This window comes from Hyperolius riggenbachi, chromosome 1 (genome assembly GCF_040937935.1).
Source record: "Hyperolius riggenbachi isolate aHypRig1 chromosome 1, aHypRig1.pri, whole genome shotgun sequence".
In the NCBI taxonomy this organism is placed as follows: domain Eukaryota; kingdom Metazoa; phylum Chordata; class Amphibia; order Anura; family Hyperoliidae; genus Hyperolius; species Hyperolius riggenbachi.
In genome coordinates this window covers 354633309-354919004 of record NC_090646.1, presented here as the reverse complement: position 1 = coordinate 354919004, position 285696 = coordinate 354633309, and the positions used below count along the sequence as shown (strand labels likewise).

At 43.9% G+C, this 285696-nt stretch overlaps 1 protein-coding gene across 7 annotated transcripts; it reads left to right on the top strand.

Annotated features, from left to right (window-relative positions):
* Window positions 1-59997: 59997 nt before the first annotated feature.
* ANO8 (anoctamin 8) lies at window positions 59998-252744 on the top strand. Of its 7 annotated transcripts, none has more exons than XM_068234173.1 (20): window positions 59998-60227; window positions 187941-188051; window positions 188177-188309; window positions 190139-190277; window positions 195560-195656; window positions 198897-199013; window positions 201680-201807; window positions 204354-204515; window positions 204667-204819; window positions 208024-208150; window positions 209470-209525; window positions 209795-209869; window positions 212069-212212; window positions 221271-222002; window positions 229546-229737; window positions 229937-230068; window positions 234484-234594; window positions 237561-237732; window positions 239358-239402; window positions 251797-251886. In XM_068234173.1, exons 1-19 carry the CDS (start codon window positions 60131-60133, stop codon window positions 239360-239362), a joined length of 2883 nt encoding a protein of 960 aa, XP_068090274.1. In that variant the 5' UTR covers window positions 59998-60130; the 3' UTR covers window positions 239363-239402; window positions 251797-251886. The 7 variants fall into 7 exon arrangements, with proteins under 7 accessions (XP_068090274.1, XP_068090273.1, XP_068090268.1 ...); XM_068234170.1 differs by lacking the exon at window positions 239358-239402 and adding an exon at window positions 164777-165185 and having other exon boundaries at window positions 60146-60227; window positions 237561-238283; window positions 251797-251874; XM_068234172.1 differs by lacking the exon at window positions 239358-239402 and having other exon boundaries at window positions 251797-252744.
* Window positions 252745-285696: the final 32952 nt, after the last annotated feature.

The following is a 285696-nucleotide window of genomic DNA, read 5'->3' as shown; positions in this document are numbered from 1 at the left end:
ACTTGCAATAAATCTGATCTCTATATTTCCCAGGCATTTGGGGCATCTAGTGTGTGTTTTGCTACCATTTCCTTCAATCAAACTGTATGAAGAAGCAATAATAGAAAAATGGGGAGGTACCAGAGGTCACAATTTGCCTTTCAGAAGTGAAACAAAAAAATAGAAAGGGCACCAGGAGCCCTATATAGCGTAGTACGTCAGAACAATGGGACAATTTGAGGTTCAGAACAACACTCACAAGTCCAGGTTGCAGCAACAGAAACCATGGCAATGTGCTTGGGGAGAAAACTGGTCCCTCTCCAGTATGCAGGTGATCTTAGGATACAGGTGGATGTTCTCCAGAAATTGATAAAGTACATAGTGGAAGATTTTACACCTGGAAAAGGATTGGATATGCTACAAAATGACTACAGCAGTGGTGACACTGTTTAGGCTGTTTATCTAATTTCACCTTTAGCAAGGTTAGTACTTGAAGAGGAACTCCAGTGAAAATAATGTAATAAAAAAGTGCTTAATTTTTACAATAATTATGTATAAATGATTTAGTCAGTGTTTGCCCATTGTAAAAGATTTCCTCTCCCTGCTTTACATTCTGACATTAATCATATGGTGGCATTTTTACTGCTGGCAGGGGATGTCAGTCGGAGGAGATGCTGCTTGATTTTTTTGGCGGTTGAAAACAGCTGTAAACAGCAATTTCCCACAATACAATGAGGTTCACAGGCAGGAAACTGTCAGGACCATGGTCCTGACATCAAACTGTGTTAGGGGTTTCACCACAATATCAGCCATACAGAACCAACCCCCCCCCCCCCCCCCCCAGATGATCCGTTTGAGAAAAGGAAAAGATTTATCGTGGGAAAGGGGGTATCAGAAACTGATTGGGATGAAGTTCAATTCTTGGTTACGGTTTCTCTTTAATGCACTCATGGAATTTGAGTACCTGCTCTTCCATTTTAAGTTTATGTCAACACATTCATTGTATGTCTTCGCAATTTGAAATCCGAATATCATGAAAATTTTGTGGTATCATAAACTTTTAAAGGAGTTGTAGGGCAATATGACCAAAATAAGCGCTACTTACCTGGGGCTTTCTCCAGCCCCAAGCCACAGGGGCTTCCTCCAGCCGTTCGCCGCAGCTCCGTCCCATTCCCCGGTGATGATGTCAGGCTGACCTCCAGCTGTACTGCGCCTGCGCGAGCGGTGCTGTCAATCACCGCCACGTGGACCAGAGCAGACTGCGCAGGCGCAGTAGATCTGCGCCTGTGCAGTCCGCTCTGGTCCACGTGGCGGTGATTGACAGTGCCGCCCGCACAGGCGCAGTACAGGCCGACCTGGAGGTTGCCTGACGTCATCGCCAGGGACCGGGACAGAGCTGCGGCGAATGGCTGACGGCAGAGCTGCGGCGAGGGACATGCTGGGAGCTTGGGGCTGGAGGAAGCCCTGGGTAAGTAGCGCTTATTTTGGTCATATTGCCTGATAACTCCTTTAAAGAATTTACGCTTTTTGGCCTTGATGGAAAGTGCTGAGTTACCAAAAAAAAAAAAAAGATTATTGACTGCATCTAACAGCTGCAGCTTGCAGTCTATGAACATTGGCAACCTTTTAGGAAGGAGAACATTTTTTTATGCTTCCAACTTCTTGGAGTTTGATGGGACTCCAAAAATGGAAGCTTTGGACTGGCTTCTAAGATGGCAAAGAACAACGGTATGTATGCATGAATCATGTAGTTTCTATGTGTGGAGTAGCACTCACTGGTAAGCCACCCAATAAGGAATGGTAGGTGTGCTGGAGAAAGAACCCGGACACCACAGGATCCAATAGTATCAAATCGTAATAATCCGCACCACCTTCAAGCATGTATCTTCATTTATTGGTAGAAAAAGACAAACATATTAAAAAGAACTGCAAGGCAAGACAGTCCGCTGTTTCGGGCTACCTGCCCATCTTCAAGTTGCCCAGTTCTGATTAAAACATACATCAACTGCACACATATATACAGATAACATCCAATCACAGAAGGTACACAAATTAGAGGACCTGATGGGGAACTGATCATTTACATATCCTAACCACACCTACAAGGTATGCAAATTAGAGGACCTGATGGGGAACTGATCATTTGCATATGCTGACCACACCTACAAGGCCACAAGATAAGCTGATTGGCAGGAAGAAAATTTCAAATTCCCAGCACTACAAAAGTACAATAATAATTGTTATCAGTATCACCCATCACAATCACAAATGATCAATATGGATTCACATATCCATTAGCGTATGGATACACGATCCCACAAGCACGAGCGGGTGTCAAGAATAAGAATAGATATAGATAATCCCACTACCAGGGGATGATAGGAAAGGTCTGCCACCCAATAGGAAAATCCAGGGGCGTGCATCAAACACAATATGTAAAAGCGCAATATGTAAAAAAGCGCAATAAGTAAAAAAGCGCCAGCCTATTAGCGTGCTAACGGCAAGGAGATGTCATGAAAACGTCACAAAAACGTCAAAAAAACGCCAAACATCTAAAGAGCTTCTGTATGAGACGGAATCGCGTATCCAGAAGGAATTCCGTAATCAGGAGGAATTCCGTAAAAACAATAGGAATTCCGTAAAAACAATGCCGCCAATTCCGTAACCAGGAGGAATTCCGTAACTGCATACGGAATATATTGCTATGCAGTTACGGAATTCCTCCTGGTTACGGAATTGGCGGCATTGTTTTTACGGAATTCCTATTGTTTTTACGGAATTCCTCCTGATTACGGAATTCCTTCTGGATACGCGATTCCGTCTCATACAGAAGCTCTTTAGATGTTTGGCGTTTTTTTGACGTTTTTGTGACGTTTTCATGACATCTCCTTGCCGTTAGCACGCTAATAGGCTGGCGCTTTTTTACTTATTGCGCTTTTTTACATATTGCGCTTTTACATATTGTGTTTGATGCACGCCCCTGGATTTTCCTATTGGGTGGCAGACCTTTCCTATCATCCCCTGGTAGTGGGATTATCTATATCTATTCTTATTCTTGACACCCGCTCGTGCTTGTGGGATCGTGTATCCATACGCTAATGGATATGTGAATCCATATTGATCATTTGTGATTGTGATGGGTGATACTGATAACAATTATTATTGTACTTTTGTAGTGCTGGGAATTTGAAATTTTCTTCCTGCCAATCAGCTTATCTTGTGGCCTTGTAGGTGTGGTCAGCATATGCAAATGATCAGTTCCCCATCAGGTCCTCTATTTTGCATACCTTGTAGGTGTGGTTAGGATATGTAAATGATCAGTTCCCCATCAGGTCCTCTAATTTGTGTACCTTCTGTGATTGGATGTTATCTGTATATATGTGTGCAGTTGATGTATGTTTTAATCAGAACTGGGCAACTTGAAGATGGGCAGGTAGCCCGAAACAGCGGACTGTCTTGCCTTGCAGTTCTTTTTAATATGTTTGTCTTTTTCTACCAATAAATGAAGATACATGCTTGAAGGTGGTGCGGATTATTACGATTTGATGCATGAATCATGTAATCGTGGAAGAAATCAGTCGTTGGCGGAAGTTGATCAGGCATCAAGATCAGGAAATTTCCTGGGTCTCGTGAGTCGACTCAATTTTTTTTTCATAACACCTAACTAATCTCATAAAAAGAAAAAAAATACTGAGATTTATGTTTATGTTAAAATATTGATAAATATATTAAACTGTTTGGTCATGCATCAAAACTTCCACTTTCAGGGCTGGTGCACACCGAGCGGGTTCTTTGGCGTTTTTGCAGCCGCCTGCGGCTGCAGATACGCTTGGTCAATGTATCTCAATGGGGTGGTTCACACCAGAGCGGGAGGCGTTTTGCTGAAACGCATACTCCCGGGGTGAGGCATTTTTTGGATTGTGGAGGCGTTTCTGCCTCCAATGTAAAGTATAGAAAAAACGCAAACCGCTCTGAAAAACGGCAGTTCAGAGCGGTTTTGCAGGCGTTTTTGTTACAGATCAGCAACAGCTTTACTGTAACAATATATGAAATCTACTACACCAAAAACGCTTCCCAAAACCGCAAAATGCTAGGTAAAACGCTACAGAAAAATAAGAAAAAGCGTTTCAAAATCTGCTAGCATTTTGCAGATTTGCTAGCGGGTTTTGGTGTGCACCAGGCCTCAGTAGCTATCCATATGCTGATTGTATGACTTTGCAAACTGATATCTGAATATCTTGCGATTTTTTTTGCATTATCAAACTTTTGAAGACTTAATGCTTTTTATCCTTGATGGAGCGTGGCGGAAGAATACCACTCATGAGCCCATATACAATTAACTTTTTCTCCTCAGTTGTCTCATATAAAATGCTTTTAAAATCACCAGCAAGCAAGAAAATGCACAAAATAACTTTTATAGTATGTTTTCAACTAATTGTTGGTACTTTTTCAATTGCAACATGCTGAAAAGTTATTTTAAATAGAAGATGAAAACATTCTCCTAGGAGAAAACTTAGGAGAAAAAATGAATTGCATATGGGCCCTGCTTTAGATAGAAGAACCAATTTTTTTTAATGCTGCCCTCTTCTTGGAGTTTGATGGGACTCCAAGAATGGAAGCTTTGGACTGGCTTCTGCGATGGTAAAGACAACAGCAGCGTGTCTACATGGATCATAAAATGTTGATAAACGTTATTGACTCTTACCTCTAGCGATGTTAATGCTTAATGCACTCATGGTGTTTGAGTTGTAAACTTGCTCTTCCACTTTTAGCAACTATCAATATGTTGATTGTATATCTTTGTAAATTGAAATCGGAATATCGTGCAATTTTTTTACATTATCATAAACTTTTGAAGATGTTATTCTTTTTGGCCTTTATAGAGCACGGATGAAGAATACCACTCATGATGCGTTACCTAAAAGAAGAAAGGTTCTTGACTGGATCTAAAAGCTGCAGGTGCACTTTATAAACGAACCTTGGCAACATTTTACATAGAATAACCATTTTTTATGCCTTTTCTTGGAGGTTTTTTTCTTTTCTCTTCTTTGAGTTTGATGAGACTCCAAGAATGGAAGATTTGGACTGGTTTCTAAAATGAAGAAAACATCTGTATGTCTGCATGGATCTTGTACAAAAGGTGAAAGTGACCAATCATTGGCTGAAGTTGATCAGGCATCAAGATCAAGAAAGTTGGGTCATGTGTGTCAACTCTCCATCAATATTTTTTTTTAAGTAGCATAATACCCAACTGATTTCATTTTTTTTATGTATGTTTATGTTAGAATGTTGATAAACATGGTAAACCTTTTGGTCATACATCAAAACTGAAATGATGAATGTGGCAAAAATTACTACTGATCTGGATGAATGGTATGGCATCGGGGTGAAGGCGGCCATACATAGTGAAAGAGTAAGTTTACCCTGGAAGAGCATAGCAGTGTGCTACAAATTGATTGTGTCAGGATCTCTCCTGTAGCATGTTTTGTCGCTTGCAGTGGAGCTGCAACTGGGCAGTTCTGACTTATCTGCTTGCATACGGTAGTGCATTCGCAATGAGTCTCATTGTCATTTGTGAGGGCTCTGCGGTTCAGGGCAGCTTAGGATGCTGTCATCATTCCACCTATTGCTTGTTGCAGCTGAGCTGCGGCCAGATACCCTTGGATTTCCTACATGCATGTTGTTACATAATACTGCATGTATTTCTTATGAAAGTCCTTTGCATTCATAGTCAGCTAGCAGACCAGACCAGCTCAGGATTGAGTGATTACCATTCAGCTGTGTGGGAATTTGCATGCCTGCACGCATTGGCTGAGGTCCACTGTTTTAACTGTTATTAACTCTCACCTCCAGCAATGTTAATGCTTAATGCACTCATGGCCTCTGAGTTGTAAACTTGCTCTTCCACTTGTAGTAACTATCAATATGTTGATTGTACGTCTTTGCAAATTGAAATCCGAATATCGTGCAATTTTTTTGCATTATCATAAACTTTTGAAGATGTTACGCTTTTTGGTTTTGATGGAGTGTAGAGAAATAATACTACTCATGCTGCATTAACTACAAGAAGAAAGGTTCTTGACTGAATCTAACAGCTGCAGCTTGCAGTCTAGATCTTTCCTGTGAGAGTCGACACTCCTTTAATTTTCTCTTTAAGTATCATAATACCCAAATGATTTAATTGTTTAATTACTTAAGGACCGAGGTGATTGAAATCTACGCCCTGTTTTGGTGTTTACCTGACTGGCAAGGCGTAGATTTCAATCTGGATATGACGCAAAGCAGCGTTTTAAGGGCAGAAATCACATTGAATGCTAAATTGCAGGCCTAACGTGCTTTCAAACATCTTGCATGTGTATACATCAATCAGGGAGTGTAATTAGAGTACTGCTTCACACTGACACACCAAACTCACTGTGTAACGCACCACAAATAGCTGTTTGTTGTGTGTTGTGACGGCCGTGCTGGACTACTGCGCAACATGGCAAGATTGCTTTTCCTCACTCAGTGATGTCAGGTAATGTATGACTTCCTTCTCAACTTTCCATGGCACTGTTAAAAAGCTTACGTTTTTTTTTTAATTACATTTTCTACTTGCTGTGTACTTGTTCAGTACCGCTACAATGAGTATCCTGTGGAGGCGGGCAAGTCTGCCATTGTGACCCCGGGTAATGGCCGGGGAATGAGGGGTTTGAATCCGGTGTGGAGCCTGAGCAACGGCTACCACTACACATCCAAGGAGGGCAGCGGCCAGGCATGCACGCCTGCCCACCCCGAGGTAGTGACCAAAAATAACAATACAGGAGGAGGACTTCCGAGGCCCTGCTGTGTATTTGAAATGAATGTACTTTAAATCCTTTAATGAGAACCAGTTATGGCGGGCAAATATGACACCACATTCCTTTCACGAGAATCATATGGAGGCGGGCAAGTCTGCCATTTGTGACCCCGGGTAATGGCCGGGGAAAGAGGGATGGAATCCGGTGTGGAGCCTGAGAAACGGCTACCACTACACATCCAAGGAGGGCAGCAGGCAGGCATGCATGCCCGCCCCGAGGTAGTGACCAAAAATAACAATACAGGAGGCGGACTTTCGAGGCCCTGCTGTGTATTTGAAATGAATTAACTTTAAATCCTTTAACGGGAATCCGTTATGGAGGGCAAGTCTGCCATTGTCACCGCGGGGAATGAAGGTTGGATTCCGGCCCGAAGTGGGAGCCTGCTGAGACCCATGCTGTAGCTGCCCTGACCGTGCTTTGCAGACCAGGCATCTGTGGTCAGATGGACCCTTGAGCCAGCGGAAGACAAACCAAGTCGAAAGCATTTGCCAAGAATGTTTTACGGAGGGCACGTTTTTTTGCCCTTTTTTTTCAATTTTTTGAAAATGATAGATGGTTGTATTTTTAAATTGTTTGAAAGTTTAGATGGTTGTATTTTTAAATTGTTTGAAAGTTTAGATGGTTGTATTTTTAAATTGTTTGAAAGTTTAGATGGTTGTATTTTTAAATTGTTTAAAAGTGTATCCATTCTTCCTCCCCCCAGCCACGAGCAATACCATGGGAACGTGGAGCAGCAGAAGCCCCCTTGTGACGGCTGCCGCGGTTGTTCTCCGCGGCTTGTCTTTTGAGGGGGTGCTGCTTTTCGTCAGGTGTTCTTGCCATAGCTGTTTGTGCCTTTTCTCCAGGTGCCTTCGTAAAGCACTTGTCTCTACATGACAGTTGGCCTTTCCACGGCTCAATTTTTGCTGGCAGAGACAACAGATGGCTTTGCTCCGATCTGAGACACACACGTTAAAAAATTTCCAAACCGCTGAGCCCCCCTGGGCTGATGGCGCTACGGTGGCATCAGCAGCTGACGTTGAAGGGCATGTGTGCTGGCTGGCCATAGCTGGCGATACATGGCGCCGGACACTGCCCCCAGCTGTTTCTGAGGACGAGCTCCCTCTGCTTCTATCATGGAGTCGTCTCCTCCTACTCCTCTCTGACTCCTCCTCTGAACTGTCCCCCTGGTCATCTCCTCTACCGGGAACATATGTGGTATCCGTATAATCGTCATCATAATCCTCCTGGCCAGCTGCACCAACTTCAGGTACCTCCTCAACTGCACCAACTTCAGGTGGTCCATCATCCACATCCACACACGTTACGTCCATACTATCGCCACCTAACTCAGATGTAGGAGGTGGTGTATCTGCGCCTTCTTCTTGTTGCAGTAGTGGCTGTGAATCGGTGATTTCACCACCACCACCACCACCAAATAACTCCTGCGAAGTGTCAAATGCAGCGGATGTGGTGCTTGTTGTAGCGCTGGTGGCTGCGGGAGATGAGGTGTTCTGTGTTAAATACTCAATCACCTCCTCACGATTTTGGGAAGTGATGGCACGTGCCTTCTTCTGAGCACTGTATTTTGGGGCAGGTCCACACGAAATCACAGCAACACCACCTCGCACAGACCTGCCGGTGTCTGGTGGCCTTCCTCTGGGTCTGCCTCTACCTCTTCCTCTACCTGGTTTGTCCATTTTGTCCATCTCGAGGGGATGCTAGGTATATGCAGTGAGCTGGGTGGGTTTACTCAACACAACAGGTAGTTATGTGCACTGATGAGGTGGGTTAAGTAAACACAACAGGTAGTAGGTATATGCAGTGAGCTGGGTTCACTCAACACAACAGGTAGTAGGTGTATGCAGTGAGCTGGGTTCACTCAACACAACAGGTAGTTATGTGCAGTGATGAGGTGGGTTAAGTAAACACAACAGGTAGTAGGTATATGCAGTGAGCTGGGTTCACTCAACACAACAGGTAGTAGGTGTATGCAGTGAGCTGGGTTCACTCAACACAACAGGTAGTTATGTGCAGTGATGAGGTGGGTTAAGTAAACACAACAGGTAGTAGGTATATGCAGTGAGCTGGGTTCACTCAACACCACAGGTAGTAGGTGTATGCAGTGAGCTGGGTTCACTCAACACAACAGGTAGTTATGTGCAGTGATGAGGTGGGTTAAGTAAACACAACAGGTAGTAGGTATATGCAGTGAGCTGGGTTCACTCAACACAACAGGTAGTAGGTATATGCAGTGAGCTGGGTTCACTCAACACTACAGGTAGTAGGTATATGCAGTGAGCTGGGTTCACTCAACACAACAGGTAGTAGGTATATGCAGTGAGCTGGGTTCACTCAACACTACAGGTAGTTATGTGCAGTGATGAGGTGGGTTAAGTAAACACAACAGGTAGAATAGGATGCTGTGAGCTGGGTTCACTCAACACAAAGCTAGGTATATGCAGTGATGAGGTGGGTTAAGTAAACACAACAGGTAGTAGGTATATGCAGTGAGCTGGGTTCACTCAGCACAACAGGTAGTTATGTGCAGTGATGAGGTGGGTTAAGTAAACACAACAGGTAGTAGGTATATGCAGTGAGCTGGGTTCACTCAACACAACAGGTAGCAGGTATATGAAGTGAGCTGGGTTCACTCAACACAACAGGTAGTTATGTGCAGTGATGAGGTGGGTTAAGTAAACACAACAGGTAGTAGGTATATGCAGTGAGCTGGGTTCACTCAAAACAACAGGTAGTAGGTATATGCAGTGAGCTGGGTTCACTCAACACAACAGGTAGTTATGTGCAGTGATGAGGTGGGTTAAGTAAACACAACAGGTAGTAGGTATATGCAGTGAGCTGGGTTCACTCAGCACAACAGGTAGTTATGTGCAGTGATGAGGTGGGTTAAGTAAACACAACAGGTAGTAGGTATATGCAGTGAGCTGGGTTCACTCAACACAACAGGTAGTAGGTATATGCAGTGAGCTGGGTTCACTCAACACTACAGGTAGAAGGTATATGCAGTGAGCTGGGTTCACTCAACACAACAGGTAGTAGGTATATGCAGTGAGCTGGGTTCACTCAACACTACAGGTAGTTATGTGCAGTGATGAGGTGGGTTAAGTAAACACAACAGGTAGAATAGGATGCTGTGAGCTGGGTTCACTCAACACAAAGCTAGGTATATGCAGTGATGAGGTGGGTTAAGTAAACACAACAGGTAGTAGGTATATGCAGTGAGCTGGGTTCACTCAGCACAACAGGTAGTTATGTGCAGTGATGAGGTGGGTTAAGTAAACACAACAGGTAGTAGGTATATGCAGTGAGCTGGGTTCACTCAACACAACAGGTAGCAGGTATATGAAGTGAGCTGGGTTCACTCAACACAACAGGTAGTTATGTGCAGTGATGAGGTGGGTTAAGTAAACACAACAGGTAGTAGGTATATGCAGTGAGCTGGGTTCACTCAAAACAACAGGTAGTAGGTATATGCAGTGAGCTGGGTTCACTCAACACAACAGGTAGTTATGTGCAGTGATGAGGTGGGTTAAGTAAACACAACAGGTAGTAGGTATATGCAGTGAGCTGGGTTCACTCAAAACAACAGGTAGTAGGTATATGCAGTGAGCTGGGTTCACTCAACACAACAGGTAGTTATGTGCAGTGATGAGGTGGGTTAAGTAAACACAACAGGTAGTAGGTATATGCAGTGAGCTGGGTTCACTCAACACAACAGGTAGCAGGTATATGCAGTGAGCTGGGTTCACTCAACACAACAGGTAGTTATGTGCAGTGATGAGGTGGGTTAAGTAAACACAACAGGTAGTAGGTATATGCAGTGAGCTGGGTTCACTCAACACAACAGGTAGTAGGTATATGCAGTGAGCTGGGTTCACTCAACACTACAGATAGTTATGTGCAGTGATGAGGTGGGTTAAGTAAACACAACAGGTAGTAGTAGGATGCAGTGAGCTGGGTTCACTCAACACAAAGCTAGGTATATGCAGTGATGAGGTGGGTTAAGTAAACACAACAGGTACTGGGTATATGCAGTACTGGGTAGTACAATGTGCAGCTCCCTGTCACACACACACAGGCAGTCAGTCACTGAATGTGCTGGGCTGCTGGCAGTGGCACACACACACACTATCAATTAGCAAGGCTGTGCATGCAACAAAAGTGTCCGTTTGACACACAGTAAAAAAAAAAAAGTACAGGATGAGCTCTGACAAGAGCTAGGGTGCTATAAAAGCAATAACAATCAGCCAGGAGCAAACTAAGCAGCCAAGAACCTAACTAATCTGTCCCTAGAAGAACAAGTCTGCAGCAGCTGTCCCTTTCCTCTCACTAGCAGGCACACAAGTGAGTGTAATGGCCGCCGGACCCTGCCTTATATAAGGGGGGTGGGGCTCAGGGACTTACTGTAGCCTGAATGGCTACAATGTGCCTGCTGACTGTGATGCAGAGGGTCAAAGCTGACCTTCATAGTGCATTATAGGGCCAATCGAACTACCGGAAAAGTTCGCTTGGCGCAGGCGAACGCGAACCCCCAATGTTCGCCTGGAACCGTTCGCCGGCGAACCGTTCGCTACATCTCTAGTAGCAGGTGATAGAAGGGAACATTGTAGCTTGCCTGCCTCTTCCTGTCTGAAAATTGATTTTGCGCAAAACTCAGATTATTCAGGGAGTGATTATGGGAGCCAGAGAAACGAAGGATGAACAACACAAAGAGGTATGGGCATCCAGCATAACCATACCTTTGTACTTACTTTAGGTAGCTTTGCATTGAAGTAAGTGTGCTTTCATGCTTTTGATTTAAAAGAAAAACACAAATCTAACTTTTTTAATTTTACCAGAGGCTTTGTGACCAAATATAAAATGGGCAAACTGCAGCTATCTCTAGTTAGTACTTATGAACTGAATGCCGGTCCGAAGACTCTTGACTTAATTAATCCATGCAGACAGCTAAGGTGAAAGTGTTTCCTGAATCAGTATATACTGTATCACAGTAGAATTTTTTTTTTTATCCGTTTTACATATCCCCCATAGGCACTGCACTTTTCACTTTGCAAATAATTAAAAAGACAGACCATGACCAACAGCTGCATGTGTACATAGAATGCTTTTTTACCACTTTCACAGAAATAGGTGCCTCTTATATGAAATTTGGAAATTATTTGCTTTAGCTTCCACTGGATTTTGCTTTAATTCAAGCAAAATAGCTCTCAGCAAAATTATTACTTTTTCTACCATACTGTGACATATGTATCAAAAGTAATCTGTAAATACAGAAATATTAGCTGAGATAAGGACAATGAGGTTGATTCACTAAGCTGCACTGCTCCAGTTTAATGACAGCAGAGAGTGTTATATTTCCCTGCGCACGCTATGCAGCCATAGCGTGCGCAGATAAATTACGCTCAGGTAGTTTAAAGAGCTCTTTGTTATAATTAAAAAACACTCCACTGAACCGCTCGGGGCCCCAGCGGGTCCAGTAGCTTCAAAGTACGCTATTCCTGCACTTTGATTGGCCCAATAGCCTGACTTTCAAGCGACAAAGCACTCTTTAACCACTTCACCACTGAGGGGTTTTACCCCTTGAACACCAGAGCAATTTTCACCTTTCAGTGCTCCATCCATTTATTCGTCTATAACTTTATTATTACTTATCGCAATTAAATGAACTAGATCTTGTTTTTTTCGCCACCAATTAGGCTTTCTTTAGGTGAGACTTTATGCCAAGAATTATTTTATTCTAAATGTGTTTTAATGGGAAAATAGGACAAAATGTGGGAAAAAATATTTTTCAGTTTTCGGCCATTATAGTTTTTACATAATGCATGCTACTGTAATTAAAACCCATGAAATGTATTTGCCCATTTGCCCGGTCATAAAACCGTTTAAATTATGTCCCTATCACAATGTTTGGCGCCAATATTTTATTTGGAAATAAAGGTGCATTTTTTTCAGTTTTGCCTCCATCCCTAATTACAAGCCCATAGTTTATAAAGTAACAGTGTTATACCCTCTTGACATAAATATATAAAAAGTTCAGTCACTAAGGTAACTATTTATGTTTTTTTTATTGTATTTTTGTTTTGTTTTTTTTAAATTAAAAAAAATAATAATAAATTGGGAGGGAGTGTGGGAGGTAATGAGTTAATTTATTGTGTAATCCAATGTAATTGTATGTGTAAAATGCTTTAGGGTGTAGTTTACTATTTGGCCACAAGATGGCCACAGTGAGTCTGTTTACATGCGACCTGTAAGTGTCCGGAAGGACGCTTACAGGAAGCAGTAGGAGGCTGGGAGAATCACAATGATCGCGCTGTTTCTAATAGAAGCAGCGGATCATTGTGGGGGCTTAGATCAACGAATGGGAAGGGATTTTCCCGTTCATTGATCTCCGGGCGAGCGGGCGGCGGCGTGCACAAGCGGCGGGTGCGCACGCACGAGCGGCGGGAGCGCGGACAGCGGCAGTAGTGCGGGAGGTACGGATTTCTACGTCCCTGGGGGTGAAAGGATGGAAAAAGGGATGGAGAAATTCGTACTGCCGGGGGTAAAGTGGTTAAACTACCTGAGTGTAATTTATCTGCGCACGCTATAGCTGCATAGTTTGTGCAGGGGATTATAGCACTTTCTGCTGTCATTAAAGTGATCCTTAAGTCAAATGGAAAAATTGAGATTTACTCACCTGGGGCTTCCCTCAGCCCCCAGCAGCCGATCGGTGCCCTCGCAGCTCCGCTCCGATGTCCCAGGACCCGCCAGCGAGCACTTCCGGTTTGGCCGTCACCGGCCGACAGGCATGGGAACGCGAGTGATTGTTCGCGTTCCCAGCCTGTATATCGCCCCCTATGCTGCTATTGCGGCCAGGAGCTCGCAATAGCAGCATAGGGGGCGATATACAGGCTGGGAACGCGAACAATCACTCGCGTTCCCATGCCTGTCGGCCGGTGACAGCCAAACCGGAAGTGCTCGCTGGCGGGTCCTGGGACATCGGAGCGGAGCTGCGAGGGCACCGATCGGCTGCTGGGGGCTGAGGGAAGCCCCAGGTGAGTAAATCTCATTTTTTCCATTTGACTTAAGGTTCACTTTAAGCTGTGCTGCTGTAGCAGCGCTGCTTAGTGAATCAATCTCAATGTGTTAATGAGAAAGACAAATTACACAAAAAATAAATAACTTCATATTTTTTTAAGGGCACTGTTAAAGATATGCACAGTTAATTATATACACTTCTGCGCTTCTCAACCATACATCATCATCTACAGTGCTCTGTTTATCAGCAAATGAGTGTGCCTGACTAACGGATCTGTAAAAGCCCAAGTGTGACAAACCTCTTCAAACAGCTTCATGGTCATTAACTAATCCTGTACCCTTCCAGTGTTGTGCGAAGGGTTTCCACATTTGCTGGCACTTGCCTTCTTAAAGGTGCACATTTCTGGGTCAGGGTCATAGAGGTCCCTGGCCTAATAGAACTGCTGCACATGTCTTAAAAGGGCAGCAATTGGAGAAGGATGGTGGTCAGCCACCCTTGCACATGGTCAGCGCCCCCTTGCAAGACAGAGATTACTGTAAACAGAAAATGGTGGCAGCTATACAGGAGCATTTTGGTTTACACGCATGTACTTACTTGAATGTACTACTTATAATGTGACTTGGTGGTTAGCTGATCTACAAACCACCATCACCCCTCAAGCTTCAGCATTGTGAGATGGTTATTCGACATTAATCACCATTAGTGACCATATTCAATTTTATTTACACGTCTTTTCTGGTGTAATTATATAAACATGGAAAAGGGGCCGCATACTGAAGAGAAGGTCTTTTGCAAGGAGTAGGGAGACTGGTGCACATGGAAGAGGGAGACTGATGTACTTAGAAGGAAGGCTTCATTTGGAAAGCCAGGTTTGGAAATCTTGAGTGAGAACTTTTGGAATAGGGGGTAAAAAAAATCTCAGCCTTGGAAGTCTGGAGCTAAATACTACTGTATGTGTTTCACTACATTCTCTATGCAACTGTAAACCAGTGCCTGGCCTGCTTGAGCCTCTGAGCATGCAAGCTTCTCAGTGCTGTTCCTGTTTTTTTTAAGGCAGTGATAGAACAGTCACACACAACCTTAGTGCATTAATCCTGTTACAGCGTTATACTATGTTAGGCCTGGTGCACACCAGAGGAGTTTTTCTGAGCGTTTTGAGTTTTTGAAACCTCCTGCTAATGTTATCCTATGTGTCTATGCACACTGGAGCGATGAGGTTTTGTAAAAAACTCTCATAGCATTACATTGGGAAGAGCTTTTGAAACCTCTATCATTTGGGGAGCTTTTCTGGTGTGTCTCAGCCCTTACCGCCAATTACAGGGCTATGTTTAGTACTGATATTATTAGGTATAATTACGAAATGTTAAAAGCAATTTTACAATCATGCTACATACTGTAGCTAAACATACCATACTCACAGGAACTCCAAAAAATGTAACTGAAACTTGAACTTAGCGGTAACAAATTTTATTTATGAAACCCTTTTATTGAAAAATGTAAAATAGATAGAGACCCATATTGATGATACATAACCCATATTGAGTGAAATTTAATCGGGTTTCCTCTGTGGACATAGACTTTATATTGATTTCAGTACTTTGTGGGTCATTAAAACATCTACATTGTTATCTCTTTAGAGTTCCTTTCATTTCAAATTGTCAATAGGGAGTTCATCCCCTCTTTGGTGCAATAACAGTGTCCAGTGTTTTTACAATGGCTTCTCATTACTATAAAATGGAGAATCAGTGAACTTAAGTGGAAATTACAGATGAGACTTTTCTCCATAGCACAGGACGAGGGCAAGGACTATGATTTACTCTGCCTCCCTTTGATGTTCTTTTGGATTTAGTTCCTCTCCCCCTCCTCCCCCCCTCCTCTCAATTGGCCTTGCCTACTTCTGATTGGCTATGTGAGGTTGCACTTGGTGGCCTTTGAGTTCTTCCTTATGCCTGCATGATATGGAAAGCAAAGGGTGATCCTGTGATGGAGAGTCAAAAGGGGCTGAGCTGGGTCAGTAAGCCACTGTCGAAGGTTTGAAACATGTAGGTGAGCGGCACTTTGGCCAGCTGTTGAGCTCAGCTGCATCCCGACCATGTGTACTGGTGTGCATCTCGCGGCTGTTACCAGGCAGTCCAGGGGACACCACCACATCATAGTCTTCAGATTAGGCAACCTGCGGACCATTGGAAGGTGAGGGGTGCTGGACCTAGACAGGCAATTCATTGTTTGCAAAATGAAGCTGGGTGAAACCACTCTAATTTATACCAAGAGGCTGTTTTGTGATTCCCTAACATGAACTGTTTGGTGATCAGCAGCAGTGCATTATGTTATACAGTCCTGTGGATCAAACAACATACTGCTGGATCAGCATGCAAAGGGGGAACCCCCACTATAAATTGCACAGCACACTGTACTTTAGTGGGTGAATTTGTGGGCGAATGTGTTGGGTATGTGCAATTTCTTTGGCCAGAGAAAGATTACCTGTATTTGCATTCAATAAAACCGCTGAGCAATGTAAATGTATAAAGATGACGAAGCTTATAAAACAATCTGTCAATTAGATGTTTTCAATATATTTTTTGGGGGTGAGCCATCACTATTTATTGGGTATTTTTCATAATGAGAACAGATCTATCACCTTTACGATTAAAATAAAGATGTGTATTTCTTGATCACATATGAGCCCAGGAGCTTGGTTTTTTTAACTACTTGAGGACTGCGGTGTTAAACCCCCCTAAAGACCAGGCCATTTTTCATTAATTGGGCCACTGCAGCTTTAAGGGCTCGCTGCAGGGCCGCACAATTCAGCACACAAGTGATTCCCCCGCCCCTTTTTCTCCCCACCGACAGAGCTCTCTGTTGGTGGGATCTGATTACTCCCCCAATTTTTATTTATTTTTTTACAAATATTTTTCTTATTTTTTTTAATAAAAATGCCTATTTTTTCCCCCACCCTCCTTCCCCCCTGTCAGCCTATCACAGCGGTCGGCTGTAATAAGCTTCAGCCTATCACCGTCGATCCCTTCTGTGTCCCCCAGGGGGACAGCCGTGTCACACGGCTGTCCCCAGTACAGCGCTGCCTTAGATTGCAGCGCTTTACAGGTATATTAGACGGCCGCTCGGAGGCTGAAGTCGGAGCAGAGCTCTGTCTTCCAAGTGGAGATGCGCACGCATCGGCGAGCCCACTCTCCTGCTAGCCCCACAGAAGGCCATTCACGCCAATCGGCGTGGAGTGGTCCTGAGGCTGCCGCCGCGTTCACGCCAATTGGCGTGGAGCGGTCGGCAGGAAGTTAAAGTGACTCCGAGCTCAGACTAAAAATAAAATTTGAACTTACCCGGGGCTTTCTCCATCCCAGCCCTGGTCGGGACGTCCCACTCCGGCCTCCTGGCTCTTCTCCCGGCGGCTGTCCGCATAACGCGTACAGGCCTGTCCCCCGGGCGACACTGGCTAGTGTCGGGCCTTCTCCTTCCTTATACGTCACGAATGACGTCACACGTCGGCCGCCGCGCGTCATGACGGCGGCCGGCGTGACAGCACGGCGCATGCGCGGTTTAATCGCACATGCGTGGGACGTCCCGACCAGGGCTGGGATGGAGAAAGCCCCGGGTAAGTTCAAATTTTATTTTTAGTCTGAGCTCGGAGTCCCTTTAATGTACTGGACAAAGACATCCTGCAAATGAGTGAAGGTTCTAATCCAGTTCTCAATGATGTTTGAAAAAGAAGCTTAGGTTTCAAAAGCTTGCAAGAAACATAGTTAGTCATTAAAGATATTAACTAAAGCAACGTTTGCTATTTTGACATAATGGGCCATATGCAATTCACTTTTTCACCTGAGTTTTCTCCTGGGAGATAATTTTTCATCTTCGATTTAAAAAAGTTTCCCAGCACTTTTTAACCAAAAAAGTACCAAAAAGTAGGTGAAAAATGAATATAAAAATATTTTGAGTATTTTCTTGCTTTCTGGTGGCTTAAAGAGAATCTGTACTCTAATATTCTTGCAATAAAAAGCATACCATTCTATTCATTATTTTCTCCTGTGCCCCTCTGTGCTGTTTCTGCCACTCTCTGCTGCAATCCTGGCTTGTAATTAACAGTTTTAGGCAGTGTTTACAAACAAACTAACCAGCTTCTAATAGGCTCAGCTAAGCATAGTGTATGAGTCATTCAGAGTATGCAGGGGGCCTGCAGAGGGTGTGTATCGCTTCTACCAATCACAAGCAGCCCTGCACATTCCACACAATCAAGCTTTAGCCCGACAAACAGGACAGAGGAAAGATACATTGATTTATTATAGAGACAGTGCAGTTAGGAAAGACTGCAGTAAGCCAGAGCAGATTAGAACAGGCATAGGAACTTATAGGATAGAACAGGCATGGGCAAACTTGGCCCTCCAGCTGTTAAGGAACTACAAGTCCCACAATGCATTGCAGGAGTCTGACAGACACAGTCATGACTCTTAAAGGCAAGTGCATTGTGGGACTTGTAGTTCCGTAACAGCTGGAGGGCCGAGTTTGCCCATGCCTGGGATAGAAGAACTAAGGCTGAAAAAATTGTTACAGAGTCTCTTTAAAAAGCATTTTATTGACAAGTTTAAGAATATCACCTAGGAGAAAACTCAGGTGAAAAAGTGAATTGCATATGGGCCAATGGCCCATACGCAATTCACTTTTTCACCTGAGTTTTCTCCTAGGTGATATTTTCAGAACTTGTCATAAAATGCACTTTAAGCCATCAGCAAGCAAGAAAATACTAAGAATAAGGCCCATATGCAATTCACCTTTTCACCTGAATTTTCTCCTAGGAGATATTTTCAGAACTTGTCATAAAATGCACTTTAAGCCTTTAGCAAGCAAGAAAATACTAAGAATAAGGCCCATATGCAATTCACCTTTTCACCTGAATTTTCTCCTAGGAGATAATTTTTGATCTGCTATTTAAAATAACTTTTCAGCACTTTCCAACAAAAAAAAAACTACCAAAAGTAAATGAATAAGTACTATCAACATTATTTTGAGTATTTTCTCGCTTTCTGGTGACTTAACCACTTGCCGACCGCGCACTCATAACGCGCGTCGGCAAAGTGGCAGCTGCAGGACCAGCGACGCAGTTCTGCGTCGCCGGCTGCAGGCTAATTAATCAGGAAGCAGCCGCTCGCGCGAGCGGCTGCTTCCTGTCAATTCACGGCGGGTGGCTCCGTGAATAGCCTGCGGGACGCCGATCGCGGCTCGCAGGCTAAATGTAAACACAAGCGGAAATAATCCGCTTTGTTTACATTTGTACAACGCTGCTAACAGTAGCAGCGTCGTACTAGATCAGCGATCCCCGGCCAATCAGCGGCCAGGGATCGCTGTCACATGACAGGCAGGAGCCTGTTAGAGGCTGCACAGGACAGATCCGTTCCTGTGCAGCCTCGGATCTCCGGGGAAGGGAGGGAGGAGAGGGAGGGGGGAATTTCGCCACGGAGGAGGGGAATTTCGCCACGGAGGGGGGCTTCGAGGGGGGCTTCGAGGTGCCCCCCCCCCCCCGCAACACCCAGGCAGGCAGGAGCGATCAGACCCCCCCCAGCACATCATCCCCTAGTGGGGAAAAAAGGGGGGGGGGCATCTGGTCGCTCTGCCTGGTGTTTGATCTGTGCTGGGGGCTGCACAGCCCACCCAGCACAGATCAGCTAAAACAGCGCTGGTCCTTAAGGGGGGGGGGGGTAAAGGCTGGGTCATCAAGTGGTTAAAAGGCATTTTATTGACAAATTTAAAAATATCACCTAGGAGAAAAGTCAGGTGAAAAAGTGAATTGCATATGGGCCTAAATTTGATAGCAGTTTTTCACCAACATTTGGGTACTTTTTCAATATTAAAATGCTAAAAAGTTAGTTTAACCACTTCACCACTGAGGGGTTTTACCCCCTGAGCACCAGAGCAATTTTCACCTTTCAGCGCTCCTTCCATTCATTCGTCTATAACTTTATTATTACTTATCGCAATGAAATGAACTATATCTTGTTTTTTTCGCCACCAATTAGGCTTTCTTTAGGTGGGACATTATGCCAAGAATTATTTTTTTCTAAATGTGTTTTAATGGGAAAATAGGAAAAATGTGGGGAAAAAAATAATTATTTTTCAGTTTTCGGCCATTATAGTTTTTAAATAATGCATGCTACTGTAATTAAAACCCATGAAACGTATTTGCCCTTTTGTCCCGGTTATAAAACCATTTAAATTATGTCCCTATCACAATGTTTGGCGCCAATATTTTATTTGGAAATAAAGGTGCATTTTTTTCAGTTTTGCGTCCATCCCTAATTACAAGCCCATAGTTTATAAAGTAACAGTGTTATACCCTCTTGACATAAATATTTAAAAAGTTCAGTCCCTAAGGTAACTATTTATGTATTTTTTTTAATTGTAAATTTTTTAATTTTTTTTTAATTACAAAAAAAAAAAAATGGGGAGTGTGGGAGGTAATGAGTTAATTTTGTGTAAAAGTCATTTATTTGTATGTGAAAAATGTGTAGGGTGTAGTTTACTATTTGGCCACAAGATGTAACTTTTTGTTTTAATGCGACCTCCAAGCTTCCTTCCGGAAGCTTGGAGGAAGAATAAGGAGGCTGGACACGTGAGTTTTTTCTCACAATGATCGCGCTGCCCATAGGAGAGCAGCTGATCATTGCGGGGCTTAGATCAACGAACGGGAATGGATTTTCCCGTTCATTGATCTCTGGGCGAGCGGGCGGCGGCGTGTTTACTAGCGGCGGGCGGCGTGTTTACGAGCGGGAGCGCGGGCAGCGTCGGGAACGCGGAAAGTACGTGTTTCTCCGTCCCTGGTTTTTAAAGGATGGAAAAAGGGGCGGAGAAATACGTACGCGCGGGGGTAAAGTGGTTAAAGAGTAGATGAAAATTATCTCCTAGGAGATAACTCAGGTGAAAAAGTTAATTGCATATGGGCCCATGTATGTTTTGGGATCTTCTTAATTGCTAACACGAGAACACACCTTGGGCCATATGCAATTCACTTTTTCACCTGAGTTTTCTCCTAGGAGATACATTTTCAACGTCATTTTCAAATATATTTTCAGCATTTTGTAATCAAAAAAATACCACAAAGTAGATGAAAAGGTACTATCAGAAGTATTTTGAGAATTTTCTTTGCTTTGCTGGTGGCTTGAAAGACATTTTATTAAGTTTAAAAATATCACCTAAGAGAAAACTCAGGTGAAAAAGTGAATTGCATATGGGCCCTTGAATGATAAGAGGAGAAAACATTTATCGTGGGAAAACTCAGGAGAAAAGTTTATTGAATGAGAAGGTAGAAGATAGAGATTGGAAATTTTTATTGCTAGAAATATTAACTGAACATTAAGGTAATATTTTCCCTACTTACTCAAGAAAAACTTTGCTTTTATAGACAGTGACTAACAGTATGAAAATTAGAATTCTGTCAATGTAACATCAAATTCAATTGTCCCAATACATTAGATTTCTTAACATATGGTATAAAAAAAACCTTGTACACTGATGCAGCATTTTCTCTAGCATCAACATGAAAACAACACCTACAGAGCTAAATATCAATATCAAGCTGATTATGTGCTGACCATGGGCCCTGAATATACGTTAATGTGACTTTTGCAGACACCGGCACTAAAATTCGCGTCTCGTAGAACAAACATTTTTTTTATCTTCATCCTTTTTTTAGTGCTCTCTAGCCTGGCTGCTGTTTTTTTTCTGTCCACTAAACATAAAATTTAACCGAGCATGTGTGTAAATGGTTAGTACTGTAAAATAGCTTTTAGTCTGGCATAGATATTAATGCAATTATTGATTAAAAAAAAAAACTGCCTCTGGGGAAAAACATTTTGCCGTGATAGAAACACTATTATGAAGTATTTGTTAAGGGAAAGAAATGGTTAGACCTATTTCTGTGGTTCTTTACTGTTTGTTTTATTTTCTTTAAACATTGCTATCAAGATTTAAAATATGTGTAATCCCTTATGAAATTAGCAATATTATATTGTAAACATAATGGTACGATAAAATAATGATAGCCATTTATTGATTTTTTTGGTATTAAAAATTAAAGAGAAACTCTGCTTACTGCTTATGCTGAGATAATGAACCCCCTCCCGACCGCCTAACGTTGATCGACGGCAGGAGGGTGGCAGCCCCAAGACCACCTTAAGCCAATTGGCGGCTGGTCCTGGATGCGGGGTTTAGCAGGAAATGCGTGTGCCCATGATCAGAGACGCAGAGCTCCGTGATCAGTTTGCCAACCTGTGATCGGGGCTGACCGGCTATTAGAGATTTACGAACGCGCGTTTTTTTGTTCACGAACCGCAAACGCGAACTTGCGAAAAAGTTCACGAACCGGCGAACATTGCGAACCGCAATAGACTTCAATGGGCAGGCGAACTTGAAAAACTACAAACACTAATTCTGGCCACAAAAGTGATGGAAAAGATTTTTCAAGGGCTCTTACACCTGGAGGGGGGCATGGCGGAGTGGGATACACTCCAAAAGTCCCTGGGAAAATTCCGGATTTGATGCAGAGCAGGGTTATAATCCCCAAAGGGCAGAAATCACATTGTATTCATAAATTGGAGGCCTAAAGTGCTTAAAAAACAACATCTTGTGTGTTTATACATGGATAAGGGAGTGTAAATAGTGTACTACTTCACACTGACAGACCAAACTCACTGTGTAACACACCGCGAACAGATGGTCGTGTTGGTGCGCACGTTGGCGAGAGTGCAGGTGATGGTGGCTTTCCAGCCCATATGGTTGGGCTGAGCTAGCTCAATGACAGAACAACAGTGACTGAGTGTCCAGCTGATCGAATCCAGCTCAATTAAGCAATGACCTTATTATCTTGGTTCAGGTGTGCCCCCCAACACACTCATATAGCCGGTCATTGCTTCATTGTGATACGCAAGCCTCTTCACCGCAGCAAGGTAATGATCATGAAGGGGAATTGACACATGTTGTACATGCCTTTTGTTTTGTTGTTGCAGCCGCAGTGCAGCCAGAAAAATTAGGCAGGCATGTACACGCACCAGCAAAATTATTATAGCGGCCGCTGCTAGCAGTGGCCTTAAAAATTCAGGAATCCACCTGGAGTGGAGTCCTGGACCCTGTTGGTGGTGGCGGAGAAGGCAGTCAAGCGGCCTGCAGGCAGAGATGCTGTGTAGGGACCGACTTAGTCTTGGGGCAGGCAGTCACACGGCATGCAGGCAGAGATGCTGTGTGTGGGGACTAACTTAGTCTTCGGGCAGGCCTGACCGTGCTTTGCAGACCAGGCATCCGTGGTCAGACTACAACAATTAAAAATGTGGGTGGTAAGTTGTATGAATGAGCAATAGCTGCAGTGTGCTGAATTGTGAAAAATCGCCTAGTCACTAGGAGGGTGTAAACCTGTGGTCCTCAACTGGTTAGTTAATCTCTTCATTTTTGCCTAAGAACAGGTAAAAATGGTTGACTCAACTATTAATGTTTTAGGGCTCCCAAAATCTTGGGTTATATAAAATCATATACTGTAGTTATTCATACAGGAAGAGGAAATTAACTTGGTGGTCCACCCTACAAAAAAAAAAGTGTACAGATTCTAGGCTTCCAAAGGAAAGCAATATGCACTAAAAGCAGACCTAAACTCAGAACTTCCTCTCTACTCTAAAGTTAAGCAACAGCATAATAACCTTTAAAGAAAAACATTTATTTTGTTACATCTTATATAACTCCAACAGATATCCTGCAGTGTTTACTCCCTGTTTTCCTGGGAGCACAGAAAGGGTTAACCTCCTGTGTTTACATATTAGCACAGAACCTCTGCACACCTTGGCACAGTTCAGAGAGAGCTGACAGCCCTAATTTACACTTGCTGAGTAATGCAGATAAGTGAGAATTAGACAGGCTGTTCTCTGTAAAACACACACATGGTGGATTTCTCTGTTTCCCTTCTCTCCTGTGCAAGAGCTTAGATCCGCTTTAAGGCCAGTATATAAAATTCATAGCTGGCTGCATACAACAATGGAGAGGTGTTTTTTTTTAATAAATATTAGACCACCAAAAGACACAAAGCCTTCCTTTACTCACCCCGATCAGCCAATCACAATGGTCACAGGGGATCATTTAGTGCGGAACTGGGCTGTTACCCAGAACCCCACAGCCAGCCCCCCCCCCCCCCCCCCCCCCCCCCTAAACCTGAGATATCAGAGAAAAAAGTCAAATACTCACCTTTAGAAGGGGAAAGCCTTGGGATCACAAAGGATTGACCCGGATCAACCACTAACTGTGCCCCTTTTTTCATTTGCGGCTATGCTTCCCTTCATATATAACTGCAGCCATACTGTGCTTCTGTACATACATGCCATCGGTCTCTGAGAAGAGGTGCCCCAAGTGAATGAAGATGGAAACACACAAAATGATGGAGGAGTACGCCGGTCAGACAGGTGAGTTTGCTACGCTGCGAATACTCTGCAGGGGCTCTGGGCTACCATTGTGGCTAGAACCAGCTCTGCTTCCGGCCAAAGTGCCTTCTAATGAGCAGAGAAAAACTTGACAAGTCTGGAGAACCACTTAACACTAGTTATGCCCTCTATGCCTTGCAGCAGTGTTGGAAGGGTGCCTTTTGGCAACAAATTATGTCCTTCTTAGAGCCAGACACTTTTTTAGTTTTTTGCCTTTCACTCTATTTCTATCTTTCTGATAATAAATACTAGTGGGAACTGTCTTTATGTTAATCACTGTGGTGGGTGAAAATGAAGAATGTCAAGCAAATTCATATTCACATTTGTAAATAACTTACTAAGGATGCTAACCACACTTAAATGCTTGAATAAAATGAACAACCAGTAGAAGAATAAGAATATATTTAATGACATGCTACTAAGACTAGTTGTGTACTAAAATTTATATAAAAAACAGTATATAAGTCTGACTTTTAACCTTTGAAAATATATAATTGATTGTTAAGGCATCTGACACTTTGTTGCACTTTGAGGCTATTATAATTCTGTATTTATATAGTGCTGACACATTTTTTGCAGCACATAAATGAGCATAGCAAACGGTTTTCATAACTGTATAAAAATGACAGGAGAATCACAGGCAAATGGAGGGGGGATTACAGCTGCCCAGAATCCCCACTCAGACCAGGGCCGTTGCAGTGTCTGGGGACAGGCACAAGTTGATACACGAGAATATCTTCTGGCATCCTGTTGACTGTACAACAGTTGACTTTGGATGCAGCAGCAGCGTGTGTACAGAGCATGGAGCAGCAGTGTGTGTACACAGCATGGAGCAGCAGCGTGTGTACAGAGCATGGAGCAGCAGCGTGTGCACAGAGCATGGAGCAGCAGCGTGTGTACAAAGCATGGAGCAGCAGGTGTGTACAGAGCTTGGAGCAGCAGGTGTGTACAGAGCATGGGGCAGCAGCGTGCGTACAGAGCATGGAGCAGCTCTGGGGAACGTAACAGAGTCAGGTATGAGCACAGCCCTGTGCCCCTGCTGTGTGAATTCTTCACTTTCCCCTTCATCACCAGTGTCGGCGGTCCTCATTATCTGAATCCAAACTGCTCCTGATCGATACCGTTGTCAATCGGGAGCAGATTGGACATTTAGGAAATAATTGGCGGATCCTGTCAGACGAGAAATTGTCTTGTGTGTACCCAGCATGATGTCCTACCATATTATTATACTGTATTGTGCGTAGCTGAGGGAGACCTTTCGGGAATCCCCACTTGAAAATCCTGGGTTTGCCCCTGAGAATACAAATTTCATAACTACCTGTCCCTTAAAGAGGAACTTCAGTGAAAATAATTGAATAAAAAAAGTGCTTCATTTTTACAATAATTGTGTATAAACGATTTAGTCAGTGTTTGCCCATTTTAAAATCTTTCCTCTCCCTGATTTACAGTCTGACATTTATCATATTTACTGCCCGATGAAGAGGGTGTAGACCTACGAAACGCGTTGTACTAAACCCTTGAAGTGTACCATTAAATTTTCCTTTGTTGAATTCCACAGCTTTCTTGTGTCTGCTTGAGGGAGGTAAGTCCACCACTGCCTCCTAAGCAATTTTAAATATTTTAAATATTGTTTTTATCCTTTTGGCGCCTCTGTTCAGTTTATAATACATTTATCACATGGTGACATTTTTTACTGTTGGCAGGTGATGTCAGTGGAAGGAGATGCATCTCGCTTTTTTGGCAGTTGGAAACAGCTGTTATTTCCCAAAATGCTACAAGGCTCCCACAGTGTTATGTCAGGACCTCAGAGCTGTGAGGCGCTGACATCACACTGTGGAAGGGGTTTCACCACAATATTAGCCATACAGAGCCCGCTGATGATCCGTTTCGAGAAAAAGAATAGATTTCTCATGGGAAAGGGGGTATCAGCTACTGATTGGGATGAAGTTCAATTCTTGGTTACGGTCTCTCTTTAAGTGGGCTTACAATCTACTGCACACTATAGGGCCAATTTTGGTGGAAGCCAATGAAACTACAAGCATGTATATAGTTATCGGAGAAACTAGAGTACCTGGTGATGGTGAGAACAAATGCAAACATTTTCCATGCTGAAATATCCTGGCTAAAGGTACATACAGTACTCATTAGAGGTGGATCAGGGAAACCCACGGTGACGTAACCCGGCAAACAAGCGTTCCCCGATCCATCTTTATATTGCAGGAACACACGATGGCACACAACGGGTGCGAACGAGAGAGCACTTTGCACGGGAGTCGGCAGGGATCTTAAGGATCAGATCCACTGTGACAGTCATTATCGCTGTGCATCACAAAACATTGTTCATTTAATCAGGCACATGTACCCACATTGCGAAATTGCAGACATTTTTTCTCAAAAAAAAAATTGCAGTCACGGGAAAAATCATGTGAACATTTGAGTCTTGGGTACGTGCCTTAAAGAGACTCCGTAACAAAAATTGCATCCTGTTTTTTATCATCCTACAAGTTCCAAAAGCTATTCTAATGTGTTCTAGCTTACTGCAGCACTTTCTACTATCACAGTCTCTGTAATAAATCAATGTATCTTTCCCCTGTCAGACTTGTCGGCCTGTGTCTGGAAGGCTGCCAAGTTCTTCAGTGTTGTGGTTCTGCTATGAACTCCCCCTCCCAAGCCCCTCTATGCACACTGCCTGTGTATTATTTAGATTAGAGCAGCTTCTCTCTTCTCTCTTATCTTTTACAAGCTGGATAAATCGTCCTCTGAGCTGGCTGGGCTTTCACATACTGAAGAATTACAGACAAGGGCAAAGCTGTTTGCAGGAAGAAACGAGCAGCCTGAAACTTCAGTGCATGAGAACAGGGGGAAAGAAACACACAAATGATCTCTTGAGACTCAAAAGGAAGGCTGTATACAGCCTGCTTGTGTATGGATGTATTTTCTATGTGTGGACATACTGTACATCAACCTACTTCCTGTTTTGGTGGCCATTTTGTTTGTTTATAAACAAACTTTTGAAAACTGTTTTTAACCACTTTTATTGCGGCGAGGAGCGGCGAAATTGTGTCAGAGGGTAATAGGAGATGTCCCCTAACGCACTGGTATGTTTACTTTTGTGCGATTTTAACAATACAGATTCTCTTTAAGACATGAGGTGGCCACACACACAATACAATAAAATCATCTTTGCCTGTTTCTGACTATACTGTCCACAGCCAGCCCAGATGTCAGACTGCATGTCATACCCCTCATACTTCTGCTTCCTGGTTTCTTCTGTCCTCTTGCTCTTTTGCAGGGAATCCTGCACCCTTTTGGTCACTAGCAATAAATTAGCCTGTTGCCTACTATAGAAGGTGGCCCATTGCTGCTTGTGGGAAGCTGTCATGTAGACCAGTGACCACTCCATGCCCAGGAAGATCCCTTGCCAATCACCAGTGCTAAACTCATCAATGAACCTCCATTGTAACACTATCCTATTCCTAACTCTAATGTTCCTGTTAAACAACCAACCTAATGCTCACCTTTTTTTTTTTTTAATTTCAGCTTCCAAATCACTGGCCCCCTGCTGCAGACGGAATAACTCAGTGTCAATACCCATTCACCTCCACCTTATGAGTAAACCACAGATTTCAGATAAGGTGGAAACTTTAAAGAATTATTACATACAAAGAATGTTGCAGTTTACTGAGGAAAGCACTCAGTAAGCCAAATCTATTCTTAGGGGAGGTTTCAGATATAACTGCAGTGCAGATCTAGCAATATTCTACGATGGCATGAAAAGTTGTAAAGAGGGCAATCTTTGTGGATTTGGGTGTGTTTTCATTGGAAGTATTCCAACATTTTATAAGTTTTCTATTAAGTGGATGTCATTCCTGTCAGTATCCAATACCCCCTCATACGAGAATTTTTTTACTGTTTTTTAAATAGATCATCATGGTGGTGGGGTCTGTGTGGCTGATATTGTGATGAAACCCCTCCCACGGTGTTATGTCAGGCCTTTGGCTCTGACAGATTCCTGTCTATTAACCTTATTAGTGGGTTTGTTTATAATGGCTATTGTGCAGTCTGTTTTTTTCATGTCTGCCAGTAGTAAAGATGATTACCTCAAGCAACTTAAATCAATTGCATAGGGAATATCAATCATTTCTTGATCCTTCTTCTATTTAACTACTTTTCAAATGTATTGATATATTTTTTTCCCCTACTACTATCTTTTGGTAAAGTTTTTCTTTAAACCACTGTATTCTATGGAGATCAAAACAACATAAAGTAAGAAATAATTTCCTTAATGGGTACACAAACAGTTGTAAAATGCAAGGAGATAATCCCTTTCCCCTATTCTTTTTTCCCCTACTACTATCTTTTGGTAAAGTTTTTCTTTAAACCACTGTATTCTATGGAGATCAAAACAACATAAAGTAAGAAATAATTTCCTTAATGGGTACACAAACAGTTGTAAAATGCAAGGAGATAATCCCTTTCCCCTATTCTTCAAAACTAAAATAACTTTTTTCCTCCCAGCACTTGGGCTGCAAAACAGGATAAATAATCCTGTTGTTTTTTTTAATTCACTCTTTTTTAGTTGAATAAAAGTGCAGTAAACATTATTTCATGTACTGTACATATTGACTTTATGTGTGCACCACCTCTCTCCCCTAGTGTTTCCTAGAACTGCTATATATACCTTGCTGTGCATTTGTTGCACTTCCCTTGCTGAACATGTAAACAGGAGGTATTTATTGTATGTATTACTAATATTGTGCAGTGCAACAGGAAATCATACAATCCAATACAAGCCAATGTAAATACAAATAATAATAACCTATACTGAATTGTTATGTGCATCACCTCAACTTTTCTTTGTGTTTATTTTTATTATTTTGTCCACAGTTATACATGATGTAGAACTTGTGGCTGAACTGCTAATAGCTGTGAACGATGGTTCATCCAAACATACCATTTCTTACACTGATACCTATCTGTAACGCTGGCTGTGATGCAGGCTATTAAGTGTACACTGAATATACAATAATCGAGGTCAGATCGTCAACTGAGGTCATGCACGAATTCAGAGATATGCGGTACACAGGGACTGAGGCAGAGCAAGGTCAATAATAGACTAGGATCATACACTGGTAATCAGATGGCTAAAGTACAGTAGGCTAAGACAGGTGCGAAAACGTTATACAGGCCGATCTCATACATATAGGTCAGATGTCGGTCGTATTGGAAGGATCAAACAGGAGCGAAGTCAGGGACAGGCCGAGTCATACACAGATATCAGACGGCAGTAAAACAGAGGGGCTAGGCAGATTCGAGGTCAAGAGGCAGGCAAAGGTCGATACACAGAACAATATACAATATTACAATAATACAATACTGACTGACTAGAGTTCATATATATCGCGCTGATGCGCAATATATGAAATGTAGCTCTCCGTAACTTTAACTAGACTAAGTAGTAAAGCAAGGTCCAGCGCTCAGAGAACTGAAAGCTATAACGGACAGAATGCCCAGGGTTTATATAGCAGGAATAGAGCACAGACCAAGCCCCCAGGAAAATCAGACCAATCACCAACATCCCTGCAGCAAGTGTCAGCTGACCGCAGGAATTAGTTGACACATTTCAGACACGCTTCCTTAACCTATAAAGGCAGTTCTGAGCTGTGCGCGTCCTCCTATAAAGACTGCCAGAAACAACACATTGACCCACATCTACAGGGGAGCCAGGGATGCGAACATGCTGACTCACGTCTACAGGGGAGCCGGGGAAGCGACCGACCAAAGATAAGAGGAAGCTTCCTGCAGCTGCTCAGGCTCCAGAGACAACACCAGGTAAGTTTGTTACACTATCATTATGCTAAAAGGGCCCATAAACGTGACCTTGAGGTAAGCCTGAGCAATTTCCATGTTATTTTGATTGGCCAATGATTGGCTTATTTTACCACCACCATGTAAAGGGGGCCATTAACGATACAATCCCATGGCCAATTGATTGTTTCCAATCCCGTGGTAATGATTCAGAAATGATCGGTCGTGCCTATTACCGGACAAATTCCTGCTAACTAATCTGAGCAGATCAATGGGATCAGTCTGACAAACAATTACATTAATCTGAATTAATTCTGATTGGGAGGGATGTGTGGCCGGAAGCCGAGGAAGATGGCTGTAGTTTGATTTCTCCCTCAGCCCTCTGGCTGTGTCTGGCGCTCTATAGCTTGCTCTGACTCACCCCTCACCCTTGCACAGGTCTTGCCTGGCTTCCTGGATAAAGTGGATCCTTGATGGGGGGGTCACCGCTCCGGTAAGCATCTCAAAATGAGCATTCCCAAGCTCTCTCTTGCTCCCACATCTGATGGAGGGAGCGCCTCATCCTTTTGTCCCACTGCCCATAGTAAGCAGAAGTCAGTCTCTGTCTCTCAGCCTACTAGAGGCCAGGCTCTCCTAGACAAGTTCGAGCAGATCAGGCTGGATGAAGCTAAAGTCCGCATCACTCCGCAGCTCAAATGAGAGATCAGGGGACTAGCCTCCTCAACCAACGATCAGGCCTAATGTATGGATAACATGACAGTGGCAGCGGATGTGCAGAAAAAGGATATTGAGACCATGTAAACAGATGTGTAGTATGCCCAGCCGAAACTGGAGGACTATGAGAACAGGACATGCCGCAGAAACCTCAGAATTTGAGGTATCCCGTAGTCTATTGCAGACCTCACTTCCACTATCACAGCCCTGTTCCAATAACTGGATCTTGCCATCCACATTGACAGATTGGAATTTGATAGTATTTATCATGCACTCACACCCCCGGGACATAATAATTAAGCTGATATTTTATGATACTAAAGAGGCCCTCTTGCGTGCAATTAGGGACAAAAGCGAACTTAACATTTAAGGCCATGCTTATCATCTCTTTACTGATGTGGCGCCTGTTACAGTACAGTGCAAGCGTGCCATGAAACCATTTGCCCAGATCTTGATAGCCAATAACGTGAAGCATAAGTGGGGGTTCCCCTTTAAATTGCCCTTTACATACCAGAACTGACATATATCTGTAGCCACGCCGGAAGAAGCTCAGCAGAAGTTTGAACAGCTCAAGCTTTGCCTGTCTGCTGCTTCACCTGCACTAAGATATGTACCCTATCACATGTATGTAAGTGTGTGCATATGTGTACAGTACATGCAAAGTTGTTTTCGTCGAAAGGCAACTGTGTTAAACGTTGTCGCCTTGTAGGGTGCCAGATACCTTTCCCTTGTCTCTCCTGTTCCCTTTCCAGGTTTCAAATGCTTTATGTACTGACAATCCCTTCACAAAAGGGATAATGTCTGATAATGTCTGATCTCTACTCATACTAAATGATCCAACCCAATAATTTCAGCATAACTATATAACCAGATTGGAGTCTGACCTGTACGGAAATAAACCCAAAGAGGAGTGGGAGGAGACCTCGAAGATAGTTCCTAAGATATCATTGAACCTGGCAGTGGTTGAATTGACCTATAGTACTCCTCCGTTGGTGCTGGATCCCTGCCTCATTATTTCATTTGCCTGGAGCAAAGTCCGGACTTTGCTTTAGGGGTTGTTTTGGCAAAGTTGATATGTTACACACTTTCTGGACCTCAACTGTGATTGTTCTTCATTGTAGACGAGAGGCTTTAGGTGAGTATAATGAGGTATTGGACCTGCCTGTGTGATCTGTACAATTTATTGTCTCATTTCTCACAATGCGCAGAATACTGCAAACTGTTTTTACAGTTTACAGCATGCTAAAAATTACAATAAGCTTTTCAAAATAGAATCCTGATTGAGCACTGCGGTGATCGGAAACGATTGATCGGCCACAGGATTGTATCGATAATGGTCACCTTTATATGAGGGTCAACAGATTTTGAATACTATGAAGAGAATACTTTGAATACATGGAGGTGGCAAATTTGGCCAGTGATTGGCCAATCAAAATTGAAGGCGTATACAAGGTTTTATTCACAAATATCCTTACACTCATTGGCCCTTATTCAATTAATGTTTCTTCTGTGTTCTCACACAGGAGATGTTTACAAAACCCTATCAATAAAATATATAAGTTCAATATTATGGTACCCTTTTACCAACTTTTTGGTACTTTTTTTAGTTGTGAGGTGATGAAAATATATTTTATAATAGATAACATGAAAAATGATCTACTGAAAGGAAAATCAGGAGAAAAGTGTAACGATAGGTGTCAGCAACACAGATTTTTCTGATTATTGGTGATCTGCAGTATCACCAATAATACAGATGCTATACCTGATTATGTGGTGATCTGCAGAATCACCAATAATACTAGTATAGCTAGACACAGGACACCCAATGTGATAGTGTTTTGTGCAACAGTAATTGGAGAGATTATCTCCCGAGAAGCGGGAGATACAAACACTTCTGCAGCCTGGGATTCCCTAAGGGGCAGGGAATCAGACTGTACTGCAGCCAGTGGATACCTAAGGAGCAGGGATCACTGTCTGGAGTAATATCGATGATGATTGGTCTGCAGCTAGGGATTCCCTGAGGAGCAGGGAATCAGACTGTACTGCAGCCAAGGAGTCTCTGAGAGGCAGGGAATCAGACTGTACTGCAGCCAGTGGACCTTGGATAGGTAGAGACCCACTGACTGTGCTGCACGATGGTCTCCAGTGGAGCTGGTGACCATAGTCCTGATATAGCAGTTAATAACTAGCTGAAGAGCAGGCGTCACAGGTATACAGTAAGGCTGATGCCCCAGGGGCTAGGTGACAGCCAGAAAGGTCAGACAAGCCAGGACGGCAACAGACGGACAGACAAAGTACAAAAGCGGAAGACTGATTCGGTATCCAGGTACAGGCAATGTTGGCAACAGGTAATCAGATGGGCGGAAGTACCGAATCAGAGGGCAGGAGAGTAGTCAGGAAAGCCAAAGGTCATAACAGGTAACAGAAATCTCTCTCAATCCTAGTCTTAGGTGTGAGGTCCTGGTCTCAACACCTGGGATCTAGTCTAACAGATGATAGTAACAATATAGCAATCTCCTAGTCTTAGGTGTGAGGTCCTTGGTCTCAACACCTGGAAACTAGTCTAACACATAAACAGTAGCAAGCAATAGTACTTTAAAGCTATCAATGGAATCTGACTCAGTGTGAATTCCCAGCTCCGGCTGGTTCTAACACACTGTGGGATCTGACTCAGGTCTGAGCGCTCACACGTAAATGTTCGCAACAGCAGACAACTTACAAGTGACCAGCAAGTCCTATATATACTAAAAGCGCTACACAGCGCCGCCCCAGTCACTCAGCCAATCCGGAGCACAGCCGGAGTCAGCTGATCGGCTGGATCAGCTGACTCCCCTTCTAGCAGCATAAAGGACCTGTCGCCTGGCACGCGCGCGCGTAGTTCTCCATCTGTGTGCACTAGAAGGACCAGGCAAGGCAGCATCACGCTGCTGCGCGGCAACAGCCACCGGCTGGAACGCGGAGATAGCCGCCATGCCGCTCTCCCACGCGGCGGCATCTCCGCTATTCATTACAAAAAGTCAATCAAATAGAGACAATTGCCTGCTAATAGTAAACAGGGAGGCAAATCTACAGTAAAAATGGTCAATTAGATGCTAGTAAACTGGCCTGAATGCAAGCTGGAATGGTTTGCATCTCATAGACCATCTAGTCTACGGTGTAGTTAATATATTCCAGTGATGGCTAACCTTGGCACTCCAGCTGTGGTGGAACTACAAATCCCATGAGGCATTGCAATACTCTGACAGCTCTAAGCATAACTTGGGGAAGCAGAGACATGATAGGATTTGTAGTTTTGTCACAGCTGGGGTGCCAAGGTTAGCCATCAATGATATATTCTATACTCTGTGTAATGCCTATGCAGTGTAGGTGCATTATTTTGGTGAAGGAAATGGTAGGCTTGTGGTAAGCTACAACACAGCAAGGAACAAGACACAGCATACAACTAATGCTGGAAAAGATTTATGTCTACTTATTCTACACTGCTAAATATATACCTTGGTCTACAGCTCTCCGGTCCAGTTTACTTTATACTATTATTGTAAAGTAAGCTAGAAGTATAGAAGGTCCTGCATGGTTATAAAACATCACCTAATTCAATTTGAGTGATGTCAAATTGTAGCAGCCAAGGGATGGCCAAAGGAGAATTTTGACCTGGCTGTAGGCAAATATAAAAATTCAGATTAGAACTTGCTTTTACTCTGGGAAGTTATATTATATGTGAGTGACCCACATTTGTGCTATAAATAATTCATGAGAAAAAAAAATGTCATCTGAGCCACCTTGCTTTCAAGTGTCACAATTTTACATTTTGACTTTTCATCTACATTGGTTTAATGCACTTCCACTATGAAATTCTGTCTTCAATATAAAGGTCAAGGCCTCATCGCTGCCTCCTCCAAAATGAATTAAAATTATTACTTATCTGAAATATGATTATAAACTTCTTGCTGCAGAACAGATGTATCACTATTGCTATTTTTTCTGGTGACCTGTGCTGACAGGACAAGTGTTTGGGGTTGCAAGGGCCAGAAAAACCTCCGTTTCACACTTGATATCCTCAGAGCTCAAATCCAGCAAAACAAATTACGGAAGGGTGTATGTTTTATCAGACTTTTTGATGCAACTTATGGTGCCCATACACGATACAATAAAAATGTTCGATTTTCCTGTTTATTCAATCTAAATGATCGAATCGAATGAAAAATTTAAAGTTTTTTTTTTTTCGATCAAGAAATTCGAACGATTATCCTGTTTTTTGGAGAAAAATCTGATCGGACACGCTGTAAAAATCTTTATATTCGATCTAACGGAATAATCGAACTAAATTATCTAATCGAAAAAAAATTGTACCATGTATGGCCACCTTTAGGCTCATGTTTGATTAAACTTTAGTCACTTACTGCTGTTTACATGGTAGGTGCCACAAAGGACAGGAAATGAGAAAAATGTCAACAGGAACCCAGACCGTGATACATTTTTTTCCACTGTGAGATTAGGAGTAAAGCCATTATTATTGTGGTTTGTGTTCCTTGTGGGGAAATTGCACTCATGTCCTTTCTATCTTCAGTATTAAAGGCTAGGAAGCAGTACAGAGAGTATACAATTAGCCCGTGGTGACCTTACCTATAACCACTAAAATATTGTAAGGGGCTTAAAGTAAACCTAAACTGAGAGGGATATGGAGGTTTCCTTTTAAACAATACCAGCTGCCTGGCAGTCCTGCTGATCTCTTTGGCTGCAGTAGTGGCTGAATCACACACCTGGAACAAGCATGCAGCTAATCCAGTCTGACTTCAGTCAGAGCACCTGATCTGCATGCTTGTTTAGGTGCTGTGGCTGAAAGTATTAGAGACACATGATCAGCAGGAGAGTCAGGCAGCTGGTATTATTTTAAAAGGACAAAAACCATATCCTTCTCAGTTTAGGTTCCCTTTAATGCAAACCTGAAGTATTAATACTTTTCTTAGAAGGCTCTGAATAGTATAGAGCCTTCTTGTTCCTCCATCCAGCCTGTCGTAAAAATCCATATCCTTCTCAGCTTAGGTTCCCTTTAATGCAAACCTGAAGTATTAATACTTTCCTTAGAAGGCTCTGAACAGTATAGAGCAGGGCTGCCCAATGCGTTGATCGCGATCTACCAGTAGATCGCAAAGGACTGCTGGGTAGATTGCATCAGCATTTTAAAATAGTATGCCAGACGCTGACTATGCAGCGCCGGCATACCGTCTGATTGTGCTGCTCTGCTGCCCTATGCAGAGCAGCACACAGCCAATAGGGAGAGGCAAAGGGAGAGCCGCATCCTGCCCACCTCCTTCCTCCCGAGCCCTCCCTCTCCCTCTTTGATTGCCGCTCTCCTCAATAAGTTATCCGGATCCCCGTTACTGACCCTGCATGCCTTGCAGCACCGAGACACCTGATTAGCGGCAATCCGCAGTGGAGAGGAGAGCGATGGGTAAGGACGTGTATACAGGATGTGCTTTGCCTGTATACACGCCGTTACCCTCTGCTCTCCCCTCCACCGCTGGTCGCCGCTATCAGATGTCTCAGTGCTGCATGCTCCTCCGGGCATGCAGGGTCAGTGAAGGGGGGGGCAGGAGAGCGACGGCTGGTGGAGGGTGGATATGCCTATCTTTATGGGAGGCACGTATGCCTAGCTATCTATATATGGGGGGCACCTATACCTAGCTATCTATATGTGGGGGGCACCTGTACCTAGCTATCTATATGTGGGGGGGGAACCTATGCCTAGCTATCTATGTGGAGGACACCTATACCTAGCTATCTATATGTAGGGGGGGCACCCATGCCTAGCTATATGGGGGCACCTATGCCTAGCTATCTATATGGGGAGCACCTATAATAATAATCCGAACATTTATATAGCGCTTTTCTCCTGTCTGACTCAAAGCGCTCAAGAGCTGCAGCCACAAGGACGCGCTCAGGAGGCCACCCTGCAGCGTTAGGGAGTCTTGCCTTGAAATCTTTACTGAATAGGTACTGACCCTATCCAGGATTCGAACCCTGGTCTCCCATGTCAAAGGCAGCGCCCTTAACCAGTACGCTATTCACCAGTACTCTATTCTATGCCTAGCTACCTATATTAAGGGCACCTATACCTGGCTATTTTAAATGTTGGTAGATCTCTTGAGCTCAGGAATTTTAACAGTAGCTCGCGAGTCAAAAAAGTGTGAGCACCCCTGGTATAGAGCCTTCTTGTTCCTCCATCCAGCCCGTTGTTTCTCCACTGTCAGTCAACAGCTCGAGAACTACTTGTGCCCCGAGAAGTTCCAAGGCTGGGTGCTCACCTGCGAGTCCAGATTTTCACATACACAGCAGTGATTCACTTGTCCTCAGAACTACATAAAAGACGACTATCAAAGTTAACTAAAATTCTAAATGCCACATATATTTCCAGTAATTACTAACAATAGCAAATAGCAATACAAGGGCTTTTTTTCTTTTTTTCATGTTTTATATGAAGAAAATGACATTTACAGAGAACAGTTCTCACTGTGGGCATTACTATGGAGGACTATGTGCCCAGCACTTCCAGCATACAGAAACAATCTTCACTGGCTCTAATACTTTGGCTAGAATCTGTTCAGAATGATAGAAGGCAGAAATATAGCTTCAAATGTGTGCAAATAATCATCAGCTGAAGCTCTGTGTTCCTGTCTGTGTGTCTCTCTCTACCACGCAGCGTAAAGTAAACAGTTCAACCCCCCCTCTCCCTGATGTCAACACAAAATTGTTACAAAACATCTGGTAAATATGTCTTTTTTCACACATGCTGTGCTGAGAGACCTCTGAAAAGCATTTTAGTGTTGCTGGCTAAAAGCTCTATAGGTATGTGGGGTTTACAGAAAAACAGTTTATTTGATAGTTGTTATTTAAAGAGGAACTGTCGCGAAAATCTTAAAATTTAAAACACATACAAATAAGAAGTACATATCTTCCACAGTAAAATGAACCATAAATGACTTTTCTCCTATGTTGCTGTCACTTACAGTAGGTAGTAGAAATCTGCCATTACCGACAGGTTTTGGTTAAGTCCATCTCTTCATGGGGGATTCTCAGCACGGCCTTTTTTTTTTTTTTTATAAAGACATTTCCTGAAAAAGATTTATACAATAATGCTGGACAGCCTCCCTTCTCACTGTACACTTTTTTTTGGCAGTTGAACGGAGCAAATGCCATTGACTAAGTGCATTTAAAAATAAAAACCCTAAGAACCCCCTATGAGAAGATGGGCTAGTCCAAAATCTGTTGGAAATGTCCGATTTCTACTACTTACTGTAAGTGACAGCAACATAGGAGTAAAGTCATTTATGGCTCATTTAACTTCGGAAGAAACGTACTTCCTATTTGAATATGTTTACATGTATTTTAAATTTTAAGATTTTCGCGACAGAGGTCCTTTAAGGACACTAGTGGTTTCAAAGAACTGTTTGACCCTCCATGTCAAACAGCTTTACCAGTGGACAGCGGAGGAACGGTGGGCCGCATGGAGGAATAGGAAGACTGTATGCTATCCTGAGCCTACCCTCTTTTTAGGCAAGTATCTAACCTGAAGTGAGTTTCCTCATTTCAGTATCATTTTAAAGAGACCAAAACCCTCTTACTAAATTTGCCTTTTTAAAACAGTAGGTACCATGGGAGATCTTTCTTGCTTACTTAAAGTGGACCTGAGTTTTCCTTCTGCACAGAACAGAAAAAAAAAATAGAGAAATGCACCCTGTATGTATTTAGAGAGTTTAGCCTGTCTAATCTCCCCCCCCCCCCACCACCATCTGTGACTAATCAGAAGTGTAATTTGATCTCTCGGCTGCGTCAGCACAGACATTCAGCAGTCTCGGCAGAGCAGCTAATTTGTAAACAAAGGATTTTAACTCTATGTCTGCTTCTATGAAAGCAGGAAGTAGACACACTACAGATTTACTGCAGGATTTGTAACAGCTGTAACAAAGAAAGGTTTTTCTGTAAAGGTTATTATGCTGTTGCTTATCTTTTAGAGCAGAGAGGAAGTTCTGAGTTCAGGTCCACTTTAAAGCTTAATTAACTTAAACCTTTTGTTTTAAAAGACAACTGTAAAGGGAGGGACGCGGCTGGGATCGACTAATCGTTCGCCGGATTGACCCGTGTATTGTCACCATAATACTGTTAGCTATAGACCCTGAACAAGCATGCAGCATATCAGGTGTTTCTGATATTATTATCAGATCTGCAAGATTAGCCACATGCTTGTTTCGCATGTTTTTCAGACACTACTGCAGCCAACAAGACCAGCGAGGCTGCCAGGCAACTGGTATTGTTTAAAAGGAAATATGGCAATATATACATCTCGTTACCGTTGTCTTTTAAGAAGGCAAATTTATAATTAGCAAGGGCTAGGAAATGAGGTGAATTTTCACAGAGGCTGTAACTAACAATAAACTTGCTTTATGTCACCAGGGAGAGTGTTGCACCTCAAAAGTGCTGCCAGATTTCAGTCATTCTGTAACTGAGTATGGAAACTCTATAAAAATATTACAAATGTGTCAGTTATGTGTGGCCATGATAAATGGCAGCCCCTAGTGATATTTAGCCATAAGTCCCAGCAGTAGATTCTTATGTGACATGTCCTTAGATTAAGTGTTACTATGGTGTGATAATATCAGATCATGTGACCATGAACATACCATCAAAAGCAATATATCAAAGTTTTCACTGTCAATTTATTGTTTACACTAGGGCCCCACTGACAATTTCTGTGTTGCTCAAAAGAACAAAGCTTTATTTAAAACATTGATTTGATCAACCCGATCCCAAAGGATATCAGGTTGAATTCGGAATAAACCAATGATAACAATATAACTCTTGCAACAAAATGCAAATATCAAACATGTCAAACGATAGCAACCATTGACTGAAAATGATCTCTGAAAAAATGCATTGTCAATTTAATATATCGTTTTATTGTTGATATTTATGTTTCCTATTGAGGATACGTGTCCCCTGTATAACATGCTTTCATTGTGAATTATTCATCCTGCTCGCTGTTCTAATTGTGCTTTTGTTTAATATGTTTTATTCTGTAATCTGTATGCTTCTTTTTTTTTTGCTTTACTAAAAAAGATGATGGATTAAAAAAAAAATGCATTGTGACAGCAGAACGATCCATTACCAGGGCTCTAGGGGAGTTTCTTTTCATGGCATTACATGGACATAGGTGGTTTGCTTCTCTGATTGTTGAGAGTAGAGATTTACCATTAATTATTTAGTATTTGCAGATATTCCTTTTAAGCTACTCCCCAAGGACAACATCCAAGGAGCCAGTTTTAAACAGAACAGTTTATAGTTGCTGCACCACTAGGAAATTGCCCATATACTGCTTTTTAGGACTGTGTAGACGCCATTTACACTGATCATATTTATTCTTGCCAATATGTTGGCAGACAGCTAGCATTTCAGTTTCAATTGTAAAACTGAGCTTGAAATGTTGAACAAAGACAGTTTATTCTTTTTTTTTCTGCATGCATGGTGATGTTTGTGTCTTGTATCTCGCATGCCTAACATCTGTGAATTGCATGTGGTAATGTGTTTATCAGGTCATAGGCTTCTGCAGACTTTTAGAGGCTGGGGAAATTATCATTTGGAACTATTTCCAAAGGTGACCTACAACTACACAGCAAATGATGTTGCTACATATCTGTGAACTTTCCAATATTAATGATCGAGGTGATCTTACACGTGTTCTAGAATGTTTCATTTGGGCTAATATTTTTGCTTGTTTTTTGGGGGCTTTTTTTTTTTTAGTTGAGTTTCAGACAAACAGAATTACAATGTAATCAATAAAATATTCATTAGCATTTAATTAAATGCATTGTTGTAAAAAATAACGTTCTACATAGGATGGAATAAATGGATTGATGCTAACTGTGTCTGTTTCTGCTGCTGAACCACAATTAAAGGGCTATTTCACATAATAACCTCCATTAATTAACCACTTCAGCCTTCAGTGTTGTTTAACCTTATGCATCCGAGCAACGTTCACCTCACATTCATTCGCCAATAACTTTATCACTACTTATCACAATGAATTGATCTATATCTTGTTTATTCTGCCACCAATTTGGCTTTCTTTGGGTGGTACAGTTTGCTACGAATTATTTTTTTCGAAATGCATTTTAATGGGAATATTAAGAAAAAAAAGGAAAAAATTCATCATTTCTCAGTTTTCAGCCATAACAGCTTTAAAATCATGCATGCTACCATAATTAAAACCCACATATTGTATTTGCCCATTTGTCCCGGTTATTACACCATTTAAATGATGTCCCTATAACAATGTATGGTATCAATATTTTATTTGTAAATAAAGGTGCATTTTGTTTTCAATTTGCGTCCATCACTATTTACAAGCTTGTAATTTAAAAAAAATTATAGCAATATACTCTCTTGACATGCATATTAAAAAAGTTCTGACTTTTAGGTAACTAGTTATGTTTTTGTTTTTTTTAATTGTAATTTTTTTATAATTTTTTTTTAGTTGGGTTTTGTAACAATTGTGGAATTATCTCCGTGATCAGCGCACAAGGCGTGCGCTGACACGGCGGAAATCCTCCACAAGCGTATGAAAGGAGAGAACCCAGCTTTGGTGCAAAGCACCAGTAGAGGGAAATTCCCACCGGCAGGTGGAGCTGTGGAGTGCAGAGGAGCAAGCCTCTGTACTGCTACAGATGCCAGATGGGAATTGTCTGAATTGCAACCGAGCAGAGCAAGATAGCCCTTCAAGAGAGAGAGCACAGCGACAGGGTGAATGTGTGTTCACCAATCTAGTCGCCAACCCGCGACGATGAACACACAACCGTGAAGATCAGGTGGGAAAGCAATCGCAAGAGATAGCGATTGCTAATAGCAACACAAGACTGAATAAGCACAGAAAAGGGATGTATGTATGTCCACCAATTTTGTCGCCAACCTGCGACGGTAAACACACATCAAAGGAAACCAAGTGAGAATGCAATCGCAAGAGATGCGATTGTGAATGAGAATGAGCACAGGGACAGAATGTATGTATGTATATGACCAATTGTGTCAGGGCGGGGGGCACTTACTGAAAAAATTAGTGTGTATGTGGATAGGCATCTCCAGCCCCACGTGCACCGTTAATCATCGTACGTGCGCGATACCATGCATCTCCTGGAGATTCTGGAGGGGCTGCAGGTGCCTGGTAATACACTTCTTGTGACCTTGGATGTTAAGGCCCTCTACTCCAGTATCCCCCAAAACAGGGGAGTTGAGGCGGTGGGGAGGTTTCTCTCGGAGTTAGACGCAGGAGAACAGGAACATAATGAGTTTATTTTGAAGTTATTGGAGTTTATATTGCAGAACAATGTTTTTCTCTTTGACGGAACCCATTACCTCCAGGTGCAGGGCGCGGCGATGGGTACCATGTGTGCTCCGTCGTTCGCGAACCTGTACCTGGGGGACTGGGAACGTACCATTTTTGGCAGCGATTCTCTCGTCATGTACCTGTGCCACATCCTGTCGTGGCACAGGTACATAGACGATATATTCATCCTCTGGACAGGGGGTGAGGATATGCTGTGTGAATTTGTGGCCATTTTGAATCAGAACGACCACAATCTGAGATTCACGATGGAATAAAACAAATCGACTATTCCATTTCTTGATATTCGTATTAACGTAGATGGAGATGGTCTTATCACCACGGAATTGTATAGAAAAAATACGGCAACGAAGGCATTTTTGCGGGCGGAAAGCTCACACCCTCAACATACCATACGGGGGATCCCTTATGGTCAATATTTACGTATACATCGGAATTGTACAGAGGATAGGGTGTTTGAGAGGGAGGCTAAACTCCTGCGTCAGCGCTTCACAGAAAGGGGTTACAAAGATAGATGGCTCAAGAAAGCATATAAACGGGCGAAGATCGCGGTGTTCTGTTGACTAAGAAAACATCTAGAAGGAGAGCAGTTGAGGATGGTTCGGGGGGTCCGGTCCGCCTCGTCACCAGGTTTAGCGACCAGGGTGGGGTGGTTGACCGGATCCTACGACGCCATTGGCATGTTCTGGTTAACGATTCCCTAGCTAGGGAATTTATTTCTGCCAGGCCAGAGATAACGTATAGACAAGCTATGACGATTAAGGAGAAGGTGACTTCCAGTCACTTTTCCAGGAGGTCTGAATCTAGACACTGCCCAACTAGGGGTACCTATAGTTGTGGCGGGTGTGTGTATTGTAGATATTTACGTACAGGTTCAGAAATTACCTTGCCAAATGGTAGGGATTGGTCTCTAAGACACTTTGTAAATTGCAACACTACGTGTGTAGTTTATCTTCTGCTCTGCCAATGTGGTTGCTTCTATGTAGGCAAAACTCGCAGGGCTTTAAAGGAGAGGATAAAGGACCATGTAGGTGACATCAACTGTTGCAATTTCAAATCACCTATTTCGAGACATGTTAATTTAGTACATCGGGGTAATCCCCAATTTATTCAGTTTGTGGGCCTGGACAGGGTGCATGGACACCCCAGGGGCGGGAACGTGGACAAGAAATTGTTACAGATTGAATCCCGTTGGATTTTCGATCTGGACGCTATGAGGAATAAAGGGTTGAATGATAGCATTAATTATAGGGTGTTTCTACCAGAATGATCCACAATATCCCCGCCCCTGTGGTTGCCAGCACCCTTGTTTGTGGCCACAGCTGGATATTAAAACTAAAAATACTAATAATACAACAATAATTTCCATAAAATAAACCCAAAAGTTGGTTGTGCCCATAACAGTATGTTCTGGCGGGTCTTGTAATGATTGACTGTTAGTGCCCCTTGCCCCCTGTTTTCCTCGCCCCCAGACCCCGCATCGGTGACGGGTCTCCGCTGCATCATTGCCCCTCTCGTTGTAGAGATATATTTTTGGCACTTTTTAAATTTAGCTGCCTTTGTGTATGTATTGGCTCCACCCACCTGGTACTGACTTGTATCGCATTAAATGTATTACAGTATATGTGTTCCACATTATGTGGCATGTTGTGCTTTTCTGTGGCTGTCTGGCAGCTCGGTCATCCTGCGGGGGGATGTCTGCGATGAAGGTGTGGGCCCCGTCGCACTCGTCCCCGTTCGTGGGTGGCCTGTCTGTCGGAATCAGTCACAACTACATTTCCAGGAAGCTGTGAGGAAGAAAAAAAGTTTTTTATATTGCTAAAATATAATTTTGTTTTTCATATATGTATTGGTATATCGTGTTGACCTATGGGGGGGGAGGGGTGTTGGGTTGCTGGCCCCGCCCCCCGTGCCCGCATTGGCTTGGCTCGCCGATCCTTCTCCTCGCCGCCGCCCCCGTTTGGCCGGGATGACGCGCTTCCGGTTTGTGGAGCGCGGACTTCCGGCCTTGGGTGCGTCTGCGTGGAGCGCATGGTGCGCTGCTACACGGCGGCCAATGGCTGCGTGGGGGGCATGACCTTGGGGCAGGCTTCCGGGCTGGTGCAGGCATGGGTGGCAGGGCGGGCGACCTCCACGCTCATATATCTTGTGAGTGTGTGCGTTCGTGCGCACTCATGATTTAATGCTGGATGCCTGTTCCTGATGAGGCCGATATTAATCGGCGAAACATGCTGAGCTAATAGGCATCATCCCTAACCTCATCTAACACCCTGGGGGGTTAGTCCTGCCTTCACCATTGGACTTTGCTGGCACCAAGAGAATTTGCACAGCTGCGACCTTGTCATGGATGGGTAACTGATCATACATGCACGCTCTGCTATGCTTTGCTCTGCTTTGTGGCTTTTGCTTCTACCTGCCACTGTCCATATCTGCAATTGCATTAGGACTGTCATATTATATGCTACTACAATGTATGATGGGAATGATATTGGTCATTGATATGACATGATTCATCTGGCTAACCACATTAGTTCCTGCGATTGAGGAGCACAGTGGACATTTTTGTGAGAACCTACATTCTGTTTATCCAATATTCACCATTTATCCTGTGGGGATCTGCGACTGGGATCCATCTGAAGTTTACATTGGACGTTTGGTGTGTGCATTAGGAGCATTGCAATACAATATACCCCCCATTTTGTGACTTGGAAACTATTTGCAAACCCCTAGCCAGGACTTTCTATTCCCCTTAGTTAGCAGGTCCGGGGACTGCAGCCCCAAAAACCTCTAACGTGTTGTCAGGAGGCTATTTTAGATATTTATGTTGTGTGTGAGATGTAGAGTTTAATGTGTGTTCATTTTTCATTGAAATAATATTTCTAAGACAATAAAGCATTTTTTGTAGTTTTTCACATGCGCCCAAGAGTCAAGCCTTTACTTTGTTGTTTTCTAAGCACAGAAAAGGGATGTATGTATGTCCACCAATCTTGTCGCCAACCTGCGATGGTGAACACACATCAGAGGAAACCAAGTGAGAACGCAATCGCAAGAGATGCGATTGCGAATGAGAATGAGCACAGGGACAGAATGTATGTGTGTGCACCAATCTAGTCGCCAACCCGCGACGGTGCACACACAACAGCAAAAAACAGAGTAGGAACGCAATAGCGAGAGAGGCGATTGCCAGAGGTGACACAAGACTAAGGAGAGGTAAACCCAGGAGCAGAGCAAAGGCACAGTAAATCATACAATGAGAATGATAAGGAAAACAACAAACGCTAACTAAACGCGAACACCGCACTCATTCGCAACAACGAACGCGTTAACAGCGCGGTCTCCGCACGTTAAGTGCAACAGAGACAAGCACGCCACCCTAACTAACCACCGACCCACAAACACGAAACAGAGAACGCGAGTGCTTGCTTAACGGTTACCTCACCGAGCCTAACGCAAGCGTTCGTATCAGACAAGACAGACAGACGGACGGACAACAGGAATATGAGAGATACGATCCACCGCTCTTCCGCCAGAGCGAGTGCGATCCGGGTTCAGGGATAGGACAGCAAAGATCCACTGCTCTTTCCGCCAGAGCGAGTGCGAACCAAGTAGGGAAACAGAGTTAGCAGGATCCACTGCTCTTTCCGCCAGAGCGAGTGCAATCCAAGTAAAGCAACAGAGCTCAGCAGGATCTACTGCTCTTTCCGCCAGAGCGAGTGTGATCCAAGTATAGAAACAGAGTTAGCAGGATCCACTGCTCTTTCCGCCAGAGCGAGTGCGATCCAAGTACAGCAACAGAGCTTAGCAGGATCCACTGCTCTTTCCGCCAGAGCGAGTGTGATCCAAGTATAGAAACAGAGTTAGCAGGATCCACTGCTCTTTCCGTCAGAGCGAGTGCGATCCAGGTACAGCAAGATGAGGTAGCTAGTAGCAACCGCTGCTCCAGCTTACCCTCCAAGAATACAGATCAGAAGGATCCACAGCCGCTACCGCTAGAGGCTAGTGCGATCTAAACAGACAAACAGAAGGAGCTACCAGTAGCAACCGCTGCTCTGGTTAGCACCCCCAGACAGACAGAACAGGCAATACAAATAATACAACCTGACTGAACTAGAGGGGTGTCTAATACAGCCCCCAGAATACTCTAAGATAACTTTAACAATCCAACAGGAAAGGCTGACACTCCAGGAGTGTGTTAACAAACCATTATGACCAGCCAAGGATTGTGGGATAAGAAGGCTTTTATACTGCCAGCCCTCAAAGGAGACAGCTGGGCAATTTGCATGTATGCAAATCCCTCAGCAAAGCAACTCTGAAAGTTGCAAGATGAAGCCAGGTCTCTTTTCCAGAGACCTGCATCCCTCAGACATAAGGAATGGTCAAACAGCTGTCTGCCTGTGCAGCCAGCTGAGCTGATTATTACAGGGTTTTTTTGGAGTGGGGAGGTAAACAGATACTTTTAAATGTATTTGATTGTGTATATTTAAAAAAAAAAATTATATATATATATATATATAGATAGATAGAGAGAAAGAGAGAGAGAGAAAGAGAAAGAGAGAGAGAGAGAGAGAGAGAGGTTTTACTATTTGGCCACAAGATGGCCACAGTGATTTTTTGGTTATTCATCCTGTAAGCGAGAGCTTTCAGGAACTGCAGGGATGATGTGACACATAGAAAAATCACGGCTTTTCAGAGAAAGCCATCGTTTTTTCTTACGGAGACACAGATCAATGATTGGGAACTGTGTTTCTATTCATTGATCTTCGGGGCAGCGGAAGGCGGTGGGAGAGCGCAGAGCCAGCGGCAGTCAGTGCAGCCGAATATATCCGTCCAGATAGGCTAAAGTGGTTAAGTAGTTATATCTTTTTTACTGGGTTTGCAATCCCTTTGTTGTAGTAGCATAACACTTCTCACCTATGGGTTGGAGGGACATGAGATGGGTGGTGTCATGTTAATGCTGGTGAACAAACCGGCAAATTCTGGGTAACTTAAACACCAAACCGAATACTGTTGCCATGGTTTCCATCAAATTTCATAAAAAGCTATAATAGATGCAGATGGACTGGAATTGAAAGATAATACTGAATGACCTTCAGCTACAAAATAGTTTATATAGTGGTGATGAAATATATACAGTATACAGGAGAGTCATCCAGAAAGTAACAGCCATTTGCTTTTATCTGCCACACAAGGTTTTCTATGAGTGTAATTTAACTTGCATTTGTCAGGTTACCCGCCTCCACTCTCCCTGTACTGCTTGTCATACTTTTTAGAGCCAGTTCAGACGGCTTCCCCGTTGTTTTTGCCAACGTCGTTTTTCTTTTACAGAACAGCTTTCCTTCAAAATGACTGGAAGCAGTTCTGTTACTGATGGTGCGTATGTTTTGTTATAGTTTACCGTCATTTGTGCGAGCGCCATGTTTGCTAAAACTGCCACCCTTTTTAGATGCTGCATGCAATGTCTGGGACCCAATCGCAGGTTTTTGAAAAAAAAAAGCCGTGACATGAACAAAACATTGCACAACAATAGTAAACGACACACCCATTTACACATCATTTCTGAACTTCTGGCAGCCGGCGCCCGGAACAATGTAGACTACCCCCCACCGGAGGTCGAGGACTCCCATGTGAACCCGGCCTTAAATAACTGAGTGCTGACAAGTTATTTTTCAGTTAAGTGAAAAAAAAATGTTCCTCTTATATTACAAGGACGAGGTAATGTAGTTAGTGGTAGTGATCACTAGGACCCGTGTGACTACCCAGTAGTCTGTCAATGAACACACTGCACAAAGAATTTAAATTTCTTCTTAACTTACCTTGTACAGTTTGTCATTAAAATTTGTATAAAGTTGCAAAAATACAACAGTGCTGTTTTTCATATGGCAATGCTGAAAACCATTACCCTATCATTTGAAATTGTTTTCCATATATTTTGAAATTTTACTGCACAAGAGTACCCTCTCTCTTCCTTCCTGACTGATCCTGATCCAGAGTTAAAACAATGTAATTTTTCAACTGTTGTCGCTTTTTTGTGCCTGATAAATAATCTGAGTTTGATTACATATTATTTAAAAGGAAATAAGGCTTTGCAAAATGTTGTTAAAAACTGAACTAGTTAAAGGATTCTCTGGACCCCCTCAGTATAACACAATAGTCTATAATGGGAACTGTCTATCCTAGGATCCCAAGTCTCACTTCTCATCTGCCCTGTCAGGGTGCCATATTTATCTATACTCTGTAACTTATCTTACAATTACATTTTCAGCAGAGCATTCACTAAAGATTCACTAAACTGGACAAAGTGAATACTCTAAAGTTGGCCATACATCAGGCGATTTGGCAGCCAAGCAACCATCCAATTCGATTATTTTAATCTAATCATCTGAAAATCGGTGCCGCCAAGTGCATGCTTGACTGACGATGCGATGTCAAAATTGGATGCATGAATCGGTCAAGCATGCTGCAAGATGTCGGGCCGTCATGGACTGTCAGGTGCGAGCTGGGAGCGGCGAGCGATATCGGGACAAGCGACAAACGCGATGAAACCCCTGTTTCCCCTAATGCTCAATGTGCCCCCCCCCCCCTCAGTTCCCATAGCCCTATACATTACCTGTCCACATCTGCAGCTTGTCCTCTGCTGCCTCCAGGATGGGTACTCTGTCCAAACACTCACTCCGCGTGGTTGCTGGATTGTGTGACGTCACATACACGTCCATGTGTAGAATGGCAACCATGTAGGGTGTTTGTATGGGCAGAGGACAGTGCTCAGAGGCAACGGTGGATAAGAGGCAGACAGACACGGAGAAGTAATGTATAATCCACTGGGCACAGAGGGGCACATTGAATATTAGGGGTGGACAATGTCGGTTTGGCGAGGCCGCGGATGCATGGTCACAAGGCCGATTCGAGATCGATTACAGCATAAAATTTATCAGGAATCGGCCTGTGGTGTATGGGCAAGCAGCAGATCTCTCTCCGATTAGATTTGATCAAAGAGAGACCTGTCTCTTGGTTGATCTGCCCATACATCGTCTGATGTATGGGCATCTTAATAGTGCGTGCACAATCTACTACACAGCATATGTAGATTAACTGTGAAAAACAGTGAAATGGTTAGAGAACTGTATGTGCATTTTGAAGTATATCTCTCTGGTCACAGAAATAGAGCATTATTGTTTTTCATGTGGCCATGGTGAAATCCAATATTATTAGAAATTGTTTTCATTATATCTTGGACTTTTGATGTACATGTGCAATTTTGGACTGAGAATCAATAATGGCTATCTAATCCTATCTAAGGCCTCTTGCACACTACATACGATTCCAATTTTTTATACGATCTATACGATCAGATTTTTGATTCCGATTAAAAAAACATGGCAGCATGCAGTATGGATCGTATAATAAAGAAATCGGAATCGTATGTAGTGTGCAAGAGGCCTAAGTTTGGGTTTTGTCCATGGATCACAGAGCAAGACAGGATAATACCTGAAAAGCCGATGCCTAGCCGATGCCAGGTTATGGGTCAAGCACAACAACTGAAAGGAGACAACCAGGGTCTGAATCTTGGCTCTTCCTGTTCAGTAAGCCAGCCAACACCTATTCAGTGAAGAGTCCTTGGGCTAAACTCCCTAACACTGCTACTGCCTACTGAGTGTGCCCTAGTGACTGCAGCTCTGGTGCTTTGAGTTTGCCAAGAGAGAAGTGCTATATAAATGTTATTTTTCTTGTTTTGACTGTAGTTATATAAAAAAAAGTCCTGTTGGCACTGCACAGTTCCTACAGTTAGGCAAAGGCACACAGACCAGGTAAAAAGAAAAAAAAGGGGGGGCTTACATATATTTTGGTGTCACTAACTATTTTTTGGACAATTTTTGTGAAAGGACACCTGAAGTGGGAGGGATATAGAGACTATATAGAGACTATGTTATTTATTTCCTTTTAAACAATACCAGTTGCCTAACAGTCCTGCTGATCTTTCATGTATCAGTAGTGTCTGAATCACCCACCTGAATCAAGCATGTGGCAAGTCAGTCAAACATCTGATCTGCATGCTTACTCTGGGTCTATGGCTACAATTAGAAGCAGAGGATCAGCAGGACAGTCAGGCAATGTGTATTGTTTAAAAGAAAATAAATATGGCAGCCTCCGTATCCCTCTTGCTTCATGTGTAATTTAAAGTGGTCTGAAACTCAGCATTTCTTCTTTGCTCTAAAAGATTACTTACAGCATTAAACATCCCTAAATTGTAGCAGAACAGCATTCAAACAGTTAGGCCTGGCTCGCATTAGTGTTAAAAAATGGTCCATTCCCAGATCGGAATGAAACGGATTGTAACGGATGGGAACAGATCCATAGAGGGCTGCTATGCTGCTATAGCAGCATAGAGGGAGCTATTGTGTCTGGGAACTCAAATAATCACTCGCGTTCCCAGCCTGTCGGGTCCTGACGGCGAAACCGGAAGTGGCTGCCGGCGGGGACAGGAGGATCGGAGGGACACGGCGAGGGCACCGGACAGCTGCAGGGGGCTATTGGAAGCCCCAGGTGAGTAAAACTCATTTTTTGGGGGCTTAAGGGTCCCTTTAAAAGACATCAGCGGTGGATATTGTAGTTCAGGAATCGATGAGAACCCATCACTCAAAATGCGCCAGTGCTTCTGTATTGCACTGGCAATCCCACTGCTGCAGGCATTGTAGGTGGACACAAAAGGTAACCTAGGGCACCCCTTTCTGTTGTCCCTGTCCCTCCTTTTTGCTTGTAACGTGTGTTCTGGACTGGATACCCCCGGGCCCTGAACTTCACCTTCATTTCCTCCTGTCTCGCCGCCATGGTAGAGAGGCGTCAGTGACTATGTCTGAGACTCTTTCAGTTGTCCCAAGAGGATACTGTCCCTGGTGCTGTCTGGATGGAAGCTCTTGTAGTGCAACACTGAATTCCTGTCGGTCTCCTTCACGAATAAATCTGTGAAAAAGAGACCATCCTTCAGAGTTACACAGGTGTCCAAAAAAAAGACACTACTATGGTCACAATGTGTTGTGGACCTAATGTGGGGGCAGGCTTTGTGCAGCTGGGGCACAAACTCACATAGGCTCGAATGCGGGCCCCTCCACACGCAGAAGACATCATCTATGAATCTCCACCAACACAAAGCGTGCTGGCGGAATAGAGAGTTACTGTACACAAAGGCCTCCTCATGGAGGATTTATATCCGCTGTAACAAGAAATGTTTTTGTTTAATGGTTATTCTACTGTTGCGTATCTTTTAGAGCAGTTTTAGAGTACTGTAGGTCTGCTTTAAATACTTAAAGGGAACCTAAACTGAGAAGTATATGGATTTTTCCTTTTAAAATAATACCAGTTGCCTGACTCCGCTGGTGATCCTGTATCGCTAAAGCAGCGTACACACGCCGGACTTTAGGCAACGACGAGTCCGTCGTTGCCTCCCGCTGGGTGGGCGTGCCAGCGACAGTCCGGTGTGTGTACGCTCTGTCGTCAGACTGATACGGCTGTTTCTGAGCGATCCGCCCGGCGGATCGCTCAGAAACAGCCGTATCAGTCTGACGACAGAGCGTACACACGCCGGACTGTCGCTGGCACGCCCACCCAGCGGGAGGCAACGACGGACCCGTCGCTGCCTAAAGTCCGGCGTGTGTACGGACCTTATTACTTTTAGCCACAGCACCTCAACAAGCATGCAGATTAGGTGCTCTGACTGAAGTCAGACTGGATTAGCTGCATGCTTGTTTCAGGTGTGTGATTCAGGCACTACTGCAGCCAAAGAGATCAGCAGGAGTGCCAAGCAACTAGTACTGTTTAAGAGGAAACATCCATATCCCTCTCAGTTAAGGTTCCTTTTAAGAATTAGGCAATCGCCCTATGCAAGCCTTTATTTGCTAATGGATCATGGGAAGATAAGATTTTCAAAGGATGACTTATCTTGTGTATCTGACAGATTTACCAGGCCAAAGACTGATTGGGGCTTTCAATAGGCCATCATTTTTATTTCTACCATTTAATGTCAACAGTTAAGAGAATCAACTAAAATTGATTCTGATTAGCTAGAGATCATGGATACGCTGTATAGTTGATGCATTTGAAACTGCTAGTGTTAATGCAGGCAGCTGTTTTTATTTTTTATTCTCTTGCATGTGTACAGAATGGTTCACATATTGAGCATGTCCATATATAGCTATGTACAGCTATTACATTTTTATCACTAGAGACAGCTGTTTGTCACTATTTTAGACAAAAATCTAGCATTAGAAAAAGTAGTCTGTAATTTGCTCTGCCACATCCAGGGCCAGATTTCTGGCAAGGCCGCATAGGCCATGGCCTAGGGCACCAGAAATTTAGGGGCGGCTCAGTGAGGGGCAGTAAAGCTGTTCTGTGCAGCCATCCCCATCTACAAGGACAGTTTTAACCCTTAGTACTCTGTGTCCTGTACTTGTGTCGTCCCTGCAAGACCTGTAAGCTCTATCCCTGCAGGTACATATCAGCCTAATTCTCATGGTGACACAGTGGGTCCATCATTAACAAAATGGCAAACATAACATAAAGTTCTTAACGAAAACACAACTTATAATCTATACGCATATTACTAAAATACTTATTGTCTGTGACATCCAATGATGGAAAGTAAGTAAAATGCTCATTGGGGCACACAGAGATAACAACCATACAGACAGTATAGTTGGCCTTGGGCGGTAAAAAGTACAAATCCGGCCCTGGCCACATCAACTATGTTACATCAGTACACAACTAACACAAATGAATGTTGCTGTTCGGTATCTTCCACTCATTGTGTGTGTGTGTGGGGGGGGGGGGGGGGGGGGTGCGTGCGTGCGTGCGTGCGTCACATCTGGCTACCTAATTTTGGGGGAAACCTCTGGCTTCCTTAATACTGGGAGCACATCTGGCTACCAAATACTGGGGGACAGCTCTGACTACCTAATACTGGGGGACACCTCTGGCTACCTAAAGGTGCCCATACACTAAGGGCCTGTACACACTGCTGCGCTTGCGTTGCGTTTTTAAAAACGCATGCGTTTTTAAAAACGCAAGGTCTTTTGAAAAAGAATGAAAATCGTGATGACTTGTACACACTGGTGCGATGCGTTTTTAAAAAAACGCAAACGCAGTGCCTGCTGCGCTTTTTTAAGCGCAGCGCATGAAAAACGCATTAAAAACGCATGCGCTTGCGTTTTTGCCTGCGTTTTTCAGAAGTCAGTATCCCAGAAGACTCTGCAATGTCCTGATTCCTGTTGAAATGTAAACTAGAAAAAAAACAAAGGATTCTTTAGCCAATCAGCAATTACAAGAAAAACGCAAACGCACAAAAAACGCAGGCAAAAGCGCATGCGTTTTTAAAACTACAGGCACTTTAAAAACGCATGCGCTTGCGTTTTTGCCTGCGTTTTTCAGTGTGTACAGGCCCTAACTCGATTTCCCGCCGATAACCAGCAGCTTTGATTACTGTGATCGGATCTGCTGTGAAATCGATTACGCAAACGCAGACCAATCAAAATCGATCGATTCTGTCGATCTGCCCAGGCGGAAAACTTTGCTGGATCGCCGGCGGGCCTGGAGCGTTTCGTTAGCGGCATTCGATTCGGCGGCGACAGACTCCGCAATAATCTCACTTGTTCCACTGGTGCGAGTCCCCGGGTCCTGCACCATTTTCTGAGCTTTTGCAATTTAATAGAAATATAGGAAAACTGCTAAGCGCTTGAAAAAGTGCTTTGAAAAGCGATTTTCCGAGCGCTTTCAATTAATAAATACATTGTATTTATTAATTTCTGGGGCAAACAGTTCACTTCCTGACTGACGTCACAAAGTGAAAAAAAAAATCACTACACAAAAGTACTTTTCTAAGTGCAAATTGCTCTGAAAGCGCTTAGAAAAGCACTTTCAAAATCACTCAATAAATCGCTCAGCGCTTGTGATATAATGTGAACAAGGCCACAAAGATTCTTTTGCCAGGGTTACTTGTATAGCTGCAGTAGCAGAGAGAGGCAGGGAACACACTAAGCAGAAAAAAAAAAAAGTCTTGTAAAAGTAATACCTTTTAATGGCGAACTGATAAAGTTAAAGGGAAGGTCCAAGCAAAAAAAAAAAAATGAGATTCACTTACCTGGGGCTTCTACCAGCCCCATGCAGCCATCCTGTGCCCTCGTAGTCACTCACTGCTGCTCCACTCCCCCGCTGGCAGCTTTCTGACCTCGGAGGTCAGGGCCAGATTGCGTACATTTTTACGCATTCCAGCTAGTGCAGGAACAAAAATGTACGCGTTTCACCACTAACGCGTAAAAATGTATGTGTTAATGTTCCTGCACTAGCGGGAATGTGTAAAAATGTATGCAATGTGGCCCTGACCTCCGAGGTCAGAAAGCTGCCAGCGGGGGACTGGAGCAGCAGTGAGTGACTACGAGGGCACAGGATGGCTGCATGGGGCTGGTAGAAGCCCCAGGTAAGTGAAACTCATTTTTTATTTTTGCTTGGACCTTCCCTTTAAATAATGCAAGCTTTTTGGGATCTAGTCCACTTCTTCAGGCATATTTCCAGATGTACAGTAAGCTTAAGTAAAACACTGATGCAGGTAAATAGTAAACACAAAGAGGGCAGTTGTGCTGGTTACTGTTTAGCAGTTAGATGTCAGGTGATCAGCAGGTGAAATGCAGCGTTAACGCGTATAATGTTAAGTCAAAGGGACTAATGAAAATACGCATGTGTATGCGTTTTTTAATACGTGGTTTAAAACGCTGGTTTTGTTGCATATTTTCACAAACGCATAAAAAAACGCACATAATGAAAGTCAATGATGATGCAACGTATTGCGTTTTGCATGCATTTTTTAAAAACAACTGTTTTCTGATGTATTTTCACTTCCTGTTGACTTCCTAGTGATTTGCATAAAACACATATGAAAAACGGATACAAAACGCACAGAAAACAAATGTGCGGGAAGAAAACACAAACGCACAGAAAACGCAATAAAAATGCACAAATGCACTTGACAGAAAACACGTGCTTTCACGCACTGCAAAGTGTGCACCCAGCCAGAAAGGAGCTTTGCAAATGATTTAAATATTTCTGCCACCTTCTTGCAGTAGACTGGTATTGTTCAGTAGTAGAGATGCTTGCGAACACTTCGCCAGCGAATCTCTATGGGCCAGTACTACTTCCGGGTCGCTATGATTTCTAGTAGTACGGCTGCGCTGGCCCGGCGGTGCACGTCACTCATCACGTACATGCGCAGAAGGTTCCCGGCAACCGGTACGCTCAATAACGTGCAGCGCAGCCGTACTACTACGGGTCATAGTGACCCGGAAGTAGAACAGTGTGAGGTGTTCGCCGACATCTCAATTCAGGAGGTAAAGACCCACACTAGCTGGGTGAGCCGTTCTGGCAATATCAGCCTGCTTGAGGTACAATAGGTTAATAAGGGGGGAGGGGCTTTGTAAATTAAAACAAAAATCATAAAAGCGGTCAAATAAAAAAAACTAAATAGATTTAAAAAAAAAAAAAAAATACTGCAAAATCATCCTTCTGAGATTAACAATATATCTTATTACCTGGAGAAAACAGATAATTTTAGCACTCATCTGCCCTCATTTTTACGTTAAACAATACCTCCTGCATCTTAATCCACAAATTAATTCAGATGAAAATAACTCCAGATTAAAAAAAAAATAATACAAATGAGTTCTTTCTTGCTCTGCTAGGTAATAATCTCCTGGCAGTACAGTGCAAGTGAATCATACTAATTATAATTTTCATCAGTTTAAAACACACCTGAAGTGACATGTGACATGATGAGATAAACATAGGTATACATAGTATTCGCCCTTGTTCAATTGGAGAGGCATTTGGTGGGGATTGTGCACATTTATAGAAACATCATTGGGCTGTGGTAGGTATGAGTCAGGTCATTTGTTTATGATTAAAAAGATATTAAGTTTATTCACAAAAACAATACACTAACATCATAAAATTGTCGAAGCAACACACTTTGCTGTCAGCAATAGTCTGGTCTATAGACTTGAACAATTGTTTTGCAATGAGTACGGCAGGCGGAGCATTCTCTGCCTGCTGGCAATAACTAAAGCCTTAACCATCCTGGGCAGCGGAGCTTCAAGGCAGACTGGGAGGATGGCCCTTTTTTTTAGTTTTAGGTACACTTTAGGCTGGTTTCACACATGGGGCTTGATTCACTAAACCGTGATGACTCATATTCGCAATTGCAAATTTTCGTGCGCAATCACAAATTTTCTAAAATGTGCGATTGCGCGTGAAAACACGTGCAAAAACGCTAGCATGGCCGTGATATGAGTTATCACAGTTTAGTGAGTCAAGCCCCTGGTGTGATTGTCCTCGGCAGGGAAGCTCGCCGGAGGACAATCATACCACACCATTTTGTGTTTAAATTACCGCCACACTCACACAGTGATGGTGCCATCGATTCCAAATTAGAAATTTCACACCTAACTGGGATCAGCCTGTAAAGGGAAAACTTTTGTTCTTGTTAATTAAAGAAAACATTATGAATCCCAGAAACAGAGAAACAGTAGAGCACTGTAATTACAGTGCAGGAGATTTGGGCGCAGCTAGCGCCACCATAGGCCGTAATAGGAATTACAACACAGTGAGTAATTTAGGCGCCGTCAGAAGATGGAGCAGAAGTTACATTTAAAACACTGTAATTCAGCCTCCAGCAATAGCTGGAAGCCGAATTACATAATTTCCTACTATCCATGTCGACCTAGAGAGGGAGTAGTATTTAACACCGCCGGGAACTTGTGCAGCAGCAGGATAAGCCATACTGGCTGTATCCTGCGCCCAAGTCTCCTGGCGGCCAATTCATATGTATGCAGAAACAGTTGCAACCAGCTGAATGGAATCTGCTAGAGTGGCCAGGTTTCAAAGACACACATGTCCTCAAAGCACAAGCAACCCCAAGGGCTTGATTCACAAAGCGGTGCTAAACCTACTTAGCACGTCTAAAGTCTTTAGACGCGCTAACCAGGGTGCTAAGTAGGTTAGCACCGGATTTCTCAATCAGATCGCGCGCTAACTTTGCGCACGCAAAGTTTTACGCGCGCAAAGTTTTACGCACGCTAAGTCCCATAGGCTTTAATGGGCACTTTGCGCGGAGCGCCCTGCGCGTTTTGCGCACGTAAAGTTTTATGCGCGAAAAGCTTGTTTAGACGTGCTAAGGGGGTTTTCACAGGCGTGCTAACAGTTAGCACCGCTTTGTGAATCAAGCCCCAAGTGATCTGCATTCTGCTATAACTACACATACAATTGGAATTGCACCATAATCACAATCTGTGCAGAAAACTGATTGCGATTGCGTTTTTTTTCATGGCTCGTCCGTGACAGCTTGAAAAAGCTTTTTTAATTGTGATTTCCCAAGCTTTTAAGAATAACTACATTGTATTTATTAATTTCCAGGTCAAAAAGATGACTTCCTGACTGATGTCAGGAAGTGAAAATCTTAATCGCTCAGCAAAAGCGCTTAGAAAAGTGCTTACAAAACCACGTTACTAAGCGCAAAGAACTTGAAAAGCGCTCAGCGCTTGCGTTTTTTAAATGTGAACAAAGCCTAAGAGTCCATTCACACTGCGTCCATTGTGTGTCATCGAAATGGACAAATACAATCATGTTGCAATGAGATTATATTTCTATGGTATGCTTACATAAGAGCATCAGCGGTGCGCTGTGGCAGTATCCGGCAGAATAACATACACCAACGCTGTGCGGTTACCAGGCAATGTGCGTGTTTACAGTGGCAGTAAAGCATACATTCAATGTACTTTATGCATTGTATTGCACTCCTAATGTGTGATGCGACTTCTCACTATCCTTGGCCACACACCATACGATTAAAAGATTAAATTTTACACCAATTCGATAAATACAATCGATTGAAAGCTGAATTGAATTCCGATCACATTTTCTATTTTTATTTTTGAGATTGGACATTTTGGAAAATTCAGACCAATTTTATCAAGAATTGTATGGAGTGTGATGGATTGTGAACTTGTATTCAACCATAAAAAAAATGTATTGTAACTATTCAGTACATTTTTCTCTCGATTCTTCTAACCAACCATTTTTTAGGGAGTGTATGATCTTTTATCCCAAAACTGCGGCAATCTCGAAAATAAGTGTGTGGTATGTAGAAGATTCTGATCGAAACTTCCGATCAATGGGAAAATTGGATAACAATTCTCAAATCGAGTCAAAATAAAAAATTTGTAATGGTGTGGCTACCTTAAAGAGAACCCGAGCCGAAGCTTGGGTTCAAAAATAGTATTTATCCCCTTAGAGAGGGAAGCCTCGGGATCCTTTTGAGGCTTTCCTCGGTGGTCCACAGTGCCCCTTATCCTGTGCGTGGGCCCCCTCCTCACTAACTGTCCCTCAGAGGGGCTCACAATCTAGTCCCTTCCGTAGTCATATGTCTATGTATGTATTATGCAGTGCATATATCATAGTCTAGGGCTGATTTAGGGGAAGCCAATTAACTTATCTGTATGTTTTTGGGATGTGGGAGAAAACCAGAATGCCCGGAGGAAACCTACGCAGAGATGGGGAGAACATACAAACTCCTTGCAGATGTTGACCTGGCTGGGATTCGAACCGGGACCCAGCACTGCAAGGCGAGAGCGCTATCCACTACTCCACCGTGCTCTTTAGGTAAGTATCTGGTGTTGTGTACCTGAGCTTCGGCTTGGGTACACTTGAAGGGTCGGGACCCACTAGGCCGTTTTTGGCCGGGTTTTTGGATTGCTGACAACTTCAAAAACCACTTTGCCAATGTATTTATATGGTGGGGAACTCACTAGTGTGATTTCGATTAGGGTTAATCGTAAGCGCAGGATATGCAGGATTTTTTGCGCGTTTGCTATGCTTTAAAAAGCGATTTTGCAGCGATTTGGGGGCTGAGCAATTTGAATTAAAGTTATTTGTACTTACAGGGTGCCCAAATTCCGTCTGTAGTCCAGCCCCCTAGCAGATGAGGTCACAGGTGCTTCTCTGATTGGTCCTGGAGAAGTACCTATGACCTCTTCCATTAGGGGACAGTCTACGAATGGAATCCGGAAATCAGGACACCTGGTAAGTATAAGGCCCGGTTGACACTGGCGTTAAAAAACGGGGTGTTTGCGGATCGGATTCTAACAGATGCGAACGGATCCAATCGACCGGTGATCAGATCCGTTTTTCACCGATCGTTTACCACTCCAACGCATGTGGGAACCAGGCCCGGGTTCCCATGTGCATTGTGTAAAATAAAAAACCCTGAAACACTAATCGGAAGCACTGTACAATACTGTACAGCGCTTCAAATCTTAGCAAAACGCGATCGCAATTGCTCTAGGAATTGCTGGACTCAGCGAGTGGGTTCCAGCCTTTATTGCAATGTGTATAGTGTAAAAGTAATCTTAGAACGTTGATATACCTTTCCATGCTATCCAAGTATTTTTTTTTCCTGAGGTGGGCTTCCTCAAGCTGTGGGTTCCACTGAAAAATGTTAGCAGCTACTTAATTAGCCAGTGCTTATATGGCACATTACATTTCCCATATATTGGTGTTTCAAATAGCAAATTATGTACCCTTTGCACGTCTGAAAGAAAACGTAATATATTCGGCTAGGAACATCACTCTTGATTTGCCCATATACTGTGTAAGCAAACACAGTGAAGCTGTCTGCGGGTACTAGAGCCCAGGAGTGAGTCTGCTGATAAGCACGCATCATCGCCTCAGCTGAAGGAGGAAGTGAGGAGACGGGCGGGCCCTCGAAGCTAAATATCAAGCGTGTAAGGCTCCTTGCTGCCTGAGTGTCCCTTTGTCCCTCCTCTCTCCGTCCGCACAGCCCCAATGACAACAGGGACCTCCGGACCCATGCCATCCTGATCTCGGCCCCAGCATGCCGGAGCCAGAGCCGGACAGGAGCAGGAAAGCCCAGCCAGAGGGTGAAAAGGCAGATGCGGCTGGAAGCCAGCATGGCACGGCTGGGGTCCTGGGTAAGGCTGGTGCCAGCTTAGAATAAAGCCTAGAAATAAAGCAGGGGGATGCGTTTAGCCAGCAGGCATGCCGCGGCAGGTGCACGGGGGTCTCCTGCAGGCAGTGCTGGAGGTCAGTGACGGCCGGTGTGGCAGCATGTGTATATAAGCAGTGATGTCAGTGTGTGTTGGCCTCTCTGCAGTAGCACCTTGGTCATGCTGTGTGTGTGAGGGAAGGACATGGGCTGAGGATGCAGGGCTTTGTCATATTGCTGTGTGTGTACTATAAGCAGCTCATGCTTCCTGCTGTATTCCACTAGTCATGTCTTGTGTACTTTATACGCTGCTGCTGGATGATCGCACATCCTGCATTCATACACGAGGAGGAGAGATAGATGACCTGCTGTCTCTTTTCCCGTCCAGTAGTCATGATTTGCCAGCACATGCAGCAATGGTGTGCCCTGCTCTGTGCCGTCTGCTGCCCTTCTGTGCATCGCCTACTGCAGCCTCCTATGCGTGCATTTCATAGGGATGTGCACAGAATTGTTTGGAATGCACCTTTTAGCACTGCAGTGACTGTTTCGTCTACATATACCCATTTTATGGGTGCCCAGTGTCAACTGCACTGCACACACTGCTCTCACTGCTCTGTGCACCAATGTCTCCACATAGGGGTGTAGCTTGTGTCTGAAAGTAGTTTGTCCATCCATGTCTTACCTAAAATAGAATGTCAGCTGGAGAGCTATGCAGGTGTCAGAAAATGCAACTAACTGTCATTTCCTGTTGTATAATATACACATATTTGTTGATTTATAGTGTTTATGGATGTATTTATTTAGTCTTATTACTTTTATTAGACTATTATTTATTAGACTATTTTATGTACTCAAATGTTTTAGGTTATACTAGTTCAAGATGGTCAATGAGACGCTAAAACTGGCGTGCATGCAGAATTCTTGAAAATTGTATGCAATTTGGAATTGGACCAGTCAGATGCACGTCCGATTAGTTTTGAATAGCTCAATTCCATGCTTGTTTTTACAGTGATGAAAGTCTAGAGGGCTGCATATAAGTGTGTTTTACAATGTGCGGTTTTTCAAACCGCACAACTTGCTGCATATTTTTTTAAAAAGCAGAGCGAGGACTACTTTACATGCGTTTTCGATGTTTTTTTTTTTTAATATACTGTATTTTACTATATTCATAAAGGTGAAAAAAATGAAAGCGCAAAAACACAGAAATGCATACACGAAATGCAAATACATACAAAAACCCACTGAAACATTAAACACACAATGCTGAAAAAGCATGATTTTCCGCACTGCCTAGTGTGCTCCTAGCCTCAAAATGCGGCACCTCGGTATTTCCCTGCAGAAGATAATAAATACCATACATATGGGGGACCAATGGCGCAGTCCTCCTGTAAATATCTAATGCTAATCACCCCACCAATTGCCAACTGTATTATGGACCTCCCTTATATATTTTCATATATACCGTAGGTGCTGAGTTGTTTAAGTAATGTTGGATTTTTAAAGTTGCATAATTTATTCTGTACTTCAGTGGTTGGCCACACAGAAATTTTTCTTTTTATTTTTGTGGCCAGTTTGATCACTTTTACTGAATCACCCTCTAGTGCTCTCAACATACCAAATCAATCATATTTTGTCAATTTGGGGCAGTCCATTGGCATGTTGAAAGATCCCAATTGAGCAGGTTGGGAGAGAAGCAGTGTGGGACCAAGGGTCACATGGCATTGCACTACAATAATTAGGGATGGCCAATGGGGTGCAAATAATCTTGAGCTGATGCAGGATTTTGCAAAAATATGCAGCCTGAAAATGCACCAATTGGATCATGCTGAGGTGGGTTTCTATTGGTCTGTTTTCAAGCTGAATAAATTTGCATATAGAATTTTAAAAAATCTTGTGTCAATTTGGGATTATTTGCATCTCACTGACCATCCCTACCAACCAATTGCTTGTCATATACCGGGCCATTGTCATTGTGTATGGCTAGAACTTTTGAATGTGTTATTTTCATTCACAGCAGTGTTTCTTAACACTATTAAAACATGCATCCATTTATGAAAGATGTTTGCTGGGTACCCCTTATTGTGGATAATATCTGACGTTCCTTTTGCCACATGTATATTTGGTGGTAGTAGTAGTAGTAGTAGTACTCAGGGAGGATGCTCATTAGTTCACTTAGTAGTGGACCAATGATATTCTTCACTTCTCAGGGAGGATTCCCATTGGTCTTTTGCAAATCAGTGGGAGCCTGATACTTGTGGCCAGGCTCTGAGATCTGTATACCAGCATTCCCAGCATGCAGGGACCTGAATGGACAAAGGTGCTGACCGGAACTCTGTGGGTTGCGTGGCGGAAAGGAAACGGAAAACCGGATGAATAACTGATGCCCAATGTAACAAACTGATCCTTTTTTATTTATCCGGTATAGTGTAAACCCAGCTGTCTACATACTGGTACATGTGGGAGATTAAGATCCAGTTCTATGTTATGTCCCCCAATGCACCCTAAATTATAGATCCATTTCATTTCTTTTTTAGAGATTTCTCTCACTTTGTGGCAACCCTTCCAACTACTGTATATTGCACCCTTTCCAAACCACAAACTAAGATGTTTGGGATTACTTTGATGGTACAGTCTGAAATGTTCTGATACACTGTACCCACTTTTTATGTTTCTGACATGTTCTCCAACCCTTTTTTTTACAGTTCTTGTTGTTATTCCCACATAAGCACCATAGAAGATATACCACACCTCTGCTGTTACATGTTATATTTTGTTGTATCTTAAAATTACATTGATTTGTGTGGGATACCACTTCACTTATTCTGCTACCATTGGCCTCCTCGCATGCTTTGCAATTACAGCATGGGAAGAAACTCTTTTGGGCCCAGAAAGGTACCCAGAAGTTGTTACAGAAGCTAGTCAGTAACAGCTTTACTGTAACAAAATAAGACATCTGCTACACAAAAACAGTCCGAAAACATGCCTACAATCGCTCTGAAATCTGCTTAAAAACCACTAGCGTTTTGCGGACCTGCTAGAGGTTTTCGGTGTGCACTGGGCCTTAGTGTGACATTTGCCGAAATCCTGCCTTGAGTCAATCACTAACCGACTGTGGTTTAAAAGGAACCCAAGTTGACATATGGAGGCTGCCATAGTTACTTCCTTTTAAACAATACTAGTTGCCTGGCAGTCCTGCCGATCTTTCTGATCAGCAGTTTCTGAAACCAGCATGCAGTGAATCCAGTCAGATTTTATAGTAAGGGTGCGATTCCACTTGAGCGGCGCGAGTCTGCGAGACGCCCGCCGGCTCTTCCGGGTCTGCGGGGAAAGCAGACGAATCCCATCAGCCGTGCCATGCACAGCTATGAGATCCGCAGCCTCCCACGGCGATTCGGATGGAAAAGCCGGCCGAATCGCTAGTGGTAGCGATTCGGCCGGCGTTACCATTGCACCCTATGGAAGAGTTTCCACGCACTATTTGCCTGCGGGGAAACTCTGCGGATTCGCTGCGGTTTCCGCTCAAGTGGAGACGCGCCCTCAAAGTATTGGAGGCAGAGGATCAGCAGGACAGCCAGGCAGATTGCATTGTTTAACCACTTCCCGTCCTAACTACAGTATATTCACATCGTTGTAAGTGGCTCCAGAAAGCCACAGGACGTAAATATACGTTCACTTTAGTGAGCACAGCGTGCATGCTAGCACGTGTCTGGGCTCATTAACACCCCTCCCTCTAACTACACTAATTAAGGATTACCTCCCGGGGGTCCGATCCTCTCACCCCCTGCCCGATCCTCAGTAATTTAGCACCCCCCCCCCCCTTCTTCCCCATGCTGCGATCGGGCAGCATGGAGGATTCACATGTAAACAACATACCTCACCTCGTTCCAGCGCGATCAGCCTCCCCTCCGTGCAGTTACCTCTGCCTGCCTCTCTATGCCGAATGGATCGGGTCCCTGCTTGATGACGTCATCAAGCCGGGACCCGATCCATTCGGCATAGAGAGGCAGGTAGTGGTAATGCATGGAGAGGAGGCTGATCGCACGCTGGAACGAGGCGAGGTGAGCTGTTTACATGCTGACCCTGCTCGATCAGAGCATGGGGAAGATGGGGGGGTGTTTAGCAGTTGGGCACACATGGGTATCTTGGGGGGCACAAAGGGTGACACCTGGCTATCTATAGGGGGCGGGAGGGGCAAAGAGGCACACTTGGCTATCTATGGGGGGGGGGCAAAGGGTCTGGCTATCTATGGGGAGGGGGAAATAAAGCAGCACATCTGACTACCTATGGGGGAAGGGGGGCTTAAGCAGCACATCTGGCTATCTTGTGTGTGTGTGTGTGTGTGTGGGGGGGGGGTCAAAGAGACACATGTAGCTTTTTATATGGGGCGGGGCTAATAGAGGCACATCTGGCTATACTGGGGAGTTAAAGGGGCAAATCTGGCTAATAAAGGGGCACATCTGGCCTTTTTATATAGGGGAGGGGCTAATAAGGGGGACATCTGGCTATCTATGCTGGAGGAGATTAAGGGGCACACTTGGCTATCTATGGGGGGTGGAGGCGAATAAAGGGGCACATCTGGCTAACTATGGGGGTGGGAGCTAATAAATGGGCCTAGGTTTTTTTTTGTTTGTTTTTTTTGTTTTTTTTTTTAAATATGTATGCCTTGAGAGTATGTTACAGTTATTTTGGCAAATACGGCTTGTGATTACTGATAAAGTGCAATGCAAAAAAATTGGAAAAAAAAACGCCTTTATTTACAAATAATACATAGTTGCCATACATTGTACTAGGGACATAAATTAATTGTTGAAATAAACAGGACACATGGGCAAATAAATGTGTGGGCTTTATCTACAGTAAAACTTTTTAATTTTTAACCAGCTGAGCGGTCTGGACGAGCTCAGCTCGTCCAACACCGCCAGCGGCTGCCGCTCAGGCCCTGCTGGGCCGATTTTAACGAAATAAAAAGCAGCACACGCAGCCGGCACTTTGCCAGCCGCGTGTGCTGCCTGATCGCCGCGAGCAGCGGCGAAAGAGGGCCCCCCTAGCCGCCTGAGCCCAGCGTAGCCGGAACAAAAAGTTCCGGCCAGCGCTAAGGGCTGGATCGGAGGCGGCTGACGTCAGGACGTCGGCTGACGTCGATGACGTCACTCCGCTCGTCGCTATGGCGACGATATAAGCGAAACAAGGAAGGCCGCTCATTGCGGCCTTCCTTGTTTATTCTGGGCGCCGGAGGCGATCGGAAGATCGCCTCCGGAGCGCCCTCTAGTGGGCTTTCATGCAGCCAACTTTCAGTTGGCTGCATGAAATAGTTTTTTTTTTATTTAAAAAAAACCCTCCCGCAGCCACCCTGGCGATTTAATCAGAACGCCAGGGTGGTTAAACTGTAAGTGCTGAAAACAGAAAAATGACTTTTCATTTTTTTTTCTCCTTATTCCCTTTAAAATGCATGCAAAATAAAATAATTCTTAGCAAAATATACCACCAAAAGAAAGCCTCATTGGTGGGAAAAAAAACAAGGTATAGATAATTTATGTGTGATAAGTACTGACAAAGTTATTGGCTAATGAATGGGAGGCGTGTGAAATGTGGAAAATTGGTTGGGATTTTTAGGGGGAAAACCCTAGGGTAGTGTAATGATCGGTGGTAGCACACAGAGAGAATCTGATTATTGGTGATCTGCAGTATCACCAAGAATACAGATATATACCTGATTATTGATGAGCTGCAGAATCACCAATAATACAGATATAGTACTAACCTCTGGACACCTGTGTATATCGTGAGTGTTTGGTGCAACAGTATACTTTGAGTAATCCACCTGATGAGCAGGTGGTCATTGGCAGTGTGGGCAACACTGCTATTTGAAAAGCACGAGAACCCTCCAGCAGCCTGAGATCTTCCAAGGTAGGGCTGCACGATTTCTCGGTTTTAAACCGAAACCGCGGTTCCTGTGAAGACGATCTGGGGATTGTCTGTATCCGGCGGTTTTCGGTTTTAAATGAGCGGGGGCGGGAGAGGCGCGTCCAGTGCAGAGCGGCACACAGTTCTAGGTAGGTACGCCGTACAGGACTCGAGGGGCGGATCCAGTGGAAGAAGCAGTGCATATTTATGATGCTAATGAGCCGGGCAACGGAGGGAGGGAGTCCAGAGCGGCGCTTCACACACAGCTTCACCAATCGCTGGATAGCAATGGAATGACGGAGGCGGTAGGCGGAGCTGTACGCTCTAGTACAGCTCCGCCTACCGCTGCCGTCATACCATCGCTATTCAGTGATTGGTGAAGCTGTGTGTGAAGCGCCGCTCCGGACTGGACTCTCCTCCCTCCGCTGCCCGGCTCATTAACATCATATATATGCACTGCTTCTGCCACTGGATCCGCCCCCCCGAGTCCCGTACGGCGTACCTACCGACCTATACTGGGCACTTTACTAGCTATACTGGGGCACTACCTATTCATACTGGGCAGTGGCACTATAGTGGCTATACTGGGCACTATACTGGGGCACTATACTAACTATACTGGGGCACTATACTAGCTATACTGGGGCACTATACTAGCTATACTGGGGCACTATACTAGCTATACTGGGGCACTATACTAGCTATACTGGGGCACTATACTAGCTTTACTGGGGCACTATACTAGCTTTACTGGGGCACTATACTAGCTATACTGGGGCACTATACTAGCTATACTGGGGCACTATACTAGCTATAGTGGGGCACTACCTATTCATACTGGGCAGTGGCACTATAGTGGCTATACTGGGCACTATACTGGGGCACTATACTAGCTATACTGGGGCACTATACTAGCTATACTGGGGCACTATACTAGCTATACTGGGGCACTATACTGGGGCACTATACTAGCTATACTGGGGCACTATACTAGCTATAGTGGGGCACTATACTGGGACACTATACTAGCTATACTGGGGCACTATACTGGGGCACTATACTAGCTATACTGGGGCACTATACTGGGACACTACGCTAGCTATACTGGGGCAACTATGCTAGCCATGCCGCCACACCCAAGCCCCCCCCCCCCAAAACCCGCTGTGCACAGCACTGTACACTACACTAGGATGACACCCCTCCCCCCCCCCCCCCCAGTCCCCAGAGAAAAAATTTGGTCAGAAAGTGGTCCCTGGGCCGGAAAAGGTTGGGGACCCCTGCCGGACGCCACAGTCCACACACTATTGTTCAAGCTCAGGGGTACATTGTGAATTTAGTGCTAAAGCTTGTTTTGGAAAAAAATTGTGAAAAAAATCGAAGTCACAATTTTTGACAGAAAAATTGCAATTTTAATTTTTACCCAAAATCGTGCAGCCCTATTCCAAGGGGTGGAGTCTCAGGCTGAAGTAGGAAGGGTCAGAGAGTGAGTGACACCTGAAGGTAGATGTCACTAACTGATCTGGAGACTATCTCCTAAAGAGGTAAGATAGCTCTCGAGGTCGGGAAAGCCGGGTCGGCAACACACGGACAAATAAAGTACAAAGACAGAAGGCTGGTTCAGTATCCAAGACAGGCAGGGTTGGCAACAGGTAATCAGATATGCGTGGTACCGAATCAGCGAGCGGAGGGATAGTCAGGTAAGCAATAGGTCATAACAGATATCAAACAATTCCTAGTCTTTGGTGTGCGGTCCATGGTCTCTACACCCTGGAACTAGTCTGATGTATAACAGAATGATAACACAAGTTCCCTAGTCTTGGGTGTGAGGTCCATGGTCTCTACACCCTGGAACTAGTCTGACGTATAACAGAATAATAATACAGTAGTTATCTGGCTCAGTGTGAATTCCCAGGTCCTCCTGGTTCAAACACACTGTTGGATCTGACTAAGGTCTGAGTGCTTCCACGTAGTGTTCGCAACGGCAGACAACTTGTGACTGTCCAGCCGTAACTATATATAGAGTAGCGCTCTCTGGCGCCACCCCTAAGTGATAGACCAATAGCCACTAGTTCTTCTGAGGTCAGCTGACCAGCCTGGTCAGCTGATTTCCCCCCCCCCCCTTGGCCATCTTAAAAGTTCTGCCTCTCAGCGCGCGCTTGTATTCCTGAAGCTGTGTGAACTACCAGACCCAGCCACACGCAGCTGCGTGCAAACCGCCGCACTGGACGCGGAACCAGCCGCCCCGCTATCAGTACATGCGGTGGCCCTTCCGCGTTCACTCCCAGTACCAGACGCATGCCTCTGTGTGTAACCCGCCGCGCTGGACGCGGAATTAGCCGCTTTGCTGTCAGCACACGCGGCGGCTTTTCCGCATTCTCTCACAGGTAGGAGAAAAAAATTAAGAAAAGTGTGTGTGTGTGTATATGTATATATGTATATATGTATATATATATATATATATATATATATATATATATATATATATATATATATATATATCTCTATCTATCTATCTCTCTCTATATATGCCTCCATGGCCCATGTGCAAATGTAATTCACTGTTTCTCCTAAGTTTTCTTGTAAATATAATGCCTATTCAACCAAGCTGAAAATGTATTTTAAAGAGAGGATAAAAAATGATCTCCAAGGAGAAAACTCAGGAGAAAAAGTGAATTGCATATGGGCCCATATGTCTGTTACCTCAGGTAACCTTTAAGGATACCCGAGGTGACATGTGACATGATGAGATAAACAAGCGTCTGTACAGTGCCAAGCACAAAAATAGCTGTGCTGTGTTCCTTTTTTTTTCTCTCTGCCTGAAAAAGGTAAACATCAGGTATGTAAGTGGCAGTTCCTGTCTGGGTCAGGACTGAGTCAGACTACAGTGTGACCCTCACTTATAAGAAATAACAACTATAACACACTTTCCTAGCAGAAAATGGCTCAAGAGCAGGAAAGAGATACGAAGTTCATAGATTTTTGCTCTAGCATACGTCAATGAATGTTTCATTGAGTAAAAAGAATTAAAACAGTTAAAAACTTGAAAAGTAGATTTAAATATAAAATAAAACTGGAATATCTTAAGTCATTTTTAGTAGCAGGAAGATAGATACAATTGTTTATTTCATTAGTTTATTTTCACCTTGGGTGTCCTTTATAGTGTACCAGAGCTGATGAAAGGTAAAGTTTTTATACATACCTGGGGCTTGCTCCAGCTCCATAAACTTGGATCCCTCCCACGCCGCCGTCCTCTGCTGCTCGCAGCTCTGGCACCAGGTCCGCCACTTCAGCCAGTCGCTGCCAGTCTGCGCAAGAGAACTTGATAGCATTCAGTTATAAAACAATAGAGCAAAGAAGCAGTGTATTTGTGGTTTATAGCAGTATAACATGTTGTACAGTGGCCATACACTTATAGATTTGCTGCAGATTCGACCATCAAATAGACTTCAGTCAGATGTCTGTCAGGTCGAATCTGACAGGAATCTGATGTGTGCCACACACTAGGAACAGATTTCCAATAGATTTCAGAATGAAATCTATTGGAAATCGATCTAAATGCATTATTGGACCATTAGATCCAATGCAACTCTATGGGTCATCGATCTACTGCCAGCAGCCGATCGACCTAGATTTTCCATCCTGTCCGATAGATCAAATTGAAATCGGCCACAAATCCATCGATAGAATCAATTTGTGATCGATCAATGGTTGAAATCGACCAGTGTATGGGCCCCTTTAGACAGCGTCTGCATAATATCCCAGCATACGTACAGGCTGGTGGTATTTTAATGGTGCAGTTTACACTTAGGTTTGTGCTCCTGCCCATTAGATCTTCAGCCCTGGGATCTCTATGCCCTTGTCATGCTGCAAAAGCCCAGAAGGTATTGGCCCAATAGATGCCTGTGGATGTTTTCCTGAACACTAGGTCTGTGTCAAGAGGCATATGAAGGTCATACATGTTTGAGGGCCCGTTTCCACTATCGCGAATCTGCATGCGTTTCCTGCATGCAGATTCGCATAGCCAATACAAGTGAATGGGCCTGTTTCCACTTGTCAGTTTTCCTGAGCGTTTTTCTGTGCAGGATTTTTCTGCACGGCAGAGCCCTCAGAATTCGCTTGCGTGTGGAATGCAGGCGAATCGCTACTAATGTATTTAATAGGGAATTCGCATGCTGTTTTGGTATGCGAATTTTCATGCAAATTCGCATGAAATCAATGGAAAAGCACACCGGCATTGACATGGTTAAATTCGCATACATCGTCATCCATGCGAATTTGCATGCGAATTTGCCGCAGCGATTTCGCAACGCAATAGTGGAAACGGGCCCTCAGCTTTTTAAGCTAAGGTTAATTTGTATTGGTGCATTTACTTACCCTACAGTAAAGCTGACCATACACTTGATGATTTCCAAAGTATCAATTCAGAAGAAATCTATTCCTACCATACATTGCCCATCAATTTCCAATAGATTTCAGCATGGAAATTAAAAATCAATCGAACTGCAGAGTTGAACTGTTCAATGCAATGCAGAACTAAAGGCCATCAATCTGCCAATGCTCTTGCAATGCCCACAATTGTTTGTTTTACATTTTTCATCCTGATTGATCAATTTTGACTAGAAATTGATCGAAATTATCTATCTGACATTTTGTGGAATTTTTTAGGCAGATGAATCGAATCTACAAGGAATGAAATAAGAAAATCTATGAGTGTATGAGCAGCTTAAAGCGGACCCAAACCAAACATTTTTTTTTAATTCAAAATATTTAGTTGCACCACTCTGACACTTAGGCCTAGTGCACACCAGAGCGGTTCTGCTGCGGTTTGCGATCCGCTTGCGGGTGCGGATCCGCCAAGGTAATGTATTTCAATGGGCTGGTGCACACCAGAGCGGGAGGCGTTTTGCAGAAGCGCATACTCCCGGGCTGCTGCAGATTTTGGATTGCGGATGCGTTTCTGCCTCAATGTTAAGTATAGGAAAACCGCAAACCGCTCTGAAAAACGGCACTTCAGAGCGGTTTGCCAGGCGTTTTTTGTTACAGCAGCTGTTCAGTAACAGCTTTACTGTAACAATACATGAAATCTACTACACCAAAAACGCTTCACAAAACCGCAAAATGCTAGCTGAAACGCTACAGAAAAAGAAGAAAAAGTTTCAAAATCTGCTAGCATTTTGCGGATCTGCTAGCGGTTTTTGGAGTGCACCAGCCATACAAAGATAAATAAACACTCCTTCAAGCCTATGAGCATTTCAGTGACTGCTTTACACCCTTCTCTTTTCATAACTAGGGTTATACAGGTGGCAGCCATTAGCAATTCCTCCTTTGCCGGACACCTACTCCACCAGTTTGCCGGATCCTGTCCCGGCAATTTGAAAGGAAGGGAGGGGTTTCTCCAATAAATGTAAAATATTTTATATGTGTCATCATGCAGCTGAAAAAAGGCTGCTATTTATTATAATTTAGAAAATAGATTTTATTTCTGAAATCTTGTACTTTTAGGCTGCTTACACACTAAGACGCTCCCCCAACGCACAGCAATGTAACAAAAGTGGGCTGTTCACACAGCCCACGTTGCGTTACATGTAACGCTGCACGCTCTGCCGAAAGTGCAGCATGCTACGGCGTTAGAGCGGCTATAGCCGCTTTAGACTGTTTGCACATGCTCAGTGGGGGGCGGAGAGGAGGCGGGGAGATGCAGCTACAGTAGCCGCGCACATGGCTACTTAATATTCACTGCACTGGCGGCCGCTGATTGGCCGGCGGGACCACGTGATGCGGAGTGTCTCGCTTCGCATCACGTGGTCCCGCCGGCCAATCAGCGCCACTCTGGGAGACCTTATACGGATAGAGCCGCCTCACTCTACCGTCCTCTCCCGCACCACCATACGTTGCGTTAGGTGCACGTTATGCGACCTTAACGTAGCACCTAACACATCGTCTTGGTGTGCAAGTAGCCTTAATTTGGGTCCACTTTAACCTCCTTGACGGTTATCCCGAGCAGGAGGATTTCTCAGGCCCCGCTGGCCCGATTTGCATAATTCTTTTTTCCTACATGCAGCTAGCACTTTGTTAGCTGCGTGTGGTACGCGATCGCCGCCGCTACCCGCCGCGCCGAGCCGCCCCCCGCCTCCAGACCCCTGCCAGGCAGCGCTTAGGGGTAAATTGGGATTCCCTCTGACGTCCCGACGTCCATGACGTCATCTCAGCTTACTCTGATCGCCGGAAGCGATCGGAGTGGGTGGGGGGATGCCGCCGCTCAGCGGCTATCATGTAGCGAGCCCTGGGCTCGCTACATGATTTGAAGAAAATAAAACATTAAAAAAAAGTGCTGCGCTGCCTCCTTGCCGGCGTGAATTGGACCGGCAAGGAGGTTAAGTGATTTTTTTTTTTCCTGAGAATGTTCTATTCAGTTAAATTTATCCTTCACATAAATGACTGGGTAGTATAACAATCTTGGCAAAATTAGTCTTTTTTTTAACTTTTAAGAGCTGAACATTTATTAGTACTTTTTCTGAGCAGTGTTTCTCACTCTCGCGCTTCCTTCTCTCTTCCCAAGTCCTGATTAGAGATGATTAATGCTCCTTGGAGTATTTCAACTGCAGTAAAATGCATGGAAAAGTATGCAATCAATTTGATAAGGTGATTGATTTGTATTTCTCTAATTGACTAGTGGCAGTCACGACTGTGTCTTTCTTCCCTTCCATTATGAGGTAAAACAGAAGTAAGGCATGATCATATTATTGTAACCCAAAAGTCAGGGTTAAAGGACAACTATCGTGAGAAAATGAAATTTTAAAATGCATTCATAATAATGTACATTTCTCCCAGAGTAAAATGCACTACTTATTACTTTTTTTTTTCCTAGGTCGCTATCGCTTACAGTAGGTAATGAAAATCTGTTTTTATACTAGACTAGACTATCGCCTCATGGGGGACTTGGTCAAACTGCCAAAACAGTATACAAATGCATAGGGAGGCTGGCTAGCATCTTTGTATAAATCCTTGGACTAGTCCATCCTAGATGGACTAGTCCAAAATCTGATCTGACAGTGATTTAATATAAATGACAACAACATAGAAAAAAAATGTACATTTTATATGTATGTATGTTAACCTGCCTGGCGTTCTATTAAGATCGCCAGGCAGGCTGCGGGAGGGTTTTTTTTTAATAAAAAAAAAACTATTTCATGCAGCCAACTGAAAGTTGGCTGCATGAAAGCCCACTAGAGGGCGCTCCGGAGGCGATCTTCCGATCGCCTCCGGCGCCCAGAATAAACAAGGAAGGCCGCAATGAGCGGCCTTCCTTGTTTTGCTTATATCGTCGCCATAGCGACGAGCGGAGTGACGTCATCGACGTCAGCCGACGTCGTGACGTCAGCCGCCTCCGATCCAGCCCTTAGCGCTGGCCGGAACTTTTTGTTCCGGCTGCGCAGGGCTCAGGCGGCTAGGGGGGCCCTCTTTCGCCGCTGCTCGCGGCGAATCGCCGCAGAGCGGCGGCGATCAGGCAGCACACGCGGCTGGCAAAGTGCCGGCTGCGTGTGCTGCTTTTTATTTCAGCCAAATCGGCCCAGCAGGGCCTGAGCGGCAGCCTCCGGCGGTACTGGACGAGCTGTGCTCGTCCAGACCGCCCAGCAGGTTAAATGTTACAATTTTTTCATGAGAATTGTCCATTTAAAATGACACTGAAGCGGTAAAACACAAACCTAGGATATAATTAATTGAATGTGTAGTACAGGTAATTCATAGAACATTAGAAAAAGAAAAGTGTCCTTTTTATTTTCAGTTATATAGTTACAATTATGTATATTTGCATCATTCTCTAATATTTGCAGTTTACAAACTATACTCTGTATTTTAATCTAAGAAAAAAAACAGGGCAGGAAAGTTCAGAGGGTCATTAGATCTGCAGTAAAAAAAATAGCATTGCTCTCTGACTAAATTAGTCGGAGAGCTCAGAGAAGCTGTTTTGCATAGATAACTGAAGTTTCTTAACCCTTCCTGTACTAGAACTACTGCTACTAATGTTGTTTTTCTTAGCTGTACTACACATACAATTCATTATATCATAAGTTCAATTTCACTTCAGATTCCCTTTTAAAAAGTAAAACTAAAAATCAATGCGTGTCAAGAATTCTCATAGGAGACTTTAATATATCCAGTCTAGGTGTATGTATGTATGTATGTATGTGTATATATATATATATATATATATATATATATATATATATATATATATATATATATATATATATATATATATATATATATATATATATATATATATATATATATATATATATATATATATATATATATATATATATATATACACACATACACACACACACACACACACACGTATGTTATGAAATTGGAAGTTATTTTTCACTGCGTTGTGTCTCTTGGTGCGCCGTTTTTGTCGCATACTGATGGAACGAAAACGGCGCATGCGTTACATTTAAAACAAAAAAAAAAAACATTACTGAGCATGTGCAACACACATAACACAGCAAATGTATTGCTAAACGCACAGCATGCAGCACTTCCTAAATATTGCTACAACGCAACGTGTGCACTGTGAATGTCGCACAGGCTTTGTATTGCTGTGCGTTAGTCTGCGTTATAAATTTTTTGAATGTGTGACTTTAATGTCCCACTGTGAAAGAGGCCTAAGGGTTGGAACTGAGATCTAGAGGTCTAATTTACCATATGACTAAAGCTGAGTACACACGTACGATAACGATCGTTCAAAAACGAACGATAACGACAATCGGAACGATAATCGTGCGTTCAAAAAGTGTGAACGATCGTTTTTGTGAACGATAACGATCGTTATCGTTCAATCGGACCGATCCAACCCGGCGGATTTTTTCGAAAGATAATCGTTCAATCGTTGCAGTGTGTACAAAGATCGTCCGATAACGCATGTTCTTATTGCCTGTCATAACGTCACTTCCGTTTGCGCACGCATTTTTTTATCGTTCGTCGTTCAGTACTTTATACTTATATCGTTCACGTGTGTACACAATCGTTCATTACGAACGATCTTTTCAGTCTAATTTGAATATCGTGTAAACGTCACGAATCGTTCGTAACGAACGATCTTTATCGGACGTGTATACGAACCTTAACTTTAATAGTCCTGTTTCCTGGACTTCTATGTAATTATAGTCTTCTTTCCTATTCTTCAATTAACTCAACTAGCACCTGGGTAGCTGTAATAATTGTGTGTTCACAGCTCAGTAAGTTGTATAGATTCGAACATTGTGCTATTGTGAATCGTGCTTGAACACCATAAAATTGAAAAATGAGAACAAAACTGGCAAAAACTGATTTATACCAATTACTCTTTATTAATACTTTTGCACTTTTACATAATGTACTTTGTGTAAAAATGGGTTCTTCGATAATCGCCCTTCGATTACCGCCGGCGTTTTGCAGGAGTGATTTTTCCGCGATTAACGTGGAAAACTCACTGGACACTGCAGCAATTTTTCCGCAATTGCGATTAGCGCTTCTATAGCACTAAATGCGATTGCCAGGAAATCGCCTGAAAATGGTGCAGGCTACACGTTTGCGTTTGCTGATTTGCATTAATCGCCGGTTAACGCAAATCGCCCAAGTGAGAATAGGCCCATGGGGTATTATCGCTTGAGCGTTTTGCCGAAATCACCGGCAAAACGCTCTAGTCTGAATGGGCCCTGAGGATGGTTTTACATCTATTTTTTTGCTTTGCGGTGGGGATATGATGCCCCTGCCACCGCAATGCAAAAAATGAAAAACGTATGAAGCTGGGGCAGAGTGCACGGACAGGGTCATATGTGGAGCGCCGCTTCCCCCTGCTCAGAGACATACTCCCCCCGGGCATGGATCGCATCACTGGGATTCTTGTCGGTACATGCATGTGCGCTGTGACACACTGCGGTCCGTAATTTACACTACGAACGTCACCCATAGACTACCATTACCCCTCGCACTGTGTGGTAAGTGTGGTGCTTGCGGTAACGCACTGTTGCCCTTGCGTCGGACTGGACACTTCCAGCGCACTGCAAGAGACCGCAGTAAGTGTGAAAGTCTCCATAGGCTTTCATTGCTTTTGTGCACCTTGCGGCAAAGTAGGATAACACAATGCAAGTTTAGCCTGCAAGTTTATAAGAGGCCTCAAGCTTACCAATGGGTGATTCAGCCCCAAATAGTTATTTTGTCTGATTTGAGAGAAATTTAGGCCTCCTTTCCACGAACTGTTAAGAGGCAGTGAAATGCCTCTCTAACTCTCTCAACTGCTCACTGGTGCCTGGTAACTGCTTGCTGAGCACATAGCTCAACAGTTCATGGAAAGGAGGCCTTAAAGAAAACCTGAACTGAAAATTAAAAGTCAAAATAAGCAAACACAAATCATACTTAACTTCCATGTAGTCTACTCCTCAGTGTCTTTCTCCTGTCCCGCATCCTATTTGTTCACTGTGATCAAGGGAATTTTCCGTCCTCCATTTTGAAAATGGCCATTACCCATAACCGCTTTCTGGTCAGCACACAGTTAAACTGTAACATCGCCCACTTGAGCCATATGGAAACATAGACATTACCTGGTACATCAGTTTTCCTCTCAGCTATAACTGGCAGCAACTGTGCAAGTTATGCAATGTTCATTTGAAGTTACCTCATGTGTTTCTTTTAAATATTTTTACTCAGTACAGGTTCTCTTTAAAGAAAACCTGTACTGAAAATTAAAAGTCAAAATAACCATACACAAGTCATACTTACCTGCTGTGTAGTCTACTCCTCAATCTCTTTCTCCTCTCCTGTGTCCTGTTTGTCCACTGTGATCAATGGAATTCTCTGTCCTCCATTTTGAAAATGGCCATTACCCCATAACAGCTTCCTGGTCAGCACACAGTTAAACAGTAACATCGCCCACTTGAGCCATAGGGAAACATGGACACATCAGGTCTCCTCTCAGCTGTAACAGACAGTAACTGATATATTTCAGTTCTGACAAAATGTTGTCAGAACTGGAAGGGATCACTGTAAGAAGAAAATGGTGAGCTTCTGAGAGGGACTGCTGGCAAAGTAACTATGTAATGTTCATTTGAAGTTACCTCATGTGTTTATTTTAAATAATTTTACTCAGTACAGGTTCCCTTTAAGGCTGCTTTCACAGTGGTAACGCTCCCCAACGCACAGCAATGTAACTGCAATGGGCTGTTCACAGTGCCCACGTTGCGTTACATTGTAACGCTGCACGTCAATCTAAAGTGCAGCATGCTACGGCGTTAGAGCGACTTTGCTGCGTTAGCCTGCTTGCACAGGCGCAGTGATTAGCCACATGGCTAATTAATATTCACTGCACTGTGCTGACGTCACTGGCGGGACCACGTGATGCGGAGTGTTCCGCTCACGTGGCCTCCACTAGCGCATGCGTACTATAGTACGCATCACGGACACATCAAAGAGCCGCTTAACGCGGCTCTTTGCTAACGTCCTCTGCCACCACCACCATGCGTTGCGTTAGGTGCACGTTATGCGGCCTTAACGTAGCACCTTAGTGTGAAAGAAGCCTAAAGGGAACCTGAACGAGTAAAATTATTTAAAATAAACACATGACGTAGCTGCAAATGAATATTACATACTAACCTCACCGTCAGTTCCATTTTCTTCTTACAGTGATCCCTTCCAGTTCTGACAAGATTTTGTCAGAACTGAAATATACCAGTTGCTGTCAGTTATATATCTGCATCTGTCAGTTACAACTGAATGTGCAAGGTAATGTCCATGTTTCCCTTTGACAGTGTGCTGACCAGGAAGTTGTTATGGGGTAATGGCCATTTTTAAAATGGACAGAAAATTCCATTGATCACAGTGGAGAAATGGGACGCAGGAGAGGAGAAAGTGGTTGAGGAGTAGACTACACGGGAGGTAAGTATGACCTGTGTATGGTTATTTTGACTTTTTATTTTCAGTACAGGTTCTCTTTAATGTTGTTAAAAATAATCTCTCCGTTTCAATCTGCAGCCAGCTTCTAAAACTGACCATAAGCCCATACTACTCTTTTTTGCTGCCCTCTTTTATTATACGTGTATGTATTTATTGCTAGTCTATTAGATGGGCAGGCAGCCAGGAGTTTAACATTTTTCTTTGGACGGCCTTTTACATTTAAGGCCTCTTTTCCACGGACTGTTGAACTGTGTTCTCAGCAAGCAGTTACCAGGCAGCAGCAAGCAGTTACCAGGCAGCAGCAAGCAGTTACCAGGCAGCAGCAAGCAGTTACCAGGCAGCAGCAAGCAGTTACCAGGCAGCAGCAAGCAGTTACCAGGCAGCAGCAAGCAGTTACCAGGCAGCAGCAAGCAGTTACCAGGCAGCAGCAAGCAGTTACCAGGCAGCAGCAAGCAGTTACCAGGCAGCAGCAAGCAGTTACCAGGCAGCAGCAAGCAGTTGTGAGAGTTTGAGAGGGATTTCACTGCCTATCAACTGTCCATGGAAAAAAGAGGCCTAAATAACTTTTCTAGTTTACCACTAAATTGTTTTTCCTCTTGTGCAAATTAATAATAAAAAGATAAAAAGTACAAGTCCTCAGAGATTCTCACATTGTAACCGCCGGTCCCTGTATTTCATGCAAATGGTGAAAGATGGCTTCAGTCGAGTCTTGCCACTGCTGATACTACTGAGGGCTCGTTTCCACTATTGCGGTGCAGAATCGCCTGGATTCCACCGCTGTTGAAATTCCATGAATTAGCATGCGGATGCGAATTTTTGCGCGTTTTTGCCGCGAATTCGCATGCGAATTCGCATAGGTGAGGGTATATGCGAAATTAACCATGTCACTGCCTGTTTGAATTACATTGGTACCTATGCGAATTCGCATGCAAATTCGCATGAAAATTCGCATACCATAGCCGCATGCGAATTTCCTATTAAATACATTAGCGGCGATTCGCATGCATTCCACTCGCAGGCGAATTCGTTGGCTCTTTTGTGCGTTTTTTTACCGCTGAAAAAAACGCACCTCAACAACGCTACAGTGGAAACAGGCCCATCCACTTGCATTACATGTGCGAATCTGCATGCGTTGGACGCATGCAGATTCGCGATAGTGGAAATGAGCCCTGAGGAGTTTGTAGCATTAACACCTGTCATAATGTGATCCTTTACACACCAGCAACACGTCAAAACATTCTTATCCAGGCCTAGCCACTAATTAGGAGCTAGAGATGCCAAGCAAAAAATCTCTAGTTACGACCAAGCACCATCTTAAAATGTCACTGCAGTAGCAGCTGCAGCAGTGTTTAAAGTGGCAGCTTGAATTGGGTACACTTTACCTGCAGGGATGCCAGATCCTCTCATACCCCACTAGACTGATTCACAGCTAGAAGAGCTATTCAGAACTACGGTACTCATGTATGCTCACCCTGATTTAGGCCTGGAACCCACTAGGAGCGCTTTTCTGAGTGCTTTGTGATTTGAAAAGCTTTTGCTAATGAAATGCTATGGGTGTGATCTCACTTGAGGGATGTTATTTTATAAAAATCCCCCATAGCATTACATTAGCAAGAGATTTTTCAAATTTACTAGCGCTTAGAAAAAGCTGCTAGTGGGTTTGAGCCCTTAGTTCTAGTGAGCCTTTGACAACTTGGCTGCGTTGAGCACATCCCTACTGGAGCAGATTTGCATATGCCTAGTAGGGATATGCTTGGAACTACTTGAGGGCAGGAGCAGTTCCAAAGAGCCAGCAAATCAAATGGCTAGACTACACTGGATTGATGGGCCACACAGAAAGGGGAAGGACCTAGAGCCTTCATTCTACTTCAAAAGGTTTAAAACCTGAAGTAAATTTTACTGCCTTGTGGTTCCCTTTCCGCGTGCATCAGCCTCCCTACCATTCCACATGCAGCTGGCGCCCCCCTCCCTCCCGTGCAGTAGACACCCTCCCGTGCAGTATGCGCCCTCCCATGCAGTAGGCGCCCTCCTGTCCCTCCCGTGCAGCAGCCGCCCTGCCATTCCATGTGTTGCCTCCTCTTTCAGGTGGCAGCCAGCTCCTTTCTTGTATGTACAGTTCCATTGAGCAGCAGCCCCCCTCTCCCATGTGTTTTGACCAATTAGCTAAGTACACAATTAAATATGTACAGTATGTTAGCTTGGTAGTAGATTTGCTAAGTAATGATGGCCACTTATGATCCAATCTTTTTCATCTAATCTTACCATTTCTATGTCATATAAGGGAACTGTCTAAATTATCCATTCAATATATTAACTCAATTTACCCTTATACTATGTATGTTTGGTAAAATTGGATGAAAAAGATTTGATCAATAGTGGCCACTAATGCACTATGGCAGCATAGCATGATGGGCTTCATGCACTAAACTCTGGGAAACCGGAAAATTAATACTTACCTATTGGAAATTTTCCTTTCCTGGTGCATTTCCATGGCAGCATACTATGGGTTGGGGCTCCGCCCCTGAACCCTATTGGACACTATAACTATAAATTTGTTGAGAGTATCACCCACCAGTATTCTAGTAACTATAGTCCTCCCCGTTTTGAGGGTGGGTTCGTATGCTGCCATGGAAATGCACCAGGAAAGGAAAATTTCCGATAGGTAAGTATTAATTTTCCGGTTTCCCTGGTGCTTCCATGGCAGCATACTATGGGATTTAACTAGCAAGAACAAACAGGGAGGGTAAAGTAACACTATTTTTTAACATTAGTAGGATCAGAAATTAATTGATTTTCCCCACATTTGAAGAGCTAAGGACTGAAGGGTCAACTCTAATATTCAACAAAAGTATATGTCGTGGACCATGCAGCTTTAAAGATTGTGGCTGTAGACACACCGGCAAGAAATGCCCACGATGAAGTTATACTTCTGGTTGAGTGAGCTAATGTCTGGCCAGGTAAACCTTAGCCGTACACACACAGCAGATGAAGTCCCGAATCCAAGCCGCTAACATCCTGTAAGGTGTTTCTTAACCTTTTCTGTAACCAGAAGAAACTAACAGGAGATGGGTTGACTGTCTGAAAGATTCTGTGATCTGCAGATATCTTTTAAAAGAGCATGACCCATCCAGAGGATGTATTAAGCTGGCCATACACTGGCCCGATTTGCCGCCGTTTCGACAGCAGATTCGATCACTGGGATCGAATCTGCTGCCAATCGTTCGCGCTACACGCCAAATTTCGATCCATTCCGTCCGATCGCGCCGTGCGGAAAATAACCGTCGCTCGCCCGCGGGTAAAGAGCGCATCGCTAGCGGCGTTCAAGTGCCCGACGCAATAGAGCTGCAATACATTACCTGCTCCGCCGGCACGACTCCCGGGTCTCCGCTCTTCTTCTCCGCTCTGGTCTGGTCTCCGGCATGCTTCCCTTCTTCCTGTCCCGGCAGGAAGTTTAAACAGTAGAGGGCGCTCTACTGTTTAAACCTACCCCAGACAGGAAGAAGGGAAGCATGCCGGAGACCAGACCAGAGCGGAGACCCGGGAGTCGCGCCGGCGGAGCAGGTAATCTATGCGGGATGGGGGGAAGCGGCGGCAGCACCACCACAGATTGTGAACGGTTTCAGGCTGAAATCGGTTCACAATCTGTTTGCAGTAAAGGTAGCCATACGATCCCTCTCTGATCAGATTCGATCAGATAGGGATCTGTCTGTTGGTCGAATCTGATGGCAAATTGACCAGTGTATGGCTACCTTTAGAGGCAGATTGGATTTTACCCTTTTTTCTTTGATAAAGACAATCATTATCTACAGTGGAGGAAATAATTATTTGACCCCTCACTGATTTTGTAAGTTTGTCCAATGACAAAGAAATGAAAAGTCTCAGAACAGTATCATTTCAATGGTAGGTTTATTTTAACAGTGACAGATAGCACATGAAAAGGAAAATCGAAAAAATAACTGTAAGGAAACGCGGAAGAGCCGCCGCCATGAGCCAGCGGCAGGCGGCTCTTTCCGCGCGCGGGGTTGCTGCACACGGGGAGGCAGCCGCCTCTCAGCACGAGGCGGCTGTCTCCGTGCAGGCACACATGGAGAGCGGGGAAACCGCCGCGTCAGACGCGGCGGTTGGTCCGCATACCCCCGCTGCGGAGACACCGCAGAGCGGGGCTGCTGTGGCTGAGACTCGTAGTCCCTCTGAGGGTAGAGTGACGCGCGCACTCAGGCAAAAGTTTTATGGTAATCAGGAGGGAGTCAGCTGACCAGGCTGGTCAGCTGACTCTAGCTCCAGTCCTCATTGGTCCAGCACTTAGGGTGGTGCTGGGGGGACATCTGGCTATATATACTGCTGGCTGTTCACTTGCTCCTTGTCTGGCGTTGCGATCACATATGTGGAAGCACCCAGATCCGTAGTCAGATCCGCAAATGTGCCGGGACCAGCTGGAGCTGTAATCCTACACTTAGCTAGATTCTGTTGATAGCTAAAGTACTAGTTTGATTGTGATTATCTGTTATGACTTTTGCCTGCCTTGACTGTCCTCCTGAACTCTGATCTTGTACCTCGATATTTCTGATACTCTGTTGCCGAACCCCGGCTCGTTCCTTGACTCTGCTTCTGCCTCCTGATTTTGTACCCCGATATATCTGATAACCCGTTACTGAACCCTGCCTGTACTTTGACTCCGCCTTTGCCTCCTGATCTTGTACTTTATCTGTCCGTGTGTGCACGACCTGGCTTGTCCGACCTCGAGAACCGACCTTATTGTTAGAGGCGGTTCCTCGCTCTGTTAGTGATCCTTCCTCCTGAAGGTTACTTTCAGTCTGTCCTTCCTACTGTCAGTCTGACTCCTCCCGTCTTGGAGAGCTCAGGTCTGCGGAAGGAATCTGTGCAGTACTCCTTGCTGCACTGAGGCCTAGTCCTCTAAGTGTTATTGTTGCACCTAACACTACACTCTACTCAGGTGAACAGAGGTTAGCTAGTATATCGGATTATCAGTGATACTGCAGATCACGTATAATCTGGTATACATCTGTATTCCCAGTGATTCTGCAGATCACTGGTAATCAGATCCTCTCTGTGCTTCACCGATCGTTACAATAACCTTAAATAAAAGATAGCAACTGATTTGCATTTCATTGAGTGAAATAAGTTTTTGAACCCCTACCAACTATTAAGAGTTCTGGCTCCCACAGAGTGGTTAGACACTTCTACTCAATTAGTCACCCTCATTAAGGACACCTGTCTTAACTAGTCACCTGTATAAAAGACACCTGTCCACAGAATCAATCAATCAAGCAGACTCCAAACTCTCCAACATGGGAAAGACCAAAGAGCTGTCCAAGGATGTCAGAGACAAAATTGTAGACCTGCACAAGGCTGGAATGGGCTACAAAACCATTAGCAAGAAGCTGGGAGAGAAGATGACAATTGTTGGTGCGATTGTTCGAAAATGGAAATAGCACAAAATGACCATCAATCGACCTCGCTCTGGGGCTCCATGCAAGATCTCACCTCGTGGGGTGTCAATGGTTCTGAGAAAGGTGAAAAAGCATCCTAGAACTACACGGGAGGAGTTAGTGAATGACCTCAAATTAGCAGGGACCACAGTTACCAAGAAAACCATTGGAAACACATTACACCGCAATGGATTAAAATCCTGCAGGGCTCGCAAGGTCCCCCTGCTCAAGAAGGCACATGTGCAGGCCCGTCTGAAGTTTGCCAATGAACACCTGAATGATTCTGTGAGTGACTGGGAGAAGGTGCTGTGGTCTGATGAGACCAAAATAGAGCTCTTTGGCATTAACTCAACTCGCTGTGTTTGGAGGAAGAAAAATGCTGCCTATGACCCCCAAAACACCGTCCCCACCGTCAAGCATGGGGGTGGAAACATTTTGCTTTGGGGGTGTTTTTCTGCTAAGGGCACAGGACAACTTAATCGCATTAACGGGAAAATGGACGGAGCCATGTATCGTGAAATCCTGAACGACAACCTCCTTCCCTCTGCCAGGAAACTGAAAATGGGTCGTGGATGGGTGTTCCAGCACGACAATGACCCAAAACATACAGCAAAGGCAACAAAGGAGTGGCTCAAGAAGAAGCACATTAAGGTCATGGAGTGGCCTAGTCAGTCTCCGGACCTTAATCCAATAGAAAACCTATGGAGGGAGCTCAAGCTCAGAGTTGCACACAGACAGCCTCGAAACCTTAGGGATTTAGAGATGATCTGCAAAGAGGAGTGGACCAACATTCCTCCTAAAATGTGTGCAAACTTGGTCATCAATTACAAGAAACGTTTGACCTCTGTGCTTGCAAACAAGGGTTTTTCCACTAAGTATTAAGTCTTTTATTGTTAGAGGGTTCAAAAACTCAATGAAATGCAAATCAGTTGCTATCTTTTATTTAAGGTTATTTTTTCGATTTTCCTTTTGATGTGCTATCTGCCACTGTTCAAATAAACCTACCATTGAAATGATACTGTTCTGAGACTTTTCATTTCTTTGTCATTGGACAAACTTACAAAATCAGTGAGGGGTCAAATAATTATTTCCTCCACTGTAGGTAGAGCACTGATACCACTTTGGGTAAAAAGTTCATCACTGGTGTTAGGGTAGCTTGATCATGATAAAAGCTTAGATCTTCACAATCTAGAGCATGCAATTCTGACATTCTTCTAGCAGATATTATTGACATGAGACAGCCTTCCATAGGATAAAACGGAGGAAAACTAAGTTAATCCAACAGCAACATTAAATCCCATTTGGGATATACATTTTCTTCTAGGAGGTTTCATTTTAAGAGCTGCCTTTAAGAATTGCTGCAATGGATTTAAGGCCCACTTGTCTCCAGAAAATGAGAACAGTGCCGTCACCTGGACCTTCAAGGTATTGTAGCTAAAACCAAGGTCAAATCCCACCTGAAGAAAGTCTAAAGTATTATTTACTGATGGGGAGAATGGATCAAAATTGTCTCCAGAAACAAAGTCTTGAAACCGGTTCCAGACTTTCTGGCATACCACATTTGTTCATACTTTACTTGCTGTCTTGGAACATCCCAACTTAGTTAACCTCTCCCCTTAAATATACAGGCTACCAGACAAAATTTGTGAGGTGCTGATTGAGATAACCATGGCTCAGACAACAGTATCGTACAGACCAAGAGAAACATTGGCTCCGTCTGAGATAATTGGAGAAGAAGTGGAAACCACAGTCTGTACGGCCAGTATAGAATTATTAAAAGAACTTTTGATTTCTCCTTCTTAAATTTCTTCAGAAACCGAAAGACTATTGGTACTGGAGAAAAAGCGTACCGAAGCAGGAGGCGGCCAAGACTGGGATAGAGCATCTATTCCCACTGCTGCTTGAAAATAAATCCGGGAGAAAATTGTGGTATAATTGACTGTCCTGTTGCACTCGGTTTTCCCTACTAGAAGATGTGCAAAAGCTTGAAAGGCTAAACAGGCGGATCTTAATTCCAAAGGGTTTGAATTGTTTGTTAAGGGGTGACATGGCCATCTGGACTGAACCACCTGGTCTTGGCACCATGCACCCCATCCCAATAGACCAGCATCCCTGAAACACAAGTCAATTGAGACAGAATCAGAATCTATTGAGTAAATAATCCTGATTGCAACACCAGATAAGAGAATTCTTCATTGATGTGTAAAATGACCATTTTCTCTTGTAGAGACACTCTGCCCCACTAATATAAGAAAGGGAGTTGAAAAATGCATCATGTGCCAGTGTGGCCACTTCATCATTATTGTAGCTGCTAACATTCCCAAGACTTGAAGACATTTCCTTGCTGAAAGATGAATGTCTTTAATTGCAAACCAAACAAACTGTTGGTACTAAGGATGTATGGGAATACATAAATATCTTTTAAGTTTATTGGAACTAGAAAATAGTTTTATTGGACTGTCAGGATAATGGATTGAAGAGATTCAATCCTGTATTTTGGAAGCAGTGTGTACTTTTAAAATATTCCAGATCAATGACAGGTTGCCAAACTCCTGTTTTCTTGCCAAACAACAGAGGAGAGTACATCTCTTTGCCTCTCTGCGAGCAAGGTACCTCCAGTACTGCATCTTGCACTATTAATTGGCATATTGAAGACGACAGACTTATCTCTCCGGGTAGGCATAAACATATCTTGCAGAGTGATTTAAATCTCCACCGATAACCCTCAGAGATTGCTTGAAACTCCGCCCCCAGAAGTGTGGACGGATGGGGACCCAAAAGGACTTTCCTTGGGTTTGTCGATTAGCTGGAGCAATCTTGATTGCCTTAGAGAGGGCTGACTGAGAAATTTGCACATTTTTTTTTTTCTTTTAATTCTCATCTGGTTTATAGGAACAAAAATTCCTGAATCTTTGCTGGAACGGATTTCTCTGTACAAATCTTTGTAACTTGAGTCTTCTATCTTGAGGAATATCTCCAGATTTTCCTCCTGTTTATTATCGACTTTGCCCGTTTCTTCAAGAATCACTCTTATGATTTCTTTCATTATAGGAAAGGCAAGTCCAACTTTGGTAAGATGTGGATAATATTTACCTACTTCTATGGAAGGATCTTCTGGTTCTTTCCACTGTAAAAGGTTCTTTAGTGGAAAATACCATTACCTTCTGCTTCAGAAACAACCTCTTGATTAGATTTGACTTGGAAAGATCTGTCATTCTGTGAAGTTGACAAAACTGCAACTGGCGCTTGGGAACGCATTTCCCCTCTTAACCCTCTGGGCGATACAATTACATCGCCCAAGAGGGAGTGCAGCACTTTTTTTTTTTTATTTTTTTTTTTTTTAAATCACGTAGCAAGCCCTGGGCTCGCTACATGATAGCCACTGCGCAGCGGCATCCCCCCACCCACTCCAATCGCCTTCGGCGATCAGAGTAAGCAGGAAATCCCGTTCAGAACGGGATTTCCTGCTGGGCTTCCCCGGTCGCCATGGCGACTGGGCGGGATGACGTCACCGACGTCATGGACGTCGTGACGTCAGAAGGAGTCCCGATCCACCCCTCAGCGCTGCCTGGCACTGTTTGGCCAGGCTGCGCAAGGGGTCTGGGGGGGGGGGCTGCGCGGCACGGCGGCGGCGATCGGAAGTTACACGCAGCTAGCAAAGTGCTAGCTGCGTGTAACGAAAAAAAAATTATGCAAATCCTGAGAAATCCTCCTGCGTGACATACCCCAAGCTCAGCTCGGGATTATCGACCAGGAGGTTAATGCTTGCTTCATAAAGATGTAACATTCTAAAAGGAATCTTCAGATTTGTTTTCAGAATTTTCAGTATAACAATTCACACAAGTCTTATCCGGCATCGTCATTTTTCCACACTTCCAGTAAGCTGATTTTGCTGTCGAGTGGTTGGAGATCAGTGGAGGCGGAGTGTGCCGAGTCGACCTGGATCTAGAATGAAAATTCAATCTTGAGGAAGGAGATCTCCTAGAATGCCCTTTATTCAGACAATGGGCCTGATTCACAAAAGAGCGCCAACCGCCAGCACGGCCGCCCCCGCGCGAATCCGTGAACCCCCGTGCAAAACGACAACGAGCGCAAACGCAAAGCCCCACGCGAAACCGATATCCAACTCGCGAGAAAATGCCATCGCCCCACGGTGCAACGCGAAAACGGCCGCGCCAACAGATCATTAGTATGCATGTAGCACATGAAGGTAATGCAGCCAGCGTTCATGTCTAGGCATCTAGCACATGAAAGTAATACAGCCATTGCTCACCTGTATGCATTTAGCACAGGATACTGATGCAGGCATTGCTCATTCGTATGCATTTAGCACACATGTATAACTCCGGGACCAGAAGACCGGGCTCTCTGTGTAAGATACATTTAGTACCTATGCAGAGACTTCCCAGGGAAAGGGATAAACCCTGGGGTAGACTGAAAAAAAAAGAAATGAAGAGAAGGAAAGAATATAGAAATAGTGTCTAAAGGAGAGGAAGGAAAAAGAATACTGGTGGGTGATACTCTCAACAAATTTATAGTTATGGTGTCCAATAGGGTTCAGGGGCGGGGCCACAACCCATAGTATGCTGCCATGGAAGCACCAGGGAAAGTTGCAGTGCATAGAGAAACACCATGGACTAGGAGCACGTGTATTAGGTGCTCCTAGTCCATAATGTTTATGTGAAAAGACACTGTTCTATTGACCTGAAGGAGCTGGTCAGGCTAGTGAAATGTGTCGTCCTTTGTGTCCAATAAATTTATTTTTACATTTTCATTCCTCACCAGAGGTAAGACTACTTATTGTTTTATATAGCTTACAGGAGCTACACCCTTGGGGCACCTCCTCCCACCAACGACATGTGCTGGTTGGTTGAGACTGCCAGCTGAGATAACTGGGACTCTACTCTAGTATTCTTGTTGCTCCTTATTACAATATCTATAAATACTACACTATATTGGTGCATTTGGTTTTCTGTTTTTGTGTTTTCTGTGTTCTGTTTTTATGTATAGTGCCACATATTTAGGCTGTTTTTTTTTTTGTTTGTTTGTTTTCTCTGCCTGAAAGAGTTAAACATCAGGTATGCAAGTGACAGTTTCTGTCTGTGTCGGGGCTCGGTTGTACTGAATTACAGCCATAAGGGCTCGTTTCCACTATCGCGAATCGATATGCACATGTAATGCAAGTGGATGGGCCTGTTTCCACTGTAGCGTTGTTGAGGTGCGGTTTTTTTCAGCGGTGAAAAAAACGCACAAAAGAGCCGCAGAGTTCGCCTGCGAGTGGACTGCATGCGAATCGCATGCAATGTATTTACTTTCAAAAATGTTTTATTATTATTTTCAGTGAAAAACAAGGAGAGACGTGGTACAGGGGATTTTTCAATACATGTCAGTACATATATTCATGCTATTTAAAACATAATAAGCCAAATCTCCTGGGGGTAACATAAGGGAGGGTACAGCCTGGAAGTTATAGCTGTCGCCGAAGCGACTGAGTCACACATAGACATCAATTGGATGCTGGCAGCAACGAGGCAACAGGTACCAGCATCCTACCTTGTCAAAACATTTTGCCAAGAAACACATTTCTACAGAGAACCGTCTGCAGAGGTGACGGATCAACAGCTAAAGGACAACAGTTTGCATGAGCAAAAACAAACAAGGGTGAAGGGGGAGGGAGAGTTTAAAGCTGGTAGTAAAGCGAATGAGAGTGAGAAGTGGAGTTGAATTAAGGAGTAGTGAATAGGAAGAAGAAAAGAGGGTAAAGAGAGATAGGGGAGAAAGACAAGAGAGATCAGATAGAAGACACGGCCGGCCTACTATCTATATCACAGGGAGGAGGCCAATAGGGGTCTCTGGAGGCAAGGTAAACAAGAGGTTTCCCCAAAAACTAAACTTCTGTGATATATTGCGGAATCCAGTGAGAATAATTGAGAAAGTAGGGTTGCCATACAGTTTCAAATTTAGAGAGAGCATCGTCCAGGATGGCCTTCATTCTATCAAAACACAACGCGGAGCTTAGGTATGATTTAAAGGTGTCGAAAGCCAATGAGGGGGTTTTCCACGAGCGGGCTATTACCCTTTTTGCCGCCAGTAGTATATGCTGGAGTAGCTTGTATTTAGAGGTAGACAAGTCTGGGGGTTTCACACCGAGCAAGGCTACCTGTGGCAGCTTGGGAACTTGCTGCTTAAAAATGGTATAAATTACCTGGTATATCCTGATCCAGAATTTGTGTACCCTTGGACAGTGCCACCAAATATGTAAATAAATGCCTGATTGGCGACAACCCCTGAAGCAGAGGCCTGTGGCTCCCGGTTGGAACTTTGCCAATCGATCCGGTGTTAAATACCACCGAAGAAGAACTTTATATTGTGTTTCAACCAAGGATGCACTAATGGAGCTTCTGGGAGAAAACTTCCAGATGTCGCCCAGGTCCTCCACCTCAATAGTCGTAGCCAAGTTCTGTTCCCGCTTCAAGATATATTGTGGTTTGTGCAAGGGGGTTGGGGAAAGTACACATCTATAGATCATTGAAATAAGGCCCGGGGAAGTGGGGTCTGTGAGGCATATGTGTTCAAAGTAGGTCCTAGTGAGTAATGATGACCGGTGATTTAACACACTGTGTATAAAGTGGGCAATTTGTAAGTATCTGAAACGCTCAAACAGGGATCAGCTTATGTTCTTTTAGTGAAGCAAATGTTTTAACCGTGCTATCCGTGACTAAATTGTAGATTATTCAGTGTTCTCCCCAGGAATTTTTTCCAGCCGGGTGGCATGAAAAAGTAGCCGGGTGGGGTGTGACGGGAATGCTGGACCAGTGCAACTCTGCTTACAGCATAGGTGGAGGAGGAGACAAGCCGATGTACCTGCTAGGTACACACAATGCAATTTTCTGACAGATTTACTGTCAGATCAATTATTTGCAACATGTTAAATCTGATTTTCAATCGATTTTCTGTTCACTTCTATGAGAAACAGAGCAGAAATTTGATCAGAAATCAGATTGGACGTGTTGGAAATAGTCGATCTGATGGTAAATCTGTCAGAAAATTGCATCATGTGTACCAGGCATTAGGGAGAAATTGTTTCAGATGATGGTGCTCAGGTTCCCCCAGCAACATGATTGACGGTAAAGATTAGATTGTAAGATCTTCTGAGTACAGTTAGTAACATTACGGTAGGGTTTAGATTGCAAACTCCTCTGTGGATAGTTAGTGACATCACAGCAGGGATTAGATTGTAAGGTCCTCTATGGATAGTTAGTGACATCACAGCAGGGATTAGATTGTAAGCTTCTCTGTTTGTAGTTAGTGACATAATGGCTGGGATCAGATTGTAAACTCCTCTGTGGATAGTTATGCCTGGTACACACCATGCGATGTTCTGGCAGATTTACTGCCAGATCAATTATTTCCAACATGCCCAATTTTCCCTAGGATTGAATGAAAAATCGATTGGAAATCAGATAGAACATGCTGGAAATAATCGATCTGGCAGTAAATCTGCCAGAAAATCTCATTGTGTGTACCAACCATTAGGGACACAACGGCAGCGATTAGATTGTAAAATAGTTTGTGGATAGTTAGTGTCATCACAGCAGGGATTAGATGGTAAGATCCTCTGTGGATAGTTAGTGACAACATCAGGGACTAGATGGTAAGATCCTTCCTGGAGAGTAAGTGGCATAAAGGCATGAATTAGATTGTAAGCTCTTCTGTGGATAGTCAGTTACCTGATGGCAGGGGTAATTCAATTATCATAAATGATCATAGATATTGATCCAAAATAGGCAGCAAAAAGCTGGATTAATAAAAAAAACACACAGGTGACAGCCACCAGGTATGTTATCTCAGATGATCACCTGCACACTGCTATCAGGCTATGTAACAAAGCCTTGTGACAGGACAAGCAGAGTCCCCTCGGTATGCAGCTGGCCAGTGTCCTGTCTGGGAGACTCCGAGATCTGCAATCCACACTCACCGGCTCATCTTGGGGAGGGAGGGGGAAGAGGTGTGAATCCACACTGCCAGCGCAGCCACTCAGTAAGTGAACAGAAATTCCTAACATTCCAGCCAGGCAGACTTCACATTAAGCTAACCTGTATTTGTAGCTGCTTCTCTCTGCCTGTTCCGTGCGCGGTGCCCCGGCTCCCTCCTTGATCTATCATTTGCCGCCAGCTGCCTCCATGTGTGTCACAGCACTGCATAAGCCACTCCCCAAGCCATGCTAAGAGCGCAGCGATTGGCTGAGCTGTTACACAGGCCTGTTTTCAACGTAAGGAAGCCTGGCAGCTCTAAAAGTTTCACCGGAGCCTAGAGAAAGAATGCCAGACAGAATCCGTGATAAGCGAGCCCCTCCAGCCTGCCCGCGGCCAAACCCACTGCTGCCTATCTGCATAGTTATGCAGGCTACAGACGGAGGTAGAGATGAGGGCAGCCAGAGGACTGACTAGGAGGGCAGAAGGCGTGCGTGCAGACTGCAGCTGTCGGCATGATGTACTGTAGCGCGGTCGGACGCTTCTGCTTTGGCTGTTTTTTTTCCTAGCTAGGTGGGCCAATGACAACAGGCGGGCGGGGTTTAAAAACAGCCGGGCGGCCCGCCCCCCTGATTGGCCCTGGGGAGAACACTGATTATTGTAAGGTTATTTTGCTGCCACCACTCGTACGCAGAGTGATTGTGCAGACCCGGGGGAAAAGATGGGTGGCCCAGGAAAGAAAGGAGGGGCAGATGGGGTGACACTAAGTTACCCCTTTTCTTAATTTGGCTCCATACTTTTAAGGAGTGAGAGATAATTGGATCTTTTATTTTATTTCCTTGCTGCGTTTCCAACCACAGTAAATTGCGGAGAGCGATTGGGCAACACAATGCCTTCTCTATTGTGCACCACAGGGGAGGGTTATGTTCAATAAACCATGCTGTTAGTTGAGATACCTGAGAGGCTCTGTAGTACTCAGCTATGTTAGGGACCCCCAGGCCTCCATCTGATTGCAGTCTATAAAGTGTTGCACTAGCTATTCTAGGACCCGAGCCTTTCCATATAAAGGAAAGCACGGCAGCTTGTACCTTCCTAAGGAAGGAAGGGGGAATATGTACTGGGAGAACTCTGAAGGCATAAAGCAGCTTAGGTAAGATAATCATTTTGGTGGCGACTATTCGCCTTATCCAGGAGATAGCATAGCGCTTCCAACATTCTAACAGTTGTGTGATCTCCCGGAGAAGTTTAGGGTAATTTGCGTTAAACATATCTTTGTAACAGCTAGTTAGGTAAATACCCAGGTACTTCAGCTTCAGAGGCTCCCAGGTAAATTCGCAGGAAGCTTGAAGTTTAGTGACATCAGCTGGTGAAAGAGATACGTTGAGAGCCTTAGACTTAGTGCTGTTGATTTTTAATCCAGAGATATCTTCAAAATCAAGCAATATGTCAGCTAGGTTGGCGATGGAGGCATGGGGGTCCGTGATAGAGGATAACGTTGTCTGCGTATAAACATAGTTTGTGGGACTGGCCAGCCAGCGGCACCCCTCTAAACCCCTCATGACGATTAATCATAATCACCAATGGTTCCATAGCTAGGGTGAATAGTAGGGGGTAGAGGGGACACCCCTGGCGGGTGCCCCTTTGAATAGGGAATACAGAAGATCTATAACCACTATATTGGACAAATGCTGTAGGAGAATGATAGAGAGCCTTAAGCCAAGCCAGTATGTTAGGTCCAAAGCCCCAGGTCTAAAGGAGAGCAAACAAGTAGTCCCATGACACCGTGTCGAATGCCTTTTGGATGTCCAAAGACAACAGCATCATGGGAGTACCACCGCTGGAAGCAAAGGAGATTAGATGTAAAATTCTCCTGATGCTGTCTACCGCCTGCCTGCGTGGCATGAAACCTACCTGGTCCAGACCCACCAAATCATTGATAACAACATTCAATCTAGTTGCCAGAATTTCGGCCAATATTTTAATATCTACATTTAGTAGAGAGATAGGCCTATAATTAGACCATATAGTGGGATCTGTGCCAGGTTTCGGGATCATGCTTCTACCCGCCATTAAACATTCAGTCCCAGGGAGATTACCCTCTAAGATGCTATTAAAAGCTTTAACTAAGGGAGCCGAGAGTATCTTGGCAAATTTCCTAAAATAGAGAGCAGAGAAGCCATCCGGGCCGGGTACTTTATTAATTTTGAGTGACTTTATGGAGAGGAGAACTTCCTCTTCTGTTATGGCGCGATCTAAGTTTTGGCGCACCCTGTCCACAACAGGGGGCAGCGGGAGGGAGCCAAGTATATTATTCCTGAGTATGCCCTTAGCTGTTGGAGGTTGTTGGTATACTTTTGTAAGGCCCTTTTGGAAAATTTCAGTGATTTTTACAGGATTGCAAGTGTGGGTGTTGTTACCTGTGTGCAATTTAAGAGCCTTAAAGTGGGGATCTAGCTGCCGCAATTTGCGGGCAAACATGGAAGAGGGCTTATTACAGTTGACATAGAATTTATATTTGCTCCATCTAAGGTGTTTTTCGGCTGCACTGGAGAGAAAAAGGTTAAGGGCTTCCTCTGCTCTAAAGAGAGTTTTTGTTTATTCTTAGGGTCGGGGTCTCTATTATATTGTTCCACTGCATCGGTATATGCCTGTTCCAGGGTCAATTGATCCTGCTTTCTCTTTTTCTTCTTGCTTGAGGCTATGCCAATAAAGTGACCGCGGAGGACTGCTTTGTGCGCCTCCCAAACAGTATAATCGGATACTTTCCCCAGAACCGGAGTTATGGGAGAAGTACTCCTTTAAGTAATTTTCCAGGTTAGTCACGACTGCAGGATCAGATAAAAGGGATTGATTGAGCTTCCATTTAAATGTCGGCTGTCTAGTGATGATTGAAGTAAGCTTGATAGAGACAGCATTGTGATCGGACCATGGAACAGGAATAATTCCAGCAGCTGACAGGTTGGGGAGTGAGGACATACCAATAAAGCAGTGGTCTATGCGGGATTGCATGTTGTGGGGATTAGAGTAAAAGGTGTATTCTCTCTTACTAGGGTGTGTTTCCCTCCAGCAATCTGCTAGAGAGGCAGTTTGTAACAGGCTTTCAAATTGTTTAGCATTACGGATGTCAGTCACAGAAGGTGTCATGTGAGCTGGGTTATCCTTGTCTAGATGTGGGGGAAGGCAAAGATTAGAATCTCCTGCAACAATTATCGTTCCGGTGGCATGCATAGATATAGGCTCCAACAAATTTCTAAGAAAGGGGAGTTGGGTAGTGTTAGGAGCGTAGTAAGACACTATTGTGACCTCATTATCTTGTATGGTGCCCAAGAGGATAAGGTATCTGCCACTTGCATCTTTAATCTCCTTTATTACAGATGAAGTTGACAGAGCGCCTAAATGCAATGAGAATTCCTCTTTGTTTTGTAGTGGCATTGGAATTGAGGGAAGGTATTGTGCAGGTATTTAGGGGTGTGTGTGATACCTGGAAGTGTGTCTCCTGGAGGCATATGATGTCTGCATGCTTAGCACGGAAGAAAGAAAAGGCTTTAGATCGCTTGTTAGGAGAGTTAAAGCCCTGGACGTTTAGGGAAATTAGGTTCACCGCCATATTGTACAGGTAGTACGGAGGCCATATTGTGGATGCAACCTGAGAGTTATGGAGCCCCCAGTGGAAGTCTGGTCAGGCGAGCCGGCCGTGTCGGGAATGAGAAGGGAAAGAAAGCAGAGAGAGGGGTAGAAGAAGAGAAGGAAAAGGAAGGATAAGAAAGAGAAGAGAGCCCACTGAAAAAGGGAAACCCTCTGTATGCAAGGTGGGATGCACAAAGGCATCGGTTTGCTCACACGTGGCATCAAATAAATGGTACCCATTGGGTGCAAAGGCGGAGCACATGGTGTAGCGGGAAGGCTATGTACAACGTGGGAATTTATTGAACACCGCTATAAATGTAGGGCGGCATCGAGGAGGAAGGGGGGCAATGGAGATCTAAGGGAATATAACAAAGCTACCAAAGAACTCCCAGGTAACTAATTAAAAATGATATCTCGTACTGGGGAGGGGGTGCCTGAATGCGGCTAGAGTTACATAAAGAGGGCTTCTCAGTAAAGCAAAACCTGATGGGCAGTAGGCCTCTGGTGTAACCAAGCAGTATGAGGAGTCAGTAAAAGCATATGGGAACGTAGTAAAATATTACATGGTATTTATCAGCTCAGTAAAGGTCTGGCATCAGGAAGCAGCACTCCATCAAATGTTCAAAGCGAGGGAATAGTGGAGGAAGCCCCGTGGGGAGCCTCCTGCTTAGTAGAGGTTTATGAGACTATATCAAAATCTACATAAGCACTATCTAATAAATAGCAGTACTAGTAGGAAAGCTTAATAAAATATATCTTTTAGAGAGGCTAGGAGGGCCGGTTCCATCCGTCAGACATTCATTCTTTTCTTCATAAATGACATTTAGTGACCAACATTATGCGCTACCATATAAGGTAGCAAGACAGCGAGTGAAAATAAGCAATTTAAGCAGTAACCCCAAGTATTATCAGGGAGGGATGGGTAGGGGGAAGGGGAGAGGGAAGGAGAAAGGGATACCTAGGAGGTTATGATAGTATGATGGCATATGCACAGCTTAATAGAAAGCCCTTAAAGGGACACTTAAGTAAAAAAAAGAAATGAGTTTTACTCACCTGGGGCTTCCAATAGCCCTCTGCAGCTGTTCGGTGCCCTCACCGTCTCCCTCCGATCCTCTTGGCCCCGCTGGCAGCCACTTCCTGTTTCGGTGACAGGAGCTGACAGGCTGGGGACGCGAGTGATTCTTCGCGTTCCTGGCCACAATAGCGCCATCTATGCTGCTATAGCATATATCATATACCATATAGCAGCATAGAGGGTGCTAATGTGTCTGGGAACGTGAAGAATAACGGTCATCTGCTGTGATCTATAGCTTCTTCTAAAGTCCAGAGTCAACATGTTGGCGTAGGCCTTTGGCTCAGTTCCAGGTTACACTGAAGAGACATAATCGCAGATAGTGCATAACTAAAACAGTCAGGAACGTTTAGGAATGAATGTTTAACAACCGTTCTGAAGTGCAAAAACATATGGGTGACTCCCGTGAACCCATTGCATGTGCCTGGCTAGGCCCGCCAGAAAAGCAACAAAAGGCCGCCAGGGCAAATGGTGTGGAGATAAGAAGAAAACATAGGTTTAAAGATGTAGGCTCAGGATACCTTCTGAAACACCTCTTGGGAGAGCTGCTTTAGGATTTGCGAGCGGTTTATGCGGACACGTTGCTCCTTAGGGGGAGTAGATTTATCGGGGCTCCGGTTAGGTGTTCTGTCTGGTGACTTAGTGCTTTTCTCCTTAGCTTCTGGCGGGGGGAGGGGGAATCCAAGGGAGCGAAAACCGTTCCGCATCTCATCGAGGTCGCGCACTACATGCTGCTTATCTTGCCATGTAAAAATAAGCTGGAAGGGGAAGCCCCAGTGGTAACGGATCTCCTTATTTCTCAGGATTTTCAGGTATGGGCGCATTTCCCTGCGTTTTATCAGCGTAGCAGGGGCAAGGTCAGCGTAAAGTTGGTAGGCATGACCCTGGAAGGATAAGTCGCTTTTGTTTCTTGCAGCTTGCATCAGCTTCTCTTTAGTGAGGTAGTGATGCAATTTCAATATAATGTCCCGCGGGGGCCGTTAGCAACGGGGCTGGAAAGTGCTCTATGGATGCGGTCCATTTCCAGCTGCTCTATAGGGATATTAGGAAGGAGCTCTTGGAAGAGTGCTGTAACGAACCCCTGGAGGTCTTGCACCGATTCTGGGATTCCCCGGATTCTGATGTTCTCTCTACGGGATCTATTCTCCCAGTCCTCCCACTTATTGTGCAGGTCACGTACCTCGGTTTGTATGGAACCGATGTCTTCCTCATGCCCCTCTAGTACTGTTGTTACCTTATCTAGGCGGCTTTCCGTAGCGGCGACTCTTTGGCCTAGCAGCCTGATCTCGCGTAATAGTTCGCATCCGAGCTGCTTTGTTGCGCCGGTCACCTCCTATTGAATGATGGATTGCAGCTCATCTAGAGTGATCTGTTCTGCAGGCGAGGATGGGTTGTCTATGAGCAGGGTTTGTGAGTTGCCTTCCAACTCGTCTGCAGGATTGGTGTCAGCCTCGTGCTCCGGAGAGGCAGCGGGCGCCATCTTAGGTTCCTCTGCACTAGTCTTATTTTGATGTCCTTTCTTCCCAGTTCTGTTCCTGGTGCTTTGGGCCATAGCTCGGGATGTGCAGCAGTTCTTCCCCCGAGTGTTGATGCCGACAGCGAGAGTGTCAACGCGGTAGGAGCAGTGATATCAGCAAAAGATCTTCCCGGTGTCACGCAGCGCTGAGATCAAGCAGCCATCTCAGTTCGCTGCGCGCATGCAATGTATTTAATAGGGAAATCGCATGCGGTTTCCCCATGCTTTTTTTTGCTGCGAATTCGCATAGGTACTAATGTAAATTCACACAGGCAGTGACCTGGTTAAAATCGCATATACCCTCACCTATGCGAATTCGCGGCAAAAAACGCATGGGGAATCACATCTGCATGCGATTTCATCAGCGGTGGAATCCAGGCGATTCCGCACCGCAATAGTGGAAACGAGCCCTAAAACACTTTCCTGTCAGTAAATGGCTTCTGAGAGCAGGAAAGAGATAAAAAGGGTCAGTAATTCATAGAGTTGAGCTCTGGTATCCTTCAGTGAAGGTGTCATTGAACAGAGACAATGAAACAGTAATAACTTAAAAACTATATTTAAATATAAAATAAAATTGGGGTGGGGGGATATCTAAAAAGTAATTTTTAGGAGGAGGATAGATACAATTGTATATCTCATCACCTCGGATGTCCTTTAATACATGCAATTGCCGCAGTAGATCTCCTACATCAAGATCATAAAAATTCACAGACCATGCCTCAGGCTTTTACATGCTCAATGGTTGAATCCAGTTGAAGCTTATGACAATGGTTTCAAAATAACTGTCTTACATGCACATTTTTCTTGTTTACATGCAACTGAAATTCGTCCCTATGAGGTCAGTCAACAGAGGGGACTTCCTTGTTCTCAGCAGTGCTAGAGTTTCATTTTAAAGGGAACCTGAATTTAGACAGATATGGAGGCTGCCAAATTTATTTCTAATTAAACAATACCAGTTACCTGGCTGTCCTGCTGATCCTCTGCTTCTAATAGATTTAGCCATAGACCCTGAATAAGCAGATGAGATGTTTCTGCCAAAAATCAGATTGGCCACATGTTTGTATCAGTATGTGTGATTTTGACGCTACTGCAGCTAAAGAGATCAGCAGGACAGTCAGGCAACTGGTATTGTTTAAAAGGAAATAAACATGGCCGCCTCCATATACCCCTCCCTTCAGGTTCCCTTTAAACAAGCACCTGAAAGTTGGATCATATGACTCTATGGAATGAATAGCTATGGAAACTTACAGCAGCAGTTTTGGGTAATAAAGTAAAGTAGTTATCTGATGTGGTATGGTTATTGCTTCTTGCTCATGTGGCAGTGATACTTTTAGACTTATTCTAGAGGCAAAACTGTGCTCTTCAGTGCTTTTTAGTAAGATTACCTTCACACGTACAGTACATGCATGAAAACCGTGCATGTATTTTTCTGCAAAGGGCTCTGCTGTGCACCCTGCCTAAAGGGCATTTGGCTTCATTTTGGCTTGGTAAATAAACTAATTTCTGGTTTTAACTGGGTATCTTGTATTCGTTTATAGAGGATGGAAGCTGTGAGGTCTTGAAAGTATGTGAAACATTAGACCCCCACTAAACAGGAGAAAATCCCCTGTAAATGTTACAAACTGGGAAGGATTACGTGTTTTATTCCTACATTGTTAAAAGTAAGCCCCATACTTGCATAATTATATCCAGGCACATCACATCTAGTTAGGACATTAAATAAGTTAAGGAAAGGGAAGTGCTGAAGGGGGTGTGGCTAGAAAACAGCAAAAATCTATTAACCCTTCGCACTCTCGCATGCAAATGTTCAAACAAATGCATTCACAGATTCACTTTACAGGCACAACTGTTATCCCTACAGCTAAGTTAAAAGCCGGGGTTTTAGTTCACAGAAGAATGCATTCTTATGCTTAGTCACCTATACTGCGCAGAAGTACCCAGGTAAACATAGGTGTCCTAACTCTGGCCCTGTAACATGCATAGTGCAGACATGCAAACACATTCATTGCATCAAACCTATCAATGGATTAGGAGCACACATCCTGACGTCCTCTCCTGGGACAGATAGTGCATCTTACCAATCGCACAAGGGAGCTAACGCAATGTATCCATGTGCACCATGCACATACACCAGCATAAGCTGTGTGCATGCTGACAAACACATAGGGGAGGAGGGAGTGCACTGGATTAGACCCTAGCCACAGGGGTCAGTAACAAGAACAAAATACATATATCCAGGCACATCACATCTAGTTAGGACATTAAATAATGGATAACAGTTGTGCCTGGATGAGTAAATCTGTGAATGCATTTGTTTGAACATTTGCATGCGAGAGTGCAAAGGGTTAATAGATTTTTGCTGTTTTCTAGCCACACCCCCTTCAGCACCTCCCTTTCCTTAACTTATTTAATGTCCTAACTAGATGTGATGTGCCTGGATATATGTATTTTGTTCTTGTTACTGACCCCTGTGGCTAGGGTCTAATCCAGTGCACTCCCTCCTCCCCTGTATGTGTTTGTCAGCATGCACACAGCTTATGCTGGTGTATGTGCATGGTGCACATGGATACATTACGTTAGCTCCCTTGTGCGATTAGTAAGATGCACTATCTGTCCCAGGAGAGGACGTCAGGATGTGTGCTCCTAATCCATTGATAGGTTTGATGCAATGAATGTGTTTGCATGTCTGCACTATGCATGTTACAGGGCCAGAGTTAGGACACCTATGTTTACCTGGGTACTTCTGCGCAGTATAGGTGACTAAGCATAAGAATGCATTCTTCTGTGAACTAAAACCCCGGCTTTTAACTTAGCTGTAGGGATAACAGTTGTGCCTGGATGAGTGAATCTGTGAATGCATTTGTTTGAACATTTGCATGCGAGAGTGCGAAGGGTTAATAGATTTATACTTGCATAATTGTTTAAAGAGGAACTGCAGTGAAAATAAGGTAATAAAAAAGTGCTTCTTTTTCACAATAATTATGTATAAATGATTTAGTCAGTGTTTGCCCATTGTAAAAATTTTTAAATCCCTGATTTACATTGTGACATTTATCACATGGTGACATTTTTACTGTTGGCAGGTGATGTAGCTGCTGCTTGTTGATTTGGCAGTTGGAAACAGCTGTAAACAGCTATTTCCCACAATGCAACAAGGTTCACAGACAGGAAACTGCCAGGAGTACCATGGTCCTCAGAGTTTCTTGTGGGAGGGGTTTCACCACAATATCAGTCATACTGTGCCCCCTGATGGTCGGTTTGTGAAAAGGAATAGACTTCTCCAGGGGCGGACTGACCATTCAGGCACGGACCGAGGGCCTGTGGTCAGGGGGGGCCCCGCCAGAGCTCCCTAAACAGGAGGGGAGGAGCGCAGTGAAAGGGAGCAGTATGTACAGCGGCGGATAAGGGGGGACGTTTCCCCCCCCTTCCCTCACCTTGGGGCCCCCCTTCCGGGCTCTCCCCTCCGGTAACTCAGTGGCTAACAGCGGTCTGCGGGGGGAGACTTACCGCCATTTCAGCCTCAAACCGCAAGGGACGCTTTGCTCTGTGCGCGGCTAGTCTGGTGTTAGGAACGGCGGGAAGTCTCCGCCCGCTGTTAGCCGCCGAGTTACCGGAGGGAAGAGCCAGGAAGAGGGGCCCCAAGGTAAAGGAAGAGGGGGGAGACTCCCACCCCCCCCTTCCCCACGCTGTGCACACCGCTCCCTTTCACTGCGCTCCTCCCCTCCTGGGGGACACCTATTGACCTAGCTACATACTGGGGACACCTAAGACCTATACTGGGAATACCTATACACCTGGCTACATATACTGGGGCCACCTATAGACCTGGCTTTACTGGGGACATCTATAGACCTGGCTACATATACTGGGAATACCTATACACCTGGCTACTTATACTGGGGACACCTATACACATTGCTACATATATTGGGAATACCTATACACCTGGCTACATATACTGAGGACACCTATAGACCTGGCTTTACTGGGGACATCTATAGACCTGGCTACATATACTGGGAATACCTATACACCTGGCTACTTATACTGGGGACACCTATAGACCTGGCTTTACTGGGGACATCTATAGACCTGGCTACATATATTGGGAATACCTATACACCTGGCTACATATACTGGGGACACCTATAGACCTGGCTTTACTGGGGACATCTATAGACCTGGCTACATATACTGGGAATACCTATAGACCTGGCTACATATACTCCGAATACCTATACACCTGGCTACTTATACTGGGGACACCTATACACCTGGCTATACTGGGGACACCTATACACCTGGCTATACTGGGGATACCCATACACCTGGCTATCTATACTGGAGACACCTATAGACCTGGCTATCTATACTGGAGACACCTATAGACCTGACTATACTGGAGACACCTATAGACCTTGCTATCTGTACTGGGGACACATATAGAACTGGCTACCTATTCTGTAGACCTGGCTATCTATACTGGGGACACCCATAGACCTGGCTACCTATTCTGGGGACACTTATAGTCCTGGCTACCTATTCTGGGGACACCTATAGACCTGGCTATCTAAACTGGGGACACCTATAGAGCTGGTTATCTATTCTGGGGACACCTATAGACCTGGATACCTGTACTGGGAACACCAATACACCTGGTTACTTCCACTGGGGATACCTTTAGACCTGTTACCTATACTAGGGGCACCTATTTTGGGGTACCTGCTGCCAGATTAACTATTTTTGGGGAACCGCTACTGCTAGATTAAGTGTATTTTGGGGAACAGCTGCCAGATTATGTGTATTATTGGGGAACCGATGCCAGATTGTGTATGTTGAGGGAACCGCTGCTTCCAGATTGTGTATTTTGGGGGAACCACTGCTGCAAGATTACATGTATTTTGGGTGATCCACTGCCAAATTATACATATTTTGGGCAACCGCTGCCAAATTAGGCGTATGTTTGGGAAACTGCTGCTGCCAGATTACGTCTATTTTGGGGGAATGACTGCCATATTATCTATATTTTGGAGGAACCTCTGCCAAATGGCGTAGATTTTTGGTGAAATTCGGTCGATTACATGTATTTTTGGGGGAAACACTCTTAGGCAGAGCTCAAACTTCCCCGACGGACCTTTTACACCACTGCCAAGGTCATATAAATTTTGCCCCACCCATGAACACGCCCACATTCTGTTGCGTGACCACACCCATTTTTCACCGTGCGTGCAGGGTTTTTTTTTTTCTTTTCTTTTTTATCAGTATAAAATATCTGTCGGCAGTAAATTATTAGATCTTACTCTGTAGAAAATAACATAAATTGTGGGCGACACTGGTACGGGGTCCCATAATTTCTTATTGCTCGGGGGCCCCATGAGTTGTCAGTCCGCTCCTGGACTTCTCACGTAAAAGTCGGTATCGGCTACTGATGGGGATAAAGTTCAATTCTTGGTCGGAGTTCCTCTTTAACCTTTTCGGGACCGGCCGCCTACCCCCCCTTAAGGACCAAGGCATTTTGCGCGGAAGGGGGGTGTGCGCGTTTGGGGGGGTCAGGCGGCCGGATCCCGTGTGTGGCTGGCTAGATTAATGTCCCCCCATGGTGGCCAGTGCCCCCCCTTCTGCCAGCAGCCTTCACTTACCTTCCAGGCTCCAGCGATGAGCTGCATGGGACCCTCTTCTCCGGCCGGTATCTCCGTTCTGTCTGACTATCAGTTCCGGGTCGCGGCTTGATGACGTCATCAAGCCGGGACCCGGCGCTGACGTCAGATGGAGCGGAGATGCCGGACAGAGCGGAGGGAGGTGCCGATCATCACGGGAACGGCAGGGAGGTAAGTGGATCCTCTTCTTTTCCCCCCTGCCGCCGCAGCTGTCAAACTGATCACTGCTGATCACTCGGGGGAGATGTCGGCTGTCATATGACAGCTTAATCTCCCCCTCCGGGTGCGCACGATCGCGTCGGGAGCGGAAATTGCAGGCCGGCGTACATTCTACGCCGCATCAGGCTAGAACAGCCACAAGTGCGGCGTAGAATCTAATGCACGCGGTCCCGAAAAGGTTAAGGACTACCTCATGATTTTTAGTAGTGGGATACTGGGATTATATATTTTTTTTATTTAAGCCAAGTTTTTTTTTTTTTTTTCGTGCAACACTCTGTGACAGTTTTGAAGCTTAGAAGTGTATTAATTTGAACACGGTTCTCAGAAAGGAGTGGAAAATTACAGAATGTGAGCAAACACCTACTTGGTTTGGTTACAACTGTAATGACAGCTGATGTACAGTGTGGTGGGAATTACAAGGAGGAGTCATTTGCTGCAAGACTTGTTTTTCTACTAAAACCAATTATTAGTGTGTTTTTATTTAGGTTGAGTAATATCAGCTAGTGGCTGGATTAGACACTATAAATGACATGAGCAGGTACAAGAAAAGTGTGCACGCTCTAGTAATCAGGAAAAAGTAATTTCCAGACATTTGTAATCCTGGATTTAAAAGCAGTTAATGTGTGAAAGTGGTCTTTGTAGCTTCAGGAGACTTGTACATTCTTCTTCCCTTTTGAAGTGTCTTTTTTTTTTTTCTTCCTTTCTTGTGTATATATTGAGCAGGTTCTCTTAAGATTTCTTGTTTGGACCTCTTGAGACTGGTGAGGATTTATTAGGACCCTTTATTCCCCCCCCCCCCCCTTCCTTCCTACTTCAAGGTGGCCACACACACACACACGTTAAAAGGTTTTTTATATTTTTTTCATCTTCATTCGATTTGAGCAATCCGAGCACATTTTTTGATCAGAAGTTTTGAACATATTGTTCAATGTATGTTCGATATTGCTGAATTTTAGGGAAAGAAGACATACATAGCAACCTTTCACTCAATAATCAGTGTTTGAACATTTTGCATTTTCTTTGAAAAACATTTTCTACTGTGACATTTATCACCATATTCCATGTTTGTACATCTATCAATATCTCATGTGTTCATCACTTGCTGTTTAGAATAACAATTACAGTATAATCTCGTTATAATAAACTTGGGTATAGTAAACATTCAGGTATAGTAAACTATGTCTCCAGGTCCCGGCCAATCTTTATTACAAGTCTATGGGAGCCATGCCTGGTATAGTAAATTCTAATATAACAAAACTTCTGTTATAGTAAACATTTTATTTGGCCCCTACGTGACGCGGACTCTGAATTATTGGTAAAGTTGTTAAAAACTGAAAAATAATTTGAGAAAAACAGGAAATTCAATCAGATTTCTCTTTCCAAGACAAACAAAAAAACACCTTTCAATTGTAATCAAATTATCATAAATTGAACAGAAAAATGTGGCCACCTTTAGGCAGATGTCAAACAGAAGCATGTGATTTGCCTACAGGCCCATACACACGTCTGATTTTTGCGAACGACGGGTCGTTTGAACGTCCCGTCGTTCAGTCGTTCGCACGCCAAATCGCACGCCGTGTACAGACTGTCGTTCGGATGATAAGACTGGTTTTGAGCGATCCGCCCGGCGGATCGCTCAGGAACAGTCTTATCACCCGAACGACAGTCTGTACACACGCCCGATTTGGCGTGCGAACGACTGAACGACGGGACTTTCAAACGACCCGTCGTTGGGAGCATGTCCCCATGGGAGCATGTCCCCATTGCAAGGGACATGCCCCCATGTCCCTGGCAATGGGGAGCGAGCTTTTACGCTGTGGTGCTGTTCTTCAGCACCACGGCTGCTGTTCTTCAGCACCACGGCACTGCTCCCTCGCTCTCAAACTGCATGTGCACCTGCTGAACATCTGCCGGCGAATGTGTAGCGGCAGCAGGTAAATGACTCTGGTAACCAGAGCAGCTGCGGGGGGCTTTGATGTGCAGATGGCGGGGTTAAATTTAATTGACTTAGGCGCCTAATTTAAAAACTTGCCAGCACTTATCTCTGGTGAGTTGGATGTGTGTGTGTGTGTAAATACTTTTCTAGCGTATCTTTATACTTTAACTACCAATATGTATCTAGGCTTATTAATGATTTATTTAATTCCTAAAGTCACTGTAATGGTCTATTACACCTCATAAAGCCAACTGAAGTGCCCACAGGGTGTGTAAATGCATATGTTGAGAACCTAGGAACTAAGCTACCCTTTTCCGTATCTCTGTGTGGAAGGGTGAGCAAAGCACCCTAGAAAGAAACCCCCAAGACAACAGGAGCCCAAATAGTGCAGTATGTCACAAAGTGTATCAAAATGAAAATTAGGCGAAATTAATACTCGCAAAGGGAGGTTGCATAGGGAGCAACCAACCACTGGAAGCAGGTGGAGGTGCACAAACCTGACAGTAAGGTCCTGACATGTGGCATCAGCCATGTGGTGACCAGACTTAGCCCTCACAAGGAGGGAAACGAGCACAAAGGGGGTAAGAGGTATATTTATTTTTAACTCTGTTTTATACAGTCCTGGGTACCTCTTAAGGTAGCCATACACTGGTCGATTTGCCATCATATTCAACCAACAGATAGATCCTTCTCTGATCGAATCTGATCAGAGAGGGATCATATGGCTGCCTTTACTGCAAACAGATTGTGAATCTATTTCAGCCTGAAACCGATCACAATCTGCTGAGCTGCCGCTGTCGCCCCCCCGGGCCCCCGCAGACATTACCTGAAGCCTGGTCCCGGGCATCTTCTCCGCATTGACCCCCGGCGGGCATCTTCTCTGCATCAGCTTCTGCATCCCGGCTTCCGGCATAACTTTCTGTCACTCCAGTGACAGCGGAAGTTCAAATAGAGCGCCCTCTTTTTGTACTTCCGCTGTCACTGCAGTGACACAGGAAGTTATGCTGATGCCGGGATGGTGAAGCTGATGCGGAGAAGATGCCAGCCGGGAGTCGGGAGGTGATGCGGAGAAGATGCCGGGAGCCAGCTTCAGGTAATGTATACCTGCGTCAGTCGTACGCCGCTAGCGATGCGCTCCTTACCCGCGGCGATCGACGGTAATTTTCTGCACGGCGCGATCGACGGGACCGATCTATTTTGGGCCGAAATAGATCGAAAATTAGCGTGTTGCGTGAACGATTTGACAGCAGATTCGATCCCAGTGATCGAATCTGCTGTCGATCGGCAGGAAATCGGGCCAGTGTATGGCCAGCTTTACCCTCTTTTATCTGTATCATGTCTCTATACTTTGTGCCACTGTTTAGCTAAAACAGGAAGCTGAAGTAAGACGTCATTGTTAGCCAATAAGGGACTTTCAGGCCACTCACTTGTTCAAATTGGTCATATTCCACTATCAATTCTCCTTGAAGAGAAGCATAAATCTCTGGTTATGAAACTGAGGCAGACCATAAAATGTGTAAATTTCCGGTCTGGTTGTTTATCAGTTTTGTATGTGTTTCTAAGGTTCTATTCCCACTTGTTACAGACCACGTGTGGCCAGCGGGAGCCGATGGTCGGCCATGGTCAGGCTGTAGCCCGGGGCAGATGTGCTCCCCCATATGCAATATATGGGGGAACGCATCCGTGTGCCAGGGATTATCACAGACTGCACAGAAGTGTGGTCCACTTACTGCAACAGATCCCGCGAATCCGATGCAGAATTACAAGTTTATAAAATAGGGGAGCCACTCACTGTGGGGTGGAGAACAGACAAAAAAAAGTCTCTTCCTCCGCTCAAGTGGGAACAGAGCCTCAGGCTGTGTTCACACATAAAAGGTGTACATTTCCGGCCCTGTCAGGTAAAACGAATGCAACGGACAGCACAGGCCAGCACTGCACCGGACCAGAAATGTGCAGATTTGTGTGTGAACCAGGCCTTAGGGCTCGTTCACACTAAGGGCGTTTTTGCCCTTTTTAAGCGCAGGCGATTTCCAAAATTGCCCATAAAACGCTTGTGCAATGAATCTCTGTGAGAATGTTCATATCAGCACGTTGCGCCCGCTTTGCGCCTATACCATTTTTGGGGCATTTTTGCTATAATGGAAGGTATAGGAAAAATGCAAGAAGAATAAATTCATACATTGTATTTATTCTTTTCCGGGTCAGGGAGTGAATTACAAAAGCGCTTAGAAAAGTGCTCTTACCAGAAACCCAGCGCGCAGTGGAGCGCCGGGTGGGGGTGGGGGGGTTGAAGCGCACAAAAACACAAACCGCTTGCGTATGCATTTTCGATTTTAGGTGTGAATGAGGCCTAAATGTGGCCACACACCATACAATTTTTTAAAATATCTGTTCAATTCAAGAATAGCAATACATTTTTCTGACTGTAACAATTCAAAAATCTGACCAAAGTACCACACACCTATGTAAATTATTTTCCCCCAATCATGAATAAAATAATTGAAAGCTCAGATTGGAACTGTAATCCATCACACACCATACAATTCTTGATAAAGTTGGTCTGACATTTCCAACATGTCCAATCTCCAAAAATTGGGGGAAAAAACGGGAAATACGAACGGATTTATCGATCAAAAACAAAAGCTCTCAATTTTTCAGGACAACCGATCGAAATTATCGAATTGGTGAAAAATTGGATCTTTTAATTGTATGGTGTGTGGCAACCTTAAGGCCTCTTTTACATTGTGTACTGAAAAACTGATGCATTTTAACTGATCAGTTGTTCTGCAGCAGTGTATTGTGAAAAAGCTTTCAATTATGGGCCTGTTTTCATTACACACACGGCTGTACTGTAACCAATGCACCGCAATGGAACAGCTATGCTGCAGATTCTTGCATGGCTGCATCTGCCCGCCGGCTTGTTCTATACACTTCCACATCTCCTGATGCAAACAAAAACAAACACAGAACATTTATATCGCGCTTTTCTCCTGGCGGACTCAAAGCGCCAGAGCTGCAGCCACTGGGACGCGCTCTATTGGCAGTTGTAGTGTTAGGGAGACTTGCCTAAGGTCTCCTACTGAATAGGCACTGAATAGGTACTGATGCAGAAGGGACGCGGACAGGAGCGGAAGTGATGCGATAGTCGCATTGCATCCCTTTCGCCAATGGAAAAGGGCCCTAAAACGTGTATCCTGTGAACTCAGCGATAGGAAAAAATGGGCATGACCTGGGCTGCAAATCACTTGTCCGTTCAGAACGCAGCTTTTATAGTGTGAAAGGATGCTTAGGACTTGTTCAGATTAGAAAGGTATCCTGGTGCTTTTCATTTTGGAAGAAGTTGTCTCAAGCTCAGAAGTGAATAGGAAGGCCCCAAAGTGCAACATGCAAGATTTGTTTCAATTCTGCCTGCCTTTCACACTAGCTAGCGAGTGCACAAACCCGATTTCGTGCACACGCACAGTATGAAAACTGGAATGTGCATTGACTCGTATCAACGGCTCTAGTTCTAAGTCACCCAATGGAAAATCATTTGCGACACGCAATTAAATATTCCTGGAGGCGTTACAACGCAATGCTCTGGAACACTTTAACTATTGTGCATGGTAACATGAAAGTCACTAGACCTTGCTTGTCGCGTCCTATGTGCGGTCTGTCAGAACGGACGGCACAGCACCTAGTGGGAAAGGATCCTTACAAAGTTCAAATGCAAGTGAATCAAAACAGGAGCTTAGATCTTGCTGTTACTGCATTTTGGCTGCATTGAACAATATACATTACAATGTGGAGATATTGAGATATGGTAGTGTTTTGGAGTAGCTATGATAAAACTGAAATAAAAGCAAACTCCTAAAAAGAAGTTGAAAATAAAATGCAAGCACCATTAAGCCCAATCTACACGATACGATTCTTTGTGCGATTCGATTACGATTCTATTTACGGTCCGATTAAATCCAACATGTCCGATCAGGATTCGATTCAATTCGATTTGCCATTGCAAAAAAATGGCAAATTGAATTGAATCGAATCCCGTTTGGATATGTTGGATTTATTCGGATCGTAAATAGAATCGTAATCTAATCGCACAAAGAATCGTATCATGTAGATGGGGCTTTACACAAGGGATCTGATCAGCTTGGAAATGGTAGATTAGATGCTTTTATCTGCTGCTTTATCTTCTGTGTATCCAAGGCACTCAGTGCTGACAGGCTGAGTACTTCTAAATCCATTCAGCTGCTGATCACATCATTTTTCCTTTAACATGATACGTCAAGTGACTTCACTTATGGACTGTAAATAGCTGGTGCCTCCTTGCATTCACGGCTGTGAAATCGAGATTTGTACAGCTAATTCCTTTGAAATAATATTTTATTCAGAACCTTGATAATAAATGTAAAAGCTTGATCTAGGAAATAGGTAATGGGCTCTCAATTGAATTGCTTTAGGCAATCGCCTTGGAATTATGTTGACTTGGCCTAACCTGCCGGCTCCATTCAGTGATGATGCTAGTCCACCTTTATTATGGCCTTATGAGAGGAGAATAAACATAGGCCACCACAAGAAAGTTTCTGCTGCTGAGTTGGAGATCTGTGAGAAGATGGGAAGTTAGTTTTTCAAGAGCAGATCCTTACCTAAGAAGAGGGAAGGCTCTGGATCCTGCAGAGGCTTCCCACCTCCTCCTCCAGACCATTGTTGCTATGATAGGACCCCCAAAAGAAATCCAAAAAGAGCTTGTCAGATTTCTGATCATCACTGCTCTCTTTTTGCACGAGTGTGGCCTTCTGTGCCTGCATGCAGTAAACTGGAGCCACTCGGGCACAAGTGGTTCAGTGTTACTACGCAGGCTCTGCCATACTCACGCAGTTGCCATGCTGCTGCACTTGTGCATGAAGAGGGGCGTGGTCACGATCTTCAGGAGGGTCCCAGGCAACTGCGTTAGGAGTCTGGAGGATAATGATGTCTCAGGGCTCGTTTCCACTAGTGCGGCGTGCGTCTCGTAGACGCACGCCGGCACTGTGCGGGTGGGCGGGATCGCAGGCGAATCCCATGAGCCGTGCCATGCACTGCTATGGGAATCGCAGCCTCCGTCGCGAATTCTGTAGGGGGTTCCGGCCGAATCGCTACTGCAAGCGATTCGGCTGGTGGCGCAGTTATCCCCTATGGCAGAGTTTCCCCGTGCGATTTGCCTGCCGTTTCGGCGACAGTGGAAACAGGCCCTCAGAAGGAAGCCTCTAGATCTTGCAGAGGTAAGCATCTGTTTTTTACCCTTCAAGTGGAACTTCCTCCCTGCTCTAAAAGAAAAGCAACAGCTTAATAACCTTTAAAGAAAAACATTTATTTCCCAGAACGTCCTCCTGACAGCACCCCTCCTATGAGACTTGTCTCCCTCCTAAACTTTGGACAGGAAGCTAGAAGATACAAATTTGCATAACAGGCAGGCAGGAGTAGTATATAAAGATGTTACTCACAAAAGGTATTCAGTTGTTTTTCCTGTCCCGGACGGGACGCTTTGAGAGGTCTCCAGGTTCTACTACGTCAGGCGGCGAGTGCAGCGTGCGGCGCGGGCATATTAAGGCTGAGCAGGGGACTCAGCTGGTCCAGCGCACAGCGTGGAGGAGGCTTCTCCTAGAGATGTGGAAGCTTTATGGCGGCAGGAGCGCGAAACCGGAAGTTTTTCCGTTTTTCCTATACTTAACATTGAGGCAGAAACGCATCCGAAATCCAAAAAATGCCTCACCCCGGCATTTTTCGTTTCTGCAAAACGCCTCCCGCTCTGGTGTGCACCACCCCATTGAGATACATTGACCAAGCGGATCCGCAGCCGCAAGCGGCTGCAGAAACGCTGAAAAAGCCGCTCGGCGTGCACCAGCCCTAAATCTGTAGTTGGTCAGTTTGAAGAGTGGAATTGGAAGCTGCCATGGAGGCTGTCTGTTTTCACCTGCACACAAAAGTCTTGTCAGAGCAGCAATTTCTGCACTGTAAAGAGCTACTTATAGCTTTACTCATCATAAGTGAAAGCACTGGGGAGGATGAGATCAGAAAAGCAAAAGTTGAAGCCCAACTTATTGCTGCTGCAGTATAGTGGCTGTTAGGCCTAGTGCACACCAGAGCGTTTCGGCTGCGGTTTGCGATCCGCTTGCGGGTGCGGATCCGCTTGGGTAATGTATTTCAATGGGCTGATGCACACCAGAGCGGGAGGCGTTTTGCAGAAACGCATACTCCCGGGCTGCTGCAGATTTTGGATTGCGGATGCGTTTCTGCCTCAATGTTAAGTATAGGAAAAACGCAAACCGCTCTGAAAAACGACACTTCAGAGTGGTTTGCCAGGCGTTTTTTGTTACAGTAGCTGTTCAGTAACAGCTTTACTGTAACAATACATGAAATCTATTACAGCAAAAACGCTTCACAAAACCGCAAAATGCTAGCTGAAACGCTACAGAAAAAGAAGAAAAAGCGTTTCAAAATCTGCTAGCATTTTGCGGATCTGCTAGCGTTTTTTGGTGTGCACTAGGCCTTACTGGTGAGAAGCAACTCTGGCATGAAGCACCTTTTTAAAAGTCTTGCCAGGACTACTTTGACCTCTGATCTGCCCAACGAAAATCCTTTTCAGGGAGAATTCTAACTGGTCAAGACAAATGGACCAATTGGGAGCCTTGGCAGGAGATTTGAAGATGCTGTTGCGGCAGTAGTGTGGTGGGGGAGAGGATCACCAGTCAGGATTCTATGAACTGTTTACTGTCTGTAAAAAGACACCTAAGCGCAACACAGTCCTTTCCTTGGGATAACAATCCTCCTTATACAAACTCCAGAGAACCAACTATCTGTTACAACTAATTGTAAATCACAGTACAGGAATTTTCAAAAAATTATTATAAAAAAAAAGCATTGGGGCATACTGGGCACAGATCGTGTACTAAGGGACCTCATACCTGACCATCCAAGGTTCATATATTGCAGGGCCCCTAACCTAAGGGACCTAATGGTACCCAGCTGTGTAGACCCCCAAAAAATCAAGGGATAGGCAGGGATGGCAGGAGGAAGGTTTCTTCCCATGCCGTAAATGCAAAGCATGTAGGGAATGCAATCCAATTAAAACCAAGTCGGTAGTGTCATTTGCCAATGGGAAAAAATCCAAATAAAACAGTTTATAACATGTAATGACAAATACAGTATGTGATTTATATCCTATGGTGTCCTTGTGGATACCAATATAAAGGGAGCGTCTGGGGGAGCATGCCAGGAATATACAAAAAGGGAAAAACAACCAGTGTCCCCACACACTATACACAAATACATGCAAGTGATCCCAAACTAATGTCATTTTGTGCACTGAAAAAGATAAGGTCAGCGTGGAGGGGTGCAGATATGGTTAGAAAGATATCACAGGAGGAGACAACATATATCTATGAGATGGGTACACTAAGACCAGGGGGATTGAATATAGACATTGATCTGGTATGTTTCCTGGGGGAATAAGGTGGGGGTATGAAGTAGGTGGCAGAGGTATAGCTGATACTGTGTTTAAAATAGTAATGTAGAATGGGTATACTGGTCTTAGTGTTTTTAATTTTGATGTAATGCTTCTACTTGATGTAAAGGGACTCTCACCAAAAATTGACACTGTGGGACTGACACTCTGAGATCGCCTGTGGCCGGATTGAAATTGTATGTGTAGCGGGATGATTGGAATGTATATGTTAGATGGACCCGGATCGTTGCATGGGGTGTGGGTATGCTGTGATCTGAGGGCAGTGATGTGGGTAGATACAAACTAGATTTAGGTATACTATGCATTGAGGCCACCGGCGATTAAAAGTACAGGAGAAAGCGCATAGTACGATTGCATACAGTGACTAAGCACGAGAATGCAGCATTCTGATTGGGCGGCAGACGCTCAAGAATGCGACGTTCCGATTGGGCGGCGGAAACCTGAAGGGGAGGGAGGTCATCTTGTCATAAGCACTCTTGGCCACTCCGGGTGCCAGCTCCTGATGAGTCAATAGACGAAACTAGTTGGGCGGTACCCGGTAGTGGCAACGGAGTGTGGGGATCAAAGCGAACATGAAGGAGGAGTGGGGCGGCTGTGCACACGGCAGCCGGCACCAGCCTCAAAGGACCTATGTGAAACAGCCCTCCAGTGGCCAACACAAACGGGGGAGAGCCCGTCTAACAAACTCATGCTTTTGAAAACGTCAGGAATCTGTAAGTGCAATATGTTTTAGCAATGACGTTTTTACATACAGTATTATACTATATTGAGCATCTTTTTGGAGGTATCTACCTAACCCTGATTAGAAGAGGATAATCCCAAAGGAGGATCCCAGTGATAAAACCTTGCAGCAGTTAAGATCGTGGTGGTCTGGGGTGGCCAGGGATTAACCCCAAGGCGTGTATCTGTTTGTCTCCCTAGAGCAGTGGTTCCCAACCTTTTTGGCGTCGTGACACCTCAAACCAAACGTTCAGATCTCCGTGACACGTAGACTAAATGCATGTAATGAGAGACAGCGTTTCCCCACTAAATGCACATAAGAGACAGCGTTTCACCAGTAAATGCAGGTAACGACAGACAGCCTTTCACCAGTAAATGCACGTAATGAGACAGCGTTTCCCCAGTAAATGCACATAAGAGACAGGTTTTTCACTAGTAAATGCACATAAGAGACAGCTTTTCACCAGTAAATGTACATAAGAAGTCTCTTCTTTTCACCAGTAAATGCACACAATAAGAGACCTCTTTTCACCAGTAAATGTACATAATAAGAGACAGCTTTTCACCAGTAAATGCACATAAGAGACAGCTTTTCACCAGTAAATGCACATAATGACAAACAGCTAGTTGTCACCAGTATATGTAGCCAGGGATATATGTGCCCAGTATATGTAGCCAGAGGTATATGTGCCCAGTATATGTAGCCAGGGGCATATGTGCCCAGTATATGTAGCCAGGGGTATATGTGCCCAGTATATGTAGCCAGGGGTATATGTGCCCAGTATATGTAGCCAGGGGTATATGTGCCCAGTATATGTAGCCAGGGGTATATGTGCCCAGTATATGTAGCCAGGGGTATATGTGCCCAGTATATGTAGCCAGGGGTATATGTGCCCAGTATATGTAGCCAGGTGTATATGTGCCCAGTATACGTAGCCAAGTGCATATGTGCCCAGTATATGTAGCCAGGTGCATATGTGCCCAGAATATGTAGCCAGGTGTATATGTGCCCAGTATATGTAGCCAGGTGTATATGTGCCCAGTATATGTAGCCAGGTGTATATGTGCCCAGTATATGTAGCCAGGTGTATATGTGCCCAGTATATGTAGCCAGGTGTATATGTGCCCAGTATATGTAGCCAGGTGTATATGTGCCCAGTATATGTAGTCAGGAGTATATGTGCCCAGTATATGTAGCCAGGGGTATATGTGCCCAGTATATGTAGCCAGGTGTACAGTTGCAAACTATTTGAGGGGTTACTAAGAGATACTATACATGACTTCATAGTAGAAAATAATCTTATTTCTCAGCATCAACATGGGTTTACTAAAGACGGATCCTGTTTGACTAACATGCTCAGCTTTTATGAGGTAGTGAATGCTAATATGGATATTGGGAATGCTGTAGATGTGATATACTTGGACTTTACAAAGGCCTTTGACACTGTTCCCCACAGAAGTCTGGTGCAAAAGTTGAGGATGCAAGGACTGGGGAAGAGTTTGTGTGCATGGATAGGGAACTGGCTAATGGACAGAAAACAAAGAGTTGTGGTCAATGGATCGTACTCAAAATGGGAGACTGTTAGCAGTGGGGTCCCACATGGGGTCTGTACTGGGTCCAGTGCTCTTCAATTTATTTATTAATGACCTAGTAGATGCAGTAGTGAGCAATGTTGCTATTTTTGCAGATGATACAAAATTGTGCAGAATCATCAACTCTCAGGAAGATAGTGTCATATTGCAACAGGATCTGGATAGGATGGCTATATGGGCACATACCTGGCAGATGAAGTTCAATGTTGACAAATGTAAAGTCATGCATTTTGGTCGTACCAATGGTCTAGCACCATACAAAATAAATGGGATACAGTAGGGGACATCAAACTTGGAGAAGGACTTGGGAGTACTCATCGACAACAAGTTAAATAATCGTACTCAATGCCAAGCTGCTGCAGCTAAAGCGAACAAAATTTTGGGATGCATTAAAAGGGAAATAAAAACTCGAGATGCTAGCATAATATTGCCCCTGTTTAACTCTCTAGTAAGGCCACATCTGGAATATGGAATTCAGTTCTGGGCACCACATTACAAAAAAGATATTGCAGTTTTAGAGCAGGTGCAGAGACGAGCTACAAAATTGATACGTGGGATGGAAGGTCTCACTTACCAAGAAAGGTTAGATAAACTGGGTTTATTTAGTCTAGAGAAAAGACGCCTTAGAGGGGATCTAATTAACATGTATAAATACATCAGAGGGCAATATAATAGCTTGGCGGATGAGCTTTTTGTCCCTAGGCCTTCTCAAAGGACTAGAGGACCTGATCTGCGCATGGAGGAAAAACGTTTTAGCCATTTATTTAGGAAAGGGTTTTTTACAGTAAGAGTGATTAAGATGTGGAATGCATTGCCACAGGAAGTCGTTATGGCAAACTCTATACCTGCATTTAAAGGGGGCTTTGTAAGGAAACGCGGAAAGGCCGCTGTCTCTCGAGGTGAGGTGGCAGTTTCCGCGTCCAGCATGGCGTCACAACGCGGAAAAAACGTCGCATGCCGCATTGGCAGTGCGGCGGAATCCGCATTGGTAACGGCGGAATCCGCATTGGTATCGGCGGAATCCGCATCAGAGGCGGCCCCCGCACTAGATACATTGCATGACAGTACTGGTGTGGCTGGGACTGATAGTCCACCAAGATTCAGGCTTACACGCGCGCGAGCACAGAGGCAGAGTTTAAATAGCAGTTAGAAGGGAGTCGGCTGACCAGCTGGGTCAGCTGACAAATTCCACTGCTCTCATTGGACCAGCAGTTAGGGAGGTCCTGGAAAGGTCCTAGAGTATATATACTGCTGGTTGTTCACTTGCTCTTTGTCTGGCGTGCGATCACATATGTGGGAGCACCCAGATCCGTAGTCAGCTCCGCAAGTGTGCCGGGACCAGCTGGAGCTGTAATCCTACACTTAGCTAGATTCTGTTGATAGCTAAAGTACTAGTTTGATTGTGATTATCTGTTATGACTTTTTGCCTGCCTGACTATCCTCCTGAACTCTGACCTTGTACCTCGATATTTCTGATACTCTGTTGCCGAACCCCGGCTCGTTCCTTGACTCTGCTTCTGCCTCCTGATTTTGTACCCCGATATATCTTGATACCCCGTTGCTGAACCCTGCCTGTACTTTGACTCCGCCTTTGCCTCCTGATCTTGTACTTTATCTGTCCGTGTGTGTACTACCTGGCTTGTCCGACCTCGAGAACCGACCTTACCGTTAGAGGCGGTTCCTCGTTCTGTTAGCGACCCTTCCTCCTGAGGGTCACTTTCAGACTATCCTTCCTACTGTCAGTCTGACTCCTCCCGTCTTGGAGAGCTCAGGTGTTATGATCGCTTCTGCAGCGTTTACTGCTGACTGCAGTGGTATTGCAAACCAAGCAGTTCTAATGTCATTACATGCATTTGCTTGCATAGTTTGGTTTGCACTTAAAGTAGTTGCTGATTCCATCTGCAGTCGCTCTGAAGTTAATAACAGTTTAATATGCTTTTGTGTAAACAAACATTGTCTGCTGCAATGGAGGGGCAATCCCTTTCCTGCAGGCTGCATATCATTGTCTGCCTTTTCCTGCTATCAGCCTGTGATTAATTACCATTCACTTGTGTGGGAATCTGCAGGTCTGCTCCCATTGGATGACCTCAGTATAAAGAACTGCTTCCTGCAATGCCTCATGGGCTACCATAGTCTCAGATCCTGTCTGTTACTCTGCCCATGCCCCACCTTGTTCCTAGTCCGTGTGGACTGCGCTGACTCCTGCGAAGGGGTCAGCGAGTCCTCCTAGTTCTGCTCTTGTTTCTAGAAGTTGTTACTTTGCTTGTCTTGTGTCATATATTGGTTCATCGCCAATATATACGCATACTTGCACGTTTATTATTTTCCTTGTATTCGTGTTACGTTGATACATCAGTGTCGCTGATATATACGTACACGAACTGTTTATATCCTGTGTTCCGTTAGTCAGCGTTCCAGCACGCTGAGCTAGTTATCCTGTTCCTGGTCCTGTTTGTGGATTGCGTTCATCTCTGCGAAGAGATAGCGAATCCTTCTGAGTCCTGTTCCCTGTATTACTCCAGTCTTAGTCAGAGTTCCTGCTTATGTCATATATCGGCTCATTGCCGATATATACATATGTTAGTCAGACGTTACAAATAGTTTCATTGATAGCTGTAATTGTAATACGCTAGGAAATCATACTTATTGTATATTTATCTGTGTTACGTTCATCTATCTTGATCCTGCTATTTCCTGACTATCCTGTCCTGTCTTTGTGAGGCACGCCATTGCTGCAAACGCATTGGCTACCTCATTCCAGTCTGTTTTATTGTGGACGCTTGCTGTCACTAAGTAGTGGCTAGTTAAGCAAGCGTTCATTCTGTCTACCTGTCCTGATCTCCTCAGTCCTGGTTTATGCGCTCAGCGCTACTTTGCGCTGAGACGTTATTACGAAAGTGTTGTTTGTGGCTGTTCGGATCTGCACCGGCTCTGTGCACCACAATCTCCTATTGGAGTCAGTCCTCTCCTCCACTAAACTGGGGATATCCTGATTCCTTGTGCTAGTGTGTGTACCTCCTTCACGTCAGCTTATGTGTTGCATGCTGACTGTGGAGAATACACCTCCAAGCTTAACATCAGGTCTGCGGAAGGAATCTGTGCAGTACTCCTTGCTGCACTGAGGCCTAGTCCTCAAAGTGTTACTGTTACACCAAACACTACACTCTACTCAGGTGAACAGAGGTTAGCTAGTATATCGGATTATCAGTGATACTGCAGATCACGTATAATCTGGTATACATCTGTATTCCCAGTGATTCTGCAGATCACTGGTAATCAGATCCTCTCTGTGCTTCACCGATCGTTACAGAACGCCAGACCAAAAAATGCAAATGGACGCACACACTGACCGTCTGGGCGCACTTGCCACTTCGGTGGAAAACATCAACCAAGTGCTGGGTAGCCACAAGACTATGATTGATGTCTTATCAGGCTCTGTGCGAACTCTCCAGACGTCCGTTGATTCAGTGCGATCCCCTCCAAGTGCTGACATACGTATGCCCGTACCAGATAAATTTTCCGGCCACAAGTCTGACTTCCGGAATTTTAAGAGTAGAGTGTTATCGTACTTCAAGTTGAGACCCCGATCCTCGGGGACTGAGACCCAACGGGTCACCTTTATTAAAACTTTGCTGACTGGTGACTCCCAGTCATGGGCATACAACCTGCCTCCTACCGATACTGCTCTGACCTCGGTAGAGGAATTCTTTAAGTCCATGGCCGTAATTTACGACGATCCTGACCTTGCGGCAACCTCTGAGCGGAAGCTCAAACTTTTGCGGCAAGACGGGGGTTCAGTCGAGGATTACGCGGCAGAATTTCGCAGATGGTCAGTCACGGCCAGATTTGATAATTTTGCCCTCATGGATTACTTCTTGTCTGGGTTATCGGAGGAGGTCTCCGATTTAATGCTAACCTTGCCCGAGCCCAGGACAGTCGATGAGGCCATCACATCGGCCATTCGAGTCGACCGTCGATTACGCCATCAGAGGCAGATTCGGGGCAGTCACCGTGCCAGGGTAACATCATATGTGGCACCCTCCGCTGCACCCTTAGTAACACCATCTCCATCTGTCTCATCTCCTCCGGCCTTGCCTCCACCCGAACCAATGCAGATTGGTTGTTCGAAATTGACCCAGGTGGAGCGAAGGCGGAGAATGACGGATCAACTGCCCGAACAAGTCGGGAAACAAATTTGCCTAGGAGTAGTGGGGGGTGACACCCTAGGCACGCCACTTGCACCCCTTAAAGAAATTGCTTCTCCCTTGTACAGTTACATGGGAGAAGAAATCTGTGGCTACTGAGGCTTTCATTGACTCAGGCTCAGCGGCCAATTTTATGAACTTTGAGTTTGCTCAGGAGTTGGGTATTCCGCTCACTCCTGTGACACCCCCCATTCAGGTCACGGCAGTAGACGATTCCCCTCTGCAACGGGATCGTCCCCTGTCACAGACTCCGCAGGTGAAGGTCATGATAGGGGTACTGCATGGGGAACAATTACAGTTTTTCGTTTTACATATGTCAACCTCCACTATTATCCTAGGCATGCCTTGGTTACAAGCCCACTCTCCACAAATCAACTGGGCTACGGGCCAGGTAACCAGATGGTCCGATCATTGTCATCAGCAGTGTCTGGGGAAGGTGACATTGGGTCAGACCAAGGTTTACGTGGAGGGTGTTCCCAAGGTATATTCCGATTTTTCTGATGTTTTTTGTCCCAAGTCTGCTGATCAATTACCTCCTCATCGCCCGTTCGATTGCCCCATTGATCTCCGTGCTGGTTGTATGCCCCCTAGGGGTCACCTGTATAACTTGTCCGGTCCCGAGAAGTTGGCTATGCAGGAATACATTCGTGACAACTTTGCCAAGGGGTTTATTCGGCCCTCTCGGTCACCTGCTGGGGCCAGCTTCTTTTTCGTTAAGAAGAAAGACGGGGGTCTTCGACCTTGTATCGATTACCAAGGTCTCAATAAAATCACGGTGAAGAATCGCTATCCGTTACCATTGATAGACGACTTATTCACGCAGGTCACCACTGCTAAGATCTTTTCTAAGTTAGATCTGAGGGGGGCATACAACCTAATCCGCATTAGAAGGGGCGATGAATGGAAGACGGCCTTTAACACACCCGATGGGCATTACGAGTACTTAGTGATGCCCTTCGGGTTGTGCAATGCGCCAGCCGTCTTCCAGGAACTAATCAATGAGGTATTCCGGGAGGTATTGGGTAAATTCGTACTGGTATACCTCGATGATATACTAATTTACTCCAATAACCTCTCCGAACACAGGGTCCACGTGAAATTTGTCCTAAACAAATTAAGACAGAATAGGCTCTACGCTAAGGTGGAAAAGTGTATATTTGAAGTGACCACGGTCACGTTTCTGGGATACGTAATTTCCACCTCGGGCCTCTCAATGGATCCTGCCAAGGTCACAGCCGTGTTGGAGTGGCCACAGCCAGTCTAGTTGAAGGCCCTGCAGAGATTTTTAGGGTTCGCAAACTATTACAGGAGGTTCATTAAGGGATACTCCACGTTAGTTGCCCCCCTTACCAGTCTCACGAAAAAAGGGGCGGATACCAACCACTGGTCTCCTGAAGCCGTGGCGGCATTTGCTCTATTGAAAAAATTATTTTGCTCAGCACCAATTTTGAGGCATGTTGACACGTCCTTTCCCTTCATTGTGGAGGTTGATGCCTCAGAAGTTGGGGTGGGGGCGGTGCTGTCTCAACGGTCTGGGTTGCAGGGCAGATTACACCCATGTGCTTATTTTTCCCGCAGGTTTTCACCTGCAGAAAAAAATTATGATATAGGCAACCGGGAACTTCTGGCTATTAAGTTGGCATTTGAGGAGTGGCGCCACTGGTTAGAGGGGGCAGAGCACACGATCACTGTTTACACTGACCACAAGAACTTGGAATACATCGAGGGGGCTAAGAGGCTGAGTCCCCGTCAGGCCCGGTGGTCCTTATTTTTTACGAGATTCAGGTTCATAATCACGTACACTCCAGGCAGCAAAAACGTCAAAGCAGATGCCCTCTCCAGGTGTTTTGAACCTGAGACAGCACAGCCCCCCGCTCCTGAATCCATCATCCCGCAGAAACTGGTGTTAGCCGCCACGGAGACTTGGGAGGATTGGACAGAGATTTTGGGTCCCTTTCAGCGGGATGTTCCTGAGGGGAAACCCAAAGGGGTCTTGTTTATCCCACTGCCATTCCGGTTACAAGTTCTGCAACTCTTTCACACCCACAAGAATGCTGGTCATCCTGGAGCGGCCAGAACGCAGGATCTGATTGCCAGGTGTGCTTGGTGGCCTTCCTTGGCAACAGATTGCAAGGAGTTTGTTAAGGAGTGTGCGGTATGTGCCAGGAGTAAACCCTCCCGGTTGGCACCTGTAGGAAGGTTGCAGCCTTTGCCTACCCCGAGTGAGCCATGGACCCACCTGTCCATGGATTTTGTGGGGGAATTGCCCAGGTCTGAAGGCATGTCTGTTATTTGGGTGGTAGTCGACCGGTTTAGCAAGATGGCCCATTTTGTGCCCCTGAAAGGACTCCCCTCGGCTCAAGAATTAGCCGAATTGTTTATCATTCACGTCTTCCGGCTGCATGGCATTCCGGAAGACATTGTGTCTGATAGGGGAGTCCAGTTTGTGTCTGGATTCTGGAGGGCATTTTGTCACCAAATGGGCATGAACTTATCGTTCTCGTCAGGCTACCACCCACAGACGAATGGGCAGACAGAGCGCATTAACCAATCTCTGGAGCAATTCCTGAGATGTTACGTTGCGGAGGCACAAAGTGACTGGGTGAAATTTTTGCCCTTCGCGGAATTCGCCCAAAATAATTTAAAGAATTCCTCGTCTGGGTTTTCCCCATTCCAGATTGTAACAGGGAGGTCACCCAAATTCTCCCCTTTTCCAGTTGTCTCGTCCCCATTTCCTGCACTGGAGGATTGGCAGAGGTCACTCAGGGACAATTGGGGAATTGTTAAGGGGAATTTGCAGAAGGCGTTCCAGAGTCAGAAGGGTCAAGCAGATAAGAGACGGTCCGTGGAATGGAAGTTTCAGCCAGGGGATCTAGTCTGGGTGTCCACACGTCACTTGACCCTGAAGCAGCCATCTGCCAAACTGGGTCCCAGGTTTGTGGGCCCATTTTCCCGTGACTAAAAAGATTAACAATGTTACGTATACCATTGACCTTCCCACCAGCATGCGGGGGGTGAAGTCCTTCCACGTGTCCCTTCTTAAACCTGCAGTCCAGGTGGGTCCTACTCCTCCTCCTCCCGTGTTGGTAGATACCCAACCCGAATATGAAGTGGAAAAAATATTAGATGCTCGCAAGGTACAAAACTCGGTACAGTACCTCGTACATTGGAAAGGGTATGGCATCGAGGAGAGGCAACGGGTACCTGGGAACCGTATGCATGCGGATGAGTTGGTGAGGGAGTTTCATGCCTTACACCCCGAGAAACCTGGTGGGAGTTGTCTGGAGTCCATTCCTCGGGTCGGGGGGGTACTGTAAGGAAACGCGGAAAGGCCGCTGTCTCTCGAGGTGAGGCGGCCGTTTCCGCGTCCAGCATGGCGTCACAACGCGGAAAAAACGCCGCATTGGCAGTGCGGCGGAATCCGCATTGGTAACGGCGGAATCCGCATTGGTAACGGCGGAATCCGCATCAGAGGCGGCCCCCGCACTAGATACATTGCATGACAGTACTGGTGTGGCTGGGACTGATAGTCCACCAAGATTCAGGCTTACACGCGTGCGAGCACAGAGGCAGAGTTTAAATAGCAGTTAGAAGGGAGTCGGCTGACCAGCTGGGTCAGCTGACAAATTCCACTGCTCTCATTGGACCAGCAGTTAGGGAGGTCCTGGAAAGGTCCTAGAGTATATATACTGCTGGTTGTTCACTTGCTCTTTGTCTGGCGTGCGATCACATATGTGGGAGCACCCAGATCCGTAGTCAGCTCCGCAAGTGTGCCGGGACCAGCTGGAGCTGTAATCCTACACTTAGCTAGATTCTGTTGATAGCTAAAGTACTAGTTTGATTGTGATTATCTGTTATGACTTTTGCCTGCCTTGACTATCCTCCTGAACTGTGATCTTGTACTTCGATATTTCTTATACTCTGTTGCCGAACCCCGGCTCGTTCCTTGACTCTGCTTCTGCCTCCTGATTTTGTACCCCGATATATCTGATACCCCGTTGCTGAACCCTGCCTGTACTTTGACTCCGGCTTTGCCTCCTGATCTTGTACTTTATCTGTCCGTGTGTGTACTACCTGGCTTGTCCGACCTCGAGAACCGACCTTACCGTTAGAGGCGGTTCCTCGTTCTGTTAGCGACCCTTCCTCCTGAGGGTCACTTTCAGACTATCCTTCCTACTGTCAGTCTGACTCCTCCCGTCTTGGAGAGCTCAGGTCTGCGGAAGGAATCTGTGCAGTACTCCTTGCTGCACTGAGGCCTAGTCCTCAAAGTGTTACTGTTACACCAAACACTACACTCTACTCAGGTGAACAGAGGTTAGCTAGTATATCGGATTATCAGTGATACTGCAGATCACGTATAATCTGGTATACATCTGTATTCCCAGTGATTCTGCAGATCACTGGTAATCAGATCCTCTCTGTGCTTCACCGATCGTTACAGGCTTAGATGCTTTCCTTGCGTTGAAAGACATCCATGGCTACAATTACTAGGTTATGCCTAATGATGTTGATCCAGGGATTTTATCTGATTGCCATCTGGAGTCGGGAAGGAATTTTTCCCTTTTCGGGCTAATTGGACCATGCCTTGTGGGGGTTTTTTCGCCTTCCTCTGGATCAACAGGGGTATGTGGGGGACGGGCTGGAGTTGTACTTTGTACTGGTTGAACTCGATGGACGTATGTCTTTTTTCAACCAAAATAACTATTTAACTATGTATATGTGCCCAGTATATGTAGCCAGGGGTATATGTCCCCAGTATATGTAGCCAGGGGTATACAGGGAGTGCAGAATTATTAGGCAAGTTGTATTTTTGGGGAATAATTTTATTATTGAACAACAATGTTCTCAATGAACCCAAAAAACTCATTAATATCAAAGCTGAATATTTTTGAAAGTAGTTTTTAGTTTGTTTTTAGTTTTAGCTATTTTAGGGGGGTATCTGTGTGTGCAGGTGACTATTACTGTGCATAATTATTAGGCAACTTAACAAAAAACAAATATATACCCATTTCAATTATTTATTTTTACCAGTGAAACCAATATAACATCTCAACATTCACAAATATACATTTCTGACATTCAAAAACAAAACAAAAACAAATCAGTGACCAATATAGCCACCTTTCTTTGCAAGGACACTCAAAAGCCTGCCATCCATGGATTCTGTCAGTGTTTTGATCTGTTCACCATCAACATTGCGTGCAGCAGCAACCACAGCCTCCCAGACACTGTTCAGAGAGGTGTACTGTTTTCCCTCCTTGTAAATCTCATGGACCACAGGTTCCCAATGGGGTTCAGATCAGGCGAACAAGAAGGCCATGTCATAAGTTTTTCTTCTTTTATACCCTTTCTTGCCAGCCACGCTGTGGAGTACTTGGATGCATGTGATGAAGCATTGTCCTGCATGAAAATCATGTTTTTCTTGAAGGATGCAGACTTCTTCCTGTACCACTGCTTGAAGAAGGTGTCTTCCAGAAACTGGCAGTAAGACTGGGAGTTGTGCTTGACTCCATCCTCAACCCGAAAAGACCCCACAAGCTCATCTTTGATGATACCAGCCCAAACCAGTACTCCATCTCCACCTTGCTGGTGTCTGAGTCGGACTGGAGCTCTCTGCCCTTTACCAATCCAGCCACGGGCCCATCCATCTGGCCCATCAAGACTCACTCTCATTTCATCAGTCCATAAAACCTAAGAAAAATCAGTCTTGAGATATTTCTTGGCCCAGTCTTGAGGTTTCAGCTTGTGTGTCTTGTTCAGTGGTGGTCATCTTTCAGCCTTTCTTACCTTGGCCATGTCTCTGAGTATTGCACACCTTGTGCTTTTGGGCACTCCAGTGATGTTGCAGCTCTGAAATATGGCCAAGCTAGTGGCAAGTGGCATCTTGGCAGCTGCACGCTTGACTTTTCTCAGTTCATGGGCAGTTATTTTGCGCCTTGGTTTTTCCACACGCTTCTTGCGACCCTGTTGACTATTTTGAATGAAACGCTTGATTGTTCGATAATCACGCTTCAGAAGCTTTGCAATTTTAAGAGTGCTGCATCCCTCTGCAAGATATCTCACTATTTTTGATTTTTCTGAGCCTGTCAATTCCTTCTTTTGACCAATTTTGCCAAAGGAAAGAAAGTTGCCTAATAATTATGCACACCTGATATAGGGTGTTGATGTCATTAGACCACACCCCTTCTCATTACAGAGATGCACATCATCTAATATGCTTAATTGGTAGTAGGCTTTCGAGCCTATACAGCTTGGAGTAAGACAACATGCATAAAGAGGATGATGTGGTCAAAATACTCATTTGCCTAATAATTCTGCACTCCCTGTATGTGCCCAGTATATGTAGTCAGGTGTATATATGCCCAGTATATGTAGCCAGGGGTATATGTGCCCAGTATATGTAGCCAGGGGTATATGTGCCTAGTATATGTAGCCAGGGGTATGTGTGCCCAATATATGTAGCCAGGGGTATGTGTGCCCAGTATATGTAGTCAGGTGTATATGTGCCCAGTATATGTAGTCAGGTGTATATGTGCCTAGTATATGTAGCCAGGGGTATATGTCCCCAGTATATGTAGCCAGGGGTATATGTGTCTAGTATATGTAGTCAGGTGTATATATGCCCAGTATATGTAGCCAGGGGTATATATGCCCAGTATATGTAGCCAGGGGTATATGTGCCCAGTATATGTAGCCAGGGGTATATGTGCCCAGTATATGTAGTCAGGTGTATATATGCCCAGTATATGTAGTCAGGTGTATATATGCCCAGTATACGTAGCCAGGGGTATATGTGCCCAGTATATGTAGCCAGGTGTATATGTGCCCAGTATATGTAGCCAGGTGTATATGTGCCCAGTATATGTAGCCAGGTGCCCCCCCCCTCCAGGAGGAGAGAGCGAGGGAAGGAGAGCATCACCTCAGGGTGCTCTCCCTCCCTCGCTCTCTCCTCCGGAACGAAGTGCGGTGGCTGGCAGAGGGGTGGAACTTGCCTTCCGTGTCACCGTCTGGTCTCGTCGCAGGCGTGGGATGATTTGCCACTACTCTGGTCTGATACAGACCAGAGCAGCGGCTGCGGCACCAGAACTTCCGGCGCTTGGAGCGACACGGAAGGTAAGTCCCGCCCGCTGCAAACGCCTGACCGCAGTTAGCTCCGGAGGAGAGAGCGAGGGAGGGAGAGCACTCTAAGGTGAGAGAAGGGGGGGAGATGACCCCCTTCTCCGCCGCTGCCCACAGCTCTCCCTCCACTGCGCTGCTTTCCTCCGAGAGCTGACACTACGACACATACCCGAAGCTGCCGCGACACATGTATGTGTCGCGGCACATGGGTTGGGAACCACTGCACTAGAGGGTGAGTCACATTTCTACCGGGTGTGGTGAAGGTTACAATCGTTATATACCTGGAGTTTGTATAAGGAGGATTGTTATCCCAAGAAAAGGACTGTGTTGCGCTTAGGTATCTTTTTACAGTAACAGATTGGACTTTTGTGTACACTAGCGCACTGCCTACAAAAAGCTGTGGACTCTAGACCTAACTTAATCACGATGTGCACGCTGTTATCCTGATTAAAGATTCTATGAACACCCCTTAGAATTATGATTGGAACATAATTTAATTAGACATGAATCATGGGGACCATAAGAAGAGTGAGTTTGATTAAAAAAAAGTCTTACAAAAAAGAGAAAAAATGTACTATAGTGTGTGCCTGTATGTTTCTTGACATTTCATTATTTGTGGGAATGGGTAAGAGGTGCCAATTTACTCCTACACTCATTTCAGACCATCAGAGGGTAGTGAATAACTGGAAGCCACTCAGAAAGCCAGATATTTCCTTTTTTGCTGGTTTTTAATCTAGTCCAGATTTGCAGAATTACTTGTGAAATTACGAATTGAGATGCTTGGGAATGCCTTGGAAATCAAGAGTTTGAAATGCCTTAAGAATTCAGGCCCGGTGGCTAATGAATTAATTTCCAGTGTAAATGGTAACCTAAAAAAAAAAATCTGACAGTCTTAAGTGTGGCACATATAGCAGTAGAGCAGCCTAGGATTAAGAACCCTTCCATTTTGTGGTGATCTATAGCCTTCACCTTTTGTACCCATCCTAGGCTAATCTAGATGTGACCAGCACAGAAAGCTCTGCTACACAAACAGGAAGTAGAGTACTGTACATTATTACTTTTTTTTTTTTTTTGAAAATTCTTTTTATTAGTTTTCAAGTTAAACAAAAAAGTACTGTTAACTCTGAAGAGAGATTTGTTATTTTTGTTAGCAATATAACATTTGGGGGTATGTTGCTCTAGCAACTTCAGTTCCTGTTATGGTGGCCATACATGGTACAATTTTTTTCATCCAATCTTACCATTTCTATGTAATATAAGGGGACTGCCTAAATTATCCTTTCAGTTTATTCACTTAATATACCCTTATACTACATAGAAATGGTAAGATTGGATGAAAACATTGTACCATGTATGGCGACCATTATTGTGATGTAGGTGTAGCAGTTGAACGATATTATTGGCAGCAACTGCAGCTGCAGACTTCCTGCTGCTGGTACAAATCTGTGTAAGGGCTCTTTTCCACTATGGAATGCGATCGCGATTGCGATCACGATTCCGATCGCGATCGCATTTCAATTTCCACCATGCGATTGCGATTGAGCTACTATACTCATTATAGTCCAGCTCAATCGCATACAAAATGCGGCAGGACGACGATCGCGCTTTGACCAAAATCGCATCGCAATCGGATCGCACTAATGGAAATTGCTTCTGCAGTTTCCATTAGTTTAATGTACCTTGCGATTTGCGATCAGAAGCAAATCGCAAATCGCAGGCTAGTGGAAAAAGGCCCTAAAACATAGCCTTTATTTAGAGGATTTGGAGGATTAGCACTCGACAATGGGATTAGGATCCAGAGGCTTCCCTCTTCTTGGGTAAGTGGCTCTCATGCACCTAAGACTGTAAAAACTTTAAATACAGAGCTTAAGGTAGGGAACACACTTGCAGGGGCATTTTTCCCAGCCATTCCGGGGTCTCTGTCGCAGTTTGTTCATGTTTGTGATCACATTTTACTCTCACATTTATTTATTTTTTTGCATTCATTAAGCGATTTTTCAGATGCAGTGGAATACACTGTGATTGTGATTACACACTTTGGGCCTGATTCACAAAGCGGTGCTAACAGTTAGCACGCTGGTGAAAAGCTCTTTATCATGCCTAAACTCAGTTTAGGCATGATAAATTTAGGTGTGATAAGTTTAGGTGTGATAAGTTTAGGCATGATAAGTTTAGGTGTGATAAGTTTAGGCATGATAAGTTTAAGCGCCAACTGCATTAGCACCGCAGTGCACAGCTGATCAAAAGTTTTACGCTAGCAAAGTCTGGTGCGCTTCGTATAAAGTTTAATGGCGCTGCTTTGCGTGCGGGACTTTGCAAGCGATCTAAACTTATCTAAACTTATCATGCCTAAACTTATCACACCTAAACTTATCACGCCTAAACTTATCACACCTAAACTGGCTTATCACCAGAGTGGTGCAATGGTTATCATGCCTAAAGTCTCTAACTGGGTTAGCACTGCTTTGTGAATCGAGCCCATTGGGCCTGATTCACAAAGCGGTGCTAACAGTTAGCACCGTGGTGAAAAGCTCTTTATCATGCCTAAACTCTGTTTAGGCATGATAAGTTTAGGTGTGATAAGTTTAGGTGTGATAAGTTTAGGCATGATAAGTTTAGGTGTGATAAGTTTTTAGGCGTGATAAGTTTAAGCACCAACTGGGTTAGCACCGCAGTGCACAGCTGATCAAAAGTTTTGCGCTAGCAAAGTCTGGTGCACTTTGCATAGAGTTTAATGGCGCTGCTTTGCGTGCGGGACTTTGCAAGCGTAATAACCTTATCTAAACTTAGCATGCCTAAACTTATCACACCTAAACTTATCATGCCTAAACTTAGCATGCCTAAACTTATCATGCCTAAACTGAGTTTAGGCATGATAAAAATGGTTATCACGCCTAAAGTCTTTAACTGGGTTATCACCGCTTTGTGAATCGAGCCCTTTGGGCTCGATTCACAAAGCGGTGCTAACCCAGTTAGAGACTTTAGGCGTGATAACCATTGCACCACGCTGGTGAAAAGCCAGTTTAGGCGTGATAAGTTTAGGTGTGATAAGTTTAGGCATGCTAAGTTTAGATAAGTGTAGATAGCACGCAAAGTCCCGCACGCAAAGCAGCGCCATTAAACTCTATGCGAAGTGCACCAGACTTTGCTAGCGCAAAACTTTTGATCAGCTGTGCACTGCGGTGCTAACGCAGTTGGTGCTTAAACTTATCATGCCTAAACTTATCACACCTAAACTTAGCATGCCTAAACTTATCACACCTAAACTTATCATGCCTAAACTGAGTTTAGGCATGATAAAGGGCTTTTCACCAGCGTGCTAACTGTTAGCACCGCTTTGTGAATCAGGCCCTTTGTGCGTAAAGGTCCGTACACACGCCGGACTGGAGGCAACGACGGGTCCGTCATCACCTCCCGCTGGGTGGGCGTTCCAACGACAGTCCGGCGTGTGTACGCACTGTCGGCGGACTGATACGGCTGTTTCTGAGCGATCCGCCGGATGTCATTTTCCCCCCCTTTCTATTGTATTTACTATACATTTTATTAGAATGTGAAAATAAACTTTATATTACATCAGCGGGAGAAAAGGGACATCGTGCCCAGGACTTACTCTTCCACGTTCGGGCAGCATGGTGGTGTAGTGGTTGGCACACTCAACTTGCAGCGTTGGGTCCCCGGTTTGAATCCCAGCCAGGTCACTATCTGCATGGAGTTTTGTGTGTTATGTGTGGGTTTCCTCTGTGCACTCTGATTTCCTCCCGCATCCTAAAAACATACAGAAAATGTGATTGGCTTCTCTCTAAATTGTCCCTAGACTACGGTACATGAACTAATTGATACATACATAGATATGATACTTACACAGACATGACATATGGTAGGGATTAGATTGTGAGCCCCTCTGAGAGACCGTTAAGTGACAAGACAGTATACTCTGTACAGCACTGTGGAAGATGCCAGCGCTATATAAATACTAAATAATAATAATTCTCATGCTCCAATAAATGATGTAAAAATGCAAAACCAGCATAAAGAAAGTACCCCCAAACACTCGTGCAGACAGCCTCACACCTTGAACCCAAGCGATCTCATACACTCCTTGTGCGCCTCTGAGATGCTGGCAATCCTCCTTCCCATTCTCGATGATGCAGATGTCGCAGGCCTTCTTGGTCTCTGGACAGGTGCAGCACAGTTTCAGCTGCATTTTCTCCTCAGTGTCAGTTCAGTCCTCTCTGCTCCTCTATCACAAACTGCCTTTTTATAAGTATAATTTTACTTTCAAAGTGGCTGAAAAGACTTTACATAAATAAGGTGGCAAAGAAAGACTTAAAAATGAATGATAAAAAATATCGTAGAATTCAACCCTTTTGTTTAAATAGTACTGCTTGTACTTTCTTGTAACACTGGTTATGCAATGCAAACAAGACATTGCTAATTTTTTTAATTTTTTTTGTGTAATTCAGCAGATTTCTTTTCGTAATCTTTTTATGTATGGTATATTATATTTGCACTAAAGGAAGGTCGGAGTTAAAATGAATCCTGCTTGTGCCAGTGACTACAGACTAACATAGTGTGTGTGCCAAATAATTGGTAGCGTTTAGGGAATATAAATGAAAACTGCCTGCTTTCTGATTTGGCAACTTTCCATGGTTTTTTTTTTTTTTTCATGCATAAAAAATGTAATCTAAAGAACTCTGAACTTATGGATTGTCAGATTTTTGTGGTCTTTCGGTGCTCGGTGGACACTTTTCACACTGTAGTCTGTTTTGGAGAATTCTTGGGTGAGGGGGCATAGCTTAAGTGTCTTGTTTGACTTGCATTGTCTTTACAAAGACTGAATTATACATACAGCACATTACTACCCACTTTAGAAATCAGACTTAGAAAATACTAATGGGATTTCCAAAATATGTGTGTATTTAAATTACATTCATAAAATGTTATACAGTTAGTCTTCTTTCACACTAAGACGTTGCCTTAGGTGCTACGTTAAGGTCGCATAACGTGCACCTAACGCAACGCATGGTGGTGGTGGCAGAGGACGTTAGCAAAGAGCCGCGTTAAGCGGCTCTTTGATGTGTCCGTGATGCGTACTACAGTACGCATGCACTGGTGGAGACCACGTGAGCGGAACACTCCGCATCACGTGGTTCCGCCAGTGACGTCAGCACAGTGCAGTGAATATTAATTAGCCATGTGGCTAATCACTGCGCCTGTGCAAGCAGGCTAACGCAGCAAAGTCGCTCTAACGCCGTAACATGCTGCACTTTAGATTGACGTGCAGCGTTACAATGTAACGCAACGTGGGCACTGTGAACAGCCCATTGCAGTTACATTGCTGTGCGTTGGGGAGCGTTACAGGCTGCACTAACGTGCGCCTGTAACGTCTCACTGTAAAAGCAGCCTTAATGTATAAATATATGTAATTGTTTTGTAACTCTGTTTACAGTGAAATAAAACCTAAAGCCCATCATCTCCAAACAAAAAGCTAAAAATGCCTTTTAATAGATTAGTATTCACAGAACAAACACAGAACATTTATATTGCACTTTTATCCTGGCAGACTGAAAGCGCCAGAGCTGCAGCCACTAGGGAGCGCTCTATAGGCAGTAGCAGTGTTAGGGAGTCGTGCCCAAGATTTCCTCACTGTATAGGTCCTGGCTTACTAAACAGGAAGAGCTGAGATTCAAACCCACGTCAACTGTGTCAGAGGCAGAGCCTTAGGGCTCATTCACACTCAGGGCTGTGGAGTCAGAGTCGGGGCAATTTTGGGTGCCTGGAGTCGGAGTCGGGAAAAATGCATCGACTCCGACTCCTAATGAATTTGTAACTGTAATTAAAATAGAAAATATGATAAAATGTTCTATTTCTCAGATAATAGTCATTAAAAATAATGTATATATACAGTATATATACAGTAATAGCTGTGCTCAGTCCACAAAAATGAAATAAACCAATCAAAATTAGTTACTTGTGCTGCTTCAATAAAGCAGTCCCCATATTTTTAAAGTCAGATATACATTTCTGATTGTGGCTGTACAGTATATATGATGTGTACACAGGAATCTCTTATATATGTTACGGCCAGAACCCGAAGTGTGGCCACTTCGCGTTCTGGCCGGCCAATGTGCGAAGTGGCCGCAGCGCAGCGGCCAATGTAAGAAATGAAGGCAGGGAGAGGAGAGAGGCGGGGGGGGGGGGGGGGGGGGGGAGGATAGGAGGCAGTGCGAAAGCCGGCGGCTTCATCTATTACATAGCCGCCGGCTATATTTCATTCCATTAACCAACTTCTAATACATTTGGCCGCAGCGAGACGGCCGTAAAATATATTGTAACTTAGTGTCATCATTTCATTTCTTACATTGGCCGCTGCGCTGCGGCCACTTCGCACATTGGCCGGCCAGAACCCAAAGTGGCTGGCCGGAACGCAAAGTGGGCACACTTCGGGTTCTGGCCGTAACATATATACTAAATAACATCTGTGCTGTAAGAATAAAGCCTGATGTGTAGCTGTGTCACTAATAGAGATGGTCAATGAGATGGAAATAATTCTGCATTGATGCTGATTTATGCAAATGTATGCACTCCCTTTGCTCATGAAATCAAATAATTTGATATGTTGTTAAAATTTGGTTTGGTGACTACAAATTAAAGGGTACCTGAGACGAATGAAAAGTAAAGTTTTTTTTTTTTATACATACCTGGGGCTTCCTCCAGCCCCCTTCAGGCCAATCAGTCCCTTGCTGTCCTCCTCCACCACCTGGATCTTCTGCTATGAGTCCCAGTAATTCAGCCAGTCAGCGCAGTCCAGCCACGTGCCACTCCCACAGCCAGGAACATTCTGCACCTGCGCAATAGTGCTGTGCAGGTGTAGCACGCTTCCGGCGGCAGAGTGTGTGCATGCGCACTATGCCAGACTGGCTCAAGTACCTGGACTCATAGCAGAAGATGCAGGTGGTGGAGGACAACGAGGGACTGATTAGCCTGAAGGAGGATGGAGTATGTATAAAACTTTAATTTCATCTGTCTCAGGTTTACTTTGTTACACAGTAGTACTATACTCTACATATGCACTCCCCACAGAGCTGCAGGGAATCCACTGAGAATGTTGTGCACATTGAACAGAGAGGTGTTGTCTGTCACCCATAAACCTGGTTCAGATTGTGCATGAAGAATGTGTAATAGAGGAAGAATCTCCTCATTCCCCTGCAGCGTACCTGCACATCACATTTAGATGTATCACAGTTACATTGCCTAGGGCCTGATCCATGTTCAGATTGTACATGGATAATGTGTAATAGAGGAAGAATCTCCTCGTTCCCCTGCAGAGCACCTGCACATCATTCTTACATGTACCCACAGTCACATTGCCTAGGGCCTGATAGATGTATGTACTCTTAGGGCTGGTGCACACCGAGCGGGTTTTTCAGCGTTTCTGCAGCCGCTTGCGGCTGCGGATACGCTTGGTCAATGTATCTCAGTGGGGTGGTTCACATCAGAGCGGGAGGCGTTTTGCAGAAACGAATCCTCCCGGGGTGAGGCATTTTTTGGATTGAGGATGCGTTTCTGCCTCAATGTTAAAGGGATACTGTTAGGGCGTCGGGGGAAAATGAGTTGAAGTTACCCGGGGCTTCTAATGGTCCCCCACAGACATCCTGTGCTCGCGCAGCCACTCACCGATGCTCTGGCCCCGCCTCTGGTTCACTTCTGGAATTTCAGACTTTAAAGTCTGAAAACCACTGCGCCTGCGTTGCCGTGTCCTCACTCTCGCTGATGTCACCAGGAGCGCACGGTGCAGGCACAGACCATACTGGGCCTGCGCAGTATGCTCCTGGTGACATCAGCGAGAGTGAGGACACGGCAACGCAGGCGCAGTGGTTTTCAGACTTTAAAGTCTGAAATTCCAGAAGTGAACCAGAGGCGGGGCCGGAGCATCGGTGAGTGGCTGCGCAGGCACAGGATGTCTGTGGGGGACCATTAGAAGCCCCGGGTAACTTCAACTCATTTTCCCCCGACCCCCCCCTACAGTATCCCTTTAAGTATAGGAAAAACGCAAACCACTCTGAAAAACGCCTGTTCAGAGCGGTTTTGCCGGCGTTTTTGTTACAGAAGTTGTTCAGTAACAGCTTTACCGTAACAATATATGAAATCTACTACACCAAAACCGCTACACAACAACGCTAGCTGAAACGCTACAGAAAAATAAGAAAAAGCGTTTCAAAATCTGCTAGCATTTTGCGGATCTGCTAGCGTGTTTTGGTGTGCACCAGGCCTTACTAAGGACTAGTTTTAATCTAAAGGGAATAAATATAGTAGTTTACATATCCTTCTCACTTCAGTTGACTTGTAAAATTCCTAAGCGTTGGCAGTTAAGAGACGAATTTCACGTTACATACTTTTAATCAACAAAATTGTAATATGCAAATTAGAGGAGTCGAAGTCGAGGAGTCGGAGGAATCCTAAACTGAGGAGTCGGAGTCGGTGGATTTTTGGACCGACTCCACAGCCCTGTTCACACTTCATGCGCTTCTGTCCGCTTAGGGCTCATTCACATTTCATGCGCTGCTGTCCGCTTAGGGCTCATTCACATTTCATGCTCTTCTGTCCGCTTAGGGCTCATTCACACTTCATGCACTTCTGCCCGCTTTTTTTTCAGCACATCATGTTACAGATACACATTGCTGAAAAAAACGGACAGAAGCGCACTGGTGTGAATGAGCCCTTAATCAGTAAGCTATCCAGCCAAACATAGTGTTTTAGATGCTGGGTTTCTTGTGTGTAAAACTAGGCTTCTGTAGCTAAAAACCTTGACTTACGCTTTGTTCACACTATATGCATTGCCATGTGTGTATGGTGTGCGATACGCAGGAACATAAGAAGTGCATAGGCTGCATTGTCAGATGCTCACACTGTGCAGCTGTGTGTTGCAATATTGTACTACAGGATGCATTGTTTGCAAAATACAGCGCTGCCATATTCATTATAGTGAATGAGATCAGCAGCACAACGCAGATGACATGTATTGTGTTACAAACATAAGTCCATCTGCATTTACTAATGTGAACGAGGTCTACAATTACCCATGAACCGTTTTTTGTTTTGTATTTATTTTCTCTGTTTTTTAGTTACACTTTTTTTCGTGGCACCATCTTCACTCTCCAGCCCTCCTGTGGTCCCCACACGGCTAAGCCATGGGCGGGAGGAAGTGGCAGTTCTCCTCCTCTACTCCCATCCCTAGGATCCCCCCCCCCCCCCTTAAATCCTTGCCTATGGTTCTTGATACTGTACACAGTGCGCAGGAGAGCACTTTGTTGCAGTAGCATTTAGCTTCCGTCCTTTCATTGCTGCCATTCCGACGGAGTGTCCTCTTGTAACTCCCAGCATTTTCATATCACAATGGTGCTGACCGTGTAAGCACTTCCAGGTCAGCACCGGCATTAAACGTGCATCCCTGTCTAACAGTACAAGCAAGGGACTGTAATGTGCCTCAGCGTCACAAGGGCGTGCACACATGCATTTAGTTTCCTAACACAAGTAGGTGTGATCAAGGGATTAAAGGGGCATACATACTGGGCACATGCAGAGGAGAAGAACTGACACTTTCTCCCTGTCCATATTGGACGTTTATCCCAGGGAAGATTTTGGTAGAGCAGAGATTCCTGGAGGCACTGAATGGTGAGGACGGTGCTCTGACACATAATATAATATTATTAGTAAGGAAACCATGCTGTGTCAGTTCAGGGGTACTTTAACTGGCAATTGGCCTTGGTGTGTCCACACTGTGCAAAATTACAACTATATTTCAGTAAAATAGATATCCCAACTCAGGAGCCCAGAAATAACATGGCTTATTCAGATGCTTTATTTATTTTTAAGCAAAGCAATCAGGAACTTGAACAATCATGAGTAGTTTTTCATAGGATCCCAGAGGAAGGTCTGTACTGGCTCCTGCTTTGGTTGCCTTGATCACAGCAACTGACAGAAAAGCTAAGGCGTTATATGAACATTTATGCACACGCAACCAGACGTATCTCTTCTTATCTGTTTAATATGTTTGCTCTTGGTTGAGCTGCTACACTCACACATTAGTAGTTGGGAATACTTTGCACAGATTGTATCCCACCAGGGGGACTGAAGCTCTGTAGACTAAAATGCAACCTTTATTAGGACATTTAAAATAATCAAGGACACATACATACATTGTAGGTAGTGGTCTAGCCTGATGCTAGTTCTTCTGTTTTACAGTTTGTGTTGCAAGGGCTAGAACTCGCTGTATGTACAGCTGTCTATTAAGATAGTTTTATGAAGAAACAATATTTACTCCTCCTGTGTGATTATGGTTGATGTTTCACTTCTTTACAACCTTGGTGAAAGTATATGTTACAATTTACAGTACATTCTCACATCACCATATGTCCTGCTTAGGCAATAAACTGCTGAGAGGAGGAAGAAAAATGTTATCATCCCAACTAGCATCCTTGGTTAGGGGTGTAACGATCGGTGTCAGCACACAGAGAGGATCTGATTATTGGTGATCTGCAGTATCACCAAGAATACAGATCTATACCCGATTATAGATGATCTGCAGAATCACCAATAATACAGATATAGTACTAACCTCTGGACACCTCTAGATATATATGGTGAGTGTTTGGTGTAACAGTATGACTTTGAGTAACACACCTGATGAGCAGGTGGCCCTAAGCAGTACAGAAGACACTGCTAAAGAGAGTACAGAAACCTTCCAGCAGCCTGAGACTCTCCAAGGGGTGGAGTCAGGCTGAAGGTAGGAAGGACCAGAGAGTGAGTGACACCTGAAGGTGGATGTCACTGACTGATCTGGAGACTATCTCTTTAGTGGAGAGAGATAGCTCTCGAGGTCGGGCAAGCCAGGTCGGCAACACACGGACAGACAAAGTACAAAGACAGAAGGCTGATTCGGTATCCAAGGCAGGCAGGGTTTGGCAACGGAATATCAGATATGCCTGGTACCGAATCAGACAGCAGAGGGATAGTCAGGAAAGCAACAGGTCATAACAAATATCAAACAATGCCTAGTCTTGGGTGTGAGGTCTGTGGTCTCTACACCCTGGAACTAGTCTGAGTATAACAGAATAATAACACAAGTAATCTGGCTCAGTGTGAATTCCCAGGTCCTCCTGGTTCAAACACACTGTTGGATCTGACTAAGGTCTGAGTGCTTCCACGTAGTGTTCGCAACGGCAGAACATTTGAGAGTGGCCAGCAGTAACCATATATAGAGCAGTGCTCTCTGGCGCCACCCTTAAGTGATCAACCAATGGTTACCAGCTCTGAGGTCAGCTGACCGGCCTGGTCAGCTGATCCCCCCCCCTTGGCCATCATAAAAGTTCTGCCTTTCAACGTGCGTGCGCGTATTCCTAAACCTGTGTGAACTAACAGACTCAGCCACACTTCCGCGTTCTGCTATGTTACTAAAGGCACGCTTCCGCGTTCTCTCACAAGGGGGAAAACAAATATCCAAAGTAGGGTTTTAACACGGACTAATCCATCATTAAGCTTCATAACACACAGCACGGTATTACAATAGTCAATAACGGAGCTTCATTATAATCCAAAGAACAAAGACCATGTGACAAGACAATTCAATGATGAATCTGAAGAGCACTATATAAACTATTTTTTCCAAAATCTGGGTCTGGTAAAGACCTTGCATGGAATTCTGAAGACTAGAGATGGCCAATGAGATGCAAATAATTCCAAGTTGATGCAGGATTATGCAAATTTTGTATGCAAATGTATATAGCTTGAAAATGTACCAGATCCTGCCAAGGTTGAATTTGATAGGTCCATTTTCAAGAAGCATGAATGTTCATACAGTATATACTGTGCAAAATCCTGCATCGATTCAGAATTGCACCCCACTGACCATACTAAAGGAAAAGGAACTGTGTGTGTGTTTTTGTTTGAATTAGTAATACATGCATCAATTAAACATTACTGATGAAACCAGGGCTGTGGAGTCGGAGTCGTGGAGTCGGAGTCGTGGAGTGGGGCAATTTTGGGTGCCTGGAGTCGGAGTCTGGAAAAAATGCACCGACTCCTAATGAATTTGTAACTGTAATTAAAATAGAAAATATGATAAAATGTTCTATTTCACAGGTAATAGTCATTAAAAATAATGTATGTATACAGTATCTATACAGTAATAGCTGTGCTTAGTCCACAAAAATGAAATAAACCAATCAAAATTAGTTACTTGTGCTGCTTCAATAAAGCAGTCCCCGTATTTTTAAGGTCAGATATACATATCTGATTGTGACTGTATATATGATGTGTACACAGGAATCTCTTATATATACTAAATAACATCTATGCTGTAAGAATAAAGCCTGATGTGTAGCTGTGTCACTAATATAGATGGTCAACGAGATGGAAATCATTCTGCATTGATGCTGATTTATGCAAATGTATGCACTCCCTTTGCTGATGAAATCAAATAATTTGATATGTTGTTAAAATTTAGTTTGGTGACTACAAATTAAAGGGTACCTGAGACGGATGAAAAGTAAAGTTTTATACATACCTGGGGCTTCCTCCAGCCCCCTTCAGGCTAATCAGTCCCTCGCTGTCCTCCACCACCCGGATCTTCTGCTATGAGTCCTGGTAATTCAGCCAGTTAGGGCTGGTGCACACCGAGCGGCTTTTTGGGCGTTTTCAGATCCGCTTGCGGCTGCGGATCTGCTTGGTCAATGTATCTCAATGGGGTGGTGCACACCAGAGCGGGGGGCGTTTTGCAGAAACGAAAAATGCCTGGGTGAGGCATTTTTTGGATTGCGGGTGCGTTTCTGCCTCAATGTTAAGTATAGGAAAAACGCAAACCGCTCTGAAAAACGGCACTTCAGAGCGGTTTTGCAGGCGTTTTTGTTACAGAAGCTGTTCACTAACAGCTTTACTGTAACAATATATGAAATCTACTATACTGAAAACCGCAGCAGCAATCCGCAAAACGCTAGCAAAACGCCTCATAAAAATAAAAAAAAGAGTTTAAAAATCTGCTAGCGTTTTGCGGATCTGCTAGCGGGTTTTGGTGTGCACCAGCCCTCAGCGCTGTTCGGCCGCATGCCGCTCCCACAGCCAGGAACGTTCGGCACCTGCGCAATAGTGCTGCACAGGTGTAGTATGCTCCTGGCGGCGGAGTGTGTGCATGCGCACTACGCCCGACTGGCTCAAGTACCTGGACTCATAGCAGAAGATCCAGGTGGTGGAGGAGGACAACGAAGGACTGATTATCCTGAAGGAGGCTGGAGGAAGCCCCAGGTATGTATAAAACTTTAATGTCATCTGTCTCAGGTTTACTTTGTTACACAGTAGTACTATACTCTACATATGCACTCCCCACAGAGCTGCAGGGAATCCACTGAGAATGCTGTGCACATTGAACACAGAGGTGTTGTCTGTTTACAATCTCCTCATTCCCCTGCAGAGTACCTGCACATCATTCTTACATGTACCCACACTTACATTGCCTAGGGCCTGATAGATGTTCTTTGTTCCGGTTTGTACCTTTTACAAGTACTCTTACCAAGGACTAGTTTTAGTCTAAAGGGAATAAATATAGTAGTCTACATATCCTTCTCACTTCAGTTGTCTTGTAAAATTCCTAAGCGTTGGCAGTCAAGAGACGAATTTCATGTTACATACTTTTAATCAACAAAATTGTAATATGCAAATTAGAGGAGTCGGAGTCGGTGGAATCCTAAACTGAGGAGTCGGAGTCGGTAGATTTTTGGACCGACTCCACAGCCCTGGATGAAACCCTGGCAACTTACTGTATATTAGTCTAAAAGGAATACTGAGGTGAAAATAAACTGATGAGATAAACGATTGCATCTATCCTCCATCTACTAAAATGCCTTTTTTTTTAGATATTCCACAGGGTTTTTTGTTTTTTTTATTTAATATTATATTTTCATAATCTGCTTTTTACATTTTTACTGTTTCATTGTCTCTGCTCAATGACACATTTATTGAAGTATGCCAGAGCTAAAATCAATGAACTATTGACCATTTTTATCGCTTCCCTGCTCTAAAGCCATTGTTTTATGGTTGTAATTCTTTATCAGTGAGGCATACACTATAGTCTGATCACGTCACCAGGTCCGACTGACAGAAACTGTCACTTGTGGCATTCCTGATGTTTAACTCTTTCAGGCAGAGAAAGAAAAAAAATGAACACAACATTGTGTTCTTGACACTGTACATGCATGTCTCATCATGTCGCGTCATTTCGCTATTCCTTTAATGGTTCTGTTATAGAATTAGGCTTTTTGCACACCAAGACGTTGCATTAGGTGCCACGTTAAGGTCGCATAACGTGCACCTAACACAATGTATGGTGCTGCAAGAGCCGACGGTAGAGTGAGCCGCGTTAGGCGGCTCGATTCCTATAATGTCTCCCAGAGTGGCGCTGATTGGCCAGCGGGACCACGTGATGCGGAGCGAGACACTGCGCATCACGTGGTCCCGCCGGCCAATCAGCGCCCGCCAGTGCAGTGAATATTAAGTAGCCATGTGCGCGGCTACTGTAGCTGGCTCTCCCCGCCTCCTCTCCGCCCCCCATTGCGCATGTGCAAACAGTCTAACGCGGCTATAGCCGCTCCAACGCCGTAGCATGCTGCACTTTGCGCAGAACATGCAGCGTTACATGAACTCACACTGTGCATCTTTATTAGATTGCCATATTTTTGGGGTTTTTTTTGGGGGGGGGGGGGGGTTACATCATTTGCATAGAGCTTCGGTTTTTGCCTCTGAAAGGGCATAAATACAACTTTCACATTCTAGAGGATTGGTTCTAAGGGACTTCCTTTCAGTATTTGAATCCTTGGTAGATAATTGCTAAGAAACAATTTGTATTTGCAAGTTTATTTTATGTGCATTCAAGGAAGGGAATAGTATTTTGTGCCATTTGGATTGTAGGAAATGCAGGTTAGAAAGCCAGAGGTGGCAACAGTCTATTCTTGCCATTGAATTGCCATGAATTTGAACAAATAGTTTATTTTCTCAAGTAGTTGAACACTCTATATTTGGTGGTTGTGAAAGGGGCACTGCTAAAGCTATTTGTGTCTTCTAGCAAGGCAAAGGTGAATTCAGGTTCATAGTGGAGAGAAAAAAAGCTAGAAATTGGTGGGTGCAGTAAAGCTTGCAAAAAGATGTTCAGGACTGCATATTTGATGCACATATAGTATGAGGGCTGGAACCCACTAGAGCGTAGAGCGATTTTTTTTTTTATTATTATTTATTTATTTTTATTTTTTTTAGCGTTTAGGGAGCGCTTTGAATTGCTAGCGCTTTCCCTAAATGCTCTGCCAATGTAAATAAATGCAACAAATTCCACAGTAGCGATTAGCAAAATCGCAATCGCAGGACATGCAGCATTTTGAAAGCGTTTGCGCTTCAATGTAATGTACTGAAGCGCTGGCAAATCGCTCATGAATCGCTACACATAAGGATTTGAGTGCAATTGCAAACTGTAAATAAAATTAAGATACATTGAAAGGACCAATCAGAATTAAAATCACTAATCACAATTCGTTACACAATCGCTGGCAAAAAGCTTACACTTTTTAAAATCGATCCTAAAAGCGCCAGAAAACGCTCATGAAATCGCTTACAAATCACTTATTAAAAACGCTACCGATTGTGCTAGCGATTTGCGATTTTTAGTGGGTTCCAGGCCTTACACAGGAATGATAATGTAGAAGGGGATCAGACTGGGTAAAAAGTCCTACTGGAAACAAGCTGGACAGAAGTGTTGTTCGAAAGCCACAGGGAGCCACAAAGAGCTCATGATTGAAGGACATTCACGTTTTCAAATTAAAAGTTTATAAGTAAATGCACACTGGTGCCCTTGCCATGAGGCAGGGTGAGGCGGCAACATTAGGCGACAAGTAGCCCAATACACATGGGGCAGCAATTTTCTTAATATTCTTTTGTATCAGTGTGAACAATTATTTAATTTCTCAACATCAATTATTAATTAATTAATGGTCATTAGTTTTGGTTATGGGTGAGATATTTAACTATTTAACATTGATAGCAGCTAGGGCTCATTCCCAGCAACCTATTGCAAGGGGGGACAATCATAATTTTTTTTGGGTGGCTCTATCATAGTAGGGGAAGCAATGTTGGTGGTTCTTCTCCTTGTGCTTTGGACTTGCTTTTCTTTTTGGTTATACAGGTCCTTCTCAAAAAATTAGCATATTGTGATAAAGTTCATTATTTTCTGTAATGTACTGATAAACATTAGACTTTCATATATTTTAGATTCATTACACACAACTGAAGTGGTTCAAGCCTTTTATTGTTTTAATATTGATGATTTTGGCATACAGCTCATGAAAACCCAAAATTACGATCTAAAAAAATTAGCATATCATGAAAAGGTTCTCTAAACTAGCTATTAACCTAATCATCTGAATCAACTAATTAACTCTAAACACCTGCAAAAGATTCCTGAGGCTTTTAAAAACTCCCAGCCTGGTCCATTACTCAAAACCGCAATCATGGGTAAGACTGCCGACCTGACTGCTGTCCAGAAGGCCATCATTGACACCCTCAAGCAAGAGGGTAAGACACAGAAAGACATTTCTAAACGAATAGGCTGTTCCCAGGGTGCTGTATCAAGGCACCTCAGTGGGAAGTCTGTGGGAAGGAAAAAGTGTGGCAGAAAACGCTGCACAACGAGAAGAGGTGACCGGACCCTGAGGAAGATTGTGGAGAAGGACCGATTCCAGACCTTGGGGGACCTGCGGAAGCAGTGGACTGAGTCTGGAATAGAAACATCCAGAGCCACCGTGTACAGGCATGTGCAGGAAATGGGCTACAGGTGCCGCATTCCCCAGGTCAAGCCACTTTTGAACCAGAAACAGCGGCAGAAGCGCCTGACCTGGGCTACAGAGAAGCAGCACTGGACTGTTGCTCAGTGGTCCAAAGTCCTTTTTTCGGATGAAACCAACTTTTGCATTTGGAAATCAAGGTGCCAGAGTCTGGAGGAAGACTGGGGAGAGGGTAATGCCAAAATGCCTGAAGTCTAGTGTCAAGTACCCACAGTCAGTGATGGTCTGGGGTGCCATGTCAGCTGCTGGTGTTGGTCCACTGTGTTTTATCAAGGGCAGTGTCAATGCAGCTAGCTATCAGGAGATTTTGGAGCACTTCATGCTTCCATCTGCTGAAAAGCTTTATGGAGATGAAGATTTCATTTTTCAGCACGACCTGGCACCTGCTCACAGTGCCAAAACCACTGGTAAATGGTTTACTGACCATGGTATTACTGTGCTCAATTGGCCTGCCAATTCTCCTGACCTAAACCCCATAGAGAATCTGTGGGATATTGTGAAGAGAAAGTTGAGAGACGCAAGAGCCAACACTCTGGATGAGCTTAAGGCCGCTATCGAAGCATCCTGGGCCTCCATAACACCAGATTGCCTCCATGCCGCGCCGCATTGGCGCAGTCATTTCTGCAAAAGGATTCCCGACCAAGTATTGAGTGCATAACTGAACATAATTATTGAAAGTTTTCTTTTTTGTTTTAAAAACCCTTTTCTTTTATTGGTCGGATGAAATATGCTAATTTTTGAGATAGGAATTTTGGGTTTTCATGAGCTGTATGCCAAAATCATCAATATTAAAACAATAAAAGGCTTGAACTACTTCAGGTGTGTATAATGAATCTAAAATATATGAAAGTCTGTTTATCAGTACATTACAGAAAAAAATGAACTTTATCACAATATGCTAATTTTTTGAGAAGGACCTGTATGTACAGTGCATGCAATTACCGTATATTGTCTGCATGTTTAGTGTATATTTTACAGAAGATCTTCTTCATCAACGCTTATGTGAGGCAACCTGATGAAAGCTGATAGGGTAGTTTTACTACTAAAACATTCAGCTTTTTCAGAAAATAAATCTGTAAGAGCCCAAGCCCGCCCACAATGTACTTTTATAGTTTATTTCAGTCTGTGTCACTACTGATAAGATTTACATCTCCTATATTTTAAGAAAAGGGAAAGATGGAAAGGAGTATGTGAACATTCTCCATCAGAAGTAAAATTCCCACTTCTCCATTATAGGAGAACTTTTCTCTATTGATTGTCTTTGTGCCTCTTTCTCCTCACTTGTTTTTTGTGCCAACCATTAGGACAACATGAGGTGCGGAAAATGCATTTGATGCAAAATCTGTCTGTCTGGCCTAGTGCACACCAGAGCGGTTCTGCTGCGGTTTGCGATCCGCTTGCGGGTGCGGATCCGCTTGGGTAATGTATTTCAATGGGCTGGTGCACACCAGAGCGGGAGGCGTTTTGCAGAAACGCATACTCCCGGGCTGCTGCAGATTTTGGATTGCGGATGCGTTTCTGCCTCAATGTTAAGTATAGGAAAAACGCAAACCGCTCTGAAAAACGGCACTTCAGAGCAGTTTGCCAGGCGTTTTTTGTTACAGTAGCTGTTCAGTAACAGCTTTACTGTAACAATACATGAAATCTACTACACCAAAAACGCTTCACAAAACCGCAAAATGCTAGCTGAAACGCTACAGAAAGAAGAAAAAGCGTCTCAAAATCTGCTAGCATTTTGCGGATCTGCTTGCGGTTTTTGGTGTGCACTAGGCCTATGTGTGTTCTTGTTATACAGTGTTGGATGTCACAGTCCCAGGCAATATCTAGGCTCCTAGCAGTGTGCATGTGACTGTATTGGGCACTGGGAAGTGTGAGTGACTGCTTCCCTGGTCCCAGTGGTGTGGCTGTCCCTACTGATTTGAGTATATGCATGTCCATCAACTCTCACAGATCTGATTTAGATGGCTGCCCTTTCTGGATGATTGTTACCTTCAGTTTTATTGACTTAGGGCATTCCATTTTTTTTCATGGTTTCCAGTGGAAAAAAAAAAAATTTTTTCACACTTTATCAATAACGTGGCTTTTCAGCTTTAGCAAGCAAAAAAATAGTTGTCCCAATTTTTTTTATGAGATATTAAAAAAAAGCTTTGAGTATATTGCACTCACAGCATTGTAAATAGAAAATGCATCACTACCACCTAGCTACTCCTCCACCGTTGTTTAACATTTTTGATAAGTGGGCTGCTGCATTAACCTCCCTGGCATTCAATTTTTCCAGGATTTCTGTGCAAAAAGTGATACAATTAATTTTCAGAACTTTTTTTTTTTTTTTTCCTGTAACTTGCCAAAATGTGTCAAGCAAGGGTCTAGTATACAGTGCAGGAGAGTATTGATGTGTATGCCTTGGCAGGGTGCCCTGGAGGGATAGGCTTCAGTCTACAAATGTAATGTTTATACTTGAAAAAAAAAAAAAAACTTCATATCAAAATATTATGATAATTATTGTGCAAGGTATGATCCATTTTTAGTTTGGGTCTGCTTTGAACTAAGGAATACCTGAAGACACATGATTCATGGCTACATATGGTACCAAGCCTAGTTATATGCTTGTGTTCACTTTCTCTGAATTGCAAAAAAGCAGAACCTCAGGTATGCAAATGAGGCAGCCAAACTGCAATAAAATGCAGCCAGCAGCTCTCCTGTAAAGGAAATGGCAACCAAATGCTTTCATCTGGTTATTATGTAAAGTATTCTGATAGTAAGTGTAGCATAAAAGCTATTTATTTCTTCCAGCTATTTACTTCTGGCTGCTGTGCTCAATTCAGAGTCAAACGGTAACCTCTTACAAAAATAATAAAAATATGACACCTGGATAGTTCTACATGTTATTGCTGCTACACATATGAATATCTCTGGAGTTTATTTTCATTTCAGGGTTGCTTTAAGTTTAATCTTTCCTTACCTAAGTCGTATGCTTGGTCTAAACTTGTGCCAGATCTCCAATGGCTAGCCAGAGCATTGCAGTGCCTACTCTGGTGGTCCATTTGGAGTCTAGACCACATGTGTTTGCACCATAGGCTTCTATGTGGAATGTATCCACTTGTCCAGAAAAATCATGCAGGTTGGGACTTTGTGTTCCATTGACGGCAATGGATCCAACTGCAACGGCTCAAGTGTGAACCAAGTCTTTGTACTTTTTTCACGTGCTGCTGGAAAGGCTTGTTATTTATTTTTTGGGAAGTTAATAATACTCAGGAGAATGGAGTCCAGGCCTTGAACCTATTACGAGGCCTCTGATCTAAGGCTGTGCTTTCTGCTGTCTTTGAACACCAGTCAGACAGGCTAGTTCCACTCACAATCCACCAAGTGAGCCTCCTATTGCGAGTGTCAGAACTGCCTTCCGACACTAGGCTTCTGGGCCAAGAGTTCACTACAGCGAATACTGAATTTTGTGTGTACAGTTATAACAGAATTATCATTAAATGATTTCTGCACATTGATGTGCAAATTGTGGTTTTGTATTCCCTTTGGCTCACCCCTTCAGTATTGGCAGCTCATGGCAGGAATTTATGTGGACTCTGGTTATGGACTTTCTGAGGATTTCGCCATTTGGTCCCATTGATTCAGACAGTTGAAACATTTGTATTGCTGCAGCCATCATTTCTTCAATGTCTCATTCATCAATAAAATCTTGGCATAGGCTCTACACTGTTAATTGCTCTGTATGAAGCTCAGATAAAAGTTTTGAGTAGAATTGGATTTTATTGCAAATTGTGTGATACAGAAGCATTAAACTTGCAGACTTGGAATGTAAACGATAGGGTCACTTTATTTTGGCAACTCTCTGGTAATTTGTGTGACATATGTGAGAGGTTGTGTTCTGCAGAATTACATAAATATATACAACAGTAGTGATTGAATACAATTATAGTGATTGGCTTCTGTAGGATTTTATCTGCATGGCAGGTTATTGCCACTGTTGCCAGATTTATGACACCTATTCTGGCTGATTAAATAGAATGTGTGTAAAGCATTAGCATCAGACATCTGACCTAATTTATGACCTGGTAGGATATGAGCTTAGATGTGTAATTTTTGTTGAAAAGGAGAGAGATTGATAATCCCTGTGTAGCAGATTTCAGTCAGAGCAGGGGCGGCACGATGCAGTGGGGGGAGAGAAGCAGCGTGTGTGACCTTAATCCGAGGAGCCAAGGTGAGTTAGGGGCTCTGAAGGAGGGGATATGGCGGAAATGGAGACTGCTTACCGATAAAACAAACACTATGATCAGAAGAAGAAAGGCTGGCTTTGTCGAAATAGTGGTAGAACAAGACATAGAAATACGTGGCTGGTGTATTTTAAATCCAGAACCATTTGCTGTCTGAGGGATTAGAGAATAAATATGTTAGCAGCCTGTCACCATTATTGATGGACAAGATAATATTTTTCTGTCAGAACATTACTGAATGCATGCATACAGTATTTTACTGTTATTGCATCACATACATCACAGATAAAGATTACCTAGAGAGAGCCATGAAAATGATGTTGCCTGTGGGTGCAGCATGTTGCAGAGAAATAAAATATTTTCCTTTTGGCATTGTGTTTCTTAAAAGGTTGTACAGTTGTTAGAGGGCAGGCTAATAAATCCTTTACTGAAACCATATTGCCAGAGCTGGTAGCTGATCTGTCATCAGGTCAGCATATGGAGGGCATTTGTGTGCCATGAACCTATTTATGCCTCCAGGACCTTCTGTGTGCCATTATTTTCCCTGGGCCTTATCCTTGACCGCTTTACATTATTAAATTGCCCCGCAAATGCAGATTTGGATTTTGTTTTTTATATTTTTAAGCATTACTGTGGGTAAGATTGGGCTTTGTTTTTGTCATTTTGTTTTTTGTTTTTTTTGCCGTTTAGACCTTTTCAGTTCATTTAGCTTTATTGTTGAGAAACAGATCACTATACATTCTGTGGTCATAATAAGTGTGTGTTGGTGTGTGTGCGTTGGTGTGTGTGCGTTGGTGTGTGTGCGTTGGTGTGTGCGTTGTGTGTGTGTGTGTGTGTGTAGAGATAGATAGATCGATCAAATATACCCAGTTTCTTCTGTAATACACATGTACACAGACCCATAATTATTTTATAAGATAAACAGGCTTTGTGATGTGGATCGAATAGAAGACAGACAGGTTTGTGTATTACTGGGAGGGGAGAGGCATGCCTAGCATCTCTGTTGGTATGTTTTATCTGTATTTGTATTTAGAACTGGTCATGCAGCTGCTTTGGTGCTGCATTGGTTAAGTCTGGTGCTGGAGGTAGACAGCTCTGTATGACTTTGTCAGAAGGATAGCAAACACATTGTACTGCAGTCACATTGCTGAGGCTCCTCCTAGCAGCATGAATGGGACAATTCATAGTACAGAGAACTGACTCATAGCTGAGACACACAATTAGCATCTGTCCAATGAGAAACCGGGTCCATTCAGTTGCTGTGATGCTTGTCGTACAGGTACACTGCGACCTGTATCTGAGTCTACATCATTCTTGTCACTCTGCTGCATTGTACACTGAATGGCTGTTGCTATGCATAAGGTCTGTATTATTGTGAGAATGCATGTGTGTCTTTTAAAATATATTATTTCTTCTGAAATCTAGGAGGCAGATTATTGTAATCTTTTATTTGTTTGTTTAAACATCTTTAGCACTAAAAATACTTGAATCTGTCAGGGCTCGTTCACAGCTAGGACCTTTTTTTTTTTTTTTTTTTTTTTTTTTTTTTAGCACGGGCGATTTTAAAAATCGCTTGTGCAATGAATCCTTATTGGATAGTTCATATCAGCGCATTTCGTCTGCTTTCCGCTCAGCAAGGTGCTGCTACAATAGAAGGTATAGGAATAACTTTGTGCAGCGATTGCGTCCGCGCTTTTAAGAATAAATACATTGTATTTATTCTTTTCGGAGTCAAAGAGTTCACCTCCTGATTGACGTCAGGAAGTGAAAAACAAATTGCTCTGCAAAAGCGTTTTGAAAAGTGCTTCACAAAAAATCGTAGAGCGAAGGTAAGCACCGGGAGGGGGGAAAAAAATCACTCACAAAATCACAAAACGCTGGCCTCCGCAATTGTGATTTTAGATGTGAACAAAGCCTTACTGTACATTTTATGGAGACCTTTTATGTTAACATATATTGTTAAGCGAATAGTATATCCATCTACTATTTATAATTATTGTGAGTATAACAAAAATATATTTTTGAAAATTTTAACTCCAGCTACATCCGTCAGAATTAAACAAAACCATTTCTAATAATAGACATGATGATAAGTGAATGTAAACAGTTTAAAGCCTCAAAGTGCTGGACAGTAGGCCTGAACGATTTTAGGATAAAATTGAATTGAGCGATTTCTGTCCAAAATTTCGATTCGATTCACGATTTCCTTAAAATCAAGCTTTGTTTCCCCCCTTTGTGCCTGTTTGTTCCCCCTCTGTCCCCCTGTCTCTCCTTGTGCCCCCTTTGCCTCTTCATGCCTCCTCTGTGTCTCTCTTTGTGCCCCCTCTGTGTCTCCTATCTCTGTCTATGTGCCTCCTCTGTGTCTCGCTGTGCCTCCTCTGTCCCCCAAGTTGCATCAGTTCTGGACATAGCTTCAAGCACGAGTCCAGTGATACCCGTCTATCCACTTTGCCTCCTGCAGGCTCTAATGCACGGCATACTTCCTGTATATCATGTGACATACAGGAACCCAAAGTTTTGCCAAGCACAAGAGGCGATAGAGGATGGAAGGTATGTCCAACGCTGCGGGCCGCACGCACTGGGACTTTGGGAAAGTTTGAAGGCACTTCTTCAAACTTCCTCATGTGGAAATGACGATATTCGCCGCTTTGACGATTCTGAAATTGTGATCTTGGTGATCGCGATTTCGATTTAAATTTGATTTATCTTTCAGGCCTACTGGACAGAATGCCTGTATGCTTGCCAGTGCCACTGCAGTACAGTTGGCTTCTTCTCCTCTATCAATTCAGCTGCAGGGTGGTACAGTTACCATATGTTACCACAGAGTAGGAAAAATCGTAAGGGCTTGACTGAATTTCCCCAAATTCCAGCACTATAAAGACCCACTTCCACATGCAGACAGCTAGTCTTTTCTGTATTTTCCTGGAAGTAGTTGTAAAACCTTATTCCTGCTAACAGGAAATAACAGACTCTAGATGTCTAGAGGTTTTAAAGCCCAACTCAATGCCCCGTTCCCCCTCCGTTATCTTCGAAAGGCCCCCCAAAGCCACTTCCAGGTCGGCTAGGTCGGTGAGTAGTGCACAGGTGACATGCGCCCTTGATTGCGTGCCCGTGCCTGGGAGCGCAATGCACACAATGTCACATCTACGTAGTGCACACTCTCAGCCGTGCGATCATGGACGCCTGTTACCAGGCAGCGCCTGTGCACTACTTCATCAGCCTGGCCAACCCTGAAGTAACTTTGGAGGTGGGCCTTTAGAATATAACGGTGGGGGGATGGAGGAAAATGGGAGGAGCAGTGGGTATGAGGAGTACTTCCTACACATGCCTGCCCCCCTCCGATTTTTAAAATACAGTAGTACCAGCACTAAGGTACCCTTTGAATGTTCATAAAACAGCATGTTTTTGGAGTGTAGTGCAGCGGTATGTGGCCTCCTACCTCTCCCTGCAGCCTAGCTGTTTGCTCTGAGCTCAGACCACTCCGCTGAACTGGTGCCAAGCAGTTTGACCCATCCATAGACTTAACCATTTTACTACCCAACGCCATATATTACAGTATATGACGCACGGCTCCGGCTGTCAGTTCTCAGCCGCAGCGCCTTTTATATACGGCGCTGGGAATTTGCAGCCACCTGCTCTCTCCGCCGATCGTATCCCACAGGGCCCTGCAGTACACTGTAGCTGGGTCCCATGGGTAGTAGCCAATCGCCGCTCTGCATGTCCTTTGCCTGTCACATGACTGCAGTGATCATGTGATCACTGCAGTCCTAACAATGGAGGAGAAGCTGCACAGACAAGTCAGTGTGCCTCTCCTCCCGGCGGCATACTACGTCAGGGCTTCCCAACCCTGTCCTCAAGTACCACCAACACTGCATGTTTTGTGGAAATCCACACAGGGAGTTAATCAGCTCTGCTGAGACACTAATTACCTCACCTGCGAATGTTTGTGGTTTTCTGCAAAACATGCATTGTTGGTGGTACTTGAGGACAGGGTTGGGAAGCCCTGTACTATGGGACTCTGCTCTGTACTGTAGCCGGGTCCCGTAGCTAGCAGCAGAGCAGCCAATCGACTGTTCTGGGAGTCACATGATCACTGTGATCATGGGGAAGCTGCAGGCTGGAATTGATCTGTCCTCTATAGAGAGAACAGATCGTTTCTAGTTGGTGTAAAAAAATTGAGATCTTTCGCCGGTTTGTTCACCAGCATTAACATGACACCACCCATCTCATGTCCCTCCAACCCATAGGTGAGGAGTGTTATGCTACTACAACAAAGGGATTGCAAACCTAGTAAAAAAGATATAACTACTTAACCACTTTAGCCTATTTGGACGGATATATTCGGCTGCACTGACTGCCGCTGGCTCTGCGCTCTCCCGCCACATTCCGCTGCCCCGAAGATCAATGAATAGAAACACAGTTCTCAATCATTCATCTGTGTCTCCGTAAGAAAAACCGATGGCTTTCTCTGAAAAGCCATGATTTTTCTATGTGTCACATCATCCCTGCAGTTCCTGAAAGCTCTCGCTTACAGGATGAATAACCAAAAAATCACTGTGGCCATCTTGTGGCCAAATAGTAAAACCACATCTCTCTCTCTATATCTATCTATCTATCTATCTATCTATATATATATATATATATATATATATATATATATATATATATATATACATAATAAATAAAAAGAAATATAAAGTAGACCAGAATTCTTGCACAGGACTAAAGGAAAACCGAGAAATGCACCCTGTATTTATTGAGAGTTTTGCCTGTTTCATTTCACCTCATTTGTGTCTAATCACATGTTGTAATTTCATCTCTCCCCGTGTACCTGACTGCCATGGCAGAGATGGCAGATAAGCTCATTTGAAAGGACAGGCTGTTAAAGGACAACTGTAGTGAGAAGAATATGGAGGCTGCCATGTTTATTTCCTGTTAAACAATACCAGTTGCCTGGCAGCCCTGTTGGTCTATTTGGCTGCAGTGGTGTCTGAATCACACTAGAAACAAGCATGCAGCTTATCTTGTCAGATCTGACAACAATGTCAAAAACGCCTGATCTGCTGCATCCTTGTTCAGGGTCTATGGCTAAAAAGTATTAGAGGCAGAGGATCAGCAGGGTAGCCAGACAACTGGTGTTGCTTAAAAGGATATACATATGGCTGCCTCCATATCCCTCTATTTTCAGTTGTCTCTAGCTTCAGTCCAGCAATCTTTGCTACCCTCCGATCTACTTACTTGGGGCTTCCTCCAGCCCCTGCAGCTGACATGTCCCATGCCACAGCTCTGCTCTCATTCGCCGGCCTGGGGGCCCCGACGGTGTCTCGCCAGGCTGTCCTCTGCTGCGCCTGCACAAGCATCACTGTCAATCAAGTCCACGTTGTCCAGACTGTACTGCACAGGTGCAGAACTACTGCGCCTGCGCAGTACAGTCCGGACAATGTGGACTTTATTGACAGTGGCACTCCTGCAGGCGCAAAAGAGGACGACCTCAGGTCGGCCTCTGCACCGGCAGGGTCCCCGGGACAGCGACTAAGAGCGGCGATGCAGCATGGGACATGTCAGTTGCAAGGGGCTGGAGGAAGCCCCTGGTAAGTCGATTGAGGGGTAGCCAAGATGGCTAGATTTAAGCTAGGTACACATGCTGGATTAAACTCAGCTGGGGTGGCCAATAAGACCCACCCTAGAACTAGTTTTAGATTCATTGCTAGTCTCTAGGCTAGTGCTATGTCTGTAGAGAAATTGGTCTCAAACTGTCTCCTGAAGTCCCAATACCAGTGGGGGACAGTCCTCCTATGTGTACACGAGGGTTAACACTAAGTAATACAGATGGATCAGTTTTGGTCTTGGTTAGCCTTTACATTTAGAAAATTCCATAATAATATTTACTTACATACCACCACAAGTTGTTTGTTTTAAGGAAATCTTGAATTAGAGTCCTGTGTTCCAAGACAAAATCTGCTTACAATATAAACTGTTACACACTCAATTAGGCCTTGTTCACATCTAAAATCAAAATCGCAAGCGTTTTGCGATTTTGTGTGTTTTTTTTTTGTGCCTCCCGGCGCTTACCTGCACGCTGCATTTTTTTTAAGAAGCACTTTTCTAAGCGCTTTTGCAGAGCGAATGCATTTTTTCACTTCCAGACGTCAGTCAAAGCAAGAAGTTTTAAATCAGGATGATACCATTTATTGGCTAACTAAAAATGAATAAGAATAAGCAAGCTTTTGGCCTTGCAGCCTTCGTCAGGCTTACATCCTGTAGTTTGCAGGCTGGTGGTACAGACACCTATATACATGCAACATCAAAAAGGGAAAACAGATTTTTTTTCAAGTATAAATACACGTCATTGAGATGCCTTAAAGTGGACCCAAATTAAAAATACAAGATTTCAGGAAAAAAATCTATTTTCTAAATTATAATAATAAATGGCAGCCTTTTTCAGCTGCATGATGACAAATATAAAATATTTTACATTTATTGGAGGAACCCCTCCCTTCCTTTCATATTGCCGGGACAGAATCCGGCAAACTGGTGGAGTAGTTGGTGTTCGGCAATGGAGGAATTGCTAATGGATGCCCCCTGTATAACTCTAGTTCTGAACAGAGAAGGGTGAAAAGCATGCACTGAAATGTTCATAGGCTTGAAGGAGTGTTTATTTATCTTTCTTTGTGTCAGAGTGGTGCAACTAAATATTTTGAATTAAAAAATTGTTTAGTTTGGGTCCACTTTAAGTAAAACAGAACATCTTAATGGGGTGAGAGGTTGTTAGCCGAGATAAGGATCCTTGTTTACTTCCTTCTCACAGACCTAGGAGTTAAACTGACACAGAGATATCGTAAATTCTGAGTTCACTGTAACGATTGTGGAATTCTCTCTGTGATCAGCGCACAAGACGTGCGCTGACCCTGCGGAAGTCCTCCACAAGCGTATAATTTGAGGGAACCCAGCAAAAGGTGCAATGCACCTGTAGAGGGAAATTCCTGTCGGCAGGTGGAGCTGTGGAGTGCAGAGGAACAGATCCTCTGCCCTGCCACAGACGCCAGACAGGAATTGTACGAAGGGAAGAAACGCAGGGCAAGATAGCCCTGAAAGAGAGAGAGCAAAGCGACAGAGGGTATGTGTGTGCACCAATCTAGTCGCCAACCCGCGACAGTGCATACACAACAGCAGATATGAAGTAGGAACGCAATCGCAAGAGAGGCGATTGCCAGAGGTGACACAAGGCTACAGCAAGGCAGAGCACGAGAGTAGCAAAGGCACAGCAAATAATACAATGAGGAGATAAGGAAAATAACAAACGCTAACTAAACGCGAACACCGCACTCATTCGCAACAGTGCACGCGTGTTAAGCACAACAGAGACAAGCACGCCTAACTAACCACCGACAGACAAACCTGAAACAGAGGACGCGAGTGCTTGCTTAACTGTTACCTCACCGAGCCTCCAGCAAGCGTTCATAGCAGACAAGACAGATACACGAAAACAGGAATAAGTGAGAGATAGGATCCACAGCACTAGCGCAAGAGGCTAGTGCGATCCAGGAAGACAGATCAGAAGGATCCACAGCACTAGCGCAAGGCGAGTGCGATCCAAGCTAGACAGGCAGATGAGATAGCTGGTAGCAACCGCTGCTCCAGCTATACTCCAAGAACAAAGATCAGAACGATCTCCTGTCGACCACCGCTGGGACAGGACAATCGCAACAGACAAACAAAACAGATATGCAATCCTAACTGCACTAGGGAACCTGCCTAGTGCAGTCCCAGGAATTACTCTAAGCTAATCTTCAAACAATGAGCAAGGCTGACACTCCAGGAGTGTCTCACAGGACAAACCCTTATGACCAGCCCAGGTCTGTGTTATCACATGGTGTATATATAGAGCAAGTCTACAAAGGATGTGGCTAGGCAATCTGCATGACAAACGTATGCAAATTCCTCAGCAGCAAGCTGCAAAACTGACAAAAGGTCTCTCTTCCAGAGACCTGCAGAATGCAGACCTGAACAGTGGTCAAAAAACTGCCTGCCTGCGCAGGCAGCCGAGCGGATCCTCACATTCACAAGATCAGCTATATAGGCTGAGAGAGTTTTTAAATGTCATCAGCCTCATACCAATATAAAAAGTTTTTTGTCTTTATTCAAGCCCTTGTCCACAGCTTTGAACCAATTTATAAATTTTGTTCCTGCTATCAATCGATCATTTGACGTTTTGAAGCCACCCTTCAGGGCAGTGACACGAAGATCATACATGCTGTGTCCGTTGGACCGAAAGTGTGTAGCAACTGGGAGTTCAGATTTGGTATCGTTAATAGTGTGCCTGTGTCCATTCATACGTTTGCTCAGAGTTTGTCCAGTTTCTCCCACGTACATAACATTGGGGCATTTAGCACACATGATCAGATATACCAGATTGGTGGAACCACAGGAAAATGTGCCTTGTACTCTGTACTCCTGTTGTGAACCTGGTATCGTTACCCTGTCAGTGGAGTAAATGTGTCTGCATGTCCGTTTTGTTCTGGCCTATTCAAAGAACTCCTGACAATCATCTGTTTTAGATTGTGTTGTTGCCCATATGACAAGAGGGGAGGTTTAGGGAATATCTTTCTCAGTCTGTGATCCTTGTGTAAAATGGGATGAAGTTCCTTAGCAATCCTCCATAAGATTTCCAGGTGTGGGTTGTAGGTGACAACCAAAGGGACACGGTCCTCTTTATGGTTTTGCTTATATTTCAGGAGTTCAGTCCTGGGGATGATGCTGGCTTTCCTGATTTGGGCCTCAGCCATAGGGGGTTTGTAACCTTTTTTAATGAAAGTGTTCTTAAAGCGAATCCGAGATGAAAAACTAACTATAACAAGTAACTTGTCTATATATCTTATGTACAGTTTAGATGGTTTAAACCGCAAATCTGTCTGCATACTGCTTGAATAGAATATGATTATTTCTTCCTGTGACAGCAGACATGTTATTTGTAAACATTACACAGAGGCAGGCTTATCTGCACTATCAGCACTCAGACTGAAAAAAAAAAAGAATCCCCCCTCCTCCCCTCTGCCTCTGAAATCTCTGGCTAGTAATACCTCCCCCTCCTCCTGCCCAGACTGAGCTCCCATGAGCCCTTACTACTGCCAAGGCTCTCTGAAAACTGTGGGTGGGGCTTATTTAGTTTATAGGGAATTAGCATATTAAAACAAAAAAAGTATTTGGCTTGAGGAATGCCCTATAAACTATAGGAAAGAAACACAATTATGCAATGAGTAAAAGTTCCTCTCGGATCCACTTTAAGGCGATCCAGATGCTTGTCTCTGTCCATCCTGTCAGAACAAATCCGGTTGTACCTTCTAGATTGGCTGTAAATTATAGAGTTCTTAATGTGCTTGGGATGAAAACTGTCATATCTTAGGTTTGTGGGACGGTCTGTAGGTTTGCGATACACAGAGGTTTGTAGGTTGTTACCCCTGATGTACATGGTGGTGTCCAGAAAGTTAATCTCTGTGTGAGAGTAGGTAAGTTTCAATTTGATTGTAGTCAGGAAGTGACTACTTCGGAAACAAACCGCTCAGATGTGAACCTTCTCATAGGGAATCATTGCACAAGCGTTTTGTAGGCGATTTTGAAAATCGCCTGCGCTTTAAAAAAGGCCGAAAACACCCTAGGTGGGAACGAGTCCTGACACTCTCTCTTTTTTAGCACTGTAAGGGCTTATTCAAACTGTGCAGTACAAGACACCACAGTATCCGATACATAAGAACATCAGAAAGTGCACAGAAAGCAAGTCTGCAATTCCCATTAGTACTGTGTGCTTCAGTGTCAAATGCACTTCCCCATGCAGTGTGTGTTATGGCAGACATGGAATGGAGCCTTAATGAGAGGATCTGCCCTGCTGTCTTTTGTAGTGTTAAGCTATAGACTTTAATTTGCAAATAAGTACCGTAGGCAGTATATACTGGATATTATGACTAAATCATTTTATGTCCAGTAAACTTTTTTACACATTGGACACTTATGTTTGCATACAAACTGTTACAAAATGTATAGCGATTTGGATTATATCTCCATATTATTTATATGTATAATTTGGTGGTAATATAGCGTTTACATCTTTCACAGTGCTTTACAGAGAACAACACACACACCACACATCACACACACCACACACCACACACACACGCCACACATCACACAAAATAAGTTGTTCCTGATTAAGGTCATTTCAATATTAGTTTTCTTACCTTAACTGTATTGTATTATAGAGAAGTTGAAAACAGAAATAGGTGAAAAAGCTTTGTGAATCATGCCCAATGTGCTAGGCTAAGAGAATCAACTGAATTTTCATCAAAGCACAGTCATTTGTTGAGTGCAGTAGTGCATAATCTGCTAGAAGATATTCAGACCAAAGTATCTTGTATGAGTAGCTTTTTAGAACGCGCACCTCCAACCATATAGATAGAACTTAGATTCTTATTAGAGAACCATGTATGTATTTCAGATGGAGTAGTATACAGGGTGGGACATTTATATGGATGCACCTTAATAAAATGGGAATGGTTGGTGATATTAACTTCCTGTTTGTGGCACATTAGTATATGTGAGGGGGGAAACATTTCAAGATGGGTGGTGACCATGGTGGCTATTTTGAAGTCGGCCATTTTGAATCCAACTTTTGTTTTTTCAATAGGAAGAGGGTCATGTGACACATCAAACTTATTGGGAATTTCACAAGAAAAACAATGGTGTGCTTGGTTTTAACGTAACTTTATTCTTCCATGAGTTATTTTCAAGTTTCTGACCACTTATAAAATGTGTTCAATGTGCTGCCCATTGTGTTGGATTGTCAATACAACCCTCTTCCCCACTCTTCACACGCTGATAGCAACACCGCACGAGAAATGCTTGCACAGGCTTCTAGTATCCGTAGTTTCAGGTGCTGCACATCTCGTATCTTCACAGCATAGACCATTGCCTTCAGATGACCCCAAAGATAAAAGTCTAAAGGGGTTCGATCGGGAGACCTTGGGGGCCATTCAACTGGCCCACGACGACCAATCCACTTTCCAGGAAACTGTTCATCTAGGAATGCTCGGACCTGACACCCATAATGTGGTGGTACACCATATCTTTGGGGTCATCCGAAGGTCATCTGCAAATTTTCATGCGAATTTAACCATGGCAGTGCTGGTGTGCTTTTCCATTGTTTCTATGCGAATTTGCATGAAATTCGCATACCCAAACTTCATGCGAATTTCCTAATAAATACATTGTATGCGATTTGCATAGCGGTATGCGAATTCTGATTGCTCTGCCATGCAAATTTTTTCTGCACAGAAAAACGCAAAGGAATCCTGACAAATGGAAACAGTCCCATTCACTTTTATTGCTATGCGAATTTGCATGCGAAAAACGCATGCGAATTCGCGATAGTGGAAATGGGCCCTAAGAGATTTCCTGTCAAACAGGCTTAGTAGTGGCATCATGTACTGTCTGGGATGTAACACTCATATTTACAGTAACCCCAGATCTTTTTAACCTACCGACCATTTAATAGGGCGGTGACTTTTAGTTTACAGCAGAAATTTTATGTAAAATTCATATACTGCTTGATTTATTTTGGAATGTGCAGAAACCATTTCCAATTCCTGCTTTCAGCGGAAATGTTTACAAAAAAAATAAACCTATGTAGATTGGTTGGTAGGGAGGCAGGGAAGTAGTGTAGTCTGAAGCGTAGTGCCGTGTTGTGTAGCTTAGCTGGTGGTTGCAGCAGAGGTTAGTTTAGTGTTCTCTGGGTTGTGTAGTGCAGTGTAGCTTAGCATAGCTGGTGGTTGCAGCAGGGATGAGTGGTGTAGTGTAGTTGATCAGTGACGTAGAGTAGCTTGAAGACAGTTTAATAGGGATTGTTTTCCCTCTCGTCTTCTGGAGCATGTTCTAGTACAAAAAGTATGGTAAATTTCTCATACCACAAATTTTAATACCAATTGCTTGGCTGTAAAGCAAATACCTTGGATACACCAATAGATCTTGTAGTATGCAGTCAGACTTGAGTCTTTGTTTCTCACAAAGTATAAAGTGCATATATTTATCCTGACACCTGCATATGAGACATGACATAAAATCTAAACTCATAATCTGTGGTCCAGAACTGTGGTTCTTACAATGCTTCTTTCTGTAAGGGTTATGCATCCACCCAGTGCTTCAGGATGCCCCTAATAATTATTATAATGCCTACTTCATAAGTCTATTCTGCAGACAAAATAATATGACCTACTATTAGGCTCAAACAAGATGATAAATCAATGAATTAATTTTGACTGGATATAACAGGCTCTGAGGCTAATTTATAGGCTCTTCCTCCTGCTTGCTCTATTGGCAGATGACAGTGGTGCTTGGAAGTTTGTGGACCCTTTACAATTTTTCTATATATCTAAAAGTGCCCATTAGCGGTACAATTTTTCACTAAATACGATCTTTTGATGCGATTTGAACGATCATAACTAATTGGAAGGCATATATCGATTGTTCACATGTACTGAATGATTCTTTCTTCAAATTTCATCATAAAATCCAACTTTCGGATCGATTTTATCCTATGTAGCAATCGATCAAAGAATCATTCCTTATCGATTTGCCTTTGTAAACTGCAAATTTTCTATACAATTCGATCATAAAAATTGCATCGAAAGATTGCTTTTGGTGAAAAAATTGTACCGTTAATGGGCACCTTTTTTATATGAATGTAACTGAAACTATCATGTGATTTAGGCATTCTTAGGGAGTGTGGTTATAGATAATGGCAGTTGGTGCTGTCTTTTTTTTTATGTCTGCCAGTAGTAAATATGATTACTTGCAGACTGATTGTGAATCACACAACATGAAAAAAAATGCATGGCGAGTATCAATCATTTCTTGATGTATCTCTTTTATTTTTAATTTCTTACTTTGCATTGTACTAATGATCCCCCCCCCCCCCCCCCTCATACTACTAACTTTTGGTAAAGTTCCTCTGTAAGGGCTGGAACCCACAAGAGCGGTTTTTTGAGCATTTTGGCAGCGCTGCGATACGCTAGCATTTTGCCAAAACGCTCAGCTGATGTTAATGGATGGGGCAACTTCTACAGGAGCGTTTGCGTTTCCCAGAAACGCAAACGCAGGACATGCAGCATTTTGGGAGCGTTAGCGCTTCAATGTAAAGTATTGAAACGCTAGCAGAAACGCTCAGCAAAACCTAAACTGAGCGGTTCTGCTAGCGTTTTGCGGTTCAGCACACTGTAACAAAATGAAAAATAATTCACAGGACCAATCAGGATAAAAACGCAAAACGCAAAACGCTAGGCACCCGCTGGGGAAAAAATACAATGTTGCAAAACACAACCCAAAACGCGCATGAATCCGCTTGCAAACCGCTCAGACAAAACGCTAGCGGTTGCGTTTTGCGTTTGCGTATTTCAGTGGGTTCCACGCCTAAAGGTTCTATTTCTAAATGTTGAATTCTAAAAGTGAATCATGATAGTTGCCCTATACTGCTACTGAAAAAAAGAAAGAAAAGTCTTATGTAATTGTATGATTGAAAGAAAAGGCTCCATTAACCTCATGCTAAGTAAAATAAAGCCATGCTAAGTAAAATAACGCCAGGCTGATCTAGATCACCTTCTACCCAAGTAGTGTAGGCTAATGCCAATTCTTTTCATTTATAAGTGATGGTATCACTCCTGTGTAATTAGATTGAATGCAATCACCCCCCTGCCGTTGAATGCAAGCATAGGTAATGGGAGGCACTTCATCATATAAACACTTGAAGCTGCACACACTTATATAGTTGTCTTAAGTGTTCGTTTTAGTTGTTCATTATTCATATAACAGGTTGTTTGTGATCTAATCTATATTGAGATACATAGCATCACTGACCACCACAAGGCGCAGTGCTCTAAAATTTTGGTCACAAATTACCTCAGATATCATCCTATCCATGACCAGACATGACCAGAGCAGCATGACTGCTCTCTAAATATGTTATGGTGGTCAAGGTTTATTCTTTTTCTTAAAGATCTCCCTTTTTGTTTACCATCTTGAGCGGGGCGATCTCTGGAAAAGGAAGTGGCACAGACTGAAAGGGTAAAACTAGTTGCAAATGGCACTAAGAGAGCAGAGGTACGTAGGCCGATTAGGCTCAGCAATGAATTGTAGTTTGCATTAGGGCATATGCTCCAATATGACTCACTCCAGTAGGTACACAACACTGTGCTCCTGAACTTTCCATATAGACTCTAAACTTTCCTTATAGTCTCTAATTATAACAACTTTTACAAACCCAGCTAAATGCTAAAAGTAAAGACAGACAAAAGGACTAGTGCTGACTAGGAAGGGTCAATGACATGCAAATCGTTACAAGTTCATACAGGATTACCGGTATGCAAATTCTGTATGAAAATTTATGCAGCTTGAAAACAAACTAATCAAATCCTGCCAAGGTGGTCAATTTTCAAGCTGCATACATTGTCATACAGAATTTGCATAATCCTGCATATGAACTATTTTGTATAGTGCCTCCTCCCCACCTAGATGCCTGGTTTGTTGTTTTGGTCAGTCAGAGCTCATATCCGCTAATGCTAGGGGGACGTGTGCATTACTTGTAACCTATGTAGACCTCTCACTACCCAGAAACCGCAAAGGAGGTATGGTCAAAGCCCTGATGTGATCAGTGCTTGGAAAGATTGCCATACCTCCGCACTGCAGAAAACTGCTGCTTTGGGAGGAAAGACTCTTTGCAATCTACGATATAATTATCAAAACTGAAGATAACTCATACAACTTAATTTTCTTGACCCTTTTTGTGTCCACTCCTACAGCCTTTTCACTACTGTGAGCAGTGCTGTGCAGAAAACCAACACCAAATCGCGCTGCTGTGTATTTTCAAAAATGGATGCTTAAATCCATCAGAAGTTGCATATATAAAGAGACAGTGTGCAAGGAGCTGAAGACATGCAAAAGTAGTTGTGTTTTGTTCTAATTTCTGCTTTGCACAAGTCCACATTGGATGGAATGGAAAGCGCTACTGTATTAGTTTTTACTGTGTAAAAACAGGAATGCTGTGTAAATGTTATTACTTTGAAAGTACAATCTATTGTCTTGAAAAAGTATTATTTATGATATAATTATGTATGTGATATTTGCCTGCAATAGGCACTTTAAACTTGTCGTGTATTCTAAATATTTATTTGACTTCATTATGTACATACATAAACTATTGATGTAGTTAATAATAAAACTACACCAAGAACTGTGTGCCAGCCTGCCCTAAGGTAATGTAAATACATAGCTCTGTGCTGTAAATAATGTGCTTAAGGCTGCACAGGTTACTTGTGGCCAGAACAAAGATTACAGCAGCTCTAGATCTCTGGCCTCCCCAGGGCACAGGCACATAGGGAATACAGGGACATGGAAGGGGTATTATTACTGGCTATGAAGCATCACAGCAAATGTTCTTTCATCCAAGTGCTTTCTTTTTTTCTTTTTTTGTCTTACCATGCTTGAAGCTGGTAAGCAAGTGAGCTGCTGAAAATGATGTGCAGCCCTAAATGGGGTGGGGCAGCATGGAATAAAAAATATATTGCACAAACACATGCATGTACATTGACTTTGTGCTATACGGCAGGCTGGAGTGAGGTCACAGATTTATGTACTCCGTATACAGGGGGCTTGGGAAGGTCTAGTGATGTCTATTGATTTGTTTTTTTTAGAGATGGAGTGATCTAGAGTCTTAAACCTGATTGATAAAGGGAACGTTTCCATCTTTTAATATACCGTATGTATAAGCCTGAAAATGTTCCTTTCGACCGAGACTATATAATTGTAACTAGGTATAGTCTGAAAAGTACAACAACATTTTAAGAATAAGAATTTACCTTATTATGTTAAGATACTTGTCCCCTCGAAGATAATATCCCCTCGACTATTAACTGTAGGTATGGATAGCGGGGCATCGCGGATCATCTACCGGGTACATCCTTACTTTGAGGTGTTTGAAGAGTCTCTTGCAAGAAATAAGTTGCAAGTCTACATGAGCTCGGTGGGTTATAGATCATGGATTTTACTTGGCAGTTTCAAAACCCTCTTAGCTTTTTGTCATTCCTTGGTTCTTCTATAATGTTTAAGGTCATTATCAAGCTGCAAGGTCTACTGTAGGTACATCATCTAAAAAAAATAAAAATAAATTATAAATAAAGTTCTCATACTATCCTAAAGATGTACCTGAGGCAAACCTTGGGTAAAAGAACTCCTACTTGCTGAAGAAGTGGGAAGCCTCTGGATCTTCCCACACCACCTTCCGGACCTCTGTTGCCGCTCGTGGATCCCCAGAAGATATCCAACAAGGGCTATTTAGGAATGAGCGCAGCCACGTTGCATGTACTAGCGGCTCTGGCTTACTGCACAGGGCAGCCTTGTTTGTGTAGGTACAGCACAAGTCCTGTCTGCACTAGCTGATGTGGTCACACAGCTGAGACCATTCACTGTGGTTTTCCCTGATTTTTCACCTCTGTCTCCATTGAATACTGTTTGACACTCATGTGTCAGCTATCAGTGTGTACGTAGGCCAAACAACCCGTGAGATTCGCTCGAGAATTAGTGAGCACCGGAGCAATATACGGGGGGGTGAGATGGAGTCTCCTGTTGCTAGGCACTTCATAACAGCAGGGCACAATGTGTCCCAGCTGCGTTTTAGGGTGATTGAGGTGGTTACACCCCCGCATCGTGGCGGGGACTTGGAACAGAAGCTCCTACAGAGGGAGCTGTACTGGATGTACAAATTAGATTCCATTGCACCTCATGGTATGAATGAGGATGTAGATTTGTCTCCATTTCTTCGTTAATTATCTGGCATACTTTGCTGTCGCAGTCCTGTTGTCTTTCCCTGTGGTGTAGTATTGCATCCAGCGTAATTTTAAGTACTTTTTAACATTAGGGTATGTCCCTTTAAGAATTTCTGCTGTACACTAATTTCCCTTATTTTTGTTTTGTTTTAGGCTTTCATCTTATCAACCACCTGGACACTGCTATCGGACACTGAATTTGCTCAAGAATCTCCACTTTGTGTACTTTTGTTTGTGTCACTAGCTTAGCTTCTGTTTCCTGGTCGGCAGGCATCACTGCACATGTGCGGCGGCCATCTTGGGAGTGGCCTTTTGGCTGCCTGGTTGGCCTGCCTCACTATGTGATGCCAGCCGGAACCGGAAGTGACATCATGATGCCGAGACGCATGCCTCGTATCATCATTGATGCCAGAGGGCCGGCCCCGGTGTCCAGGTGGCTCACATTAGGCATAGGAAGCAGTATATAAGGTGCGTTCAAGCACCCAACAGCTCAGCACTCACTGCAGCAGTACCTGGCTACCCTCTGAGGAAGGAGTATTCACTCCGAAACAGCGCTGTCAGGGTAAATGGATCTCTGAGCACTTTTTGTTTCTTGGCATCCCCTGCATCCCTGTAGCTCTACTTGCTCTTTTTGAACTCTGATGCTTTTTTCTCATTGTAAACTATGCAGGGTGATTTTCTGTGCAGTTAACTGTGTGTACATTTTGGATTGTTAGCCTTTTGTTCAAATACTATATTATACACATCACTTGCTGCTACTTGTCTAACAACCTAAACTTTGTACATATGTTTCCTGCGTCTGTTTTGTGCTCTCACTGGATTGCATAAGGTTTCAGTCATTCCAGTTTAACTGCTATGCTGTGTGCTTCAACTTTTTCTGCTAATGCTGTATGTATTTTTGCCTTTGTCAATATATATATTCACTAAGCAAAATTGGTGTGCTGGTATTTTTCTAGTTACATTGTTATTTAGGACCTCCCCACGGGTCTGTCTTACTGTACCAAGCACCCAGCAGATCTGCTTCATACTATGCTCAGGGTGTGCAAACCTCTTATTTAATATAGCTATCAGTGTGTTGACATGGCACAGCCACTGTGACAGTAAATCATATCGGCTGTTACTGTGGTCACTGTGAATAGGATTGTTGTCGGGCTTATATGCAAGTACCACTTTTGGTACCGTTTTGGGATCATTGATAACCTAATTTGTTTCATAATTGAATTAATTAATATATTATGTCTACACATGTTAAACAAAAAAAACTTTACATGTAGTGTACAGCAATTAGTTTTTCTCACTACTGCATTTCCTAGGTGAGTCCATGAGGATCTGGTGAAACTTCAGTTTAATGCTGGAAATACACAATGAGTTTTTTTGGCAGATAGATGGCTTAAAGAGAACCCGAGGTGGGTTTGAAGAATATTATCTGCATACAGAGGCTGGATCTGCCTATACAGCCCAGCCTCTGTTGCTATCCCAAACCCCCCTAAGGTCCCCCTGCACTCTGCAATCCCTCATAAATCACAGCCACGCTGCTGACAAACAGCTTGTCAGAGCTGGCTGTGTTTATCTCTATAGTGTCAGTCTGCTGCTCTCCCCGCCTCCTGCAGAACTCCGGTCCCCGCCTGCATCCCTTCCCTCCCTGCTGATTGGAGGGAAGGGACGGGGGCAGGGACCGGAGCTATGCAGGAGGCGGGGGAGCAGCTGAGACACTACAGATGTAAACACAGCCTCACAGCATGGCTGTGATTTATGAGGGATTGCAAAGTGCAGGGGGACCTTAGTGGGGTTTGGGATAGCAACAGAGGCTGGGCTGTATAGGCAGATCCAGCCTCTGTATGCAGATAACATTCTTTAAACACACCTCGGGTTCTCTTTAATAGATAATTTCCAACAGGTTTTGATATATCTTCTGATCACTTCTATACAAATCTATCAGAAAAACGATATAGGACCTGTCGGAAATAATCTATTGAGCCATTTATCTGCTGAAAATACTCCTCTCCTAGCATAAGATATTGTGGCAGAGGTTTCTGTTAGTAAAACCATGTCCTTGATCTGAACTGTAAATGCAGTTTTGGAAACCTCTTGCCTCAGCATGTAGGAGTATTTACATTTCTCAGAGTGGGATAAATGTATTGCACTGCAAAATGTTATCTGCCATATGCAATGTACATCACTGTCACCTCCAAGCAGCGATACAAATACAGAAGAACTGATAACCATGTTTTTGCTGTTTTATATTGCAAGCATCCTCTAATCCAACCACACCACTTTATTTTTCTTATCCACATAAACTCACTAGAGCATTGTGGGTATTTTTTCCCCAGTACATACAGGCCAAGATATATAGGCAACACAGTTTGATGAATGTGGTTGTTTAATCAGCACCACCGCTTACAAGAATGATATATTAGGGCTGGTGCACACCAAAACCCGCCAGCAGATCTGCAAAATGCTAGCAGATTTTGAAACGCTTTTTCTTATTTTTCTGTAGCGTTTCAGCTAGCGTTTTGCGGTTTTGTGTAGCGGTTTTGGTGTAGTAGATTTCATATATTGTTACAGTAAAGCTGTTACTGAACAGCTTCTGTAACAAAAACGCCGGCAAAACCGCTCTGAACAGGTGTTTTTCAGAGCGGTTTGCGTTTTTCCTATACTTAACATTGAGGCAGAAACGCATCCACAATCCAAAAAATGCCTCACCCCGGGAGGATTCGTTTCTGCAAAACGCCTCCCACTCTGGTGTGCACCACCCCATTGAGATACATTGACCAAGCGTATCCGCAGCCGCAAGCGGCTGCAGAAACGCTGAAAAAGCCGCTCGGTGTGCACCAGCCCTTAGGCCAGAAACCCACTGGGAGCGCTTTGCAAGCGTGAGTGATTTGAAAAAGCTCTTGGTAATGCAATGCTATGGGGGATTTTTATAAAATCACATCACTCAAGTGGGATCACACCCATAGCATTACATTAGCTAGAGCTTTTCAAATCACAAAGCGCTCAGAAAAGCGCTCCTAGTGGGTTTCTAGCCTTAGTGTGTTTCTATGATGCTTGCAGTTTGTGATACCTGTTATCTTGTGGAAAGTGTCTTGAGTCCGGGACGTGGTGTTTTTGTTAGTGAGTTCTGTAAGTACATTTCACACACTGTTTTTTTTTCATGTAGCTTGAATGCTAATTACATCTTCCCTAATTGTCTGACTGCCTAATCCTGCCTAATGCATGTGCACCTTACTTTCTGCATAAGTGTTAAATACTGCATGCTGTGTTTTTTAATTTTTATTACTTCAGTATTTAATTTTTTTCTGAAACAGAATTTGTCCTAGAGAATAGAAGAATGTTGAAGGTGGTTCCAGACCACTAGTGTGCTTTCAGCAGTGATTTATGCTTTCTAGGAATCATAGGTCATTCCAGAAGTGCTTTGCTGCTGAAAGTAAATGGCCATGATCCTGCAAGAACGATTGCGATCTGCCCAAATCGCAATTGCTCTGCTCGCATTATTTTTAGAGCAATTTCATAAGTGAACGCAGGGCCCGAAATCTCTTTCCCTGAAATCGCTCCAGAAATCGTTCTGCTTTTAACGTGTACCTGAAATAGGGCCACAGCAATAAAATTATACATACCTGGGGCTTCCTCCTGCCTGATTGCTCCCACGCTGTCCTCTTCTGACTGCCCATTTGCCCGCAACTCGTCGGTCGGCCAGATGCGTTCCTGTCTCAGTGTGAACATGGCGGGAGCACGCATTGCCAGGGCCCGCGCATGCGCAGTTGGACTTTGTGGGGCCAATTTCAGGCAAACTGGGAGTCAGAAGAGGATGGAGTGAGAGCGATTAGGCTGGAGGGGACTGAGGGAAGCCCAGGTATGTATATTTATTTTATTGCTGTGGCCCCATCTCAGGTTTCCTTTAAGTAGCAAAATCACTCATCACAAGTGGGTCACGGGTCTTAGAGGTTTTTTGTTTTTTCCTGCCTTTCTGTTGAAACTCTGTGTTAGGAATTTCTATTTCTAGTGCAGTGATTTGTGGGTGTAGGTTGCAAATCCAATCCATTGCAAATCTTATGGTAAACAAGCAGCCGTTTGATCTGCACAAAACAATTAACTCTGTCATAGCATTTCTTGATAAATGTCACCTTTTATAAGAAGTACAGACTAACCAGCAAGCTCATGGTGACCCAGAACTCATTGGAGTGTATAAGGGGCTACAATGGTCCTAAAAGCCCCCTTACTAAAATGCTAAGAAAAACAAAAGTTTGCTTTCTTAAAACAGAAAGAATTTGCAATTATTCAGGTTGGAGTGAGCTTGATACACATCATTGCATTCCAGTGGTTCTGGAGGTGTGTTTAGCTTCTAAGGGTAACAATGGTTAATTTCTATAACTCAAGCTCACTCCAACCTGAATTATCACAAATTCTTTCTGTTTTAAGAGAGCAAACTTTTTAGTTTTTCTTTTATAAGAACAAATACATCTTATTGATGTCATACATTATCTTTTTGCTACCTCCTGTTGCTCTGTTGGAAATCTCACAAATAAGCACATCATGCATTAGATCGCATGAAAACACTTGATTGGTTGTCTCATACATGGTGTTTACAATCCACTATTTGCAGTCTTGGAAACCATTTTGAATTTTTAGTAGTTCAGGTAAATGATCAAAGTCTAATTGATATCAGCTATTCATGTGGTTTACCACCCTGCACTAGTAGATATCAGAGAAGATTGCAGTGTATTTGGCCACATGCCATTCATCACACTGATGTATAATCTCAGACATTTTTTATGTATCATTTTTCAGATTTCTACTTGTCTGCCTGTGCATGTATTGCTGATGGTAATTTTTTTTCAATCTTTTCGTATCTGAAGGGCACACTAATGCATAATTCTTACTAGGCCTACCAAAATGATGTTTCTTTGAAATTGCTCAGTGTCAAGTGAAGGATTTTCATGGTTGTCATGTTAGATAGGGAATACGTGCCATGTTTGGTAGAGTGGCTAAAAGAACCTCATGTTGGCCATTTCCCAGCAAGCATTGTAAATATGGTAGTGTGACTAAAAGAACCTTACATTGTCCATTTCCCAGCAAGCATTGTAGGTTTTGGAGAGTGGCTAAAAGAACCTCACCTCACGTTGGTCATTTTCCAGCAAGCATTGCAAGTGCACACCCCCTAGCAATGTGCTTATTTGTCCCCTGCACCAGCAACATACGACTGTTTTTTATTTTGTTGTCCCTTACTTAAACAGGATTGATTGATTGACTTGATCAGACTTACAAGTGGTTCAATACTTTCTTTTGACTAGTTAGTCCAGAGTTTCATTGGCTGGTGAACAACACATGACCCTTACATCATGATAACAATAATTTGTATTTTACAGCATGCAGAACTTTTACATAACACCTCATAAAGTACAGTAATATGCTGTATGAAGTGGCCATTTATATTTCAAGAATTGTGTAAAAACTGATACGTTGAACTTAAAAATGTATGTCTTTTGGAGCATATGAAAAACTGTTGTTCATCATCATCTGAACTGAAAGGAGATAAATTGAATTAGTGCTACACTCTTGAAAAGCACTAAGCTCAATTTTCTTTTACTTCCATTCTAAGGAATGTCTACTTCATAATTTGGCCACTCGGTGTAATCAATATTTTCTCTGCATATATTGGAAGATTTGCTTTGGGAAGGATGGAAGCGGATAAGTGTTAACTGTTTGGTTTTTTTTGCTAATTTCTGTATTTACCATAACATTATGATGACAGTCACTTTATTGCGGATCATAGCCTGGAAATATTTGCACAGCATCATTTGCTACTTCCTACCCACTAGAAGTAAGTAATCCTTCCACAAAAGTCTTCACTATTGTTTCTTTTGGCTCTTCAACGTCCTTTGGCAGTAATTAAGTAATGAGAATTTCATGCTACTGTGAGCCTGTCTGTCTGCTTTCTGCTTTTGTCATTATGCTAGGATTTCTCAAAAATTAACATCACTTTCTAATAACAGCCTTTAGATAAAGGTGGGATGGATGTGTTTTTTTTCTTGAGATACCCCATTTTCCTGTTAAAGTAGACTTATTTAGGGTTGTATGTGCTTACTTATAAGGGTAGACTAGTAGAAAGTTGGGTTCAACATCATTTGTTGTTTTGCTTTAACAAAAGTGGTGAATGGAAAGAGGCGGTGGAAGGTCCTACAGTAAATATCTAGAAAATGTTTGTGGGATGGAAGCAGAGGTAATTTATTCTACATTTCCAAGGCCACAAATCCACTTAGTCACCAGGGACACTGAAATAGTAATACATCAGGGATACATTTACTGAGGCAATATGGACAGTGCTAGGGGCACATCCACTAAACCCCCACTGACTGTTAACAACAAGAATGAGAGAGATGCATGACATTTGGAGAAACTGATCACATTTTTAATGCAGTTGCAGTAACCTCTCTATTTTTTGTCTTATTTACTGATCACTACTAGTGCACTGTTCACTGAACTGCCAAGCTTTTGCTATATATTGTTATATCAAGACTGCACTGTTGCTCTATGGAAGTGGGAGCAGCCTTATGGCATATGTGTCACTAGGCAGATTTTTCTACCCGATGCGTTATATACGCCTTTGGATCTACCAGTAAGAGCTCCATGGGGATGTGAGAGGCAGTGACAAACTGCATGCACACAAACCTGTACAAAGTACTGTGAGTATAAACATGTCATTAATAAGACTATTAGCAGATTTCTGATATTTTGATTGACAGATGAAATGCTATTATTTACTGTAAATGTACCTTATCCTTCAACATTGAATTAGTTTGATGTGTACGGATTTAGAGTGGTGGAAATAAATGTTAAAGCTAAACCTAGCAACACAGCATATTCAGTACAGTGAGATCTGTTCAGAATCTTGGTCCACTATGTAGTTTAGCATGGGCAAATCTGCTACTTAAACACCTTGTTTTGCTTGCACTTGAGCTTGTCTGTGCCATGTTGTATGAATAACATTGCTTTAATAATGCACCTTGCTGGCCAGAATCTATTAGCAAACACTACAAATAAATATATAGAATATATCAAAGCGCTATAGCTAAAAAGGAATAAAAGTCCAAACGGAGTGCGCTACCACAAGGTCAGGCAGGACCTAGAAAACTTGTACACAATTGTTTAAGCGTACATCCTAATTCACATAAAAGTCCACATGGAAATCACATAAAAGTCCTCCTATGCAGTATCTTGATTTCTTGTGCCACCATCACCATGGACACCCAACAGTAAACAGACTCACAAGATGTATTGGCCACTGCTAGACTGGCCAACCATGCACAAATCCAGGAGCCTCAGTACTTCAGGATCCTGGTACCACTTTAATGCTGTCCCTTTAGACCACCATCATTCTCCACATTATCCATGCATAGTACCTCAAAGAAATAGCCTGCATAGCGTAACTCCTTATGACACTTAAAACTTTAATTATAAAATTGCACTCACATGCTCCAAAAGTATTGCACACAGAGTTTTACGGGCTCTCCCCCATTGCCAGCTAGGGCTCTGCTTGTGTTGGGTCCTCCAGCTCCCCCTCTGCTCAGCTTGCAGACACCACCGCCTCCACCGGCTGTTCACTTCCTGGTATGTCCAACCTCCCGCCCGATCGATTTCGTCACTCCCTCTTGACTCATCAGGGGCACGGGCGTTGGACTTATTACCAGGATACTTATACTCTTTTCCTTGTCGCTGATTTCCCCTTTGCAGGGTGGGCTGCATTTTAGGAGCGAAGATATGGGTAGCCCTTTGGCAATATGCCATATCCACAAATCCTGTATTAAGAAGGATAGTTGGTCGCAGTGTGGAATGCACCTACACTGGTGACCAACCGAAGTAGAAAAGGGGCAGGCTCTGCCAATAGGAAGTGGGGGTAGGGGCACCCAATCAGCATGCAGACCAATGAATAAATTTAAAATGATGCGTACGTAATGACGCGGATAAAAGCAGCCAGTCAGTGTAGCCCGAAAGACATGTGATAATGCGTACGTGCTGACGCGTGGGACGCGGAAGGATGACGCATGCATAGTGACGCGAGTGATGCGGAAACGGGTGATTGGTCTCGGACGTAATGACGCATGTGATGCGCGCGGATGTGACCGGTGACACAATAGGAAGGAGACACGTGATCACGCGTACGTATTGACACGTATGACGCGGACGGAGGCGGGCGGAAGCGGCCAATCAGCAACAAGGAAAAGAGTATAAGTATCCTGGTAATGAGTCCAACCCCCGTGCCCCTGATGAGTCACGAGGGAGTGACTAAATCGATCGGGCGGGAGGTTGGACATACCAGGAAGTGAACGGCCGGTGGAGGCGGTGGTGTCTGCAAGCTGAGCAGAGGGGGAGCTGGAGGACCCAACACAAGCAGAGCCCTAGCTGGCAATGGGGGAGAGCCCGTAAAACTCTGTGTGCAATACTTTTGGAGCATGTGAGTGCAATTTTATAATTAAAGTTTTAAGTGTCATAAGGAGTTACGCTATGCAGGCTATTTCTTTGAGGTACTATGCATGGATAATGTGGAGAATGATGGTGGTCTAAACGGGACAGCATTAAAGTGGTACCAGGATCCTGAAGTACTGAGGCTCCTGGATTTGTGCATGGTTGGCCAGTCTAGCAGTGGCCAATACATCTGGTGAGTCTGTTTACTGTTGGGTGTCCATGGTGATGGTGGCACAAGAAATCAAGATACTGCATAGGAGGACTTTTATGTGATTTCCATGTGGACTTTTATGTGAATTAGGATGTGCGCTTAAACAATTGTGTACAACAAATAAATCCTCAAATGCAGAAGCAGTGCAAACGATATCAATGCCCCAGTAAATCTTTAAAGGGCATTCAAGTCCAATGTTCTAATTTACAGTCTCTATGTAATCTTCTCATGTGCAGCTCTGCAACAGCCAGGCTACTTCCAGCAAACTAAAACAAAGGACTCTCGTGTGGTGAATTGCCTCTTTAATCAGCAAGGTCTGTGCCTATACATTTACAACTGATGCAAAATGGTCTCTTTCAGCAATCTCTAAGGCCTCGTTCAGACTATGCGCGCTGCCGTGCACATTTTGGCAGCGCGCATAGTGTGCGACGCGCAAGAACAGTAGAAGGGCATAGACAGCCCTTCTACTGTTCCCCTCATATTCGCTGCGCAGCAGTGCGATGCGCTATCGCACTGCTGCATGCATTGTCGGGAATTGCACGCCATCTGCACTGCTATGCAGAACCCATTCACGCGTGCGATCGTACGCGTTGCAGTCCGATCACACAGCCCCCTGCGCTAAATGATGTGAACGAGGCCTAACAGCTTCTCCACAACACTGTAGCTGAACCATGTATTCAGCATACTACTGCTCGTGCAGTGGAAGTGGGAGGGTCAGTGTGTGCGCAGACTCCATGTGCTGATTGGCTCACTACGTGCTTCGACGCCCAGAATATTAATCAGGTCACCCATTGCCCCTCTCACCTTCTCTGCACAAGCGAGTGTTGTCAGAGGTTGTTATTAGAGATATATTTGTGGAATTGTATTTGTGATGGGAACTGACCTATAGCTTTGGCAAAGGTTTTCATTAGTTTAATACCTGAATTTACCCCATAATTATTAAAACAATTAAAACACACATGACAGCATGTGTATTATAGGGTCCTAATACTTACCAATCCCCCTTTCTGGAAGGACATGGGTGGCACTTCTGAAGTATGCATGCCAAGAATGTTCCTGAATGTGGCTGCTCTGCACAGGAGCTTTGAGTAGACCGAGCATGTGCCACCTTTTTATCTTCCATTTGACTGGTTCCAGTTGGAGCCAAGATCTGAGGGGCAGAGTGGCACAACAAAAAAGAGCCCATTAAAACTGGGACTGGTAAATATTAGAAGCGCATAATACATACATCATGTGTGTTTTAACAACGATGGGGTCAATTCAGATGTCATTTTAGCTGACACTGTTACAGTGCATTGGAGTGTCTAAAACAGGGGTCTCAAACTCAATTTACCTGAGGGGCCGCAGGAGGCAAAGTCAGGATGAGGCTGGGGCGCATAAGGAATTTCACAATTGCGGTGCATTGCCACCTCTGCCCGCCCCTCTCACTCTTCCTTCACAGAGAAAGGCGGCGATCCGTGTGGCGATTGACGTCAGGAGGGGCAGAGCTGAAGCTGAAAGCTGTGCCCCTTCCAGGAAATGTCGGCAGATTGCCCCCCGGGCGATTTGGGGGCTCTGCAGCCCTTGTTTAGCGGCGGGGATGCGGCGGATTACTTGGGAGCACTGAAGCGAACTATAAGGAAGCTTTTGCCGGTGAAGGCCACAAAATATTGTATCGAGGGCCGCAAATGGCCCGCGGGCCGCGAGTTTGAGACCCCTGGTCTAAAACAATGCCATTGTGCGTACAATTTCCAGATTTATGCGGTTGTTGCAGACAAATTTCCTTTTGGAAAAACAGAGCCGCTAGCAGAGTGAGAATTGCTTTCTTTGTATGAAAACATTCCCTGGTCTCCCCCCTTGCCCTAGAGCACAGACACTAGGTGGGCAGGGGCAGCTCTGTGTTTACAGGAAAAGACTGGTAGGTGCTCAAATTCTGAGCTGAAATACAGTTTATCTCCAATACATAAAAGACTAGGTGCAAAAAAATCAAAAAGTGAAATCCGTTTATACTGTATATTCCTGCATATAAGACTACTTTTTAACTCTTGAAAATCTTCTGAAAAGTTGGGGGTCGTCTTATACGCCGGGTATCATTGATGCCGGGTGATACGCCCTATCCTTTTACCGCCTCTCAGATCTCCCTGCTGAAGGAGCGCAATCTATTCTTCCATACTGCTCTGATAAACAGGTAGACAAAGAGAGCTGACCAGTCTACTTAAGGAGAGTTGACCAATGCAACAAGTCAATTGACTATATACTGTTATATACTGGGTAACACATACAGTACAGCACCAGTATCTGTTCATACACAGCACCAGTACATGATTTAAAAAAAAATGTTTAATTTGGTGTGCGTTGGAAGAGGGGTAGTCTTATACGGCGAGTATATCCCAAACTCTCTATTTTAACTGGAAAAGTTGGGGGGTCGTCTTATACGCCCAGTCGTCTTATACGCCGGAATATACGGTAATTATAATGTATAGAACCTGAGTATCTTTCAATTAATAAAAAAAAGTGTGGATGCAGAGCAGGCATTAATTTAATAGGTTTCTCCTTCAGTATATGATTAGAAGCCGAAGACAAAGATATACAGTAATTAACTGGAAAAAATAATAGCTGGAAATAAATTGCCTTATTGAGCATCTGTGAGGCATCCTCAAAGGGAAGGTGGAGGAACACAATAGCCTCAATTCACTAAGCAGTTTAGACTAGTCTCCTGGTTTGGTCAGTTGCATCAAAGGGGAATTCACTATTACCAAATGTTTTAGACCTGGTCTAAAACATTTGGTAATTAGGTCAGTAAAGCAGGGGAAATGATCAGCAGATGCAATTCACAAACCAGTAGCTATGACTGACATCCTCCTCCTCTTATAAGCTCTCCTCTGCATACAATTAAGTGCTTGCCGACCGCATCACGCCGATGGGTGTGGTCGCGGCAGCAGCCCCAGGACCGCCTAACGCCGATCGGCGTAAGGTCCTTGGGGCTCGCAGTGCAGGAGATCGCAGGCTGCGCAAGCATCTCCCAAGCGCGATCGCCGCTCGGGAGACTTAGACGGTGAAACCGCCGACTAATTACATTGTGCAGCGCTGCGATCTGCAGCAGCGCTGTACTGGGGACAGCCGTATGACACCGCTGTCCTCCTGGTACACTAGAGAGCGATCACCTCTCATAGGCAGGAGCCTATGACAGCTGATTGCCATGATTGGCCGGCTGCGGGGAGGGAGGGACAAAAAAAATTAAAGAAAAATAGGTGTATTTATTAAATAACAAATATTTATAAAAAAAATAAACACAGGGGGAGCAATCAGACCCCACCATATACAAACTGTAAGCACACCTCACAAATGCTAGGCATACATGAAATCGGCCTGAACTGCGTGTATTGCTTTGGCAACTGGTGGCACACGCGGTGCGGCATCATCCCCCGGTTATCGACTGCAGAACCGCTGGGTTGTGCAGTTGATGTAAAAAAAAAAAAACACAAAGCAGATCACAAGTGCACAGATCAGCACTCACCTTCCAACTTTCTCTTTGTAGCTGACAAGTCCTCCCAATCCGGAGTGAATTCCTCTGCTATGTTGTGCCATGTCCTCCTAATCAGTGCGTTGTCCTTATAGCCTGAAAGGCTTTTATCATATATAAAAGGATTTTCCTGTACCAAGGCTACCAGGCTCTCTATAGTATAATCCATGCCTGCCAGACGTTTTGGAATACAGACACAGGAAGCAGGAAAACAGGCATTTGTTGATGAGGTGTGTGTGGGATAAAAATAAAACAACAAAACTTTATTGTACGCGTTTTCACATGTGAATTCGCATAAAAATACGCATGCAGTAACTCATGCGATTTCCCTATTAAATACATTATATGCGATTCGCATGCATTCCACTCGCAGGCGAATTCTGCGGCTCTTTTGTGCGTTTTTTCACCACTGAAAAAACGCACATCACCAACGCAACAGTGGAAACAGGCCCATTCACTTGCATTACATGTGCGAATCCGCATGCGTTGGACGCATGCGGATTCGCGATAGTGGAAACGAGCCCTCAAGGCAGTGCTTGAAAATAATGGAGGGCACACAAAACATTGAGACTGTAGGCAGAATTTTGGCATTCTTCGCTTAGGGGTGTACTCACATTTGTTGCCAGCGGTTCAGGTATAAATGGCTGTGTGTTGAGTAATTTACACTATTATACAAGCTGTACACTGACTACTTTACATTGTATAAATTGTCATATCTTCAATGTTGTCCCATGGAAAGATAATATAAAATGTTTACAAAAAGAAAAGTTTGCTTTCCTAAAACAGAAAGAATTTGCGATAATTCAGGTTGGAGTGAGCTCGAGATGTCTCCCAGGCACCACTGCTGAATATATGCAAATTAACCATTGTACCCTTAGAAGCTAAACACACCTCCAGAACCGCTGGAATGCAATGATGTGTCAGCTTGTTAATATGTACAGAGCCATAATAATCCAACATGCATACAGACTGTTTCGGATTGTTTGATCCTCATCAGTGCATGGCATGGATTAATTTGGCTCTATGGAGTAGGGCTTGTAAATCCGAGAGGCACAGACTAACCAGCAAGCTCATGGTGACCCAGAACTCATTGGGGTGTGTAAGGGACTACAATGGTCCTAAATCTGTATGCATGTTGGATTATTATGGCTCTGTACATATTAACAAACTGACACATCATTGCATTCCAGCGGTTCTGGAGGTGTGTTTAGCTTCTAAGGGTACAATGGTTAATTTGCATATATTCAGCAGTGGTGCCTGGGAGACATCTCGAGCTCACTCCAACCTGAATTATCGCAAATTCTTTCTGTTTTAGGAAAGCAAACTTTTGTTTTTCTTAACATCTTAGTAAGGGGGCTTTTAGGACCATTGTAGTCCCTTACACACCCCAATGAGTTCTGGGTCACCATGAGCTTGCTGGTTAGTCTGTGCCTCTCGGATTTACAAGCCCTACTCCATAGAGCCAAATTAATCCATGCCATGCACTGATGAGGATCAAACAATCCGAAACAGTCTGTATGCATGTTGGATTATTATGGCTCTGTACATATTAACAAGCTGACACATCATTGCATTCCAGCGGTTCTGGAGGTGTGTTTAGCTTCTAAGGGTACAATGGTTAATTTGCATATATTCAGCAGTGGTGCCTGGGAGACATCTCGAGCTCACTCCAACCTGAATTATCACAAATTCTTTCTGTTTTAGGAAAGCAAACTTTTGTTTTTCTTAACATCTTAGTAAGGGGGCTTTTAGGACCATTGTAGTCCCTTACACACCCCAATGAGTTCTGGGTCACCATGAGCTTGCTGGTTAGTCTGTTTACAAAAAGGTGAGAGGTTTACTCACTTGTGAGATACTGTGTGTGAACATATATATTATCCAAACTTGGATATAAAAAGATATGTAAAAAATGTAATTCAGACAATATACTAACTTAAGGCTGGGAGCACACTTATTTGGTTTGCATGCGTTTTGCTGTATAGTAGAAAATGCTTGTGACATCACATATATTGTAAGTCTTTGGACCAAAGAAAAATGTGTGATTCCTAATGCTAAAGTTCCCATTTCCTGCTTGTGATTTGCATACAATGCTTTTCCTATAGAGATGTCACGGCATGTCGTCTTTTTGTTGTTTTTTATATATATATATATTTTTTCCCCTAAAAACAAATCAAATCGTGTAATTTTTCTTTCTTGTTGAAAGGGGGATTATTAAGAATGCAAATGCATGGAAAGTGCATAAAAAGCTCAATCCTATACAAAAACACAAATTCTAAAACGCAAATGCAGAGAAAAAAGCAGAAACGCACAAGCTAGAAAATGCTTGGTTATCTGAACACACAAGTGTGCTCTCAGCCTTAATCCATTTTTTTTTTTTAGTATTGAGCCTCTTTGGTAATGAAACCTGTTGCTTATGACTTTTAATTTGTATCAGTCTTTAGAGGCAATTACAAGAGAGCATTACTAATTAGCAATAGTTAAAATTCATGTGTAATACTAAGTGACTTTGGCTGGTATTCAAACTCAACCTGAGCTGTTATTAACCCTTCATTTATAGAGGGAGCACTCGCAGGGTCACTCTATATTTAACTAGAGTAGTTTGCAAAGGTCAGTGGAACCTGATCTTGTCATAGTAATGTCCAGACATTAACCCTGCCTATATATTTATGGATATTAGTATGTGTTGCTTTCTGGAAATATGCTAAAGAAATCTGGAGAATAGTAAGGTTGTTTTTTTTGTTGTTTTTTTTGCTTTTGTTTTTTACCATACTTACTAGGAAATATTCTGACTACACATTTCATTTGAATATGTTCTTTTGATTGAAGAAGACAATTGCATCCATGCAAAATTGAATTAAAATAAGAATGATTGACTGAATAATTTATTATTTTAATTACTTGCAATGATTTTATCAGATGGGAGAGCAAGAACATTTAGATCTAGTTTAGTGGTTCTCTTTTCCAGGGGAGGGCACTCTTGATGACTGTGAATTTTTTATAAAGCCATCCCTTGGCAAAAACTACCGAAATGTATAGTCTCCATATTATACATCAAATTCGGCCAAGTAATATGCATTGCAAACGCCATATCAAACACCACATTTAGCACCAATAATGTATTTAGACAGCCCTCCCCTCCCCCCTTTAGTTATACAGTGTAACAGTCATGCAGGTTGTGTCCACCTTAACGTATACCTGCGACTTTAATTTAAAAAAAAAACAACATTCTTGCCTGGGGAGGCGGAAGCCTCTGGATCGCGTACGAGAGATAACGGCGCTGGAGACTTGGGCGCAGGATACAGCACGAGTTTCCTGATAAGCACTGAGAAGGGGATTTTTAAGTGGAGCCAGCGCTGGATCCCCTCTGCTGAGGGTAGCACTTTTTTTTTTTCCTTCAGGTACTCTTTAATGGTAGGCAGCATGCTGCGTTCACCCTGTTCGGCCTATAATGCCCCCTTTAGTTATGCAATGTCCCTTCTAGGTGGTCAGTGCCCCCTTCTAGGTAGGAGGTGTCACTCTTTAGGTAGGCAGTAGCCCCCTTTAGAAAAGTAGCAGACCCCTCTAGTTTGGCAACATCCCCCTCTAGGCATACATTGATCTCTTTTAAATTGGCAGTGAAAACCCCCCATCCTTAAGATAGACATCATCCCCCTTTAGGCAGGCAGTAATACCTGTAAGGTAGGCAATGATATCTTCAGCCTTCCTGCCCTTTTCAGGTAGGCAGCATCCTCTTCCTGAAACTGTCTACTTATGTTTGGGAATACAAGGAGGGAGACACTGCTTTATTATGCTTGATGATTTAAGAGAAAGACTCATTATGTTTAGTGATTCACATAATAAGGCAGAGATCTCCCCCTCCCCTTTTTTAAATCCTCAAAGCCCCCATAAACAAATTGGGAAGAGTAGGTAGGCAATATGTCTAAAAAATCCTTGTGTCCGTGGTGGGCACCTGCAAATGAAATGGTCAGGATGCTTACTTGCAGCCTGGTTCACACTAACAATCTTCTGCCTGGAACCCACTAGAAAGCACAAAGCACTATGCAATCGCTAGTGATTTGTGATATCGATTTTGGGAGCGATTTTTCTGCTCCTGTATGATTCATCACAATGGAAACGCTCCCACAATGCTGCATGTCCTGCGATTGCGATTTGCTTAATCGCAATTGCTGTAGTGGAATCTGTCCCATCCATTTACATTGGCAGAGCGTTTAGGGAAATCGCTAGCAATTTAAAGCGCTCCCTAAACTCTCAAAAAAAACGCTCTAGTGGGTTCCATGCCTTAAAGCAAAATATAACCCTGCATTTCAACTCTAAAACATTATTTGCTCTAAAACATTATTTACAGCATATTATATGCAACCAGCATTTTTTTTTTTACTAGACCAGCATTGGAAGGGTTACACAGAGCTTTAAAGTTCCTGGAGAGAACTACAGATGCATCCGAAGCTTACATAGATACATTTTGTTTACATAAATGTACCTAAGTGTGGACTGTGACTCACTCTCTCTGACTGAGGAGCTGAAGGACAGCCAAAGAGTGTGTAACACTTATCACTTGTTACATTCTATTTAGTTAAATGTATCTGTAATGATCTGCTCAGCTGCCTGTGCGGGCAGGCAGCTTTTTGACCATTGTTTAGGTTTGCATGCTGCAGGACTCTGGAAAGAAGAGCTTCTGTCAGTTTTGCAGCTTGTGCTTGCAGAGGAATTTGCATACGTTGTCAGGCAAATTGCCTGGCCACATTCATTGGAGGCGTGTACTATAAGTACTATGTGTTTCCCACAATGCTTGGCTGGTCATAAGGATTCCTTCCTGTGAAACACTCCTGGAGGAGTGTCAACCTTACTCTTTGTTTGAAGTTCAGCTTAGAGTAATTTCTGAAACTGCGCTAGGCAGGTTCCCCTAGTGCAGTTAGGATTGCTTATCTGTTTTTGTTTGTTCTGTTGCGATTGTCCTGTCCCAGCGGTGGTCGACAGGAAATCGTTCTGATCTCTGTTCTTGGAGTATAGCTGGTGCAGCGGTTGCTACCAGCTATCTCTTCTGTTCTGTCTCCTTGGATCGCACTAGCCACCTTCCGCTAGTGCTGTGGATCCTTCTGTTCTGCCTTCCTGGATCGCATTAGCATCCTGCGCTAGTGCTGTGGATCCTTCTGTTCTGCTACTGTCTGCCTGGATCGCACTCGCCTAGCGCTAGTGCTGTGGATCCTTCTGTTCTGCTACTCTGTACCTGGATCGCACTAGCCTCTTTTCGCTAGTGCTGTGGATCCTGTCTCTCGATTGTTCCTGTTTTCGTGTGTCTGTCTTGTCTGCTACGAACGTTTGCTGGAGGCTCGGTGAGGTAACCGTTAAGCAAGCGCTCGCGTCCTCTGTTTTATGTTTGTCTGTCGGTGGTTAGTTAGGCGTGCTTGTCCCTGTTGTGCTTATCACGCGGGGACCGCGCACGAACGCGTGCACTGTTGCGAATGAGTGCGGTATTCGCGTTCAGTTAGTGTTTGTTTTCTTTATCTCCTCATTGTATGATTTGCTGTGCCTTTGCTTTCCTCGTATTCTGTTCTGATCTGCCTTGTGTCACTTTTGGCAATCGCCTTTCTTGCGATTGCGTTTCTGTTTCATATCTGCTGTTGTGTGTGCGCTGTCGCGGGGTGGCGACTAGATTGGTGCACACACAACCTGTCCCTTTGCTCGTTCTCATTCGCAATCGCTTCTCTTGCGATTGCATTCTGCGCTTCGTACAATTCCTGTCTGGCATTTGTGGAGGTACAGAGGATTGGTTCCTCTGCACTCCCCAACGCCATCTGCCGACAGGAATTTCCCTCTACGGGTGCGTAGCACCTTTTGCTGGGTTCCTGCAATTATACGCTTGTGGAGGATTTCCGCCGTATAGCGCACGCGTTGTGCGCTGATCACGGAGGAAGTTCCACAATCGTTACAGTATGACCAGCCCAACCAAAATTCCCAGTGTAGAGGGAATTTCCGATTCGTACGATTTTGTCGAGTATGGCTCTAGTATCTTTAAGAGATTTAAACATCTTGAACCTGAGTCAGCAGACGAGTTTTTGTCTGAGTGCACTAAACTTTTGACGAACCCTGAATTCCAATGCACCCCAGTGTCTACCTGGGCCTCCCAAATGGTCTACATTCTGTTGGGGGGCGAAATGTCAATGTGGGCTTATGATGTGTTAGATCATACCACCCTGAGTCAAAGACCCCTGGAATTCTTGGCCTTTTTAATTCACAATTGGCTGAGATTACCTCAATTACCATACCCCCTTAATGAGTTGTTGTCAGCAGCTCAATCAGCTGTTCCATCTACTCTTTCATCCAAAAAGCAGCCATCCAGAGCTGCTAAGTCTAAACGTAAAAGATCTAGGAAGACTTCCCAGCGGAAAAATCTGTTGCCCATAGCAACTACAAATAAAGAAATTAGTTCTGTAAACTCTGAAGTAGGGAATGCACTTGAATGTGATGATTTCAGAGAGACTTCTCAGTCTCAGGTTTCGTTGCCCCGATCCAAAGCTTATGTGGATCCTAATATAGGTAGGATCGCACACTATATTACAGCAGTTAAAAAATCTGTTCTTGTTCCTGATCTCCACCCATATGGAGATTTTCTGGATACTGGCCTGTTTGAACCCCCATTTGCGTCCTGGGATGTTGGGGCCTTGCTGGAGGAATTTGATTTTGATTGGAAAGCCTTTTGCGATTTTTACATCGCAAAAAGCGAAGATGTCTTGAATGCTTGTCTCGATTCTATGTACCTTTTGATTGATTCCGATGAATGTGACAAGGATGATGTGGATCTGGTGATCTATGTATGGCAAACCATTTTGGATGAGTTGCGCACACACACCAACCGATTAATTCCAATAAAAAGACATCGTTCTCGGATGATTGTTCCTGCCTTTCTGGGGTAAAGCATGTGAGTCTTGACTTTGTGCAATCTGAAATGAATGAGTGTGCCGCTGTGGTTGATTCCTGTGCGAATCCTGAAGGATTCGCTCCTGACAGTGTGCGGTTTGAATCTGTGCGATCTGATGCCTGTTTCTCGGATGTTCCTGCAGATTGTGATCGGCATGAGTCTGCCGGTTTCCTCAAGGATGTGTGGGATCCTTTGTCATTTAGAAACAGATCTTTGAGATCTGCCGTCTGTGACCCTGCTATGGGGAAAATTTCTTGACTATGCAGCGTCAAAAGTAAAATTAATATGCCTAATAAAGTTTATCCTGTTGATGTCGCTATTTCTTCTGCAAATGAGTCTCTGTCTCACCCTGTTCACACCTGTAGGGGCCCGTTGCCTGATGACAGTTGCTCCAGTGTTTCGGTCCTAGATGCCTTGCAGTCTGCTCCGCAGATCGCGGAGGTTTGCGCTATGGAAGCGTCAGTTTCACAACCTAAAGCGATTTTTGATTCGCAGGTTTTGCGTTCTGATTCCTCGGATTCGACATTGTTAGCCGAATCTAAGAGTGAGACAGCGCTTTGGTTTTGCGAATCTGATGCTGAACCTTCTTTGCCTTGTTCAGAGACGCTTTCTCTGAACCTGCCCTGTACCATGAATGAAAACATGTTTTCCTTTCACACTGACGTTTGTGAGTCCCTTTCTTGCTCTGAGGGAAGTGCTGATTCTGCACCCTGTACTCTGGATGAGTCAATGTGGCCTTGCTTAGAATCCCCTGCAGTGTCCCTAGAGGCTCGTCTAGGTATTGCCACTATACTTACCTGTTTTTCTGCAGTTTTGGAGTTACAAGCTAGTTTGACTGCCACACAGAATTCTGGGTACAGTGAGAATGAAGTTAGGGAGTCAGTGTGTGTTCCAGTAAATATTCCTGTACATCCCGCTAATTATGATGAAGTTCAGTCTCAGGTCATGGTGGAACCATTCCTGGGACATCTGCCCTGCCTGCAGGAGGTATTTAATGTTCAGCCCTGTAACATGGATAGTTCAGAATCCTTCTTAGAAAACCTGGAAAATGATGTTCCTGAGGTCTTGTTTGATGTTCTGGAGGTCTCCGAGTTCCTCCAAAAGGGTGCAGAACTTGTATGAGATGTCTCCTGCCCCCCAAGTCCTTCTGAGGTGTTGCCCTCTTCCGTAGGCATTGCTGCCTTGCTGGCTACCTTTTCAGCTCTGGTGGAGCTTCAGTCATGGGTAGTCAATGATGAATTTCTGTCAGATACCATTACAGTCATTGAAATCTCTAAGGCTGAGACCGAGTCTTCTTTTGAAATACCAGCACCTGTGACATCTACTCATGATGATTTTCTGCCTGGTCCTGGTTTTGGTCTGGTCGTGCCGGACTCTGAGGTTGGCAGTTCCCCGACGTGTCCTGAGGTTTCTCCTGTGCTGGTGTACCCCAGTGTGCTCTGTGACCCAGAAAGCCCAAGTGTGCATCGGTTACCAGCGTACTCAGATGCTTCCTCGGTGGAGACATGTTCTGATTTAGGATGCTTGCTTGCATGCCCAGAAGTGGTCCCTGAAAGTCCTGATCTTGATGGGTGTCCTGCTAATTCTGAATCTGGAACTGTCATAGGTTCCATGGGGGTGCTTGGTAGCTCTCCATGTGAGCCTGGTGAGCGTTCTGGCTTCTTGGAATCTCTGCGGAGCTTCGAGGCATTCTGGGAGATTCCGAGAGAAGTTTTGCTTGGTACCCTGAATACGATCAACAGCTGCTTTTGTTTTAAAAGAGACACTTCGAACAGGTTTTGTGGCAGATTTGGTATTTTCGGACGCTCCTTGGAAGGTGGTGGGTATTGTCTGGAGGGTGTCGGTGGCTTCTTCTCTGGAATCCACAGTCCTGATGGGTGTTACGCTGAGACTTGTAGTGCTGATGGGCATGTTTCGGTGGCTTCGGTTTCCGATGAGGTCGGTTTCGGGTGGACTGACTCTGGAATTGGACCTTGTCGGGCTGTCCCGACCTTCATGAGTCTTCGCTTGGAGTCTTTTGCTAATAGCAATTTTGAGGGTCATCTAGAATTCGACCCTGGAAGGGGGGGGGGGGGGGTACTGTAATGATCTGCTCAGCTGCCTGTGCGGGCAGGCAGCTTTTTGACCATTGATTAGGTTTGCATGCTGCAGGACTCTGGAAAGGAGAGCTTCTGTCAGTTTTGCAGCTTGTGCTTGCAGAGGAATTTGCATACGTTGTCATGCAAATTGCCTGGCCACATTCATTGGAGGCGTGTACTATAAGTACTATGTGTTTCCCACAATGCTTGGCTGGTCATAAGGATTCCTTCCAGTGAAACACTCCTGGAGAAGTGTCAGCCTTACTCTTTGTTTGAAGTTCAGCTTAGAGTAATTTCTGAAACTGCGCTAGGCAGGTTCGATTAGTGCAGTTAGGATTGCTTATCTGTTTTTGCTTGTTGTTGCGATTGTCCTGTCCCAGCGGTGGTCGACAGGAAATCGTTCTGATCTCTGTTCTTGGAGTATAGCTGGTGCAGCGGTTGCTACCAGCTATCTCTTCTGTTCTGTCTCCTTGGATCGCGCTAGCCACTTTCCGCTAGTGCTGTGGATCCTTCTGTTTTGCCTTCCTGGATCGCATTCGCATCCTGCACTAGTGCTGTGGATCCTTCTGTTCTGCTACTCTGTCTGCCTGGATCGCACTCGCCTAGCGCTAGTGCTGTGGATCTTTCTGTTCTGCTACTCTGTACCTGGATCGCACTAGCCTCTTTTCGCTAGTGCTGTGGATCCTGTCTCTCGCTTGTTCCAGTTTTCGTGTGTCTGTCTTGTCTGCTGCGAACGTTTGCTGGAGGCTCGGTGAGGTAACCGTTAAGCAAGCACTCGCTTTTGGCAATCGCCTTTCTTGCGGTTTCGTCTCTGTTTCGTATCTGCTGTTGTGTGTGTGCTGTCGCGGGGTGGCAACTAGATTGCCGCACACACATACAACCTGTCCCTTTGCTCGTTCTCATTCGCAATCGCTTCTCTTGCGATTGCGTTCTGCGCTTCGTACAATTCCTATCTGGCATTTGTGGAGGTACAGAGGATTGGTTCCTCTGCACTCCCCAACGCCATCTGCCGACAGGAATTTCCCTCTACGGGTGCATAGCACCTTTTGCTGGGTTCCTGCAATTATACGCTTGTGGAGGATTTCCGCCGTATCAGCGCACGCGTTGTGCGCTGATCACGGAGGAAGTTCCACAATCGTTACAGTATCTATCTGAACTTCTGCATATCTCTCCACAGAACGTTAAACCTCTGTGTTTAACCCTTCCAATGCTGGTCTAGTAAAAAAAAAAAAACGCTGGTTGCATATGATATGCTGTAAATAATGTTTTAGAGCAAAGTTGAAATGCAGGGTTATATTCCGCTTTAAGCAGTGCAGGTCTTATACAGTGAGTATATCCCAAACTCTGTATTTTAACTGGAAAAGTTGGGGGGTCGTCTTATACGCCCAGTCTTCTTATACGCCGTAATATACCGTACTTTAATTTCTTTCTCTCTCTCTCTCTCTCTCTCTCTCTCTCTCTCTCTCTCTCTTATTGCTAGGGTTGCAAACTAAGCTGCTAAATAGCCCAGTGTTTTTGTTTGTTTTATTGTGTTTTTTTATACAGAAAATCTAATTTCTCACTTGTGGAGTTAGCCGCTCCCACCTCCCTGTTCATGACATGGGGTAAAGTTCTTGTCCTTGACATGGACAAGAGGGCTTTGCAAAAGGGGAAAATAATTGTGCTGCAGAAACGCACCTGGTATTGTTCAGTTGGTGAAGCCCCATGCTGGCAGGCTAAACTGTTCTGACAATAGCAGCATACATGGGGCACTGACGAGATAAATGGTGCGTGGTGCTGAAAGCAACACAACAAAAGCATTAAAAATCATCCAGCACCTGGAGACACATTTGCAATGCTCAGTCGATTAGTTTAATGTAGCAGGGGAGTTGGAACCTGCACAGGCATGGAGCGCATTATATCAGCAATGGAATTAGCTGGTAAACTCTAAACAGCAAGGCGATAGGAGACTTTCAAGCAGCAAGTCTTTTTATCACTTATAATTGCCTCAGGCCCAGTATCCTTTTTTTTTATTTTTTTTTTTTTATTGAGTGTCTGTTCTGTTTTCCATCTCTTCAAGCTTTTTCCAGTCATATAGCATACAAAAAGAACTGTAGTGTTGAATGAAATGAAAATACTTACACTCATCTTCACTGTTTCAACAGATAAGCTTTTTGGAAAACGCCTCCTCCAAGCTGGCCGGTATATCACATCCCATAAATCCTGGATGAGAACGGTGCCCACAGAAAACTGTGATGTCGTCATGACTTTTGCAGGTAGTTCAAACTTTTTTTTTTTTTTTTTTTTTATTCTTTTTTTCAATGTTCAACTGCATTTACTTCAGCTTACTGCCATAAAGTTATGATCTATTTCTTCTGAATATTTTTTCTTGGATTTGTAGACACAACAGATGACCACACTCTCCTCTGGCTGCTGAACCATGTTCGACTGGGAATCCCTGAGCTTATCATGCAGATCCGTCATCACAGACATACGCGAATCTATGCCTTCTTTGTTACAGCTACATATGAAAAGTATGTTTAAACTGAATTTTTTGCATTGCTTGTCTGTACTTTTTTGCATTACGTTTATTGAAAGGGCTGGGCTCTTTGGGTCCTGTCTTTTTTGTCACCATGAGATTGGGAGTTGCTTCTCCAGCAGAGACCCATACCCATCTCCTTCCTCTGCTGAGAGATTAATGCTAACTTACTATTAAATTAGAGCTACAATAACTAACTCTAAACTTACAATTCTGTGATATTATTCTTTCAATAATCACAACAACCATAGTTCATGAAGTGGCGGCAGCTTGTATATCCAGCATGATGAAATAAGGAGGGAGACACCCTTAGCAGTCTGGTGTGAGTTGAGGATGGTGGGTATATCCTATGCTCAAATAATAATAATTGGCACCATTTTATTTTGGTGTAGGATGAGTAAGGTACCTAGTTTTGTCGCACAGTGGAGGCTTGAAGTTAGGGCATGAACTAGTCTAGAAGATCCCTCTGTATTAGTTTCATGCTGAAGGCCCAGCATACGAATCCCTGCGCTGGGATTCAGATGCTTAAAGTGCACCTGTAAGAAAAAAAATGCCCAAAAGATATACTGCCCTTAATAGAGAGAATCATCTGGATAATCCAGAGGCTTCCCCTATCCTCCACAAGTCTGTTCTAGAGCTGCGTCTCCCGAAAGACCTCAGTTATTTTTGCACCTATATATCATTACTTGTGTGCTTCAGTCTTTCTAGCGCCTACGCCTGTCCCCTCTTCCAAGCATGCCCTTCACAATGTGTACTGTACCTCAACAACCTCATATTTCCTAGTGTACAAATGGTTTACATAGACACAGTGTTCCACATTTTGTATTTAATGCATTAAAAGATTTTGCTGGCAAAAGAGCATGAAGCCATAAATATTGGATATGAATGACTGCGCAGAACATTTTAGATCATTTAGATTTAGACTGAGGAAGAAGTGTGCTTTGGGTGTGTTGTTTACTGCAGTGTGTATTGATGTATGCCTTCTGTGAACTGCACAGAGAACTGTAAGGTGGTGCGACACACAAGCAGTATGAGTCTTTAGTGTTGAATAATAATATGCAAGACGTAGTAGTAAAAAAAAACAAAAACGAACATCTTCACAGTAGGATCCACAAACAGAAGAATCCATGCAATAGTTCCGGGTGAGTCCCGTTAGCAGTGTACACTACTTATTTGGTGAGCCGCGATAAGAAAGTTTGATTTAGGCACAGGGGGGATGAGATTATGTGAAGGGTTTTGTTGTAGGCACTAGGAGGGGAAGGTTCAAGTGAGAACGGCTGTCAGGTACTACATTGTAAAATATTGGTTATGAGAATTACCAATATTTTACCACTAGCGGCACCGCCCAAGTCAAGGTCATTATTTCAGGTCATCTGAAGTAAGAATTGTGTTGCTTCCCCTTAAGTGATCATTCCTAAAGTCTAGGCAAAGTTGATCACACAGTCATGTGACTAAAATTATGTTTACTGGAGCCAAATGTCTGATCGGTACAGTATCATTCAGTTATCAACCCTCAATAATAATTGCAGTAAGCAGAAACAAAATCCCAATGTTAAATGTGAAAATACAAGTAGTCTGTCAGGAGAGAAGGCCTCTGTTGGAAACCATTGATTTGAATGATATTAGTTCTGTATATCCTGTGCTTTCTTTTGCAATGAATGCATTATACTTTTATTTCTTGTGTTAAGATAATAGAGCTTTGTAGAACTCATTATTGGGTTCCTTTTTATTACTGTTCAGCACCATTCATATCTGGGCTCCAGTTATACTCCAGTTATACTTACTGGGTAGTTGTTGCATTCTTTTCTCTGTTCCTAATTGCAGCTTGCTCCGCGGTGCGGAGGAGCTTGGCCTACGTAAAGCTGTGAAGGCTGAGTTTGGAGGGGGAACGCGTGCTTTCTCCTGTGAAGAGGACTATATTTATCAGAACATTGAAAATGAGCTGAACTTTTTTACATCTCAGGTAAGATCTTCTGTGTTTATAACACTGGTACAGGCAATGCCATTAGAGTAGATGAATCATGCATATCATAGTTCTTGTTTTGAACCTATGACTTTAAAAGTAGAGGCAAAGGATCAGCAGGACTGCCCTATGAATGACATTTTTTGAAAAGAAAAAAGACTGCCCTGATTTCACTACCGTAAGTCATCATTCCAGTCGCAGTGTAATTCAAACAACTGAGGGGTATACATTTGGCAGCTTCCGTAGCCCTCTAATTTCAGTTTTCTGTTATGGTTCACTCCACCACTGATCTATTGCATTAAACAGCTCAGAGTGATGCTTTGAGCTGGACACTTGCCGTTTTGCTACCATTTATCTTTTTCCATTAGTTTAAATAATGCGAAAAACAAATCTCTCTTGAAATGTTAAATGGACTCTTTGGAACCCTTGTGCACTTGAGGGAGCACTACAGTTACCATTTCCCAACTGCCTCAAATCAACAGCTAACAGCCTGGTATGTGTGTACATTTGTGCATAGAGTTTTTTTTTTTTTTTTTAAATAAGCGTTTTGCAGCCATTTGTCAAGAATTTAAAGGGCAACTGAAGTGAGAGGTACAGTGGGTTGCAAAAGTATTCGGCCCCCTTGAAGTTTTCCACATTTTGTTACATTACTGCCACAAACATGCATCAATTTTATTGGAATTCCACATGAAAGACCAATACAAAGTGGTGTACACAGGAGATGTGGAACGAAAACCGTACATGATTCCAAACATTTTTTACAAATCAATAACTGCAAAGTGGGTTGTGCGAAATTATTCGGCCCCCTGAGTCAATACTTTGTAGAACCACCTTTTGCTGCAATTACAGCTGCCAGTCTTTTAGGGTATGTCTCTACCAGCTTTGCACATCTAGAGACTGAAATCCTTGCCCATTCTTCTTTGCAAAACAGCTCCAGCTCAGTCAGATTAGATGGACAGAGTTTGTTAACAGCAGTTTTCAGATCTTGCCACAGATTCTCGATTGGCTTTAGATCTGGACTTTGACTGGACCATTCTATTAAACCATTCCATTGTTGCCCTGGCTTTATGTTTAGGGTCATTGTCCTGCTGGATGGTGAACCTCCGCCCCACTCTCAAGTCTTTTGCAGTCTCCAAGAGGTTTTCTTCCAAGTTTGCCCTGTATTTGGCTCCATCCATCTTCCCATCAACTCTGACCAGCTTCCCTGTCCCTGCTGAAGAGATGCCCCCCCCCCCCCCCGAGCATGATGCTGCCACCACCATATTTGACAGTGGGGATGGTGTGTTCAGAGTAATGTGCAGTGTTAGTTTTCCTCCTCACATAGCGTTTTGCATTTTGGCCAAAAAGTTCAATTTTGGTCTCATCTGACCAGAGCACCTTCTTCCACATGGTTGCTGTGTGCCCCACATGGCTTGTGGCAAACTGCAAACGGGACTTCTTATGCTTTCTGTTAACAATGCCTTTCTTCTTGCCACTCTTCCATAAAGGCCAACTTTGTGCAGTGCACGACTAATAGTTGTCCTATGGACAGAGTCTCCCACCTGAGCTGTAGATCTCTGCAGCTCATCCAGAGTCACCATGGGCCTCTTGACTGCATTTCTGATCAGCGCTCTCCTTGTTCGGCCTGTGAGCTTAGGTGGATGGCCTTGTCTTGGTAGGTTTACAGTTGTGCCATACTCCTTCCATTTCTGAATGATCGCTTGAACAGTGCTCTGTGGGATGTTCAAGGCTTTGGAAATCTTTTTGTAGCCTAAGCCTGCTTTAACATTTCTCAATAACTTGATCCCTGACCTGTCTTGTGTGTTCTTTGAACTTCACGGTGTTGTTGCTCCCAATATTCTCTTAGACAACCTCTGAGGCCCTCACAGAGCAGCTGTATTTGTACTGACATTAGATTACACACAGGTGCACTCTATTTAGTCATTAGCACTCATCAGGCAATGTCTATAGGCAACTGACTGCACTCAGATCAAAGGGGGACGAATAAATATGCACACACCACTTTGCAGTTATTTATTTGTAAAAAAAATGTTTCGAATCATGTATGATTTTCGTTCCACTTCTCATGTGTACACCACTTTGTGTTGGTCTTTCATGTGGAATTCCAATAAAATTGATTCATGTTTGTGGCAGTAATATGACAGAATGTGGAAAACTTCAAGGGGGCCGAATACTTTTGCAACCCACTGTATATGGAGGCTGCCGTATTTATTTCCTTATAAGCAATACCAGTTGCCTGGCAATCCTGATGAGCCACTGCCTCTAATACTTTTAGCCATAGAGCCTGAACATGCATAAGCAGGTCAGGGGTTTCTGACATTATTGTCAGATCTGACAAGATTAGCTGCATGCTGGTTTCTGGTGTTATTCAGACACCACTGCAGCCAAATGGACCCTGCTGCCAGGAAACCTGTATTGTTTAAGAGGAAATAAATATGACCGCCCCCATATTCTTCTCACTACAGTTGTCCTTTAATAGATGGCATTTAGGTAGGGGGAATCCCATTTTTCATTACCAAAATACTTGTACTTGTACAAAATAGTGCAGTGATTGAGATGTACCATGCCCCAAGTTGTATGGCATGGTGCATCTCACACGTGGGGGGGGGGGGGGGGGGGGGCAGGCTAAGAGGAAGATGCATGTCGGGACATAGTGCAGCTTCATGGCTGCAGGGCACAAGAGGATGCTGCATCGGGAAAGAGGGGGACACAGGAGGACAGCTTATGTACGGTATGTACAGTACTTGTGGCTATACAAACAGTGAGCGAGTTCACTATTTTCTTTTGTTCCCTGCACCATGGGACACCGCTCACTCATTTATTGCCTATTGAACCTGCAGTGCACGTTGCTCAGCTGAGGATTCACCACCTGGGGAGCACTTTTTGATTACACTGAAATTCACAGGGACACAGGAGGGCATGGGGTCAGAGGAGGGCACCGGGGTTAGAAAAGGACACGGGGTCAGAGGTAGAGAGGAGGACACAAGGGGACACTAAAGGTACAAGGTGGGACACATAGGCACAGAAGAGGTACAAGGAGCGCATAATAATTGGGGGAGAAGATCCACAAGATGCCCCTGCACCATGGATGCAACAGGTTTAGTATATTTTCATCCAGTATATATACTGATATTTTAGTAAGTGAAGGATAGGGATAAAATATATTTAGTGAGCAAATAAGTGTGTTAAATATGAAAATTCATATAAAAAGACAGGAGGTGATTTAATTACATTAAAGCTTGGAAAATGATCAGATTGTACTGGCAAAGTTAGAGTTGACAGTGCTGTCTGCTATTTAGCTGGTGATTACCTTTGCTGCAGTCATGCTGTATCAGCGCAGGGTGGTTCGGAAATACTAAGGCCTCTTTAGGGCCTGAGCACACTAGCGTGTTTCTGTGCTGATTTCAGCAATGCATATCACTATGTGGCACTGATGTGTTGCTGAAATTAGCACAAGAATGCACAAATGTGCTCAGGCACTGACATTCCGAGAAACAAGGGTGCTTTTCTACCCGGGTCCCTATGTGTTTTTCTTCGTGTTTCTGTTCCCCCTCCTATTAATAACATTTGAACACATGCATTTTGCTAATGTCTAGTGATGCACCATTTTGGGAAAAGGCATTGCAACTGTAAGCACAAATGTGACACTATATGCATGCGATTTAGAACCCCATTGTAGCACTGCTGCTAGGTTCACAGTGGTCAGTTACATAACGCACACGCTATGAGTGTGAACTACAAATCAGACTGGACATACACTTTAAGGCCTCTTGCACACTGCATGCATTTCAGATTCCGATTCCGCTTTTTAATCTGTTTTTACATCCGATTCCGATTCAGATTTTTAATCTTAACTGCATGCTGCGTTTTTTGATCCGTTTTTCTGTTGAATGTATTCAGGGAAAATCGGAAACGGAATCGGAAACGGAATCGGAATCGGAAAACGGATTTGCAGTGTGCAGGGAGCCTAATAAAAGCCCGCATGCAGCGAGTTGCAATACTGTGAAAAGCCCCATAGAATTGTATGGGCAGTGAGTTGATTTGTGATCTTTATAAAGCTATATACACTGCTGAAATTTCAGTGTAACAATAATTGTAGTCAGTAAAATATGAATTGCCTTCTAGCCCTTAATTAGATTATACCCAATATTCTTAATTAAAATAATTTTCAATAAGTGTTAATACAAGCAAATTGAAGATGATCATTTTAATACTTGCTGTACCAACCTACTGCAAAGCATGATTTGTATTTTAGGTGTGCTGATTGCAAATTTAGGTTTTTATCAAGGCTTAGAATATGTTAGAAGTATAGTAGTTAATGAATGGTCTTACATTCTTAATATTACAGTGGTGCTTCTGTTCAGTATAATCTGAATAGTTGTGTGTTTTGTAGTCTGGAATGTACCGTAATGTCTAAACATAGTGATTTATACTAATCTGCAGTAATCTAGTAATCTAGCTGCATGACTAGTAGTGATTATAAAATTGTTACAGCAAACCGTAGTCACATTTTAATGAATGAAAGTGTAGCTACCAAATGCCTTCTGTTGCTGTTAGACTCCCGTTCACACTTGCAATCGCAAAACGCTACAGATTAGTGCTAGTGTTTTGCAGTGGTGATTTTTACGCAATAAACTGGTATTTTGTACTGGACAGTTTTGCGTTTTTTGAGCGATCGCTATTTTTGATTGAAATGCATTGCAATCGCGATTGCTCAAAAATACTGCATGTAGCGGGTTTGTGTTTTCGTGCTAATCGCAAATTGCTGGCAATCATGGCAATGAGATCACTGCTACATAGATTATATTGCACTAGCACTTTAAAAAGTGCGAGTGATCGCCGGCGATTAGAGTATCAGCAATAAACGTCTGATAATCGCCCAAGTGTGAATGGACCCTTATTCTTACCAGAACATGGATGTGACATAATAAGGTCCTGATTTTTCTGGCAACTATGGTAATCTATGAATGTACTCAATAGAGATGGTCAGGGGGATGAAAATCCGTTTGTTTATGAAAATGTTATGTTAATTTTATGCAACTTGGAAATGGACTCCTCGATATGATCATCAACTTCATTTGTTTGCTCTTGTCCAGCTGCATAAATTTGTATACTGTTAACATACAGTTTGCTTCAACTCAAAATGATTAGCTCATTTGACCCTTCCTAATAATTGGCTATCTTTGACCCTTCCTAGTGCTTACCTTGTTAGGCAAGTGATTAGTTGTGTGGCATGACCTCAGCAGTTTAATTAATGCATGGTATTTTTTGTTATGTTACAGGAACGTCAGAACGTCATCCGGTACTGGATGGAGAACCTCAGAGCTAAACAAGGGGAATCTCTACATAACATACACTTCCTAGAGGGCCAGCCAATCAGTAAGTGAATTCTGTGTCTAATGGCATGGCATTGCTTTACAGAATGTGTCCTCTTACTCATTAGGCTATAAACTATATGGATTTCATTTCACATTCTGTGATGGTTTTTTTTTTTACTGCAACCTTATACAGATTTATTTTACAACTTTGACACCAGCCTCAATACGTAATTATTAGTTTCTAAAATGTTAATTGTGACCTACTGCTATTACAAGTTATTATGCTAATTTATTTGGTGCTTGGTGATAGTGTATTTTTCCTGTACTTCAATGTAGAGGCCTGCATCGGGTCGGGTACCCGCGGGTTACCCGAAATGTAGGTCGGGTTCAGGTACCAGTTTTGATTCTGATCAGGTTGCGGATAGTGGGCCGCGGGTCGGGTCGCGGGTAGTAAAAGCGAGCAAACATGAGATAATTCTGTGTCTTTTGCTTCCCCAAATCTGTGATGGCTGCTGGAACCAGAATACTTAATTACTTACAGTATTTGCTGCTGTTAATCTTTAATACCAGCAGACTCCTCCCTACTCTCAACCTGATACTCCCCCTTCCCATACTAGTATCTAAGGCTAACTGGAAACATGCAAGTGTGTGATTGAAGATGTGTTTTTTCATAGCTGGATAGAACTAATTTACAGTGGGTTGCAAAAGTATTCGGCCCCCTTGAAGTTTTCCACATTTTGTCACATTACTGCCACAAACATGCATCAATTTTATTTGAATTCCACGTGAAAGACCACTACAAAGTGGTGTACATGTGAGAGGTGGATCGAAAACCATACGTTTCCAAACATTTTTTACAAATCAATAACTGCAAAGTGGGATGTGCGTAATTATTCGACCCCAAGTCAATACTTTGTAGAACCACCTTTTGCTGCAATTACAGCTGCCAGTCTATTAGGGTATGTCTCTACCAGCTTTACACATCTAGAGACTGAAATCCTTGCCCATTCTTCTTTGCAAAACAGCTCCAGCTCAGTCAGATTAGATGGACAGTGTTTGTGAACAGCAGTTTTCAGATCTTGCTACAGATTCTCGATTGGATTTAGATCTGGACATTGACTGGGCCATTCTAACACATAGATCTGTTTTGTTTTAAACCATTCCATTGTTGCCCCGGCTTTATGTTTAGGGTCATTGTCCGGCTGGAAGGTGAACCTCCGCCCCAGTCTCAAGTCTTTTGCAGACTCCAAGAGGTTTTCTTTCAAGATTGCCCTGTATTTGGCTCCCTCCATCTTCCCATCAACTCTGGCCAGCTTTCCTGTCCCTGCTGAAGAGATGCACCCCCCGAGCATGATGCTGCCACCACCATATTTGACAGTGGAGATGGTGTGTTCAGAGTGATGTGCAGTGTTAGTTTTCCGCCACACATAGCGTTTTGCATTTTGTCCAAAAGGTTCCATTTTGGTCTCATCTGACCAGAGCACCTTCTTCCACATGGTTGCGGTGTCCCCTACATGGCTTGTGGCAAACTGCAAACGGGACTTCTTATGCTTTCTGTTAACAATGCCTTTCTTCTTGCCACTCTTCCATAAAGGCCAACTTTGTACAGTGCAAGACTAATAGTTGTCCTATGGACAGAGTCTCCCACCTGAGCTGTAGATCTCTGCATGGCCCTCTTGACTGCATTTCTGATCAGTGCTCTCTTTGTTCGGCCTGTGAGTTTAGGTGGATGGCCTTGTCTTGGTAGGTTTACAGTTGTGCCATACTCCTTCCATTTCTGAATGATCGCTTGAACAGTGCTCCGTGGGATGTTCAAGGCTTTGGAAATCTTTTTGTAGCCTAAGCCTGCTTTAAATTTCTCAATAACTTGATCCCTGACCTGTCTTGTGTGTTCTTTGGACTTCACGGTGTTGTTGCTCCCAATATTCTCTTAGACAACCTCTGAGGCCCTCACAGAGCAGCTGTATTTGTACTGACATTAGATTTCACACAGGTGCACTCTATTTAGTCATTAGCACTCATCAGGCAATGTCTATAGGCAACTGACTGCACTCAGATCAAAGGGGGCCGAACAATTATGCACACACCACTTTGCAGTTATTTATTTGTAAAAAATGTTTGGAATCATGTATGATTTTCGTTCCACTTCTCATGTGTACACCACTTTGTGTTGGTCTTTCATGTGGAATTCCAATAAAATTGATTCATGCTTGTGGCAGTAATGTGACAAAATGTGGAAAACTTCAAGAGGGCAGAATACTTTTGCAACCCACTGTAGTCCATAAGTAAAAAGTAAAAAAAAATTATCTTCACTTCTTCACACTTCTTTGGCTTTGGTTTGTGTTTAAAAATAGGTTTAACTTACTTTACAGCCTTGCAATGAGACTACCAATGTATATTTTACAATAAAATGGAAAAAAAACAGGCTTCTACTTCAATGGATCCTGTCCACCAGTAAAGAGTAGAGGACTGAATGCACTTAGTAGCTCAGTGGAAATCTTGTCTCTGTACTTCCAACAGCTCCATCTAGTGGTATCCAGAGTCAATAATAATTATAAGCTAGCACATAGGGGTTTTGAGTTGTAAAACCTAAATTACACTTCACAGTCAAGACTTTCTTTTGACTTTTTATGTTTACCTAAAGGTGTAGGAACAGTCATCTCGTAATCATATGTACTCAGCAGGGAAAGAAGAAACGGATGGTGGGGGGCAGGGGGGAGCGGCTCATCTTGGAAATATCTGCCATTAACAGATACAGTCTTCAAGATTCCTGTTGTCAGTGGCAGTCAAAAGGTTAAGAGACTGTTACATAAAAGAGCATCTGGAACCTCACGCCATGAAGTAATCCCAGTCTCTCGGGCTACAAGAGTGAAATACTTCAGTACTCATTCCTATTCTTAGGTTTCCAGTTCTGTTTGATGAATGAGGACTCCAGTGTAAGCTTGTTGTGACACTGCAGCACATCTTGTTTTCCTCAAATATCCCTCAGTGCCCATGCATGCTTAGATTGCTACCTAATGTGGCATACACCATACACTGCACAGAGATTTTTCAATAGATTTAAGTGACAAAATTAACATGATGAATAAAATGTGTAACAAATTCCAAGACACAAAAGGGTGAGAGCCCTGCCCTTGACAGTATACTCTGCACAGCGCTGTGGAAGTTTTGACGCTATATAAATACTAAGTCATTTTGGCTTCTTTTCTTCTTGAACGTATTTCTTTTCTCATAATTTTCACCTGTTTCTGGCACTGTTTTTACCTCATGCTCCTCCTGACTTCTCCCTATTGTCCAACAGTTCCAGAATTAGCAGCTCGTGGGGTTATCCAACAAGTGTTTCCTGTCCATGAACAGAGGATCCTGAGCCGGCTCATGAAGTCCTGGGTCCAGGCAGTCTGTGAGAGACAACCGCTGGGTAATAAGGACCTTGTACTTCTCTAGAAATATTTCATATTGACCATTTGAAGCCAGCAGGTGGTGTTTTGAACATACAGTACTTTTAGATTTGACAATCTTTTTGGTATTGCTATAGTTGTGAGGTGAGATCACACAGGCTGCACAATGAGTTAAATAGGACTGCAAGTCCCCCTTCTTTCTTTGCCTTAGGACTACAGGCCGGAGGGGGGTTGAACATACCTGATCCACACTCGGCTGCACTGGCTTGTGATGCGACTGCGTGTGGATATTCTGAGCAGCCGGATCACCAGTTCGAGTCAAACCTCTAGTACGGGCAGCGCACACCACGCATGAAATGTCAAAAGCTCTGCACCTGGCCAGCTGCAGTCTCTGAGATCTGACTGAAGTTGATACGGAGGAGACTATTATTATTATTATTATTATTATTATTTATATAGCGCCAACATCTTCCGTAGCGCTGTACATAGTACAAACAAATAATGGAGAACAAATATACATAAGAACTACAAGACACCGTATAGTCATGACATTGAATAGTAGAAATACATACATAGTTGATGTGTAGTTGGTACATGTGCATATGTTAAAATTACAGCAGTATGAGAAACACTGAGAGGAGGTCCCTGCCCTTGCGAGCTTACAATCTAGAGGGGCACTGTGGCAGAGGACATAAGCCCCAAATCTTTTTGCCTAAGAGTACTGATTCTGTAGCTGTACCTAGAATGAGCTTCCAGATTGGGTGCTCCGACTAAAGTTTGACTATGCCAACTGCATGCTTGTTTCAGGTGCCTGATTCAAAGTATTAGACGCAGATGGTAGGAAGACAGTCAGGAAATTGACATTGTTTTAAAGAAAACAAATATGGCAGCCTCCTCCACAAACCTTTTTTCTGTAATCGAGGAGTCTGTACAAATCTCAGGGTTATGCTGCATAGCGGTGCTGACCCAAACCAATAAGATCAATGTTATTAACAGCATAAAGAATACCTCAGGTGGAAAAGACAGAGCCCGCCATGTAAGGCTCTGTTTTAATGCTGCCAGGATCCGTGGGTCTCTGGGTTAATAACCCTGCGCCACCTGAATTCATTAGACAGGTGAAGCTTCGCCCCCTTTTTTCTTAAGTCTGCCGAATGTTTGGCTACCTTCACCTATGTTGCTGTGACCAGCCCCCAACCCTAATTGTTGGCTGCCGAGCTGGGGCCAAGCTGTGGCAACGCAAGTGTCTGTCTTGTCAATGGAAAGAGTGTTGCTTCACCTGTCCAATGAATTACGTGCTAGTGGGTTAATAACCTTGAGACCCAACAATCCTGGCAGCATTAAGACCATGCCTACACAACAGGCTCTGTCTTTTTCATTGGAGGTATTTTTTAAATGTTCTGAGGGGTTTTTGAATGGCAGGCAGAGTTCATAGTCCATTTCCTTGGCAGACTACAAGTCATGGGGCCACCCAACAAAATTTTGGTGACGTACCTTTTATCCCCCATTCTTGTATAAAAAATATAGCTTACATAGATAAAACCTAATAGCTCAGTCAGGCGTGAACAGAGGTACCTGTGAAGAAAATTCTATAGTGCAGCCACTAAACAACAAGAGGGAAGGGACAGGATTTTTTCCACAGAAAGGAAAAAGCTGACAGCTTAGTCATTTTCAGTAGTAATGTAAAGGACATATTACTTATCCAAAAATATCTATGCACTGGCTGTAGATATTGAAATAAGCACCTCTATAGTATATAGTGCAGACCTTTCTTTATTTTGGTGAAGAAAGTGTCACATTACTAGGACTTCAATTTTAATGATAAAATTAAATGACCAATGGAACTGGTGACATTTTCAACCTTGCTTTGCCTATGGAAGTGAGTGTATTGACAGGCTACACTTCAGAGGCAGAGAGGACAGGACTGTGCCCATTGAAGCTGATGCTGATAGAGAGGATACTAAATATTGGTGGACACAGACATAACTTTAATGGCTAGAATTAATGGCAAAAATTATTACAACTTGCTTACATTGATTTTAGGTGGTTACACCACCATTCAAAACTGTTCCTAGCAGACACCGGCAAATTGTTACGTCAAGACATTCTGCCAATTTCCACAAGAGCTCATGTGTGAAAAGAGTGTAACCTTGGCTCATGGGGCTTGATTTACAAAACGGTGCTGAATGTTAGCACAGCTTTTAGCGCGTTTTCGCATGAAAAAACGGGTTTTGCATGAAAAACCGGTTATCCCGCGCTAAAAATTCATGTTCACGTGTTAACGTTCACGTTTGCGCAATAACGCAAATTTATCGCGCGACCGTTAACGCGTGAAAAATTCGCATTAACGTGTGACCGTGAATTTTTGCGCGCGATAACCGTTATCACGTGAAATTTCGCGCAAAGCACTTTTCACAGCGTGCGAACAGTTAGCACCGTTTTGTGAATCAAGCCCATGGTTTGTTAAGCTTGCTCATGTGGGATTGTGGCATTTTTGGGCAGTCTGTTCTCCAAAGAGAATAGGCATATCATGCTTGCAGAGAAGTGCAATCTGAGTGCGCAACTACTACGGGATGAATTTTCCAGACAGACTGTAAATTGAAATTGAAATCTTATTCTAATGATAATACATTTCAGTTAGACTTCAGTTCAGTTTTGTTTAATGTATCTTTTTTTTTTATCTGTACAGATGAGATCTGTGATTACTTTGGTGTAAAGATTGCAATGTATTTCTCATGGCTTGGCTTCTATACATCATCATTAGTCTACCCTGCTGTCTTTGGAATGATGCTCTGGTTCTTCACAGAATCTGACCAGGCAAGTTTATCCTATCTGTATAGAAATACCTTCAGTCAGCAGCTTAGAGGTCTACTACAGAACAGAATTTGATAGTTTACAAATGTGGATGTCATAATGATGTTCTAGTTAAAAAAAACATGCCTAACTCTCAGACTGACATTGCCTCCCAGGCCCACCACCTCCACAGTAAAACCACAGAATCTTAGTTCAGGGAATATCCCACAGTGATAATTCCTTCTTGGATCCTGGAGTCTTCTGGAGGAGAACTCTGCCTTTGATGGTGCCTAATAAACCTTGCCACCCATTCTTTCTTTCTTTCTTGTACACTGTTGGAGGCTACGGTTGCCACTTACCATCCGTGCCATAGCTGCCTTTATAAGAGGGGGCCAGACAATAGGTGTCATTCCTCCCCACACTTTTGCTTTGGCTGGGAGACAGGGATTGTAGGATGTAGTGTTGGGAATAGAGGCACTGGTTGAATGGGAAGAACCACTCGGAGAGCAGGTCCTTACATTAAGTATAAGAGTATGGGGGATCCAAAAATGTATTAGAACATCTGGTATGAAGGGATAGTAAATAAAAAATAAAAATGAAATGCTGGACAGTGTCTTTCAGTGCTTGAAGCTTGGTCTTTGGCTCTGGCAGATTAGTAGCTTAGCTCAACGTGATGTTTCTTTACAGAATTTCCCCTGGTTTGGTAGGAAGAGCATTCTCATGTAGATGCATCGTAGAAAGCTTACATTTAGGTGATCTAACAGATTTAAAAATAAGATCACCATTTTATAACACCATATTTATTAAAGGGCAGCCTTATTTATATATATTTTTACCAAGGGAATCCGTGCTTTGTTTACCTTATCCTAAAGTTACTATCTGACGCCCCATTCACTTGAACAGAGCTTTGAATGTGCCAAACAGTTGTACTCCCTAATACCTTTTCATGAGCAAACCAGTAAACTGTATAATCACTTATTGTATCTAAAATAATTACTGGCCTGTGCAGATGATAGTGCATTCAATTAACTATTGTATTAAAAACACTTTAACACTGGAAAACTACCTTGTCTTTTTTACCTGGGAATAATCAGGGAGTGTTGCTCATCAAAAACTAGCTCATGCTTAAGCATGCATATTTATCCTGAGGGCTGGTGGGTGGCAAACAGACATTTCCTGCATCCCCCTAATCCTTGAATAAACAAAAGGTTAAAAACATTTAAAAATAATAATAATAAAAAAAAAAGCTGATTTGCTATTGCACTGCTTGGAGTCTGATGACTATTGGTACTTCATCTCCTGACTATGACTAAAAGGCTAAACGTGTTGCTACGATATGGTTTCTCCATGGCACATTTTCCCCCCCTTGCTTCAAAATCTTGCTTCATCAAGGGGGACCCTGCGTGGCCCCCGAAACAATTGTCAGCTACCTTGTGGATTATGGCTCAATAAAGAGCATGATTGACTAAACTGCGGTGTGCTGATATACTGGATTGTTTGACTTTGTTGTGGCATAGCCTATGCCATAATATCAAGCACTCAACCATTGCAAAGAGGTGTGCCCACACACAATCTTCATATACAACATATCAGTCCTTTCTGGTGTGCGTTGTATTTATTGCAGTGTCATAACGTAAATCCCGACATGCATGATTTTAATGGATACAGGATGGAAGTCGGCCATGTCATAATAGCAATGGAATAATGAGATGACCTATGCAACTGACATAATAGGGACACTGTGAGCAAGAGGTTTGTGCCATTGAAGGTCACCACACAAATATGTAATGGTGTGGACCGAGCCTTAGGTGGCCATACACTAATAGATATTCTCAATAAACTAAACATTACATTTGATGTATACATTGAAACCTGCCAGAAATTGCTAGGAGTGAGGCTGCGGGGAGCAGCAGCACGTGATTAAGGTTCAGCAATGCTTTATACTGCATCGAGCTGTACACAGCTGCAGTGGCCAGATCACTATACACTGTAGACAAGATTTCTGCAAACCTCTTGTTTGAACAATGTGTTTACCCCTCTACTGCATAGATCTGGTAAGATTGTACAATCAAGATTATATGATTGATGGTCACCTTAAAGGTGTCCACTAATTTTGGTTGTTAATCAGTGGCCGGATAGTACTGGTTTAGGACTTTGCCTCTGACACAGGAGACCAGAGTTCAATTCTCCGTTCCTCCTGTTCAGTAAGCCAGCACCTATTCAGTAGGAGACCTTAGTGGTGCAGAGTACAGTCCCTTTTCTTTTGTCATTTGCAAATCAGCACTGTGAAATAACATTTGGAAGCAGGGCAAGTGTATCAAGTGAAACAATAGTCATTTTTATATACAATGAGGAAGGCAAATCATGGGGACAGATTTCCTGTACCCATAGGAGATCTGAAACCTACAGTGGAAAACTTCTAATTATCTCTCATTATAACTGCATATGCAGATTTGCTGAGAATAGTTCACTACATTTGCTTTTTTTTTCCTTCTTTTATCTTTAGCTGTTTTCTCTCCTTCAGTGGTCACAATTTAAATGTGTTTATTTATTTTGATTTGTATCCACAGACCAGTAGAGATATTTGCTGCGTAGTTTTTGCACTCTTCAATGTTATTTGGGCCACTTTATTTCTGGAGGGCTGGAAGCGGCGAGGAGCAGAACTCGCGTACAAGTGGGGGACATTAGATACTCCTGCTGAGTTTATTGAGGAACCGCGACCACAGTTCCGGGTAAGAACCCATACTATAGTAGCAGCTTTGTGTACTTGTACCTTGATAGCAAATCATTTATCTTTGGTTTAGTGAACAAAGGGGTGTGGTTATGTGATTGTGCTGATTGTTTTGTGTCCTCTGACAGATGATTTTCTATTTTTCACATTAGGGTGTCAAGAGAATAAGCCCAGTGACCAACTGTGAGGAGTTCTACTACCCCCCATGGAAGCGTCTTTTATTCCAATCCTGTGTCAGTCTACCCGTCTGCATGTCCTGTCTTTGCTTTGTCTTCGTGGTGATGCTTGCGTGCTTTGAGCTGCAGGTTAGTAAAACTTTCATTTCTCCAGAAGTCTGATATAATTTGTAAAATTAAGTTACTGGCCATTTTCAACAAGGTGTTAAAAGTGAAACGCAACCCGGTTTTACTTATTTTCACAGTGGATATAGTTTGGATGGATTAAAAAGAACTAAAAAATGAGGTGCAATAAAAGTCGAGGGAGGAGGGAGAAAAAACTGAAAAAAAATGCGGCAAAAAAATCCCAAAGATTTTCATTTGGGAAGTTTTTCCTGCTATCTGTGCCCTAATTAAGAGGTTGTCCTTTATTTGCTGTCCTAGTGAAAGGAAGAACAGCAAAATCTTCCTAACGGGCACAATAAATGACATGTTTTATCCTTTTCTTCAACTTTGCTTTAAAGAGAACCCGAGGTGGGATTTAATTATGTTACTGGGGCACAGAGGCTGGTTGTGCACACTAAGACCAGCCTCCGTTGCCCCATGGTGTGCCTCCATGTCCCCCCTGCGTGCCGCTATACCCCCCGCAGTGCTGGCGACACGCAGCGTGTCACCAGCACAATGTTTACCTATGTGCTGTCAGTCAGCGCCGCTCCCCCGCATCGGCGCTACCCACCCACGTCACTTCCCTCCTATCAGCGGGAGGGAAGAAACACGGGCGGGTAGCGCCGATGCGGGGGAGCAGCGCTGACAGACAGCGCTTAGGTAAACATTGTGCTGGTGACACGCTGCGTGTCGCCAGCACTGCGGGGGGTATAGCGGCACGCAGGGGGGACATGGAGGCACACCATGGGGCAACGGAGGCTGGTCTTAGTGTGCACAACCAGCCTCTGTGCCCCAGTAACATAATTAAATCCCACCTCGGGTTCTCTTTAAAGCAAAGTTGAACTGAAAATAACCTCCTATTTTTGACACTGAAATCCACACAGCAGTGAAACATTGTCCACCCAGCTCCTAACAAAAATAATAAGCTGTGAGTCTGAGAGAAGTCTCTAGTTATGAGCGGTAGTTTGATAAGCCCAGTAAGTGTTTTGCCTTATTTGTATAGCAAAATAAAAACCTCAAAAAAAGAAAAATTGAAATGGACCCCAGACAAGTTATTAGTAGGTGTTTTAGTATATACCCATGTTTACCTTCGTCATGCCACGTATTAGTTCAGGTATGCTTTATGTACTTGTACAGCCATTGTTGATCTGTTGCTGAAGATGTTAGTAATGTATATGGAGCAAGGAAGCAGAATAGGAGCATTAGAGATGTAACAGAAAACCTGTTGTTCATTCTCATTCCAGTTGAGTCATTTGGATAGTATAGTATCTAGATTGCCAATTTTACAGGCAAAAGTCTAGCAGTTTTAGAAGGAGGTAAGTAATGACTGTTCCTACCATAGTTCTCTCATTACGGTTCTACCTTGAATGTTGGCAGCAATTCCTAAATTGGCTAAAGCTTTCTTATCCATCGCAAAGATACAAATAACTATAAGATATAGATGCAAAAATGCAGAATCCTAGTAATAATCTAGTATGATTGATTGTCTGAAAGTAAACCGGTGAGGATTGAACGGCAAAAAATTGGATACTTGCCTTGGGTAAGGGAAGCCTCTGGATCGTCCGCCAGGCCCCGAAGCATTCGGCTGCACTCGCCTGTGCAGTACCATGGATCCGCTCGGGCTTTAGCATGCGGCTGCACTCGCCTGTGCAGTACCATGGATCCGCTCGGGCTTTAGCATGCGGCTGCACTCGCCTGTGCAGTACCATGGATCCGCTCGGCTTTAGCATGCGGCTGCACTCGCCTGTGCAGTACCATGGATCCGCTCGGGCTTTAGCATGCGGCTGCACTCGCCTGTGCAGTACCATGGATCCGCTCGGGCTTTAGCATGCGGCTGCACTCGCCTGTGCAGTACCATGGATCCGCTCGGGCTTTAGCATGTGGCTGCACTCGCCTGTGCAGTACCATGGATCCGCTCAGGCTTTAGCATGGGGCTGCACTCGCCTGTGCAGTACCATGGATCCGCTCGGGCTTTAGCATGTGGCTGCACTCGCCTGTGCAGTACCATGGATCCGCTCAGGCTTTAGCATGGGGCTGCACTCGCCTGTGCAGTACCATGGATCCGCTCGGGCTTTAGCATGTGGCTGCACTCGCCTGTGCAGTACCATGGATCCGCTCAGGCTTTAGCATGGGGCTGCACTCGCCTGTGCAGTACCATGGATCCGCTCGGGCTTTAGCATGTGGCTGCACTCGCCTGTGCAGTACCATGGATCCGCTCAGGCTTTAGCATGTGGCTGCACTCGCCTGTGCAGTACCATGGATCCGCTCGGGCTTTAGCATGTGGCTGCACTCGCCTGTGCAGTACCATGGATCCGCTCAGGCTTTAACATGCGGCTGCACTCACCTGTGCAGTAGCATGGATCCGCTCGGGCTTTGGTGGAAAAGACTGAGCCTGATCGGGTCCATGCTACTGCGCATACGAGAGATTTGGGGGGCTCAAAGCTGGAATGGCCCAGTAGAGAACAGGTGAAGAACTTTTTTTCTTACATGTACACTTTAATATGTGGTTTCTGAACTATAACCATTATTCAATTAATAAACCTGACGCAAGGCAAATCTACCTATGGTAGGGACAGAGGTATGTTCATGCTGGATCCACATACCTCTGTGCCTTGTCCTTTCTGTTCTCCTGCTCCTCCTTATCACCCCTTCACTCGTCACCCCACTGAAAATATAGGTTTTTACACACAGGGAATGTGGGGGAATGCTTTCAAATGTTCTTTTATGTAATGAAGAGTGTTTACTGACATTTTAGGGTGCATACACACATCCAATTTTGATTAGCTGATCACTGGCCAATTTTATCACTTGCATTTATTATGAGGGACTACAAATGAATACTATGAATGGATTGCGTAGGGAAGCTCTCATACTACATGGAAGTGGTAACTCTGGCCAATCATAATTGCATGTGTGTACCAGGCTTTAGTTTTGGCAGTATAATCCCACAGTGACTTTTGCAGCAGTGGTATACAGTGTGCCAGCAGTGTTTTAGCAAAGCAGGAAATTCACTTTATTGGCTGTCCATTCATCCGTTAAGTGTTATCAATTAAGTAGGGATAAAGGTGGAATCTGAAATGTATCTGATTTAATCTGGCAATGTTTGTTTTTTTATGTATCTTCCACTCCTAATATTCTGACAGGCTTATATTTGCATGCTTACCAGAGAGGTCTGTTGTTGTTTTTCAGGAGTTTGTCCTCAGTATCAGAGAGCTCCCGCGGCTTGTGCGCTTCTTGCCCAAGATCCTCCTGGCTGTTATAGTTAGTTCTTGTGATGAGGTTTACCGGAAGATTGCTTATTGGTTAAATGATATGGGTATATTGACATTTTTTGTTATTAAAGCATGTTTTTCCATTTCCTTTCTGTTTCCACTCTGCTATATATATTAACTGATACTATCTCACCATACTTTCATGATGATATTCATTGTTATAGCTAATAGTATAGCTTCGCCCCCCTCTATCCTTGCTATCTCTACACACACTTAGGGGTATACATATTTCAAATGGGATTTTTAAATATACCTAAATATTTGCATGACATGATTTTGAGCTTCATGTCACTTCATCATAACAGACCCTACACCCCACCCCTATCTAATGTAAACACTCACTTTACACTCCGTTGGGTATTCTGCCTCATGTGATGGAGAGTATGTGGAAGTGTGTGACATAAAGACAATTATTTTGCAGTAGGCTATCACCTCAGGGTCCCGGTACCATACACTTACCTGAACCAATTCCAGAAATGTTAGCAGTTTTCGATAACACTCCTCTCTGTCTTGTTGGCTACACAGAGTTGTATTTTACCACATATATGTAGTGTGAAGGCAGAATTAAGCATTCTGTTAGATCATCATTAGTCTGTTTAAAGAGAAACTCCGACCAAGAATTGAACTTTACCCCAATCAGTAGCTGATACTCCCTTTTACATGAGAAATCTATTATTTTTAACAAACAGACCATCAGGCGGCGCTGTATGACGGATATTGTGGTGAAACACCTCCCACAAGAAGCTCTGAGTACCGAGGTACTTCTGGCAGTTTCCTGTCTGTGAACCCTGTTACATTGTGGGAAATAGCTGTTTACAGCTGTTTCCAACTGCCAAAACATCAAGAAGCAGCTACATCGCCTGACATCATTAAAAATGTCACCATGTAATAAATGTCAGAATGTAAATCAGGGATTTAAAATATTTTACAATGGGCAAACACTGACTAAATCATTTATACATAATTATTGTAAAAATGAAGCACTTTTTTATTACATTATTTGCACTGGAGTTCCTCTTTAATATTAATATGTTTGCCAATTGTCTAATGGTAGTTTAGTTGGTTTTTTGTTTGATTACCATAGGAAAATGAACCACAATACTTACTTCAGTGTGGAAATAACACAGAGGGCAGGCAACACCAGTGTAAGGCTGGCTAGGGATGTGAAGCCATGAGACAGTGACCCAAATGATGGTTCAGTGGTTAGGACCCTAACTTTGTCACTATGGTAGGCACTAAACTTTAAATCCCTTGCTTCGCTTGCTGCACCTCCTTGCTATAGTTTTTATTTTGTTCACCGACTCTAACATCAATGCTGGTTTTATTTATTTTTCACAATTTCTTGCCTTTTTTTCTCCCTCAGAGAACTACCGCTTACAGAGTGCCTATGAGAAACATCTAATCATCAAGATTGTTTTAGTAAGTATGAGTGTAGTATTGAATCTCTGGGCTAGAAGCTAATGGGGTAACTTGCGGCATATGGGGAAACCCTGTGTTTGGTCTACAGAAAGAGCTACAGATTACTTATGGTATTTTCAGCTAGCAGTAGTTTATTTGGGGGAGCTACCATGTAAACTATGAGACATAGTAGGCATGTGGTAGTTATGAAATAACACCTTTTTTTTTTTTTTTTTTTTTTTTTTTTTTTTACCACTGCAAATAGTTATATTTTCTTTCTCTGTCTCCAGTTCCAGTTTGTAAATTCCTATCTAAGTCTTTTCTACATTGGCTTCTACCTCAAAGATATGGAGAGACTGAAGGAGGTGAGTGAGAGCACCATTCCCTAGCTTAGTAATATTATCTGATGCTCATTTAGACATTGGCTTTTTAAGCTGCTGTGCTAAGCTACACTAACATGACTTCATTATAGATTTGAGTTTCTCTCTGCGCCAACATGTACTTAGACTGAAGTGGTTATTTGCTAAGAGTGTGTCTGCTGTGTACAAGTATATAAAGGAAGAACTGTATTGCCAATAGTTAACAATCAGAGGCCCATATGCAATTAACTTTTTTTCCTAAGTTATCTCCTGGGAGATCATTTTTATGTTCCCTTTTTAAACTTTTAAGCATTTTACAATTCAAAAAGTACCTAAAAGTGGGTAAAAAAAAGTGATATCTAAATTATTTTGAGTATTTTCTTGCTTGTTACTGGCTAAGGCATTTATGATAAGGTGTGAAAATATCACCAAGGAGAAAACTCAAGAGAAAAAGTGAATTGCATATGGGTCTGAATATCTTCCTTCATTTTTCAAGTGCATAGTAAATATTCATAGGATATTTACAGTCCAAAGAGTTGTGTGTTTCAGTAGTGGCTAAAAACAGAAATGAGCTTTTGCTAATTTTTCTCTATAATCTGCAAATTGTTTGCATTGTGTTGCTAATTAACTATTAAGCAAGCCCTATAATGACTTACTTTTACTAGGATATAGGATCTGTCACAGTATGAACACCTCTGATATCAGATATTACATTTCTATTTTTTTGTTATATACTTGTGAAAATCTCCTTTGGTTGAGGTTTGTTTCTGTAGCTGATGGCTAGGTGTTTTTATATTGTGCTTTTTAAAATGTCTGCTAGATATTGTGATCCTAGCATAATCATTTTTTTCATCCATCTTATCTATTCTATACCCTTATCATCATTTTCAAGGTCACTGTTCGATGAGGAGCATGCATGCCTGGTAGGTGACAGGTTTAAAGGATATATACAATTTGCAGAAAACACACTTATAAAGCCATGCCCATATAAAAACATTCTGTCTTAACTAAATCTTGTCTTAGCAATTGTACGTTATGAGGTGGCAGAAGATGTGGAACTTTTGCCTGAGTCATACTTTAATGTGGTTAGGGCTGCCAAAAGGTTAGTTAGTAGTTGTCTGATTGAAGGCTGCATATGCATGAGAACTTAGTTTTTATTATGTAAAGTCAGTCTGTTCTGAATTTATTTTAAGAAATCTGTTGCTGTGGATGCACGCATACAACTGCATTACACGGCCACTAATTTGTGTACCTTTCAGTAACCCTCACTGTGATCTAATGTAATCCAAGACACCTACTAGCAGACAGTTCACTGAAGTTAGTCTAAGTTTGCTGAAAAATTTAGGCTAGGTTCACACTGGGGGTGTAAATACAGGATCACAACGGAGGAGTAAAGTCGCATTGTGTTTTAAGGTGCATAGTGCAACACATACATTGAAGCATACAGTCAATGAAAAATAGGCTTCACTGCACCTGTAAACATATGCCATGTCCCATATCACACAGCATGCCTCGCGCTATGGCAAAGTATTTCACCGCACTGCTAACGTGGCAGTGTGAACGTACCATTACAATTGCATCGCATTTGCAATGCAAATATTGTCCGCTGCAGCACACCACACCGCCCCCAGTGTGAACATAGCGTTCTAGTTTCCCCACTGGGGAATGCTGTAATAAGTCTTGCGCTGTGTTTGTTTCTGGCATTCAATTAGGAGATTCAGAGGAGTTGAAGTGGTTAATTAGTGAGACTGCTGAGGAGAATATCAGTAAGTCAGAAAGATCAGTTAGTTCTCTGTTTCAGAACTTGTTTGAACTGGACAAATCCTTGAAGGGTCTCACATAAGTTAGACCTATTTTGCTCCTCCTGTTACCTAATAGTTTGGAATAATGCATGCATGTGGAATGTGCTCTTGCATTATAAGCTGTGCTGACTACATCTTAATCGACAGTGACTGGTTTAAAGCAGGCTCACATGTCCCATGGGTCTTCTGTTTTCCACCTATAATACATTTTTCAATCTGAAAAGTCCATGTCATTTTGTAAAAATTAATAATTTTGTATTTACATAACTGAACATGTGACACTGCTTTAATCCTTCTCTTTCTTACCTGGTTTCATTTTATTTATTATCCTTTGTTCTTATCTCTCCCTTTTCCTCTGTTTTTTTCCTTCACCTCACACCATCCTTTCCCACCCTTCTTGCAGCAACTGCTTGTTTTCTCTTTACCCAATAGCTTCACCCGTCAGATAAAAGGCGCCCTCCTTCCTTTCCTCACCCTCCAGTTCCAACTGTTCCTCATCTTCCTCAGGGCATTCCTCAGATCAGCCCGGCGCTTCTTCAGGTCTAAAGTATGAGTTTGGGGGTTGGGACTATCTGTTGCCACTGTCTGATGTGTTCTTATTCTCCGTATGATGGATTTGGAAATGACTGTTCCTAGTTCTGTGCTAAACTAACCATTGTACTTTTGTTCATAGGAGTTGTAAATTCACATATTTCTTCTGACTTCATACCTGTTCAATCCAAAAAGAAAACTTGTGTTTGTATAGAGTGTGTTTAAAGTCCCACATCAGCAAACTTGTATTTACACTGCAGCTTAGCCCACAGATCTTCATTCCCAGTGTGTAAGATCCATGCAGAGGATCTCTCCATCTGGCATGCAATGAGAATTATAATAATGCACAAAGCAACTGACAACTACACTCAAACCTGAAGTTCATTGTTGGTTCTAAGGATAGGCTTTCATTTAAGATCTCCTGGACTTGTCCTGAAACACGAGTGAACTTATTCATTATCCTTCTCTGTGGGAAATTTCCCTTGCCCCACCCCCACAATTACTGGATATGGTCAAAAAGGAGGAGAGCTCCTCCCTGTCACGGCCAAATGTCAATCGTAGTGGGAGATTAATTTTTAAAATGAAAAAAAAAAATAGAAATTACACTTTATAATATTAATACATAAAACTAATTTGACAGAAATGGAGGTTTTATAATTTGAATGGCCACCTATAAAATGTTACCGCAATGGAGTGTATGATTACGGTAGTTTGTGATCGTGAGTCCGACCCCTCATGGGAAGCTATCAAGGAAAAGGCTCAGATGCACTGAAGTCAGGTAGTAAAATAGATTATCACTGTGGCAGCCTTCTAACCTCGTACACAGCTGAAATGGACAGTATGTTTTGTTTTTTTTAAAGTGATCTTGTGAAGGACTTTCTGAAGTAGATGTGAGACTGAATACTATGTAGCCTTCGCTAATACATAGATTTGCACTTCCTTTATGGGGCTTTATGCAGCTCTGATGGCTTCCTAAATTTTGCTGGACTTTTTGATTCAGAAGTCCAGCCATGTTTCCAACTGTCCCCTAACCAGGGGCGTAACTAGAAATCACTGGGCCCCCCTGCGAATATTTGGATGCCCCCCCCCCCCCATAGGTGCCAAATAATCGTAATGGGGCAGCGTTTCACTGTAAATTAATTGTAAAGTGGGCAGCATTTTACCAGACAATCGTAATGTGGGCCAGAAAATCGTAATGTGGGCAGAGTTCACCAGAAAATCGTAATGTGGGCCTTTAGAAAATCATAATGTGGGCAGAGTTCACCAGAAAATCGTAATGTGGGCACCAGTCACCAGAAAATTGTAACGTGGACAGCATTCACCAGACAATCGTAATGTGGGCAGCGTTCACCAGAAAATCATAATGTGGGCAGAGTTCACCAGAAAATCATAATGTGGGCAGAGTTCACCACAAAATCGTAATGTGGGCACCAGTCGCCAGAAAATCGTAACGTGAGCAGCAGTCACCAGAAAATTGTAACGTGGACAGCATTCACCAGACAATTGTAATGTGGGCAGCGTTTACCAGAATATCGTAATGTGGGACAGAAAATCGTAATGTGGGCAGAGTTCACCAGAAAATCGCCATGTGGGCAGCAGTCACCAGAAAATCGCCATGTGGGCAGCAGTCACCAGAAAATCGCCATGTGGGCAGCAGTCACCAGAAAATCGCAATGTGGGCATCAGTCACCAGAAAATCCTAATGTGGGCAGCAGTCACCAGAATATCGTAATGTGGGCAGCAGTCACCAGAAAATCCTAATGTGGGCAGCAGTCACCAGAATATCATAATGTGGGCAGCACACACCAGAAAATCCTAATGTGGGCAGCAGTCACCAGAAAATCCTTATGTGGGCAGCAGTCACCAGAAAATCGCAATGTGGGCAGCAGTCACCAGAAAATCGCAATGTGGGCAACAGTCACCAGAAAATCGCAATGTGGGCAGCAGTCACCAGAAAATCCTAATGTGGGCAGCATACACCAGAAAATCGTAATGTGGGCAGCAGACACCTGAAAATCGTAATGTGGGCAGCAGACACCTGAAAATCGTAATGTGGGCAGCAGACACCTGAAAATCGTAATGTGGGCAGCAGGCACCTGAAAATCGTAATGTGGGCAGCAGACACCTGAAAATCGCAATGTGGGCAGCAGACACCTGAAAATCGTAATGTGGGCAGCAGACACCTGAAAATCGTAATGTGGGCAGCAGACACCAGAAAATCGCAATGTGTGCAGCAGTGACCAGAAAATCGTAATGTGGGCAGCAGACACCAGAAAATCGCAATGTGGGCAGCAGACACCCGAAAATCGCAATGTGGGCAGCAGACACCTGAAAATCGTAATGTGGGCAGCAGACACCTGAAAATCACAATGTGGGCAGCAGACACCTGAAAATCGTAATGTGGGCAGCAGACACCTGAAAATCGTAATGTGGGCAGCAGACACCTGAAAATCGTAATGTGGGCAGCAGACACCTGAAAATCGTAATGTGGGCAGCAGACACCTGAAAATCGCAATGTAGGCAGCTGTCACCAGAAAATCCTAATGTGGGCAGCAGACACCAGAAAATCATAAAGTGGGCAGCAGACACCTGAAAATCGTAATGTGGGCAGCAGACACCTGAAAATCGTAATGTGGGCAGCAGACACCTGAAAATCGTAATGTGTGCAGCAGACACCTGAAAATCACAATGTGGGCAGCAGACACCTGAAAATCGCAATGTAGGCAGCTGTCACCAGAAAATCCTAATGTGGGCAGCAGACACCAGAAAATCATAAAGTGGGCAGCAGACACCTGAAAATCGTAATGTGGGCAGCAGACACCTGAAAATCGTAATGTGGGCAGCAGACACCTGAAAATCGTAATGTGTGCAGCAGACACCTGAAAATCACAATGTGGGCAGCAGACACCTGAAAATCGCAATGTGGGCAGCAGTGACCAGAAAATCATAAAGTGGGCAGCAGACACCTGAAAATCGTAATGTGGGCAGCAGACACCTGAAAATCACAATGTGGGCAGCAGACACCTGAAAATCATAATGTGGGCAGTAGGCACCTGAAAATCACAATGTGGGCAGCAGTCACCTGAAAATCCCCCTGCAGTGACGTCAGCGGCGGGATACATACCTTCTTCCTTGCGTTCCATCGCCGCCTTCTCGCTCTAGCGGCTGACGTCACTTCCGCTTCCGGAAGTGACGTCAGCCGCTAGAGCGAGAAGGCGGCGATGGAACGCAAGGAAGAAGGTATGTATCCCGCTGCTGCCCGCTGCCCACACACATTTACTAGCTGGAGGGGGGCGCAGAGGGGAGAGCCCCGAGGTGAGGGAGAGGGGGGAACTTCCCCTCTCCCCGCCGACTGTGGGCAAGGCTTTCCCCTCATGCTGCCACCCCTCCAGCCCCCAAAAAACAGCCCCGAGCGGGCCCCAGGGGGGGGCCGGGCCCCCCCGCGGGCGCAGGCGCTGCAGGGCCTATTGCTACGCCCCTGCCCCTAACCATACCTCTCCTGCTTCCTGGCCATATTATGACCTGCCTTTGGCACCAATGAAGAGGCCAGTTCAGTCCATATTCTTAGTCAACTATGGGTACATTATTGACAGCAGCCAGTGTTGCAGAAGTGGCACAGTATGCAACTTTACCACATATTTTGCTTATGGTGACCCCACTATAGTGTCATTCTTGACATAGAAAATAACCCAGAAGTTTAAAACTCCACTTTAGGCCCCTTTCACACAGACAGTTGACCTGCATTCTTGCTGCACAGTTCAGCTGCTGAGCTACAAACGACTTGCGGTTACCATGTAGTGCAATTGAATTGCACTCTTTGTAACCAAGAATATGCATTTCTCACACAGTACAGATACTCTGCTGCAGAAAATCTATACAAGTCAAGGAGGTGGCTGCTGCCATATAGCCTGATGTGCATACACAGGGCACAAGCCACTCACTGCCCATGCTGAACACTTGAAGGTATCTGCAAGCCCCTGGCAGATCATCAGGCAGGCAGATATCAACTGCCCTTGTGAAATAGGCCTTAGTCATATAGATTCAGTTTATTATAAATGCCCTTTTTGTAACTGGTTCTTTTTAAGGTCTGCTTTTGTTCAGTACAGTATATAAAATTGTGCTCGGAATTGGGACCACAGGGTGGGACTGTCGGCATCTGTGTTGTTAAAACATGGGTGAAAATACAGTGGGTATTGACGACAGCAGAGCAGGCTGGCAAAAAAGCATGAGTAATCAGAGCACACAGGACAATGGGTGAGGGAGGGTGCAGCAGAATAAACGTTGGTAGATAAAGAATAGATGAGATGCAGGGGTGATCACCAGTGGTGGAGTAGGATAGGACAAGAGGCCATGGAGATCTAACACCATGCTGGTGGAAGACGTATGGAGGCTGAGAGCGTATAGGAGCAGAGAAGTGCTTAGCAAGCTGCAAACAGTGGAAAATGCATTTGTCAGCACATACTGTGTCAAGAATAATGGATTACAAGAAAAAAAAATATTGAATCTCAGCAAAGTAGAGAAGTAGGCCTCACAGAGGCAGCAAAAGAAAGAAGGTAGAAAACGATATCTCAAGTTATATCCATTATTGAACTTCATTTTCAAAACCTCTTTTCATTTGCCTAAATTCATTTTGAAAGGTTGCTGAAATATGACTTTTCTTGCCACGTTGCCATGCGATCAAGATAAACAAACAAGTCCTCCCAGGCAGAATTTATTTGTCCTTAAAAATAACTAGTATCTTTGGATCTATCAGTCAAGATACCTGTCTCTCCAGACTAATTCACAGGTCATAATCCTTGTAGAGATACTCAGTATCTGGCACTCTTCACGATCATAATTGATTATTAGGGTGACAGGTTTTGGTACAAGTGCTGTAAAGACAGGCTGCTTTACTATAGGCTGAAATAGTGAAGCATTTACCCCTCTACTACATAGATCTGGTAAGATTGTACAATCAAGATTGTATGTTTGATGGTCACCTTAAGCCACATCTACACGCGTAGATGAGGCTCCGATGTTACTTATCAATTGAGCCGCTGATGCGGCTCAATTGATAAGATCCGACAGATCAGATCTTGCTACCGCCGATTCCCTGCTCGTTCCCCGCGAGGGGACTATGGCAGGGAATCGAGCGGAAGATAAGCGGCACGGCCCGGGGACCAGCGGGTATCTAATCCGGCGTACGCGCGGGCGAGCGGTGACGCGGCGGGTACACGCAGGGACGCGGAAGAGGCGATCTGGCGGCTAATCGAGCCGCCGGATCGGAGCCTCATCTACGCGTGTAGATGAGGCTTAAAAGGAATCCACTATTGTTGGTTGTTGATCAGTGGCTGGATAGTGTACTGGTTAAGGGTTCTGCCTCTGACACAGGAGACCTGGGTTCAATTCTCCGCTCTGCTTGTTCAGTAAGCCAGGAGACCTTAGACAAGTCTCCCTAACACTGCTACTGGCTGCAGCTCTGACACTTAGAGTCCACCAGGAGAAAAGCGTGATATAAATGTTCTGTGTCTTGTGTCTAACGTTACAATCTTGATTGTGCAATCTTACCAAATCTATGTAGTAGAAGGGTAAACTGAGTAAACATACGTTCAATGGATACTTTAAGTAGTTTCTCATATTACATACAAGTGGTAAGATTGTACAATCAAGATTGTATAATTAGTGGGCAGCTTAAGGCAGGTACACACCATGCAATTTTCACTTCAGATACTATTTCCAATTGAGAAAATGGGATCTGGGAAGAAAAAATATACAGCCTACTGATTACCAGTGACCGATCCCAATCTAGAAAATTGATCGGTTTCTCGATTGAAAGTGGAACTGGATATGCTGTAAAATATTGATAAAAATACTGGCTTAGACGTTAAATGAATTCCGCTCATCCTCAGCTGCAAGGTCCGTGCTGGAACCAGGTGGCTTAGACCAAAATGCAGCAGCAAAAAAGTTCTGTACAAATGCAATATATGAATCAGCCTTTATCTAATCCAGGTTAAAACCAAATTATGAGGTAGCCACCCTAGTCATTTTGTTGCTGAAAATACTGACTTTCATTGCATGTGTGTGTCGCTTCAATTCATCTATATCCAGTTGGAAAGAATATTAAAAATCTGAATGGAATTTGAAAAAAATTGCATACGTATGTATACTAGCTTTCTTCTACATCCGATCGGTCAGATATGATCATTCACTCGAACAGGATCTGAAGTAAAAATTGCCTCCTAATATACACCTAGACCAAACCAATACTTGCATTTTCCTTACACAGAAACTCCCCAGAGTGAAAATTCTGCCATTAGTGAAGAGCCCGAATAAAAGATAAAAAAAAAGTCTAGTGTCAGCTGTACTCTTCTAGCATATAGGTTTTTTTTTCTCAGCACTATGGGTGCTGTTTACTGTAGCCATGGCATGTCTGCAGTGTAATCACAGTCTCAAGCAACAATGGAAGCACATTTTCAGGGGCTGTGTGGAATTCCTTAGTGCTTGTGCCAGTCGCGTTCTGTAACTCCCAGTAATCTCTGCATTTGATTTACAGGCTTTATAGGATAAAATGGGATTTTATTAGCTTTTTCTCAATACCAGGCATTTAACTTTGCCTGTAGCAGGCTCAACAATTCCTTTTAATATGAGTAATAGAGCTGAGGAGCCTGTGTGCTTACTCAAGCATTTAGCCCACGGGAGGGACTACAACCCCTGCTTTACCAGTGTGGCATATTCAGTTGTATTGCTTCCTAGCATGTGGCTAGCACATAAAATGTGTTCCAATTAGATGAAGTCCTGTGTATAGACTTTTAATGTGTCGGTTTCCATTAACAAAGGGTGGCATATAGATTTTTCTCTCTGCCATTACCCTTAGTATTGACTTTTATTTTAGGATATTTCAATACTTAAATTGCATGTTGTATTTTCAATTTGTATAGAGAACAATAGGATTATAGCCTTTTTGGGGTTTTATTTATGTTCCTCTCCACTGGAGAGAATTTCTACGCTGCCTATCTAGAAAGGAAGTGGGTTAGTTTATTCAACAGAGACAAAAAAAGTATTTTTTTTTCTGTAGCATGTGGAAGAAATTGACGGTAGAACCATCAACATATTTTTCAGCTATTATTTATTAAAGCAAACCCTAGCCCAAGATCGAGTTTGCTAAAAAATATATTACCTTTAAAAGAGGGAAGCCTCAGGATCCTATTGAGGCTTCCCTTGGTCAGCAGCAGCCCCCCAATGCTGAGTGCTGCCCCTCTCCACATTGAGGCAGCGCAGCTCATCTGTATGCAGTCATGGCCACGCAAGAGACGGGCGAACATGGCCGCACATGCACAGTAGGACGCGACTCTGTGTTACTGCACATGTGTGGGCGGACACAAGGGTCTACAGCATGGCCAAGAATGTGGAAGAGGAGCTGCACGGCCCCGATAGGAGTTGGCGACATTGCTATGTCGCCAATCTCCGGGTGGCCACATTCAGCGATGGGGGAGAGCAGATAGGGAAGCCTCAAAAGGATTATGAGGCTTCCCTCTCTTTAGGTAAGTATCTACTGTTGTTCCCAAGCTTCGGCTCAGGTACACTTTAAACATCCATTAAAATTGTCAGGATTCCATACAAGATGAACCCTATTGGATTCCCCCTTCTAAATTGAACAACGAGGGCCCCTCTGTCCCTGGTCTGGTAATGGACCATTTCCTGTGCCAAGGACCACATTTACATTTTAGATGCCTATGGGCATAAATAGGCTTATCTAGTTAATGTTTTCCCTTCCTACTGTTATACTCCAGCCTCACATCTCATACTACACATCATGCACCTACAGTATCACAAAACAGAACATGTCTAAGATGTAGTAAATGACCTGCACTTTATTTGTATTTATAGTAGCAAGTGTGAATGATTCCAAAGTGTATGCAGAAATCACTGACAAACCTTAGTGATTCTGTAAACCTGGATTGAATTTTTCTTAAAAATTACCTACTGTTATGGCCAGTTCAGACAGATGGCTGCCTGCATCCATGCACATCAGTTTCTGCCGGGGTCCACCATGTCCTGCATTGAGATGAATGGAAGCGTTCTAGCATTGGCTGCATTTGTGGCTCTGTATAGAGGCTGAAAACACATTGTGGAGAGGAATCGATGGGAAATTATGCCAAACGCTTTTCTGCTCGGTAGTAGAAAAGCGCTTAACATTGGGAAAATGAGCTGCGGGCAGCTGCCTGTGTGAACAACCCGCTAGTTGGCAGTTATTTGTAACCTTCACATGAGTCATATTAAATAAAAGAGAGGATAGCTGAAAAATGTGTGAATCTGTGTTTGTAGTATTACTGTCAGTATTTATTTTTTTCAAGTAAAGTTACAATGGCCTGCATTCATTTAAAAAAAATACACATAAATAAAAGGTGCAGTACTTTACTGCAGTCACACAGACAATAATGCATAAACTTCCTGGCAACTCTCACTGTATTTCCATGCAATGGATGCTGTCATCTATTCCTACCCAATAGACCATATGTTTGCTAGATCATTCTCCAATGCCCAGCATTTTTCCTCAGCTTAACAAGTTGGCCTCAATGTATTTTATTGTAATAGGAGAAATGCAGAAATTATTTATAATGTTATTCTCGGTATGGTATTTTATGCCTTTAAGAATGCAGTTAATCAATGTATTGCACTGCACCGTGAAAGGCAATACTCTTCTTTCACAGATTATGAAAGTAGTAGCAAGAGGGGACAGAAAGTAAGACCGTTGTCATAGATAGGAGTAGTCGGCCACTGTCAGCTCAGTCAGTCCAGTTATTTAGGTAAATAAAACTGACCATCAATACTCACCGTCCAATATGCTAGGTGCCCTGATGATTTTGCTACCTAACTGTATCATAAAGTTTCAAGTTGTTAAACTTAAAGTTTGAAACCATATTCTAAACATATCTTTGGCCAAACTGGCAGGCCATGAAAACGTAATAATATGTGCTTAATGAATAACTTTAATCAGAAAGTACTATATTGTATTTGAAAAGGTGGAATGTGTGATTTTTTTTCCCCCTCTTTAGAAATATCTCACATGTCCCTTGTTGTCTTGTTATATATAGATGCTAGCAACTCTCCTGGTCATACGCCAGTTCCTGCAGAATGTGAAAGAGGTCTCACAACCCCACCTGTACCAGAAAGTGCAGCAAGGAGAAATAAATCCTAGGTCCATCTGGCTTTTTATTCAGTATGCACTAAGACGACTTTTACAGAAGTATACCTTCCCACAGCGTCTATCAAGGTCACCTGGGGATCTTCTTGAACCTGGTGTAGGGCGCAAGAAGTGCTTAAATGGAGGTTGTGGTGTACCTGAGGAAGAGGAAGAAGGTGGTGTCTCTGAGGAAGATGAATCAGAGGAAGAAAGTATCATGGATTGTGGACTTAAATTGAAGCGAGTTAGCTTTCTGGAAAAAGGAGAGAGGCACATGGAAGAATGCATACTCTCTCAGCAAGAAGATGAGGTGGTGGGATTTTTACAGGAAGGGAGCCCTACACTTGTGGAGAAAGGCAGTGATCCAGCCTCAGTTTTCCAGTTGGGGGATGATGAGGAAGATGAGAAAGAACTTCTTGCAGGGCTGCAGGAAATAGAGGAACAAGAGCCTGCAGTAAAGCTTAGACCACATAGAAGGAGGAAGAAAAAGTTAATTGCGGAAAGTGAGAATAGCAAGGAAGGTGAGGAGGATGGAGACCCAGAGAGAAAGCAAAAACGAGAGTCCTGGATGAACCCTCCGGAAGACAGTTATTCCACAAAATTGACTCAAGCTGAGGTGGAAAGTTGTATGAAGAAGTATGAGGTTAGTGAGAGTAATACTTTATACATATCGCAGTTATACTATGTTGCATGTAGGTCTTCTTGTGTGTATGTATGTATGTATGTATGTATGTATGTATGTATATATATATATATATATATATATATATATATATATATATATATATATATATATATATATATATATATATATATATATATATATTGTGACAGGGTGTCACAATGTTTAGCAGAGAAAGTGCTAAACATTGCACCACGATTCCAGCACTTCATGTGTTAAAAGGCTCCAGGAATATTGTTGTTTTCTTCTTTCCTGAAGCCTATTGGGAAAAAGGAAACCAGTTTAGGGTCCTGGAGCCGGTCAGGGAAGAGCTGGGTGGGTTCCCTGACCACCAGGAGCCAGTCCGGGTTTTACCTATCTGTGTGCTGCTCACACAGGTGTAGTATTTAAGTTAGCAGGCTTGACAATGGGAGAGCTTCCTGTATGCAGTCTGCCTGAAAGCTGCAAGAAAAAGGAGCTATGTGAGTGATTGCAAACCTGCTAAACTGTAAGTTGCTCTGTTTTGTTTCATGGACTGTGATCAAATATATTTGTGTTGCTAGTATAGATAGTACTGCTGAGTGAGGTAGGCAGGAGCCAGACGGCTATGTTTATTTTCCTTTTTGTTTATTGTTTTGAGCAACTTGCAAAATAAAGCCTGAGCAACAGACTGGCTTTTATGACAAAAAGTGGTCACTACCCCTGTTTTTGCATGATTGATTCCTGCAAGAGGCTGCAACAGTTCACAATATATATACACACACACACACACACACACACACACACACACACACACACACACACACACACACACACACACTGGTGTGAAAAACTATTTGCCCCCTTCCTGATTTCTTATTCTTTTGCATGTTTGTCACACTTAAATGTTTCTGCTCATCAAAAACCGTTCACTATTAGTCAAAGATAACATAATTGAACACAAAATGCAGTTTTAAATGATGGTTTTTATTATTTAGTGAGAGAAAAAAACTCCAAATCTACATGGCCCTGTGTGAAAAAGTGATTGCCCCCCCTTGTTAAAAAATAACTTAACTGTGGTTTATCACACCTGAGTTCAATTTCTGTAGACACCCCCAGGCCTGATTACTGCCACACCTGTTTCGATCAAGAAATCCCTGAAATAGGAGCTATCTGCAACAGAGAAGTAGACCAAAAGCACCTCAAAAGCTAGACATCATGCCAAGATCCAAAGAAATTCAGGAACAAATGAGAACAAAAGTACTGTAATTGAGATCTATCAGTCTGGTAAAGGTTATAAAGCCATTTCTAAAGTTTTGGGACTCCAGCGAACCACAGTGAGAGCCATTATCCACAAATGGCAAAAACATGGAACAGTGATGAACCTTCCCAGGAGTGGCCAACCTACCAAAATTACCCCAAGAGCGCAGAGAAAACTCATCTGAGAGGCCACAAAAGACCCCAGGACAACATCTAAAGAACTGCAGGCCTCACTTGCCTCTATTAAGGTCAGTGTTCACGACTCCACCATAAGAAAGAGACTGGGCAAAAACGGCCTGCATGGCAGATATCCAAGGCGCAAACCACTTTTAAGCAAAAAGAACATTAAGGCTCGTCTCAATTTTGCTAAAAAAAAACATCTCAGTGATTGCCAAGGCTTTTGGGAAAATACCTTGTGGACCGACTAGACAAAAGTTGAACTTTTTGGAAGGTGCGTGTCCCGTTACATCTGGCGTAGAAGTAACATAGCATTTCAGCAAAAGAACATCATACCAACAGTAAAATATGGTGGTGGTAGTGTGATGGTCTGGGGTTGTTTTGCTGCTTCCGGTCCTGGAAGGCTTGCTGTGATAGATGGAACCATGAATTCTACTGTCTACCAAAAAATCCTGAAGGAGAATGTCCGGCCATCTGTTCGTCAACTCAAGCTGAAGCGATCTTGGGTGCTGCAGCAAGACAATGACTCAAAACACACCAGCAAATCCACCTCTGAATGGCTGAAGAAAAACAAAAACAAAATGAAGACTTTGGAGTGGCCTAGTCAAAGTCCTGACCTGAATCCTATTGAGATGTTGTGGTATGACCTTAAAAAGGTGGTTCATGCTAGAAAACCCTCAAATAAAGCTGAATTACAACAATTCTGCAAAGATGAGTGGGCCAAAATTCCTCCAGAGCGCTGTAAAAGACTCGTTGCAAGTTATCGCAAACGCTTGATTGCAGTTATTGCTGCTAAGGGTGGCCCAACCAGTTATTAGGTTCAGGGGGCAATTTCTTTTTCACACAGGGCCATGTAGGTTTTGAGGTTTTTTTTTCTCACTAAATAATAAAAACCATCATTTAAAACTGCATTTTGTGTTCAATTATGTTATCTTTGACTGATAGTTAACGGTTTTTGATGAGCAGAAACATTTAAGTGTGACAAACATGCAAAAGAATAAGAAATCAGGAAGGGGGCAAATAGTTTTTCACACCACTGTATATATATGCTTTCTGTTAGGTCTTCAGCTCTCCTTTCTATTGCTTGGCTATCTTAACCTCTCCTACTATACCATAACACCCCCCTACCTGTTTCCTAACCTGAGATTTCAATTCTGCCTCATATCTAGCTGTAACCCCTCCTCCCTCTAAGCTAAATTATCACCTGAACCGTATTCCTAATCCTTGCACAACACTTACTGACCACTTGTCTTGTCTGTGACGTTTGGGCACTGTTGCTTGTTTTTTTTCTTGTAACTGAACACCTGATATAAGCTATAGTGTCACAAATATCAAGAGTTTGACAATACCAGTGATCTGCAAACTTGGCTCTCCAGCTGTTAAGGAACAACAAGTCCCACAGTGCATTGCAGGAGTCTGACAGCCACAGTCAAGATTCATGAAGGCAAATGCATTGTGGGACTTGTAGTTCCTTAACAGCTTTAGAGCCAAGTTTCCAGATCACTGGACTATACAATAACTAAGTGCCAGTTACAAATGTTACAGATGGCTTCTTGCAGCTAGTCCATGTTAAAAAGGTCTTACTTTGCCCCCACATAGTCCTGATCTCAATGCTGCCAGGCCAGTGTGGGATTCCCTGCTAATGCTGGGGATACACGGTACGTTTCTGTACCGTGTATCGAGCAGCTGATCCAGCCATCTGATAATATTCAGCTGGCCCGATCATGCCGCTCGACCCTCGCCCGCTCGATTCCCAGGCGGCGGACAATGGCAGAGAATCGAGCGGTGATAAGAAAACGCAGGCGGGGACGAGCGGGGATGCGCCGGCATCGAGCCGTTGGCTCGATCCGGCGAATAAAACGAGCCGTGTAAAGCCATTGTTCTCTCCTGAACACATTCTAATCAAAATGACAAAAAAATTCCATAGCCCATTTGAAAACTACTAATAAGTCCTTTCTATGGTTGGTTCTATGACCAGGTGGTTAATACTGATCAGTTCTGTATTGTGTACATGTACAGCCTATCAATTGATGCTACCTGTGGCAACTTCCTGGGAAAAAAATGCATTAATCTTTTATGGCCAATGGATTTTCACAAACATGATCATCCATAAACTCCAGGCTTTATTGTTTTAACATAGCGGCATCCCTGCTTTGTCAAGGCATAGAATTCCTGAACCCTAATATAGCACAACTGCAAAACTATTATTGGACGAGCAGCCACTTTTTACTGTCACCTGATTATCCTTAAAGTCTGAAACACATGGAGGATTCTGCTTGTTTCCGTTCATTGGTACTAATCTAGGTCATCCTCTCAGGAGTCATTCTGTATATCCACTATGTGTTAAGCTTGGAGGTGTAATCTCCACCGTCAGCATGCAACACATAAGCTGACGTGAAGGAGGTACACACACCAGCACAAGGAATCGGGATATCCCCAGTTTAGTGGAGGAGAGGACTGACTCAAATAGGAGATTGTGGTGCACAGAGCCGGTGCAGATCCGAACAGCCACAAACAACACTTTCGTAATAACGTCTCAGCGCAAGTAGTGCTGAGACGCATAAACCAGGACTGAGGAGATCAGGACAGGTAGACAGAATGAACGCTTGCTTAACTAGCCACTACTTAGTGACAGCAAGCGTCCACAATAAAACAGACTGGAATGAGGTAGCCAATGCGTTTGCCGCGATGGCGTGCCTCACCAAGACAGGACAGGATAGTCAGGAAATAGCAGGATCAAGATAGATGAACGTAACACAGATAAATATACAATAAGTATGATTTCCTAGCGTATTACAATTACAGCTATCAATGAAACTATTTGTAACGTCTGACTAACATATGTATATATCGGCAATGAACCGATATATGACATAAGCAGGAACTCTGACTAAGACTGGAGTAATACAGGGAACAGGACTCAGAAGGATTCGCTATCTCTTCGCAGAGATGAACGCAATCCACAAACAGGACCAGGAACAGGATAACTAGCTCAGCGTGCTGGAACGCTGACTAACGGAACACAGGATATAAACAGTTCGTGTACGTATATATCAGCGACACTGATGTATCAACGTAACACGAATACAAGGAAAATAATAAACGTGCAAGTATGCGTATATATTGGCGATGAACCAATATATGACACAAGACAAGCAAAGTAACAACTTCTAGAAACAAGAGCAGAACTAGGAGGACTCGCTGACCCCTTCGCAGGAGTCAGCGCAGTCCACACGGACTAGGAACGAGGTGGGGCACGGGCAGAGTAACAGACAGGATCTGAGACTATGGTAGCCCATGAGGCATTGCAGGAAGCAGTTCTTTATACTGAGGTCATCCAATGGGAGCAGACCTGCAGATTCCCACACAAGTGAATGGTAATTAATCACAGGCTGATAGCAGGAAAAGGCAGACAATGATATGCAGCCTGCAGGAAAGGGATTGCCCCTCCATTGCAGCAGACAATGTTTGTTTACACAAAAGCATATTAAACTGTCATTAACTTCAGAGCGACTGCAGATGGAATCAGCAACTAGTTTAAGTGCAAACCAAACTATGCAAGCAAATGCATGTAATGACATTAGAACTGCTTGGTTTGCAATACCACTGCAGTCAGCAGTAAACGCTGCAGAAGCGATCATAACACTATGTTTATTTTTCCATCAAGATGGAATTATTTTTTTTATTTTTTTTAATAAGGTAACTTTTTATACACCAGTTGTATAAAATGTTACAATTTCAACAAAGATCTTCGGCAAGTGGACTGACACTTGTTGGAGAACGCATTTATATATACTGTAAAGCATACTTGCCGGCCTTTTCTTCAAGGGACCACCACTCTGTATTGCAGCACCACAAATGTAGCCAATCTACCAGTGTAGATTATTCCTGTCTCCTTCCACTCACAGCTCTGCCTTTCCCTGTGAATATGCATTTTCCCTTTGTATTTGTACAGGTGAGTGAGTGTTCAGTTGTCTGGCTGTCCTATTTTGGAAATATCATCATTGCAAGCATGTATAGGGGATTCGGCAGGGGCCACAGTGTGTGCCATGCAATGTGATGGCAGAGTGAGCAGTAGATACAGGACTTGCAACCTCATGGTCGGAGAGCTCAGAGAAGCTCTTTTGCATAGAGAATGAGTGAAGTTTCTTAACTCCTCCTGTACTGAAACCAATATAAGACTCATATCTGTGCTACTAATGTTCTATTTCTTACCTGTTCTACACATACAAATCATTATATCATAAGTATATATTTTCACTTCAGATTCCCTTTATTGAGATGCACATTTTAAGTTGATGCTAATGTTATGCAGCTAGACAATTGACCATACAAGTGCTCCAGCAGCTTAAGGCCCCATTCACACTAGAGCGTTTTGCCGCGATTCCCATGGTTTTTGGCAAAACGCTCAAACACTAGCGCTTTTTAAAAGCGCTAGCATAATGAAAACCTATGGGCCCGTTCTTACTTGGACGATTTGCGCTAATCACCGCAAATCACCCAAAAACGGGCAAAAACGCAAACGTGTCGCCTGCACCATTTTCAGGTGATTTCCCGGTGATCGCGTTTCAGCGCTATAGAAGCGCTAAACGCAATCGCGGCAAAATCGCCGCAGTATTCAGTGATTTTTCCACGTGAAATCGTGGAAAAATCACTCCTGCAAAACGCCGGCAAAAATCGCCAGCGTTTTGTAAGTGTGAATGGGGCCTAAATTTGTTAAAAATTATCATAGAATCTGCATAAACACAAATTATTTGCATCTCATTGACTATCTGTGATCATTAGCACCTGCCTGTTATTGCTTAGGCCCCTTTTACACTTAATCAGTTGGTGTGCGTTAGTACGCGTTTTCTCCATAGCAGTGCATTGGGAAGATTTCCGTTAAAACGCGTTAAGTGTAAGGCCCGGTTCACATTAGCGGTGGCCGTCCGGAATCGCCGTGCCGGAGCCGGACCGCTTGCAGAACGGACGGAACGGACGCACGGCATAGCAATGAAAGCCTATGCGTCCGTTCACATGCGTCCGTTCTGCCGGACCGGATCCGGACTCCGGCGTCCGTTCCAACATGCGCTATTTTTTGGTCCGGCTCCTCCGGCAGCCGTATCCGGAGCGGAGCCGGACTGCAGCATCCGGCCAATACAAAGCAATGAGAGCCGGAGAGCGCACAACACACTGGCTACAAAAACCGGACGTTCTACCCCACTTCCTATGCATTTTGGATGGGGACCACATGGGCCCAGCGTTCAAAGAGTGGGGCAGCAGCGATTTCATGCTGGAGCTCTTTTTGGCAGCAACATGTCTGATATGTCTGACAAGGAGGCGAACAACAGGAAGGAGAGAATTCCCAGGTTTACGAGTAAAAATGCCTGGATCCATGGTCCCAACTGCAGTCTCTGTATCCACGGATGGTCTCCACACGTCCACCTGTCTCCAACAATGACCCCAGACCCTTCTGCTGACCTCCCAGACCCCAGGTATTTACAGGATGTTATCTCCTTAAGAAACCGCATCCGGACCGCAACCGTGTTCACACCGCATGGAAACCGGATGCAAACGGACCGGATCCGGATAGGAACCGTACGGATCAGGTCCGGTCCGGATACGGTGCGGTCCGGACATCCGGTGCGGTTTTTACTAAACCGCAAGTGTGAACGGGGCCTAAAAGAGGCCATAGGAAAACATGGGCATTACTTTGAAAATCAGTTTTCTTTCAGTTATAACTGAGAGCAACTGATTAAGTGTAAAAGGGCCTTTAGTCCTGTGCTGGCCCATTTGCCTGCAGAATCCCTGTGAGAATTGATGTTGAGGGTAGTTTCACCGAATACTGATATGTTTCAGGGTTTTCTTTTTTTGTTCATGCCCTTTGTAGTTATGAATTTAGGGATTTATTGTGTTGTTTCTTATTAAAAAGAAATGCTCTCACATTACAGTATTTCTCCTGAAGTACCTAAAGCCTTTGCACAAAACTGTATATGTGTATTTTTTTGATGACAACTTTTGGATTGTAGCATTAACACCTTGTTTGTGATTGATGTGCTCTAAAAAGGTGAAGTCTACTGGTCACATTTCTGTAGCATTCTAATCTTGTTTGTGCCTTGCTTTTACTTAGGATACCTTCCAGGACTATCAAGAGATGTTTGTGCAGTTTGGCTACGTGGTCCTTTTCTCTTCAGCTTTCCCCCTTGCTGCAGTATGTGCCCTTGTAAATAACATCATTGAAATTCGCAGCGATGCCTTCAAACTTTGCAGTGGATTTCAGAGACCATTCGGTCGTCGTGTGGACGGAATAGGACAGTGGCAAGTAAGGAGCTGGTGGGTGTGGACGGCAGCAAAAGATTCACAAAATATATGGATTGATCTTTATCTGCTGACATTTTTCCATACCTTTTTTATTTACTGTTCCTTTGTTATTAACTTGAAAAAATGTGTTTGTGTATAAGAGAGAATAATTAAATAGAGATCACTTCTGAACATGAAAGATGTGCCTTCTTCTGTTGCAGAATGTAATGGAAGCAATGGGCGTAATTGCCATCATTGTGAACTGTTACCTGATTGGACAGTGTGGACAGCTTCAGAGACTGATACCTTGGCTGGGTCCTGAATCAGCAATTATATTTATTGTTGTACTTGAGGTTTGTATTCCAGACAGATGATATCTCAATTTTGTTTTCTGTCTTTTTTTTTTTCTTTTTTTTTTACCCCCTTACTGTGACGTTCATAAACATTTATACAGGTTGAAAAATCCTTTTAATGGCCATAGTTTAACATTTGGCTTTTACTGTCTGGTAGATATGGATATTGAGATGGTAATGATTTTGGCTTTCAAACAAACAGCATGCAGCTTGGAACTGGTACAATTCTCAGGAAGTACATATGATTGGCCCAATGCTAAGCTGCATATGATTCACATTAAATTTGCATGCAAGCCAGAATATTATTAGCATCTCATTCACCATCTCTACTGTAGAAACACCCAATTTGGAGGTGCTATACTGTAAGTAAAATACTCTGGTGCCTGATTGCCATTCCCCTGCTCCTCGCCAGCTCCAGTCTACAGCATGGCTGTGTAAAAGTATTACTCACTTTCCTGGTCCCCTTTAAAGGGATCGTCTCTCTCCTCTCTCACTCTTCTGTCTTCATGCACCAGGTCTTGGCTTGATGATGAGCTGGGACCCGGGCTGTGCAGACACTAGAGGGTGGTGGCAGAGAGAGGAGAAGAGAGCCCATACTGCACAAGAGCCAGTAGGGTGTGTGAATACTTACACAGCCATGCTGCTGCCAATTGGGAAGGGGCGGTTATTGGCCGTGGTCCAACACTACTAGACTAACAGGGATAAGTGGGGTTATGGGAGATAACCCACTAGACTGCCAGGTACCCTTAGGGCAAGGAGGATAACCCACTAGACCACCAGGGGCCCTTAAAGGGAAAGAGGTACCACTAGGAACCATGGGAATGCTTAAAGGATAGTAAGGGCGGCTCCACTAGGCCACCAGGAAATTCTTTAAGGGGAAGGGGTGGCATCACTAGACCACCAGGGTATCCCTTAAAGGGGAAGGGGGAGGACCACTACTAGACTACCAGAGAGGATATGGTAGAAAGGGGTCTGACTAAACTACCAAACATTTCCTTAAAGGGGAACCACTAGGCTACCAGGGCTTACCTTAAAAGGAGCCAGAGTGGTGAGACCTATGGAAACTCATTAATTTCCTTTTAAACAATACCAGTTGCCTGGCACTCCCGCTGATCTTTCTGGTCAATATGGTCTAAATTATACACCTGAAACAAGCAGCTAATCTTGTCAGATTTGTCATAGTATGAAAAGTATTAGAGGCAGAAGACCAGCAGGACAGTCAGGCAATGTGTATTATTTAAAAGGAAATAAACAACAGCCTCCATATCCCACTCACATCAGGTTCCCCATGTATAACAGTACAGTGTGTCCCTTTTTGTACAAACCAGTACCTGGCCTCAGTTCATGTTCATAATCTCAGTGCATATGTTTGTGGTGGTGGCTTTGTTTTGAGCACTGAGTGGCTGCAGGTTGCTGTTCTGAGTGTGGGATACTCAGTATGTGAATTAGTGATGATTTACCATTGTGAATTGGTGTATTTGAAGTTCCTTCTGTGTGTTGTTGAAGCTCTTGTATCCACCTGCTACTTCAATACATGTTATATAGTTTTTGTTTGGTAAGTACATTATAAATGCATGGAATTTTTTTCATATACACTAGTTTTCTTTTCCTAGATTTAAAACGGCATGACTCACCATTCATTGTATCCCAACTTTGAAAACAAAATCCAGCTTCATTTTTTTTTTCAAAGAAAAAAAAAAGTTGTTTCTGCATTTGTATGTTTTAGTGATTCTCTTTTAAAACTTTTCTCGCCCATTGCTCCTCAATAGCCCATGTTAAAGATGGTAGCTGTCGCAATTGTTTCAACATACCAATACCTTTGTGTGATGTCAGTTTTCTCATGAATCAATGAAAATTGTTACTTACTGTATTTTGTAATTTTGCAGCTAGCATGTTTGCAGTATGTAGTATGCTGTTTTGAGAAAAAGATTGTGGTAGATAGTTCACTAAAGGTGGACACTAACGATCCAATCTGGCAGATGATCAATCGATTTCAATCGCCACTATAATCTATCGGAAACTGTCAGTCGTGCACAATAAGGAACGAAAATGTACTGACGAATCAGATTAGTGGGATCAATCCATTTTTCTGATCGATCCCATTAATCTGACCGAATTGGCTGGCACAGTTTCGTTTGTTAGTATGCACAATCATATCGTTTTTCTGGATTGGATTGTTATTGGCCATTTTTAGAGAAAATGTACTAACAGTATGTTAATTAAAATAAGCAGTTACAGTGCAATCCCTCAAACTATGTGCAGGTTAACATTAAGGTGCAGTTCACTGTTCCACTCCAAAGGTTTATGACCGCATCTTCTTCATGCCATTCTATGTGAACACATGCGATGTCAGAACAAATTATAGAGGTTTGGCTTTGTGTTGTGGAAACACAACAGACAATCCTGGAAATGGTGAGTGCTTGAGTTTGGGTCTGCATGTTTGTTGGTCCGCTGCTGTGTACTTTAAAGGACCACTATCGCGAAAATAAGAAAAATGTAAATACATGTCAACACAAATAAGAAGTGTGTTTCTTCCAGAGTAAAATGAGACATAAATTACTTTTCTCCTATGTTGCTATCACTTATAGTAAGTAGTAGAAATCTGACAGAACCGAGGGCTCCCGTCTCCTTTAATTCTTTGGATCCTCAGGGCGGGGCCTGTGATTGGTTCCTCAGTACGATGCACCCCGGGGCAGCTACTACAGCTCTGCTCTCGGCTGAAGAGCAGCAGCCCAGCTCAACCACCCTTTGCCACCAGACTGGGACACATGCATTGGAGCCAGAGTCGTTCATTGCGGCAGGGAAGAAGAGGGGGTATGCTGCAGACATTTCTTCTGCCAGCACCCGCTCTGCGACGAATGGCTCTGTGTGCATTGCGTGTCACCGGCTATCAATAGGAGACGGGCAAGGGGAGGAGCCAGAGCCATAACATAATACTGAGCCGGCAGGGATCATTTCATTTCGGGTACTGGCCGCAGTGTGACGGCCACTTCTAGTTTTGACCGGCCAGAACCCGAAGTGGCCAGACTTCAGGTTCTGGCCGTAACATATACATCCTTTTCAGGGAATGTCTTTATAAAGAATAAAAGCCTTGCTGAGAATACCCCATGAAGAGATGCACTAGTCCAAAATCTGTCGGTTTTGTCAGAGTTCTACTACCTACTGTAAGTGACAGCAACATATGAGAAAAGTAATTTATGACTATATTTACTCTGGAAGAAACATACTTCTTATTTGTACCGTGTTTCCCCTAAAGTAAGACATCCCATGAGAATAAGCCCTAGCAGGAATTCCTAGCATGCCTGAAATATAAGACATCCCCCGAATGTAATCCCTAGGAGCAGCCCACATGACACCAGCAAGTCACGCTCAATACAAAGCCTGGATACAGGAAAGCAGCAGTTTAACATGAGTTCTACAGGTGAAGTGTTGCTGACACATGTCAGGCAATTTGTGTTTTTGTTGGAGCCATCCCTCCTGATCCGTCATGATAAGCATCAGCAGCACTTCACCTCTTCACCTTTTCCCAGGACACACAGCTTATCTTATCATTGCTGGGGAGCCTGACAAAGTTCCCTGCCTACAAGAAATAGACTCACGTGATCAGCAGAATCAATTTCTTGTGAGAGCCACTATCTGCAAGCCAAAAGCTCTGCGTATGCTGCTTGTTTCAGCATGGCATGCAGTATATACATTTTGTATAGTAAAACTACCAGTGTTTCCCCCAAAATAAGACATTCTCTGAAAATTAGCCCTAGCACATCTTTTGGAGCAAAAATTAATAATTTTCGGGGAAACACGGGTATATGTTTACATGTATTTTAAATATTACATTTTTTTTTTGTTGACAGTGGTTCTTTAAGAAGTGGTCCAGCATTGCGTTCCGCTCGCGTGTCTGTCCGCGGTGGGCTTATTTTGAGGTTTTTTTTGTTTCCAATTCCCGCCGATTGTGTGGGCGATTTCTTTTTTGTGTTACTGGTTTCCGACGCGTTTTTCCTGAGCGTTTTGGTAATTCACTCCCTGACGCAAGTCAGGAAGTGAACTGTTTGACCCGGAAAAGAATAAATACAATGTATTTATTCTTAAAAACACAATCACTCCACAAAGCGGTTTTGTGAGTGTTTTGAGTTTTTCCTATACCTTCCATTAAGGCAGAATCACCTCAAAAATGGCTCAAGCACCACTTATCTAAACAGATTGGAAACAAACCGCTTAGATATGAACTTTCTCATAGAGAATCATGGTGTAAGCGCTTTCAGGGTGATTTAGAAAAATCGCCCGCGCTTAAAAAAATAACAAAAACGCCTGCAGTGTGATCAATGAATATCCTGAAAAATGACCTTTCTTGATTGTGTTCGGTTTAATTCTCTCTCTCTCTCTCTCTCGTTGATACTGTTACTATTTTCTCTTTGCAGCACTTTGCACTGCTCTTGAAGTACATCATACATGTGGTAATTCCTGATATCCCAGGGTGGGTGGCAGAGGAGATGGCAAAACTGGAGTACCAGAGGAGGGAAGCATTTAAGGTACATGTTTTGTGTTGAGATACTTGTGCAGTATGTAGAACTGGGCTTTGTTAAAGTGAGATTCCTTACAGGTAATGCAATTTATTATGTTTACATTTTTCAAAGAATAGAGCGGCTTGGGGTGTTATGAAAGAATTATTGTGCAAACCATCTCAACCAAACCTATAAGATGGATAGATAAAAATAATATGTTATACACAATCACTAAAATATAACCTATGCAATTTACATGTAAAAGGGCTCACCCGAGCCTAATATACAGCCCGATAACCTGAAGATGCTCTTTTGCCTAACAGGATGGGTGTTATAAGTGCTCGGGCAATGTATAGTTAACAAAAGTAAAATGGAACATGTCTGAGAAGAGCTACACCTGATCTTTTGTTTGCTGGAATGAGTCCCATATTCTCAAGACAGGTGAAAAATAATTGGAGCAAAGGTTAAACAACAACTGAGAGCAAGAAAACCGGTTTCAGTTGTTAAATGAAGAAAGGATTTATCCAAAGAAAACACCCCTAACTGCTTGCTCTGGATTGCTACTCCACATTTGCTCCAGTTACCTTTCGCTTGATAGCCTGCTGTAGCATTTGGCATATGTGTGTACCCCTGGGAGGTTTTGTGGTGGTCTTCAGGTACGTCTGTTCTTAGTTTATCTACTGCCAATATATGTTTCACCACCGTTTAGTATTCCCTCTCATCAGAGAAACAAAGGAGCCTCAAAGCATGTCCCGGAACTTTGATTCATACAGCATAAGCAAGAATGTGCGCAATCAGTTTAAAGAAAACCAAAGGTCAGAGACCCTAATGTGGTGCTGTTACAGCAATGCATATAGTTTGCGGTATATATAAGGAAATCAGACTGTGCATGTTCCAATAATGCCCTGCTGGATTCATTTTAGTTGCAAGCCCAGTGCTGTCCCAATCAATCATTGAATGGGGCCAGTGCTGCAACACAGAGTGACACCTCTGTATTGCATAGTCCCTGTTATCTAGAATTCAGGCAACCGAAAGTCTCAACTAAACAGCATGCCTGAGGGATAACTGGGACCTCTTTTGGGGGCCTTTCTGTGGGTGCTGGCAGGCAGAAAAATACTTAGGCTTCAGTGATACGTAGCAGCCTCTCTCTATCTCCCTGCGTGCTTTGATCGGCTTCCCGCATCTGTGTACGGAAGCAGGAGTGTCACATGACCCGATGTGGGTCAGCTGACACTCCGGCTTCTGTGCACTGGGGAAGCTGGAAAGCCTCTCCGAGTCCACAGGGAGGTAGAAAGAGGCTTCTACTCATGACCGCAGGCTCTGTAAGTAGGCCGGAAGTTTGTGCTATTTCGGCCGGTTGTTCAAACAACCGGCAAGCACATGTATACAGCATCAGGCGATCCCCGCCGGTGCCGGATACCGGGGACTTTGCTGTACATAGACCCAAAGTGTTAACTGCACAAATGCAACTACGTCTTTTTCCCCCACTTTAGCAACTATCAGTACATGTACAGATGAAAGCTTTTCAGTCAGGATTATACCATTTATCCACTGATTTTAAAAAAATTAAAGAGTACGTTTCTTTCTGACTCCAGTCTTGTGGAATCATTCCATAAGACCTAGAGTCTGAAAAAAGCCTGTTGCCCGAAAGCTTACTTTTTGAATCTTTTAAAGTTGACCAATACATGGTATCATCCTGATTCAAAACTTTCTGCCTTTGCTAATGGAATTTAGCTAAGAAGCGCTCCTCCTTCTCTGTGGGCAGTATAATGGATATATCCTTGACCACGGTGATCCACCACACAATCCTAGAGTAATAAACTGCCATCACACCATTTGGAATAAACTAACTGTTGCAATGCCCAAGTTATAGCTGGTCAACTGGGGCCTCTCCTGTTCATTGCCAGGTACTCTCCATGCACGCTGTTCTTTAACGCGTAGCTTGAGATGTCACCTTAGAAAAAGTGCAACCAACACATAGCACAAAATTCTTAAAACTTAGACTTTCCCCCCAGTCTGCTGGTCTTTGGCTGGCTACCGCTTCCTTTGCCTGGACGCCACACATAAGGGCTGGGTTCCCTGTTTTCCTCCACTGTGCAAATGGTGTACATGTAAGTTATAACAGTCCCTTCCATGTCAGAACTGCTCTACATGTGTTCTGTGACTCACAGGACGGGATGAAATAAAGAGTAGACTGGAAGACCACTCATACCTCCATCATACATCCTTCCAGGAGGCAGCAACATATGTATGTACAAGAGCCCCACAGCACACCATGGGTAGGTAAAATCCAGATACGCATGTCTTTTTGGATGTGCCAATAAAAAGTATCTGGATTTCACTTACCTAAGTGATGAACCATGTAGGGTGGTCCTAACATGGAAGAGTCTGTTACAACATTTATGCTGTTACATGCACAGTGGTTGTCCAGCCTTTAGTGTGTTGTCCAGACAGAGGAAGCGGTAGCCAGCCAAGCGTGTTATTTCTACCATTGAAATTTGAATGCACAACTGGTTATATTAATAAAGTTGTAAGACTATGTGCTGGTTTTACTTTTTTAAGGTATCATCTCAAGCTACGTGTTGAGAGAAAGCTTGCCTTGAGATTACCCCGCAGTGGTAATCTGTTTACCCCGTAGCAGATTTTGAGCCGCTATAACTTGGGCATGGCTACATTTGGTGAGCTCATTCCAAAGGGTGTGGTGGCAGCTTATATTCTAGCAACTCTAGGATTGTGTGGTGTGGCTGGGAATATATCTGGTATACTGCTAATTTAGATTGAGGAGATCTTTTAAGAGGAATTCCACGTTTTTATACCGTGTACGCTAAAGAGAGAACCACTTACGCAATACAGCAGCTATTGCAGACCTACTGTATTTTTAATCTGCCTTAACTAATGGCTAACACGGTACAATACACTACTACTACTACTACTTGTACAGCTACTGCTGTTACTACCACTACAATTAACCTTTAAAATCATTCTATACTTAGAAACATGAGCGTCAGGCTCAACATCGTTATCAACAGCAACAGCGCAGGAAGCGGGAGGAGGAAGAGAGACAACGCCATGCTGATTACCATGCACGAAAGGAGCGGGAATCAAGAGGAGAAGATGGAAAGTCTGGACAGGACTCTCAATCTCATGAGAAAAACTCAAGCAAAAGTAAGCCATGTGGTCCCCAAGGGGGCAGCACTCACGATAAACCGAAAAGGCCGAGCTCCCTGCTGGCCAGCAATAATGTGCTGAAACTCAAGCAAATTATACCCCTGCAGAGCAAGTTCTTGTCAGGGACCAATGCCAAATCTCCACAATCTCCTCCAGGAGGAGACACCAAAATCCCCAGCTTCCTGAGCTTCAAGTTCTTGAAGTCCCCTGAGACACGAAGAGAAGCGCCACCGGAGAGATCCCATTCTCCAACCAAACCTTTCCATCCTGGAAAGTTGTTTACTTTTAACAAAGGGGAAGGGCAAGGGCAAATGAGTGGCAATGGTTTGTCAGCACCTATCTCTATACAACCTCGAGGGGCAACAGCCGTCACTGGGACTTCAGAGGGGACTGTTCCTGGAAAGTCTCAACTTAATGGAGTGTCAGAAGACTTACCTGTGGATGAGATAGAGGAGGCCCAGGCAAAAGTACATAAACAGTGAGCCACATTTTGTCCTATGGCTGCCTCCATTATTTCTTAGAACAAGGGCATGAAAGTGCTATAAGAGGTGGGTTACTGTCAGTGGGAAAGGTTTTGGCTTTTCTGGTATTCTTAGAGTGCACAGGATGGAGGATTCCCCTGACGTGGAGATGCCACCTTGTTTTCTGAGCTACATTGGTGCAATACACTCTGTACAGCTAAAGGTGGCCACTAATGATCCAATCTTTTTCATCCAATCTTACCATTTATATGTAATATAAGGTAACTGCCTGAAGTATCCATTCAGTATATCCACTCAATTTACCCTTATACTACATAGATTTGGTAAGATTGGATGAAAAAGATTGGATCATTAGTGGCCACCATAAGACAAGAAGGTGCTGTAATGTAAAATGATGTTGAGTATCGCTATACAATTCCAGCCTTGCTGGATGATGAACAGCCTGAGCTGTGTAATGATACTGAGTATCTCTATACACCTCAATCTTTTGATAAGTGGAATTCATTGTAGCGACACATCGCATTATACCATGATGAAGATGATGATGAGTATCATGCATAATTTGAGTCTGCTCATCATAGTGATGTCATGGTGTTCACAGTTACAAAATACCCTGTATCCAATACATATTTCTGATAGTAAGCTTGACAAAGTGCATAACGATGCTGAGTGTTTGAACACTGAAGATAGCCCTTCTTTCCTTATGTCCAGATAAATCTTAATACATGATCTTCAGGTTTGCTCAGCAATGGCTAAGGATAAGGAATGGAGTATGGCACTTGAGGCACTTTTTTGTAGGTCATTGCAACTAAAGTTAAGATTTCAGCCACAAAGAGTTACCATGGATAAGCCCCTCTTTGTTTCTGCTGATTACTTTACACTCTTCAGTCTTTTGTTTGCAAACAAATTGTAAATGTTAATCATTTTCACTAAATCCATGTAAAAGTGATAACAGATTACAAAGATGAATCCTTATGGTACTGGTGGAAGTAAAATGCTGCTGATAGATTCCTCCAGTCTTGATAGATGAGTTGGATTTATTTGCCCAGCCAAATCCTATTCTGTATGCTGCACTTGAAATGACAGTTGAAATCTGGTTGTTTTGGACAGTTTATACATCACTTATTTTAATTATTACAGGTTAGTTTCCTGATGGTTAAAGTCCAAGCTTAAGAAAAAAGATCAGTAAGTGAAAAAATGTGGTATAAGTAATCTAGAATCTTATTGTCATATGCACTGATCAGCCATAGCATTAAAAACACTGATAAGTAAAGAGAGTAACATTGATTATCTTGTTAGAAATTATACTTGTCAAGTGGTGAGATACATTAGTGAGCATGTGGACTGTCCATTGACAGTCTTGTGTTGCAAGCAGGAACAAGGTGCAAGTGTAAAGGCTCATACACACATCAGACCATGGTCTTTGGAAAATGAAAGATCACAGACCAGTTTTACCCCCTTCCATGTAGTATGAGAGCCATACCTACACAGTCTATTCTATGGAGCTGAACTCCCCATCAGAAAAAAAACTTTTCAAGATGCTGCACACACAGATGCTGTACAGACACAAAAGATCAGTAGCTGCAAAAGATCTGTTCCTGCCAAAAATCCAACCCTGCAAATTGCAATGATAGTCTATGAGATCTGCAGATCATCATACACACATGATTTAACTGACAGATCTGCAGATCTGAAAATCCAACCTGGTGGATCTGATCTGCAGATGAATGTCAGTTAAATCATGTGTGTACGATGATCTGCAGTTCTCATAGACTATCATTGCAATTTGCAGGGTTGGATTTTTGGCAGGAACAGATCTTCTGCAGCTACAGATCTTTTGTGTCTGTACAGCATCTGTGTGTGCAGCATCTTGCAAGGTTTTTTTTCTGATGGGGAGTTCAGCTCCATAGAATAGACTGTGTAGAGTATGGCTCTCATACTACATGGAAGGTGGTAAAACAGATCTGTGATCTTTCATTTTCAAAAGACTATGGTCTGATGTGTGTATGAGCCTCTAGTCTCTGATCTACTTTGACTAGGGCTTAATTGTCAGGAGAAGACCAGAGTCAGAGCATTTCCAGAGTGGCATGTCTTGCAGGGTTCTCTGAGATGAAGAAGTTAGTAATAGGCAAGTGGTAAACTGGTAACAGGGTCATGGGCTTATTTAAGCAAAAGTGAACCTGTCTGGACAGATCCCATAAAATAGCTATTGTAGAACAGCTTGCCAGAAAACCTTACTGGTGGCCTTGAGAGAGAGAGAGGTGTCAGGACACAGTGCACCACAGCTTGCTTTGAATGGGGTGGTGTAGCCACAGACCAGTCAGAGCCCATGCTGTCTCCTATCTTCTGCCTATAGTGCCTACACTGTGCATCTGGGCATCACTATCACACCATGGCACAGTGGAAGAAGGTATTCTGTTCACATGAATCATAATTTCTTTGCCATCAGGTAATATTGTTGCCATGAAGGAGTAGAGGAGTTAAAGGATGTTCTGTCAACATTTTGACATCAGATGCCACAGGACACCTTCAGAGATCACGTTCTGGTTGCACAAGGGAGGCCCAAACAGTTTTAGGCAGGTGGTTTTAATGTTCTGGCTAATTAGTTTATATGTGAAGCTGTGTACAAACTCTCAGGTGGTCATATTTGATAAAGCAGTGCAAAGTGTAAGGGGTACAATTCTACATACAATATTCTTTTTCCTTTTTGGACTGCAGTCACCCTGTATTAATATACTGCATGTTGCAATTCTTTGCATACTTTACTCTGGATAGGTTTCTTTTTTTTAAAAATTGTGTATACAGGGGTATTCCTCAAAAAGCTACAGTGACCATAAATAAATAATTTTCTCTAAAACATGATATTAAGTTATCCAGGTTGGACTGCCTTTTCATAAACCTGGCCTTGCTGGTTTTTCAACAATGGTTATCTTAACCCTTGTGTTACCAACAATGGTTGTTTGAATATCACTGGTACTTGTGGTTCACCATGTGTGAGCCACTTTGCCTCGTTTTCTGTAGGTGTCAATGCCAGGGGGGGAAGGAGGAAGTTATTCTGTCAGTCAGTAGGGGAACAGATTTGGATGGCACTGCTCTCCATGGTCTGTCAAAGGAGAGCCATTATCTGTTGATGAAAAGGACAAGCAGCACTGCAGACAATCTAAAGATGTATCGAACGTCTGGGATTTGTTTGGAGGCTGCAGGCTTAAAACGTAGTCTGGGCAGGATTCTTTAAGAGTGACAGCCCAGTTTACATCTATCAGCTTACAAATCTGATATGAATGGCTTGATTTCATCTGACTTAATCTATAAACCAGCACTTTTTTGGCTATATAACCAATAATGTATTCGCTAACAAATGTATGCAATGTTTAAAGAGTACACCTTTGTTAATTAACTTGGACAAAAAAAGAAAAAAAAATAGGCAGGCCTATTCAGAAAGAGTCCTTATGCAGCAAATTTCATATTTGTAATATAGTCAGCCATAAATCTGTACTGCTTAATCCATTTTCTGTCTGACTCACGGCTGTAGTTAGAAGGCTTTTATCAAAAATGAGTGCAACTTGCTTGCTAGAAAACCTCCGCCTCCAAAATGCAGGTAATCAGAGTGGTGGCGGGTAGTGGTGAAACAAACATGAGCTTGATGATCTGATTATTCCCCGGCAAAGCTCCTGTTTCAACACTATTTTCATATTTAACAATTCTCACCACTGGTGGCAGATTACTTTTAAAGTGGACTTCTTATGATTCCACCATTATGGCCATTTCAGTTTTTTAGAGGTTCTTAGTTCCCAGGCTGTTGTCCTTTATATTCAACACTAGGGTTGTTCTCCTAAACCAGCATGCAGTTAAATCTGAACTCTAGGTTTGTAGATTTAAAAAAAATACAGGGTTAAGATTGTCGTTTCTGTAATACAAAGGACATTCACATTTGACCGTTAGAATAGTAGGTGTACTTGGAGTTCAGCTTTTTGTACCTAGAATTCAGCCGAATGTTATTGTGGCTGTATATGACTCACTGATCAGCGGAATCCACAGGATAGCATGTGCGCTCTGCAATAAATAGAATATGCTTTACATTTTCGTAGCATCTATTTCACCTTTCCAGCAATGAGAGGTTGGACTGAACTTCAAGTGGTGGAACTGGACCACAAACCATAAAGTCCAAGTAGCTAAGAACAATGTATAAAGTGTAGTAAACCAGGGCAATCAGTCAACTGTCATCTTTCATTGTGTTGCCTACTTAAAATAGAATGTGACCTGTAAATGGATACCATCAATCAATACACTGTAAATATCATCATTTCTTGCACTGACTTATAAACCAGTCCTAGTCGCATATAAAAATAACTAAACCAACCTGGATATGTATTGGTAAGAGCTGAATTTTCAAGTTGGGTTCAAAGAAAACTTGAGTTAAACTTGAAATATTGCCTATCACAACCAATTAGAATCTTTCAATCATTCCACAGCTGAAATCTGATTGGTTCCTCTGGGCAACAGCTTAGCTCATTCTCCATACTGTATCTCTTTGCACCTGCCTTGGTCATTAATGATTTAGCTCTACAGATTCTTGCATTATGGCGAAACACAAATATATAATGAAACTATACTATTAAAAAAGCCATATCTATTTATTCATGTTTAGTATTATTTATTAATAAGTTACACAAAAAGGCTGAGAAAACAGAAAGCAAGTGTACTTGTAAAGTACAACTATCCAAGTGCCCACCTCAACCTTTTCACCCCTAAAACCCTTCCAAAAGTCCAGTGCAGCTGCTCCCTCTCCTCCTCACCTGCAGGTTTTAGCAACTAGTGCCAACACAGGGTTTATTTACATACCATGCCTGTCAATGGCGTAGCAATAGGGGATGCAGAGGTAGCGACCGCTTCCGGGCCCTAGACAGAGGGGCCCAGTAACGGCCCTCCTTCATTCATCTTATTAGCTTTCCATTGGTGCTATGCTGATAATGAACACCTCTATATGTGCATTGCATAATGGTAATCCTTAACAAACTTTTTCCTTAGGGCTGGTTCAGACAGACGCTTGCGGAGCGTTTACCGCAAGCGTTCGGAACGTCGCGGTAAACGCTCCCATTCAAGTGAATGGGAGCGTTTACACCGAGCTTTTGCGCGCTTTTACCTGAACGCGGCGTTCGGGTCCCGATTTTCGTTAGCGTTCGAGCTGCCCCTGGAAGCGACATGTAGCTTCCAGGGAGCGGCCAACCGCGATAGCTAATGTTCCCCTAGGGGGAAAAAAACGCGACCGCATCGGAACGCGACCGAAGGCTACTGAAAGCCTGACCGTGCAGCCGCTGCAACGCCCCCAGACGCGACGCCACGCAGACGTCCGTCTGAACCAACCCTTACTCTGATTACCCCTCTCTGACTCTGCAGCTGTCCTTGGTATGTTTTGGGGCTCCACATCAATAGAATGCTTGGGGACCCATGTAAAACTTGCACTGGTGTCCAAAGCTCCTTAGTTACGCCACTGATGCCTATGCTCCCTCTGATAGTCAGGTGGTTAGTGGATTGCCTCTTTGTACAATAAAAGGAAGGGGCTGTGTAACACTTCAAAGTAGACTGAGTTGCCTAGAGGGAGCAGCAGGGCAGTATATAAAACACACGCAAACTACTGTTCGGGAGGAAAGCAGGTAAAGGGTTTTTTTGTATGTGCCGATTCTTTAAAGTAAATCTCTACAAACAAAAAAAAAACAAAAGACATAACACTGCACTATATTATTATTATATATTCCATCAAGGACCATACGCTTGCCAGATAAGTTAATAGGTGAATAGAGACTTCCAGAGAAACAATGCCTGAGCAGTGACAGTCTTATTATTTTGGATAGGGCAAAAGGGAGAGACCATTTGGTCTTGGTATTGAAGGTTAACACGTTTGATTCATCAATGCCAAATTAAAATTAATACAAAACCAAATGAAATCATGTTCTAGTTTTTGAAACCTAGGTAAATACAGCCCCAGTGTCAAGGTGTACACCATACAGATTACACTTTAGATTCAATTATAAGATTGTTCTATTTCCGCTCGAGCAAAAATGCTTTTAAACATTAAAATGTTTTAGACAAGTCACTTTATGCAATCCTCATGCAAGGAGTTGGTGTAATAAAACAGAGCATACATAATTACAGTGTAATGTCAGGAAGCTACTTCTGTCTATAAGAGTGCTTATACAAAATGTAATCAGCTGTATACAGGAGCAAGACTGAAACTTAAGCAACATCAGAAGGATATTTAGTAGGGTATAAAGAGTTGTGTGTGAGGGGCAGACCCATTTCCAAAGCAAAGTATATAATTGCATGTGGTGAAACGCAGAGCAGTGTGGGAAAACAAAAACGTCTAAAGACATCGGTCGCAGGCGAAGGTAGTTTGGGGAAAAAAAGCCTGAAGACATCTGTGGCATACGGAAGTGAACATTTACAAATGACTGCAAACATCTGAGCAGGTTAAAATGCACGTTTTCCATGCATTCTTTAATGCCTATTTTTCATGTGTTTTGTTTGTTTATTTGCTACTATGTGATTCTACATAGTGCAATATCCTTCTAGGTGTGTTTCTTCCCCCCCCCCCCCCCCCCAAAAAAAAAACACCTGAAAAAACATTCCCAAATGACTAGACATCTGCACAGTCCAAGGGTTAAAATGCACACCTTTTCCATGCAGTCCTTAATCCGTTTAATGCATTGCATTTTTGTTTTGTATTTTTTGCTACTATGCGATCCTGCAGAGTGCAGTATCCTTCCATGGGTTTTTCTGATCCCTGTATAGTCATCCTTTGCACTAAGGAAGTACTAGGGAAAGCGAGACAGGCACAGGATAAGCACAGTAGTCAAGCAAAAAAAAATGTACAGAAAGTCAAAAATCACTAATTATTGAGGTCAGAGAGAACAGGAAGTGAGGGTAAATATCTTCAAAGGAGTCAGAGGCACAAATAAAAACCTGATAGAAGTTGTAACTCTTCCCCACTCAATCCGAGACTAAAATATTGGTTAGGTTTCAGTGGAATACATTTAATATGCCGTTCCTGTTCCCTGCTCAGGCATTACTAAGCTTGTACACTATGTAATTTAGCATGGAAATAAGTTATTATCAAACTGTTGGTGCCAGTTTCAATATGAATCCTGCAGTCTAAACTGCTGCTGAAATAACTAAGGCTACACTTGTGCTAGGTGTTTGCACACAATACAGAATGCCTTCTTGCCTCCTATTATCTGCAGTTCAGCAGAACAGCACAGGGCAGCGTATATGAAATTTCACCCTAAAGGTGCCCATACATGGTACAATTAAAATGTTCGATTTTCCCATGTATTCGGCCAAAACTATTGAAAAGAGTGAAAATCAAAAATTATTTGGGGGGGGGGGGGGGAGGTCGAGAAAAAAAACGATGATTCAATTTTTTCGATAAAAATCTGATCAGACATGTTCTAAAAATCCGGATGATTGTGAAATTGTATAGTGTATGATAGGTTGTATAATGAAAGTGCTCAATCCGGCTGCAACAGAGGAGTGCAGCGCCCCCCAGGGACTTAAATACACATCTTGAATACAAATCAGATGCAAAACTATGCACTAAATAAATTGAATGCAAACTGATACACATAGATGCAGCTAGATGCAGCTAGCCACAAGTTGACTTACATTTTTGTGCAACAGAAGATATGGGCAGCACTTCTAAATGCAGGCTGCACCCGAGTTGACCAGCTGCAGAGATGTGCAGAGACCACACACAGGCAGATTACACAACTTGCATTCAAAACAGATGCAATAGAGGAGGACATTGGCTTCAAGGACAGCCTGTGCACAGATTGTTCAATACTAGACTCTTCCATGATGATGACATACCCTCACAGAAGAGATCTAACCACTAGCTAAACCCAACTGACAAAGCACAGTATGAACCTGAGGCTGCTAGCCATAAATGGTCTACACATTTTCTACAGAACGGAAAGGATTGGCAGCACTTAATCAGGCTGCAACTGAAATGAAACAGAGGCGTGAATTTCTCTGATCGAAAAATAAATAAATAAATAATAATAAATTGTACCATGTATGGGCACTTTAAAGAAACTCTGTACTACAAAAAAATGCCCCTGGGGGGTAGCCTCCGAATCCGAATGAGGCTTCCCCCGCCGTCCTCCGTCCCACTGTGGTCTTTCACTGCCCCACTGAATGCACAGCCAACAATTTGTCAGGCTGTGCAATGTTTACCTTTTCTGGCTCCACTCGGAAATAGGCGTAAATAGCCGATTCCAGTCGGGTCCGCTGTACTGCGCAGGAGACTTGCGCCTGCGCAGTAGTGTGGACCCGACTTGGAGTGTGGGCCCTGGGGCGGAGGTGGACAGGGGAAGCCTCGATAGGATCCAGAGGCTTCCCCCTCCTGAGGTGAGTACCCCCTACGGGCATTTTTTATTGTTACAGATCCTCTTTAAGAGGGATGTTGAACAATGCCGTATCATTCATTGGATGACTTTATAAATACCTGTGTAAATAATAACCTATGTGTGAAAATCACAAATCATGCACCATGAAATTAGCACTAATGATACTACACATTAAGTTTTTGCAAAGCAGCCAAGTTTCGATCCTGACCCCACCAAGAATATCCTGACCCAACATAAGCTATATAAAAGGTTTCTCTACCCCCTTTCCTAGTTCTCTCCTATATCTTGGAACCACTGCAAGTTTGAAAGTAGTTACCACTGATAGTTAAAGTACTTCAATCTACAGTGTGGTATGATTAGTCTCAGGCTCTCAACTAAGGCTGGCCATACACGAGTCCATGCTTTCATTTCATCAAGCAGTCCATTCAAGTGTTTCACTGAACAGACCTCAAACCAATCCTGACAATTTCTAATTAGTTGACCTGAGTGCTGGGGCAATGGGCTTCAAATGATGATAGGAGAAAGCTGTAGCCTTACATATGAAGTGTGAAACAGATCAGAGCAGTAAGGCATGCTCTAGGTTCTTTTAGGAGATCATTTGGTATCACAACAGGATCCCACAATCCTGACCTGAATTGAGATTACTGTAGGTTGCAGAAAGTCTGCTAATCTCACCTGACGACTGGGACATATCACACGATAACAAGTGCTGGTGTTAGTGTTTGTGTAACTGCGGTCACATGCAGGCACCTACTTTTTATAATAAATCTAGGCCCATAATGTTGTATTTGAGCATTAAACTTAAAATCTACATGTGTTATACTAAAATATTTGAATGCTTTAGTATAACATACATTTCTTTCACAAGTTAAACATTGTTTTAATGTAAACCTGACATTCAACCCCCCAAAAATACTACACAGAGTATAGTGTATACAATACAGATGTATTTCTTATTTTAATTCTGTATCAGTAGCTAGTGCCCATCGCTCCATTTTTCTAAATGATAAATGACCAGTTTTTGCTTTCTGAGGTAAAAGTTCTGCCCCTTCCCACTGGCTGCAAAGCTGATCACATGACCTTGCTAAGAGCTACAGCTGTCAGCAGATTTTATCCAGCAGTGATTGCGGTGTAAGTTCATAAACCTTTTGAATTGCAGGATCTTGGTTTAAGGTAGACATCTAGGACAGGTCAACCTTTACTGTTTGACTTATTCTGTAAAATGGGATCCAATATTGAAACATTTTTTTACTGAAATGCATTTAGTTGGCCACTCAAGTAAACCTATCACTGACAATAGTCCCCTTTACAGTAAAGTAGCGAAAGTTACCCTAGAGCTCCTTTCACACTATATATACACATTGTGCATACTGAAAAAATAGGATTGCAATGGTGATGTAAAGTTGCATTGCAGCCAACCGCTGCCATGCGACCTATACAGTCAGAGCCGGGACAAGGTCCTCCAGCACTCAAGGCTGAGTCAACAAAGTGCCCCCCACCCCCATCCCTCCCACCCACCCCAGCCGTCACACAGCTATTAGACTAAGAGGCACCCCAGGGCACCCAACACCTTAATCTCTAGTTATTTGGCCTGCAGTCACTGCCATGTATCACCTTTTCTTATTTCTCTCTGCTTCAAACACAATAGGGGAATGACAGCTGAGTGAGTTGTGCTCCTCCTCCTACACTGCGCCCTGAGGCTGGAGCCTCTCTCACCTCTGCCTCGGCCCAGCCCTGCATACAGTGCAACATACAGTCCATAGACTTTATGCTTGCACCGTGTGAATTGTCTGTCCAGTAATGCACTGCATATTGTGCATTAACCTGACAAAAATCACCGGATTGCAGAAGTACCAGCAGGAAAGCCCTTAGATTCCTAAAATGCATAGCAAGTTCAGACAGCACAAATTTGCAATCATGGCAGCAGTGCTATATCTGGAGTATAAATTCCAACCTTGCTACATAAGTAATTAGTTGCACAGAACAGGAGCTAGTCTAACTCCTTTCCAACACCTGCACCAATCCATGGAATGGAAGCAAACCCTGACATTACTATCTCCCAGGTTGTGTACAAAACTGTACACCTGCTGTGCAGATCAAAACAAAGTAAACAAGTGGAAATTAGGTTTCCCATTAACTCTTGCAGTATGTACCACCAAATAGAATAGTTTACCTTTTTCTTAACCAAAATAAAATTTCCTTTATGAACAAGCTGTAGATAAACACATTGTTAGAAACAAACGTTTTCAAGCTTCCACCGACCAAATGATGCTTCCAATGAAAAGTGAAGCAAAGAGCTGTTAACACAGGAAATAATCAAATGTCTCCTGTAAACAAATGATCTGTTAGCATTGCAAATGATTCCATACTGTTTTATTAACACTCGTTTTAAAATCTAAACTTAACTGTGTAATATGCAACTTAACCCAAGCACTAGAAAGGGTCAGTGACGTTATGACAGTAATGATGGTAAGCTGCTATTAGCAGGGATCTAGAGAGATGGCCTCTGTTTGACCCTTGAAGCCATCTCTGTTTTGAAGTGAATTGTCTTCATGAATGAAGCACACATCACCATTATAGCCCTCTCCATAACGTAGCAATGCTCTGCTCCTGAATATTCCTCATTTCCATCTGTACTAAAATCACCATAAGGCCCGGGGCCCACTAGAGGCATACATTTGAAATCTGCGCCGGTAGACTTGGGCGCAGGATTATATGGCTGAACCTGCTTTTGCACAAGTTCGGGCCGTGTTAATTACTATTCCCCCTCCAGGCTGCCATGGGTAGTGGGGGAATGATATAATTCGGCTTCCAGCGACTGATAGAGGCCGAATTATTGTGTTTTTTAAGCAACCTCGGCTCAGTCTTCTGATGGTGCCGACGTTACTCACTGAGCGCCGCTCAGTTGTGATTCCTATTGTATCCTATGGTGGCGCCAGCTGCGCCCAAATCTAGCAGCACCAAAAAGCACTGCTCTGCACTAGAGGGCTTTTAGCAGGGATTTATGCTTTCTAGTAATCTCCAGGGATTCCAAAAGCGTTCCGCTGCAATTTGCCGAAATTGCAATCTCTCTGCATGCAGTATTTGTAGAGCGATTTCATAAGGGAAAGCCAGGCCCAAAATTGCTTTATCTGAAATCGCTTCGTTTCTAAGTGGCTAGGGTTTTTTCAATCACAAATGGGTCCCAGGCTTAAGGCCTTGTGCACACCGGTGTGTACATGCAGAGGCAGTGGTATTCCCCAATAGCTTCTCCGGTGGGAAGAGGGGCTTTTCTAGATGGTCTATACACTAGTAAGCATAAGGCTAGGTTCACAGTGGTGTGTTGCAGTGCACACTCATAATGCATGCGTTATGCAATAGAGACCAGACATAGACTTTATTACAAAGTCTGCATGCAGCGCGTTAGAATAATGCGATCCGTTACAATGCAGCACTGTGAACAACCCAGTAGAATTATGGGCTGTGAGCTGACATGCAGAACTATTCTGCAATGCAACTGATGCAGAGTGAACAGGGTCTCAGGATTTCAAGCATGAAAATATTTGTAATTTGCAATTGCAAGCAGTTTTGGAGATTAATAGCCGGTTTTAAATTGCAATGGAAAAAAAATGCCACACACTCACACACACACATTTTTGATAGTCTTCTATTCACCTTTACCATTCCTTTACTCACACAATTATATTTGATGCTGCTATTTCCCTAAAAAAAAACAAATTGAAAAAGTCAGTCATGTGACCCAGAGACCCTCTCCAGCAAGCATGGAGCTATTCCCCATCTAGATAGGAGTCCACACTATGTGCTTTGCATTATGGATGTATTATAATGTGGGTATAACATTGCACACACTCTGCATGGTTAAAGTGGACCCAAACTAAAAATACAAGATTTCAGAAATAAAATCTATTTTCTAAATTATAATAATAAATAGCAGCCTTTTTTCAGCTGCATGATGGCAAATATAAAATATTTTACATTTATTGGAGGAACCCCTCCCTTCCTTTCATATTGCCGGGGCAGAATCCAGCAAACTGGTGGAGTAGGAGGTGAGCGGAATTGGAGGAATTGCTAATGGCTGCCACCTGTATAACTCTAGTTATGAAAAGAGAAGGGTGAAAAGCATGCACTGAAATGCTCATAGGCTTGAAGGAGTGTTTATTTATATTTGTATGTGTCAGAGTGGTGCAACTAAATATTTTGAATTAAAAAAATGTTTGGTTTGGGTCCACGTTAAACATGCATGTTATTTTCATAGCATGAAGAATTGCTATGTAATCTGTGCATGATCCAGAAGCTCACTATAGAAAGTGTTAGGATAATGTGATACAGAGGATGTGAACCAGTGTGTGGGCAGTGAGTTCACATGCAGCATCAGAGTATGATGCACTGCACATAGTGTGAACTCGCCTTTACCATGAGGTTAGTTCTAAATAAGATTGGCACTGTACATACACATTTATCTAACATGTAATTTAAAGTTGGGTTTTACTTATTACATTTCTATTCTATCAGGTAAATCATCAATATCTTCCTGATACTGATTGTTTACTACCAGGCCTGCTACTTTGCAATATCACCCCCCACCCCCATGTATTTTGCGCGAATAATGGTTTTTCCTAATTGTCTGAAAGATATTTTTATTAATATACAGATTGGGAACTTCTTTATTTAATAGATTTTCATTGTAGGTAATGTCTAACTTATTAAAACCACTATACATTGTGTTCATAACTTTACCATGGCGACAGATTAAACACAAGTCTAGCGAGGAATTCAGTGAGAATTGCTTTCTTCTGTCACAGAAGTGCAGACGTGAGACATCACTATTAAAGAATGGCACCTGCTTTTTCTGTAAAGCTGGACAGTGGCATGATGGGAAGACAATTCTCACTGAACACACGCCTTATATTTGTTTGCTTAGTGGAAGAGAGGCAGCCTGAAGCTTCCCATTTCAGTGTATTCCATAATTTCATACTTGCTTTATTTATATAGCATTGACATATTACACAGTCATTCACATCCGTTCCTAATCTAATGGCCCAGGGATAGTTTGAATAGCTGCCAGTTACCAGTAGCGTAGCACTAGTTTTCCACATCCCATCTCTCTGCATTTACAATACATCCACAACATATTTAATAAAAGACCTTTTTATTTTTTTTTTTCCCAACATGCTCAGTATGGCTGAAATTTGATAAAAGCTGTCGTGTGGTCACTGCACGGATACCAGAGGCGAAATCCAAGCATGGTTCCTGCACTTCCAATGACATCAAAACTGAGCAGAGCCGCTCATTCCAGCCTTCAAACGTACCTTGGTCTGAAATATTTGCAGCTTTCTCTTAATATCTCTGTACATAGCAAATGAGGGGAATAATGAAGATGCATGAGATTTTATATCAAACTCATTAAAGTTTCAATCTCATAATTTGGGATATAGGCAGCTTGGTATCTTGCCGCTACACTCGCCCTCATTGGCCCCCATTGGTCCTAGGTATAGAAAAAGTAATGGCCATTTCACTGTCATCAATTTAGCAGGCACCAATTTAAAAAACTTGTTTAACGTTAGATTAAAATGACTGGTGTTTATACATTATAATGTTAAAAGTATAATGTTTTAAAAAAAATTAGTTAAAACAAAAAGAGAAGCCTTTGCAATGGGTGATCCGGTCCTAACACTACATTGAATTTAATGCAAACATTCACTTTGTCCTGTTGCTGCCATAGTTGTTCTACAGTGTTGGTCTATCCCAGATGGTACAATGCAGAATGTAGAAATGTTGGTCTATCCCGGATGGTACAATGCAGAATGTTAGAAATATTGGTATTGAGAACTTTGCATGTGTCGGCAGTTACACTGCCTATAAAGTGGTGGAACCAACAACAGTGTGGACTGGGTATGTGTATTGTAGAGGTGCAACAGTGTGTTAGGGGTGATCTGACAATGGGCCTTTTCTTCCGCTAGAGACCTGCAGAGCTTGGCGTGATGAACTTTATACATCTATAGCAAAGATTCTGATTATTCAGCTTACTGTCTTAAATCAACAGCCTGGGAAAATGGGATATTTATTTCTTTATTTTCTCATATTTTTGTAAAACCAGCAAAATGCAATAAATATATTTCAAGAAACCGCTGTTGTCTTTCTGTTTGTGTGTGTTGTAGTCTGGACAACTCATTAGCAGAACACTTGGCTCCAGCAAGCCCTTTCAAGCAGTTCTTCCCTCTTGCACCTTCTTTTCCCAAGCATCAGGTTTGTAATGGCTACAGAAAAGTGAACAGTTCTCCAACTCTGATATTTGGAAAGCTGAGATTCAAAGTTCCCACTTTATGGCTGGATTCACACTGTGCACATTGTAAAATGCCCGTTATAATGTTTGTGAACTGCAAGTGCGTTATACCATACACCTCAATTCAAAGCTTGTATGCAGCGAGTTAGAATAATGTGCTCTGTTACAATACAGAGATGTGAACAGACCCATAATTAAGGGCAGTGAGTTGACATGCAGAATTATTCTGCATCGCAACTGATGCAGTGTGAAAGGAGCCTATCTGTTGTGTTACGCCTGCACTATTACATGGACATAGCACAATACACCCTCTTGCATGTTATAACGTGCATACTAGCATGTTATAACGTGCATACTACTATTGCTCGTCATCCAGAAACGCACTGTAGGAAGTGCATTTGAATAACGTAGTCCAACGCAGAGATACAAACATACAGTAAGAATTAGTAGTTGCTCAGTAAGGGTGATAACTAATACACTAGGGGCTCAAGAGGCTGGGTAGAGACACAGAGCAACATTTTAAAGAGACCTCAGCTCAACTCACAGAGCATCCAAAAAAAAACAGCCATGTGGGTTAAGCCCCTTTTAAGGCGGCATCAAGGCCATTCTCGCAGATGGATCCCAATGCTATTGGTGGATGCAGTCACATCCTACACAAACAATAGGCCTATCCATGAATGGAAACGTCTGATATAGAGATGTGAACACACCCATACAATTTTGCGGGAAGTGCTTTCACATGCAGCAACGTACTGAGTACTGAGGTACTGATTCCATTCACTTTTTGTACTACGTTTCAGATCTTATCAATAACATGCCTTTTAAGCCACCAGTAAATAAGAAAATATTTAGAATAATTTTAATACTTTTTCAATTGGAGACTGCTGAAAAATTATATTAATAGTAGCCAAAGAGAAAAAAAGCTATCCCAGGAGCAACTCATCCAATATTTAAAGGCAACTTTTAATTATCTTCATTAAAAAAGACAAGGCTTTGTAATGGCATAAAAATGGCATGAAAAAAGACAGCAGAGTTACTTATCTAGTCACTGCAGCAGCAAGGAGGTGCGGAGGTATAGTCGACGGCCGTTTCGCCCCTAAATCAGGGGTTTCTCGAGACTGCACTCGCCACAGTTTTCTCTTCTTGTTCCTGAATGAAAAATTATATTAAACAGAAGAAGAAAAATTCTCCAAGGAGAAAACTTTGGAGAAAAAAAAAAATTTAATTGGGGCCCGTAGTGTGAACACCCCCTGAATATAACTATACAGATGTGTCAAACAAGGACCATCAAAACCGTGCAGTTTGTAATCCTGGCAATTAGACTTGGACTACAAGATTCTGCAGGTACATTCAAGGGGCCTGATTCACCAAGATGTCTACAAGGATCCCCAGTGAGAGTAATCACAAAACAAAAACATTTCAGCACTGAGGCCTAGTGCACACCAGAGCGGTTCTGCTGCGGTTTGCGATCTGCTTGCGGGTGCGGATCCGCTAGGGTAATGTATTTCAATGGGCTGGTGCACACCAGAGCGGGAGGCGTTTTGCAGAAACGCATACTCCCGGGCTGCTGCAGATTTTGGATTGCGAATGCGTTTCTGCCTCAATGTTAAGTATAGGAAAAACGCAAACTGCTCTGAAAAACGGCACTTAAGAGTGGTTTGCCAGGCGTTTTTTGTTACAGTAGCTGTTCAGTAACAGCTTTACTGTAACAATACATGAAATCTACTACACCAAAAACGCTTCACAAAACCGCAAAATGCTAGCTGAAACGCTACAGAAAAAATAATAAAAAGTGTTTCAAAATCTGCTAGCATTTTGCGGATCTGCTAGTGGTTTTTGGTGTGCACCAGGCCTCAGTGACTGTTATTTACAGCAGTATTCCCCAACTCTGTCCGCAAGGCCCATTAACTGCATGTTTTGTAGAAATCAACAAAATCAGAACCGCCGAGCCACTAATTACCCCACTGTGAATGTTTGTGGTTTCCTGCAAAGCGTACTGTTGGTGGGCCTTGAGGACAGGGTTGAGGAACTCTGATTCACAGCTTCTAATACTGTGGATTTGCATAAGCCAATATACAGTAACTTGAGGCAGGGAACACACTTGACTGTTTTCGTGCGCGTTTTCTGCACACAAAAACTGAGAACTGATGTTAATCAATGAGCTAGTTCACACTTAATATGTTGGTCGCGCACAGAAAAAAAAAATGACATTCTGCATCCTGATTCTGCACATTTTGTCAGTTTTCTCTATCAATTACATTAGCTGCTGTGAACAAAAGCATGTTTTCCTGAATAGAAACACACTTGGTGTGCAGCAAAACGCGCACAGAAAACTGAAAGACAAGTGTGTTCCCTGCCTAACCCAGTCCAGAAGGGCTCCATGTGCTTCTATTGTGCAGGTATCACATCGGCAGTAGAGATAAATAAAGCTCTACTAGCTGTCACAAATGTTAACACTATAATGCATTTAGTGGAGGTTTATTGCTTAAATGGAAGCTGAAGTGAGAAGTACAGTATATAGAGGCTGCCATATTTCTTTCCTTTTAAACCATTTTGGAAAGAAGACATCCCAAAGTATTCACTGAGAGGCATAGTGAGTTCATAGAAGATATTATTTTTTGTCACAAGTAAGCGGAAAAGGAAACTTTTTTTTTTTTTTTCACAAAGTGTCAATTTCTTCTAACTTGCGCCAAAAAAAAAAATGAAATCTGCCACGGACTCACCATGCCCCTCTCTGAATACCTTGAAGTGTCTACTTTCCAAAATGGGGTCATTTGTGGGGTGTGTTTACTGTCCTCGCATTTTGGGGGGTGCTAATTTGTAAGCACCCCTGTAAAGCCTAAAGGTGCTCATTGGACTTTGGGCCCCTTAGCGCAGTTAGGCTGCAAAAAAGTGCCACACATGTGGTATTGCCGTACTCAGTAGAAGTAGTATAATGTGTTTTGGGGTGTATTTTTACACATACCCATGCTGAGTGGGAGAAATATCTCTGTAAATGACAATTTTTTAATTTTTTTTACACACAATTGTCCATTTACAGAGATCTTTCTCCCACTCATGTGTGGCACTTTTTTGCACCCTAACTGCGCTAAGGGGCCCAAAGTCCAATGAGTACCTTTAGGATTTCACAGGTCATTTTGAGAAATTTCGTTTCAAGACTACTCCTCACGGTTTAGGGCCCCTAAAATGCCAGGACAGTATAGGAACCCCACAAATGACCCCATTTTAGAAAGAAGACACCCCAAGGTATTCCGTTAGTAGTACGGTGAGTTCATAGAAGATTTTATTTTTTGTCACAAGTTAGCGGAAACAAACAATGACAATTGTTTGATTTTTTTTTTACACACAATTGTCCATTTACAGAGAGATTTCTCCCACCCAGCATGGGTATGTGTAAAAATACACCCCAAAACACATTAAACTACTTCTCCTGAGTACGGCGGTACCACATGTGCGACACTTTTTTGCAGCCTAGGTGCGCTAAGGGGCCTAACGTCCTGTTCACAGGTCATTTTGAGGCATTTGTTTTCTAGACTACTCCTCACGGTTTAGGGCCCCTAAAATGCCAGGGCAGTATAGGAACCCCACAAGTGACCCCATTTTATAAAGAAGACACCCCAAGGTATTCCGTTAGGTGTATGGCGAGTTCATAGAAGATTTTATTTTTTGTCACAAGTTAGTGAAAAATGACACTTTGTGAAAAAAAAAACAATAAAAATCAATTTCCGCTAACTTTTGACAAAAAATAAAATCTTCTATGAACTCGTCATACACCTAACAGAATACCTTGGGGTGTCTTTTTTTCTAAAATGGGGTCACTTGTGGGGTTCCTATACCGCCCTGGCATTTTACGGGCCCAAAACCGTGAGTAGTCTGGAAACCAAATGTCTCAAAATGACTGTTCAGGGGTATAAGCATCTGCAAATTTTGATGACAGGTGGTGTATGAGGGGGCGAATTTTGTGGATCTGAGGGTTTGGCCGAGTGATCAGGAGCCCACACGGGGCAAATTAGGGCCTGATCTGATGGGTAGGTGTGCTAGGGGGTGACAGGAGGTAATTGATGGGTGTCTCAAGGTGTGATTAGAGGGGGGGATAGATGCAAGCAATGCACTGGCGAGGGGATCAGGGCTGGGTTCTGAGGGTGTGGGCGGGTGATTGAGTGCCCTAGGGGCAGATAGGGGTCTAATCTGATGGATAGCAGTGACGGGGGTGATTGATGGGTAATTAGTGGGTGTTTGGAGGAGAGAACAGATGTAAACAATGCACTTGGGAGGTGATCTGACGTCGGATCTGCGGGCGATCTATTGGTGTGGGTGGGTCATCAGATTGCCCGCAAGGGGCAGGTTAAGGGCTGATTGATGGGTGGCAGTGACAGGGGGTGATTGATGGGTGGCAGTGCCAGGGGGTGATTGATGGGTGGCAGTGACAGGGGGTGATTGACAGGTGATCAGTGGGTTATTACAGGGAAGAACAGATGTAATGAATGCACTGGCGAATTGATAAGGGGGGGGGGGTCTGAGGGCAATCTGAGCGTGTAGGCTGGTGATTGGGTGCCCGCAAGGGGCAGATTAGGGTCTGATCTGATGGGTAACAGTGACAGGTGGTGATAGGGGGTGATTGATGGGTAATTAGTGGGTGTTTAGGGTAGAGAACAGATGTAAACACTGCACTTGGGAGGTGATCTGACGTCGGATCTGCGGGCGATCTATTGGTGTGGGTGGGTGATCAGATTGCCCGCAAGGGGCAGGTTAGGGGCTGATTGATGGGTGGCAGTGACAGGGGGTGATTGACAGGTGATTGACAGGTGATCAGGGGGATAGAGGTATACAGTACACAAGGGGGGGGGTCTGGGGAGAATCTGAGGGGTGGGGGGGTGATCAGGAGTCCCCAGGGGGCAGTTTAGGGTTAAAAAAAATAGCGTTGACAGATAGTGACAGGGAGTGATTGATGGGTGATTAGGGGGGTGATTGGGTGTAAACAGGGGTCTGGGGGGTGGGCAGGGGGGGGTCTGAGGGGTGCTGTGGGCGATCAGGGGGAGGGAGATCAGTGTGCTTGGGTGCAGACTAGGGTGGCTGCAGCCTGCCCTGGTGGTCCCTCGGACACTGGGACCACCAGGGCAGGAGGCAGCCTGTATAATACACTTTGTAAACATTACAAAGTGTATTATACACTTTGTATGCGGCGATCGTCGGGTTAACATCCCGCCGGCGCTTCCGTATGGCCGGCGGGATGTTGTGGCGTGAGCGGTGACAGGCGCCGGCGGAGGATCGCGTCACGGATGACGCGATCGCTCCGCCCATGCCCCTACAAGGACCGCCGCCTTTGGGCATGAGCTGGTCCTTGCGGGCTCCACTTCCCGGCCGCATCTGTGCGTTAGGCGGTCGGGAAGTGGTTAAGGTGGATGGCCTGATAAAGAGAGGGGATCATCTATGGGTTGATGTGACTGGATGGAATGGGCAGAGCAATTAAACCCAGAAGTTGGTGGGACCAGGTTACTTACAGTGCTGCCCATAATTATTCATACCCCTGTCAAATTTTGACTTCGTTACTGTTATTCAACCAGCAAGTAATTTTTTGACGGGAAATGACATAGGTGTCTCTCAAAAGATAAGACGATGTACAAGAGGAATTATTGTGAAAAAAAAAACCTCTCTTAGCTTTTATTTATCTTTGAGCAAAAAGTGTCGAGTCCAAAATTATTCATATTCAATCAATAGAAAAGCCTTTATTGTCTAGGACAGCATTCAAACACTTCCTATAATTGCAGACCAGCTTTTTGCATGTCTCCACAGGTATTTTTGCCCATTCATCTTTAGCAATGAGCTCCAAATCTTTCAGGTTGGAGGGTCTTTTTTCCATAACCCTGATCTTTAGCTGCTTCCACAGATTCTCAATTGGATTGGAGTCAGGACTCTGGCTGGGCCACTCCAAATGTTAATGTTGTTGAAATATCCACCGGTGCTTAAGGCCAAGTTTCACTGCAGACTGTCTCATGTTGTCGTTGACAATACTCATGTATTGCTCTTTTTTCATGGTGCTGTTTACTGTGATTAGGTTCCCTGGTCCATTGACTGAAAAACACCCCAAAGCATTAGGTTCCCATCACCATGTTTGACAGCGAGAATGGTGTTCTTTGGGTTGAAGGCTTCTTTTTTACGCCAAATGAAGGAAACATCATTGTGACCAAACAATTCAATTTTTGTTTCATCTGACCATAACACAAGTCTTCTTAGTCCAGATGAGCATTTGCAAAGGCTAAGTGAGCTTTTGTGTGCCTTATCTGGAGAAGTGGCACCCTCCTTGGTCTGCATCCGTGGAACCCAGCAGTGAAATCACAAAATCGCACACCACTGACCATTTTAGATGTGAACAAAGTCTGAAGGAAGCCCCAGGTAAGTAAAGATGTCTCATCTCAGGTTCACTTTATATAAGGTAAATTCAACCCATACTTAAAGTGACACCAAATCCTGTAAAAACTATAAACAATCTAATTTTATAAGGGAAGACGCCGAGAGCCCAGTATAGTGTAGTATGTACTGTAAATTGGGTATGGAAGGTAAGTATAGGTAGATTATACTCACAAACAAGGGTTACCGTCCAGGTAACCAGTATGAAGGCAGGTGAGGAGATTAGACCTGTCCCCACTCAGGATTAAGAAGTCGCTCTCTGTAGATCGGGAAAAAAGAAGAATTCCCCTCCACCAGGGGTGGAAACAACTGCAAAAGTAGTACAGAGGCGCCAACAGGGTAAAAACAATATTTCTTTAAAATGGATAAAAGGAAGTAGGTAGCGGTGGACTTACCCCTCCAAAACAGACACAAAAATTGCTGTTTTAAGCAAAAATCAGTTTATTTACATACTCCGAAAAAGGTGCAACGCGTTTCGCGGGTATATCCAACTTCCTCAGGCAATAAATAGGAGCATATCACCAATGCGGTCCGGTACATAGCCTGGCGCCTCTGTCACAGAGGCGCCAGGCTATGTACCGGACCGCATTGGTGATATGCTCCTATTTATTGCCTGAGGAAGTTGGATATACCCGCGAAACGCGTTGCACCTTTTTCGGAGTATGTAAATAAACTGATTTTTGCTTAAAACAGCAATTTTTGTGTCTGTTTTGGAGGGGTAAGTCCACCGCTACCTACTTCCTTTTATCCATTTTAAAGAAATATTGTTTTTACCCTGTTGGCGCCTCTGTACTACTTTTGCATAAACAATCTAATGCTGGGCATACACAGCAGCTTCTTCCTTATCAATCAAGCCGCCGGATAGATTCTGCGCTTGATCCCCGCGGGCGGACAATAGAAACAAACGAGCGGCAGATAAGCGCCCACGGGGACGAGCGGGAATCGATCCATGCGCCCGCGTGGAGACGCAGCGGCTCGATTCCGGCGCATAAACGCACCATGTATGCCCAGCATTACACCAAACCCACAAGATCTGTATGAGATAAAAATCAGATACTTACCTTGGTAGAAGGCAGTCTCTGAGGCTTCCCACATTCTTCCTTCCAACCACCGCTGGACACTGGGGCCATCTGAAAGTTACAACTCACTATGTTCAAAGGCTGTAGAGAAGTATTCCAACTGATTCAAGGCTGTAATTACAACTAAAGGTGGTTTCACAAAGTACTGTTGCAAGGGTGGAGGAGGTAAAGGGTTAATCTATCCATTTTTTCTCCCTCAACTGCTTTTCCAACTTATACCAACCAAGTGAAAGATTTATTGAGCAAATACAGCAGGAAGAGAAGCCTTTACCTTAATTTCAGACTGCAAAGATACAAAGTGTTTAGTGCTTGGGCTTAATTCTTCAAGCGTCAGGTCTCCTCTGTCAGAAGATGTGCAGATAAACTTGGACCGAGCACATCAGGGACCAGTTACTGGAAGAACTAAGCCCCAGCTCTGCTGATCTGTGGGTGGGTGGAGGCGACAGCTAGAGCATGGGATGGGTTAAATTTTCAAGCAAACCTGTGAGGTTTGCAATTCCAAAATTTAGATACCTACCTTGGGAGATGGAAGCCTCTGGGTCCTCCAAAAGGCTTCCCCCCATCCTCTGACAGACCATTGCAGCGCTGAGACCCCAGAAGATCATGGCTGTACTGCACCTGTGCAGTAGCTCAGACCAGCTCGGGCTTTGGCAGAAGGTGGTGAGGATTGGGCTCAGCTTTTTCTGGCGAAGCCTGATCAACTCCATGCTACTGCACATACGCATGCAATTGACTGTTTTGCGGTGGGACCAGGCCAGTGGAAGACCCAAAAGACTTCCTACTCCTGAGGGAAGTACCCCTTTGGGGAACTTTTTCCCCTTCAGGATAATTTTAAAGCATACACGTCAAACTCCAGCCTGTGATCCGCAGTGGCATCAAATTTGGCCCGCAATTCCCCACTTCGCCTGCTAGCAGCTGAAACTATGAAAACACATGGTTAAAGGATAGGGACCACTAGACGCCAGTAAATTGTATAAAAGAGCCACTAGACACCAGGGATCTGTATGGGAAGGGAAAGGGCCACTAGACATCAGGGATCTGCATGGGTAAGGTGGGGGGCACTAGACACCAGAGAACTGTATAGGGGAGGGAAGATGCCATTAGACACCAAGGAACTGCATAACGGAGGGATGTGGTCACGAAGCATCGAGGTGGGCCGACGACCTGGTCCCAGTTTTCAATTTCAGTCTATTGTGTATTTGAGTTTGATACCCCTGCTTTAAAGTGAAATTCAGCAGTAAAGGATTTTCTCAGAACAATAGCCAGTACCATCTATTTGCAATCTCCCTTATGGTAGTCTGTAAAGACAAGTAATGTCACCACATGCAAACTACTGAACAAACCCCTTTTACAGCCTACTACAGAACCAACTAACCGAACAAAGCATAAACACATTTAAACAAAATGATACTTGAAAAGTATGAACATTACAATGCCATTCTCAGTCATTTTACACTGCTCCTTGAAAGAGTTGATCAAAATACTGAATATGCATTATTTTGGAAGGGGCGACTGCCAGGGAAAGCTTGCAATTGAAGGTAAGTGTTTGACTGGTAAGAATTCATACAAAACTGTCTGCCTGTTGTGCTATATTCTTATCAACTGCTTGATAAAGGTCCTTTTTGGAACAGACATGGACTGGCCCCATAGCTGGCAATATCTCTCAGCTGACGGAATTGTTCTTTACAATAGTCTTCAGTAACTTGCCATATGTCTGAAATGAATATTTGACGTGGAATAACATTTTCTCTTCACTGCCTTTTTGTGAGGAAATTGACATTACTTTAATTTATACTTTTGATTATCATCACTAGAAATAGATTTGATTGTTCTCCCACTGATATTACTACAGGGTTTCAAAGAACAAGGCTGCAGGATGCTTGCAAAGGCAGGAGATCCCAAAGTACTTTAGTAAAAAAAAAAAAAAAAAGTACTTTATTCAATTAATTTGTATATTGTTGCCCCAAAAGGAATTAGAATGCTTAAAATATAATATATAGTACACACTTGCTATTAAATAGAAAAAGACTGGCAACCAAAAGAAATAGGATATACTGATTCTTCACTGTGTAAGTTATTTTCTGAAAGAGGTTATTAACACAAATTAGATGAAAGCTAAATCCGCAAAAGAAAGAAAAACATTTAAAATGGTGCAAAGTAACAATCAAAACATCCTGCAACCACGAGTAACAAAACTGTTCATTTATAATTACACCAGTAATAATAAGGTAACTGAATCTCCTTTAAAACTAAGTCTGTGAATGTCCAAACTATCTTTTCGGCTATCTTCACAGTGGTCATTTCTGTTCCCTGTGACAGCAGGATCACAACAGATCGGGAAAGTGGCACCGCATGTTACCTGCATGTTGCATTGCATACAGTGAAGCATTCAAAGAAAAGTATGCTTCACTGTTACAGTTAAAGGGAACCAGAGATGAACGTTATACACACAAAATATATATACATCAATAGCTTTTCATGAGGAAATTATTTTACCACTATTTTCGCCGCTCTAGTGTGCCTTAGTACATTTATTTTTACATTTTTCTCCCGGGATAAATCAAAGATGGCCGCCGGCTCATACCCTTCTTCTTCCGGGTCATGAGCAGCTCTAAATGTTAAAGAGGAACTGAACTCTCAATATTAAAACGTACCAACTGAATCCTTGTTAAAAATCATAGTAAAATAAGTGTACAATATAAGGTTAAAGAGAGTCTGAAGCGAGAATAAATCTCGCTTCAGACCTCATATATAGCAGGGGCACGTGTGCCCCTGCTAAACCGCCGCTATCCCGCGGCTTAACGAGGGTCCATGTCCCCCCAAATCCCCTCCGTAATGCGGGGGAGCGCTTCCTGGTTGGGGCAGGGCTAACCACCGCAGCCCTGCCCCACGGGCGTCTGTCAGACGCGTATCTCCGCCTCTCCCCCGCCCCTCTCAGTCTTCCTTCACTGAGAGGGGCGGGGGAGAGGCGGCGATGCGCGGCTGATAGACGCGAATGGAGGCAGGGCTGCAGCCGTTAGCCCTGCCTCCAGGAGCGACCAAGCCTGCGACCAAGTGTCGCAGTGGGGGGTTTGGGGGTGAAGGGACCCCCGTTTAGCGGCGCGTATGCTGCGGTTTAGCAGGGGCACGCGTGCCCCTGCTAACTATGAGCTCTGAAGCGAGATTTATTCTCGCTTCAGAGTCTCTTTAAAAACATGTAAATATGATTTATGAGATTCATCTTTAAACAAACCCCACCCCCTGTGAGGTAGCCTGTCGGCAACTGTCCGGCAAGTTCGCAAAGAACACTGGGAGAGCTTCTTGTGTCAAGTGCTGCGAGAGTTGCTGCTGTTTATCAAGACGTCATCAGGCAGCACGCGTATGAAGAGACTCCTATGACAGAACGAGCAGAGCGGAGATTGGAGATGGGAAGTTCGTATCTTTTAAATGATCCGGATGATTCGAATCGGATCATTGAAAAGATCCGGATCTTTGATCCGAAGCTCGGATCATTTTACTAGGGAAGCATTCGGGGGGTGAAATGACTAGCAGGACAGGAGAAGGGGAGGGGGGTGGATACACAGAGAAGGGGAGAAGATGGACAGAGGGCAGGGAGTGGACAGAGAAGGGAGGAGGGACGAGCAGAGAGCAGAAATGTTTGTTTGCACACAATACCCACATGCTGCAATCATATGCTTTACATATATTTCACCTATATGTTCATCTGTATACTCTGAATGCAAACATCGCACAGTGAAAGAAAGCATTCCCCAAAGCATTCCCAGAAGTGAAGTGCAGCTGTTTAGAGCGAGTGCAGGAGGATCATATTGCACAGCAATCACAGTGCCTGCAAAGTTACTGAGCTGTGCTGAGCTGAGTCAAAAGTTTCCAATTTGTTCACTGTGCACAACTACGGAACAGACAGCCTGTAATGAGCAGCACATTATAGCCAGTATGTGTGCTCTACACATATCTGGCAGTGGCACCCATGTCCCCTCTCTCTCTTCTACCAGTCCCTGGCTCCCCTCCAACAGAGCGATCCATCTCTGCTCTGCCTCCAGGACCCCGCTGCCCGCTGAGAGGGGGGGCGTGTTGCTCCTGGCCCCGCCCCTTTTGCGATCTGAATCACTCATTTTGATGATTCGGATGATTCGACTCACAAAATAGATTCGGATCAAAGATCCGAATCGTTCATGATCCGGACAACACTAGCGGAAATAGCAGCAAGGGGGGAGAAAGGGGGGCAGAGCAGAGAAGTGGTGAGAAGGGAGAGAGACAAGACATCCTTGGAGGGAAGGGAGGAGTGAGGGCAGAGTACACTCTGGAAGGTAGAAGAGGAGTGGAGGAAGTGTATAACACAGCCCAGCAGACGGACCTGAGTGGTGATAGACCTGCATGCCTAAGAGCACAGATAAGAAACACCCTCCCTGCACAGAGAAAGCCCAGCAAAGAGGGGAGAGAATCCGAGAACACAGACAAGCAGACAGCACTACAGGGAGCCTAGCAGATGTGAGAGGACAGGAATGAGGCCAGCAAAAGAAATGCAGCTACATATGTTTGTGTGCGCGTGCGTGTCTGCGTGCATGTCCTTGTGTGTATGTGTGTGTGTGTGTCTGTTTGAGTATGTGTGTGTGTCTGTGTGCGTGTGTGTGTGTGTGTCTGTTTGAGTATGTGTGTGTGTCTGTGTGCGTATGTGTATGTGTGTGCGTGTGTCTGTGTGTGTATATACACACACCTGCATTTCTTTTGCAGGCCTCACTCCTGTCCTCTCACATCTGCTGATTTGTGCATTTGAGACTTGTCCACCTTTCAGCTGTTCAGCTATTAAGGTGGCCATACATCAGCTGACTAACCAATCGACCATCCAATTTGATTATTATAATCGAATTGGATGAAAATTGGTGCTGCCAAGTGCATACCCGACCGAAAAAGCGAACAATTTCGGGATGGAAATTGGCCGCATGGTCGATCGCGCATGCTGCAAGATGTCGAGCTGAAGTTTGTTGGTCGGGTGCGTGGCGGTACGGCGGGTGAATTGTGAACGAGCAACGAGACAACGAAACCCCTGCCGCCGCAATGTATAAAGGTATGTAGTGTGTGCATTCATACATTATCTGTCCGGTGTCAGCCTCCACCCGGTTTCAGTCCATCTCGCCGGGTTCCGCATACACGCCGGCGGTGCCTAGTGTCTGGCGTCAGATGCTATGCGCCGCTAGCGTGTATGCGGCCGTTACCCGGCGAGATGGACGGACACCGTGTGGGAGCTGCTACAGGACAGGTAATGTATAAATGCTCTACACTACATACCTTTATACATTTTTGGGGCAGTGCAGCGGATGCGGTGGGCTCAGCCGGTTCCCTGATTATTTCATGGTAAAATCTGATAGGAATCGGCCTTTAGTGTATGGGCAGATTCGACCAAGAGACATTTATCTCTAATCGAACCTGATTAGGGATAAATTTGTCTTCTGATGTATGGCCACATTTAGTAATTGTCTTTGTGGTGTGTACACTACTTAGCATAAGTGGGTTTATGTCTGTGTTTTGTGTCTAAAGGTGGCCATACACCTAGAGATGTATGGGCAGATTCGACCAAGAGACAAATCTGATAAGAGAGATCTGTCTGCTGCCCATACACCACCACCATAAATCACACTGACAGCAGAGCATACACCAGGGGCGTTCCTAGCGCTGTTCATTCATGGCCCGTGCCACGAACCTGGCGTAGGGTGCCCCTGATCTCTGTGTTATGGGGTGCCCAACACAGGTGCCCTGAATGTATGGGCACAGCAGCCGCACAGCAGCTGCACAAGTATGACTCAACGCGACCGCCGTTCGCTCGATACGGCGGCCGCTCACGCTCACATTTCCGGCTCCCAGTCCCGACATCAACTTGACAGGTAGCATACGCTGCCTTGATCCGCCCCCTGCCGCCCCGTGCTCCAATCAGAAGCGGAGGAGCACCTGGCAGGGGGCGTGGTGTTCCATTGAAAGGCAGGGGGCTGGAGCCATGGAGCGTAACTAGCTCCGCCCCATGCATGGAGTCTGACCCGACCTAGGCAAGGCAGCACATGGCATGGCGTCATATTGGCAGCGCCGGATTCCAATCCGCACCCGGCCAGACTGCTCCACGCCTCCACCACAGAGCAGCAGACCACCACGACACCGCCATCTGGCCGCCGCCCCAGACCTTGCCGCCTCAGTCTGCCTCACCCGTCCGGTGCCCCCCACAGTGCCTCTCAAGTTGGCTCATTCGAGCAGACAGTGGACAGGACAATGAAGCAAGCCTGCAGCCAGATGCCAGAGAGTCCCCACCAGGCAGCCTGCAGCCAGCAGAACACCGCAGTCATCCACCTTCACACAGTAAGTGGCAGCAGCAGCAGCACCCAGCAAATGCAAGTGGTGGAGGTTTGGTGGGGAGGGGGGAGATGAGAGGGTGCAGCACTGCAGCCACAGCCAGCTAGCCACCCTGAAGCCAGCCTGTCACTAGCTATCGGGGGTCCCTGTCACTCACTATCGGGGGTCCCTGTCACTCACTTGCTAACTGGGGTCCCGGTCACTCACTAACTGGGGTCCCTGTCACTCACTATCGGGTGTCCCTGTTACTCACTATCGGGGGTCCCTGTCACTATCTAACTGGAGTCCCTGTCACTATCTAACTGGGGTCCCTGTCACTCACTATCGAGGGTCCCTGTCACTCACTATCGGGGGTCCCTGTCACTCACTACCTAACTGGAGGCGCCTGTCACTCACTAGCTAACCTGGGGGTCCCTGTCACTCACTACTTAACTTGGGGGGGCTACCATATTAAGGGGGCATTCTGCCTATTTATGTGAAATGCTGTGTCTATTTATGTGCCTCATGACTGCTGCATTTGTCTTGTTGGGGGCCTTATGATTTGTCGGGGCCTCAAGATTGCTAAATTTGTCTTGTTGGGGGCCTCATGATTTGTTGGAGGCCTCATGATTGCTGAATTTGTCTTGTTGGGGGCCTCATGATTTGTTGGGGGCCTCATGATTGCTGAATTTGTCATGTTGGGGGCGTCACGATTGCTGAATTTGTCATGTCGGGGGGCGTCACGATTGCTGAATTTGTCATGTCGGGGGGGCGTCACGATTGCTGAATTTGTCATGTCGGGGGGCGTCACGATTGCTGAATTTGTCATGTCGGGGGGCGTCACGATTGCTGAATTTGTCATGTCGGGGGGCGTCACGATTGCTGAATTTGTCATGTCGGGGGGCCTTACGATTGCTGAATTTGTCTTGTTGGGGGTCACATGATTGCTAACTGCGAGACTATGGGAAAAGCTGAATCCTTATCATATGAGACAATAGCATTAAACCTACTTTTTTAGCTTTTTAAAACAGAAAATAAAACTGGGAGGTTCTAAAAAATTTAATACATTTTTTAGGAGCAGGATGGATGAAATTGTTTATCTTCACAGTTTATTTTCATCTTGGATTTTCCATAATGTTCATGTATGAGTTAAAACGTTTGTACAGTATTTAGTTCACATTGCTGTTGCCACTTTGCGATAGATAAGTGACTTTTGGGTTGCAGTTTGGGCACTCGGCCTCCAAAAGGTTCGCCACCACTGTCCTAATCTAATGTCCCACCATTGCTTGGTTCATCTAAATTTGTCTCCACCCGTTACCACACCTACATTCTGGTCCATGGCCCACCCATTTTTCGGTGCGGCGCAATAAGCGCGCCGCACAACGTGATCCTCATATTTTTGACACGCTAGCTGCAGTGTGCTGAATTCTGCTGCCTACAGTATGTACAGTATACGCTGTTCTCTAGTGCCTGCACTGTGTGCTGATCTACCTCCAGTGTGTACAGTGTAAGGTGTTACTCTGTGCCTTTACTGATTGTAAACCAGCTGTATTGTATGCTGATCCCTGCTACTTTCAGTATGTACAGTATTAGCTGTAAAGCCTGGTACACACATACAATTTTGATTAGCCAATTTTAGCTCTGTTCATAAAATTCATTGTCTGTTGGCCCACTTACTGCACGGGGGTGGTAAAATTGGTGGTCCGTGATTGACCAATCAAAATTGTATGTGCGTATACATCTTTGATCTATGCCTATACTGATTGTAAATTATCTAAATAAAGGACAGGGGGCTCTATTCAATATTTCGATGGGCAGGCCCATTATCTGTAGCTTACACCGCTGCTAAGTTCAAGTACATTTGGCCCGACCCATGGCCACGCCCACTCACCTCATGGCCACGCCCATTTTTGCCGCGGCGTCCTGCCCGCGCCGCATATACCTCCCCACCTGGTGCCCACAGGTGCCCCCAATCTCCAAGGACCCTAGAAACGCCCCTGGCATACACAAAAGCTGAAAAATGACAGGCTGGAAAACACAGGCAGACATTACATACACAGGCGCAGCCAGATGACATCACTGTAACTGACACTGTACAATACCACAGGCTAATTTGCACAGTGATTGGAGAAAGGAGCTGCTTGAGGAAGGAGGGGTGGAGAAAGTAGAAATCAGCTGGATGGCACGGTAAACCTGCCAACCAACATGTGGCTGCATACACTGCACTAGAATGCAGTAACAGAAATAAGGACATCTGATACTTATATTACAGCAAACATACATTTTTGTTTATTAACCACTTGCCGACCGCGCACTCATACCACGCGTTGGCAAAGTGGCAGCTGCAGGACCATCGACGCAGTTCTGCGTCGCCGGCTGCAGGCTAATTAATCAGGAAGCAGCCGCTCGCGCGAGCGGCTGCTTCCTGTCAATTCACGGCGGGGGACTCCGTGAATAGCCTGCGGGCCGCCGATCGCGGCTCGCAGGTTAAATGTAAACACAAGCGGAAATAATCCGCTTTGTTTACATTGTACGGCGCTGCTGCGCAGCAGCGCCGAAAGGCAGATCGGCGATCCCCGGCCAATCAGCGGCCGGGGATCGCCGCCATGTGACAGGGGACAGCCTGTCACTGGCTGCACAGGACGGATAGCGTCCTGTGCAGCGCGGATCACCGGGGGGGAACAGGTAGGAGAGGGAGGGGAGGAATTCCGCAGCGGAGGGGGGCTTTGAGGTGCCCCCCAGCAACACCCAGGCAGGCAGGAGCGATCAGACCCCCCCAGCACATCATCCCCCTAGTGGGGAAAAAAGGGGGGCGATCTGGTCGCTCTGCCTGCACCCTGATCTGTGCTGGGGGCTGCACAGCCCACCCAGCACAGATCAGCTATAACAGCGCTGGTCCTTAAGGGGGGGTAAAGGGTGGGTCCTCAAGAGGTTAAAGCAGTATTAACTACTTTACCCCCGCCCGTACGGATTTCTCCGTCCCTTTTTCCATCCTTTAACCCCCAGGGACGGAGAAATCCGTACTTTGCGCACTCCCGCCGCTGCCCGCGCTCCCGCTCGTAAACACGCCGCCCGCCGCTAGTAAACACGCCGCCGCCCGCTCGCCCAGAGATCAACGAACGGGAAAATCCATTCCCATTCGTTGATCTAAGCCCCGCAATGATCCGCTGCCGCTCATCTGAGCAGCGCGATCATTGTGAGCAATAACAAACTCCCAGCCTCTTTCTACTTCCTGCAAGCGTCCGGAAGGACGCTTGCAGGTCGCATGAAACAAAAAGTTACTGTTGCCATCTTGTGGCCAAATAGTAAAACTACACCCTTAGCATATTTTACACACAAATAAACTAGTTTTACACCAAAAATTAACTCCTTACCTCCCACACTTCCCAATTTTTTTTTTGTAATTAAAAAAAAATTAATTTACAATTTAAAAAAAATACATAAATAGTTACCTTAGGGACTGAACTTTTTAAATATTTATGTCAAGAGGGTATAACACTGTTACTTTATAAACTATGGGCTTGGTATTAGGGATGGATGCAAAACTGAAAAAAATGCACCTTTATTTCCAATTAAAATATTGGTGGCAAACATTGTGATAGGGACATAATTTAAACGGTTTTATAACCGGGATAAATAGGCATATACATTTAATGGGTTTTAATTACAGTAGCATGCATTATTTAAAAACTATAAAGGCCGAAAACTGAAAAATAATTTTTTTCCCACATTTTTTCCTATTTTCCCATTAAAACACATTTAGAATAAAATTATTCTTGGCATAATGTCCCACCTAAAGAAAGCCTAATTGGTGGCGAAAAAACCAAGATATAGTTCATTTCATTGTGATAAGTAATGATAAAATTATAGACGAATGAATGGAAGGAGCGCTGAAAGGTGAAAATTGCTCTGGTGGTCAGGGGGTAAAACCCCTCAGTTGGGAAGTGGTTAAGCAACACATCATATATTTTTATAGTATCAAATTTTAAGGTCAGTTTCACTTTAATCTCTAGGCTTGCTGCGCTTCTGTGCTGCTCAGCGCACAAGCCTAGTGTGGAGGACGCAGGCGCAGTGTTGGGAGACCTAATGCGGTGACGTCATCCTCCCACTGCAGACTAGCCCGACCTGGATTTCCTTCGACCTGGGCTGGAAGTAGAGTCGGCAGACTCAGCAGCGGCGGCAGCACGGAGGAATCAGCAGGGCAGTCGGCAGACTCAGCAGCAGCGGCAGCACGGAGGAATCAGCAGGGCAGTCGGCAGACTCAGCAGCGGCGGCAGCACAGAGGAATCAGCAGGCTTTACTAGGCAGCAGCAAACACTCCCTTCTCATCACAGCCCTCCGTGATGCTGTATATGCAAAGCAGGAAGGCAGAGCCAGGAGGGGGAGGGCTTGAAATGACTTCACACAGCAGACAGACTCAGCTAATCTGATTCCAGGTCAAACTTAGACTGGCTCAGTCGGGCTTTCTTATCACAGCTAATAGCAGAGTAATTGGGCAGAGAAGAAAGAAACTAAAAGCATGGTAGGTGTTTACTGTCATGTTCTCATTGATTTTTATGATAAAAAAACATGAGGGTGCTTCGTCTCTGGTTCTCTTTAACACACAACTTGCAGCAATGCGCTGCATGTAGTGCGTTATGTTGCACGCCGATATAACACACCGCACCTGCCACACTGAACGTCCCTACAGGTGGTGCATTGCCATGCGCCTGTTATGCCACATCAATGTAAACGTAATCTTAGGCCTCATTCACATCTAGCTAGCACAGATGGCAGTGCAATCCAAACGCAAAGCATATGATCGCACGCCATCTGCGCTGCTGATTCCATCCATTGACAGTAATGGGATCAGCTCTGCGCTTGCGAGCAAAATGCAGGCAGCAGTCCGCAAGCACTTCATAGCGCATCAAACTGCTGTGCAGCGCAGTAGATGTGAACGGTAGAAGGGCTGTCTAAGCCCTTCTGCCGTTCCTGTGTTTTAGCACATCATACGCGCTTCAAAATGTGCACGGAAACGCGTATGATGTGAACGAGGCCTAAGGTAAATTCCTTTTGGTATAGGGTTTCTGTAAAAAGTACTGCACCAGTCTTTTTTGAGAAAGAAATGTAATAGGATAGTCTATTAACTACTTGCCGACTGCTCCACGCCAATTAGCGTGAGCAGTGCGGCAGCCCCAGTACCGCTCCACGCCGATTGGCGTGAACGACCGTCTATGGGGCTAGCAGGAGATTGCACGCATGCTGCACGCGCATCTCCTGCTTGGGGGGTGGAGCTCCGCCCCACCTTCAGTCTCAGATCAGCGATCGTGGGTAGTACAGCGCAGCAGCGCTGTACTGGGGACAGCCGTGTGATGCGGCTGTCCCCCTGGGTGACACAGAAGCGATCGGCTGTGATAGGCTGAAGCCTATCACAGCCGATCGCAGTGATTGGCTGACTGGGGGACGGAGGGAGGGAGGGAGGGATGGAAAACATGTAAAGAAATGTTTTTTTATTTAAAAAATAATAATAAAAATATTTACATATAAAAAAAAACATAGGGTGAGCGATCAGACCCCACCAACAGAGAGCTCTGTTGGTGGGGAGAAAAGGGGGGGGGGAATCACTTGTGTGCTGTGTTGTGCGGCCCTGCAGCTTTGCCTTAGAGCTCATTCACACTGTGTTGCGTCAGTTTTGACGCAACGCACGTTGTGCACGATGCATATGGCAACATGAAAGTCCATAGACTTTCATGTTACCATTCAAAGGTGTGCATTCCCATGTAACGCATCTGGGGACATTTTATCGCACGACGCACACGCTACTAGATGAGTACAGCTGCCGACGTCTGTGCTTAGCGCACTCAGACGTGCATTCCGTGCGTTGACCGTGCGATGGCAACGCATGCACAAAATTGTTTTTGTGCATGCATTGTGTAGTGTGAATGAGCTGCAGTGGCCCAATTAAGTAAAAATGGCCTGGTCACTAGGGGGGTTTAACACCGCAGTCCTCAAGTGGTTAATCAGCAGGCAACTAAAAACTTTGACAGACAGCAAGCTTAAATTGAACTGCTTTGTAATGTTAGCAGAAGTACTTTATTATTTAGGAGGACTATTGTCATGAGACTGTCCAGAAATGCCCACCTTGCTTCAGCTGTAATAATCTGCACAATGCCGAAGCATTTGTTACTCATTTTCAACACCTGCACTGAACAGAGCCCAAACATCCGCTACAACTCAGAACACACATACATAGCCAAAGTCACAGCGGTGCAGAATGGATACACTTCAATACTACAGTGTGGACTAAAATACTGGGTCCACAGCATGTCCGCTCCACTCGAAAGTTTTATTTTTCAAATCATAGGCGACATATTTCTGACCTGGTGGTCCTTAATAAACCTGAATTACAAACAAACATTTCCACTTTAAAAAGGCCCTAAAACTGTGGGTTTTATTGGTAAATGGCAAAAAGTGGACATGCAATACGGAAGAGGGAGGCAAACTGGATGTTAAAGCGGAACTGAAGAAGGGCTACAGGTCCTTCTCAAAAAATTTGCATATTGTGATAAAGTTCATTATTTTCTGTAATGTACTGATAAACAGACTTTTATATATTTTAGATTCATTACACACAACTGAAGTAGTTCAAGCCTTTTATTGTTTTAAATATTGATGATTTTGGCATACAGCTCATGAAAACCCAAAATTCCTCTCTCAAAAAATTAGCATATCATGAAAAGGTTCTCTAAACGAGCTATTAACCTAATCATCTGAATCAACTAATTAACTCTAAACACCAGCAAAAGATTCCTGAGGCTTTTAAAAACTCCCAGCCTGGTTCATTACTCAAAACCGCAATTATGGGTACGACTGCCGACCTGACTGCTGTCCAGAAGGCCATCATTGACACCCTCAAGCAAGAGGGTAAGACACAGAAAGAAATTTCTGAACGAATAGGCTGTTCCCAGAGTGCTGTATCAAGGCACCTCAGTGGGAAGTCTGTGGGAAGGAAAAAGTGTGGCAGAAACCGCTGCACAACGAGAAGTGGTGACTGGACACTGAGAAGGATTGTGGAGAAGGACCGATTCCAGACCTTGGGGGACCTGCGGAAGCAGTGGACTGAGTCTGGAGTAGAAACATCCAGAGCCACCGTGTACAGGCGTGTGCAGGAAATGGGCTACTGGTGCCGCATTCCCCATGTCAAGCCACTTTTGAACCAGAAACAGCGGCAGAAGCGCCTGACCTGGGCTACAGAGAAGCAGCACTGGACTGTTGCTCAGTGGTTCAAAGTACTTTTTTCGGATGAAAGCAACTTTTGCATGTCATTCGGAAATCAAGGTGCCAGAGTCTGGAGGAAGACTGGGGAGAGGGAAATGCAAAAATGCCTGAAGTCCAATGTCAAGTACCCACAGTCAGTGATGGTCTGGGGTGCCATGTCAGCTGCTGGTGTTGGTCCACTGTGTTTTATCAAGGGCAGGGTCAATGCAGCTAGCTATCAGAAGATTTTGGAGCACTTCATGCTCCCATCTGATGAAAAGCTTTGTTCAGATGAAGATTTCATTTTTCAGCACCTGCTCACAGTGCCAAGACCACTGGTAAATGGTTTACTGACCATGGTATTACTGTGCTCAATTGGCCTGCCAACTCTCCTGACCTGAACCCCATAGAGAATCTGTCGGATATTGTGAAGAGAAAGTTGAGAGACGCAAGATCCAACACTCTGGATGAGCTTAAGGCCGCTATCGAAGCATCCTGGGCCTCCATAACACCTGAGCAGTGCCACAGGCTGATTGCCTCCATGCCACGCCGCATTGAAGCAGTCATTTCTGCAAAAGGATTCCCGACCAAGTACTGAGTGCATAACTGAACATAATTATTTGAAGGTTGACTTTTTTTTTTTTGTTTTAACCACTTGAGGACCCACGCTTTACCCCCCCTTAAGGACCAGTGCTGTATTCTGTGATCTGTGCTGGGTGGGCTCTGCAGCCCCCAGCACAGATCAGGTAGCAGGCAGAGCGACCAGATCGCCCCCCTTTTTTCCCCCCTATGGGGATGATGTGCAGGGGGGGTCTGATCGCTCCTGCCTGCCTGAGGTTTGCGGGGGGGGGGGCACCTCAAAGCCCTCCTCCCTCTCCTACCTAGCTTCCCCTCGGAGATCAGAGGCTGCACAGGAACGGATCTGTCCTGTGCAGCCTCTAACAGGCTCCTGCCTGTCATGTGACAGCGATCCCCGGCCGCTGATTGGCCGGGGATCGCTGATCTGGTACAACGCTGCTACTGTTAGCAGCGTTGTACGAATGTAAACAAAGCGGATTATTTCCGCTTGTGTTTACATTTAGCCTGCGAGCCGCGATCGGCGGCCCGCAGGCTATTCACGGAGCCCCCCGCCGTGAACTGACAGGGAGCAGCCGCTCGCGCGAGCGGCTGCTTCCTGATTAATTAGCCTGCAGCCGGCGACGCAGAACTGCATCGCTGGTCCTGCAGCTTTGTTATGAGTGCGCGGTCGGCAAGTGGTTAAAAACACTTTTCTTTTATTGGTCGGATGAAATATGCTAATTTTTTGAGATAGGAATTTTGGGTTTTCATGAGCTGTATGCCAAAATCATCAATATTAAAACAATAAAAGGCTTTAACTACTTCAGTTGTGTGTAATGAATCTAAAATATATGAAAGTCTGTTTATCAGTACATTACAGAAAATAATGAACTATATCACAATATGCTAATTTTTTTAGAAGGAGCTGTATAAACAGTGTTTCACTTACATAGTTATTTTGGTTGAAAAAAGACATGCGTCCATCGAGTTCAACCTGTATAAAGTACACCACCAGCCCGCTCCCTCACATATAAAAAAAAAAACCCTTACAAGGCATGGTCCAATTAGCCCCAAAAGGGAAAAATTCCTTCCCGATTCCAGATGGCAATCAGATAAAATCCCTGGATCAACATCATTAGGCATTACCTAGTAATTGATGCCATGGATGTCTTTCAACTCAAGGAAAGCATCTAAGCCCCTTTTAAATGCAGGTATAGAGTTTGCCATAACGACTTCCTGTGGCAATGCATTCCACATCTTAATCATTCTTACTGTAAAGAACCCTTTCCTAAATAAATGGCTAAACCGTTTTTCCTCCATGCGCAGATCATGTCTTCTAGTCCTTTGAGAAGGCCTAGGGACAAAAAGCTCATCCGCCAAGCTATTATATTGCCCTCTGATGTATTTATACATGTTAATTAGATTCCCTCTAAGACGTCTTTTCTCTAGACTAAATAAACACAGTTTATCTAACCTTTCTTGGTAAGTGAGACCTTCCATTCCACGTATCAATTTTGTTGCTCGTCTCTGCACCTGCTCTAAAACTGCAATATCTTTTTTGTAATGTGGTGCCCAGAACTGAATTCCATATTCCAGATGTGGCCTTACTAGAGAGTTAAACAGGGGAAATATTATGCTAGCATCTCGAGTTTTTATTTCCCATTTAATGCATCCCAAAATTTTGTTAGCTTTAGCTGCAGTGGCTTGGTATTGAGTATGATTATTTAACTTGTTGTCGATGAGTACTCCTAAATCCTTCTCCAAGTTTGATGTCCCCAACTGTATCCCATTTATTTTGTATGGTGCTAGACCATTGGTCCGACCAAAATGCATGACTTTACATTTTTCAACATTGAATTTCATTTGCCATGTATGTGCCCATATAGCCATCCTATCCAGATCCTGTTGCAATATGACACTATCTTCCTGAGAGTTGATGATTCTGCACAATTTTGTATCATCTGCAAAAATAGCAACATTGCTCACTACTGCATCTACTAGGTCATTAATAAATAAATTGAAGAGCACTGGACCCAGAACAGACCCCTGTGGTACCCCACTGCTAACAGTCTCCCATTTTGAGTACGATCCATTGACCACAACTCTCTGTTTTCTGTCCATTAGCCAGTTCCCTATCCATGCACACAGACTCTTCCCCAGTCCTTGCATCCTCAACTTTTGCAGCAGACTTTTGTGGGGAACAGTGTTGAAGGCTTTTGCAAAATCCAAGTATATCACATCTACAGCATTCCCAATATCCATATTAGCATTCACTACCTCATAGAAGCTGAGCATGTTAGTCAAACAAGACCTGTCTTTAGTAAACCCATGTTGATGCTGAGAAATAAGATTATTTTCTACTATGAAGTCATGTATAGTATCTCTTAGTAACCCCTCAAATAGTTTGCATACAACTGATGTTAAGCTTACAGGTCTATAATTTCCTGGATCTGATTTTTTGCCCTTCTTAACCACTTCCCGACCGCCGTATATACAATTGGCGGCCGGGAAGTGGACCCCGCAAGGACCGCCGTATTGACAATTGGCGGCGGTCCTTGTAGGGGCATGGGCGGAGCGATCGCGTCATCAGTGACGCGATCCTCCGCCTCGCGCCGCTCACCCGCCGCAACATCCCGCCGGCCATACGGAAGCGCCGGCGGGATGTTAACCCAACGATCGCCACATACAAAGTGTATTATACAGGCTGCCTCCTGCCCTGGTGGTCCCAGTGTCCGAGGGACCACCAGGGCAGGCTGCAGCCACCCTAGTCTGCACCCAAGCACACTGATTTCTCCCCCCCCCCTGCCCCAGATCGCCCACAGCACCCCTCAGACCCCCCCCCCCTGCCCACCCCCCAGACCCCAGTTTGCACCCAATCACCCCCTAATCACCCATCAATCACTCCCTGTCACTATCTAAAAACGCTATTTTTTTTTATCCCCCCCCCTGCCCCCAGCTCCCTCCTGATCACCCCCCCACCCCTCAGATTCTCCCCAGACCCCCCCACCCCATGTACTGTATGCATCTATCCCCCCTGATCACCTGTCAATCACCTGTCAATCACCTGTCAATCACCCATCAATCACCCCCTGTCACTGCCACCCATCAATCAGCCCCTAACCTGCCCCTTGCGGGCAATCTGATCACCCACCCACACCAATAGATCGCCCGCAGATCCGACATCAGATCACCACCCAAGCGCAGCGTTTACATCTATTCTCTCCTCTAAACACCCACTAATTACCCATCAATCACCCATCAATCACCCCCTATCACCACCTGTCACTGTTACCCATCAGATCAGACCCTAATCTGCCCCTTGCGGGCACCCAATCACCCGCCTACACGCTCAGATTGCCCTCAGACCCCCCCTTATCAATTCGCCAGGGCATTATTTACATCTGTCCTTCCCTGTAATAACCCACTGATCACCTGTCACTGCCACCCATCAATCACCCCCTGTCACTGCCACCCATCAATCAACCCCTGTCACTGCCACCCATCAATCAGCCCCTAACCTGCCCCTTGCGGGCAATCTGATCACCCACCCACACCAATAGATCGCCCGCAGATCCGACATCAGATCACCACCCAAGCGCAGCGTTTACATCTATTCTCTCCACTAAACACCCACTAATTACCCATCAATCACCCCCTATCACCACCTGTCACTGTTACCCATCAGATCAGACCCTAATCTGCCCCTTGCGGGCACCCAATCACCCGCCTACACGCTCAGATTGCCCTCAGACCCCCCCTTATCAATTCGCCAGGGCATTATTTACATCTGTCCTTCCCTGTAATAACCCACTGATCACCTGTCAATCACCCATCAATCACCCCCTGTCACTGCCACCCATCAATCACCCCCTGTCACTGCCACCCATCAATCACCCGCTGTCACTGCCACCCATCAATCAGCCCCTAACCTGCCCCTTGCGGGCAATCTGATCACCCACCCACACCAATAGATCGCCCGCAGATCCGACGTCCGATCACCTCCCAAGTGCAGTGTTTACATCTGTTCTCTACCCTAAACACCCACTAATTACCCATCAATCACCCCCTGTCACTGCTACCTATCAGATTAGACCCCTATCTGCCCCTAGGGCACTCAATCACCCGCCCACACCCTCAGAATGCTCTCAGACCCCAGCCCTGATCACCTCGCCAGTGCATTGCTTGCATCTATTCCCCCCTCTAATCACACCTTGAGACACCCATCAATCACCTCCTGTCACCCCCTAACACACCTACCCATCAGATCAGGCCCTAATTTGCCCCGTGTGGGCTCCTGATCACTCGGCCAAACCCTCAGATCCCCCTCAGACCCCCTTCCGATCACCTCCCCAGTGCATTGATTGCCTCTATTTTCCCTTCTAACCACCCCCTGAGACACCCATCAATCACCTCCTGTCACCCCCCTAGCACTCCTATCCATCAGATCAGGCCCAATACAACCTGTCATCTAAAAGGCCACCCTGCTTATGACCGGTTCCACAAAATTCGCCCCCTCATAGACCACCTGTCATCAAAATTTGCAGATGCTTATACCCCTGAACAGTCATTTTGAGACATTTGGTTTACAGACTACTCACGGTTTTGGGCCCGTAAAATGCCAGGGCGGTATAGGAACCCCACAAGTGACCCCATTTTAGAAAAAAAGACACCCCAAGGTATTCTGTTAGGTGTATGACGAGTTCATAGAAGATTTTATTTTTTGTCAAAAGTTAGCGGAAATTGATTTTTATTGGGTTTTTTTCACAAAGTGTCATTTTTCACTAACTTGTGACAAAAAATAAAATCTTCTATGAACTCGCCATACACCTAACGGAATACCTTGGGGTGTCTTCTTTCTAAAATGGGGTCACTTGTGGGGTTCCTATACTGCCCTGGCATTTTAGGGGCCCTAAACCGCGAGGAGTAGTCTAGAAAACAAATGCCTCAAAATGACCTGTGAATAGGACGTTGGGCCCCTTAGCGCACCTAGGCTGCAAAAAAGTGTCACACATGTGGTACCGCCGTACTCAGGAAAAGTAGTATAATGTGTTTTGGGGTGTATTTTTACACATACCCATGCTGGGTGGGAGAAATTTCTATGTAAATGGACAATTGTGTGTAAAAAACATCAAACAATTGTCATTTACAGAGATATTTCTCCCACTAAGCATGGGTATGTGTAAAAATACACCCCAAAACACATTATACTACTTCTCCTGAGTACGGCGGTACCACATGTGTGGCACTTTTTTACACCCTAAGTATGCTAAGGGGCCCAAAGTCCAATGAGTACCTTTCGGATTTCACAGGTCATTTTGCAACATTTGGTTTCAAGACTACTCCTCACGGTTTAGGGCCCCTAAAATGCCAGGGCAGTATAGGAACCCCACAAATGACCCCATTCTAGAAAGAAGACACCCAAAGGTATTCCGTTAGGAGTATGGTGAGTTCATAGAAGATTTTATTTTTTGTCCCAAGTTAGCGGAAAATGACACTTTGTGAAAAAAAACAATTGATATCAATTTCCGCTAACTTGTGACAAAAAAATAAAAACTTCTATGAACTCACCATACTCCTAACGGAATACCTTGGGGTGTCTTCTTTCTAAAATGGGGTCATTAGTGGGGTTCCTATACTGCCCTGGCATTTTAGGGGCCCTAAACCGTGAGGAGTAGTCTTGAAACAAAAATGACCTGTGAAATCCTAAAGGTACTCATTGGACTTTGGGCCCCTTAGCGCAGTTAGGGTGCAAAAAAGTGCCACACATGTGGTATCGCCGTACTCGGGAGAAGTAGTACAATGTGTTTTGGGGTGTATTTTTACACATACCCATGCTGGGTGGGAGAAATACCGCTGTAAATGGACAATTGTGTGTAAAAAAATCAAAAGATTGTCATTTACAGAGGTATTTCTCCCACCCAGCATGGGTATGTGTAAAAATACACCCCAAAACACGTTGTACTACTTCTCCCGAGTATGGCGATACCACATGTGTGGCACTTTTTTGCACCCTAACTGCGCTAAAGGGCCCAAAGTCCAATGAGTACCTTTAGGATTTCACAGGTCATTTTGCGAAATTTCGTTTCAAGACTACTCCTCACGGTTTAGGGCCCCTAAAATGCCAGGGCAGTATAGGAACCCCACAAATGACCCCATTTTAGAAAGAAGACACCCCAAGGTATTCCGTTAGGAGTATGGCGAGTTCATAGAAGATTTTATTTTTTGTCACAAGTTAGCGGAAATTGATTTTAATTGTGTTTTTTCACAAAGTGTCATTTTCCGCTAACTTTTGACAAAAAATAAAATCTTCTATGAACTCACCATACTCCTAACGGAATACCTTGGGGTGTCTTCTGTCTAAAATGGGGTCATTTGTGGGGTTCCTATACTGCCCTGGCATTTTAGGGGCCCTAAACCGTGAGGAGTAGTCTTGAAACGAAATTTCTCAAAATGACCTGTGAAATCCTAAAGGTACTCATTGGACTTTGGGCCCTTTAGCGCAGTTAGGGTGCAAAAAAGTGCCACACATGTGGTATCGCCGTACTCAGGAGAAGTAGTATAATGTGTTTTGGGGTGTATTTTTACACATACCCATGCTGAGTGGGAGAAAGATCTCTGTAAATGCGCAATTGTGTGTAAAAAAAATTAACAAATTGTCATTTACAGAGATATTTCTCCCACCCAGCATGGGTATGTGTAAAAATACACCCTAAAACACATTATACTACTTCTCCTGAGTACGGCAATACCACATGTGTGGCACTTTTTTGCAGCCTAACTGCGCTAAGGGGTCCAAAGTCCAATGAGCACCTTTAGGCTTTACAGGGGTGCTTACAATTTAGCACCCCCCAAAATGTCAGGACAGTAAACACACCCCACAAATGACCCCATTTTGGAAAGTAGACCCTTCAAGGTATTCAGAGAGGGGCATGGTGAGTCCGTGGCAGATTTCTTTTTTTTTTGTCGCAAGTTAGAAGAAGAGGAAATTTTTTTTTTTTTATCGCACAAAGTGTCATTTTCCGCTTACTTGTGACAAAAAATAATATCTTCTATGAACTCACTATGCCTCTCAGTGAATACTTTGGGATGTCTTCTTTCCAAAATGGGGTCATTTGGGGGGTATTTATACTATCCTGGAATTCTAGCCCCTCATGAAACATGACAGGGGGTCAGAAAAGTCATAGATGCTTGAAAATGAGAAAATTCACTTTTTGCACCATAGTTTGTAAACGCTATAACTTTTACCCAAACCAATAAATATACACTGAATGGGTTTTTTTTTTATCCAAAACATGTTTGTCCACATTTTTCGCGCTGCATGTATACAGAAATTTTACTTTATTTGAAAAATGTCAGCACAGAAAGTTAAAAAAATCATTTTTTTGCCAAAATTCATGTCTTTTTTGATGAATATAATAAAAAGTAAAAATCGCAGGAGCAATCAAATAGCACCGAAAAAAAAGCTTTATTAGTGACAAGAAAAGGAGCCAAAATTCATTTAGGTGGTAGGTTGTATGAGCGAGCAATAAACCGTGAAAGCTGCAGTGGTCTGAATGGAAAAAAAGTGGCCGGTCCTTAAGGGGTAGAAAGCCCTAGGTCCTCAAGTGGTTAAATAATGGGAAAACATGGGCTGTACGCCAATCCACTGGGACTTTGCCAGTTGAAAGAGAGTCACAAAAGATAAAGGGGTTTATCTATAACTGAACTTAATTCCCTTAGGACCCGAGGATGCATGCCATCCGGGCCAGGTGCCTTGTCTATTTTTAATTTATTTAGTCTTGCCTTCACTTCTTCCTGCGTTAAGTATTTAATATTACAGTTAGAAGATTGAGACTCTTCTGCCTCTGTAATTTGCAACAGTGCTGTTTCCTTTGTTAAGACAGAAGCAAAGAAAGCATTTAATAACTCTGCCTTACCTTGGTCATCCACCATTGAGTTCCCACCCTCATCCTTTAGGAGTCCTATACAGTCAACCTTTCTTTTTTTTTTTTTTTTTTTAGAGTTGATGTACTTGTAAAACTTTTTTGGGTTAGATTTGATATCCCTAGCGATTTGATTTTCAGCTTCGATCTTTGCCAGCCTAATTTCTTTTTTTCAATTTTTATTGCACTCCTTATAATTGCTTAGTGCAGCCTCAGTCCCCTCCTGTTTTAGGACCTTATAGGCATTCTTTTTCTTCTTCATTTTATCTTTAACCTTTCTATTCATCCATAGAGGCCTTTTTTTATTCCTAGATATTTTGTTTCCATATGGGATATACATACTACAATATTGATTGAGTATACGTTTAAAAGCTTGCCATTTCCCTTACCTGGAGCTTCCCCAAGCCATTACTGTCCTGTCCTACACCGGTGCTCAACGATGCTACATTCTCCCGCCACGGTGCAGTTTTGTTACCGGCCACTGCGCAGCCCTGGCCAGGCATATTCTTATTCATGTTCCCCCTTCAACATAGAAGGGAAATGCGAAGAAGGATACACGTGACCAGGGCGGTGCAGGCGCAGCTGCTGTCGACTTATAAGTCGGCGGTAACAAAACTGCACCGCGGCAGGAGAACAGAGGATCGTTGAGGACTAGCATGGAACAGGACAGTTGCAGGGGGCTTGGGGAAGCCCCAGATGTCACGGAATAGCCGTGAGAAACGCAGGTGAATCTAGAGAATTCACAGTCGCTTTCCTGAACGCTCCCTGTCGGATCTGAGCAGTCGTGCAAGCGATCCGAAAATGACATTTTGTGTTGTTTTAAATCCAGAGATCTGTTCCCCTGTGAGCCAGAGCAGTCCCCTCACCCCTCAGGAATGTCCCACGTGGCTGGACTCCCTGCAGGGCCCAGCTCATTCCCCCTACAGCAGATGTCCCCATGAAAAGGACCAGGAAACTGGCTCCACAGGGGGGCCATAGAAAGCCAGCCGATCCGGCACCGAGCACGGGCCATAAGAAAAGCATGGGTGATATGATTTCCTGTCGGCATACGAAAACCGTATGTCGCACAGCTATAAAATTCATATCGTCTTGTTCGGTAAAATCTGGCCATCGTGCTGATATGAAATTCCTTGGGATAGACCATCCGGTTATCGAGATATAAATCTTCTCAGGAGCCTGACCCGCTGGCTTAACCGTGTCTGATGTCATATTAATCTGTATTTTCCAACAAGTATGACGCTGTTACCCCCCTAAATATAACGTGTATGGTTCAGGAGTTACAGCATTTCATAAGTTTAGCCCTAAAATCTCTCAGAGGGAATGAACTGTCATTGGTTGGTAACTCAGAGGGGCCGGCATTGCCACACCCCCAAACCAGCTTCATCAAAAGCACATGGCCAGCAGGCGGGCATCTAGTCCTCCCATTCCATCCATATGAGAACATCCTGCTGCCAGCCAGGGGACATAGGGCTGGTGGCCATTTTGCTGAACTTTGAATGAAGCTCTGAAACAAAGGACACATGTGCTAGCGGCCATCTTGATTGGCCATCTTCTGTAACCTGGAACAAAGAATTCTGCTGAACTTTGATTGAAACCAAGAGCTTTAAGAACTTGAAACCGTTTTGCTTGAACTTTATGATTTTCCCACAAAAGGACATATTTCCACAAACCATAAGTATTTTCTCCCTTTTTATTTCATATTGGCTATTACTGTCTTAATAATTGTTGATTTTAATAATTGTCTGTATATATTTATTATTTATATTGCCGTGAATAAACGACTTTCTCCAAGTCATTCACTGTCCGCTACCCTGCTTATCAGCACACACAGAACTGATCCCGGGTCTCTGAAGAGACGCTACTGTTTGTTTGTTTGTTGTTGGCTAGACAGAATACCGTGTGTTTAACCGTTTTATTCGCAGGACTAGTCAGTCAGTAAATCGGGTCCACTGGCCCATACCAGTGGTGGTGGCAGATACCGTGGAATCGTGTGTACGTTGTAATTACCCGTATCTCACAGGCTCCCTTCTGGTTTGTCTGCGGCTAATTCTTAGCGGTTCCTGCGCATTGACTGCGACCAGAGTTCGCACGATCTGTGCGCTGGCACCGCTTAGAAGGCCAATTGCGGTCAGCCACTAGGGCTCCTGTGACAGTGTTAGGCAGCGGTTGGGACCTGTGTTGTGCTGAAAAGTATCTAAGATAGCGCTAGCGCTATCCAGAAACGAACTAATTCGTTGGTGTAGCTGGAAGGCAGTATATTTTTTATATATACAGAGAGACTGTGTAGCCAGTACCCCTCCCCAAAATTTTTATTTTATTTGGCATGGAAATGTCCGGGAACTACCAGAACATGTGCCTAGCAGACCTGGAAAATCTTTGCAAAGCGAGGGGCATGGACATCCTCCGCAAGAACAAACGGGACCTGATAGCCGACTTGTCCAGATGGGATGCCCAGCAACTGCGGGAGCCGGGAGTGTCCGCTGAAGTGGATACCAGCCCATCTGACAATCGAGGGGAACCAGAGGCTGAAGATCCTAGGCTTACAGAGGTTGAGCATCCTGCGGGCCCTGTTGCAACAGTTACGCCAGAGACTGTCAGTGTGGACCCCAATCCCAGAGTTTCTGACAGTACTCGCCCGGAACTGGCCAGTACTGGACTGTCCAGGGGTGCTGACCCGGTAATGCAGCAGGCATTACAAAAGCTGATGGAGACTGACCTGGAAAAGTACCTGCAGTACATGGAAGCCCGTGAGGAGCGGGAACGCCAATCTGCAGAACGGCAAGCGGCTGCTACGGAACGGGAGCTCCAACGACAGCATGAGCTGAACCTGGCAAAAGTTCAACAGGCCAGCCGGAGTTCACCGCCCAGCCTCCCTGCTGAAGGAGCTGCATCACCCGTAAGTGCAAAATTTAAATTTGCTAATATTGAGACACAGACATTGACTTGTTTTTGCGATCCTTTGAAAAAGCATGCCGTCAGTATCGTCTGTCCCAAGACCAGTGGGCCAGACATCTGACACCTTTGCTGCGCTACAAGGCGCTTGATGCCTTCGCAGAATTGCCTGCGGAGAAGGATAATGATTATGCTGCTATAAAAGACGCTATCATTACTAAGTACCAGCTGACGCCAGAAGCCTATCGGAAAAAGTTCAGGGCCTGGCAGAAAAAGTCTTCTGATTCGTACCGAGATGTGGTCAGCAGCTTGCTCACCACCCTCCGCCAGTGGACTCGAGGCCTCACCAAAGGGTCTTATGATGTCCTGGAGGACTTGATAGTC

What these genes read in the sequence shown, in the direction of transcription:
- ANO8 (XM_068234167.1), top strand. Translation starts at nt 60,131, where the DNA reads ATGCCGGAGCCAGAGCCGGACAGGAGCAGGAAAGCCCAGCCAGAGGGT. An exon ending in TGGCACGGCTGGGGTCCTGG is followed by an intron (nt 60,228 to 187,940) that starts GTAAGGCTGGTG and finishes CTGTTTCAACAG; the next exon opens with ATAAGCTTTTTGGAAAACGC. An exon ending in TGTCGTCATGACTTTTGCAG is followed by an intron (nt 188,052 to 188,176) that starts GTAGTTCAAACT and finishes TTGGATTTGTAG; the next exon opens with ACACAACAGATGACCACACT.